Here is a 288358-nt window from a genome sequence, read left to right as displayed (position 1 = left end):
TCAGCATATGTAACCCAAATTAGGTTTAAAATGACCTTAAATCAACCAGTGTTTCGTTCATAGAGCCCTTGTATATCTACCGGACATTATATATTATTCATGTATTATCGGCTCGTCTCTCCTTTCTTATCTCTTTATCATAATTATTAAGAGAAAACTTTGATGCCAACTCTGACGTCCTGTAATTGTCCTATACAATATTTTCTTGATCAATGACAGGTTGTTCAGCCTATATCAGTGTGGTTTTCGGGTTGACTCCTGCACAACTTTATTACAATATCGTCCCTTTGTCTCCTATAGTAAAGGTGCAGGTTGTGTTATATGACCATAGAACCTGCAAGCTTGCCTGGGTGGAACATCGACGTATGTTCCTTTGAACAGAGACACCAGTTACGTTAATATCAAGGATGCGGTGTAAAAATGAGTCTAATAAATTATACTCCATTGGACAGACACTCCAATTACGTTAATATCAAGATGACCCTGTGAAAATGAATCTAATGAAATATATTCCAATGGACATAGACCCCAATTACTTAAATGCCACGAGGACCTTGTGAAAATGAATCTAATGAAATATGTCTCTTTGGACATAGACCCCAATTACGTAAATGTCATGAGGACCCTGTGAAAATGAATCTAATGAAATATGTCTTTGGACATAGACCCCAATTACGTAAATGTCACGAGGAGCCTGTGAAAATGAATTTAATGAAATATGTCCCTTTGGACATAGACCTCAATTACGTAAATATCACAGTGACTCTGTGAAAATGTATCTAACGAAATGTGTTCCTTTGGACAGAGACCCCAACAGCCCCCGAAGTGTGCCTGTGTCCTGGCCCGCGTATGACCCAAACACTAAGTCACATCTGACCTTCACCAGGAGCATGCCGCCCGCCTCCTCTGTCGCGCAGGACCTTCGAGGGGAAACCATGCCTTTCTGGTTAACGTGTTTCCCTGGAAGTATCCCCACCCAAGGGGACTCGTCGTTCACATGCCCTGCCGACTTGCCGGAACCAGTGACAACATCAACGACGACGACAACCAAGTCAGGAACAACCACAACCACAACCCCCACGCCTAAGCCAAACGAAGAGACAACAAAGTCAGGAACAACCACAACCACAACCACCACGCCTAAGCCAAACGAAGAGACAACAAAGTCAGGAACAACCACAACCACAACCACCACGCCTAAGCCAAACGAAGAGACAACGAAGTCGGGAACAACCACAACCACAACCACCACACCTAAGCCAAACGAAGAGACAACAAAGTCAGGAACAACCACGACGACCACCACCACCACCACGCCTAAACCAAACCAACCGGACACCACCAAAGCAGTAACAACGAAGCCAAGTTCTGCAGAGAAACCCAGCGAGCCGGTTACACCTGCAGTTACGCCTAAACCGACGGAAGCTAAAACAAATGCACCTACGAGAAAACCCGGACTGATCTGGGTCGTGACGGAAAATCCTAATGGCGGCAGTCACAATGGGGCAATTCGTGTACTAACGGTGCTGATAGCGCTGGGAACGACCTCCTGGATCTCCTACATTTTTTGCTGATCTAGAACTGACTGCCAAATATATGTTTTAACTGTCAGGTGGCATACGATTTTGAACATGCGTGCTTTCAAAGAAAAAATATTCACAAGAGATAAATATCTGAACACAGTCTCTGAACACTGAAGACGAATCTCAGTATGATGTCATACTCAAAGGCGAATGATTTCTGTTGAGTCATGTACAAATACATTTCCTTGTTGCTTGGATGTCAGTATATAGTGGAGTCAGAATTATACATACATGTACTTGCCACAGAAATGATCATCTGTTTTACTACCTGTGTATTACCTGGGAATGTTTACACTGTGTATATATTTTTTATACAAAAACACTACAGCGCTTGTCTTTATGACAACAAATCTTTGGGAACTCAGTGAAAATAGACGGGTTACTACGCAGTAAACATACCTTCAAGGTCATGTCCTGAAATTATGCATTGAAAAACACTTTCCGGTTTCGCGAAATTTCCCATGAGTTTAATTTTGTTAATGTTCACATAGTTTTGATAAGGTTTAATAACACTCCTCTTTCCTTCGCCCACAATACCGACCGCAAGCATATTAGAGAAAAAATCTTGTGTGTGGCACTAAGCAGCAATCAGATAAATACATACATTATAGGCGCGGCTGTTTCTTGACAGAAGGAAAGTTTTTCATGGTATGTAGTAAGAGGGATCCCTGTACGTTACATTATGGGGAAACACTACGTTTATATTTTGGACTACTGTCATCAAGCGCATCAGAACTAAAAAAATAAATATGAGTATTTTCGAAAGGGAGTAAAACTGTTTGAATATCATGCAGCTCTGCTGAAACGTCGTTGCCTTGGTAAACTTGGCAACAAAAATGCCTTTCAACCTGCTGGTTCAGGATGACGTCATACCAAATATTATAACGTCCTAAACCTAGAACTGTACATAGTTTATCATGAGAGCAACAGAGCAAATAATTGTATTTTTCTCTTTGTGTTGTGTTTAAAATTTTGGCTTGCAATCTGTTATTATGTAGATTTATATTTGTTTTGACATCTGTATATAAGAAATCCAATTTACATTGTATGTATGCCTCTCCTTTTCTTCCGTATATTTTTCTATACTGCAAAAAACAAATCAAACGAATACGCAAGTTTTGTTTAACGTGCGAGTTTTTAAATGTAGAAACTTCGAATTGCTTTTTAAATTGAACTGTTACAAATCTTCACAATGTGTATATGGTAAACATTGATATAAAAAAAAACTTCGGCTTCTCATCTTCCGACCAATATCTAATGCAAGGATATATGTGCTATGATAAAAATTTATTGCTTAATGTGATGTTTTAAGTAACTTGTGAAGTAATTCTGTGCTCTTACAGTGCTAAATACTTTATACGAATTATTCCATATTGTGTTGGAATGGCTTGCAAATAAAATTGAATCTTTTTTAAACATGTGTGTAATGTTTATCTTTTGATATGACATAAATGTATAATTTTTTTTAATATTTTACAGAAACTCAAAATGTGCTGCTTTAATGTATACGTCTAGACCAACTATGTTTGTCAAAGAACTACACATTCTGCATTGATCCCTTCGTAATATTGTTTATAGCTTAAATCACCATCCCATATATTTTAAGATAAAATGACAAAGATGTTTAACAGGACATCGTTTAGATCATGATGGAAAAGCAAGACAAAGTTGTCCACAAGTACACTTAAATACATACACTTAAACCTCAACGCCATTCTCGTCCTAAGACATCGCTTCCAATCGAGGCCATGCTGGCTCTCTGACAAGGGGATTCTATGATTCTGATTGTGAGTGGTAAATTTAAATACTTGTCATTGACTACAGTGCTGTACATCACTTTATCGCACTGAAGCAGTCTTTAGAATACACTGTCACATTGCTACGTATATACAACTATTTTTCCAGGTTTTCCAGGGGAAAATAAGGCTGATTTCTGACTGCTGACTTTCTGGACAAAATGTGATGTACATTTTTAGAGCTGATTTTTGAGAAGAAGAGATTAATGTTTTGATCACTTTATAAATGTTATCTTAGAAAAATATATCAAAATTTTAAGTTCCAGCGCCTAAAACCCACGAGTGGAAGTGACAAGCTTTGAACCTTGAGTTAAGTCAGTAATGGCTTTCTGGAATCGGCATCTGCTCGTTGTCTGGACTAACCACATAACTGCAACCGATAACGTAATACTTGTATGTCATTTATAACATAGCGCATTGGCCGAGAGCTGGAGTTGAACTTCAACCTCTTGGTCAGGAAGTATGCAAGACTTCCACCAGAGGTCATAAAATGTTGACCAAACGGCGAATATCATAGTCGGATGAAATGAAGTACTACAATATATGGTCACACGGTATATGTCCAGAAAGAGTCTTAAAAGGACAGCCATTCGATTGGAATAATACACAAGCAAACAGTTTTCTTTTTATATTGTTGCATTTGACTTCTGTCACGATATAACGACAGTCCCTGGTTTTGATTTTTTCTTTAAAGTAAACTGTTATTTTTTGGCATGTTAAATAGGATGTAGGTAAGGGGTCGTGTATATGGGAACTAAGTGGGGGTACATGAAGGGACTAGTAGCTTTTCACTACAAGGCTACAACAACTTGCTAAACTGTCTTCCATGTTGTACCTATGTAAAACATGCCGCAGGGTGACTACACCCGAGCCTATCACGGATGCTACACAGGACCGTAAGTCTATGGCTTAATGCTTTAATATCTGTATGGCTGTCGGATTTGTAGAACTTACTTCAGACCCATATATCAAAGATATCTACACTATCTAGCACTAACTAAATTGGAGTGACAAAGATTACAGTTGTTCCGGAAATTTTTACCCTGGAACATGCATGCACTTGATAACTATGGCAAAATTAGTAAATCATTCTGTAGAAAAGAAACCCAGAAAAAATGTCAAAGCCGTATATCTTTTTCTATGATTAAGCTAACCTATCAACACCTGGATAGTCTTTCTAGACCTTATTATGACCCCAACACACACCAATGACTTATGATCCCTATTCACCAATCCCTTCTGTCAATATAGATTGACGTCCTTGACCCCAACCATTACTGTAGAATCACCAATCGCTATTTAATCACTATTTAACTTTACCTATATGTCAAAAGAGGCTGTTTAGAACTTAAAGCTGCATATTACGTAGTAATCCTGTTTCTCTGCTACTAGAGGTAGTATCTCCCCAGCAATCTTCTCTGTCTCTTATTACTAGAAGTGGTATGACCTTAGTAGGTCTACCCTTCTACTGGTACGTCTCTACTACCAGATCTAGTGTGAAGCCAATGTCTCTGCCACTAGAGGTAGTATGCCGCCAGCGATCTCTACTCAATACTATCCTAATTGCAACTAAATTTCTAGTACTAGGCGAAGTTTCAAGGTTAATCCAACTAATATTGCCTTAATACTTTATTACTAATAAGTCTTTTCCTGTACCAAGCAGACGTGTAGAATTCAACCTTTGCTCTTTCAGATATAAGTCGCTTGTACCAAGAATAACATGTCAAAAACAGCCTAGAAAGCAGATTTAACTGTTATTAAGAGATAGTTTATTAAGGACTATGAATTATCATTATCACATGCAATCCCATTGAAGTCAGCTAACTTAATGGATCTTCGTAATTATACATGGGAGTATTTTTAATTAGACAATCTTTGAAACACAATATCTGATAATAATGAAAAATATATGTACTATAACACTTTTGTAAATGGTTTAAGTCATTGAAGTGATTTGATAAAGTAATTTTCTTGGACCAAGAGCTTGGTAATATATACATGGCTGTGTAGGAATGCGTAAAGCATTTATGCATATCTCTAGTGACTATGACAATTTTTAAAACGAACAGTCCACGTTAGGTGGGTCACATTTTATGGCATTCTTAAATGAGCACAGCGTAACGCATCAATGATTTTAACATGTGAGGTTTACTCATTAATGTCGCTATATCTTCATTGTCTTCCAGAAATCCCAATTCTCCTCAAGAGAACCTGCCAGTTCCGTGGCCTCAATTTGAAGAAGGGTCGGAGCGATTTCTGGTGCTCTCCTTAGGAATGTCCAAGGACAAGTCTCTTGGAGAAAATCTGTTTGAGGAGAAAGTTTTGTTCTGGACTACTTGTTTGTCTAAGGTTTCTCAAGGGGACGACGATCTGCCTCCCTCGTGTCCGGCCCCAAAGCAGGCCTCACTCACGACAACTGCCACCTCAAATTCCAGCTCTGCATCCACAGCGTTGAGCAAAATGACCACCATGCTTAAATCAACTGGTACCATGTCGACCGGGACATTGTCAACTTCAACAACAACAACAGCAGCAGTAGCAACGACCCTTGTGATGTCCGCCAATCAGACTGATGCCTCGGCTACAGATGGTTATCCGCAAACAAGCACGACCTCTGACCCTGGAAAGCAGGCCCCTATTTCTAATCCACAGGCTTCGACGAATAATCCGGATTTATCCGCACTGCCCTGCAACGGAACCTTTGGCCAGCAGACTCGATTTCTTGACAGACTGGGCATGGATGCCGACACGGCAGAAACTACCATTATAGCCTTGGCCGCTGCTACAGGAGCCTTCGGACTCATTGCCTTGATCGTTTCATGTATGCTATGCGCCAAAAAACGAAAACGGACGGATTATTATTAAACTTAGAATAAGCTAACAAAAAAAAAAGATGGAATTGTTAACTAGTTTCGTTTAGAACCTGATGTGGCTGGCCTTGTAGGCCTACTTGGTGTGAGGTGGATAGTATGGTAGCGAATCCTTTGAATTCTTTTTTTTAATACCGCAATACAGATGACGTAATTAAGTGACTAAGCAAGCTTATAACATTGCAGGATGGGGGAGCTCAGTTAGGCCCTACGCGACAGCATCCGCCTTTAAGGGAGGCGTACTCTCTGACCTGAGCTGTGAACTTTTTGCCGGTTGTATGTCTTTGTCCACTTTGTGAATCGCTTAATGTGATTGGTTTATTTGCTTTCGCAGGTGAGTGTGTTTACATACAGACCATGCATTCTCGTTATACCAGAGACTATACATGTAACACGTATCACAGCTAATTAGGCTGTAGTGCTGTGACCAATCAGAGTGACCGTCTCAAGTGTACGAGACAGACTTGAGATCACATGGCCACACAACATCGATTTAGAAACATGTACATTATATATGGCCGGTTTGAACATGTGACCGAAGATATAGGCTATATATGTACGTAAAGGTGTGATGTGTTTTACCCTAGAGCATCGTGTAGCAGAATTACTGAAAATGACAAGAGGAAAAGATGCACATGCACACATGAGTCTCTTAAACCAGCTGACTACAGATTGTATTAATGTTAACGGGCATTAATTATTGTAGCTCAGCATAAAGTAGTAATCATGTAAAAATATGGCGTACAGAGTTGCATCTTTTCGGCCTTGTGGATATAATATGGAAATATTTAAGTTTATTTCTGGCAAATAAACTTAAAAGTTGTTCTTCGTAGGATAAAGATTATCCATATAACGGATGTTTATGCAGACAATAAGCTGACATTTTGTTTTTAATACTACACTACCTACAGGTTAAACTGGAAGAACCGTGATACACAATTTGAGTTCTGACATGAATAGGAGGTTTGATACATGCACAGTTACAAAAATCTATTACAAGAAATGGTTCGTTTTGAAAGTATTGTAATGCATCATATGTCTCCCGAACCAAATTGTTCAAACGCACAGTGGTACTCTAGTCAGATGTGGTGATATATGGATCAAAGTAAACTCTCCAACAACCACCTAGCATATACACTTAAAAAAATCATCTGTTAAATTTAACAGAAAGCTATGTGTTATCTAAGCGATGCAAGAATGTATTCTGTTAATGTAGCTGATTATTCTGTTAAATATAACACACATACTCTTATTAATTCAACTTTAGACTAACAGGATATTATGTTGAATATGACAGTATTGTGTTATTATAACAGAAATACATTCTAACATCACTCCCACATTTAACAGATTAATTTTCTAGTGTTCTCTCTTACCCTCACTGTACACTCTCCATGCCATCAGGTTTTAGACTGATGGACAATTTTTCAATTTTCAATCAAACGCTCTGTAAATTCGGCATATGAGGGTTACCGAGGTTCACAGTGTCTTGTATTTGACATTCGAGGTGATTTTCTTCCGCGTCATTCCTGTACATACTTTCTCAATATTCTTCCATAATTATATAGCTGTAAATATGTGTCACAAGGATTAGTATATCGTATGTTGGTTGTGTTTGGCGATGGCTGTCTGTTTTTGTATTAAGTTATTGGCATAATTCATTCGACTTGTTTGTATTATCTTTTCTGTTTTCCTACTTCGGAACACAAGCATCTTTATAATGGTTATAAAGTTATACCGTTATGGTAGTATGATAATAAATTTTATGGTCGATTCCACGTGATTTTCTGTTGTGCTTTGTTTGGATAACCGTCACAAACTTCACAATAAAGAGTAATGGAAATGGCAATCTGTTAACATAGCGCTTGTCCAGTGTTCCCATTTAAAACCGATAATTGGGACCAGATTACTGGGGCATTAAAATATACTAGAATACGTTGTTCTGTGCGATTTTGAAAAGCCTTAATAAAACTGTAAATGGCTTTGGCTGAGAACAGACATAGATGAGATACCCCCGCGTAAGTATTCACCCTGGAGTCAGATGTGCTCTTATTTACATCATTCGTTTATTTGATTGGTCGTTTTACGCCGTATCTTTCAGCATGGTGGGATTCAATAATATAGCAAAGCGTTTATTTCACTTCGGTTGTCTCCAAAAACGAGAAGTCTTTGATAAACTAAAGTATTTTGTAAAAAGTGCAAAATATGAGCTGATGCATGGTCAGCTGTTAGTAGGACATCATCTTTAACCTATATATAATCCTAGGCGGACAACAAGAGAAAAACTCTCTTTTTCTCTGACGACATAACTAAATATCCATACACGTATTAATGGGCGTATCAGACCTCTGACCAGTGAGGTCGCGTGCTTGAATTCGGCTCTTGTTGCTTCTGCTGCAGGTAAGGACATTTTGGCTGGTATCTATATGGCGGCGGTTTGTTCTGTATATACAGCTGGGGCCTCCATGTCCGAGATAGCGTGCCAGCGCGGCGCAGTGACCCAGGCGCGGCGCAATGACCCATTCGGTCGGAGTGAGTTTAAGTCCAGCTCATGCTGGCTTCCTTTCTGGCCTAGCTCTGAGATCGGCTAGCCATGTCCCTAGCTTAGCTTTCACATTATTATTCTTGAGTAAACACCAATCAAATAGATATACATTAATATATGTACCCGCCTGACCTCCAGCATATCTAGGAAAAATTCTTTTAAACACCTATAAAATAATTACACAACTAAAAGATTGCACCGCTATCTAAAAAATTATAATGATGATAATTATAATATTGGTGAGCTTCTAAGAGCAAAGTGAAAAATGTACAGTTGTACCAGCTCAAGCCCTAACCATATATTTAATCTTCAACAATACTGATTCGTTTTAAGTTCACAGAGCTCCAGTTCAGATGCTTGACACAGTGTTAACCAGGTGTACCGCACAAGGCCCTATACGCCAATCTGAAGACGCTGGATTACATGTGTCAGTCTGTTTGAATGTAAGACATACTCGATAATCCGAACTGTTTGTTTGGGAAAATCTCGTTTTGTTTTGGAAATAGCTTGTATGTACACACGGTGGATGTTAGACAGAAATCTCCGAACTCTCCTCACATTTCTAGCCTAATCCATTGGTTAACATCCTATCCTTTGTTCCTCCAAACCTTTCCGCATTCTTTTCCAATCCGGGATTTTTACCAACGAGTATTTCCTTAAGCCCAGTGACAAACGTTTGTGTATGGCTTTTATGTTAACGATGTTGCGATGTGGAGCTCAAACAACTCGCATGAGAGGTCTAACATCAGAAAGAGGCTGGATGTTGTCTTGGAAACACGTGTGGAAAATTCTGATCATCACATAAGCGCTGCACATATACAATGTAAAAACTATCCACGATTTTTTAAAAAGGAAATGAATACGGGTATACATCTGTCTTTAATGAGTTTTCCACAACCACTGGCTACTTAAAGTTTTTATGATACATTTCAAGCATAGTTCAAATATTCCTCATACATATCACACTCATACAATGACGTACTATTCTTGAAAATGAACATCTCTTTAAAGCCATTTTCTAAGGAGAAAGCACACGAACCGAAAGAAACTTGGACCATACGTGGTAATTTAGACACGTAACACTTTATAAAATATATTTATTTATTTATTTATTAATTTATTGTTCTGATGGATGTTTAACTGCCTTCTGAAGAATTTCTCACTTACATGACTGTGGTAAGATGCATGGGTATTTTTCATAATTATATGAAATAAATTGTAGAAAAATACTTATTGGTAACAATGAGCCAATCATTTAATACGTTTATTGTGTATATATTATAGATAAATAATTATACAGATCATAATAACAGATAAGATGTAACAGTAAAATATGAAGGGGGAGATCAAGCGATAGGTATACATACACCATATCAATGGTGCACTGCCATTATACTATATATTGGCCGGTGAGTAAAGCAACGTGAACTACACTAAATACTATGTATAATCGCTTAGTTTTACACCCGATAAGCTATTACAAGCTTCTAAAACGTGTGTTTTAGAAGCTTGTAATATTCTAGACCAGTGATGTGTAATAAATTTCAACGATAACGTCACCGCTTTTTTAACATAATTCCGCTGAAGACATGGTGTTATAGAGGACGTGTACGTTGCTACTCCTTAAGCATATACATGGGCAGTTGGAATAAAACCATGGCTGAGGTAAATCGACACGAGGCCCGATTTCACCGGCAATACGTGTGACTATTTGCCAACTGTATCAGACTCAGGTTTTACTCTCTTTGTTGTAGTGGTTTATATGATACAACCCCATGGTATATAACGTCATTATATTATATATCAGCAGCAAGTAATACCCATAATGTAACAATTCTGTTACAGAGACTACCCATTTTGTAACCATTATGTAATAAAATTTATTCACTTCTTCCCCAATACTTTTGTGTAAATAGAGTTCTGTTTACAAATGAGAATTATACGCACAAGGTAGAATACTCTGACAGAGTGATGCGAAATCTCATTAAACGCAGGCCGGGCTCTCGCTGGCTCAGTGACCTAAAGTGCTGATAATCCATGTAGATTATGCGCAACCTCTTGATAGGTGTTTTCAGCAACGGTATGCCATGCAGGTGTATAGCTGGTGTTTTTCTCCGGGCTATGCGCTGATTCACCCAACCTTGTGCTTTTGCTCATGAATCGTTGGAGACATGTTACAATGAATATCCGGGGGCATATATGTTGGGTGGAAACCGAGCACAGCCCGGGGGAAACCCACGACCATCCGCATGTTGTTGCCAGACCTTCCCACGTACGGCCGGAGAAGCTTACAGGTTGAAGATTATATTTTGACTATTTCCTTAATCAGAACAGCAGAAATATGACGTGTTGAGAGGAATGAGTGTTTTTACATTAAATTCTCGTGTAAAAGCTCTAGCGAGCGAGTTGTCTCCCCTTATACTCCGAAGGACGGCGCTATGCACATTTCCGTTTCGTTAGAGCTGTCGGATGAGTGGACGTCTGGACCAGGATTTTACCAGGTAATGTTTGATCAAGTACTCATAAGCTGTGCTTATATAAGAGCTAAAATTGAAAATCTACACATTTAAATAGATATAAAGGTCATAGTGCTGTCTTCAGACAGTGGCATTCTCTAGGATGAACTTGGATTGATCTGTCTGCTTGACCTATACGTATACAATCTAATAAATGACGTCATGTAGGATAATTTGAATCCACAGGCGTTGGTATAAAGTCAGTAAGCCATTGACGTTACCATACGATAAACTACATAAATAATTAATATTCGTTATAAAAAATAAAAAAAGCTATAATTTGTTCAAGTTGGTAGAACGGTTATTGTCAAATTCATCTGAGTTGAAAACGAGGCAGGGTAACACGAGGCCAAAGCTCCGTCCAGACTATCCAACATGGTTCAACTTTTGTTGACTCAGCAGCAAGTTGAATGCTGTTGAGGTAAGTTGAGTGTCCCGTCCACACAACAAATCAGATAGGTCAACATTGTCCAACTCTGTCATCGTGTGTTGAGCTGGTTTTTTTTTTTTTTTTTACCAAACTTTCGATAAATTGGAGTGAGATTTCCATCTTTCTCTCCAATGCACAAGACAATGATTTTATGTTGTCCCTGTCTTTGTAATCTTTAGAGAGAGTGGTGTACATGCAAGGGTATTTTTCATACTCCTGTATTAACGAAACTGTCTCATCGTGAGACCAGTTTCTCTGTTTCGCCTTTGGTGCCTTCATTTTGCCCAGGTCACATGCCTTAAGACCGTCATGTTATTTATGCACACCCGCTAATTGGCTACTTTCACTCAACTTGACTCAACAAGGGTCAACTTGAACTTGAGTCAACAAAGCTGGATAGTGTTAAGTGTTGTTAAACGTTGAAGATTCCGTCCACACAACTCAACCATCTCAACTCAACCCTCTCAACTTGTTGAATCAAGTTCAAGTTGAATCTTGTTGAGTTAGCAAAAGTTGAAGGATGTTGGATAGTCTGGACGGGGCTTTACGTCCACTAGATGCTACTATGTACTGTATTTTTCTTAGGGCTAGCCCATACAAGGGAGATAACTACTGACACTTCTAACATACTTTGTACTTGTTTAATATTTTCTTCAATTTTGTTTAATTTATTTGGCAAATGTTTTTAATGATCAGTGTTAATTATGTTTCCCTCTAGGTCATTACTGGTGAGACTGATGCTAAACAATAAGACAGAATGTCCAAAGGTCTAACTTGCCTAATAGATAATAGCCATAGACCCCCATTAATTTTCCATGTACGACGTTTAGCGCTGTAGCTTAGTCCAAAACATCCCGTGGCCAATAAGCTTTGGTGTATCCCTGTGAGATACACAGCCTGTGAGAAAGAAGCCATAATAATCTTGACATAGGTTGACCGTCAAAATCTGGACCTCTGGCAGCTGGGAGGGGTGCCTAGTCACTCACAGCCTCATCACCACCTGTCTCCTTGTGTTCTCTCACCCAGAATTTCAATCTGTCATCATTAAAACTCATACCTGCCCAAAGCTTAGACAATTTCCATCATTTTGATAACAAGCATACATCTGTACACCAAAAATGGCAGACTGGCAGCAAAAAAAGATTTTACACCCTAAAATACACAGAATTACGTTCGTCCCTCCTGAAAAACGGAAATTGTAATGGGGGTCTGTGTCCCAATAGTGGCAGTGGTAATTGCATACATGACTCCCCACACTGTCAGGAGTATGCATTCAAACATGGCGGTTGGAGTTGGAATTTTCCACTTTCCACTTTAATTTCATGCTTGTGTGGGTTTCCTAGTAATGACATGGGAACACCTACCTGGAATTGATAGCTAAAACGACTGTGACTAAGGACAGACAAGTTATTTGGTGCTCTGCAGCTGAATACTGAAGCCAGCAAGTGAAGGTAAGCTTATGGAACAAGACAGGGCTGTGATAGTATATGTAATCTATTCTGTATTTTCGTAATGCATGTGCATCGATTACTTCCCTTTTCATGGATTATCCTCCCTTGGCGATAGGTATCTGTTTAACATAGATTACTCCAGTGTTCAACTATGCAATGCTGCTGCATCACTAATCCACTTGTAACATTTCTCATAAGGTTAACTGTTTTTTCTTCTGTGCATTGAGAAAGTGACTAAAGTAAACTGCAATATTTCCATAATCCCTTAAATACTGATATAAAGAACTGATATCTACTGTCAAGGGAGGTAAATGCTTGAAAAGGGAAGTAACCCATGGAATACGAAAATATGTTTTAAGTGTCCAGCGCTAGTGTTACCATGTCTTGCCTGTAATTGAAGAGCATTTCAGGTGTGGATTTCATTTCAAACAAATGACTGTAAAACACAGCTATAAATTAACAGGACCGAAAACCAGCTAGGCTTACTGCACATGAATTATTCTTGAGTATAGTTCAATACAGCAATCAAATAAAAATAAATGAATACATAGTTCTGCCGATACCTGTACTATCACAGTCCTGTCTTGTTCCTTAAACCTACCTTGAACACCTCTGTACTTCCTGTGCTGGCCTCAATACACTACTGATGTCCGCCAAATAATGTCTGTTAGTAATAACAGTTGTTTGTCAGCAATTCCAGGAAGGTGTCCATCCACACAAGCATCTGCGTGGTCCGTTGGAGACTGGATAAATTTTAGTCCATTGAGATGAACTAGATGAATTTGAACTCCAATCGCCATGTTTGAATGCATACTTCTCACAGCATATACACGGGAGATAACCAAGTTTCTGGTCTAGCTTTTCAGGACTGACATGACCACCAATAAGCATGTTTTTTGTACAGAAATCTTTTAGTGATAAATGTTCAGTTGATTATACCAGTCATTACTGGTGAGAGTGATCCTTAAAAATTAGCCCATGTATGTTAAAACGTCAAAGTTGTGAAGTAGTGAGAGTTATTGTATACATCATTTCCCTCACTGTGAGGAGTATGCATTGGCATTTGTATCTTACAAGCTCAAATGTATTCCATAAACTGTGATGACTGTCAAATATATAGCTGGATGAAACTGGGCACATTAAAGTTCCATCTAGCAGATAGTTGTTTCACTTTGTATTGTAGCGGGATTTAAGAAAGCAGGATTTAAGAAATAAATTTAACGTCAGGAAGTTTCATATATTCATGTTTTAATGAATTTTCATGGAAGTTTTGTTAAGATCGTTATCTGAGGCCATACTAGTTAATTTATGAAGTCAACATTTGCCAGTATAGCGTTTATTTATTCTCGTAGGAAGTTTTAAACTTACGTTTATCTGTTTCATGGACGAGTGATGTTGTTGTATCGGCGTTGGGAACATAGTTGGGATAATTATAAGTATTTTTCAGCAATTTAGTGATAATAGTGTAGAAATTACGAAATCCTATGTTATTGTCTTAGCTGGAAAACCTTTACCTTCTATGTTTTTTCTTGTTTCACTCAGTAAAATGACATTTATTGTCCTCAGTTTCCTAATTTGGGTCATCGCTCCGCCCACACCATGTGGAAATCTATAAATAGGCTGATTTTTTAGCATCTGTGGATGACCACGGAATCTGCCAGGAGTTGACATCAAATTGCTGGTAAACATTCTCAGTAAGTAGATATTTTATTAAAAGTGGGAAAATTCTTGTAGGGTGAATTGGGAAACAGTCCCAGTGTCTGGAATAGGTATTTGTGATCCAGTTTAATAACTCAGAGATATTTGACACTTGATGGGTTCCAGTCCAAGGAAGCCGGGATTACAGTATCAAAAATCTGGGAATTTTTCCAGTGCCAAAATTCTGGGAACCTCAAGCCGTACCAAACCTCAGAATCCAGCTCCAGTCTAAAGCAACTGGAACTTATCTGAGATATCAAAAGTGGACCACAGAGACTATATACCAGAATAGATCAACTGAACTGTGGTACCATAAATTGATTCAAGAGTCTCAGGAGACTTTTCCCAGTCCTAAAGTTCTGGGACTCTACAGTCTCAGGAAACCTGAGAATCGAGGTCCAGTGTCTTGCAAGTAGAAATTATCTGAGATATCAAAAGTGGACCACAGAGACTTTATACCAGAATATATCAGCTGAACTTTGGTACCATAATTTGAGACAAGAGTCTCATGAGACTTTCTGTGCCATATATTGTGTTTAATTGGGACTCTGTCCCATATGACACTCAACTGTTTGGTACTTGTGTCAACTGCTTGCACTTCCTCCTTCGTCAGCTTTCTCCCTCATCATAATAAATATTCATCATCTGATTCACTGACAATCTGTTATTGGAGAACTTTCATTTCGTATAAGAGTCTCGAATCTCATGTACAAGTCATACTGGATTACGAGCCAATTTCAGGAAATGTTATGAAATCGGATCCAAATAGCTGCGTCTGATTCCCGATTGGTTTATCGTTTAACAAGCTTCACTCTTCACGTTAAATATCGAACAGGATTAAAGTGAGTGGATGGTGTCGCACTCATAGGTACCTGTATACTTGATGAGAAGACATCATAAGAAATGAAAGCACATAAGACAAATATGATAATTGAACCACTACAGTATTATCCTCAAATAATACTGTTTTCTTACTTTGTTTTTCTTTTCTTCACAGCTTCCAGGGAAATCATGTCGATGACAGTATTACTGGTTTTACAGGTGTTCTGGATTTGGGGAAAATCCATGAGTAAGTATACCTTATGCAATTATGTTTTCTTTGCATAAAAAGATTAAAACCCATATATCCTTGCTAGGGAATACCGGCCACTTGCTCACAGCAAGTATAATATCTTCTGAATATTTGTCCATTATGCATGTTCTATTAGAAATTGTAGAATATTAATATAATATTTCCAGGGTCAATCCTGGGTTGTGTCACACCTAAGACCTTAAAAAAAGAGGAAGTTGTAACTTCCTTGCTAGGCGTTCAGCATTAACGGGATAGTGCAACGACTAGTTGACCTGTATCAGTATAATGGCTCCTGCTGGGTGGCTAACTTGTAAATACAATAAATTTAATATCATAATCAGCATTGCGTGTTATGATCATACCTAGCATTTTTTAATGCTAGTACTGATTGTGTTTACAGTGTTAAAATGTATGGCAAAATTGCCCCTGTTCTCACTGTTTGTGGTGCATTTGTGACAATAAACTGGTGGTGAGACTTTAGTGTTGTTCGACCGGTTTACCGTGTAAGTCGCTGTACTATCACTCCTGAGAAAGTTAATAACTTGCCAATAGTCTGTGGTTTAAATCTGCTACTGTCAGATAAAAAAATTAATAAATTTGTTAATTTCATTGTTGTTTTGTTGTTATGGTATAGAATATTATACCACCAAGATCACATCTAGTTTGTTACAAGAACATATCTAGTTTGTTACAAGAACAGTTTGCGAAAGCTTTCTTTGCGAAGAGTACAGCAACTATATTTAAAACAAGTAAAATCAAAAATCAAACGTAAAATGGTCATGAAATGGACTTTACCTTTAATTACAGTATGTATCTCTAATTCTAACAGATATATAGGCAGGAATACTTTGGATTTTTCAGCTGTTATTATTTTTTGTTTTCTTTTTTAAATCTTGCAGCATACACTTTGAAATGCTCTTTCTTGCAGGGGAAACCGATAGGAACAGGCACCTGCAGAAAGATCCCTCTTGAACTGCTTACAACAACATTCAAGGCAGTCAAGTGTATCAAAAGCACGTATTTGGAAATTATTGATTTCCCCAAAAGTGCCCAGAATTGGACCACAAAGGTGGGCCAGGGCAGCACCCCAGAGTTTGTTGGGGTTACCACAGAGGACCTCTGGTCTCAGATTTGCAGATGTGCTGATCCTTGGCTAGGGCATCAACCTCCATGTCCAGCATCTGAGGCCAGCCAGAGGCCTGATCCGGGGAGTCTCTTACCGCACCTATCACATAACCTACAGGGGGTTTGTGCTCTGGGATGAGAGAACAACTCTCCTGTATGGTTCTGGGTAGAGTGCCAAAGTTGGTTAGTATCTTGCCAATAGTTGGTGGTTTTAAATTTGGTACTGTCGAATAAAAAAATAAATCTGTTAATTTCATTGTCATTTTGTTGTTATGGTATAGAACATTATACCACCAAAGACACATTTAGTTCGTTACAAGAACACATCTAGTGTGTTACAAGAACACATCTTCATCACCATTCAACAGACTTCCCTGTGGATAGCATTGTGTTCGGAAAGAGATGTGGCTCCCACAACTGATAGTGGAATTGTTGTCAAACATGTAATTTTCATGTAAAAATGAAAGACAAAATCTTCCAGCTTTCTTTGTGAAGAGTACAGCAACTATATTTAAAACATGTAAAATCAAAAACCAAACATAAAATGATCATGAAATGCATATTAGCTTTAATTACAGTATGTATCTCTAATTCTAACACGTGTTTAGACAGGGATACTTTGGATTTTACAGCTGCTATTTTTTTTTTTTTTAAATCTGCAGCATACACTTTGAAATGCTCTTTATTGCAGGGGAAGCCAAAAGGAACAGGCACCTGCAAAAAGATCCTTCTTGGACTACTTACACCATCATTCAAGGCATTCAAGCGTATCAAAAGCACGTATTTGGAAATTATTGATTTCCCCAAAAGTGCCCAGAATTTGACCACAAAGGTGGGCCAGGGCAGCACCCCAGAGTTTGTTGGGGTTACCACAGAGGACCTCTGGCCTCAGATTTGCAGCTGTGCTGGTCCCTGGCTGGGGTATCAACCTCCACGTCCAGCTTCTGGGGCCAGCCAGAGGCCTGATCCGGGGAGTCTCATACCAGACCTATCATGTCACCTACAGGGGGTTTGTACTTCGGGCTGAGGGTACAACCCTCCTGTATGGTTCCGGATAGGTCCGGTAAATCACGAATTGTTCAGGATGAAAGATAACTCCACCATGCATATACTGCTATGCAGCTCCCATATGTCAAACTTTTACCAGTTGTAACTATACATATACATTCAATATCTTTCTGCTTCTGTATTATCAAGCGGGCTTAACTACCATCCAACTTCACCACACCACATTTTATAAGTATTTAAACTGCAAGTCTTCCATTCTGAACAAAAGATTGTAAAGCTGTCGAAATGAAAAGTCTTAAAAAAAAAAGTCAAATTTAAATGTATACTGTATTAAGTAATATGAACTTAACTATAGTAAAAGATGTCCTGGGTAATAACTGGTTACTTGCCAGGCCAGTTTCTGACAAGCTTGTATAGCTGGCTCCAGGATTCAGGTTTCAAAGCACCTGATGATCTCCAGTGTTACCCCAATTCACTATTGCTATTAATGTTAGCCATTTGTCTCTGCGCATGTCCTTCTGTCTATACTTGTGGGTGTCAAATTTATCACCAAAATATATACTGATTTTGAGACGTCATAATCCAGTGTTGTGTTTTGGATGTTCAAAATTGAGTTTACTCTGTTCGCCTAGATGTATCTGAACTGACAATTTATCTGAAATATTGTTTGAAACAGACAATTTTGAGGACCTCTTCTCCAGTTTTGGCTCTAAAGCATATTTTCCACGGGGTCGTTGACTCTGATGAATGTCGCTGTTTTGAATTCAGCTGTCACTGACTGATGGCTTTAGGTACACAGTAGGTTTTTCATGTACCTCAAGTGTATAGGGTAGTGGGCTTGTAGTTGGAGTGCCAGTGCAGAGCAATGACTCAGGAGCCTCTGTCCAATGGGATCACTTCCTTTCTGGTGGTACATGGGAAGGTCTTCCAAGCAACCTGCGGATAGTCCTGGGTTTGCACCCACCATAATAATTTAAGGGAAATATTCTTGAGAACAGCGTAAAACACCAATCAAATCAAGTAAAATCTTTTACTATTTTCGCAAATTACGTGAAGAAAGAATTATATTTTGAATTACCTAATTTTCTGTCTATCAGATAAGAATGAGTGAATGCTTGGGGTTTAACACTGTTAAAACTTTTCAATCGTATGACGACGAGGAGTCACTCAAAAGGGGTAAGTACGAAGGTGTACTGTCTCTTTGTGGGGGCGAGTCCATCCTGCCAAAAAGCTACCTCCTTTGAAGACACCGGGACCGGACGTCCCACCCTGTCACATTATACTGACACCGGGCCAACCAGTCCTGTTTCTTTGCTCTAACCTCTCAGTGCTGAGCGCCAAGCGAAGTAGCAACAAGTACCATTTTAAAGACCAGATTTAAATTTGCTCTAACCATTAAGCCATCCAAGCGGTTGATTAGATAAGACTTTTAGCACTTATTGAAAAAAATTGCCCAAAGACAAATTCACTCTGAACTCATCTGTTTGACAATCTTCGGTTGGCCTAACCAGCCCCTGGACCCTCTAATGTGCTGGGATAGACTTTAAAACTGCACCCCCACTTCCCCCTGTCCCAGTTTTCCCACCAGAAGTATTAATTTTAGCCATTTGTTTGCCCCTTTTGTCAGTGTGTCATGCCAAAGTCAGGTCTATATTTTAATTTTCAGACATCAAAATACAGTAATGAGTTCTCTCATAATTAAAACTGAGTGATTTGTTCTGTTCAAACAGATGAATGTAATGGTGGTATTTAAATAGGCTCTTCTGATGTAAATATTTTATTTTCCCCCCGTTTCTAACACACTGCCCATGACCAATGAGGTTGCAGGTTCTAATCAACCATTCGATTCTGCCTGATCTATCTGTGGGCTTAGGTCAGGTGGGGAGGTTTTCCATGTGCCTAGTGAAGGGCAGTGGTTTTCCATGTGCTCAATGAACGGCGGTGGTTTTCCGTGTGCCCAATGAAGGGTGGTGGTTTTCCAGGTGCCCAATGAAAGGTGGTGGTTTCCGTGTGCCCAATGAAGGGCGGTGGTTTTCCATGTTCCCAAAGAAGGGTGGTGGTTTTCCATGTGCCCAATGAAGGGCGGTGGTTTTTCCATGTGCTCAATGAAGGGTGGTGGTTTTCCGTGTGCACAATGAAGGGTGGTGGTTTTCCGTGTGCCCAATGAAAGGTGGTGGTTTTCCATGTGCCCAATGAAGGGCGGTGGTTTTCCATGTGCCCAAGGAAAGGTGGTGGTTTTCCATGTGCCCAAGGAAAGCTGGTGGTTTTCCATATGCCCAACGAAAGGTGGTGGTTTTCCATGTGCCCACTGAAGGGCTGTGGTTTTCCATGTGCCCAACAAAGGGCAGTGGTTTACTGCAGACACTGCGGTTTCTCACCACCCAAATACCTAACCATAGTCAAGTGAGTGAATAATTCTTCAGCACGTCATTACCACCAACCAAACTAGAAGGCATGCCGAGAGTGCAAACCTCTGCTCCAACAAACTCGACTAATCCGAGCGATCACTACTGAAATAGAGACCCTATTCTTCATTCTGGTCCTACATTGTATTGTTTAATAGTGAAGAATGGTTTGAATATTTCCTTGGACAAGAAAATTTAATGGATTTTCAGGCTGACCTGTGCACAAAATTTCATCCAAATCCGTGCATAACATTTTCCGTAATGTAGCTGACAGACAAATAAATGCCCGATACCTTTACCTGCATGGAAGAGGTAATAAGTAGAATTCAATCGTACACCTGCGTCGTTGAATACCGACTGCACACACTTAACAAAATACTCTGCATTGCGCTCAAACCCCCCCCTGGTCTAAAGGACATGTAACAAATAACAGTAGTGTTAGTTGTTAAGATCTTGGGTGTAAACAGGGTTCTTTCTCATGTCAAAGTGCCAATGTGGCAAGTTTTATCTGTTCTAGAGGTAGGAGCTAGGCAAATGAGCAGACGGACAAACAGACAGATGTCTAACGATTGAAAACCAGTAAAATCTGAGATCATATATAATATAAAAAGAAAATGGTTTTACAAGTGTAGTATAAATTTAGGTGACCAACACATAAAATTAACATAACACATATACATGTATATGAAAAATACATAAAGGCATAATATAGGCAGATTATATAATCACTTGGCCTGCGTGCCAAGATTTACTACTGACTCCTGTCACAGCTACTTAACATTCTTGGTAGATCAAATGAGCTCTTGCTACTTGCTTACACCACATATTCAAGGCCTTCCACAAAGCCGCACAATTTCAAGTTTACTCGGCCAAACGCTGATCTGTACATCTCCAAAATCTACAAGCCATGGAAAAAGTTCCTTACAGTGCACCGAACAGTGAGTTATTAGCATGTTTTAACACCATATTAAAGCTGGTCACCATTGGGTTTAACACTGAACTGGTTGCCATTGGGTTTAGTATTAAAGGAGCTGGTCGTCATTGAGTTTAACACTGAATGGGCTGGTTGTCATTGGGCTAACTACTGAATGAGCATGTCTTCATTGGGTTTAACACCAAATAAGCTGGTCATCAGTGGGTTTAACACTGATTGAGCTGGTCTCCATTGTGTTTAGCACTGAATGAATTGGTTGGCATTGGTTTAATACTGAATAACGAAGCTGACCGTAAATGGGTTGAACAATGAATGAGCTGGTTGCCATATGTCATCATACATGAACCAGGAAAATCATGTATCAGGATAACTGTACACCCTCAACAGATAAAGGCTGGGTGAATGGCAGTAGAATGCCAGAAGCCTGTTACAGATGATTTGCAAGTGGGCTTACGGCAGAAGTGTGATGTCCTTTAGTCTTGTCATGATTTACCCATGTCACCCAAAAACCAAAAGTGCCATAAACATCACAGATCTCAGACAATGCAGTATATAATACGGTGGGCACATCATTTGTTTTTGTGTACAATATGTGAAAATAAGTTCCTAGTTTTTGTCAAACCTGCTTCTCCTAAGATGGCCAATGCTTGTTTATTTATTTATTTATTTATTTGATTGGTGTTTTACACCATACTCAAGAATATTTCACTTATACGATGGCGGCCAGCATTATGGTGGGTGGAAATCGGGCAGAGCCTGGTGTAAACCCATCTCCAAAATCTACAGGTTGCTGGCAAACCTTCCCACATACGGCCGGAGAGGAAGCCAGCATGAGCTGGACTTGAACTCACAGCGACCGCATTGGTGAGAAACTCTTGGGTCATTACGCTGCGCTAGCGTACTAACCAACTGAGCCACGGAGGCCCTCCAATGCTTGATATACAGGTACAGTTCTTGTGACCATTCTCATTTTGTTGTCTTCAGCTTTACCATGTTTCGAAATCGAATTAGAAGTTTCGAAGAGCTTATTAGTTGGATTACTGAATTAACATATCACATTATTCGAATTAGTCTGATATCGCTTATGAATCATTAAAAATCAATGTAAATCAATGCCAACAAAAAAAAAAGGCTACATGAAAATATGTACATTTGTGCTCCGACCACCCAAAGTGTTGTACAATGCAATGATATTATGATTTTGAGTTGAGACGTTTCACCAAGTCCTCCAGTTTCATGGCAGCTGAGAGATCTCCTGCTACTCTAAGGCGACCGCTCATGTAGGCTTGCAGTGGGTTCAGCTGCTCACTGAACATAGCCTTCAGGTCTTCAATGTCAAGGGTCAAGGTCGCATCAGGGTCACAATGGGGTGGTCCTTCCCCCACTGAACCTCCACCTGTCAACAACAGATAGCATTAAGGGCTAACATGATACATCAGAGTGACTGAACACTCAATTCAAACCAACCATTGTGCAGTGTTGTAAGTGAATGTGTATGCAAAATAAAGCAACTCAAATGGAATTGGCACGAGTTGTACTCTGACGTAGTCTTCCAACAGTATCTGACAACTGAACTGAATGGCATCGTAACCATGTATGACTCATCAGCTGGAACGAATTGTAACCAATCACTATTAAATAATTACTCAAATTGCACTGTCAAAATGTCAGTGTCACACAACTGCAACATGAAAAAAAAAAAACTGCTGTGAGTTGCACCACAGTCATTACCTATATACAGTTCATTATTAAAAGGCCATCAGCTATTGGGTCCAATTGTGTAACCAGTTAAGTCATCTCTGTGTAGGCTGAGATTTACTTTCTTCTGGCATACTCAAAGTGATTCTTCTGCAAAAATAATGGTCAAGCTGGCAACAGAGGAAAGCATTTGCCACCAATGGATGGATCCACCACACCCAATGTCCCACCACCCCTTCACGTGACCACATTACTTTTCATTTCATTCCCGATTGCCATTGTCGTCACAGAGCACTTGAACATTTGTAAACAATGTGTGGGACATACATTTGACTTGCTGGCAACAGTACTGATTATGACTGGTCAAATGCGTGTGCTTGATTGACAACCCAGAAAGGTCTATCATGTGTGAAAGTTCAGCTTTGGCTGGGTTGGATGACCTTTTAGATTAGATGTCTGCCTTGGATTGAATGAATGATTGATGATTAACTTAAATACTGGAGGTCAGATCTATGGTTGGCAGTTACGTGTTCCTGACAAAATTCCAGATTTTAAATCTGAAGTCTGTCTTAGACTAAATGTCCTAATAATTGTGCCAGATGCACAGTGAGCATGTAAGTCAACTGAAAGTGGCAATGAGAATGAATGTATGCTTGGGGTTTAACTTTGTAGTTAACAATTTTTCAGTCATATGACTTTTTCAGCCATATAACGAAGAGTCATTAGGAGTGTGTATACATACTGTGTCTTCTTGTGGCAAATCATCACTAAAGTATCATGTCGAAGACACCAGGCTTGACACCCCATGCAGTCACACCATACTGACATCAGGCCACCCAGTCCTTCTTCCTTGTTCTAAACTCTCAGTGCTGTGCAGCAAGCGAAGCAGCAACAAGTACCATTCTTAAAGTCTTTGGTATGACCTGACCCAGGTTTGATCCTGGGTTTCCTGATTTCGAGGCAGACGATCTAAATGTTAGGCCCCTAAAGCGGTCCAGTGGTAAAGAAAGGACTTACATGTAACAGCTGATAGATTAAGTCTGGGAAACAGGTGCCTGAACAGTTTTAAAAACATGGTGGTAAGACTAAATGCCAGTGTTATATAATACTGGCACCTATTTTTAGATGTGCACTGTAATTGTTAAAAAGTACACATTCATACCATGTTTCAGATCCAGGTAGTAGATTCCTCCGTTTACCCCTGTTACTTCAAACTGAAAGACCGCATCCACTTGTTTGACCAGTGTGTCACTGAGAACTCGGGTAACAGCGGATATAAGCTCAGCTGCAGACGACAGGCTGGACTGGTCAATCTGGGCTGCCTGAAACTCAGGCAGTTTGTTAGATATGGTTGCTCCTGTGGGCAGGATATGGCCACTCTGACCCGGACCTGCAAGAGTACAAGACATACAAATAAACACCCTTACCTTCATATGCATGCACTTATCTCCACAGTTTTTTTGATGATATTTACATATTAGGGAGCCTAACACATACATGTAGGAAAAGTAGAAATTATATAGCATTATGGTAAATAACCTAAAGTTTCACATGTAAGTTACTGTTGTTTACTTTCGCACCATCGGAGTTGCCGGCAAAACAATAGAGGACAGTGATAAAGCCCCCCGCCCGTTTCATTACATTAGCAGCTCTGGTTTGCTAATCCTCACCGCATGGGGTCAAGTCACTGACAGTGAGGTGTGCATGTCTCTTGACTCACACGCCTACATATACATCTCTAAATATACCAATGAATGAAAGTGAAGAAAGTATTAAGACAGGTGATGTCTATTACAAACTTATAAATTCCAAACACTGTCTGAAGCATGACCACGCCAAACAATGTACACTGCAGACAAACCGATTATTTGGGTTAGGCCTAAGTGGACGTCACCTCACACCGTTATCTGGTGAAAGGGGTTGTCTGCTGAGAGCCCTCATTATGCAACGAATATGTGTACAAATGTATTTCAGTTAAAGATGAATTTCACTGAGACATATCTGCCATCAGTTTCCCGAGTCCATGTAATTCCAATTTATTATGTCAGTCAACACGCAGATTTTGTTTCTTTACAGTCAGAACTGTGATCCTATTGCAGAAGAGATCCTTTTCCCGCGTTTTGATATCGGGATCCTCCATTAAACACAGAAAACATACTCCACGCAATGTTTCCGAAAACTACCACGATTTACTTTTACCCCTTTTTTGGTAGCACTGTTTGTCAGTCCGGCATATCGGGAGACAGGATTTGTTTGAGTTTTCACATAAGGAGTTCGCACAACGCTGTCACTGGCTTTATAAGGAAAATGTTTTATGATCTCCTGTATACAGTTTTGGCCAGATAAGCTTTACGTGTAACCAGAAACAGATAAGATTATTGTTTTGCCTTTTGCCAGCAAAAATCACGGGATTGATGAGTAGACATGTGGAAATTTCGAGTCCTGTGATTGTAAGAGGCTTGTATCTACATGTAGATAAAAGCAATCTGTATGACTAAAATTTCATCTGAGGGGACTCGATGAAATATTAAGTAAATTAAGTATTCACGTTTACGAAATATGGGCAGAAGCTGACAGCCTTTCAAATTATGCCAGAATGAACAAAAAATGTTTTGCTGCAGTGGTGTAAATGCATGTGTGTACATATAGGTGTCACTTTCATTGCAATTTGACAACTTCATCTTCTCTGATGGTAGGCCTAGTTTCGCGGATTCGCAGTATGCTGAATTCTGCTACAGCTTTGTATATGGACAGCCCTGCAGTTTAAAAATGGATAATTGACATTACACTCCACATGCGCAAAGGCACTGGGTAGTCACGCCTAATCTCCACAGAGTTTTTTTCCCTAATTCGCATTTATCGCAAAATAACAATAATAATACAATCAACCTGTTGCGAAGTGCATGTACTAAAGTTATTATGATTAAAACTGAGGAAAACATGAACTGTTGGTGGTAAGTGCGTATAGACTAACTGCTCAGTGAACCACGAGCTTCTTGATTACACTCTTGAACAGTGAGTATAATCCCCTGACCACCAATCCCCGGATGCTCTCCCACGGCACCCAGTCAGTAACAACCACAACCACTGGAATGAATCCTGGGATACACTTTCCTAGTCCTGGGGTGAAACTTTAGGTCATTTAGTGTACGGTAATATTTATTTATTTATTTGATTGGGGTTTTATGCCATAACAGTACTCAAAAATATTTCGATTATGACAGTGGCTAGCATTGTAGTATGGAGAAACTAGGTAGAGCCTTCGGAAACCCATGACTATCCGCAGGTTGTTGACAGACCTTCCCAAGTACGACCAGAGAGGAAGCCAGCATAAGCTGGATTTTAACTCACAGCCATCCCACTGATTAGAGGCTTCTGGGTCATTGCTGCCAGACTTGTAATATAACAAAAGAAACAAAAACAAAAAAATAACAAGCAGTTTCATGTCCTCATGCACAATGGCCCATCAATTAAATGAAATGCCCAAGCTGAAAGATAGAATGTCAATGAAATGCCCATGCTGAAAGATAGAATGTCAATGAAATGCCCATGCTGAAAAATAAAATGTCAATGAAATGCCCATGCTGAAAAATAGAATGTCAATGAAATGCCCATGCCGAAAAATAAAATGTCAGTGAAATGCCCATGCTGACAAATAGAATGTCAATGAAATGCCCATGCCGAAAAAAAAGAATGTCAATGAAATGCCCATGCCGACAAATAGAATGTAAATGAAATGCCCATGCTGAAAGATAGAATGTCAATGAAATGCCAATGCTGAAAGATAAAATGTCAATGAAATGCCCATACTGAAAAATAGAATGTCAATGAAATGTCAATGAAATGCCAATGCTAAAAAATAGAATGTAAATGAAATACCCATGCTGAAAGATAGAATGGCAATGAAATGCCCATGCTAAAAGATAGAATGTCAATGAAATGCCCATACTGAAGATAGAATGTCAATGAAATGCCAATGCTGAAAAATAGAATGTCAATGAAATGCCCATGCTAAAAGATAGAATGTCAATGAAATGCCCATGCTAAAAGATAGAATGTCAATGAAATGCCCATGCTAAAAGATAGAATGTCAATGAAATGCCCATGCTGAGAGATAGAATGTCAATGAAATGCCCATGCTAAAAGATAGAATGTCAATGAAATGCCAATGCTGAAAGATAAAATGTCAATGAAATGCCCATACTGAAAAATAGAATGTCAATGAAATGCCAATGCTAAAAAATAGAATGTAAATGAAATACCCATGCTGAAAGATAGAATGTCAATGAAATGCCCATGCTAAAAGATAGAATGTCAATGAAATGCCCATACTGAAGATAGAATGTCAATGAAATGCCAATGCTGAAAAATAGAATGTCAATGAAATGCCCATGCTAAAAGATAGAATGTCAATGAAATGCCCATGCTAAAAGATAGAATGTCAATGAAATGCCCACGCTGAGAGATAGAATGTCAAAAATTTGACCCACCAACAGACAGACACAGCAACTTACAGAACTGCTTGTCGTTGCTAAAAACAAATCGCTGATTTCTGCAAAATGTGTGACATGATTTGTACTAACCTGTGGCTGCCATGAAAGCTTCTGTGAGCTTTTGAAAGGCTGGGGGTACAGCCATTCCTGGGGGGAACATCATTTGTCCCATACGTGGGGGGTTGGGCTCTTTCAACACCTTTACCTGTGGGCTACAAACATAAAAATACAACATTCATTGAGTGCAAGCCAGGTTAAACAATGAGCGAGATGTACTGTCTTTGGTTTAACTGTGGTGGGAAGCTGGAATTATTGTGAAAGACTGCCAGGAGAATCACACCATCAGCAGTACACATGTACACCATCAGTGCTGTAAAAGCCTTCTACAAGACCGCAAGTGGTGAGCTACTGACACGTCACTGAGAACCTTTGTAATTATAAATGACGAAAAGTTCATAAATGTATAACAATTCTGTATCCAATGGTCTTGCAAACGTTGATGGGAAGAAGAATTTCAATTACAGTAAATGGTTTCACCCATGACTGGGGGGCTCATTTTGCTTGATTCTGAGAGTCCTACTGATCTTATGTGACGAGGCGTGCCAACAGGGGATTTGAACCAGCAATCTCTGAATTTGGAGTCCAAACTTCTACCTCTGGATCAGAGTGAAATTTTCTTCAGCCAACAGGTAGATAGTGCTAATATATCACACTGTTACATTCTATTTGATATATAGAAGATTTAAATTATATACTACAATTTTATGTGATTTTGCGTATGTACTTACATTTCCACCCTGGTCACCTCCACACCCCATTTAGCTGCCCCCTTGTTTGTGTCAGCCTGCCAATATACACATACATGTACGTACAAAATTATTCCTCTGTTGTTTATTTTTTTAATTTCCTTTTTGAGAAGGTATAATTACCCAATTATGCCAATTTTAGAAAAGTTATAAGAACCCTACAGTTCTACTGGTGCATAAAATTTATGTAAATTTTACATAAACATGTTCATGTAAATTTACCAATTCATCATTAAGTCAACTGTCAGGATTACAATGAAATAGAGACATAAAATATATTTTTGTGAAATTGACATTCCCTTTGAACAAAAAGCCTACTACCATCCTGTGGTTATTAAGTTTCACAACATATTTGATACACTTCCACCCAGGAGTTTTGAAGATATCACACAGTAGGTTTACTGTCCACTACCATAAAAAATGATGAGAAACGGTCAAACCAGCAGATGGGCATACCAAAAAAGTCGAACAATTCTCATGTCAGCAAGATTCAAACCAAATTCGATTAAACTACACCCAGCAGTTCTGGAAATATATGTATTGTACAACTCCAAAGGGAGGTAATCATGTTTAAACACATTAGAAAGGGACACTCCAGTACCTGTAGTTCTTGGCAGATGGCAACTTTGTCCATGTCCAGTTCGGCCAATCGCTTCCTGGTCAACAGCTTGGTTAAAGCGGTTTGGAAGAGGATACGTGTGGAATAGTTGAGGTCCTGGACACTGGTCACTGACTGACTGACCTGGGCTATCCTGAAGTAGATGTTAGCTCCCATCTCCACCACAGCCCCATCCTGGGTGATAACCTACACACAGAAAATAGACGTACCCTATATCCCAGCACAGAAATAGTGCATGTTTAGTCGTATTAAAGGAATCTTTTCTGAACTGGGCAGATTATCTTACAATTTTTGTGATGTTAATATGTGGCCTTACCTGAACAGTACATTTTGGTCGTATGTCTTATCTTCACAAACTGGATCTAAACTCACACTTTACGATTTACGATCAGATTTACTGATGATTTTGGGTACATGTATGTACATACACACTGATGTTATATAGGCCAGGAGGCACAGGCTAGCCTTCCCCAAAACCAGCAACAATTACAGACCCAAATTCATACTGTTTGCCCTGTGCCCAAATTTGAGAAAATTGCTCAAACCTCCCAAAATATAACCTTAGTTCATGCTTTAGCAATGATAAATCTCTTCTCATATTGTTTCCATTGATACTTGGATTTTTCATTCTTTGAGTCTTCTTTATAATGACAACTTCTTGTTCATTTCTGTGTATTCAGATGGTGTTATGGTACTTTGGTATACTGGTGAAATTTGACAATTTCCTTGCATTTGTCCCTGTCAGAACGTGAATGGCAGATAATTAGAATTCAGCTGGCTAGTTCAGACACAGATTTATAGACCAGGGGGACTGTCAGGTAACAGTTCACATTCTGAGGTGTGATGGCTCACATCTCTCCTGAATGTCAACTTTATTCTGCTGACAAATCTGAACGAGAGCCACATGTATATTAAAGAAATATTAAGTGCGGTTTGAAACAGCAATCAGCATAAAAATGAAAGTAAATTTCCACATGCCTACACTTTATCAACCCGAGGTGTACTCTTAACTTTTTCGTGTGTAATGTTTCTTACATTATGACAGTCAGGGTGAAACAAAAGGGGAAAATCAAGTCAGTCTGACTCAGCATGTGGAAAAATGTCTTCATTCATTAAAAATCAATGAAATAATTATTTATGATTATCATCTAATGAATGAATAGGGCTATATGCCACATCATTAGTATCACCTAACAACATCATGCTGCTTTACAATATAATATCACCACACAGATAACATGAAACACATAACTATCAATTAAAAATATTAAAGATTTAGTGTGTGTTTTTTTTCTTGTTGTTGTTATTTATTTTATACTGGATTAGTGTTTAACACAGTGTTCATAAATTTTTCACTTACATGCCAGTGGTTAGGTTTAAGTGAGTGAGTGAGTGCTTGGGGTTTAACGTCTCACTAAACAATTTTTCAGTCATATGACCATGAAGGAGTCCTTCATGTGCATGCAATGTGCCTAATTGTTGTAAGACAGATTTCCACCGCTCTTTTATCTAGTGCTGCTTCACTGAGATGACTTACTGAAGGTAAGTTAGCCGCCCCACTCTAGCTCGAACTAATTCAATTCAACGAGTCGTTGTAATATCCCCTTTATCCTGAATGTGAAGCAAGGAAGTTACAACTTCCTCTTTAAAGGTCTAAGGCATGACCTGACTTAGGACTGACCCTGGATCTGCCACCCTCGAAGTGGACGCTATACCAACTGAGCTATCGGGCCAGAGGCTAGTTTTAAGGGTGCCTGAAGTGAACCCTTAGCAGGTAACTGATAAACCTCTTAAGGTCACTGCTTACAGAAACAGCGACAGCTGAATTTGAGCAACTTTCCGATAGTCGCAGTGAGCCAATGCTTTAACCATCTACTGAATAAGAGTTTAAAGCTGAACTACTGTGAAGTAGAAAGACACTGACACACATGGACACAGACCTGTTGTGGAGGGACACTGAAGGCTCTCATCCTCATATCCACTTTGTGTAGGATGTCAATACAAGGTAAGATGAAGATCAAACCTGAAAACCCAGAACACCATAAATATTCAGAAATGTCAATCATTCAAGGAAAAATGTAATTTGAAATAAAATTTAAGTTGTAATTGAACAATATGTAACTCAGGGCTTAAAATTAACACTGGATGTTTAGTTGGGCCAGCAGAAATTAACAAGCACTGGTCTGGCTGGCTTGTGAACTTTTAATTCTGTTGTCAGCCACCAGCCATACCCACATGTACATTTACAGATGAACAATCGTTAAAAAAATGTAGCAAATACTAGATGCTATACATATTATATAGATGAAAATATGTCGTATAACAGTTTAAGCAATCAACATTCTTCTTTTTGTTAAACTGAAGTGCCAGCTAAATGTAATATCCTATTGGCCAGTGATAATTTGCACTTAATTTCAAACCCTGTAACTCCTGTGAGAAATTATTCAAGCTGAATACTGTTGTTTTACCCTGTCCTTTGGTTTTCTGGATGCGGCCAAGTCTGAATACAACCACCTGCTCATACTGTGGAATAGACTGCACAAAAATACAGAAACACTAATGGTGAGTAGTGTTGTTTGGTTTATAGTGAATTACACAGTAAATCACATTCATGTCTAAGCCAAAACTTTTAGAGAACATAAGCTCTGGTAACCTTACTACAGTTGACCAACATTGCAGACTTAAAAAGAAGAATTCACTGCTCACCCTGTGGAAATTTCACAGAAATATATGTTTTTTTTATTTACTTTGCTTACCACCTTATCACAGAAATATGGGTGTTCGAAACATAGACTTTTAACTTGTAGGATTTATTTGTTTAATTTATACACAGTTTTGTGATTAGAATGTAAATTAAGTCACATGTTGCTGTCTAACCATTCAGTAAGCAGGGTTTAGTTACGTGAGCATTGACGTAGCTAGTTCTAGCTCTTTCTCGCATGCCGTCAGTCACTCCAAAGAGTGACCTAGATGTACTTGACTCTCTAAGGCGACACTGTCAAGATGTGTACATGTATTGTTGTTTAAGAAAAATTTTTGCAGTGCACCACCACCCTTCACCACATATCTGACAAATCAGCTGACTTCAAGCAATAGAGAGCTGCAAATAAAAACATGCAACTTAACTGGTCAATGACCTGATACACCTATCCCCAAGGTATTATTTGATTTTATGCTTAAATAGTTCTCACTGAATCCTTCCATCCTGCCCTCTACAAAAACACAGTACTAATCATGCATTGAAACAGGATGTGTTAACAGCTGTCTGTAATATTCGAAGACAACAACAGATGCAATAAATTTAAACAAAGAAAACTTGGTATTCTGATAACAAACCACTTCAGACTTGCACGTAAATAAAACAGGGAATAGAGAGGCAAAATACGCCATTTCCTGTGTCTCTGTATACTCACCTTCAAACAGAAGATGAGAGATACTGGGAATGTTAGCACCACTAGGAGATAGGCCAGTGCAGTGATCAAAACATGAGCACATTTTGAGAAAAAGGTCGGTTCAGCATCTGAAATGCAAGAAGCAATATTTTTTCAGACATCTGACAAGGCCTTTTTCTGATTCTCCAAAGTATAAACTACTTTATACTTGCAAATAATTTTAAAAGAGAGAATTTACAATGCTGCATGTGCCATGCAAACAATAACTGGACATGATCGGTTTTGTTAACTCTGTACTCTCTTAATAACATTATCCGATTTTAGTTTTTTAATTGGTGTGTTGTGCCATATTCAAGAATATTTCACTTGTACAATGGCAAACATCATTCTGGTGAGAGGAAACTGGGGAAAACCCATGACCAACCGCTTAATATATGAGTGACTTTAACATGCAAATTTCAAACTCACAATTTGAAGACAAGAAAAAAAAAAATTTGTGTGAAAAAAAAAAAAACAATATTTAACAAATCGGAGCTAGGATATGCTGCTGTACAATACAAGTGTACATTGGCCGTGAATGTACAGCCAATACTGTTCAAGTACAGCCAATACTGTTCAAGTACAGCCAATACTGTTCAAGTACAGCCAATACTGTTCGTGCACAGCCAATACTGTTCATGTGAAGCCGAGCCCAATTAATTCAACAGTTTGTATGATCAATTTGTTATAATTTCCACACTGATGCTTTTTTATGTCAATTCTAGCTTTCCCATCAGATCGAGGTATTGCTAGGCTTATGCTGTTTTGGTGGCTACCTTGGCAATACTTTCCTGATGTTTTTGATGGTAGAAATCTAGATGTACACTGTAGGCCTAAATAGAATTTCTATTCAAATCTGAAATTATTGAGCATGTCACATGACTTTCTTCAAAACAAATCCTGATATGGGTGAAAAGGTGGACATGTAAAATAGCAGGGTCTCTGCAAAGGCAGTGGAGTTTATAGTGTTTTAGGATCGTAGTTAACATCATACACAATGTGAAATGCAGTTCAAAGATTTTCCACCTATTCAATGCACATGTAGTTTTGCACAGTTGTGCATCTAGTAACATGCCAAAACTGTAACATGTTTCTCGACATCAGGAGTGTTTCTGAACAACCTGAGTGTTGAATAGTGGTGGATATGTACATTATACGCGCAGTGTATGATAATCACTGACTGTACACAGAATTATCCATACATATATCAACCAACTAGGCTCATATGGCAGACACTGTCTCCCATTCACACAGAATTATCCATACATATATCAACCAACCAGGCTCATATGGCAGACACTGTCTCCCATTCACACAGAATTATGCTACATATATCAACCAACCAGGCTCATATGGCAGACACTGTCTCCCATTCACACAGAATTATGCTACATATATCAACCAACCAGACTCATATGGCAGACACTGTCTCCCATTCACACAGAATTATGCTACAAATATCAACCAACCAGGCTCATATGGCAGACACTGTCTCCCATTCACACAGAATTATGCGTACATATATCAACCAACCAGGCTCATATGGCAGACACTGTCTCCCATTCACACAGAATTATGCGTACATATATCAACCAACCAGGCTCATATGGCAGACACTGTCTCCCGTTCACATGCTTAACTATTGTACTTACACTGTTCACAGAACATATCACCACTGTCTCCATGGCCGCCGTAGTTGAATATGGACTTATAGCGTCTTTCAATGGAGAACTTGTCCCCGTAGGAAAATGCTGAGCCCATATCCAGGCTGACAGACCCATCTGGATAACTTGGATCGTTCAGTGGCACAGGCATGTATTTGACAGACATCTCCTCAACAGAGACAAACACAAAATTAAAGGAAAAAGGCTGAAATCCTCTGTGCGCAGATTACGAAGTCCTCTGTGGGCAGGTTAACTCATCCTGGAACCTCTTTTTCAAATTTGTTGCAACAGTCTGCTCGACTCTTTCTTTGCTGGAATGCTTGTGTCATTTATACCACTGTGGCTGCATATCTTTGATACTGTAAGTACATGTATATGAAAATTTACATTAGGAGTAACAGGCATTTCACATGGGCCTATAATACATAGTCTGAACACATTGTTAATAAAATGTTCTCCCTCCGTATTACATTCATATATTTACCTTTAACCACCGAATGAATGTCAGAAATATAACATATAGTGGTATAGTATATGTAATGTTGTTGACTCAGATTCCATCCACCAGACTATATAAACTCACCAAGCCCACAACTTTGATGCATGCAGAAAATGCATCCATGTCCCTTTTCTTACATGTACAGCAGTTCATATTTTACATTCATAGTTTACAACTTAATTAGGTAGTGGTACCATATTTGATTGTTTTGTTTTTTAGTAGCACTGGATCACAACGCTCGTAGGGCTATGCGAGGCCCTACGAGCGTTGTCATACACGGCTCGGTTGCTAGCTGTCCTTCCCCACGTACGGCCAGTAAGGAAGCCATCATGAGCTGGACTTGAACTCACAGCGATTGCATTGGTGGGAAGCTCCTGGGGACATTGCGCCGCGCTGGCACGCTATTTACCTCGGCCATGTTGTCTCCACTTGAACCTCACTATTCGTCAACATAATTGTTTATCAAGTATAACGTCTAAATTCGAAGGAATAAGTTAGTAACGCCATGTAACGCTGAGGATCGAGCCACAACGAACAACAACAACACGATATGTTGTTTTATACAAACTACAGTATAGTGTATTTAAATGATATTCCCTGGTCAAAAAAACGATGTCTTAAACTTTGAAAAACAATGGGAAGATACAAGTACACTAAAAAGAGATATTTACGTTACACAAAACTCTCTTAGAATAGCTTTCGCCGGGCATGTGTCATTCGAGCGCAGCAATACCATGGGGAGACAACTCCGTTCAATGACGGCGGTGTTACTTTTTTGTGCTGTGTTGGATACGTGGGTAATGTAAGGGTCAGTTGCAAATTCGTGGCCCTCGCACAATAAATGCCTAGGGGGTTGTCCAGGACTGACTGGGAAAAAAAATATTTTTTATTTCATTGTCCAATCCATTTTTTTTCTTTACCTGTGTAAATTTCCCCCACGGGCCTACGCCCAACGCGATTTTACATATTTACAATTCTTATTTACATGTCAGTGGGATCCATAAGACCACACAACTTTGTACATTATAACTATCGTCTATGGTTTTTTGAAGGTTGTGGCTGTACGTATCAATACAGTCTCATGTTCATTTGCATATATTTTGCTTTTGGACAGTTCAGCCTTGATTCCCATCAGGATTTTCAATAAACCATTCTTTTATGTACGGTGGCCCATATACGACATTTTCCTTTTTCCTTAACTTTTGTAACTTTTCCTCAGGTTTCCACTTGGCTGAAAACCTTTTCACTCAGGTGGAAACTCACATGATGCAAGAAACCTCGTTCTCGTTGGATGGGCAGAATGATAAGGAACTACATCATGTAAGAACTTCAGCATGGCGGAGATAAGTGAAATTTTCTTGAGTGCGGCCCGGGAAGCTCAACGATCATGCAGATTTAGGAGTGGTGATGAAAATTGTAACAAGCTCTGAATTTAAAGCTGTGGCTCTGACCTTTTTATGACAGCCACAGATGAGCATTTTTGGCGTTCGATTGTTTTGACTATATGGCTTTATCTGATCGACAGAAAATAAACAATTTCAAAATTTGTAGTATGTAATTTTGAATAATTTCTGACTCTTGCCGGATCAAATTTTTCCTGGCGCTTAAAAAATGCAGCACTCGTACTCTGTACCAGGGACTAATATAACTGTAATATGAGTCCCGGCTTGTAAGAACATATGATTAAAACATGGTTCGTTGTAACGTAAATAGAAACGGACGCGTCCTCAACTAGAGAAATAACCATCGCCTGACTTGAATTGCGATATCTCGGTTGTGGAACATCACAAAAATAAGACGTAATGCATCATAAAGATCCTGTAGAATACTTCATTGATGCATGTATACGAGTACATTTTGGTGTTGCCTTTTCTATTAAAGTACATATACGTTCATCAAGATATCGATCAGAGGTAGGCATACACCCGGCGTCCTTGGATGGCTTTTTGCATAATGACGTGCATCTCACTCTGTTGTGAGGAATTGGGCAGAGATCTGTATCATTGATATTTTTAGGTCGGTGCTAATCTGGCCGGGTCATTCGAGTGCCCAGTTTTTGCACTGCCATTTATTGACAATGTATTGTATGTACATTAAACACAATGCGAAATCTTAATTAAGGCATGGATAAATACCTGCCTCAGTTAATTGCCGCAACTAAAGCACCATATGCTCTTGGCATATGTGGGGGGAAGGTGTATCAGGAAAATGCCATATTTGCCACAGACATAAATGTAGCTCTATGGGCCTTTGTCTTCATAAACATATAGCCCTGTAGAGCTAGTGTAATCCAGGTTCTTTACAACTTTTTCCAGTTGGCGCAAGCGGGAGTAGTTTATCAGGTCAATTTCGCCGCGCCTGGGTTATTCTTATGGGTGGGTGAGGCGGTGGGTAAATCTTGGGTTATTCTTATGGGTGGGGGCGGAGCCGGCGAAGGCAGCGTGAGTAAACCCTGGGAGAAGGGGAGGAGGCATAAATGGGGCGTTGTGACTGATGGAAGGGGGAGGGGGCGTGCGCGTCATGATGACGTCAAAGGGTGCCGTATGACTTTATGGTATTCTAGAACGTGTGTGATGTTCTGGAACCGTCTGTGAAGTAGTCCCGAGGTCGTGGGTGCAAAGTGAAGTGTTGGTGCATTCCACAATCTTGTTTGCTGTCTACAGCAGCGGTCAACGTGAAGAAAAGAGCATGAGCGGGCAACTGGAATGCATAGTGTACTAATACATGGGCTATCAGTCAGCGTAAATTTTTCTATCAGCATGGCGTCATTGTGCAAGTGTGACCGAAAGTTGTAGAATGTTCTGAAATGTTCTAGAAAGTTTTGCACACGCGTTTGAGTATATAAGGCGGTGCGCTGCCCAGACTCGTCACTGGCGCTTTGGACTTTGCACGATTCAGTCTTACTTCCCCGTTTCACCATGCCGAAGACCAAACACGCCATAATTGGCAATCCCGTTGCTCACTCGCCTTGCTGAGGATGTGTTTGTCAGCTTTTCGCTGTGGCAACATGCCCAAACCGGTGACTGGTGGTGGTATGTGAATATCAAGCTGTGGGTCCAATACTCTTCAGGGGGAAAATGTTACCGAGATGCATCCGTTCGGGCCGACTCATGGATCCCATTTCTGGAGGCTCTGCCTAAGGTAGGACAATATCATCCCCACCTGACCCACCAGAAAACCGGCACCAGTAGTGCTACTCATGGCCCCACCTGGGTCCAAAGGACTACGAGGCCCTAGAAACCTTGATGTAGGATAGCGTAGATGAAAACCTCGAAACTTTGGTGTTGAAACTGACGCGACTGCGGTGTCACGGTGTAACACTGACCATCCCAGCCAGAAGCAGCAGTCATGCTTGAACCGGCTGGATATTATCGATTTGGACGTGGTAGATGAAGGTGTTCAGCGCTTAAACGAAGAAAAAGTGCTCAGCAGTTCCAGGCCAAAATCGAAACGTTGGAAGACTTGATCGCTGAGCGGTTGGAGGGGAGGTTTTACGAGATTGATCGCCAACCCGGGAAGACCTCCCCGGAGATGTACTACCAACTGGATACCGTGGAGTCGAACTTTGAGCTCACCTTGAACTTTGAGTTCATATTGGACTTTTGATGATCCATGATGAGTGACAAGTTTTATTTTTGTTGCTGTTGTTGACATATGCGGTATAAAGGTTTACCCATGATGTGCCCATGTTATATGGGTAGTGATTTTGATTGATGGATTGACTGATGGATTGGTGTTTCACGAGTGGTTCTTATGTTAGGCTAACTTGTAGATTAGGGGGTTTTGTCGACAAAACTCACATAAGGCGTGTGGTATCAAGCGGGTGTCGTCATTACCTACCTAGTCAGGGACACGTAAAGACGTTCGTCATTATGAAGTCAACTGCTTCAGGATGGGAAGATTTAGTCAGGACTGTCACGAATCTTACAGGGTACAAACACGTAAAACACGCCATGTTTAAAGACGGTGACGAAAACGAGGGTCGGTTTACCGTCCTCCGTGTGTTTAAGAAAGATGTATGTGTGGAGGGTCCTAATCCCATCCTCGACTACTATGACTACACCCTCCTATCGTAACTGATTACCCTCCAACATCCACACGACCCGTCATCCACACCCCAGCACACCACCCTGCGTGAACCATCTCCCAACATCTCACCTTCCGTGGTGGTCTCGTCTCTAGTCGTCTGTGTCACCTGCACTATCCTCTGTTGGTGAACAGTACGGTATGGTATATAATAAGAGTGACCGCCATCACTGTACAGTCCAGTTCAACCGCCATGACCCGTCGTCAGCGATCACGCATTATCCGAGTGAGAGTTCGAACCCGCACCAGGGAAAAAAATCTCCCCAAAACGTTGTTATCAACTGTACTATTAGCCTGATAGCCCCGCTGCCTAGTGGGTTGGAGCCGTTGACACAGGCGGCCCGTGAACACGGACACAACGTGACAAGAGCTCGGGTGAAGGCCTGGTCAGCCAATAAGGAGACGTATACCCTCCATCGCCTAGCTCGTTGTCAGTATAACCGTAACCGGGTCATCGTGGGTGGGATCGACAGTCAGCGGCAAGCGGACATGGTGGATATGAGTCCCTTTGCCAAGTACAACACTGGAAATCGTTACATGTTGACGTACATAGACATTCTTTCTAAATACGCTTTGATGCCCATCTGCACCAAGACTGGGGTTTATCTCATCGACGGATTCAAGACCATCTTCAATAGCAGGCACACCCCCTTGTTCCTACAAGCGGACGAGGGAAAAGAATTTCTCAGTAAGCCCTTTCAAGCATTTTTAAAGGAGAATGGGGTGTTCTTCTATACCTTTAATGAAAAGAAAGCCTCGGTGGCCGAACGGTTCAATCGCACGTTTAAAGGGCACATGTACCAACACGTCACGGCACAAGACACGATGTAACCTAGACGTCTTACCCGCATTTACACGCGGGTATAATCGGGCCGTCGAGTATCCGTTTCACCCGCCCTGGGTGCGGTCGACTTTACCGTTGTGACATGGGATATCTCGTCGCATCATCAAAGTCATGGGGAATTTCGAGAAATCCTGCCTCCCTAACTGGAATGAAGAAGTCTTCCGCACCCTTCGGCGTAATCCCAGGAAACCAGTGGCTTATACCTTGGAAGACTTGAACGGGAGGCACTTGGAGGGGAGGTTTTACGAGACGGAACTCCAACCAGGGAAGACCTCCCCGGAGACATACTACCAATTGAATACCGTGTTAGACACAAAGAAAGTGCGAGCCAAAGCGTCACTTGGTTTATGTGTTGTGACTATCCCGCTAGTTTTAATTCTTGGGTGAATGCAGCGTATGTGAAACGTATGTAAACTTTGACCCTTCTTTTTCCGTCACAGTCTTAGCCAGGATGCCTAAGGAATTAGACCAATACATGCAAGGCCTGAACAGTATATATGACGGGGGTTCTGGGCCATTGGGTGGCCCCCAACCCACCTTCAACCTGATAGGGCAAGCCCAAAAGGCCACCTGGGGAATTGTGTATGTACGTCCGGGGTATGTATATCTACGCAAGTTTTTTGGGCTCCAGTTAAATATTGCTGACTTTTGCTGATATGCCCATACAATCAGCGTGCCTAGGGGACACAACACATGCAAGTGGCTCACCTTAAGCTCAGAAGAGCTCTGCGGCAAAAGCTGCCTTGGAGATTTCTGTAGGGTTTACCTGGCAAGACTTCGTAAGGACTCATGCACACAGCCTTGTCGAACTTGCGGGGCCGGTGTTACTAAGAAACAAAGGCGGTGCCTTGCTTGCGGATTTCACAAAGCGCGGCAGCATGATAAGAAGGCACTGCGGAAGGAATTTGCACAATCAGGTAGCCTTTCTGCAAAAGAGTGAAGTTGAAGAGGTAGTTAACAATGCCTTCTCTCACATCCTGGAAACCCTTGAGAAATGGACGCAGAGTCAGGATGGATGGTCGATCGAGTGTAATCTCTATGGCTGGACATCGCCCGATACCATCCGCTAAGAGGAGGTTCATACATCCCACTGCCAGCAGCTGTGAGGAACAAGAAGAACGTGAAGAACAGGGACGATCACGGCCTCCGATGGACACTCAGGTCTTCTCTGTTTCTTGTCAGCCATGATGAACTTGCCTATAGGCCCGCCAAGTACCCAACCGACGATGACCTCAACTTCGAAGGGATGGACGCCCCCACACCCGTCTCAAAGATCCCACAAGTCGAGTGCCAGAACAATTTGGCTATAAACGTCTTCGGCTGGGACAAAGGCGTGATCGTACACCACATCAGCAAACAGTCAGCGGACAGTCACCCGGATCAAACTGCTGTTGATTGAGAATGCCAGCAAATTCCACTACAGCTGGGTCAAGGACCTTAACCGCCTGCTCTTTGACCAGAGCAAGCACTGGGAGAGAAAGCACTTCTGCGAGCGTTGCCTGCACAGCTACACCGGGAAGGACTCGCTGGAGACTGTAATGGTTGTCGTCTTAGGGTTCAAACGCAGCTTTAGGTTGCATGTGTTATGGACCGGATCTCTGTACCTACCGGTGATATGCCAGTGGTCGCGGACAGAGTCGCTGTCTAGAGGCTTCTCACAAACGTGGCAGGTTGTGGCGCTTTTATGATCCTGCCAATCTTCTCGGGTCATTCTCATGGCTTGGGGGTTGGCCAGCTCAGCTTGAATCTCCCGCTCTTCCTGCTGGAGAGTGCCGAGGAAATATTCTATTGCGTTCGGGCCTCTGTAATCCGCGGGGTGTTGTGTACGGCCGTCATAAAGCACCACGGCGTAGCAGTAGCTACAGGCCTCGTTCACCTCTGTTTTTGGGTGTTGCTCGCTGGTTGCTGGCAGCCCCTTGGATCTTCCTGATCAGAGGTCCTTTATCCACGTATATTTAACTTTGCCTGCCTTCTCGATCAGCAGCAGGTTGATCCGTGGGATGACGCCTGGCTGCTTGCTGCCAGGACGATGGACGATGACTTCCTTGTCCCAGCCAAAGACGTTGATGGCTAAGATGTTCTGGTTCTCCACCTTTGGCATCTCGGAGATGAGTGTTGGGGCATTGATTCCTTCGAAGTTGAGGCCGTCCTGGGTTGGGTACTTCACAGGCCTGCCCAGGTGAACATTGGCTGGGAACTGTTTAGACCGGAGCACCCAACGAAGGCAGTGGTCGTCCTTGTTCTTCACATTTATGACCATCTTTTTGCCCCTCACTGCAGCTGGCAGTGGGATGGAAGACCTTCCTCTCCCCTTCTTCTTATCACAGCCAAAGGGTTTCTACCCGATTAACAACCCACCCTGATCCCCTCTGTGTTCAATTCTCAAGAATCTCTTGGATCCTGGGAAAAGTTTGGTTAAGGACGGCTGGAATTTCGCTATTCTGCAGAAAGACCTCCTGGTTATGGTGTAGGACAGGGTCTGTGAACTCTTCACTTCCATTCGGCGCTGCTTTCCGTAGCGTGACTCTGAAAGCCAGCTTGAATATAACGCCTCACTACTTAGGTAGCGTCTGCAGTGAGGAGCCCTGGAGGGTCCGGCGCGGTTTTTTCGGGTGACTTGGCGAGTCTAGTGGCTATCCCATAGCTCACGAGGCCGGTGACATACATTCCCAAGACAACGAAGGTAATCTCGGGGTTCTTCTGGTCTTCAGACTGTGCATAGAAATCGGCGAGCTGAGGCTCGGGCCCCAGTGGATCAACGCGTTTGCGGCTGCATCCCGGGAAGTCTGGACGGCGTGGCCATACCGCCCGAGTTCTTCATTGATCCAGTCTAAGCGTTCGGTTTTTTTTTCGGGCCCATGCCGCCTTGGCGGCTTGCAGCTGTTCTACTGCCTTGTCATGTTGCTTCCGCTTGATGTCCACACCGGAAGACCTTAGCGCGCAGAAGAGGTAGTTCGAACCTGAAAAGACCAAAGCGTTTACCAGCGCGCCGACCACCAACATGGTGACGGACGCCATTCTTACTTCATGATATCTGCTGGAATGATCCCCTGTTTAATTAGCGTGTCCTTAGTCGCCATTGCGTGTGCCACGTGCACGACCACCATCCCGATGTCCCGGGGGGTGATGTCTAGCTTGGGAGGGGCGCCTCCAACGACCATGTTTCCCAATCTCGAGTACCCCATGGCTAAGCCGGGACGGCTGTTCTGTGGTACAGAGCGTTTACGAGCATCTTCCAATCGGTGGCTGGAGTTGTCATGTTGTCATCTTTAACACGATCTCCACTGCCTGCGCCTCTGCTTTCCCCGGCTGTTCTGTAGAGATCATCTTCTTCTTCATCCCGCTTAGGGCAGGTGTGTTTAAATGAGCAATGCCTAGCAGTGGTTAGCGTTATGGTTAGCGGGGCTAAGTACATGCCATAACTATGATACAGCCGGCACGCAGCACTGCAGAGTGCATGTGCAACGAAGGGATCCGTCTGGTATATGAATGTCGGACATGACGCTTATATCTAGCTCTTTTACCAACTTCGGTCGACTCTTGGGTGGGACAGGTAGAAATCTGCTGGCCACCATCCCATACGCCTGTAACGTAGCTTCTCCGAGAGTCAGTAATTTGGGCGCCCTGACGAGCGTCACATAGGGAGAACTCCTCGCTCATGGAGTCTATCTCGAAGGCTGACAAGTTTTCCCCCAAATACCGCTGCGCCTGCCCACCCAACGCAAGCGCAGCCAGCTCGCCCCTGTGCTGTGCCAAGTCTGGAGACCATGTGGATGAATGCTTTGGTTCTGCGCCTGCGGGGCCTTTGGACCGTTTTGGTTATGCCCCATTTCTGGTCCGGGCGGATGGCATGTCATTTGTTTCTCTGGACTGGCCGCCTTCGTCCGCAGCTGGTCGTTTAGGTCGTCACACTCCATTTTGTTTCTTCGTGGAGCCGCTCACCGGGATCGAGGCAGCAGATCTGTCATACTGGAGCGTGGGGCATAGGATAACGATGTGGTGGAACACCCAGCGGAAGGAGCCCTCAAGCAAGTCGAGTACCAAGACCGTTTTGCCACACCCCGTCTGCCGGCAGATAATGTCGCTGTGAACGTCCTTGGGGTACATTTGAGCTGGATCAATACAGCGCGCCTTTGAACCTGCCATCTTCGATGAGGAACTGGGCGTTCATGATCACATGTAGACAAACGTTCAATGCGCCCGCCGCCCCTGCCTCTTTTGTGACCTGTATGGTTCTTTTCACGCCTTCTACTGCCATGCAGCTGGTCGTCGTCTGTGGTCCTTAAGTCCTTGATAGGTGAACTGGCGAAGAACTTCCGGGCCTCCTCCCATTGCTGGTATGCCCGCATTCCTTGGCTGTAAAGCTGATTGGGGATGCCATCTATGGTAACCTCTACCTTAGTGATCTTCGGGTTGTAGAAGGACTCGGGCCTCCTCTGCCACGGCGCTCCCGCTGCTTCATTCTCAAACAGCATCAGGACGCCCTTCAGCAACTTGGCTGGTACCTTAAGGTTTTTATTCCAGAGTGTGTCCGACTTGCTCTTCGCGAGCTTGCGGTGCCGGAGAACGCGGTCATATAGTATGACGAGCCTCCCAAACTGGTTGGGGATCTGTCTAGCCAACTCCTGTTCGGTGAACATATCAACCTGCAGACTGAGGTTTTCGACAGTGTAGCTGGCAGCGGCATCGCCTGTCTTCTTTATGACCCAGCTGTAGCCGTTGAATGTCAGTTGGTATTCTAGCCAGTCGGCAATGGCGTTCTAATAGAACAGCATATGGCTCTCCATGAGATCGAAATCCAACGGGATGTAGAACTGGTTGCCATATACGCTCGCGATGGCACTGTCTCCAGCATCGTTCTCCCTCTCATCTTCCGCTCCAACGCGGAGTTTGAGCATGTTGGCATTGCCGATGCCTTGTTAAGCCGAATTCTGCCGTTTGTTTTTGGTCAGCCACAGATCGTCATAGCACTGGAACACGTCGGAGTCGTGGATGAACATCGCCTTGTTCCCGCTGGTTTTAATCGTGGTCTTCTTGACTATGGCGCGTCCTAAATTATTGACCTCGGTGGCGTTTCTCGTCTTCCGAATTGAGCTTCATCGTTGAGCCAGACGCACGGGACGTGGAACAATGACGTCATTTGAGCCCAGGTTCGGAAAAGGGGACCAGCAATTGCTGGTTCTCTTCGATCGTGCTCTGGTTATTTGTGACCACCACGGACTGCCGTATTCCTGCCTAGAATATCAACTATCTGCCCGGCGTCATTGAAAACTGATGACCGCTTCTCTCTTGTGTGTTACTGGCTTTATTTCCTATTTGTATAATTTCTTACATATCATTGTCGTTGGGAGCTAGTGTTAAACGTTGTTTTTGAAATGGATCTTGGGATTATCGACTTGGATCGCCCTTTACGGACCACGAATGGTATACGAATGTCGGACATGACGCTTACATTTTTACAGCCAAAGGTTTGCGCAGCATTCTGAAGGGGTTGAGCTTGCGAACGTATTCACTGGCAGTCATCGTCACTATGTTAGAAATCGAGGTGCACTGTCTAATATAGAAGATGGCAGACTACGGCGACTTTGACGACCGGACATGAGGAGGTTGATCGTGATGATTTTGACGATGACAGACCTACCCTACCTGATGACGATACGACCTCACAACGGGAAACAACGCGAGCCGCCAACAGGATAAGTACTGAACGAGAACTTATTAATGCGGCCGTCGATGGCTACTAAAACGCGGTGGCGGAGAAGGGGCTCACCCCTGCCTTGGGGCGGGATTACACAAAATTTGAGGTGGATCGGCAAGGGCAACTGCGCCTCGTGGCCTATCCAAGCCTGGACATCTTCAGCAGACGGACTGGTAAGCCTTTGGTACTCTCCACACTGGCTAGCCGGTGCTATGGGCTGAACGCTATTATGTATGATTTGGGCTTTGTCGACTGGACGCGGCCCCCTACAGAAAAGTCAGCCTTGCCGAAGGTGGCGGCCACAGCCCTGCAACCGCCAATGAACTGCGTGCCACGGCCGCCAGGGTTGACACCCTTGAGCTGAAGGATTTGGGCCAGACGGCGAAAGAAGCCTCTGATGCTGTCCAGAAAATGGAAACAAGTCTCACCGATAGCGACATCGAGCGGGCCCTTGAAACGATGTACGACTCACCTATCAAACTTCGAGAGATACAGATGTATCCCGGGTGAGCTCACGAATAACCTCGCCAAGATGTCAAGGCTCCAGGAAGGCATAGCGAGGCGAAAACGGAAGATAGGGGAGGCCGAGCATGAATTCTCACGGTTCATGCGTGACCTGCAGGATGAAAGGCCGACGTGCCTCGAGGCGGCCTCTTCCACGCGCGAAGCTTTGTGGTCCCAAATCAACCGCATCAGGGAGACCATCCAGCGCATCCTACACGAAGATACCGCGCTGGCCGAGCGCATCCGCACACTCTTCCGGGAGCAAGGGATCACCATCGTCTCTATCTTTACGGTGTTTGGCATGGCGATCTCGACGCTCGGTTTGGCATTGATTGGTGGTGGGCTGTGCGCCATCTCCGCCGCCACCTCCTAAGCCAACCGAAAGAGGCGGTCTCAAACAGTGGGCTAAACATCACTTACAAGCCCTGGGGCGAGCCCTTGGCAAGCTGGCAGGGAAGGCGGCTGCAGCGTTGCGTGGGATTATTGGCAGTGTTGTGTCATGGATGCTGAACCTTTTCGGGAAAACAGCTGGATGGCTGGCCGAGAATGTTTGGGCTCTGGTCATAGCTGTAGGCGGCCTGGTGCTCGTGGCCTTACAAGGCTTGCAAATGTAGGTACCACAACAGCAGTACTCCGCTGCCGACCTCGGCGATCACGAGAGCGGTCTTCTCCGCATTATGGTCCTTTTCTTTCGGAGCCAGTGGGAACGAGCCACTCTGCGGACATTGCACTGACTCGGGCTTGGATGGCGGTTTCACAGCATTTTTTTCGAATACAGCACAGACACACGGCTGGATGGAGTCGTTGAGGTGCTCTACGCTTGGCTTTGTGAAGCCTTGGGATTTCTCCACAATGAACGATGCCCAGGCGTCTACATCTTCTTGTTCTATGTAGTTTACGTGGAAACGCCGTGTTTTCTAGGGAACGACACTCTCCTCGGATCGAAAGTTCCGTCGCCAACAGAGCTGTAACCGATCCTGGTCATGTAGTAGTATGCTTTCCCGAGACCGTGATTTACACCACTCCGCCTCGAGCCCGTATGTTGAGAGAGAGAAAGAGAGAACTCACAGCAAATCCTTTCATAAGCCCTTTGTCGTAGGGGTTGTCGAACGCCTCCCTAGCTCTGTCTTGGGGTACGGGGGCTTTGAGCTCTTCCAACATTAGCCGGACCTGGTAGTAGGTGTGGAGTGCGAATAAGGTCTTTTTTTGATTGTGGGGGGCGAGTAGGTGGTCTTTTACGGACACGCCGCAACCCGTAGTCGCGCACCAAACAACAAAATTCAGCTGGTTCTGCCAGAACTGCATTGGGGTGATATTACAAGCTTGGACTGTGGAGACGCTGGTTACTGATGGTAGGCGGTAGTTTGAGAACAATTCTGTGAATTAAACCTGGAAGGCCTTACCCTCGCTGTGAGAACGTTGGAGATGATCTGCGTGGGTTTTGACGATGTATAATGGACCGGCCTTGTAAGTGACCTCTCTATTGAAGCTGGAGGCCGTTCTATTCATGATTACATACACACTGAAGATGTTTGTAGCCTTGAGCGATGTTCAACAAGGGCATAGTTTCCGTCTCCCAATATGGAAGTGCCGAGAGGTTACTATGATTTATACACGGTTCACAAAGAAGTATTCCCGGCGCACGGTGTCTCGCTGAGAATAAACCGCGGGTCGCGTAGTGATCGATATTGGCGAACACGACTCCATCATTTTTGCAGGAACTTGCTCCAATCTTGGGATTCTCGGGGTTTAGGTCCATAAATGGGGTTTCAGAAGGAGACAAACTATTCCAACTGGCGCCTCACAAAGAGATATTCGTCCACCTAGACGAGTTGAGCGCGGCCAAAAACATCGCCGCAGTGTCTACTGGTAATGCAAGTGGCTCTACTCTTCTGAGGGCAATCCCGTGGAGGCATGAACTCCGGAAAGACGGCGGCATTTGCAAATCCACAATACAAAACACTATTGGCTGGCTTCGTGTTGCAGCTTACTATTAGGGTATTAGACATTGGCGGCCATCCTGTAGGTACATCATAATTGAGCGTGACCAAACACATTCGTCGGGGCGATGGACTCGGTGGGCCCTAATTGCACTGACATAGCTTTATTAGATCTGGCAGATGTCAATGGGTTTGAGCGCCCAGGGGTGGAGGGACGGATTTACGCCTTCCGATTCCAGCGAGGTGATTATATACGAAAGAAGGTGCTACAGGGGAGATCCGATGAAGAACCACTGAAGGTGAATGAGATCGTCGAGAGTGTCGGGGCTCCGGATCTACGCGAAAAACTCTGCCTGGTTCGGACAGAGAAAGAAAAGATGGGGTCTCGCTAAATGGGATGCGCCCAAATGAGACGTGGATCTGGCTGTGACCCCACTCCTGGTGCACACATCAGTGGGTGATGTGGTACGTCAGGTTTTTATCGCGGCACGGCTTCCTGTCGTACACGCTTCTGGGGGACAAAGTTCGTGTGAGGTGGTCGCCAGAAGAGGGCTATACTGTCGGAGGAGATCCTGACTCAAAATCCTGGCTCGATCTCAACTCACCATTTCCATCACCTCCCCAGGTACTCGCGCAGTCCGTAATCATTCTGGATATTGTATTGGGTCCTAAAGCAGTTCTAGATCCCTTCCATGTCTTTCCTGGCTTGAAGATTGGATTGCAGGAAGACCATGTCGGTAAGGACGTGACCGTCGTCGCAAAACTGCTTAAGGGAGAAGACGGTGGACAATGTCCAGTACGCTGCGGCACAACCGGTGCAGATGAGCCGAATAAATCTAGAGAATGGCATTCAGTCGAAACGGGTAAGAATAAGAACTAGCCCCATGTCAGAACTAGAATTAACACTGCACTTGCTTCCACGAGATGGCGAAGCTGTATCCAACACTACCAACCTCTGCTCCCCCGCCCCCAATCCCCCCGACTGACGATCTGCACGAGTATAGATTACATCATATAAGCGCCCTGAAAAAGGAGCTAGAAAGTGAGGGGGATGCGAGAGCCGGTTCGTACCGCCGGGCGATCAACGCGATCGATGGCATTGATAACACCTTACGCGTGGCCGGTTTGGGCCTGGGTGTGGCGGGAGGGGGCGTTGTCCACAATAATCGCCGCATCCATAGCTATAGGTATGGAAGGTGCAGTCTTGGCGAGAGTAAACTTAATACCATAACAGACCACGTTATTTTTGAACACCCCTCCCTCGTACATACGTTTGATTGCCCCATCACAGGTGCGTGCATGTCGTTTTAATCCACACTGATTGGGGAAGGCTTTACTGCAGGGCCTGCAAATAAACAAGCGAGAGTCTCCCGAGAGAGAGATCTTTTATAACACTGAACTGCTTGTCATACCAGATGAGAATCAGGGTGGTGGGGAATCGCCCTGCGGTGCGGTAAAGGATCTGTGCGCTCAACACATCGTGTTCAATCACAGCTAAATATTCACTTGAAATACTGTCTCGACAAAGTCTAGTTCACTCATGGGAACTCCTCGGAAATACTGGGCTTCTAACCCCTTGGCTTTCAAAATAGATTTGTAAATACCCCTTGGCTTTCAGATCGCAATTTCTGGGGTTGGCGTTATCCAAGTCATATGCCAAACAACGGCAAAAACACAAGCGGTCGTTGTAAGCTCCGTGGAGAGGCGGTGATAGTGATGCTGGTGCTGTTGGCGGTAACGGCCTTATTAGGGTTAGCGACTGGCACTGAAGAAAGGGTGACGTCGCTAAGGGGAGTGAGACGGTGACACGGCCTCTGGTATGTACAGTTGGATGCGCCTATATAACAGAAAACAAAACAAGCGTAATGTTGTTTCGCACTGACTACTGACGAGAACGGACGTCATGCCTGCCCCAAAAGATAAGAAGAGAGCCCGGAAGAGCAAATCCCATCCCTTAATTCCTAGGCCATGGTCATCCCGTCTAGGGGGAAAAACCACTTCCAGACTACACCCAACGCTGGTGGCGCAAGTCCTCCAAACGTCAACGACCTAAAACCACGCAGAAAGGTATTTTGTGTCAAGCTCTACTACGGGACTTCGATGACGCCGTCAGCGAGCACTCGTCTCCACCAGTGGCTGCAGTCGAGGTGATCATGAATCGGCAGCCGATTTCTTTCACCGTATCACCAGCTATTGTTAACTAGACCGACAACCACCCACCTCCACCCCACCCCTTCCCATGCAATGGTCCTTTTGAAGACGCCCATCTCTTTTGGAAGAAACCTTTCCATCCGAGCATGTGTATACTTAGATGTACCTACATATTTACATATACATATATAATTATACAGATACACACAGATGTTCATGTCGCAATCTTCATGTGCGTCATCATCACAGGGTTATGTAGGCAGCAGAGCAAGTCGTGGAGTGTACCAGCACTCCTGATGCACAACTAGAGAGGTTATACACTGTCAACAGATGATGAAAGAACACAGTCCAATTCAGAGTCAACCTTGACCAGAAATTTATTTCAACACCATCGGGTACCTAAAAAACCATCAGTGAATGTCACGTTTTGTCGGCCAGCAAATTTCACGATATTTCTGAAAGGTTCAGAAAGTTTTAGTTTCTCCCGCCGTCTGACATCAACAAATCTTACAGACATGAACACGATAGTATGTCTGACGTGATGGCTGGAAGGTCTGTTTTTACCTCCACTCTGAAGACCGCTTTCTGTATTGTGTAACCGTAATGAACTCGTGTGGTACTGTTTTTCAACTGGGCTACGCTAGCATAAATTGGGAAGAGGCTTAGCGAAATTTGGAGACAGATGCCGTAAAACCAATCATGTTCGATCACAACAAGAATGTATATGATTCCAAAAGCCAATCAGACACATTATCTAAACGCTGCCGGTTTCAAAGTTCTTGAAAATAAGCATACCCCAAAAGTTAAAGCACATATTTCCCTCTGAGGGAGATCGATGCACCAATAGTTCCATCGTGTAAGTCTGAAGTCACACAGTAGATAAAGACCCCGTTTTGTACAAACACCAAACGATGGTGTCTGTATTCTTTGTTCATAGACAAACGTTTGTATTTTTCTTATTTGAGCTGACGGTTATCGACGTTTTCCACCAGCTATCAATCTAACTAGCTGGTTTTATTGACAAAGTAGTCAAGGGGTATTTCCTGCAAATTGACCTTTGGCCTTGTCCGAAGTGATTTTTCCACCATAGATAAAGCATGCTCTTAAGTTGGTGATTATTGATGAAGAAATCAAACTGTACATCATACTGTAAAGTAGAATCAAAAGGCATTCGGCGCAATCTGAACTTAATTTGACCATGAAGTCTTGAGTAAGTTTTCCACCGCACAAGATGTACTGAAGTTGCTGATTGTTAATGAACAGATAAAATACAGTCATTTCCCTTTGGTTCCAGCGTTGTAGCCTTTACATTACATTAAAGTTTAATCGTATAAGTGAATTTGGCAGCAGCTACCTCTACGTCAAACCAAATTTAATGATCTGAGGGAGTTGTTTCATGTGTATCATGTGTATGACGGTCGGTTTGTCAGTTATGAGGTCAGAAAAACCTTTCATACATGATCTGTGACTTCGATTTCAGAGACTTTTCATCCACATGACCTTGTTTTAAGCTGGCGATTCTGGATTTTTAAACCATACCCAACATTCTTCATTCCACTGGTAATTCCCTAATTAACATTATACTTAGTGTCTGTCCTATGTTTCCTTTCCACCACAAAATTTTGTCTTAAGTTGCATATTCATTAGTGTGGCTTGTCTTGGTGTTAGGCATAATTGTGATTATTTATTTATTTAATTGGTGTTTTACGCCGTTCTCAAGAATATTTCACTTAAACGACGGCTGCCAGCATTATGGTGGAAGGAAACCGGGCAGACCCTTGGGTAAAACCACGAACATCAGTAGGTTGCTGGTAGACCATTCCATGTAAGGCCGGAAAGGAAAACAGCATGAGCAGGGCTTGAACTTATAGCGACCATGTTGGTGAGAGGATCCTATAGGTCATTGCCCCGAGCTGGCAAGCTAATCACCTCGGCCACGGAGGGCAAGGGTTTCTATAGTGTGGTATGCTGACTGTACCGAACCAAGCAGTCAAAACTGTTGTACAGTACCCCACGTCAAATAAATCTCAGCCATATGTAGCTCTTGAACGAAAGGTGCTTGTGTGGTTGTATACATATGTGTGGTCCACGTGGGATATGGTGGATTACCGCACGGTGGCCAAGTGAACGAAAGCCTATATCTGCTCATTTGAGACCAGTCGTCACTCAAAAGGACGATCAACGAATTTCGACTGGGTTTCAGTTGTTTCTAGATGCTTTTTCCTAAGCATAAGACTGGTGCAAATGTAAATCAGTTTGAATATAAGCGAGTAATTAATTAACCCTAAAACGGAAGTGACGCGTGTGGTACATGCAGACGGACACAGACCCCCATTACAACTTCCGTTTTTCGGTAGGGTTGTAGTTCGGTGTATTTTAGGGTATAAAGTCTTTTTTTGCTCAATTATGGGTGTACAAGTACGTTCATTATGAGTGTATGCTGTATACGGTTGATTAATTTTTGTTTATATAAACCTGCATTAATTCACATCTTGCTCATAACATGTAACCAGTCTATACAGCTACAGACCTGTACATTGTAATGTTTATGATAGCTGATTATTTTGCTAGCGGAAACCCTATACGTGACTAAATATACACTGATCACACAACTTGCTTAATATACACTAACCACACAACTGTTTTTTACGTCATTTAATAATGTACATGTAGGCACTTAGTATCAGTAATTTTAACAACGTTATTTCAATGAAATATGATCATCTTCTATTCCACCAAATCGCATGGTATCTGACAGTCGTATAGGAATTACCTAACTTCGTTAAAGTCGAGCACAGTGTCGGATGTTCAAGTCATACCTGCTTCACATCGATTACACCACATGTAAATTTACTTTGATCTATAGATTACATAGTGCTCAAAAACATTTCACGTATGTCGTATAGGGCTTACTAATACTAGGCATTTGCTTTATGTGATGAAAACGGGGATCAAGCTAACTCTGGGTTCACGTACATACATGTTTTGGAATCTCGTGTAGAGCAAGCATTTACTAATAATCGATAACCCTCTCTGTTCTGGCACATGTCTATATATTGCTTTTATTATATTAGGCATGCAGATGAATAAGTGAGCAAGCACTAGACCTATTATCCGATTATCTCCATAAAATAATGGTATTTTGTCGATGTTTTATTAGGGTTAGTCACTTTACTGAGATATTTTATGTTTAAAGTAGGTTATGTGTTTGCCCACCATTTGTTTTATGGATATAGGGTACCGTAGCGTACATGTAACTTATTATCAGATGAACAAATATAAAATAACTGGGCGCAGTGGAAGCGAGATTACCAAAAGGTGGGTGATAATACATATATATATATATATATATATATATATATATATATATATATATATATATATATATATATATATATATATATATATATAAACATTTATATTTCATATACACATAAAGTTGAAAATATTATATAATATTTCCTACCATACGTTTGATAACCCTAAAATCACGCTCTTTCCAGCACACCCACGATTACTACAGATCATAACATAGATCAAAAAACTTCTTCGGCGGTTCGCGGTTGGAGTTAGGCGATTCAAAGGAACCAGTCATTACTTTTTCAAACTTTAACATTAAAATATCTCTTATCCTTTGAAATATATATATACAACAACAAATTTTAAACACTATACACCTCTTTTGATCCTCTTTCACCTGACACCAAAGTTACCACCAGTAGACCATCGCCGTCGAATCGCCATCTGCTTCCCACAGACCATAGTTAACGGTCTAGATCAACCAAACTTACACAATAAACTTCTAATTCTCTTTCCACCCCTGCCCCACCCACCCCCCTCCCCGGAGTCAGATAGTGTCAACTTTGGTGTCAGGTAATAGAAGATCAAAATGTGTCAATATCGTGATTCGACGGCGATTCGATTGTAACGCCCCCTGGAGTCGGATGGTGGTAACTTTTGTGTCCTGTGAAAGAGGATCAAAAGAGGTGTATGTTGTGTATCAGCTGTCACAGAGCCGAGGAAACTAGGTCACATGACTATCACATGACTGTTATGATGTAATGTACGAATTGCGCATTAAACAGCTGCCTGTGTGTCAGTCGGCAGCGTGGTTCGGAATTGGAAGCTCTGTTGTGTTGTCTGAGATTTGATTCTGATAAGTTGCTCGAATAATGAGCTACGGGAGCAGCGCAACAGTGTATAATGTGTAAAATTGGTTATTGTGTATTTCAAAGGATAAGAGATATTTGAACGTAAAAGTTTGAAAAAGTAATGACTGGTCCCTTTGAATCGTCTAAAGCGAACCGCCGACTAACTTTTCTGATCTACACAACACAGGCCCTATGCGCAAATTTCAAACACTCTTTGAACGGGTTTGTCACTTTGGTTTATAAGATGACCAGCGTGTGCACTCGCTGTGCATGTGAACGGGAGGCCTGAAACTGAAGCCTATGCAACCCGGGCTAGGCTTCCAAAACTAATGAAATACAGCCTAACATAAAATGCCGTGCCATATGACCTACTAAAAGATTTATAGTTTGAATGTAAAAAGTCAGCAAGTCAAATGCTGTCTGGCCAAGCGTTTCGAACCTACGCGTGTCTAATAAAACTGATTAGACGAGCCGCCAGATATCCAGCCATTTGCAAACAAACATTAAAACACTACACGCTGCACAGCAAGATTATAGACCTAAATGCCGTGTGGAGTCCATCCTGGGCAAGATGTGGATTTATGCAGCTTTATATGCAAACAACACTATCCGTACCCATAATACAGCCAATGAATGGCGTGGGTATAAAAGACAAGTCTTTTATATGACCGATGCATAGGCGTATATATTTTGGCAAATAGCTACAACACAGAGCAGCATTGTATCATAATCTATGCATGCTGACAGTATAGTATTATGTTGTTGTTGTACTGCCTACATACACCACATGCGTCACTTCCGTTTTAGGGTTAATTAATTAATCGCTTATATTAAAACTGATTTAAGTGGGCGCCGGTGTTATGTTTATGAAAAAGCATACAGAAACAACTAAAACCCAGTCGATATTCGTTGGTCTTGTCCTTGAACGCTGTCGCGTTCAATGCAATTCAAGTCTTTTTTCCAACGACTGACTGGCTGACAACTGTATGGAATGTACAGCCTGGAAATCGTCACCGATTACGTAAACCTGTATGTAATGCAGCAGAGATATAAAACCTCTAAATTATTTGAAATCTTGTCTATACAGGTATAGGTGAGTAATGCCGGATCCTCCCAAAGTCGTTGAGAGTGGCAGACTTGGTTATTGAGGCCCTGTGTTCAAATCCAGCTCTTGCTGCTTCGGCTCATGTAGACCTTTAATCAGGAGGGCTGTGGTTGCATGGATTCCTGATAAGGGACGTTCGTTTACACTGGTTTCCCCTGCCCGTAACCCTGACAGTCGTACATGATATAAGTAAAGCACAGTAAAACACCAATCAAATAAATAAATGCTATAAAAGATGTGCAATGTAATTAAACAGTGTGAAACGTGATACTTTATTCTACGAAGGAAACCGTGATATTTGACCGGCACATAAATATAATACATGACACTAAACCTCATAGCTCTATGTCTATATACGTGAACAGTTGTCAGAACATGAACGGATGCAGTCATTCGTTCAAAACACCACCACCAAATTGTTACACCAAGAACTCTGATAAGGCAAAAATACAATTTAATAACAGAACTAAACACATTATTTTTTTTTAATGAAAACTTAATTTCAATAGTTCTTCATTTGGTATGATTAGATAAAAACTTCAACTTCTAACTTGTAACTTCAGGCTAGAACAAGTATCAAATTCTAGTTTGAAGTTAGAAGCTAAAAACTGAACTTGTGTAACTTCTCGCTAAATGCATGCTGGCTATTAATAACAACCAAAAGATTCTTTTAGCGAACAGGTCATGATGTCAAACTTTTACTATCCGGCCTTCGAATTACATGTTTTTTTAGTATATGACACTCATATATAGGGCCTATCTGTGCTGACGTTGTCACGAGACATCACATATGCCCCGAACAGCTCTTTGGAGAAGATAGCTGTTTGCCAGCAACAAAGCTTATAGTGCTTCTGTACCTGAGATTAACATGTCTATACACCGCTATAGTCTTGTATAATAGTATTATAGGACGAATACAGTTGGTGATGATTTCAGGACAATGATGTCCCCTTATACAGGCCGCTCGACGCGGAAAGCGATTTGATGCACAGTGGCGTCTGTATGTATGGGTACTATAATACACTGACCTAACTAGTGCTTCAACATTGGTTGAGAATTTGGGATACTAGTCTCGCGCGTGTCCTCCTTATAAGGTGGATGTCTGTGACATACTTGAAAAGACGTTCTGCCAGCCATGAAGTTTGACGATCTCTTGGTGCATCTCGGCGAGTTTGGACCGTATCAGAAATGGTTATACTTTCTCCTCTGCATTCCGGCCATCGGAACGGGTTTTCACGCTGTCATAGCCGTCTTCATTCTGGGAATCCCAAAACACAGGTGAGCCGCGATTTAGACATCCAACCTGAAGCCAGCATTGGTTGGCCAGGTATATTAAGTGGGATGTAGTGTTTTGCAGGAAAAATACCAAAAGTTGGTCCCAAATACTCACCACACAAAAATATTTTCAAATACCCTGTTCTCTTGAAAAAAATCCGAAAAATAATAAAGATCATATCTGCAAGTAAGTTTTGACGCTCTTTCATCTGACTTGGCATCATTTTTATGTTTTCTTCTCCTTTAAGCTTATAGGTAGCGCTTGCCTTTGTTACGACCACGTAAGGTATGTATGCGCACATTCCCATTGTATCAAACTTTAGGATTTCGTGTGACCCTACATAAATAAACGACTGGTCCTTATAGTGGTTAGACAAGAATTTGTGTAGCTCATCTCTCCAGCAAAAACCCTCATGTATCAGAACCCTTTGTACACATACCCTGGATCCGAGTGTACTTTTAACCGCTGGCATGTTCAAACACATACCACCGGTTTGGAATGTGTACAGTGTGCATTATTATTCATATAACAAAGCCAAATAGAAGACAAGTGCACACATTTAAACGAAGATTGTCGTGCACTCAATCTGAAAGCGATAGTGCTAACCGTGTTATATACATAAGTGCAGCACTCGGATGTTTATCAATTTAGCCTCCAGCATTACATGAAATACGATTAACAAATTACATATGAATATAAGATTTCCGTTACACTCGATTAAAACTTAAGGCAACATTAATTGTTTCTGTAAATGATGGAGCCTGTTGAATTTAAGTCACTGACGTGCCTGAAGAGAAAAGCACTGTTTAAAGAGAAATTCGATCATTTCAAAAGTCGCCCTTCCGCGAGAAATCGAAACCTTCAACCCTATTGTACAATCTTTATTCAATGTATTTAGATGAGGATCATTACACTAACACTGCATGGTCATGACTGCGTCAAAAACTAATCAACAAATACATTAATTATATTACGGGCAATGACAGATCTTCCAAGGATGGAAGCACGTAGAAAGCACCTTCTCTCGTAGCTTTGAAGTAAACAGTATATATATATACAACCGCTGTTTACATGTACAACTTCGTCCACGTGTTCCAATCCAGCCCCATCTACCTTGGCCAGTAGTTTACTTCGATCTCTGATTTCTGTCAACCATAAACGTGTCCGCCGTTGTGTACATTAAAAGGTGAAAACCCCGATGAAACAAATAATAGTTATACTCTAATCTTACATGTCTTCATATATATTTGCAAGTTCTTACTTATTGTGCAGTAGTACAAAGATTATATATATGACAAAATTACTTATATGACATTAAAACGGTTCGACGAATAAACGCCACAAATTTTTTAAAATTATTTTTGTGATGTCACCTGCAGTCAATTGAGTTAGGGTGGGCTTTCGTGTGGGTCACAGGATCCACCGGTACAAAATATACAAAAGATATGTAAAACTCTTTTATGTTTGATTTTCTTAGCTCAAATATCCTTCTGACTCATGCAAAGTATATAACATGATCCGGTAAATAGAACTATCAATTAATGTGTTTAAATTTGGCGCTCTGCGTAGTGCCCATTTTCTCTCAAAAATATACTGGAATCCAAGAAACCAATTGGGCGCATTTTGCCACATTTTGGGAATGGTTTGTGTGTCATCTTGTTATTTTTTTGTTGTTTTTTTTTCGCCCTGAACCATCTGCGTTGCCTTTCTCATACAGGTGCGCTATCCCTGGTTTACCCAACGATACCTACGAAATCCAGAATGACTTTCACCAATGGCTTGTTAACGTGACCATTCCTGTAAAAGACTCCCGGTCAGGTTCAGAATATGCTAAATGCGAAATTTATAACATCACTGCTTGGGGTCCGGGCTTCATACACTCCAACGAAACCATTGGATGTGACAGATGGGTTTTTGACCAATCGGATTTTCTGATAACTGGCACGACGCAGGTAAGATACCTCTGCTTTTCGACAGTAAAGTTTCACATATATAAAACACTTTATCAGGTATACAGTGATATATCTTGCCTGACTATAATTAAGGCTTGGTGGGCTAGGTGTTTCATGTACAATGTATGATGATGATAAATGTTTCTACAATATTGTAGCAGATTATTCACTTAAATATAATCTACACATTCTGTTAATTCAATGTAAAGATTCTATTATAGGCTAACAGAACATTCTGTTGAGTATTATGTTATAATAAAAGAATACATTCTAGCATCACTCAGAAAACAGACTTTCTGTTAAATTAAACAGATTAATTTTTTAGGTGTACAATGGCCAAAAACTAAATGTGCCAGCATTCTCCATATAGGTGTATGTTTTATTCCTTGGAATTTCATCGCTTGGATAACCTATGTATACCTATCTCATGATACTGTGTATCAGCCTTATTTCATACAACACATAAAGGACTGAAGCAGCTCAGACCTGGCAGGCATATGTTTCCGGGATTGAAATGATGAAACCTCATCGGTTGTTCGTAACAAAAATGATGGCAACCTCCAGTCAAACTTGTGTCTAACGTTGGGCTTCACTGTGGTTTCAGATGTCGTTTGTGTGTGATGACTTGTTGAAGAGATCTCACATTACCATGGCTTACATGCTGGGTAAGCTGGTCGGGTCTTTAGTCTTTGGCGTTCTTGGAGACATGTAGGTGAACCATTCCTGACAGTTTACCATACTTATTTGTTTATCGCAGTTTGTAGATTCAGACGCTTTTTGTGTTCGTGGTTCTTGGATAACAATGAAATAAGTAAACTCGAAGGCTGTCTGAGAGCACAAGCATCTAAAATGACTAAAATACAAATCCCAACACTACAGCTCGACTTCCCCCGACCTCATGTAAGTCACTACTGCGAGGTGAAAGGAAGAATTGAAGTACTACTGTTCTGTCTGGCAATGGTAAAGAATCTGGATCCGCATGATCACTAAAATGTCATTTACTGTCATCTGTGCGCGAAATGTCATCCATTCTGTTAAGTTGGTATTTTTTTCTTGTAAATATTGTTCAAGATTGATAATGAATGGATACATGGCGAATTTGCACCTCACTAAGAAGCAATATAGAGGGCGCTCTTGTTCAATTTTGACCACGTAAAATGTTGTTTCCTCGATTTGTGCTTTTTCAGAATAGGTCGGAAGAAAGTGTTGTGCTTCTCTGTGCTCCTGTTACTAATTTCTGGGGTAACGACAGCATTTGTCCCTGACTTCATCAGCTTTGCCGTGGTCCGCTTCTTTAACGGGGCCTCCACCTCGGGCATTTTCCTCAACGCTTTCACCATTGGTAAGTTTTCTCATGCACCGAATGTCTTCCGAAGTTTTGGTATATCCATGTCGTACTCCGTTATCAAAGACTTAGCATGTGCTTAGTTTCATCTCCCGCTGGTTCTCAGACGGCTTGTCAGCATGGGGCATGATGTCACTGAAATCTGCCAAGTTCCTTCCAATCATAAACTTTGCAGCTGGCTTGTTACCATGATATTCACGAGAACGACCTAAAACCATTAATTAAACAAAGGGATATACTGTGGAAAACGTTAACGTGTATATTTTGGGCTCTGGACTTGGATCACTACCAGAGGGCTTTTTTATATGGTTCTACATTTAGTTGCAGGAAACCTCCCTTAAGGTATCTTTTTACTGTGGCCGTGTTAGAAGATGTAGAGCTGGTGAAGTAATGAAAAGGTTCCAAATCTTCTAGAGCTTTTTCTGTGACTTTTCACAAATATGAAACTAGTTAAGTGGTGGGGAAAAAATTAGAACCTCTACATTATCGATTTTCTGTGACCATGTATAAGGATTTAGGGTGAAATTCATAAGAATAATGCAAAAAATTACTTGGCTCCAAGTACATATATTGATCTGGGCGAAGTTAGTAGTTATAAGCAAATATTAAATAATGAAAAGTCAGTTTTCTATGAAGTTTCATGGTCCTTCTACTGCACTATACTGTTATTAGTTGCATTTGAGTGTAATATTTCCTCAGTCAAATTCTTCGAAATGGAAATATGAATACAATTAAACAAACTCACACCATTAAAACATGTAATGAAGTGAGATAAATGGCAGGTGTCTGTGTTTAACAATCCAGGCATGGAGCTGGTTGGACCTTCAAAGCGAAAATGGACTGGAATGGGAATCGAGTTTTTCTTTGTCATCGGTGAAGCCCTTCTTGCGCTCGTAGCTTACTTTGTTAGGGACTGGCATCATCTGCAGCTGGCTATGTCTGTGCCAGTAGCTCTTCTCCTGGTGTACTGGTGGTAAGAAATATTACTAGACATTAGGTCTGGGTTGTTTTCTTTGTTTGGATTTATTCTGATTTAAATGTGATGGCAACGCAGCTTTTTGAGTAATTCTAGACCACTGACGTCTAATAAATTGCAGTTTATATCACTGCAATTTAATTCTGCTTAAGCCGTTGTGCTAGGGGGCGTACAAGTTGTTACAATCTAAACATTCACATGAACAGTTAGACTGAAAATCGCACATGAGGTATAGATTGACGAGGACGGATTTCACTTGTAACGTGTGAGCCTTGTGGCTACTATCACACTCGTCGTCGCTCTGGTTTTACCCTCCATAACTTAGTCTTATATACTGGTAACTGATTTCTACACACACATGTTGTCATTTCTATCCAAGATGGATGTTTTAGTTGTGAACGCTTTCATTATTCAGTTTATTTGGCAGCCCACTTTTGTTTCACACAGGGATCGCTTTCACAAAACTATAAACTATCTCGTGAAAGACGTTCTCTATGTTATAGCGCCATGAGGTCGACGTAACATAAGAGAAAGGTAACGAAAAGCAGAAAATTGTCCTACTTCCTTAGTAAAATTCGTCCCATACTTAACTTTACAAGCAAAACTTATACTTAACATAACACTTTGCGTCTCCAAGATATGCGAGTGCCTTGCCAAGTGGTAAATGTGCTTGGTTTCAATCGCTAGACACACCAAGTGGAGGTTCAAAACCCGGCCTTGGGCACGGCATTTGTAGATTTACCAGCCATTACTATTCTTGGGGCCCTTTTTTTGCATTAGTATGGAATACATATCTGAATATCACACATTTGAAAGTGCGTCAGCAGCTTACCAAATACGAGGGTTTATCCCGCGGAACTTTTGGTTTGTCTTTAAAGTGTTCACCATCGTATCAAAAAATGGCGTTAAAATGATTCTGAAATAAATAAATAAAATATATGTAAATGAAAACGTGTACCTATATATATATATATATATATATATATATATATATATATATATATATATATATTCTGAAGGGAATGTATGGTTTTAGGAAATGGTACTAAAGCGTAGAGTTCAGCATTTATGTTCTACAGTGATGTTGTACACCTCTTTAACTCCTGGATGTTCATGCTTTGTTAAAGCTGGGACGGAATGTTTTAACAGGATCATTCCCGAGTCACCAAGATGGCTGCTGGCCAACGGGAGAAAGGAGGAGGTGAAAAAGATACTGGATAAGGCCGCTAGGGTCAACAAGGTTAGGCTGCCGGCAAATCTCTTGGACGACCCCATGGAGGAGGCACCCAAAGCGAGACTGTGGCAGCTGTTCACCCACAGAACGCTTTGTATCAGAACACTGGTGATCTTCCTAAACTGGTACGTCCAATCTAGGTGTCCAAAAAGACATTCATGTACCAGCCATCAATCAAAATGGTCGTTCCAGGTCAATAATCGCAACTCCATTACTAAATTAGCGGAAATAAAAAGACACTAGTAATTTTTAAAACCTGAATATCATATAATATCGTCATTTGGTGAAATCCGGTCTTCGCGGATATTATCAGAGCTAAATTTTGCTAAACGATGAACAACAAGAAAAAAAATTCTACTCCAAAATGTGTTTTATGTAATTCCATGTCCCAAATAGACTAATAGAATTAACAATTGCTCTCCATGAAAGTGAGTACAATTATATGGCTGTTATATGTGGACATGACTTGTGCTAGTAGAGTTCATGTCAGAATTGGGAGGTGGTAGATCCAGGGTCAATCCTGGGTCGAGTCACACCTAAGACCTTAAAAGACGAAATTGTAACGTCCTCGCATGGGGTTCAGCCTAACGGGGATAGTGCAACAACTGGTTGACCCGTATCAGCTCGGGCGGGGCAGCTTACTTGCCTTCGGTAAGGCGTCTCAGTGAAGCAACACTAAATAAAAGAGCGGTGGGAATCCGTCCTGCAACAAAGGAGGCACTCTACATACACCCTAAGGATTCCTTCGTCGTCATATGACTGAAAAATTGTTGAGTACGATGTTAGACACGAAGCACTCACTCACTCACTTATGTCAGAATTAAACCTCTTGTCGTGAAACGCGTTAAAATCAAGAGGTGTTACTTCAAGCTACAGGCCTATAGGCCTCCTCCACTAGTTATATCGCTGGCCCACTCTGCATAATATGATTTGTCGCTGTGTTCGATCAAGTTCTTTCAGATTTGTTTTACTTGCAGGGTTGTTGTGACAATGACCTACTACGGCCTGTCTCTGAACAGTGGGTACCTGTACGGCAATATCTACCTGAACTTCTTCCTGTCTGTCGCAGTGGAGTTTCTGGGTTACCTTCTCTGTCTGCCTCTGCTAGACCGCCTGGGACGGAAGTGGCTCCACTGCGCCTCCATGCTGCTCGGTGGTATCGCCTGCTGCTGCTCCATCTTCACCGTCCTCTACCTTCCTTATGGTATTTATATGGAAATGAAGACTTCAAAAACGACCATTATTAATCATTTTGTTGCACAGTATCTTTACAGATACCTGTATGTAAAAGGGAAATTGATACCATCGGAAAAAAATCATAACCAATGTTTCAGTGCAGTGAAAATCCGTTTGTAAGAAATGTGTACTGAATAATGCTACTTCACTAAACTGACGGCCAAAAGAAACTTTACCACTCCGTGAGTTAAATTTAGCCAACCTTTTCAGCAAATTAATACCAAATTATTGTAGGAAAACATTGTACGAAGCATATTCCCATGTGCGACAAGCGTCATATACGCCCACACGAATTTGTTTTGAGACAACGAAGAAAGTTGAAAAGTCATGTGACCCATGGATTGCCGCAACTGCACATGTAATAAGTGTATAAAAACGTTACACAAAGTGTGCTGGACTTGCACGCTGACTAAAAACCCCCAAAGTAATGCCTCGATTGACTCCAGAACAACGCAAGAGGGCCCTGGGTATGGTATCCTTGGGAGCCACCCATACCCACATTGCAAGGACCTTCGGCTGCTCTCGTGTAACTGTGTCAAACTTGATGCAACGTTACAGACAGACAGGGCAGACATCGGACAGCCCAAGAACAGGCAGGCATAGGGTAACTACACCCAGAGAAGATGGGTACCTGTGCACCTTACACCTGAGGAGCCGCTACTGACAGTGATGTCATCGTCAATCAATGCCTTAGGTCACCGGGTCAGTCGGCAGGAATTAGGGCCTATCGACCATTCAGAGGGCAGTTATTGATAGCCGAACATCGTCGCCAGAGGTTGCGATGGGCTCGAATTGTATGCCGTTGACAGCGACGTGATTGGCAACGTGTTGTTTTCATGGATGAAAGCCACTTCTGTCTGTCCCGAGTCGATGACAGACAGCGAGGTTACCGTCGAAGAGGCGAACGAACAGCTGCATCATGCGTCCAGGGGGTGGTACCGTTTGGTGGAGGCAGCGTGATGCTGTGGGTGGGATTTGTGGAGAGGAACAGACAACACTGTTCATCATCATTTTACCTCCTGTTGTCCTGCCATTCCTTCAACAGTCACCTCGTGGTGTCCTGTACCAGCATGACAACGCCAGACACCATACAGCTCGAGTTGTGCAGAACTTCCTGGACGCCAATGACGTCAATGTCTTGCCGTGGCCTGCACGTTCCCCAGATATGTGCCCCATAGAAGACCTTTGGGATATCATGGGTCGTCGAGTATGACAATGACCACACCTTGTAGCCAACCCCCCCGACAAGAACAGTCGTTCGCTCTCCAGGATGAATGGCAACGAATCCCACAACATCTCATCACATGACTGACTTTTTCTATGCGTCGGAGCGTTTTTGCATGCATTGAAGCAAGGGGTGGCCACACGCGATATTGATTGGTTTTGATATTGACTGATTTTAAAAGTGATCAACTTTTTGTATACTCCACCCATTGTTAACCAAGATGGAATGGCTAATTTTTTAACCCTGCTCTGTTTGTTCACTTGTAAAACGATTTGAGGGCTGCTTTGTCCGTTCTTACTCAAGACTTTCAATATCTAAAGTCATTGGTTTTTTCAATGTATTAAACTTCAGTCATCCTGTTTTTTGCTTTGGCAAAATAAATTCATTTGAACTCTTTGTAAAGTTTCTTTTGGCCGTCAGTTTACATCCATGAAGAAAATCATGGGTTTTTAATGTAAGTTATACAGAGTGTATTTTACAACGATATTCGAGATCATATTTGGTGCATATTGAAAATTGAAAGAAATTATCCTTAATGTGGACGGTGTATATTGATATGGTATCTAGCTTTTAAACTCATTACAAGTAAGCAAAATTCGATCAGTGAATGGTACGCCTTGATATTTATTTATTATTATTATATATTTACACATTTTGTGCAATTTGTGCAATTTACGGATAAGATCCTATATGCAGGTTGTGAGTTTTTGGCATATTCAAGTGTAACAAGCAGTAGGACGCTCTTTATATCAATGACGTAATCTTGTTTTGTCTTTTATTTGCATGTATTTATTTGTTTAGAAGGCCTCCGTGGCTTTGTCCATTGTGCTAGCCCATAATGACCCTGGAGCCCCTCGCCAACGCGGTCGCTATGAGTTTAAGTCCGGCACATGCTGGCTTCCTAACTCACAGGTTGTATAGGTGGAAAGGTGTGACAAGAACCTACAGATGGTCGTGGGTGTCTTCCGACCTTGGCGTGGTATAAGTGAAATATTCTTGAACAAAACACCAATGAAACAAAAAAATAAATTTACCTGTTTATCTATTATTTATTTACTGTGTAAAAGGATATGTACTTTTCTTTTAAATTTTAATTGATATAAGTCTAATGTTATCGTAAATGTATTCATTCTTACAGAGTATCAGTGGGCGACGACTATCTTGGCGATGGTGGGTAAGATGGGCGCCTCGGCAGCTTTCGCCGTCATCTACATCTTCTCCTCTGAGCTTTTCCCCACCATTATCAGGAATGGCGGCATGGGCGCCAGCTCTATGATTGCCAGAGTCGGCGGTATGATTGCTCCCTACATTGCCGATCTGGTACGTCACTCTGCACAGAATTCACTAGAACGCTATTAATATCACTTGTTTTATGTCAACTTACATTAGGTTTTACATAATGTTATCGGCACGTAAGGTCGGTTGGGACTATTGGTGTTATGTCACGATAGTTTTTTTCAGCCTCTTCCAACTGTATAAACACCATGGGCGGGGCATACTCCTTACAGCGCAAGCGTCGCTCTCTACATTTGCTTTTCATCACTGCCACCACTAGCAAAATTTTGTTCAGAAAAACGCCGAGGTCACAGGGTCATGGTGATGAGGAAGGAAGTGATGTCACACAACACAAACTCTCTGTTTCAACCTTTGTTTCTGATAATACTTGATACACATGTATGCTCTTATCTAAACTAAGCACAACATGATTCTGCCTGAAACAATTTTATTGACAAATGTTGATTATAGTTCCGCGCGAGGATGATAGTGGTGAGGCTAAGCCAAAATAAACCTCCGCGCGCCGCACAGGCTCAAGGTCAAGCTATCTGTGGTAGTGTGGTCAAGACAGCGTAGAAAGCGGGGCATACGCTATAACGGGTATGCGGGCGGGATACAAATGAAACAGTCATTCCTCAGCCTTAGTATATACATGTATACATACACGTAAAAAAGCAACAATAGAGGAAAGGAAATTCATGCAGTATGATAACTGTGATGAGATATTCTCGCATATCTTCTTATTTTGGTAAGGTAGTTATTTATTGATGAACAATTAGAGCAATGTTGTACGACTATAAGTTTTTCTGCTTTTATTTATGGTTGCAACCAGGTTACCGTATATGTTTATTGATGGTATATATGACAAGTAAAATATATAGCAATATAAAGTGCGCATATTTGTTTATCTCTAACATGCCTTTGTGAATTAAATCTCCTCCTGTCTCTCTATGGTATTGTGATGGTTTAGTGAAAGGTCATATATGCCTTATTAAGCCGTATGTTTTCTTACCGTGAGTGTTTGGCATCAAGTACTCTGTCTGCATTGTACTCAGAAAAATCTCTCCAATGCGGTCGAGTTTGTTCTCGTCCAGCCCATGCTTCCTTCCTCTCAGGTCGTATGTGGGAAGATCTGTCAGCGACTTGCTGATGGTCGTGGGTTTCCAGGGAACTGTACGTTTCCTCAAACCATGTAATACTGACCGTCGTCATAGAAGTGCATGGAATATCCTTTAGCACGGCATAAATACCCAGCAATTAATAAGTAAATTTCCACTGTGCTGCGTCATTATAACATGTCCTTTATGGTTTTATAGGGCAAACTGATTGGTGGAGACATGGAGACAGCCTTACCGCTCATCGTGTTCGGAGCTGCTTCTGTCACCGCTGGACTGGCGGCTCTCGTCTTACCGGAAACATTGTCACGGAAACTGCCGGACACAATCGAAGATGGAATCAAGTTTGGAAAGTATGTCTTAGCTATATAAGTTAGTCTTCAGTAAAATACCTTTAGAGGTTTTGACTGTTTTATTTATTTATTTGATTGGTATCAAATTTATTTGATTGGTATCTAGCATTATGGTGGGAGGTAACCGGGCAGAGCCCGGGGAAACCCACGACCATCCGCAGGTTACTGCAAGACCTCCCCACTTACGGTCGGAGGGGAAGCTCACAGCGACCGCCTTGCGGAGAAGAACCTGGGTCATGGCGCCTTGCTGGCGTGCTAACCTCCTTGGCCACGGAGGCCCCTTGGAGGTTTTGATGTGAATTGTTTAATTCATGGTAATTCAAGCTTTTTGTTGTGTTAAATTTATTTATTTGATTGTTTTTTTACGCCGTGCTCAGGAATATTTCACTTATACGATGGCGGCTAGCATTATGGTGCGAGGAAATCGGGTAGAGCCCGGGCGAAACCCGCGACCATCCGCAGGTAACTGCAGAACTTCCCAGTTACGGCCGGAGAGGCAGCCATCATGAGCTGAATTTGACCTCACACCGGCCGCATCAGTGAGAGGCTCTTGGATCATTACGCCAGGGAGGCCTCTATATTGCTTTAGAGAGGAAACTACACAGGCTTGAAGATTTCACTGAACTATATACTTCTGCTATATACTTCGTGCTTTTGCTCCTGATAATTTCGGTGAAATCAATATGATTTCTTTTACATGTGCACATGTATGCAACTTCGAAAGATTGTGAAAAATATGTGGGAAAAATAATTTGGTTAGACGTCTTATTTTCAGAGCTTCAATGTGGTTATCATGATGTGGTACATATACATTGAATGAAAGTTCGAAGTTGACCGTGTTTTAATTGAGAAGAATACAAAATTTATCATCTGAACGTTATATTAATAAATATGTGATATATTTTTGAAGTATGTGGACTATTTTTGTGTTTGGTTTATTGTTCCATCATGCACAGGGAGGACCTGAAGACGCCAAAAGAACTGGAGTTTCAAGGAACATTCCGCTCACTGAATGGAATGTCTGAAGCGGCTGCCGACAATCCGGGCTTTTCCAAATTTTGATGTCCTAAACAACTCTCAGAAACAGTTGGCAACACATCACGGGCAAAATGTTCCACCCAGAATCTCCTCATAAACTTGGACTTCTGTTTTGAAAATTACTTGCAGAAATTCTTACAATCAATTATTGTACATAACGGATGAAAATACGGCACCTTTATAGATTTACGAGGAAATGTTTTTGTAGAGTACGTGTATACGTACCTTTAATCAGGTGGATGTATCTATATATCTTGCCTGTATTAATGAATGCATGCGACATGATAAATAGCATACATTTTCAAAGTATTGAGATATATCAGATTTATTTATTTCTACTTTTCATTTGGTGTTGTCGGTTTTAGGAAACATCTCTGAAAACATATACTCAAAAAACACTTGTGTTAAAAAAATCTAACACAACAACTTGTGTTGTTTCATTCAGTACAGGAATGTGTTACCCCAACACAAACATGTGTTAAATAAAAGTACACATTGTTGTGTTACAAAATAATACAACACAAACACTAAGGCATTGTGTCAATTCAGCAGAAGATAAAGTTGTTCAACTATGACACAAGACTTTTATTGGAAAGAGCACAAGTTTGTATTCCTACAACACAAGTGTTTTCGTGTGTAGTTGTTGGCAATTTTTTACTGTTGATTGTGACACAGTTCGGGTTAATGACAGCACACCAGCCCTAAATAAATGTGGTATATTATTTCAAGCTATTAAAGCCGGTTAAATACAAAAGCAAGGAAGATTACGACCCATAAAACACTGTTCCAACGAGTCCTTAAAGTTGAATACAATATAATGAATTACACAATCTGGTAAAGCCCTGCAGTTAAAATATTATATAAGGTGTAATATAAGGTGTAATATGTAATGTAATAATGTGAAACTTGGCATTTGTCTTCTGTTTGGGGCATACCCCAGGGAAAACCACAAGAATCCGTAAAACCGAAAAATCAAGTAAAACCGGAGAGGAAACCAGCATAATCTGGAATTCATTTCATAACGACCGATTTGTGAGAGGCTCCTGAGTCATTTTGCTCGGCCATGGAGGTCCCACTTCCATCTACAAAACCGTAGATGTCTATATACCTGTATACCGCCACGTTCTATCTTTAGATCCGAACTTAAGCTCATTGTTTATAATAAAAGAAGCCAGCACTATGCGTGCAACTCAATTCTCCTCCGGCTATATGGATGTATGTATATGAAACTGTGAACTTAATTAAAGGTGACAAGTTCACAGACTGGGTGCATCAAGAACTCTAACAAGGAAAAAATTTCCAGCCATATCATGACGCAACATATAACAGGTATATTAATATTTTTCTTAAAAACTTTCGGAGTTCAGTAGTTAATCTGTATGGCTACAAAGCTGTGGGCTGTAATTTAGCAAGTAGGTCATAATGTCGAACGTTTGTGACGGCTATTGAGTTTCACACTTTGATATGTATAAATATGTTTATGTAATACATATGCAACTTATCTATAAGATCTATATGTATTGACGTCGTTACTACTGTATTTGAGGTATGATCACCATTTGTCTGCTAGAACAGCTTAGTATTTCTGGACAAGAAAATAAGATCTCGCCATAGCTATACACACCTTTATGTAAAGTTAGTACCACTGAATGGAAGAATACACGACTGTGATTTGAGGGTAACGATATACCCCCTTATGCAGGCCACTCGACGCGCAATGTAACTCGGTGAACGCCCTATCTGTATATGAGTTCTGTATTTACGATAAGCAGTACCATTGGCTGATATTTCTTAACACGCATCATATGATGTGGCTGTCTTCTTGAGACGTAAACATGGCTTTAACCTACAGTTTTTCTAAGTTCCCAGCGATCTCAAAGCTGAAAGTTTTTTATTCTTTTTTTTTTCAAAAATCTTTCTTTATTTTCCTTAAAACAGTGCTCTTCATTTTATATTACCTTTTCATGTGTCCTTTCATGTATTACTGCAACTGTTGTGATGTTTGGATAAGCCTTTATCCCTGGATGACTATATATGCTTGTTTTACTTTTTTTAATATTTGGACCGCGCTTGCATAGTCCCAGCTGGGTGCTATGCATCGTAAAATTTTGGAAAACAGTCGATTACTAAACTCCCCAGGTTGTCCAGTTACTCATTTACAGCCGCTTAGGCTTTTTGACCTACACGCAGATAAAAGTTCTCAAAATGGCCGCTGTCTTCAGTCTGTTCTCAGATCTAGCGCTTGCATATGGTAGAAATGTGTGACAGGAACCCGGATGTTGCATGTGATTGGGCTAAACGAACGGAGAAGTTGAACTTGATGATATATGGATGGACATTTACTTTTGGGATGATCGACAGCTCGGGATTTTATCCGTGTGGCGGACTAGGGCCCTAAGCATTGTGAAGGAGTAAATGAACAGGTAGGGGAGGTGAGTAATGGACTGTTTTCCAAAACTATACGATGCTTCCTTCAGGGGTGAATACCACCCAGTCATGACTATGCGAGCGTCAGAACAAATATAAAAAGGCGAAGATAGTCATCCATGGCAAGGATAGGCCTACTCTATATATAGGGCGCTTAAGACTAGCGGAAACCTCGGTGTCGCCAGCCTAACCTAGCCAATCGTGTGGCATTATTCACTGTTACTGTTACATGAATGAACCTTATGGGCTTCGGGCGACATAATAATGCATAATATTAAGCGCCCCTAGTCCTTCGTGTTCCAGCCATTACCAGCTGCATGTCGGACATGTACGATGTTTAAGTCACCGTTCGAAGTCCGTGAAGTCGCGCTGACAACCTTGAAGTTTGACCATATCTTGGTGCATCTCGGCGAGTTTAGACCGTATCAGAAATGGTTATACTCTCTCCTCTGCACTGCGGACATCAGCACGGGTTTTCACGCTGTCATAGACGTCTTCATTCTGGGAATCCCAAAGCACAGGTGAGCCGTCATTAAGACATCCAACATGAGGTCACCGTTGAGGTTTATATATACTGGTCCAGTAATCAGTAATAATGTTTGCCAGGTATTTCAAGTCTAGTGTTTGTGATGAAATTGTGACAACATTGAGCCTTTTTCTAGTATATATGTTAGAAGTGAAAACTCGAAAAAAATTCTTTCGAACTCGGGTCGGATATCGCCTGGCTTGCTGGTTTCTAGCAGCATTAGGTGTTGGGTCAAGTATTGGATTGTCGTCATCGTAGTCCTCGGTAACGTGTATAGGGAACTGTGTATCTGGAGGTACGACTTTAAGTAACGAACTGTTCCGTCTGATTAGCCGTCTGAGCCTGTAAGAATTACCATGGAACCTTTGGCAGTTTAAACATTGTAGGGCTTCAAACCGTATCTAGTTGTAAGTTTGTCGCGTCTCTATTGTTTGATGAACTCTCGATCATCTGGTTTGATTTTCGACTGTTTAGCACTGTATCGTTGATCAGCGTAGGTTTTCATTTTAGATTTAGATGTTTGGTCTTTCTTCTGAGCTGTGAGATGGATGTCGGTTGAAGATTGTGAAACGTTGACTAGCTCTGGAAGTTTGGTTTAAATGAGGTGATTGAATAAAAGACTAGCTGGTGCAGTTTCTGTAGCAGAATGGGGGTGTTGCTCTGTAGTTAAGCAAGAGACTGTTAAGATCTTTCTTCCACTCCTTTCCTTGTGAAAAAGAGATCCGCACTGCCTTTTCAACTGTCCGTATGAAATGTTCCGCTTCTCCGTTTGCTTTAGGTCAGTTTGATGTAATCTTCCTGTGTTTGAATCCAGTGGTTTCAGTATATCGGGCAATGTCTTGAACGTTGACAAGACATTGTCGGATTTAAGTTCGTCGACAATGCCATGAGTAGCAAAGATGGTGTCTAATTTGGGAATGACGTGTCTAGCTGAGATAGATTTGATAACTTCCACAATTGGATATCTTGAATAGTTTTTATCACTAATTATCACTAATAAGTAATCGCCAAATGGAAATGGTCCGCAAAAATCCATGCTAACACAACTCCATGGTTTTGCTGGCATGTCTGTCATTCGGAGTGGTATCGGTTCCTGTGATGATGCATTGGCTTGGCAAGGGAGACAACTGTTTATGTAGGTTTCGACATCTTGATCAATGTTGGGATACCAGACTTTTTCTCGTAGTAGTCGATTGGTTTTAACTACCCCTTGATGACTTTCGTGAGCTATTGGAGTGTTTGTTGTCTTAGGGATGGTGGTACGATAAGTCGATTGCTACGAAGTACTGCTCCTGAAGGAGTCACGGTCAGTTCATGTCAAACTTTGTAGTACCGCCTAAGATGAGGGTCACGCCTGTTCCATCGACCTGAGATGATAGCTTTTGTTAGTTTTGTCATCTCTGCTGAGTGATGAAATTGACGTATTCGTTGACAATGTCTCGGTCAGGTACTGGTTAATCTTGTTGAGGGTGTCGAGAGAGGAAGTGGGTTGGGCTTTCAACTCTTCGTTCATATATGACAATAAGTTCATATGGTTGAAGTCGCAATTGCCATCTAGCAGTGTGTGCTGGGTGTTGTGATTGAGTGAAGCAAGAAACTGTTAAGATCTTTCTTCCACTCCTTTTCTTGTGAAAAAGAGATTGGTAACGCCTTTTCAATTGTCCGCATGAAACAGTGACAAAGGCCTAGTGCTCTGTTTGTGAGTATCGACGCTATGTGTCTGACAAAGGTCTGCTTGCGTACGATACGTTACGTGTCTTGCCATGTTTGTTTGATTGTGTGAGAATACCGCCTAATCCGATAGGGCTTGCGTCGACGTATAGATGCGTGTATCAAGAGTTGGGTCGAAATAAGATATGACTGGGTCAGCTGAAAGAACGTCTTTCATTTGCTGGAAAGCAGTTTGTTGACGATCAGTCCATGACCATTTGGTGTTTGTCATAGTTCGTCATACCGAGAAAACTCTTGACTGCACCTGGAGTCTCTGGTACGGGCATTTGGTGTATAGCGTGCACTTTATGGAGGTCTGGAGAAACACCGTCCTTTGAGAAAATGAATCCAAAGAACGGTAGTGACGACGTACTAAACACGCACTTGTCGAGATTGAGAGTAAGATTACGTTCCCGGAGACGCTGTCTTGTTGATTTTTTTTTTCGAAAAATGTAACGTCATCCGATAAGTTTCTGATACCAGGGATGTTGGCTTGTTGAATGACGTGTTGGAAAATCTCAGAAGCTAATGATAGTCCGAATAAGAGACGATGTTTTGTAACGCAGTGATATGACTTGTGTCTAGGTGTAGCTCGATTTAATGATAGCCTTGTTTCAAGTCCAGCTTTGAGAATATCGTAGCGCCTTCGAGATCGTATATAACGTCATTAATGGTAGGCGTTTTGTAACGTAGTGGTATGACGTGAGTCTTGATGTAGCTCGATTTAATGATAGCCTTGTTTCAAGCCCAGCTTTGAGAATATCGTAGCGCCGTTGAACTCGTGAACTTCATCAGTGGTAGGCGTAGGATGTCGTTCTCGTTGGACAGCTGTATTAGACGTACGCATGTCTACACAATGTCTCACCGACGTTTTGTCTTTCTTGGGCACTACCACAATCGGCGAAACCCATGGTGTTGGTCCTTCAACGGGTTCAATGATCTCCGTTTCTTGGAGTGTGGTTAACTCAGTTTTTACTTGCAGACGGGGCCATTGGTTTAAGTGATTTGTCGATGTAAATTTTGAATTGGTAGTTGTTGAGTAGACCAACGCCTTAAAATCTGTCAGCAAACTCATACACTATTTGGTTGATTGGTCTCTGGCTTGTGGGGCTAACTGTACTCTTGGAAACACCTTTGTGTATGGCATTCACCGAATTATCGGGAATGTGTATTAGGCCTAAGTCCGTAGCTGTTTTAAATCCTAGTAGGGATCCATCAGAAGGTTTATTAGTGACGTAGAATTCTCCACTATACAATTTTTTCCCCACCATAGCTTCAAAAGTTCAGAGCATGTGCAGTGGAGTGTCAGAACCGTGCACAAATACATTTGACTTGAGATGTTTTAAGAGTGTAGGTGTGTCTGGCTATATTATCATAGCCTGTTTTGCCAACAACATTGACAGATGCACCGCTGTCAATCAAAACTTTCATCAGGGCGGCGCCAATCGAAACACTTGTTATTGGTTGTTTTATACCAGAGTTCATTTGTCCAATGTGATTTCTTAAAGTGAAAGCAAAGCCCTCGTCAGGAGAATTGTCACTTTGGTTATCTGTCAGCTCAAGTTGATTTACAGATTTGTTTTTCTGGTATTTTTTGCGTTTGTTGTGTACTTTGAGCTTCGAGTTGTTTTGACCACTACGGCAAAGAAGTAGATAATTCATTTTACTCCATTTCGCACACGTCTCGCCTTAGCTGGACAGGGGTGCCCTGTGTGATGCCAGCCGTTACCACAGTTTCTACAAGTGTTCATTAATTTGTTGTTAGGATTCACGTTTTGTGGCTTGTTTTGTTGTACTTGAAAAGAATTATGTCGTTGGTTTGGCCTTGCGGGTTGTTTTGCAACATTGTGTTGATTGTAATGTTGACAGTTTGAAGCATTGTTGACAGAGCGGCTGCTGCTCTCAGCTGTGTTTTCTGTATGTTGGGACTGCATGTCTGATGTTTCAAATGCTCTGGGGGCCTCCGTGGCTCAGGTGCTTAGCGCGCTAGCACAGGGTAATGACCCAGGAGTGTCTCACCAATGCGGTCGCTGTGAGTTCAAGTCCAGCTCATGCTGGCTTCCTCTCCGACCGTAAGTGAGAAGGTCTGTAGCAACCTGCGGATGGCCGTGGGTTTCCCCCGGGCTCTGCCCAGTTTCCTCCCACCATAATGCTGAAATATTCTTGAGTACGGCGTAAAACACCATTCAAATAAATAAATAAATAAATAAACAAATCAAATGCTCTGGATATTTCTAGAATTTTATCCAATTTAATGTTAGATTCTCTCAGAAATCTGCGCTTGAATTGTGTAGATTGACTCCCAGACAACCGGATGTTACAGGGAGAAATCATTATCCGCACATGGGGAGAACTCATTATTTGTTAGATACTACAGATATGTTGAGAAAGGTTGCTGTCCATAGAAGTATAATTGTCCAGAAAGCTTGTGTACTCTGAGAATAAGTTCATGAAGTGACCAGATTTTCATAGAAAAATATCTTCCTTGGAATTGGCCTGTCGAAAGTTTAAGTGTCCGATGAAAGATGGCTATTCAAAGAAGTGCGGTACCCTTGAGAACGAAATTATCACAAATGTCTACATTTCCATCAGAAAAATTTCCATCATAGCCTAATGCTTAGTGACCAAGGCACGGAGACGAATTTATTAGCTATAGTGTCTTTACATATTCATTTGATTTATGGGCGAATCAATACGTGGCCTCATGAACGAAATTGTTAAGCTGTATATGGCGCCTTTATATACTGAATTGCCTAAAAGAGCAGTGTTCTCAAAGGCTCAGTTTCAACAGATGTCCCGTGAGAAGAAAATGTCAGGGTAGTGTGATTCCTTTATAGAATTAAGCGTTCTAGAAAAGTGGCCACCGACGATATCAAACTTTTCCAAAGTTTAAAAACGACTCATATATATATTTGTCTTCATCTTGAATCCATATATGCAATGAACAGTGCTATGTTACCATAACACTTAACAAGGCTACAACTTATATGCTTCCCCACTTTGTCAAACCACAGAATTTACGACCACTACATAACCAAGCGACTGATCTCTACAATGGTTAAACGAGAATTTGCGTACCTTATCTCGCCAGCATTACCCGCAAGTAAGAGCCCATGCATTTCACATGCTAGAGATTAGAGTGCATGTACTTTTAAATAATGAAGCTAGACTGAAAACGCAAACGTTAAAATAAAAACAATAGTGTTCTGCATCTTAAAGCTATATCACTGGCCGTGTTTGTGAGGTAACAGACTATGTATATTGATCGGATGAGTGGCAATCTAGCCTCCAGCACTAAATTAAATGGGTAAATAAATTGCACTTGAATATATATGTATGTATGAAACAGGTTTTACCCCATACTTCATAATTTTTCAGTCATATGATGACGAGGAGTCATTGGGTGTCTCTACATATACCTTCTCTCCTTGTGGCAGGGCGAGCCCATGCCACTGATGCATCATGCAGAAGGCACCAGACATGACAACTAACCCAGTCACATTATATGCTGACAGCGGGCCAATCAGTCCTATCATAAAACGCAATCATAAAACTAATGTACATATGTAAATACATAATTCGCATTGTAAAACAAACAAAAAACAATTACCAATCTAAATAATTTAATAAAAGTGCTGATTTGACGGACCACGATATTCAAAAGGGAAGTGACCCTAAAACAAGTATTTCAACAACATCAGTCCTTTTTCCTTGCATTAACCTTGCTGAGCGTCAAGCGAGGCAGCAACAAGTAAAAATTTTAGTATGGCCAGTCTTTGTTATGATCGGCTCTTGAAAGTAAGATTGTGTCACACTCAGTCAAAAACTAAATGCAACTTTCTTTTTTAAACAATAAATCTGTTTCTGTGAGCTTGTTTAAGTTTAATCTGGCAAAAAAGGAAACTATTGTCAAAAACACAGTGTATAGATGGGAAGAAAGTCAATAATTTCAAGAGTCACCCTTTCCCAGAAAATCGAAACTCACTTAAAAAGCAATTAAGAAATACATGTACATTAATCATTTCATTTGTAATGACAGAGAATAGGAAAGTCCCTCAAGAGTCGAACCTCCCATAATAGTTTAAAACGATGGAATAAATGAAATTAATAAACACATTTAATCTCCACCACTGTTGTCCACTCGCACTGGATTAAAAAATATAAATATAAGACAACATGAATATTGCCAAATATTTCGTTCTTACTTGGGATAATTTCTTTTTTGTCATTCCTTGTCAAGTATCCACATTCGCTACTGTCAACTACAGTCATTCGAATGGTATAGTGTTTTTCTTTTAACCTGTTGCCCATATACAGCCGTCTGTAAAACCAGCCTTACTGGCTGCCAAATTGCCTTTCATCAGAGACACCTACTACCAAAAGCTCTACACTTTTATCAACATTATTGCAAATTAAATGCAGTTAGGATACTTTTTTGATTCATTATGTAAAATTCCATAAGCTTTTCTCGAAATTTCTTTGAACAACATTTAAACATTTCCAAATATAGCAGTGTCAGAAACAGGCTTTAGAATAAAATCGATAGCAGTTTAGGTAAGTGGGGCCGCTTGCACAAAACAATCGTTGGCTAAGTTGATTGTAACTACCATGGCGGCACATGTTAAAAGCATATATTGCCATAGTAGTTATCGTCAGCTCAGGCTACGATCACTTTGAGGAAGAGGCCTCTGGTGTCGCTCTCGGCCATAACGTCAAAACATACTGGACACACCCAATATTGTGCATGCCATTGTCTTTGAATAGTCATGATGTAATCCGGGGCAATGAGTGAGTGCTTGGGGTTCAAGTCGTACTCAACAATTTTTCAGTCATATGACGACGAAGGAATCCTTACGGTGTATGTAATGTGCCTCCTTGTCGCAGGACGAATTTCCACCGCTCTTTTATCTAGTGCTGCTGGACTGAGACGACTTACCGAAGGCAAGTAAGCGGCCCCGCCCGAGCCATTATACTGATACGGGTCAACCAGTCGTTGCACTATCCCCTTCATGCTGAACGCCAAGTGAGGAAGTTACAACTTTCCTCTTTTAAAGTCTTAGGTGGGACTTGACCCAGGACTCACTCTGGATCTACCGCTCCCGAACCGGACGCTCTACCAGCTGTGCTATCCGGGCCGGTAACCGGGGCAATGAAGTCTTCGTCCAGGAAATCAGCTTATCAAGGCACGCATATTATATGTAAACACACCCAATTACTTTTCATTGTAATAAGACTAAAAGTTGTTAAGACGTAAAACCACAAGCAGATATACATGCATACATTATAAATTAGAAAAAGTAATCTAACTGCACTTTACCTAAGGGCATATGATCAAGAAGAGACAGACTGTATAGTCTTGGCTTTCGTATACGCATCCCTCACTGGACCCACTGTACAAGACTGTAGGTATACACCACAATGCCCTTGCAAAGAGGCACAAATCCGATAAATCGAATGAGCAAGTAAAATGTTTAACCGTGGTCATATTGCTTGTATTCTATCAGAAATATACTGGGATCCAGATTAAGATAGCAGTTGTCTCTTACAGGGAATGATTTGTGTACATCATCTTTTTGTTTTCTCCAAGGTGCTCTATCCCTGGTTTGGACAACGACTCCTACGAATTCCAGAATGACTTTCACCAATGGCTTGTTAACGTGACCATTCCTGTAAAAGACTCCCGTTCAGGTTCAGAATATGCTAAATACGAAATGTATAACATCACTGCTTGGGGTCCGGGCTTTATATACTCCAACGAAACCATTGGAAACCACAACGCAGGTATATATGCCGCAATGATGTTGTATTTTCTTGTTTACTGAGTTTATTGCGGAAAACCGGCCAGAGACTTGAGAAACCCCTCGCCTTTCGCCATAATATTTCACAAAGGTGAGTCTGTTTGATCAACAAATTCTTGTCAGGTATCCAAGGCTTTGTAGGTGTTTTATGTATAACGTGATGATAACAAATGTGTGGTTCCTTGATCGAAAATAAAATGATGGAAGTTTCGTCTAACGTCGGACTTCACTGTGATTTCAGATGTCCTTTGTGTGTAATGACTTTCCCACATTAGAAGAGATCCCACATTACCATGGCTTTCATGCTGGGCAAGCTGGTCAGGTCTTTGGTCTTTGGCGTTCTTGGGGACATGTAGGTGAACCCTTCCTGACAGTTTTGTGCCTTTTACTGATTTATTGCCATTTATAGATTCACTGGCATGTATCGTTTGGGGTGCCTTGACAACAATCAAATAAATAAACTCTAAAAAAAAAAAAATAAACGTCTGCCATGGCTAAATTGTACAAACTCCCACACTACAGCATGGTCGCTTTCGGCCGCAGGTGAAAACAGGAATAGAAGTATTATTGTCCTATCTGCCAATGGTAAAGAATCCGGATCCACATGACCAGTGAAAATGCGATGGACTTACGCCAAAGGCTAAGCCGTGCACCAAATGTCCTACAATGTTCACAATGTATACATAGGGGATTTGCACCTGATCACGAGTTAATATATATGTGGCTCTTCTACTTTCCTTGCTGTTTCCATGGTTTATTTTGTATTTAGTTTAGGGTGGAAGAAAATATTGTGTTTTTCTGTGCTCCTGTTACTGAATTCTGGGGTAACAACAGCCTTTGTCCCCTACTTCATCAGCTTCGCCATTCTCCGCTTCTTTCACGGGGCCTCCACCTCAGGCATTTACATTAATACTTTCACCACTGGTAAGTTTTCTCATGCTTCTCAGAGATAAGTTTGCGTGATTCCATATTGTACACAGAGCCCCTTATTGGCTCTGTCATCACGGACCTGATAAGTACTTATATCTATCTCCGGCTGGTTCTCAGACAGCTTCTGCATGGGGCATGCTGCTAATGAGCTCTGTCGGTTTCATCCAGTCATAAATCTAGCTGTTGGCTTCTTTGCAAGATATTCATAAGTATACGATCTAAAACCAACAATCAAGCAAATGAATAAATATACGTTGCAAAGAGTAAACGTATGCATTGTTGACATGTACCACAGCAGTGATGGAAATGTTTCACATTGAGCCTTTGCATTATGATCTTTGACCATGCAAAAAGATATAAAGCAATTAAGTGGTGAAAAAGGTCCATTTCGAAACCCATGTACACAGATATAAAACTAGTTAAGTGGCGCAAAATAGCTTGACAATCTCTACACTGTCGATTTTCTGCCACCATGGATGAAAGAAAGTGGTGAAATATGGTTTCATATAGACTTTACATTATGGGTTTTATGTGGCCATGTAAATGTCAAATCGACAAGAATCATACATGTACCGTTTTGGCATAGAAAAATGAATCAAAAATCTATTTTCCATCATGTTTCATGTCGCTTTATAACATACGAGTACCACTGTAGTGTTTTATGAACTACAAGTCGTATTTTGGTGTAATATTCTCATATAAAGTCAAATTCTTCTGAGTAGGACAACAGTCGAGAAAATAGACATGTAATAATGTAACATCAAGGGCGTGTATTTGTGTTCAACAATCCAGGGATAAAGACCTTCAAAACGAAAATGGACGGGAATGGGAATCTAGTTTTTCTATGTCATTGGTGAAGCCCTTCTTGTGCTCGTGGCTTACTTTGTTCCGGACTGGCATCATCTGCAGCTGGCTATGTCTGTGTCAGTAGCTCTTCTCCTGGTGCACTGGGGGTAAGAAAAATTACTGGAAATTGGGGCTGGGCTGCTTTCATTTACTTTTAATTAAATCTGATGGCAACACAGCTTTTGAGTAATCACAGACCAGTGACGTTTACTGAATTGCAATTCACATTACTGCATTTTTTTTACCTAATTCTGATTGCCATGGTGCTGTAGGGTTAGTGTAAGTTGCTACTATTTAAGCGCACATAAAAAGTTACAATGAAAACCCTAACTGAAGTAGACTAACGAGAGACCGTATTTCACAGGTTACGCGTGACCATTTGGCAACTGTCATATTGTCGATGTTGCTCCGGATTTACCTTCCATGCCGTGAACTTTTATACTAATATGTTTTTAAGTCCGCAAGACACTTTCACCACTAGATCTGCTTGGGCAGATCAGTCATTTCAACATAGAGACCACTTTTGCAAGACTTTGTAAGTCAAATTTCTCGTAACGTTCTCCATCAACGAAGTTGTCAAGGTTATTTTCGAGAACAGTGACCAAAAATGGACAAGAAAGTGTCTTGTCTATTTCGGTCGTAAATTTCGTTGAACTTATGTCCCACAGAATACGTTTAAAGGACAAGACAGTGCCTGGTTAAAACATATTTCAGTCCAAAGCAGGATACTCATGCTTTCTAAAAAGTATCATGCTTAATTATTTTCATGAGATTTCCCCGAATAACTTGAAAAACAAAATGAAAATACTGCGTAAATGGTGTCGAGGCAGCCATCTTGAGAAGTTTGTTCATTCAAACACGTTGTTATCAGATTGCGCGGCCTAATCTGTGAAGTAACCTTTACCCATTCACTCCATGAAGTGACATATGATAACACAAAAGTACTGCATAGGACATCATTTTGAGATTATTTACAACGAATTAGTTACGTGTATAGCCGAAGCATTTCACAAAGTGTTGTGGGACAGGTCTGTATCATTTATGGACCACCACAGGCGTAACATCAGTTGATTTACAAGCCGTGTAATCTTCAGCGATGATATTACAAATTATGTCAGAGAGTAGCATGCCGTCTCGGCCCAAACCACATTTATCTCCCCAAATACATGTTTTGTCTTTCTTTTTAACGTTTAGTCAGCAGTTTCTAAATAACAAATATCCGAGTGAGTACAAGATTCATTAGGGATGTTGAAGCTAGGTTCGACTCCATCTCCCCGGATAACGCTTAAAACTGATTAAAAATCTTTATGATATAACTTTTTTTCTCTAAATATATTACAAGTGAAGAATTTTAATTTTGCTCTTTCGTCTTTCTCGCATACAAGGAATGTTTTTTATGCTTTCTTTTATAAAGTACAGTAAAATTATTGCAACGCCGATTTCAAGCCAAGTTGCTTTCTCTGACGTCTAAGTGAGGACTGTTTTCATCTTAAAATCATCACCACAAAACTAAAACATAAAATCCAGCGACAGTCGAATGCCTAGATCTGCTTCAGTGGTACTTAGATTTATTTCCATTTGTTTCAGAACCGAGCATGAATCTAGTTATACAACATTCCTATTGTAATTTCGTTGGCACTTAATTGCGGTCAAAATCAACAGTACAAACCCTTCGGAGGCTACAAGCTGAACCAGGAATACCCCAGCCGAACATCTGTAGATATGCACGCAGTGGAAGAAATATTCTTCCCGTATGTCCAGTTTCCGAGAAAACCATATTTATCACTTGGCGCTTTATCGCCGATGTTCACAACTTTTATCTGTCATAGGCTACTGCTTCTACTATCATACGGAAAATACCGTCGGCGTTAGAGACCTAGAGTAAACGTTAAGCCACCTTGCACTCGATAATAGAGACGTGCTGAAGCTGTGTCAAGGCAAAATTTCACTAAACTTTCACTGGGTTGAAAAAAATCTAAAAAAATATTTAATGCCGGTTTAAGATCTTTCAATGGACATAAACATCAGTCAGGTGCTGCCTTTCACTTTAATAGCAGCAAGCATGTTTAACATCACCCCTATACGACTATACCTGGCCGAGTGCTGATAAGTAGCTTGCCTTTTAATCGCTATGACAGATGAGGTCCAGGTTCAAACCCGGTCTTGGAAAGCGTATATTTGTAGATTCCCCTAACTATCACTTTTCTTGCATCTTCATTTAATCAAGTTTGTGGTGTCCGACATCATCTACTTTGATTTACTGGGCCATAATAACGCTTCAACGCTCTGAACTTCATAAATATGCATGATCCATGGTCCAATCAGATTCCACCTTAGTTACTGACACTCACAGGAGTTCAAAACAACACGGGGTGTGGCTGTAATGAGTAATATGCGGTGTATGCAATAAATTTATTTAGACGTAGAAGTGCTAGTGCAAAAAATATCTCTCTGTGCATCGAGGGGACCGTCATTTTGAGGCAAAATAGGCTCGATGGAAATTAGTGGCGAAACAATAACAACATAGGCTACATCCATCGGCTGTTCTGTCTCTTTCGCTATCACCGTTACTGCCTGATAGCACAGTGACTTTCCGCTGCCTGTTCCAATTTTAATACCAAGCATGCACCTGTGCACCAAAAACGAACGCCTGGGAGCAAAAAAAGACTTTATACCCTAAAATTCACAGAACTACAATCGTAAACGGAAGTTGTAATGGGGGTCTGTGTCCAACAGTGACGGTAATATCTACCCGAACTTCTTCCTGTCCATCGTCGTGGAGTTTCTGGGTTACCTTCCTTGTCTGCCTCTGCTACACCGCCTGGGGCGGAAGTGGCTCCTCTGCGCCTCCGTGCTGCTTGGTGGTATCGCCTGCTGCTGCTCTGTCTTCACAGTCCTCTACCTCCCTTATGGTGTTTGCAGAGAAAGAGTCCATTTTAGAGTTGTACTGTATCAAGTTCAAGGAATTTAAAGACACATTTAAATTTCGTTTATAACGAAGATTTCTTTTTTTGAGAAATTAACATGGGATGAAGTATTCGAGCAAATATATGGTGCAAGTTGAGTGTAATTATAATTCAAAGGTAGAATATGTTTATGTTGATATAGCATCTCTAGAAAACTGCATAACCTAGTTTCATCCCATTTTTAAAAAGTAGACAAAATGCGACCAGTCACCAAGAGCGCCTAGCCCAATAGGCTATGTCAGGCTATGATATGGTTCTGTATACTCTTAACGCTTTACCAACGGAGTGAATGGGCTTTAGACATTGGACAAAGTAAATGGTGGAACTGCTCTTTTAGCTTTAGAATTGACCTCTGAAAGTAAGAAGTAAGACGTTGTGCATATAAAAGACGTCGATTTTTTACCTTTTCGTTTATTTATTTATTGGATATGTGGAAGGACACGTGTTTTCCTTTTAACATTGTGTATCCTGATTGTTATACACTGCAGTGTTTAATGTTGTAGTACATGTATTCTTACAGGTGATGGTGGGGCAGGTGGGCTCCTCGGCAGCTTTCGTCGTCATCTGCGTCTTCTCCTCTGAGCTTTTCCCCACCATGGTCAGGAATGGCGGCATGGACGCCAGCTCTATGATTACCAGAGTCGGCGGTATGATTGCTCTATTCATTGCCGATCTGGTTCGTCACTCTGCACCAGGCATCAGATTTTACTAAAACGCCATTAATATCGCTTGTTTTAAATCATCTCTTAGTACGTTTGCTGCAGGTTAGTGACATGTAGGCTCGGCTATAGTGCTATCAGTATTATCAGATAGCTGCTCTCTGTATAGAAATGCCATGGACTGGGGCCCGTCTTACGAAACGGTCGTGACTGGTGTAACGTTCATGACAACATATAATGGGGAGATACGTCACCATGGCATTAAAATGCGCTTGACGTGGCGTTGTGACAGCTTTGCCCCGGATGGATGCAACTGAAAGAATCTCCCTGTGGAGACTATATACCTACAAAGACAAAGAAAAGAGGATAGTAAATTTATGCTACATGATATACTAGCATATGATGATATATCCGCCTATATACGTGTCTATAAACGATAAAAATGGCAGTCGAACATACGATAACAGTGAATTGAAAAAAAAAAAGTTTCATTAAAAACACTAGCATCCCAGTGTATTTATTTTGGAGATTTCGTATTTATTACATCTGATATGTTCTAAAAAGTATTACTATATGCGTTTTCTTTAGAGCTATATCTCTATTACTTTGAAGGGAGGTTTGGTGCTGTGTGTTGTCTTACTGTACAGTATGGCAGTAGACGTTTTCCATGTATTTAAAGTGTACATAAAAATAAAGTGTGCCTCAAATTAAAGCCAGTGGAGAACCTCGTCGAGAAGTACATTAAATTATTCATTACATTTTTTGTAACTGTGCTCAAATTATATGGAGGAAAATCTTGTGTAGGAAGTGATGTGACGTCACATCTCTCAGAGGTTTTCGGAAAAGGCCACCATATTTAATCTCTTTTTACTAAATACTTTTCACAGTAGAACAATTCTAAAAAATAAATTAAACGAAAAGAAAACGCTAGACCAAATGTTTATGCATGGATAAAATAACCCGCAGGAAGCATAGTTTGTTGTTTATGTGCTGTAACACAACCGAGACACCGGGATTCAAAGTAAGTAAAATCGCACAACGTTAAGAAACTCTAAAGCGTCGCCATCTTATCAGTTTTAACGAATCATGCTGGCGAGTTATTCCTATAACCCAAGGACGCACCTGCTTCCTCTTACGTCACCCGTTCCTTCCTTTGCCATTTAACTATATGAATGCGGAGTAGGAGTGACGCGACACCGTGTTTCCCGTCGATCTAATCCCATGGCGCATCCGATGGCCTTCTAAGGATTTCTGATTAAAAGTTGATTGACAGAGTTATCTCTTTATTCATAGTACTGCGTAATTATGGTTTTATAGGGCAAACTGTTCGGAGCTGCTTCTATCATCGCTGGACTGGCGGCTCTTACTTTGCCGGAAACACTGTCACGGAAATTGCCGGACACAATCGAAGATGGAATCAATTTTGAAAAGCATGTCCCAGCTGTATATAATTTTTTTTTTCATGAAATATCTTCTTGACGGTTTTGATCTTTGAATTGTTAGATTCTGGAGTTATCGTCAGATCTACATGTATTTTATAGAGGTCATGGCACAAGCTTAGATTTTCACTAAACAGATGTTACTTCAATGTTTTTAATGTTAATTTGCAGACTATTCAGAAGACAATCTGTTAAACAACACGTAAAACATCTGTCATTTTCTGAGTGTGAATGTCGTTGTAATGTCATAGTACATATAAATAGTTTGAAACTTCAAGGTTTGATTCACTCTCCGTGTTTTAATTTGAAAATAAAATAATAGTTTGCTGTGGAAATGCTTCATACGATCGATCCGTGATAAATATGTCATATATGTTATATGCCTATATATCTGATGGGTGCTTCTGTGAAACTGAAGGAAACCGCATTAGAGCAGATTAAGTTCCGATGGTCGAAGCTAGATCTGGCGTGCATTTTGTGTTTGCTACTTGTTCATCATGCACAGGGAAGACGACGCCTACAGAACTGGAGGTTCAAGGATCATTCCATTCACAGAATGAGAAGTCCGAAGAGGGTGTTGACAATCCGGGGTATTCCAAAGTCTGATGTCTTTACAGCAGTCAGAAACAGGTGAATGGTGAACGAGTACGCTTTAGGAGACCATGCATCATCGGATCAATGGCGAATTGATGCCTTGTCAAAACTGTGGATTTATTTATTTATTTATTTGATTGGTGTTTTAAGCAGTACTCAAAAATATTTCAATTACATCACGGCGGCCAGCATTATGGTGGGAGGAAACCGGCCTGAGACCGGAGGAAACCCACGATAAGACAAATTGTGATAAGACAGACACAATGGTGTATATATACTGGATCCGTTCTCCATCAGGGATATGCTGTCGTGAAAAGACCTACTCAATTGTTTATAAGAATACACTGGTGTCTTTCTCGTTCTTGTTCTTTATGTATGCTGTCGTGACCTAGATATAATAGACTGGGTCCAGATGCAGATCATCAACCGAATGACATGGATGGGTGCTTTTGTCAAAACCAAGCGGTGTTATATCAAAATCATTTTTCCTAAAGTTGATGACAGACATTTGACAATGCACAGCAACTAATTTCACCGAGAAAAATTAATGCTTGAACCAAACAAGTTCAACCTACATGTGAAGCAAATTTCATCCAAACCCGTCCAAAAACTTTTCCCGCAAAGTTATTGACAGAAAAATGCACACAGAAGAACAGACAAACGAAGTTAGCAGAAAGGTAACCCCGTTAGATGTACTAAACAATCGTTATATTAAACCATGTTCACGAGTCGTATAGTCTCGTCGAATTCAGCTTGTCAAATAAACATAAGGCAAATGTTTTTTTATACTATATACAGCATTAATTTGACCAATCCCGCCTTGTACACGCTTTTTGAAAAAATGTAGCTTGTTAATTTCATTCGTCCAGTCTATAAACGAGAAATAGCACAATGTGAAAAAGATTCATAACCATGAAAAAGTGTGGCTGTATACAGCCTAGTATATTAGGCATAAAGGCTGCTAAGTTTGTCCATGTACTTGTGATTTTTATCCCGAATGAGTCACGTGCCGTGGCATAGATAGTAGTTTAGTTTTGAAGGTACATTTCTGAGTTCATGTTACGTGCTGTTATATCAGGACACACAATGAAACTCGGTCAAGTGTTCCATTCAAGTAAACAAGGGCGATACCTGAAGCTGTAATATCAAATGCATATAATTTAACAAAACGCAGTGTGCAAAATGAAGGATATCGTCTACGGACATTCTGTTTATAGAATAAATATCTGAAGAAGCGTTTAATTTCAGCCCTACCTCATCTACATGTATTTCAACATGTATATGCTCGTCGTCAATCATATATATAGGCCTACATACACTGTATCTGTTAACGAAAAAGAAAATGACTCTATGCAGACATATACGCCTATGTCTATGCAGACATACGCCTAACATATCAGTTAAAATCCATTCGTCCACCTATACGCACATGATGATAACGGCATATATATATATATATATATATATATATATATATATATATATATATATATACAACTGTAATATACTTGCAAAAACATTGACCAGAAAAACACTCAAATGTCGCATATTTGACGTTTCATTATTTCGATAAAATTTTATTTGTCATCTTCATGATACGTGTCTATGCTTTTGCACTATGCTAAGCTTATTGGTGGATCAACAAGTTTTTATGTAATATACATGGACTAGTGTTGAGAAATTTACTAAGTTCACCCGAAAACTGAATTACTAAATACATAAGTCTATAGACTTATGTATAGCATATAAAAAAAAGTGCAAGCGTAACATTTATAGGTAGCCATACACAGTAGACTATTTATCAGAAATGACACAGCCTACATTCGTATATATCACGTGATTCTATACTGCCTATACAGACACTTATATATTGATCACGGAGTCCAGGTAAGTTCGCAGTTACCCTGAGGCACTGATGGATATGGCTCGTTTTGAGCAGGAGCTACAGCAAACGCCGATGTCTGTAGGATGTGTGCGTCTCTTGCACAACACTGTATGAGGTAGGCTTATATACATGTATCAGTTATTTCACCAAGTTGGCTGGACATTTTTAAGAGGATTGACTCAAGTTCTAGCAGATGGACAGAATATCCATGGCCGCTCAGCTAGTCCACGCTATGTGACGTACGTAGGCCAATACACAAAGGCTGCAGGCGCGTCATTCTTCAAAGCGAAACCGAAACAGGTCTAACTAAACGTACTTGGAGGTATAGATGCGTATGGTTGTACACTCTCGCTGCTTGAAATTCTGACATGCCGGAGAAAAGCGAGATTGAATAATGATGGCTTCATAACAGTGTGCAAGCTTTACCTAAGGTATTGTGTTTAGCTGTCTTATAATAGATCATCTGTAGTAGTGCCCAAGATTGTTTGAAGGGATATAAGCGACCCGACCATACGAGCTGTGAAGAGCTAACTCTCCTATGCCACTAATATACTCGCCATTTTCTTTTGATTGGAAGAGGTTTTATACGAATGTTAGACTGCAGCGCAAACAGCCCCAGTAACGTTGACGACCGCGTATTGCATGTCATAAGTAGGCCTAGGCCTACCTCAAGAATAAACTACCAGTAGGCCTACAGGCTTATATGTGTTGTGGTGTGTGAGTTCATTTCATTATGGGTATAAAATGTCAGGTATAAAATAAAGTCTGAAATATTTTGTATAATGTTAGTCCCGTCATTTAAATTCATAAGGCAAAATGCACCATCGAATCCATAGTGAAACCGAAAACAGTTTGGTTTTGCGCTGACATCAGTTATATATTTAGACTAAACACAAACATTCCAGTTTCTTTTTTATTTTGTTAACTGTCTGAGAAATATACGCCTTTGTGTATACTAACTATATACTCTCAAAAAGATAAATTGCGCTACTACATGCCAGAGTGTCCATGATCACATACTATTAAGGAGATGTTGCAACGACTGGTTGACTCGTACCGGTATCAGTATAATGGCTCAAGCGGGGCGACTTCGGTAAGTCGTCTCAGTGAAGCAGCACTAAATAAAAGAGCGGTGGAAATCCGTCTTGCAACAAGGAGGCCCATTACATACACCCTAAGGATTCCTTCGTCGTCAAATGACTGAAAAGTTGTTGAGTACGACGTTAACCCCAAGGACTCGCTTACTCACATACTATTAAGTTTCTATTCACGTGACCATGAGAATGTGAACCAGCCAGGTTATCGCCCCTGAATGCAAACCAGTGCTATCCGGTAGGGCAGCCGGGAATTCCCTCACAACCTGCTTTCGTTTTCGGACGGCCGAAGTGGAAATCTAGACAGGAAAAATGAACTCACCTTTGCTTATTGTTGGTTTTTGAAGGTAAGATTATCCTCACTGACATGTGCACTAAATGCTTCCAGGGTTGAAATTATTACACAATGTCAAAATGTCATTGAACTAAATATATAAGGCCTAGACATTCAATGAAATGAGTGTGGCATTGGATGTTTGTGAAGTAAGTTACACTGGTAAACATTCTCAGTCTGCGTCCTTTTCCCTAGGTCCACGTAGAAACCGTTGTGTGGCTGATATGTTCAGTACACCCCCCAACTATATACTATATATATTGCATTGCATTGCATACAAATATGGGTACACATGTAGGCAATATCAGTCGACTCCCCAGTGTTTTCAATGCGGATTATAAGCGATAGGCCTACACATTGCGGACCATATATGTCACTCATAGCAGGGATCACCAGGCACTGCATGAGCCCTTCTATAGGGTGTACGTGTTAAATACACAGGTTGATTGCTCTTTAGCGCCGTCTTTTGCTCTTGCATGGTACATGTATATAAACGAGTATATAGTAAACACATAGAGTGTATAGAAACCAATGTTAAACCCTCTAGACAGAAGATGGAAAAATAAACAACACACCATGTAATTAAATAATAAAGAACTCATGAAGATCAAATCAAATTTCACACGAACAAATTTGACAGTATTAGGTACTTTTACGTGTGCAGTCATAGTACAGATTACCAGAACTCAAATCTTGTCTTGTTTTTGTGGCCTCGTTCGAATTTTTCCCTTTCATGTCTTGCCATGTTGGCAAAAAAGTTATTCTTCAGTGACCACCATTCAATAACGAACTGATGCTAAATAGTGTAAAAGGAGTATATACTTCAGTATGTTTAGTGCTTGTGGAAATAAGCATGGATTGTAGAAATGCTAAGGGCCGTACGTGGGATTGTACAACCTGCGGATGATCGTGGGTCAGATATGAAATAAATAAATAAATAAATAGTAATGTAAGTGTTTTGCCTAGATGTATTCTCTACATCTATTCTCTATATGCGCATGATGAGTGCTCATGTTCTAAGTCAACGGTATATGTACCTTTGAATTATCTTTAGCGGTATTATTTATTTATTTATTTATTTATTTGATTGGTGTTTTACGCTGTACTCAAGAATATTTCACTTATACAACGACTGCCAGCATTATGGTGAGAGGTAACCGGTTTAGTGGTATTGTTAAAATACCCTCAAACAACAGGAGGAACAACACTGACAACTAACAACAATCAGTTCATTGAACAGTTTAGATATGGCTGCAACTATATTATAGCCATATCTATGGTATGCTATGTAGCACTAGTAAATAAGTGACAACACCCACCGGACCCCATGAGTGGTCAGTCATGCAAGCTCACATTCCTATGTAGTACTAATAAATAAGTGTCAAAACCTACCAGACCCCATGAGTGGTCAGTTACGCGAGCCCACATGCCAATGTAATACTAGTAAATAAGTGACAAAACCTACAGGACCCCATGAGTGGTCAGTTACGCGAGCCCACATGCCAATGTAATACTCGTAAATAAGTGACAAAACCTACAGGACCCCATGAGTGGTCAGTCACGTGAGCCCACATCCCTATGTAATACTAGTAAATAAGTGACAAAACCTACAGGACCCCATGAGTGGTCAGTTATGCGAGCCCACATCCCTATGTAATACTAGTAAATAAGTGACAAAACCTACAGGACCCCATGAGTGGTCAGTCACATGAGCCCACATCCCTATGTAGTACTAGTAAATAAGTGACAAAACCTACAGAACCCCATTAGTGGTCAGTCACGTGAGCCCACATCCCTATGTAATACTAGTAAATAAGTGACAAAACCTACAGGACCCCATGAGTGGTCAGTCACATGAGCCCACATCCCTATGTAGTACTAGTAAATAAGTGACAAAAACCTATAGGACCCCATGAGTGGTCAGTCACATGAGCCCACATCCCTATGTAGTACTAGTAAATAAATGACAAAACCTACAGGACCCCATGAGTGGTCAGTTACGCGAGCCCACATCCTTATGTAATACTAGTAAATAAATGACAAAACCTACAGGACCCCATGAGTGGTCAGTCACATGAGCCCACATCCCTATGTAGTACTGGTAAATAAATGACAAAACCTACAGGACCCCATGAGTGGTCAGTCACGTGAGCCCACATCCCTATGTAATACTAGTAAATAAATGACAAAACCTACAGGACACCATGAGTGGTCAGTTACGCGAGCCCACATCCCTATGTAGTACTAGTAAATAAGTGACAAAACCTACAGGACCCCATGAGTGGTCAGTCACATGAGCCCACATCCCTATGTAGTACTAGTAAATAAGTGACAAAACCTACAGGACCCCATGAGTGGTCAGTCACGCGAGCCCACATCCCTATGTAATGCTAGTAAATAAGTGACAAAACCTACAGGACCCCATGAGTGGTCAGTTATGTGAGCCCACATGCCAATGTAGTACTAGTAAATAAGTGACAAAACCTACAGGACCCCATGAGTGGTCAGTCACATGAGCCCACATCCCTATGTAATACTAGTAAATAAATGACAAAACCTGCAGGACCCCATGAGTGGTCAGTTATGCGAGCCCACATCCCTATGTAATACTAGTAAATAAATGACAAAACCTACAGGACCCCATGAGTGGTCAGTCACATGAGCCCACATCCCTATGTAATACTAGTAAATAAGTGACAAAACCTACAGGACCCCATGAGTGGTCAGTCACATGAGCCCACATGCCAATGTAGTACTAGTGAATAAGTGACAAAACCTACAGGACCCCATGAGTGGTCAGTTACACGAGCCCACATCCCTATATAATACTAGTAAATAAATGACAAAAACTACAGGACCCCATGAGTGGTCAGTCACGTGAGCCCACATCCCTATGTAATACTAGTAAATAAGTGACAAAACCTACAGGACCCCATGAGTGGTCAGTCACATGAGCCCACATCCCTATGTAGTACTAGTAAATAAATGACAAATCCTACAGGACCCCATGAGTGGTCAGTCACGTGAGCCCACATCCCTATGTAATACTAGTAAATAAGTGACAAAACCTACAGGACCCCATGAGTGGTCAGTCACATGAGCCCACATCCCTATGTAATACTAGTAAATAAGTGACAAAACCTATAGGACCCCATGAGTGGTCAGTCACGTGAGCCCACATCCCTATGTAATACTAGTAAATAAGTGACAAAACCTACAGGACCCCATGAGTGGTCAGTCACATGAGCCCACATCCCTATGTAATACTAGTAAATAAGTGACAAAACCTACAGGACCCCATGAGTGGTCAGTCACATGAGCCAACATCTTTGTAGTACTAGTAAATTAGGTTTTGACACCTCCATTTAACAGCCACCTGTGCACTGGGCGGGAAGCCCCACATCTCCATGTAACACTAGAGAAGAACCCAAGGTCAGTAATTAAAACACCTAGCTGCGCGCTCTCTGTCCCATGTGTAAGTAAATCAGGCAACCAGTTAACTACCCCATGCAGCCAGGAGTTGTTCTAGAACAAGTGGGATAACTCAGTAATGAAACAATCAGTATAGTACATGTATAACACGATACAGTTTTTGGTATTAAACTGGTTTATCCTTAAGTGATGAACTCAAATTTAATCAATTTTAATTCTGCGGTGTCACATGTACATACAGCAAGGAAGGCCCAATATGTGTATTATAGCCTTGCCCTCTCCAAAGCATTCTCTGGAACATTGCGACTGGAGCACTACCACACACATTTTGTTTTGACTAGAGAAATACTATAACACGTAATCCCACACACACTGATCAGTTTGTGAATTAGAGAGGAGTTACCAGATAGCGCCCTCATGGCAGCACAGGGAGCTAAAGCGTCCCTAATTGTGTTTGATTTATGCATTTGATTGGGGTGTTATACTGTAGGCATGCTCAAGAATACTTTACCTACATGTGAGTGACAACAGCCAGTATTGTGGTGGGAGGAAACTGGGCATTTGTGAGAGGCTCATTTGTCATTGTGCTGCACTAGCACACTAACCACTATACTGCAGGACATTGAAACTATCATATTTGAAGGCTGTGGACATATTCTGAGCACTTTTTCAGAAAGAATATCTTACCTAAAAGGTATATTTCTAATATTTATGATAAAATGTTATTTAAGGCCTACCTTACTTGGGTTAAATTCACTTTGTTTTCACCTCCAGAACTCCTTAGTCATGTGAATATAGAGTGCTGATGATTGGCTCAAAGTAGCTATTACATTACTGCAAAAGTATGAATATAGACATGTAATCTTGCCAGGTTTGGGTTGTAATATTGCTCTTCCCATGTTAGGGTTGCCATATTGACCTTCCCAGGTTTGGGCTGCCATATTACTCTTCCCATGTTTGGGTTGCCATATTGCTGTTCCCATGTTAGGGTTACCATATTGCTCTTCCCAGGTTGGGGTTGCCATATTGCTCTTCCCAGGTTTGGGTTGCCATATTGCTCTTCCCAGGTTTGGGTTGCCATAGTGCTTGTCCTAGGTTTGGGTTGCCATAGTGCTCTTCCCAGGTTTGGGTCACCATATTGGTCTTCCCAGGTTTGGGTCGCCATATTGCTCTTCCCACATTTGGGTCTCCATGTTGCTCCTTGAAGGTTTGTGGTTTATTATTGACTGATGAATGACGTCAAACATGCCAGTATAATATAGTACACAGAAAGTACTTCATCTGACAATTACCTGTGGGGAGAGATGTGACCTAGTAATATAGATGCATGTCTTTTATTGGCTAGGAAACTGAAGGTGTTGATTTAATTGGCAACTCTGTCTGACAAGGTTTATCTAACATTTTTGAAGGGCCGATACCTCAGAATTGAGAATTTTAGCTGCCTGAAGTAACATTGGCCTAAGTGTAGTGTGGTGTGCATTCCTGTCTCTATGATGATTTGAGGGCAAACAGGGTAAAGTATGAAACAAATGTCATTACGGACAGACAGGCAAGGCAGACACAGACAAATGAATGCAGATAGAAACAACCTCCATTGGCAGAGGTGCATGTGATAATAAATAATAACAAAATTTATGCATGTATTGACTTTCAATACTGGTAAACGTATTCTATCAGAAAGTGACATAGTCTCTTTAAGAAAACATTTTAATTTATTTATATAATATTTATATATAACATATATAATATTTAGAATATAATATTCCCATTGATTATATATACCGATAACACAAACATGTAAATTTGTTAATTATGATGCCTATTCTGAAAGAGAGTGTGGTCTTTATGTCAGGTTTTCTGTAGTACACACATATCTTGGGTCGTAAAACTCACAGGGTGCAGTGTGTGTGTGAGACCACATGTGAATTTTTGCATATTTAGTGAATTCTGTGATTGTTAGCATCTGTCCAATAGCTACTGTAAATAGTGTCTGATTTAAAAAAGAAAAATGTTTTCAAAATCATTTTTGTCTGACCTCAGATTGAGTTTGAAAACTGTCAGATCTGTGCATTATTTTTGTTTAGAAATCCTTTTTTTGGTCGTCCATTTGAGTGCAAAAACTGCTTAACACTTGTGTTCAATTTTGATAAATTCACAGGGGAATCATGAAATTCACATGTTACATTGAGTATGTGAAACACCTGTGGTGGGTAGATATCTTTGGTGTATTATTCAAGAATTCTACATATTACCCATTAAGTATAGCCTTTGAATTATTTATTTAATTCAAGATATTTCACGTACATGATAGCGACCAGCATCGTGGTTGGAGGAAGCCAAGCAGGGCCTGGAGGAGAAACTCTTGACTATCCTCTGGTTGCTGGCAGACTGAATTATTGAGTATGCTTGAGTATACATGTATGATAGAATTGATACCCAGAATATTTAATTGTAACTCATCTTGTTCTAATCATTGCTGCATGGGTCAAATTCACATGACTTTGGATCTGCCAATGAACAAAACTTTCTATTCTGGTGCATCTAGTACAGTGTATATTGAAGAAACTCTGTTACCTGATATATAATAATATTGTATCTGCTTGTCGATAATTCACCTGAAACATGTCTCTGTTAAAAGTAAAAGAATTTTTTTCATCAGTTTATAATTAGGTTGAAAGTCTGTATTCTTTAACAAAAATTGAAGTATCATATCTTAAGTTTATTTGCACATGTCAACAACTAAGATACATCAAATATGTAAAGATCAGGGAATTTAAATGTACTGTCAACTCTTGAAAACTCCTGGCCATTCTTACCATGCAGAAGAATGAGCTTTTCTGAAAACTGTCAGGAAATCAATAGTTTATAAGAAATGTGAGAAAATGAGTATTAGGTAACTTTTTGAAAATTATTTCTATATTTTGGGTATGTTTTAGGTGCATAGGATGGATACCTGTTTAAACTTGGTTGATGGAAAGCCATGTGGAAAGTCTTTATCACCATCTGATAAATTTTGTCCTGAGTGTGGAAAGGTAGTGGACAGGAGACCCAAAGCCTCAAAGGACAGGCCGAAATGTCCTAATATGATTGACGGAATACCCTGTGACTGGGAAGTGGACGAAAAATGCAAGTTCTGTCCGAGTTGTGGATTCAAATTACCAAGAACGCTGTTTGAGGATACAGTCCGCCGATTTTTGTACCAGCATTGGTTCTGATGGCAAGACTTGCAACACAGAGCTGTCCCATGGGACAAAGTTCTGCCCAGAATGTGGTAACCAGTCAGGTTAGTAGATGATTTTGTATTATGTACATGTATTATCCTCAAAGCTAATAAAAACTTGCTTTCCGGCCTCGGTGATCGTCGCTGCATGTTAAGATAAAACCAACCTGTAATGGTGGTTATGGCGAGTTAAAACAATGCTGCCTTCTGTTTGTGGAGAGTTACCTTTCAAGTAGTTTATCTGTCATTTAAGCATATACTTTATTTTGAAATGTAGCAGTCTGCAGTATTTCACAGAGACAGATACATATAGATGTATGAGCTGTCTGGCAGAAACTGGCCCATCTGTGCGGTCAAAAGTCTCTAAGTTTTACGGAATTTAGATGGACCAAATACTACAATGTGTGGATGTCATGTGACGGTGTGTATACATGGGGCATGGTCACCATTAACATTTTGTGTCATGTTTAACCTGAGTCGATGATCTTTGAGATGGCAGGCTGCTGAGGAATATAGATGAAGCTGCCAAGATTGTTGCGTGCATATTTGTGCAGGTTTGTACTTTCATAGGAGACATGCAGTATAATAAAAGCCCTTCCAAGGCAGCAGACCTCTGCCACTACTGCAGGTATAAGGACATATGACTCCACTATACAGTGATTACCAAATATCGAAGCAATGGGGGAGACATTGTGATAATCACGTTTATGTGTCTGACTGTCACCAAATATCACAATACTGTGATATGAACTGAGGGGTTTTAGTCAGTAAAGCTTCATGTTTGAGTAATTTTAACTGATTTTTGTTAAAATGATCCAACAAAGGGTCATTCAGGTTCACAGCAAGGTTTCAGACTTGCTGCTTTGGTTTCCACCACCTATAAAACTGACTGTCATTGTATAAGAGAACATGATGATAAAAAACAATCAAATGGATCCTATTAGTAAATCCATGAGTTTTGTGTGGTAATAAATTTATGTCAATCATTTTCTGTGCACCTGCTTTGTACAGGTATGTGCACTTTGTGGATATAACTCTTTTGCTTGCATTTGACTCTTGGTATCTGGGAAGTGTAATACAGTAAGTCTGGAAAATGAAACTAATAACATAACTCAGTAAAATAATGAGTGTGTGAATGAGTCTGATAAGTACAACCTTAAGGATCTTCTACCATTTCATGTCCGTCACAGCTATGGTTTCCCTGTTACTAGAAAAAAAAAAGTGTCTGAGAGCTTGATTTAATGCATAAAGCTCAAGTTTCACTTGAGAAACTGTCCTTTCCTGCACTGTGGGCATTGAACAATTATTCTTTTAGGCTGCATACTATGCAATTAATGGGCAAGTGCAAGTTCACATGTCGTGCATCAAGTATGTACTTAATAATTTGAAGGAGTGAAATCCATTTAGGGCTGAAAATGCTATATGTTCATCCAAATGTAGTGTGCTGATGGTACATTTATACATCATATATTACAGTGTATGTACATATAATTTCAGATATCAGAACTGAAACCAAAGATTTGATAGTGAAGGAAAAAGACAGTGGACCAAGTGTTGCTGATGAAGATGCTGCTGGCATACAAGGAGAAACTGACTCTACAACCAATGTGCCAGTTGCCAGTCCTGTAGCTGGTGACACAAATGTTGTCAGTCCTGTATCTGGTGACACAAATGTTGTCAGCCCTGTAGCTGGTGACACAGATGTTGTCAATCCTGTAGCTGGTGACACAAATCTTGTCAGTACTGTATCTGGTGACACAAATGTTGTCAGTCCTGTAGCTGGTGACACAGATGTTGTCAATCCTGTAGCTGGTGACACAAATGTTGTCATTTCTGTAGCTGATGAGACAAATGTTTCCAATCCTGTGCCAAGTGACACAAATGTTGCCAATCCTGCACCTTGTGACACAAGTGTTGCTGGCTATTTACCAGCTGAAAGAGGTTCTCCTAAACATGTTTCTGGTAACCATGCACATAGTGATACAGATGGTGCCAGCTACACCACTGGTGAACAGTGTATGACAGAGATAAGAGAAGAGAAAACAAAGAAGGGTCATCAATCAGAAGAGACGTCCGTTTACACATCAGTGAAAAAACTGGTTCTGTTGTCAGAAAGCTCTGGCCTTCACCATGGTTGTGGCGACCACAAAGCTGAAGGAGAGAAACAACAGCTTAAGAGTGATGGTACATGTAAGTATTGGGCATCAGTCTAACAGCTTGAGAACCTGAACATGCAAAAAAAAGTCAATTTAAGGTCCAAATGTGAATTTGTGAATACAGGATACATGTACCCAAACTACAATGAAAGTGTTTGGAAGCTGTGTGTAAATATATTTTAGGACAATTTGAAGGCTTTGGTGGTAGTGTAACATACATGTATACAATTACCATATATATATATATATATATATATATATATATATATATATAGAAGTAGAAATATATTTGACATATATTGGACATATATTAGCTTCAGCGGGAAGGTCTTCTAGCAACCCCCCTGGCCCTTCCCGGTTTCCTTCCACTATAATGCGCTGTCGCCGTAATATAAATGAAATATTCTTGAGTACGATGTAAAAACACCATTCAAATAAAACAAAATCAAATATTGGCATCAAGTGAAAATGGGAAACTTCAAGATGCTGATAGTATTGCCATATAGCCCCATATGAGAATATAATTTTCACCATGTCATGGAGTTTGCGCAAACATGTAAATTACATGTAGGTTTAAGTTCATTTCATTTTTATGTGACTATCAATGTCTCCATAACAAAGTCAGCGTGCTAGGACAGCACAATGACTCAGGAGCCTCTTACCAGTGCGGTCACTGTGAGTTCAAGTCCTGGTTTCCTTTCCAGTCATAAGTGGGAAGGTCTGCCAGAAACCTGCTAATGGTCATGGTTTTCTCCTGGGCTCTATCTGGTTTCCTCCCACCTTAATGCTGCTTCTCATCATATAAGTGAAATATCCATGAGTACTGTGTAAAACATCAGTCATATAAGTTAAATAAATATATCTCTTTTATTATAGTTTCACGGAAAGAAGATGCCATAAATGTGATTATCCAAACAAATAACTTGCCGAATGAAGAAAGTAGAAGTGGCAGTGATAATGTCAACAGCAGCAGTCCCATTGCCCTCCAGTCTGTGGACAAGCTGCGTGAAATTGATGAGATTCATGATCGACTGCTTCTGTCCAAACTAGAACCCGGAACAGTTCAGGTACCAGATAATGCTAAAAATGTTGGAAAAGCAGAAAAAGTTTCAGAAGATGCCACAGTTTTGGGAGTGACCTCTCAAAAAGGCTCAGAGGATGCTGAAAGTGTTGGGCAGACTTCTGAGAAAGGTTCAGCGAAGAACAAAGATGAGAGAAAGGATTCGGAGAAAGCTTCAAAGACTGAAAGGGGGACAAAGACTTCTGGTAAAGGCTCAGAGGATGCTGAAAGCATTGGAAAGACCTCTGAGAAAGGTTCAGCGAAGAACGAAGATGAGAGAAAGGATTCAGAGAAAGCTTCAAGGGAGAGTGAAGGGGGGACAAGGACTTCTGATAAAAGCTCAGAGGATGCTGAAAGCATTGGAAAGACCTCTGAGAAAGGTTCAGCGAAGAACGAAGATGAGAGAAAGGATTCAGAGAAGGCTTCAAAGGAGACTGAAAGGGGGACAAGGACTTCTGGTAAAGGCTCAGAGGATGCTGAAAGCATTGGAAAGACCTCTGAGAAAGGTTCAGCGAAGAACGAAGATGAGAGAAAGGATTCAGAGAAGGCTTCAAAGGAGACTGAAAGGAGGACAAGGACTTCTGGTAAAGGCTCAGAGGATGCTGAAAGCATTGGAAAGACCTCTGAGAAAGGTTCAGCGAAGAACGAAGATGAGAGAAAGGATTCAGAGAAGGCTTTAAAGGAGATTGTAAGGAGGACAAGGACTTCTGGTAAAGGCTCAGAGGATGCTGAAAGCATTGGAAAGACCTCTGAGAAAGGTTCAGCGAAGAACGAAGATGAGAGAAAGGATTCAGAGAAAGCTTCAAGGAAGACTGAAAGGGGGACAAGGACTTCTGGTAAAGGCTCAGAGGATGCTGAAAGCATTGGAAAGACTTCTGAGAAAGCTTCAGAGAAGAATGAAGATGAGGGAAAGAATTCAGAGAAAGCTCCAAAGGAGAGTGAAGATGGGGGAAAGAATTCAGAGAAAGCTCCAAAGGAGACAGATGGGGGAACAAAGACTTCTCAGAAAGGCTCAGACAGTGAATCTGATAGCAGCGACAATGAGGAGGAGGAAGCAATTGTAGAACACAAGCAAGGGCATAACAAAGATGAAAAACACAGATTAAGGAAGGCAAAACGACAACAAACAAGGAAGGCAAAGGAAGAAAAGAAACGGAACCGTAAGGCAATTAAAAGTAAGGAGGCCACTGCTACCAAAACCTCTAATGACGGAAAACCTGAAGAAAAAGATGGAAATGTTAAGGTAGGTTTTAAGCATACTGGTATGTCATCATTTAGCATGGAAATTTTAACATTTCGATATTAAGGAAACTGCATAGCACATGTATTGCATTAGAGGATTTGTTTTGTCTTGAATCAAATGGTTTAAAGTGTGATATATTAAATGTCTGGTCTGATTTTAAGACACAGCCCCTTCTGGGATTGGGGGTGGGGTGTTGGGGCTCAGCTCATTCGGTGATAAACGTGGCTCTCACCACAGCTAATCAGCCTTGGACTAATTTGGCTTTCTGCTCCAGCTTCAAGCCAAAACATTTAGCAAAATGCAGTGGTTTTGTCACATTTCTGCAAGTTACTCTACCTCATCTCTCTCCATGACAGATAAACAACCCTATACATGAAGCTTTTCTGATAAAGGTAAAAAGGGACATAATCAGTGTTGGCCAGTGAACCCTCTGCACAAGATAAGAACCCTATCCAAATAATACAAATTTTCATTGGTCGAATTGGAGGTGTGTCTTCAGACTGACAAATGGGAACAACTGCTCTGTCATAAGTAGTGACTGATTATTGTTTTTGTAAGGCTACAGTAGCAGTGCCTGAAGCATATAATGATTTCAATAAGTATACCTAGCCCTGGATGACCGTTCACTTTTTTAATGCTTGGACTGATGCTTGCATAGTCATGGTGTTCTCCCATTCCTCCCTTTAGGACATTGCGTAAAATTTCAGGAAGCAGTTGATTGTCCCAGAGGTAACTTATTAATCTACAATGTACATTTCATCAAGTTCAACTTCGGAATTACGGTTTTCGTAAGGTCCCAGCAGCCAGTCCATTAATTAAGTAGCCTGCTGTCACTGATGATAACTGTTAAAACAACTTTGTTGGCGGCAGAGCCAGAATTAAGAGCGCGAAGCTAGTCCGGCATTCCATGTATGCTCATCAGTGAAGTCATTTTCAAATATTTCCCACCATTGGTGGAAAATATATGTATATGTAGTGCCTATGTTTATCTATATAGCTTTGGACCTTTTCTAGTAATGTAGGGGAGAACAACAATTCTTTTTCACATGGCCTTGGCCTTCTGGGGTCACACTGCATATTCTATCATGCGGTCAGAGCACACATGATTTTTAAAGACCTCAAAAATCTCCTTCATCAGTGTCTTTTTCTATCACGCATTCATTGCACACAGTCGTGCTTAACATTATGTCAAGATGGATAGTTTATGATGCCATTCATGGGCCTGAGGAAACATTCACAGGACAGTGCAATGAAAGATCGAGGCAGTGTGACACCGAAAGGCCAAGGCCATGCGAAAAAGAATTCCCCCCTCTCATCCCAGCATCTTGGAGAGATGTGCAGGATGATAGGGATTGTTTGAGCATAACAAGGCATTTCAGCCTTGAAGGGTCACACCCACCCATACATCATTAATCCCTACAGACGATGCTCTGAGGAAAACACTGAGGGCGGAGCGAGACGATGTTATATATAGCCTAAGACAGCCTACTTTTTAGGCCTTTAAAAATCACGTGCTCTGATGGCATGATAGAATATGCTGTGTGACCCCTCAAGGTCGAAAGGTCTTGTTATACTCAAAGAATCCTTCTCATCATCCTGCACATCTGTCTAAGATGCTGGGATGAGAGGGAGGAATTTGTATAGTGAAATGCTGTGAATTATTACATAAAAAAAAGCTCAGCGAGTTCAGTTTTTGCCAATGAAAATACACACATTAATCAATATGATTAAAAGCACAATTTTATCTACAGTTGCCTTAAAATCAAAAGAAGAGGGACATTTCTTTGTGTGTGACTTTACAATGTATTTCATGGAAATTTAGGACCGATGGAGTATGTACATGTGCCATTTATGCTAAGGTTTTGAACATGTGATCATTCATCTTGTATTCCCAGACACACAGTGCTGAACGAGGTGCAAACAATTACGGGCAACAAAGCTCTACAAAAAGGTGACTACTGAATTTATTGTCATGATTGTCCCCCTTTCAAAAAGATAGGAGAGTGTAAGAATGACAGGCATCTGTCGATCTGTCCATTCAGTAAACTCCTCCAAACTGTTGCAATCACTGCCTTTCTTTCAGTCATTCTGTGTAGACATAGTATTGTCTGTGCAACCTGAAATATTCATCTGATGTTAACCTGGGCATACAGTTCGCATCCATATATCACTTTAGATATTTAAATGCAAAGAAACACTAGCATGAAGTATATTTCAGGTGAAACACAGTTAAACACTGTCTGTAAAAATAATTTGGATTTATGCTTTTAAAATTTTTTAACACCAAAAATTTATGCATTTGAAACTATAGATTCTACTGTGGCCATTTCTGGCTACACTGAGACCAGTGATGTCACATCTAGTTTTGGCCACTTAGACAGGTAGATTTTATCACTCAAAATGTGCATACATACTGTACAGACCTATGAAAGCTTTCCCTGAGTGGATTTTGAAACAATCTGTGACGTCACACATACCCTTTGGGTCAATACAGGCTGTCACAAGATCTCCTATTTTAAAACCATTTTATGCAGTTAAAAAAATTACTTAAAAAATCGAACTTTTTCCTGGTCAGTGGTTAATGGTCATTCATCTGATAACTACTTCATTTTAGAGTTTCTTTGGCTTTCAAGATATGCAGAGGTCATTTGACCCACACAACTTATTCATCTTTCCCATGGCATAAACTTGTGCTTTCTTGATTTTCATGACACCCAGATCAATCTTTACAATGTTATCGCCTCACCTTATACTTTAATAGCAAATATGAGGTTTTTTCTCATTTATATTGAGGTACTTTACTGGGCCAAGTATTTCAGAAGTTGATTTGGAGCCGTATAGAGGCGAGATCCATGACATTTGCATTTTTTGTTTAAAAGCTCCAGCCTTTCACCAATAGGGCATGCATATCTGTATGTCACCCATGTGGGAAAGTTCATACATGTATGTAACTTGCTAAAAGACAGTTGTTTACTCTACTCACTCCACTTCCTTCCATCCAAGAAACTGACTGCCATGAATGAAGTGAAAAATTCTCAAGTGTGGCATTGAAGATAATAAACAACAATTAGATAAATACATCAAATAAAAATAATTCCTATTAAATTAGCCAATGAGATAGTATGTATGTTGACATAAAAAAGTAATGTCTTCTCTCTCTTTTTCAGTAAAGAAAGCATGAAAGAGCAGACTAAAAATACTGTACAAGTTCATTTCCATGTCCTTCTTTCACCACGGATGAATTTTGACCCTTCCTGTGAGACAGTTGCAGTCCGTTTTGGATTGGATAGGCTTGGAGGATGGCATCCACCAAAGGATAGGAATATTTTAGAACCTGAGAGGTAAAAAATTTTCCTGTGAATGTATTTATTGTTCACTACAGGAAAAAACTGATGTATCATCATGAAGGAAAAGATTGAAAGCAAGGAAGCTCAGTATAGATATACGGTGGTATCTCGTTATAACGCCAGGTTAGGTACCAACACCACCGCGGTATAACAAGTCTGCATATTATGTGTAATAAAGCAATATGCCATGCACATTCAAAGCATTCAAATTACTTTGAACCCTTCTTTATGGAATTCATCACAAAAGTGATATTAACTATGACAGCCTGGTCATAGATTACAGCCCCTTCCTACATGTGCTGAGCATTGCCTTACAGAGATGGAGGCTACAAATTGGGAATCTACAAATTGGGAATCTTAAAAATAAAGCTGTTGAAATATGCCAATGGACACTACAGTTGTAGCTAAATGTATTTTATTTTACCTTGGAGATACAATCACTTCATTCAAGCGAATCCATCATTTCAATTGAGCTTTCACCTTGCAACAGTCATCTCACTTTCAGTCTTACGTTTTATTTATCTCCAATTTTAAAGAGTTCTTTCATTAAAGAAAGGAAAACTGTGCTGCAAGTGGACATCTGTTCAATCAGTTGGAAAACAAAATGCAGCATGAGAGAACAAATAAATAAATCAGATCAATGACATCATTGATGTAAGTTCTGTATAAATCAAGTGCAGTGATTTGTAACCTATTGTATTTCCATGTGTAGGCCTAAGTGTTGCATCCCGTGACAAATGAGATAAATTTCAGACAGAAAATCAAAACTTGCACCCATATATAAAGGTTGTGCAGAGTGTTTTTGTAAGTTTTGCTGTTTTTTTCTGCTCTGGGCTGGTTGTCACAGGACACCTCAAGGGGATCAGCTCCTGAGGGGTGAAGGTCATAATGTCACAGTGGGAAAACCAGGAAATAATGCTGCCTCCTATGGGTCCAGTCTATGGATAGTTTTCTGTGACAAATTATTTTCTCTGCCTGGCCATTATCTTTGATTGTACCCCGAGTTGTGTCTTCATTTTCTTTTTTTCAAACCACAACATGTAAATATTACGCCCGAGCATTGATTCTGACTGTGGAAGAGTGAAAAACTAATTGTTGTTCACAGAATTATGTGACATGTTTATGTTATCAGTCATCATGACTAGACAATTCACCGTTCGACCTCTTACTTACTTACATGTACGGTAATCTACCATCACAGGAAACCATGTCTCTTAAAAGATAACATGTTCATATACCAGTTGGGCACGTATTAGCTTCTACATACCTGTGGAAGAGTGAAAAACAAAGATGGAGCTGGTTTTCTCATTTGCTACTCAAGATGGCATACGCAACAACAGCACCGTGTATGTACCCGCTCCTAGACTGTAGACATAAGTTATCCCCACTCCGGCGTTACAGAAACACACACAAAAAAAGAAACAGCGCCTCAGCAGAGGGTTACATGTCCACTATCTTTCATAAACGAACACATTAGTTGCAAAAGTCAAGTTTCATACACTTTGTTGTTGTTTTACTGGTGATCGCTAATGACGACTTGATTGACTTAACTTTGATTTTATACAGCTTATGCAGTCTGTTGTTCACAGTTCAAACACTTGATAGAGAATTCATGTACCCATACAACAGACTTTCTCGACTTAAAAATGTGGGTAAAGAATTCCCGTTATATGTGCCGTAATTCATACCTTATACTAGCCAGCATTTACGGTTTCACTGGCGGTCATTGCTGGTGGAACAGCAAGGGCAATACTAATGTTTTTAATACATTTTGTCCAGAAAAGTGCCTGGTGGGTAGCATTAAATGAGGGTGGCGGTAGCGTATGGAAAATAACATTAGGGATTTCTGTTCCAAGTTCTTAGGCTGGCGATAAGTGAGGGTGGCGTTACTATAAGGTTCGACTGTACATTTTAGCTGATCTTGCATTTGAGGCCAATCATTTGTGGCATTTTTCAATCTTCTTCAAGTTAACATTTTGCTGTTATAAGTAGCTCAGTCAAACATTTGATTTTCCATAGATGAAAACAGAGTATTTTGGAGTTTTGATTTAAGCATATCTCTCCCACAGACTACTTGATGGATTCTATCAAGTACATGGAAAGGTTGAGTTGGCTCAATCCCTCACAAGAGACAGTATACTGTACAAATATGTAATTCGTGACAATGAAGGAAATGAAAGATGGGAAGATGTGAAAAGGAAACACACGCTGAATAGGTCATTCAAGATGCCAGAGGACTACAAGAGTGAAGGTGAGTCTACATGCACAGTGTTTATGAATTACATTCTGCTTGACGTGCACACTGCCTATAATTGGTTCAGCTGCTTTCACATCAGGAGATTTGTCAGGCACATGACATATATAGTGCTGTGAATTTGCCATGGGCTTTTGACTAGAGATTCACCGTAGCAGATTAAATGTTATTACTCTACTTTATGCTAAGACATTTGGATAGTTCATTCTATAACAGCTTACGAGTACATTTCAAAGCTTACATGTAAGGAAGTCCGGGTATAGAGTGTTTGCCCTGGTCTGATGGGGAGATACCTTCAGAACTACATGAATAGGGCAAATGGAGTTTTGAGTTAAAGAATATGTATTGTTAAAGGAAAAAGTGGTCTACTGCATCATGTGACCTATCAGAAATGTTAGGTTTGGTAGAACTATTGATCACATTTACATGTATTTAAACTTGGGTGCTTGAAAAGTTTCACAAAAGATTTTTAGAGTAGACGAATGATGGAAAAAATGGGTGAGCTGACTGTTTGTGCTTCTGTGTGACAGGGGATGCATAAATTAATTTCAACAAAGGTAGCGTAATGTTTTCCACACATCACATGATACATAGACTGTTATTAGGATGTACGACAACAACCATAATGCATGTAGGGGCCTACTCTCCTCTCGGCTCCCCGTTGCTGCATTTTATTTCTGTGGAAGCTTTATCAAATAAACAACACTTACTTGAGTGCAGGTAATATCGCAGTATGTAATGTTAATAGGATACACTATATCTCAAATAAATATTTCAAACATTTCTGATACCTGGGCGGACTTCTTCTTTTGCCAGTTACATGAATACAAGAAAGCTCATTTATTAAAAAAAATCCATCATGACTGCGATTTAATCTGCTGTAGAAACCAGAATATTTCACACTAGAGGAAAGATTGATAGGGTGTTTATAGCCATGTTCAAGAGATTTTACTTACATGACGGCATGCTGATTATTGGTTTATTGGAGGAAACCGGAGTGCCTGGGAAACATCAACCATTTTGCACATGATCTAACACAGGAATACTGTGACCAAAGACCATACAAGGCAGCAAAATATGACAGATCAACCCTGTCAAACACTTTGGCTTCTGGTTAATTCCTCCATTTTTATGAGTGAGTTTGCCATGAACTTAAAATATGTCTTTCAAGGCCTACATCTGCAATAAGGGCTTTTGGTTTGTTTTCATCTATCTTTTTTCTCATCCGTTTTTTCCTGATTGAGACTAACTCTTTAAATCAAAATTACTAAGAATATGGTACGTACCAGTCCCATATTAAAGTTTATATACTGTGTCTCACCTAAAGTCAGGCCTGTAAAGATGCATTTTCAGAAGAACAGAAATGCTCTAAAATGACACTTTTGTTGCCAACACTTGAAATTTTTCTGACGACGTTTATGTAACTTGGTAGTGTTCAACTGATTTGGGTCAGTGCATTAGTTGGTACAGGCTTGTTGCTTGAACACCTTTCTCCTTTAAAACAATGACAAAAACTCAGTCATTATCAAAACGTTGAAGGAATGCAGCACGCCATCAAATTAGGGATGAGTGTAAGTTTCATGCCATAAAATAATTAAAACAATTATTTTATGTTCAAAATTCTTTTTCATAAACAAATGGGTAAGTTCCCCTGTAATGGCAAAGAGAATCTTACGGTTTCTCTGAATTATGTGCACAAAGTCTGCTTTAAAGTACCAGAAATACACTTGGCATAGCATTATGGCAATTACGGACTTGCACACATTTTTACACCAGCGATGGTCCTTATTACTTTACCAATACAAACTGAATTTACAGCTCTTAGCTAATTAAACCTTGTTGTACAGCTTGACACTGGAGCAGAAACAGTAATTCTATACAGAACATTGATAACTTTCAAACATTCAAAATAATTAGCTTTAGATCTCAAAGACATACTTTAACGTCATTTACAACAACATCATAACGTTAACTGAATGATTGGCAAGAATTGAAGTTTACGTCATTTCAGCATAGTTTAAAATAATAATTGTAGTCTTCATTGGTGCAAATGAGTCAAAATCTCAATGGAACATGCTTATTTGAGTTGCCACCTAACTGTAAAAGAAGGACAAAAATTCAACTGTTAAAAGCCATGAAAGGAAACAGCACGTCATGAAATTAGGGGTCAGTATAATTTGACCTGCCGACCCCATTGCGCAATGTCTACGGGATAGCGTCAACATGAGTAGTCTCCCCTGCATAGTCAAAGTTACGGTAGTACATGCTATGAGGTATATGTGTACAATGAGGTACAAAAACATATAAAATGAAAACAAAAAAAATTTACCACATTCAGGCCACATTCAACCCTTCAAGAAAAGTGTTGTCCTCGACACTGGAACAGCCCATGTAGTTCATCTGTTGAATGCCCTGTTTCAATAACTTATCACAGCCTCACAAGTTAATCTGCGAAGGGAGACATCCTTGAACACATTTTTCAAAGATAATAATGCCTTAGCATCGCTGGGCCCAATGTGATTCTACTGTTGTTTGCTGCATATTCATGGCGTAATCATCACTTGTCCACCATGAAGGTTGTCAACTCTGTCTGACACGGCAATGTTCAAGATTAGTTTCCACTATAGGCTCACTGGTATCTGAACAACTTTCGACATTTGGACAGTCTGGGGAATATCCATGGACACCAACAGTGAAGAATTCTCTTTCTGCCATGTTTATCCTCTCTCTGTTCCTCAAACACAGGTGAGTCAGGTTTGGCTGACGTAGGACTTCATACATCTTTTGCTCCCACTTGTTGGCAAGCTTGTGCCTTCCTTTCATGCCCAGTGTGCGTACCAACACTCTGTCGCCTGGCCTCACCGTTGATTTACGGACTTTGAGATCATAGCCTTTCTTAGCTTTCAGGAATGATTTCTTGGATGCTTCCATCTCTTTTCAAGGTTCTTCACAAATTCTGGAAAACCCTTGTCATCACCAGTGCACAATGTATCCATGTTGAGGATTATGTCAACAGATAAACACGGAAACACAGAGAAAACCGGTGCTCTCGTGACGAGATGAGCCATATTGGAGACAGCTTTTCTTTCCTCATCCATTGATCGTAACATACCCAATAACGTTCGATTAAACCTTTCGGTGATGCCCCTCCCATGGGATGATAAAGTGTTGTCCTTGACTTTTTCACATTTCTGATAGAACACAGCTTTTGCAGGAGGGTATTCTCGAAGTCTTTACACTCACCCAAATGTATCCTTTCCAGAAATCCATAATGAAGTAGTAAGTGTTCATAGAACTGTTGTGCTGCCATTCTAGCAGTCTGGTTTTTAGTGCGGATTGTCACTGCATACCATGTAAAATGATCCGTTATCACCAGGATGGTATTGTATCTACCTTTCGAACCCAAGGAACTCCATGGTTAAGCTTGTTTGACAAATTCTATAACGGCTTTAACATCAGGGTCCTTTGACTCAACACCAGTCAACACAGAAGCATTAGGAAAGTCGATTACAACTTGATGACTGCAGCTCCATTGTCGTCATTATGATCAGCAGCAGCCTTCTGCCGTCACACACTCCATCTAATCTCTTCAGCCACATCAACGTTATGACGACCAGGCTTGTTGATGATCTCAACGTCATATGTTGCTAGCGCTACAAGCCATCTATCTCCAGGTAGCATCTAGTTTTGCAAAAGTGTTCTCATACATCAGAGGATTGTGATCCTTTGTAACAGCTAACTTGGCACTGTAGAGGTAATCTCACGATACTTCTTGTGACTGCCTAACACAGTCCGTGGTATTCCAGTTTAGGGGTACTGTAGTTCAGTTCAGGTTTTCACAAAGCGCTGCTTCCATAAGCAATCACTTTGACACAAGTGCGCGTCAAGACCCTGCTTGCTTGCATCAATGCGAAGGAGGAATGGTTGTTTGAAGGTGGGGTACGCCAACACCGACATCGTCGTCAGGCACTCAGTAAGTCTGTGTTACAACGTCCCTGTGATTTCTTGTGACAAGCACTCATCCCTGTCAAAGAGCTGTAAGAGGGCCCTTCACAAACTTCGATAAAAACCAGTGAATCCAAGAAATTTCTGGAGTTTTAGTACATCAAGCACAAGCCAGTTTTTCAATGCCTTGGTCTGCTGTGGATCACACTCTATGCCGTCTTTTGAGATGACATGGCCCACGATCTGTAGTTTCTCTTCCAGGAAATGACATTTGTCTGGTTTCAGCTTAAGACCAGCACCATCTAATCTCGATCTCTGGAAAACTTCACAGTTTTTGAATGTACTATGATATCATTGATCTAGACTGGAACACTCCTCAGATGTAAAACACCCAACACTTGCTGCATGAGGCACTGAAATGTACTTGGCGCGTTTGAATGCCCGAATGGCATTTAGTTGCATTCGAAGAAACAAAGAGGGCCAATAGGGAAGACTGGTTTTTGTTTGTCTGCTTCATCCATTTCCACTATCCAATACCCACTTTTTAAGTTGAGCTTGGAAAACCACCAACTACCAGCTACTGCTTCAAGGGTTTTATCAATCCTTGGCATATGGTAAGACTCTTTGCTTCTTTTACAATGTGGGGATGATACTGTCTGACATGACTCGTGCCAACAGACGTTTTGAAATCACATTCCCCATTTTGTGTAGGTTTCATACCAGTGAAAAGTCTGAACTTTCGGCTTTTATACCCAGATACTTCAGTTACAGAGAGTGTTGATTTCTAGCAGAGATCTGGGTAAACAACCTCACAGTTTGTCATTGTTGCTTTATTCTGTGTACCGCTTTGGAACTAAGTTTGAGGATAGTCATTTCAGAAATAATGTCAGAGTCCAAAAACTGGTGAAGCAGCTTCTGATTTTCACTTGTTCGTTTGGAAATCTGAACCACCTCCATACCAAGTTGTGCTTTCTCTCTTGTTCAGAGCCTTAGTCTTGTCTTTTACGCTAGTGAAAATTACAAATGCTTGTCCAGTAAATTAATTATCACCATCTTTCAGTAATAGTCCTTTTTAACAACACCAATGTCCTTAAATACATCTTCTACTTCTGCAACGACTGGCGCTGAAGACATACCACTCAATACAATAGAACACTTGGACATGTTTACAACTTACAAAATGCACTAGGTAAACTACAAACGTGATAAGCACTTCACCAGATTACAGGATTAACTACCAGTAAGTATCTACACAAACAGAGTGCATTTAACACATTACTTGTCAGCAACCATTATCAGTCTCATCAACAGCAATAAAACTTTCCTTAAAAATGTGATGTTACTATGTTTCTAAATACAAGTATCAGTATTCAAAAGGAACATTATCACTATAGCAATAGAATCACCTGTGAAAAATCATACTGAATTATCAATCACTCAGTCGTTATACAGTAACTGTATAAAGCCAGCCATATTATATACCTGTTCTCAAAGGACTAACTATTCATGCATTACAGATATGTACTGTATGTGCAAGCCAATATCATGCTTAATTCAAGCTCTACATGTACATGTATATAACCTACACTTATCTGTAAGTTTATGAATGTTGTTGTTCTTCAGTTGAAACACCCAGAGGGTCAAAACAATCAAAACAACAATCAAATAATTAGAACAGATATATTGTGTTCAACATACTAAAAAATGGGTAAGTTCTCATTAATGGTAAAGAGAATCTTACAGTTTCTCCATGTAATGTTTACATGTAATGTCTGCTTTAAAGTACCAGAAATGCACTTGCCATAGCATTATGGCAATTATGGTCTTCCATACATTTACTAGCTATGGTCCAAATTACTGTAGCGATACAAACTGAATTCACAGCTCTTAGCTAATGGAAATTCAGAAGCATCAGTAATTCTATTTAGAACACTGATAATAACTTCCAAACATTAAAAATAATTAACGTCAGACCTCAAAAACATACCTTAATGGCTTTTACAGCAAAATCATAATGTTAACTGAATGATTGGCAAGAATTGAAGTTTACTTCATTTTAGCACAGTTAAAATAGTCGTCATACCCTTCATTGATGCAAACGAGTCAAAATCTCAATTTAACGGGTTTATTCAATTGACACCTACCTTTAAAACCATGACAAAAAAATGATGAAGAAAAACAGTACACCATCAAATTAGAGGTAAGTGTAATTTGACCTGCTGACCCCATTGCGCAATGTGTATAGCATCAACATGAGTAGTCTCCCCTACAGTCAAAGTTACGGTAGTGCCTCTGATAACGTATGTGTGCAGTGAGAAACAAACAAAATGGAGACAATTTTACTAGGCCACATTTACCAAACTTAATTCACAAAAAAACTCTCAAGTGGCTAAAACAAAATGCGTCACTTGAAATTCAGTAACCTAAAAACAATCAACATAATGGCTTAAACATTATGTTGACAATACATTTAAGAAATATGGCGCAGTATTACTGACATTCAAATTTGTTAGGAAATTTTATCATAAAAGTAGTAATTTAAATCTAAATTATTTAAATTTATCACTTTATTTGTAGTTGTATTTAAAAGGTTTAAATACTTCACGTATTGAGCTGAAGTTGATATTGTCTCATGCAGTTAAGCTCATTGGTATAGCTTTGCTTCAGAATCTTTCCTTTTCTCTTGATTAATAATGTGTGCATAACTCACCAGTGTATTATTACAGGTTAATATTTACAATGCTTGAGGGGTTAGTGTTCCAGCTGGCGCAGCACAATGATTCAGGAGCCTCTCACCAATGTGGTCATTGTGAGTTCAAGTCCACTCTCTATTAAACAATTGTGTGGCAAATTTGCGCAATAAAATTAATTTGTACCTTGCATACATCATCTTTATGTACCCACACATTTAATGTGTACCAAACTGTGCACGACGAATAGTCTTTAGATGTGTGTATATATAAGGTGTCTTCTTGTGGCAGGGCGAGTCCATGCTGTCATCGCTGAAGTATCATGCTGAAGACACCTGACATGACACCCTATCCAGTCACATTATATAGACACACGTCCAACCAGTCCTTTTTCCTTGCTCTTGTTGTTTTGCAGATGTGTGGCACCAGTATGATGGTGTTGCTTATGCCAAACAAGAAATAGGAATGTTCGGAAGAGTGATGTCCTACATACAGGGAAAAAGTGATATGGATAATCTGTACCAGGCAGGAGTAAAAAGGTCGTTTGATGCTTTCTCGGTGAAAATTGATGAGTTGGTGTCTGTGGATTCCAGTGTCACGGACATTCTGGACCAAATTACTAGAGTATATTTCTGCCTAAAATTGATGTGTCTGGACCAAGACCTCTACCTTACAGATGACAAAAGATTTGGACAGGTGGGTGATCAAAACGTGATTGCAAAACTAAATTCAACAACAATTCAGTTTTTCAGTTTTTCATGTACTCCTGATTTATTTATGAACTGTGCTTTTAGGGCCCCATATGTCCTTGTGTAACCCTTGATAAAGTCTGCTTCCATCAATATGGCATATATTTTGAGCTGACTCAAACTGTGTTTGAAATCCTTCATATGTGGAAAAGTTTATCGAATACTTACCACTGGCCTGTGGTTAACTTCAGGTGCACTTCACCTGTTTTAAGCTGTACTAAAGAATATTTTCACTTATTCACTGTTTTAAGCTGTACTAAAGAATATTTCACTTATACATCGGCAGTCAGCGTTGTGGTGGGAGGGGGCAGCACCCGTGGGAAACACATGACCATCCACAGGTTGCTGGCAGACCTTCGCACGTACCACCAGAGCGGAAGCCAAATTTGCCTCAGAGGCCCTCTGTGTCTTTTGTAAACCATGCATACATGTAGTTCATGTACACCATTATGCTATTATTATGTTATAATCAACTTTCCTTAATTACCAAAAGGACAATTAAGGCATATATATACAGTACAGACAGATCTTAGACTAATACCCTACAGCTATCCAAGCTGGATCATATACACCTGTACTGTACTCTGTCTGGCCATCAGATGCCGACCCTCATCTACTTGCTACTGCCATCCTGACTTGATCCTGTCCGAATTATAAGTCTTTCATTGCTTTATCATCCTGCTATTCTGATCAGAATTTGCAAGCTTTTATTCTGTGCATCTTATGAACTAATTTACAGCAATTGATCATGCCATCTTGCAATGGGGAGAAGCATATTTCCCGCTCGATAGTTTCTCCCAAAATTTGAGTCTGTAGCATCAGTGTTTTTAGCCTGCCACTTCGGAAGAAGCGAATGCAGCTTACTGTATCGGCATAAAACTTTATTTCATACAGTGTAAATCTGGGGAAGAGATGGAAATTATCAGCACTTTTAAATTTTACACTGTACTCATCAGGCATATGCCTTTAAGCTGGATATATATTATACTAACAAAATCAATACATTTTGATTTATATTTAGGTACATTCATTCTCCAGACATACATTCTTCTTAATGTTTTAGTTTAGGCACTAATCCATCAAAATCCTACCAGATCTTCATCTCCTGCAGTCTACAATGGCCATTTCATGAAACTAATCTAAGTCTTTATACTTCTGCTATATTTCCTTTCATTGTAATGTTGAATTTTGATTTCATTAAAAAGAAAATGGAAATAGAAAAAACTTAATAGATTATAGCTTAAAATTTCACCCAGAGAAACATTTTTTGAGGCAAATAAATGTTATAAAATATTATTTTTTGTGCTTGCGAAAACTTATTATTAGATAGATATTATTCTGCCTTCCAACAAAAATCTTTCTTTTTTCATTAGAACTTCCAGAATTGAGCAAAATGTGCAACATTCATGGGCAAACTCTAGGGTCATTTTAAACAAATTACTGTAATCACTTGAAAGTAACGTAAGGTAACTTTCAACTTTTCAATGACTTAAAATATTATTGTTATGTCCCGAGAATCAGCACATGTAAATTCTCTACCTGGATAGTTGGCACATGGAATTTATACATGTAGTTGCCGGCTTTGCTGCAAACGTCCGAACAGAAGTATTGGTAGATGCTGGGATGCAGGTTTTAAGTTGTGGCAGGCTGAGGCAATCTGGACATATTTTAAATGCTGAAACCATTTTTTTTTTTCTAATTTAAAATGCTGAAACCATTTTTTTTCCTAATTTAAAATGCTGAAACCATTTTTTTTCTAATTTAAAATGCTGAAACCATTTTTTTTTCTAATGTCTTTAACGACACATTGACGACAGATTGAATTCTTATTTGGTGATAAGATGTTCATCCTCCTCACTGGCTGGCCATCTATGCTTAATCTGTTTATCTTTAACATTTGACTTAGAGCTTTTAAATTTGACATGCTTATACATGTATTTGTACCAACCAGTGGCACAGAAGCCCACAGAAAATGGATATCGGTGGCAAAACATTTAAGGCTTATGCCCCTTTTTGTGTTATATTGCTTGTACATGTTGGTAGTAGTATATCTACAAAGCCTCCTTTACTAAATAGAACTTTTAAATTTGACATGCTTTATAATGTATCTATCATTCCCAGAAGCCTGTATGTATCCGATTAGAAATATGTAGAAGTTCTGAAATGTTGTTATCTTATTGACTATTCTGCCTTCAAATATTTCTTTGTAGCATGTAAAGCAATGGCTGGAAAGACTGTGGGAATCAGTGGACCCAAGGCAAAAAACTTTAGAATGGAGAGTTAACATGGCAATGATTACAATATGGATGGTTTTCAAGTACATGCAGAATACACCTTTAAGTGAAAGCTGCTCAAGAAAGGTCTGTGAGTGTCTCTTAATGCACCCTGATGTTGGAAGTCCTGAACAAAGCTGGACCAGAGAGTGGAGAATCTTTCAACATCACTTTCAAGGGGCTCGTGTACAAGGGTAAGATTTGCTCCTTTGCAAATAGGGCAGAGTTCAAACGACCTGGCGTCAGTAAGTTTCAAGAAATATGTGTTGCACTGTGTGAGATCTGGTGTGTATAGAGATGTTCTTATAGCCTTCTCCCAGTATGGAAAAGTTATATTTCGTCATGCAAGAATTAATCCATTAACTGCCATCAGAGACACCCAGCCACAAATGACAGTATACATGTATACACAAATGCTTTCCACATTGTTCAAGCAAAATTGTTTTCTTTGATGTAGTATCTGCCTGATTTGATTTTACATGAAGAGCATTTTCATGTCACACAGGCAAATTGTTTGAAATGAATAAATGAATGCTTGGGGTTTAACATCATACTTTACAATTGACAATGAGGAGTCATGAGATGAGTTTACATATACTGTGTCTTCTGTTGGCAGGGCGAGTCCATGCTGCTAATAAAGCATCATGCAGTAAAAAATTTCAAAAGTTTTTCACATTTTAAGGGAGAACAAGGGTTATCTGGATTTCGTAGCTATATTTTGCCATTTTGATCACCGTAGTTCAGTATGGGGAACTTGCCCCCATCACTTATTGACAGATTATTTAAACTTCATGAATCAGCAGCTAAAATTATTTTAGACTGTAGAAGTATGTATTCTACAATTGGTATTACACTGGATGCCACAAACACAGCAGTACACAATAAGTTTCTTAAATCATCTGTGAACAATCTTCATATTGATAAGCATAACTTTGCCTATTATAAAAACAGCTTTGCAGTAGTGGGCTGTGGAGCTTGGAACAGATTAGAATGTCTAATCAGAACAGCACCATCACTTTTTTGCTTTCCGTTACAGTCACGTTATTTGAAAAATTATTTCAACCAGTGAATTGATATAAGCTAATGTATGTAGTCATGTATTATTGCCTGCTTTCATGTTTTTAAAAAATGGAATTGTATATACTGTTTGTACTTGTTTAATGTTCATGTACTGTTGTAGAGGGCCTCTGGGAAGAGCAAATTGTTCAATTTGACAGGGCTATCCTCTTTAAATAATGGTTTCATTCATTCATGCCGAAGACACCAGATATGACACCTCACTGATCACATTTTACTGACACTGGGCCAACCAGTCCTGTTTCCTTGCCCTAAATTCTCAGTGCTGAGGGCCAAAGTGAGGCAGCAACAAAAATCATATTTAAGTCTTTGATACGACCCAACCCGTGTTTGATCCCAGGCCTCCTGATTTCGATGATGAAGGTTCTGTCCATTACATCACTGAAGCAGTCTTTGTTTGAAATGTAAGGCCTCTTACTTGGCTTGATCTCAGACCAAAAAAATCCCTTTTGGTGATAACATAGCAGATATCTCCACATTGGTAAGCTCAATAAGATCATAAGGAATGCCAAGCTTAATTTGCATATTTTTGGTCTAATTTGCATATTTTGGCCATACTTCATTTTCATACCTCAGCCAAAAAAATGTCTTTGTCGCACCTTATTGAGGAATCAGCTTCTCTATTGACAGATTCAGTGATTTCCAAACTAGACGTGCACTGTAAGCACACGAATATTTTCTATGGCTCTTTAAGGAAAATGTCAGCTAGAATGTCCCTGGTTGACTTTCAGACCTTAAGTTGCAGATAGACAAATAAAAGCTGGCAATAGAGTGACTTTCATGGCGGAGGTAAAAATTAACTACATATAAAGTGTTTACTGAACATTCATGATATTCATACATGTATCTGTACTGGAAGGAAATAGTTGAGATCATGGATTTAAAGAGACACAGGAATTTGTTTATGGGTTGTGCAATGTGTCTGTAGAGCAAACATGATCCAAAGAAAATCAACTCAACTTGCATGACACTCTGACTGACAAAATGTAAGAGTCACAGATGTCATTATTCATAAGAGATAGATTATAATTGGCATGATGTCTGCCCCTTTGTCCACTTTAATAGCAAGCTCAAAAACATTTTTTTAGGGTTGCAGCAAAAATCCCCCAATCTCAATGTCTTCATCACAAAAATTGATATTTTAAATGTGTGCAGAAGAAACTTTATGGTGTTTGATTCACACGTGCAATATTACGTTCTCTGATTGCTACTTTACTTTTTAATTTTGTGAGTACTTACATTGTTCTGTGAACGTCACTATCTTGTACCGACTCTCTGTGTATGTACAAGTTCCAAGTAATTTACAAACTTCATAGGGTTAGAAATACTTTATAGGGTATTCTGTGTGGACAAAGTAGGCAGCATTTTGCCTTTCCACATTAAAATAAAATAAGCAAGAATTTGAAAAATAAGGAGGAAGAATGATTTTGGACACTAGGGGGTCAAATTTGGACCACTGACAGTGACCTAGAAAAAATAATTTTGGTTTTGGCATTCATCCCTATCTTGCAAAACTACATGTAGCCATAAAACTGCAGGCAGCTCTAGTTTTTCTTGGAACTGAATTAGTTTTATAGCATAAAAGTATTAAAAATGGCACTTCTGCACTGAAGTTACAGTGTAATATCTGACTTGTGTCCCGATACACTTTTAAACAATTTGCTCAAGACGGTTTGGAGCATAAAAGAAAATATATTAGTTATTTAAAAAAATATAAACTTGTATCGGCCAAAAGTAGTATTCTTAAACTGGATATGGGAGAAGTGTGGTTTGCAATTTCACTTGTATGTTAATTTTTCCATTGAATACATTTTTCAGGGACATTAAGAGTGGTGTTGCGGCGTTTTGCTGTAAATGTGCTGCTGATCCTAAAAATCATGATTTAAATTGGCTGTACCTGGTACCCTGGCTCCATTTCTTGAACAAGGATGCAGAACCTGGAAGAATTTTATCCCACAGTAAACACAACGACAGAAATGGCAGTTGGTGGGGCATCAATCATTTTCTTCAGCAGAATGAGAAATGCAAGGAGAAGTTGCTAAAGAATGAAGACATTGACAGGTGACACTTGGTATTTGTCAGTAAAAAGGTTGACGAATTTGTCGTCTTTTTACGTGGTAAGAAATTAAAGGCATCCTATATATTACAAACTTCTGGACCAATCTCCAAATTTGAGTCTTAATTACATGGGCCTTATTATTTATAATTTATTAAGTGGGAAGGTCTGCCAGCGACCTACAGATGATCGTGGGTTTCCTCTGGCCTCTGCCTGGTTTCCTCCCACCATAATTCTGGCCGCTGTCTTATAAGTGAAATATTCTTGAGTATGGCGAAAAACACCAATCAAATAAATAAATAAATATAATTTATTAACTTTAGGAGTACATGGTTATCTGTTTTTGTATTTGTCGGTGTTTCGACATTGAAGCCCACTGTAGTATGCTACATGGTTAATACTGATAATAATAATAATTCTTAAATTTCTGAGGGGGATCAATTACAATTACAAAACCAATCTTCCTCTACTCCCTCATGCATACACACATTCACACAAAAGGGTATTTACACATATACGGAATATATAATATACATTTACACAATTCAACAAACAGCGATATTAGTGAGATTCATAATATTTATTCAATAGATACAGAACACGCATTGGCTTAATTCCAGCCACGTTGGCTGAAATGGTACACATGTGCTCCGACAAGCTGACATCACATATAAAGATCATTTGTTCATCATTGGTTGGAATTGGAATGAGAGTATTTCATGAACAAAGTACCCAGTCACCTGACTGAGTTTCTGTAAAATCTATATGAACCCATGAAAGGTTATCATCAAATATACACAGTGTAGTACATTATGGACAGTTTTACATTTAATGAACGGAGGCTTTATTTTGACATAATAACCAGTTTCATTTTTTTTGAAAAACTTTTTTTTTTTTGTGAAATAGCAACATTTTATGATAATTTTAATGTGTAGAGAGTCGGTTCCACTGTGTCACCTCAGAATATTTAAAAGAAGCTTTATTACATCTCCCTCCCTTAATATACAGGAATGATATGCTGTTTGATTATTGAAAGCAGGGTTGGGGTCCACTGATGCTCACAGTCTTTGAATGTGTCAAATGGTTTATTTACATGCAAGCATCTGCCATAAGAACTGTTCATCTTCTTTGTGGTTTTGTTTATATTATTGTATTTCTCATCTTTCAGCATATCACATTCTTTGCTCTGGTTCCTGTAAGTTTATGGTGGTACATGTACATGCTTTATAGATTTCTGAAACAAAGTGATCTCTCTCTCAATAACATAATACATGTAGTTCCTTCGTACGGTATATAAGTAATTAAGTGTATAATTCTTAATTTCTTTGCCGTGTGTTATTGGCATTTAGTCCACTTGCAGTTTGATTTATTTCATATGAGTTTTACAACATACTCAACGATATTTTCAATGATGCGACATCAGCCAATATTATGGTGGCAGAAAACTGAAAAGAGCTTGGGGGAAATCCATGACCATCCGTAGAACCTTCCCGTGTATGAGGCCATGGAGGCCTATGATGCTGTTGCAAGGTACACTTACGTGAATATCATCCATGCAGTCACCATTCTTTTTCTTTTCTTTTTTTTTCAGTTCTCTTTGGCACATCATAGAACAACTTGTTCCACTGTTTGAGATCGACATGTTACTACCCAGAACTATCACGGCCTTGACAAGTCCAAGACACCTGTCCAGAATTGTGAAGATGAACATATTTCCGACTGATGCGTTGATAGCTACATTGTTCTACTATGTCAAAATCACTGTTTACAATTACACATCAGGCTATTACTGGAAGTATATTGAAGTGTGGAAAGTGGTAAGTTCAGATTTATAATTTAGCATGTACATACATGCATTTATAATTTACTTTTTCAGTAATTGCAGAAAAATAGTTTCAGAGAGATTAGAGATTTTTACACATGGTTTTGATGTCGACAGTAATTCAAGACTCAAATACAATCTAGCTGTACATCATGCCTTTGTACAGTACAGACGGATTCATGTGGAATATCCTACGCTATTCTTGGCTGCACAGTCCACGTGTGGTGTGCTGACAATGGTCAGGTGGTGTTTGATTATCTGTATACCATCTGCTTAAGTTACAAGTCCCTGATTTGTTATAGCTTCAGTTTCTGCACAGATGCTATATTTACAGCCCATACACTGAGGTACCATATGGATACTAATCACAGACTCTTTAGTGATACATTCAGCACTGCATCTTGGTAGTGCAATAATGAAATTGTGCAGACAGAGTAGATAATTTTACGTCACCAAAATCATGGTGTTTTCCCCTAGGAATGAAACTTAATATGAAACTCAATATGATAACTGCCTCAGGCGGAGTTCATACATATATATATATATATATCAGAATTATATATAGAAGAATATGTAGATTATCTCCAAAAGTAATGCGCCAAATTCAGTGAAAATTGATCAAAACAGTATTAAGCTGTGGTCATGCCAAATGGCCTTTAAGCAATAAACATATTATAAGCAGATTATTTATTTATTTATTTGATGGGTGTTTTACGCTGTACTCAAGAATATTAAAAAGTAAAAAGTAACAAAAGTAATGCGCCAAATTCAGTGAAAATTGATCAAAACAGTATTAAGCTGTGGTCATGCCAAATGGCCTTTAAGCAATAAACATATGCTTTTTCAGGACTGATTTGATATTTGGCCTAATGTCTTCAAAACCTCGTGAATCATGTGCAGTATTATGGATACTATTCACAGACTCTTCAGTGATACATTCAGCACTGCATCTTGGTAGTACAATAATGAAATTGTGTAGACAGAGAAGTAGATAATTTTACTTCACCAAAATCATGGTGTTTTCTCCTAGGAATTTCTTCATTGCTGAAGCAGTAATGTATACAGTGCAGATTATTTATTTATTTATTTGATGGGTGTTTTACGCTGTACTCAAGAATATTTCACTTATACGACGGCGGCCAGCATTATGGCGGGAGAAAACCGGGCAGAGCCCGGGGAAAACCCACAACCATCCGCAGGTTGCTGCTAGACCTTCCCATGTACTGCCGAAGAGGAAGCCAGCATGAGCTGGACTCGAACTCACAGTGACCGCATTGGTGAGAGGCTCCTGTGTCATTACACTGCGCTAGCCCGCTAACCAACTGAGCCATGGACGTCAGTTAACTGCCCCCTTGTAACAAACAGGATTGATTTTTTCAAATCAGGACTGATTTGATATTTCGCTTAATGTCTTCAAAACCACATGAATCATGTACAGTATTATAAAGTTCATTATCCTGAAGCCTGGCTCTTTACCTATGTGTACTATTGATGAAACCTACTTGTACCTACATGTACATGTCTCAAAAATACCTCCATAAGTCTATTGATCTATACATTTTTGTTTTCCTGTGGATAGTGCTGAGGGGAAATATGGTTTCCTTTTTTCAGGAGTGTTTTGAGGCCCTTGTTGCACTCAAAGATGTAATTTCTGAATTAACATACAAGGATACAGACAAATTTGATACAGAGAGGTAAGTTTGTTGGTTTAAGTGCAAAATGTGATATTTAAAATCTCACTGCAGGTGAGTGTGGTTTAAATATGCATCATGGTTTTTGGAATTAAAGTAAGGTATTTGCTCCATGATAGTAATATTTTAGCTTGCTTGTACATAATACTGTGGGAGCTTATGTCATACCCAGAGTTTGGCATTCGGTATTAACAGTTAATGGAATGGTAAGGTACATGTAAATGTTAGGGGCAGTAATTCAGAAAGTATTGAATGTGTGAAATTCAATTTTGCACACGTTATGCAGCAGGCTAATATGACCTAGGGGGATGTTCCAACATGGAGACCCTTTATACTGAATACCGTAAATTACAAAATTTAGGATTTATTAGGGTCTTATGTATATTGGAATCAACATTAAAGTACATATAAGCACATTAAAGCTGTATTGATTGTGCTCAAGTTTTGACAACTTTCAAGGTGCCTCCGTGGCAGAGGTGGTTAGCATGCCAGTGCGGTGCATTGACCAGGAGCCTCTCACCAGTGCGGTAGCTATTCAAGTTCAAGTCCAGCTCATACTGGCTACCTCTCCTGTTAGAAGACCTGCCAGCAACCTGAGGATGGTCATGTGTTTCCCGCGGGCTCAAGGGAAATATTCTTGAGTATCGTGTAAAACGCCAAATAAATTGTAAATTGTAAAAATCACAATCTTTGACACAAACCATATAATCTCAAAAAATCTAGCATGTATTGAACTCATGTTTTACCTACATATGTGAAGCACACATAAAATATGCCTCAAACTGAAATTTTTTTCTCATTTTTCAGGTCATATCTTAAATTTTTTAAAATTTTACTTAAGACCAGTCTTCATTTTGTAGTACCTTTTAGGGTAGTATCTCAAAAAGCACTTTGTTCATTGAAGTGAAGTTTGCATTCATATTTCTGATTAGGGGTAGGTGTGGATTAATTTTGTGCAGGTACTGCTTAAAATGTTGCCTGTTTTTGCTGGTTCATTTCTGTGCCCTTCATATCATGTTTAAAACCCAACTTTAAGAGCCCTGTTAAACAATTCTTCTTGATTCTGATAGATTGTTGGTTTCCTTACAGTAATGTACTGCTTCAAATGTTGTGTGGTTTTGATCAAATTTTGTGAGCAGAATGATTTTGTGACATGCATAAATTTTGGCACATTTAGCATTGGATATAAATTCTATAAAATCTTCAAAATTAATTAGAGAAGAATTATAAAACTGACAGATTACCTGAGTCCCCTCATTTTGTGTAATAGTGCTTTTCCGTGTATTCAGATATTGTCCACACAGTACTTCCAATACTTTAGTTTAGTTACAAGCGGGCAGTTATTTTCATAATTCCTCGGGGCCTCAGTTGGTTAGTGCACTAGCACAGTGTAATGACTCAGGAGCCTCTCACCAGTGAGGTTGCTTAGAGTTCAAGTCCAGCTCATGCTGACTTCCTCTCCGGCTGTATGTGTGAAGGTCTGTCAGCAACCTGCGGATGGTCATGGATTTCCCCCGGGCTCTGCCCAGTTTCCTCCCACCATAATGCTGGCCGCAGTCGTATAAGTGAAATATTCTTGAGTATGGCGTAAAGCACCAAATAAATGAATAAATAAATCTCTAAATAATTAGAGCAATGATGAATTTCCATATACACAAGTTTTCTTAATCTAACTCCTGCTAAAGTATTGCACCGATTTTCCTGAAATTTTAATCTTTAATATCTACATGCTTAATAATAATAACAGTCTGATTATTATTATTATTATTTTTATTATCATTTTATTTCTTTTATTCTTGGGAATGTTGGGGGATGGAAGTGGGGGAGTTATTTTGGACATCCAGATTTTATTTTTTTCTTTAGCTCCTAATCTAAGGTATGGTGTGTACATGTAAATGTACCTACTCAGATGGAAGGTTAAGCTTTGTTTTTAGCTCCTTTGCACTCATTTATGGATTGGAGATTAAACTTTTTTTTGTAGCTCTCTAATGTAAGGTATGGTGTGTAAATGCTAAGCTTAAGCTCTTTTTTTTTTTAACTGCTGTATATTGGGCTCTTACACATGGGTTGAAGGTCAAGCTTTTTTTTTTCAGCTCTCAAGTTTAAAGTATGTGTACAGTATGTAAATGTACACACGGATGGAAACTTTTTATGTTGTGTAAATATACATACTCAAATTTACGTGAAGTTTTTTTAATAGCTCTTTGAAGGGGACACTCATTGATGAATTGAAGTTTAAGCTTATTCTGGTTTTAACATACAGGGATAGAAAGTTATGTTTTATAGGGGTTCCAGCCATTCAGGCTTGAATCCCTATTGTGTCTGTTCAGATTATTAATATTCTGGGCAATTTTGTGCTACGTTTTACAGAAAGCGACAAATGGAACATAACTGAAACTTCATTATGTTTTTGGAAAGGATCTGAAATTGTGCTTTTCTGTCGTTTGAAAACATATTGGATTTTATGTGACCTAAAACTTCATTTTTTGCTAATAATTTCTAAATTTCTACAGAGCATGTCTGGCAAATAGTCCTATCTGATGCAGTTTTGGACGCGGATGCAGTTTTGGACACGTATTGCGAAAATTTAATTTTTGTATAACAAGAAGTGACATACTCAAAATCGAAAGTGCATATATCTCAATAACCAATGAAGATAGATACAAAGTCTTAAAGCTTAGCATCATTCCAAGGCAAGGAGTAAAGGCTCAATAAAAATGCGCGAAACTTTTGAATGTCAAATTTTGGATATTGGATTTTGTGCGAAATCCTCAAAAATCTTCTTTTCCAGAATGCCTGATGTGATTGATCTGAAATTTAAACTGCTTTTGCACAAAGTCAAGGCTCATTCATGGTGATAACTTTCTCTGTTGAAAACTGTATACATGTAAGCTCGCTATTGGGTGAAAATGTAATATGACCAAAAAATTTGTTTTTTGCTAGCAATTTCTAAATTGTACGGATGATATCTGGCAAATAGTCATCTCTACTGCAGTTTTGGACGCGAATTCTGAAAATGCAATTTTTGACAAAAGCAGAAGTGACATCCTCAAAACCAGAAATAGATATGCCTTCTTAACCAATAAAGCTATAGATGCAATCTTCGGACTTCATATCATCTCTAAGAAAGGGACAAATTTTACCTAACTGGAAATGAGGTTTACATATTTCAAGTCTGAAAAATTTCTACAGCTAAAAGTGCTCAGTAGAAATGCGTGAAACTGAGGTATGTCGTAGACCTCGAGATGAACATTATCGAGAAAAAAATTGGGTGACTGGAGTCATATTTCCTGGCGGCCATTTTGGGTTGAAGTGAACGCATTTGAGAGTCATTGACTTGAAATTTAGCTCACATAACAAGCGTTCTGTGGAGAATATTTGGAAAGAAAAAGAATGTAATATGTTGGAAAATTAATTAGGTTTAAGCTGATACAGCGGAAGTGTTTTTGTGTGAATTTTTTGTATGGAGAAAAGAGAAGAGTGTCAATAACATGCACATCTGTATTGCTTTTGGGCACTTTGGCTTGGGTGTGTTTTGACCTGATCCCTGCAAGATAGAACAAGGTCTATTTTTTTTTTTTCTCAGTCTTTCCAAAATACTGAACAAATAATGTCTGAGGTGAAGCGTATGTTACAATGTGGTCTTCTTGTTACATATATAGACTGTATACCTTACGAAGCTTTGCAATCTTTATTTGAGCCCTAGTGTAAGGCATGCATTGTATGAGGGCCATCAATTGGTCAGTGGATTGAGTTTTGGTCAGCACAGACGTTTTTTTCAAACAGGTTGTAAGAAGTATTGCACTGGAGAGAATTACATGTGTAGAAATATATTTTCTAGAAAGCCATTCATTCAGTGTAAATGTACGTCATAAATTTTATGGTTGTCGTGCCAAAGTCTACAGGTGTCTACAGGTCTACTACTATGTGTGCTCCATTTTACAAGGCAAAGGGGTGTAAACTGTTATCAGCTGTCTATTTATAATGTCACGCAATCCATTTCATGCTCTGCAGGTGGTTTTGGCTGTTTGGCCAAAGAGCAAAATGCACTTAAAAATACAGTATAGTTTTTACATTCATGGAATGAATATGTGTAGTTATGCTTTGTTAGTGAATTTGTTACTGAAGTTGCACTTTAAAGTAAAAACGCCTGTAACTGTCTTCACAAAAATCTAAAAAAAGAAAATGAAAGTATATGTATGCATAGTTTTAAGTGGTCTGTTAAGTGACCCCTACTTCGATTTTTAGATGTCTTGTCCTTTGATGGTAAGATATTAGCACCGTGTAATTAGAGAATAATATCTGTGTATGATGATGTCATTCTGCTTTATTTTGGTTTAGAGGACAGTAGTTGAATGTGTTGCCTCACTTGAACATTATGCAGTTTTACGAACTGCTCAATCAGGCTAGCTACCAGTGTTCTCTGAATGCCTTGTTTTGCATCCACATCAATGGCAGAAAGTATTATGGTACCTTATAGCATTTATGTCCATCCATCTGTCCTCGTGTCTGTCAGTATCAGTGTCAGTACGATATATCTCCAATTTGTTTCCGTGTGGAGTTTTTATGTAGACAAGATATATACATACAGCGGTGATGATGATATATATATATATATATATGTTTATCACAATTGAAAGAAAATTATTGACTTCTCGTTGGTCAGCATTACATGTTTTTATGTATACCTATAAGTCACCAGCACTGCAGCTGGCCGATAGCGATATGCTCATCCACAGTGTAATAGTGAATTGCCTTGCAATAATAATTCAGCAGCTAGCAACAACATGTGGAAAACCTTCTTGTAACAGCTTTCTTCTTTTTGAGAGAGTTGAATTGCACATCCTTGCTAACTGAATGAAACCTGATTAGCAAGCAGTTCACATATGGCAAGTACTAGTATTGTCTCAGCTCACCCAAGATGATGATACAATGATACATGTAGAACAAAAATCATTATAAAAGCAGTCTTTTTCAACTTTCTGTCTTTTTTATTCTGACTGCATGTCTTAATGTGTGGTTCTTATCAAACAATTGGATTTTATACCATCAGGCACTAATATGAGCATGTTTCCGGGTTGTTTTCACAACAAATTTTCAAGTTAGACATGTAATAGCACTGAACAGCACAGAGAGAGATTTAGAAAGGAACATAATTCTAGTACTTCTTAGACAAATTGTGTAAAATTAAACGTTAATACAGTTCGTCATGTGCATTTAATATGTATTTATGTATACTTTTAAATTCTAGAAACACTACTTTAAAGGCAAAGGCAAAGAGTGCAGCAGTGATAAGCCTGGATTTGTACAAACTGGTCAGAGGTGTAACCTTTGTGGAAAGTCAAGTAATTACAACAGCATGCTGCCTCGGGGTGTTGTATCTGGACCGGTTAGCAGAGCTTCATGATGAAGATCAAGATGTGGACCTCAAAGCAAAACATGAAAGGAAGACATGGATTGATAGTAGTTTTAACATCTATCTACATGGCATCATTTCATATTTGTCACATTTGGACATCTTTTCCCACATGACTGCAGAGAAGTTAAAGGTTTGCCCTCCATTGTGATGTAGTTTTATGTACTTGCATGTTGCAAAATGTTAACATTTAGTTTGTAATACTGTAATGTGAAAATGAAGACAATTTATAGCATCTTTGAATGAGTTTTTTCACATCATTGGAAACTCGAAACAATTTGGTGTAATTTCTTTAAGACAAATTAATGCTTTTATGGTCCTTGTTACCACTAAATTTAGATGCTACATGTACATTCTGTATTATATAATACTTGAAGCTTTGTTGTTTAATTGGATGGAGGTCTAGTGGTAAAAGGGTTTGCCTTTCAGTCGATTAGGACACAGGGTGTGCATATGGTGTGCATATCTATACTACATCTTTGGCAAAGTTTGTCAGTATCTTGTTAAAGATTGGTAGTTTACCTAGCTTGGGTGCTTAGGTTTCACCCACCCATAAAAATCACTGTCATCATATAAGTGAACAATTCTTGAGTATGTTATTCTTAGCAATAACCAGATATATAAATAAATTATAAAGCTTTATGACATACTTTACTTTGAATCCTGCTATACTCAGATGGAAGAAGGAAATTCTGATTAATTAACACTCATTAAACACATTTTCAGCTGTTGCTAAACTATTGTTGTCATCCCTTATTAAGCATTTTTATATTGATGCATAGGTGAGGGATACTCTCCTGCAAGTGAAGTTCCATTGTCACAGCCTGGAAGAAACATGGCAAGAAGCCTTGATCAGTCATCTGAAGGAAAGCCTTCTACAGGTAACAGTATTGTGGGTTATGTGTTCTGAAAGTTCATTATTTTCTGAAACAGTTTTTCACAAAACACAAAGTATGAAGAAAACACGGATACACATATGTATAGAATAAATAATTTAAGTAATATGATATTTTGGTATTGCAATAAGCCTGCTTTGAATTTACCTACCTTAGTTACCTCTGACAGCAACTGTTATGTCACACGAGATTAGGTTTTGGGGCTTGAAACTAGGAGAAGTGGGACCTGGCCATTTAAAGAATGTAGAATGTGGGCTATGTCATGATAGTGACAACCATTTCTAGGCAACAGAAGAATACGTAACGTTAATTCTAGGCTTTCCAAATTGATTTACAAAACTAAAATCTGTCTTAAAGCTGGGTCTTTAACCAACTTATGCCACTGTGTCTCCAAAGTTTGCCACTAGCCATTGTGTCAGGTCTAACCTCAGGACAGTTTACTTGTAGAACAGCACTTTCTAAATGGGAGAGTGACCTCAAGGGAGGTAATTCATTGCGGCCCAGTTGTGTTGGAGATAATATAGACAGTATGGCTTCTTATAAAGAACCATGTGCACCTGACTTAAACAATGTACACGTATAAGACTCTGTTGTCAACCAGAATAAAGCTGAATGCATATCATGCATTTCCATTTCCAATTGTTCTTGGTGGCAAGAAACAGGTTGTGATGTAACGACATCCTGACTGGAATATGAAAGCTTTATTAAGGCTTTATTATCAGTACTGATGAAATGGCTTACATGTGCAGTGCACATACATGAGAGTGATCTGATTTAGACAGCAATACAGACCTTGAACGGGATTGAAACATTAAGATATTGCAAATGTGGAGCTAATTTTAAAGTAACAGTGCATTTTATATTTCAAGCACGAGCAGAAATAGTGCACTCTAGGTGCACATAGTCCATAAGGGACAGTTAGTAGTAGGTGCACGTGGTCCGTAAGTGTTTTCTGTCATGTTACCTCGAAATGTGGGAGGAAAGTGCACTTTTTCAGTCAATTTCATCGTAATTTACGGCTATACTACTAAGCACAGAAAAGAAAAAAAGTGATGGGAATATTCAAACTCCACCAGGTAGAGTACTGAATGTATTTAAATTCACAAAAAGTTGATCACGTGACAAATTCATTAATCAGTACATTTCAAGATAAATAACTAATATTTACATGCTTCATTTACCCCAAAGTGCTCTATCTGCAGTCTAAATTTCAGCTTCAAAGAGCACAAGTGGCGGCAAAAGTAGGTTAATTGAATGGTGTCTACGCATTGATATATAACGAGCTTAATGAGAAAGCGCACATTTTTCGTAACCATCAATGTATTGTATGTACTCTATGTAATATGTACAAATAAATGTGACAAATGTAGTCAATCAACGTGTGAACAGTATTTGAAGGGGTGCATATCCTGTGTTTTTTTTTTTTTTTTCATGCAGCTCAACGATTTTACGGTACATATTTATCTCTATTCACACAGCCATTTTCAGCTTTATAGCTGTAACAGTTTTTTGTCACGTGACGTGCAAAAATGGGGGAAATTGCAGTCTTTCGCGTTTTTATCGCAAATTATAAAAACATACATCGCAGGACAAAAAACAGATTCTTTGGTCTCATAACATTTCAACCAATTTAACCAATAGGGAACATTTTAACCAGTAGGGAGCTTGTACAGTTTTCAACAGAAAAAATACACAATCACACCCTGAATGAGCCAAGGCTTTGTGCAACTGCAGTTAAAATTTCAGCTCAGTCGCATCTGGGATTAAGAAAGACAGATCACATCAGCCGTTCTGAAGAAGAAGATTTTTTTAGGTTTGGCACAAATCCAATATGGTCACCAAGTCGTGTGACCCAATGCTTCCAAAACATAAAAAAGCACAATTTCAGAACCTTTCCTAAAACATACTGAAGTTTTACTTATGTACCATTTGTTGTTTTCTCATGAAATGTATCAAAAAATTGCTGAGTATGGAAACTGTTAAAGTATGGATAACTGCATGGCTGAAGTGATACAGCATTCAGGTTTTGTCAGCAAAATGTTATGGTCCACGAGATCATAAGTCAATATAAATCACACCAACTACATGTCTTGTGTAGTTCACAATCACTATGGCTTTAAATCACTCTTCTGCTAGCTTTGTTAGGGATGGCTTTAATGTATACTGCTTTATTTCTTTGATCTGTGTTTTATGCGGTAATCAAGAATATTTTAGTATATGACGGTGGCCAGTGTTATGGTGGGAGGAAACCGTCTGTTGTCAGACCTACCCACATGCGGCTTGGGAGGAAGCCATGAGCTGAATATATCATGCAACTACTTGCCTGCCATCCTATTTATTTATTTATTTGATTGGCTCCTGGGCCATTGCACCGTACTGGAACATTAACAATCTCGGCCACAGCATGGAGGTCCCACCTTTAATATACAAGTCAAAGGTCAAGTTTATGTTAAGGCTCCTGTGAATTTTAGGAAGGAATACGTGTAGCTTGCATGTGCATATAGAAGGTGTATTTTAAGCTTTTGTGTTTAATACAGGGATACACACTCCTCACAAACCGGCTAGTGTGAGAAATAAGTCTGTTCAGTGAGAGCCTATAAAATCTGAATTTTTGAAAGTATGGATGTAATTTTATAAGCAGGACCAAGGGTTTAAGAAATATTATCTCAACCAAAACCACTTTCAAGTCTATCAACGTTGATTCTCTATACTTTATGTGCCTACATGGATGTGAGGGATAACATACATGTATATGGTAATTAAAGCTTTTATGTTCATTTTCTAAGCATAATGGAGCTTACATACAGAATGCAAAGATTAAGTTTTCTGTGTCAATGTTTTAATGCATCACAGCTTATATGTTTTACTAACTGCTCAGTAAAGTGAGCTGTTGAGATTCTCTGAATGCGTTGTTGCATTCACAATTCTTTGAAGCAGGGCTTAGGAAAACAAAACAGATTCCAGCAAGAATGACAATATATACATGTAGCCTGATATAATAATATCATTTTATACACTGAAGAATATCTGGATTCAGTTTATGTATCTGCAGGTGTTAAAGAAGCCAGTAGAATACATGTTGAGGAAGAATTGTCATGTTTAAAAGGATATCATTGGTTGAATCACACTGGTCCAGTAAAATTTATATGGTTATTTTGTCTATTGATTTTGTAGCCTTATAAGCAAGACATCCTTGACTATTATTGTGACTCGGATACAGAGTTGAACTCCATCCATCATGTCCTGGCTGAGTGTTTGAATCAAGGAGCTTTCATGCAATTGGAAAATCTACTCAAGGTAAATCATCAGTTTATTTAATATTAAAAAGACTACTTTTATTAGCTTTTTATTATGGAATAAAGGCAGTGTCGGTGTGTTGGTTAAAGTTTTTGGCCAATCACAGGGTTGCAGTGACCACCCATGGTTTCATAGTACACAGATAGCCAATCATCGGTAGTGATTTGTATATCAAAGAACAAGAGAGTCTTTCACTTCATACCTCAACATTTTGCTGAGCTATTCACATGGTTGGAGTTGCCTCCCATAGTACATGGATTGTCAAATGCAGTCCATGATTTGCATATCAAAAACTTCTGTGTTAAAGTTATGCACTAACTGCCCACAGTGTCGTTTACCACCACAGTGATTTACAACTCCATAACATATGAATTAAGTCACTGCTCTGCAATCTTTACGCCTGTGATAAACTGTCATAGATGTGGCAGTATAATAATTTTGATCTTACTTGTTGATTTAATGGCAAATTCTTAGCACTGTATACTTAGAGAATAATATGTGCATGACAGTTTCAACAATTGTGCTTCATTTTTTGTTTAGATGTCTATGTTTGAATAAATCACATGGATTGAACATTATGCAGTTTTATAAACTGCTCAATCAGGCGAGCTACCAGTATTTTCTGAATGCTATGTTAAAACTATACATGTATCTCAAATCGCAGAACTGTATACTTATATCAAATGAAGTATCTAGCAACTTCTTAATAAAGAATAGTCATGATGCATCACTTAAAAGTTGAAGAGCTGTAACCATTAAGAGTGCCACCATTAAACCAACTTCATTAGGTCGTCATGCTTTATACATGTAGTTGTATCAAGTAGCTCTTCTGTGTTGTGAGGGAGAAGTAAAGGAAATAGCCATAAAAGATTCAAGCTTCAGCACTGATGGAAAGTCATTTTGGCTTACAGAGTTCTCAGTTTATCAAAAGTGAAGCTGATGTCCACAGTGCTAGTGGTCAGGTGGTGACTAGTATTAGTAGATGATTCATTTTGTGCATGAATACCCAGAGGTACACATTGGGAATTTCACATGGTAGGCCTGCAAATATTTTTTGAGACATGGCTGACAAATTTCAAACCCAACCATTCCAAGTAATTTTTTGAAGATTCTATGTGTCACTTACATTTACATGTAAAGGTTGTCAGATATCACCTAGTTTATGACAAGATGAGATTTGATGTCCATGTCACACTGGTAATTTACAGGCATGACATGGTGTCAATGTCATCGCTTCTCGTTTCTTTGGCCATCTTTTATGCAGAGACCATGACCATGCAATACCCATGTCGTCACAATCTTGAAGTAAAGGAATCAGTGGTACAGTAAATTTACATGAAATCCTATTACCATCTTGTGACTTGGTTCAATCTAGAGAAATATTTCCATGGCAAATGAGTATGTCCCTGATCTTTACGTCTACATGAAGGAAAAATATGATGAGTTAGATTTGAACAGTTACATGTGTATTTCATGGAGATTGTGTTAGTAGCTCTTCAAGTCATTCAGGCTATTGTACAAGCTCACTATTGCTGTTTTTTGCTAATAATTTCTACACTGTTGAAAATTTTACTGTGGAAATGTGTCAGTGTGATGAAGTTTTGGACGCTGATTATGAAAATGCAATTTTTGTAAAACTGGAAGTGACATCCTCATAAGGGAAGAACTCATATGTCGGAACAGCAGATCAAACAAGGTGGTGTACTGATGTAGGATCCATGCCATTCATATCTAATCTCTAGGGACGGACGGCCAGCTATGTAGGCATAATCAGCTACACCAAATGATCGGACATATGCTTGAGATGTGGCTTGATAGGTGACAAGTCAGTCTCAACAAGCAGTCACATAAAAGATAAATCTGAAGCTACAGCTGTGGTGTCAAGTCGACGATTGGAGTCCAAGACATTTCCCTGTCCGACCAAGCAATAAAAAAATATTTAGGTGAAAGGAAAGCATCTGCAGACTGAAACATACAGACTGCAAGCTTGGTTTTAAATGTTTGTGATTTGTTATACCTGAACATGATGTTGGCAGTGGTGGAAATGGAGACATATGTAGAAATACACCCATCACAAGCTTCACATCCATGTGGCAGTTCATTGAAACAATTTTAAACAATGTATTACTGTAAATTAGGCGCTATCATTTCCTGAGAGCTCACAGTTATGTGTCTGTAACTGACCCCTGACCGCCCCTTGGAATAATCTCAACTGTATGGTTTTGGTGGGAATAATGGTTGATTGACATTTCATTCTGAATATGTTAATAAACTTTCTCCCACGTTGGCCTGTACTGTAGGGGTTCATTTGTGGGACCAGTGACGGATATACCACAATGCTATCATGCATTCAGATATAATAGACATGAAAAAATGGAGTGGGGAGGAAATAGCTACAAATTTAGATTATTTTAATATTGGGATACATGTAGGGTAGAAAATGTCTTTATGGCTGATAAGACACTTGTAAACCATGCAGGCTCACGGTACATCTGTGGTGATAGAATATAACACCTTCACTTTTTCAAGAATTCAAACTGTACATCCGGCTTGTCGACCATACAATAAATTAAATCCTAAGACAGATTTGGGTTCATTCACGTGTGACAGAAACTAGGTGCACGTATACACTTGTGTATGTGTGGAAAGAATCACCTTTTTGAGCCTCATTTTCAGCTGCTGAAGGCGACAAGACTGGGCTGATGGGGACAGAATATCGGGCAAATGCCTTGAATGGGGAGGGGATTATCCTTTGATGTGACTTGTGGTCTTGTTTTCATAGCGAGACCTCCCGCCAAATCTAGTTTAGAACACGAACTTCAACGAATTGACATACACCTCAACAGTGGATTATTTACAACTTTCAACAACAGACGGAATTAGTTTATACACACACAAACCGATTATATTTATTTCCTTGTATCTTAGGCATTTCAGTAAATTAAACCACCACAAAAAGGTTAAATTGGGTGTATTTAAGGGATTTCATAACCATTGAAGGTATTGTAAAATACATCTGTGGTTAGATGTGGTCTACAGTTGTAGTGATTGACAGGTGCCTTAATTGTGATTTGCATACAGTATCTGAATACTCGGTCGCTTGTATAGATTGATGCCCCAATCTCCACACAGTGAATGCTCTTATTAGATCATTAGAGCTTACACTGGTAAGGTGTAAAAATGTCTTAGTGCACTGGTATACAAATTAAAGGTGTGAAAATGAATTTTATTCATATGTACCCAGAATAAGCAACCGGTGAGTGTTGCATGTTTGATGCTATAGCCCAGCCAGAACTTACATTGTTTTGGAGTCTTTGAATTAATTCAACTGGCTCTTGCATGTTGTATGAGATTTCAAAATGATCAGTAAACAGGATCATACACTCGCGGTTTTATTTTACAGAAAATCACCAAATGTGTATGCACTTGTAGGCCTACAGTATATGGAGCAAACAAAGAACTTCAACATGGTTTCAAATACATAATCTTTGCGGAAAACTTACGAGTTTTACATGCATAGTTTGTTTCCTCAAGAGGCCGAAATCATGCTGGCAAGAAAATTTTTGTAGTTGTGTTGACAAGCTGGTATATGTCCACCCATTAGGATGTACCATTTGCTTGAACGTTACTAAAGACTTGCTTCGGGAAGCTGTAAAATATCATCCATGCCCACAAAGTGTTCTTTTTTTTTTTTCCCCCTTTAAAAGGAGAAAAGCAAAAGTCAGACTTTGGGGTTTATGGAGTGAAGTGTTCAGTTATATGAAGAGATTAACAAAAATTGTTGTCCACACCGCTGAGTGAAGCTTCTAGCTGTTGAACAGTCAATCTTCCTACTTTAACAGAGAGGCAACATGGCCTGGAATGGATAAGGGAGCAGTCCAGCTGATCAGACGTATGACATAGCAGGCATATCCTGTAGCTCAAGGCATATCCACACACTGGACACCGTCTGTTCTAGACGAAGTGGGTATTTCTCCTTAAGAAATGAAGCTAGAGACGCAGTAATAAGGCCTAACATCATCCCAAGGCAAGGAAAGAAATTTTCCATGACAGGAAGTGACGCCCCATAGGCCAGAAATGGCAGCGTGATTCTGAGCATCGCGTCTTTTGCCGCCATATTTTTATTTTGTCTGCGGTGAAATACCAGGCTGCATTTTTTTTGTGATCCAGTTGTAGCTTGTTATCAGCTACTTTTCACAAACTTTGAAACCCACTATTATGATGATGATTTTGTATTTAGCTACTACTGGCCCCAATAGAAAAACACAAGGATGGTTACATCACGGCAGATGCATGTATTCAAGAAGATAATTTGTGGCGTCTCGTTAGACAAACCTTAAAATAATGGGATTTTGGAAAGTGTTAATGTTAATTAAGGGTTTAACACCCCCCTAGCAGTGTTTGTTATGCAACCCGATACTGCTTAACCTTGTTTCGTACCTAGTCAGATGGGCATTCAAGGGATTTGATGAGGCTGAAGCATTCGAGGGATTTGAGTTGGTGCGAAACAAGGGGTGGAATGAATAATTCTGCTCCCAGTATCTTCTGACATATGCAGAATGAGAGGAATTCGTTGAGTATACAAGACTGAGGCCTCCAGTGGGAGAGCCAGTCTATCCGAGTCTGTAAAATTGATGTATTGAAGGTTCATGTATGTTTGTAGTTGGAGATATACTGTGGACAGAAGATCTGAGTCACGTATACAGTATTAGGTTATCATGAAGTGTTTTATGCCATACTCAAGAATATTTCATTTATACAAGGGCAGATAGCATGATGGTGGGAAGAAACTGGGCAGAGTCTGAAAAAAAACCCACGACCATCCACAGCTTGCTGGCAGGCTTTCTATCGCACGGCTGGAGAGTAATGTGTTCTGTACATTATGCAGTGGTATTGTAGTGTAGTGTTGAAAATCTGTATTGAAGGCATGACAGAACATATTGCTCATACCCATCAAATCATTGTACTTATGTAATAAAATTGTCTATTAATTCATTAAAGGCCTGCCATAAACTGTTGAATATACTGAGCAAAAAACGAAACTTTACATGTGTAAATACTTTATGTTTCAAACCATTGCCATAGGAAGTGGAGGACCCTAACACAACCCTATTCCATTGTCTCCGGTTCCCATGACTAGCGTATGTTATGCCTGATTCTGAGAGTTCTATTTATGGTTTACTTGAAACGTAGGGTGATCTCCTGCTGTAAAAATGGAAGTTTTAGCACCAGAAGTAAAATTACACATATGACATTTGTTTTGCTCTAAAAAGTGCAAAATTTTAGGATATTTACTGTACCTAGTATAACATTTTCTCTGTCTTCTAGAGTTGCACTTTTGGTTCCGGATATGGTATGCAAAAGAGAGATCCACACAGATTTGGTACATTGCTGTCCAAAGTTATGGAGAAGTCCTGGCCAAAGAACAAAGAAAATACAAATGCTATCCTGCAGCATATATTATGTTGGAACTCTTTTCCATTCTTCCTGCAATTCTGTAAGTAACATGCATATTCACATGGTTGTGGTTCAAAACCATCTCTACGCAACTGCTGTTTCTTGAAAATATTTTCATGCACAGATGTTGATTAAATATCTGTCCGTTACTTCATCAAGGTATCGTTTGGTTCTGATACTAATTCAGACGTGTCCAATTTACTCAAAGAACATCAGATGCACAGGTATTTAAAAAAAAACCTGCAAAACTTAAATGCATGTATGAAAGCCTTGTCAAGGATGATATGATTTTCAGGATGCAATACAATCAAAACTGAATCCCAAAAATGTGTCTTCTTGTGGCCTTTTGAAGGACACAGGGATAACGTATGTACAAAATCTTATAGTCATTATATGTTCTGAACAGGTGAAATGGTGTCTATGAAATGATGCGCCTCATGTTGGTCTAAATAGCAGTATAGAGACCGCTCAAGCAGAGGTGTTGTAATGATGTTGCACTCCTAAAGGCTTAAATTCCATCTGCATGTTCTCTTCTATTCTAATTTTTATGCTCTTATGTGATTGAATGTAACTGCCTGGCCTTAGGATTACATTATATCCACCTGTACAATGCACAAATCTGCCATGAAGCTGAACCTGTGATCCAAAATAGAAGAAAAGCAATAACTGTCAGTCTATATTTTGTCCACTATGTTTCTGCCATCAGAAAATATGTGATGTAAGGAATACATACATGTACATGTGGCTGTGTAAGTTGAAACTTTTTGCAGGTATTTGACCCCAATATTCGGGGGCTGTGACTTCAGTAACTGGAACTACTTTTCTGCTGTTTTATGTGAACTAAACTGTCCTGTAGAATGTTTGGATATTTTGATTTGATGAGTTTCATTTGTTTGGGGCTGTTGTAGATGGCACATCAGCTGGGGAAGTGCTCTATGCTGAATGCACTGAGAAGATAGTGTGTGCTTTGTCTTTGTTGAATGACTTGTGTAAAGCCATTGTTGATGGGACTTTGGAGGTTTGGAAATTCAATCTGATCAGCTTGAATCTTGACAGATTGAAAGAAATGTTACTGATTATAGCAAAAAAAGACAACTTGATTCAAAAAGACTGCAGAGAAACCGGTTGTGTGTTGAAGCCTAGTTGTGTAGAAGAAGCTCTAACATACCGCACAGCAGAAGTTCAAGCGTACGAAGATCAGAGAAAAAAAATTCATGAGTTCCTTAGACTCTGTGAAAGAATTCCCTGTGGTAAGATATTCTTATTTATTTCATTGGGGAACACTGTAGTATACCATTGGCATTCAGACTAGTGAAAGACCTGAATATTTATTCCACATGTTGTGGCGAAATTTATTTAACATTTTCTTATTGAGGTGAACTATGTTTTTACATAAATGGGGGCTATTTCAGTGAGATTTCTGGATTCTAGGACAATGGATTGGAAATAGCAAAGTTTCAGCAAAGTGCTTGCATCAAAAGTCAGAAATGCTTCAATTATATTTCTGGTCTCAATGAAAATGGACTGGAAAAATAACTTTCATTGAAGTAATAACCTGAGATATCTAATCTCAAGTAGTTAGTAAGTGTGTAAATAAAAATTCACAAAAACACCATGCAGACCATTTTCTGTGATTCTTACAATATATAAAATGAAATGACAAAATTCAACAAATACATGTTACTGTATATAATAACTCTTGTACATGTACACATTTGGTGTTATGCTTTCACTGTTGTAGTGTCTACAGATGGACTGAAGAGGAAATGCCGAATAGAAATTGATCAGTGTAAATTTGTTGACATTTGCAATCCAAAGAGAGTCCACTCAGGAGGGTGTGAAAAGTACAAGCCTCAGATTACCCTGTTTGAGGTTGCCCCAGGTTTGGAGACTGCTCTGGAGAAGATGTCCCTACAGGAAAGTGAGGTGTTTGTTGAACTTTGGGACCACTACGGACAGGTTTCTGACAAAACTCTGAACATTGAGGACACAATTACAAGGGTTTTCCAGCCAGCAGAAGCTGAATGGTTGAAGCTGCAAAAAAAGTTGCTTGATGAAACCTTGAGCTTGAAAGAAGTAGATAAACATTTCAGTGTCGAAAAGTTTGATGAAGAAAAGCTTGAGGAGGAATTTGTTCGTTTTAATCGCAATCGTAATGATGAAAAAGTGAAGGAGTTCGTGAAGCAAGTGAAGCGTTATCGGGATCTGAAACTTCATGTGGAGTCTGCAAAGACAATTTTTGACTTGAAGAAAGCCTTGAAGTTGACAGACAAGTTCAAGGAGATGGATATCATTGTGTCCTCTGAAATGGTGGGTACTTTACAATTACAGATTAGTTTGTTAACCGTTAAATGCAGGGACTTACCAGCTCAGGTGATAGAGGCGCTCTGCATACTGTATATTACATATTGTCCCTTGACAAATTAGACTGCGCGTTCAAATTCAACTCTCACTGCGTAACTCTCACTGTGGCTCTAAGAGTAAATGTTTCCTCCACTCACATATTACCCTGATTGTTATTACGTAAGTAATTTATTATTATTTATTTCATTGGAGTTATACACCATGCTCACGAACATTTTACTTAATATATAATGATGACCAGCATTATGGTGAGCGAAAACTTGGGGGATACCCTTGACTATCTGCAAGTTTCTAACAGACCTTATCATGTACGACCAAGGAAACCAGAATGAACTGTACTTCAACTGACAGCAGCTGCAATAGTGAGGGTAACATGTCAAACACTAGACCACTTTCAAAAGTCATAAAATTATATTTTTCAGATATTGTACGTAAAGAAATGAATTCTTCCTAGCAAAGTTTTTGTAATTATGGCCGTCACAAGCCTGAAACCTGGATGATGTATACCTGCATGAACAGGGTATTTATAGTAGAGCACCCTCATATTACTTTGTGTGTCTGTCAAAGTTTATGCAAAGATGTTCTAAATATGATTGGTACATTTATTAAATATGAATTCTTATCTTGGTAGACAGCTTTGATGTACAACATCAGTGATCGGTTTACTGTCTTCATTGATATTTGTTTGTTAACAAGAATACAGTGATAGGCTGAGAATAGTGATTGGATATTATGCACTGAAGCATGGAAGCTTGGTCACACTTAAATGCATGCTGGCAAAATGTATACGTTCACTTAAAACTGTCTAAGTTTACATGTCATGCTGAAGCCAATCAGCACGTATTCTGTATATCCTTTTAAATGATTTGAAAATGCCTTCTTGGTAATCTGTAGGTAATTTACAGTACATTTATATGTGTACAAGTATTATGCTGTAACACACTGATTTCAGAGAGATAATCAAAAAAGCTGCCTCAAAAGTATGGATAAGTCCATAGAAAAAGTGACGGAAACATTGAAAGGCTTGGACAAACGTCGCCAGAAGTGTCTGTTTATGTTTACCAAATGCAAGGCTTTGGTTGAGTGGCTGGGAATGGAAATTCACAGTAAGTCCATACTGATAATTTTATTGACTTACTTGTTTGGCATCTATACATACAAAATATATATGGTGTGAAAGGCAGAGATAATGTGAATGAAGTTCTTAAATTACGCGTATGTTTGCTTAATTTGCAGATATATCATCCATTCCAAAACACGAATGAAACTCGCCATTTGTAAGAAATCAGCCAATACATTTTTATAATAGTATGTCTGTTAATATGGACATTTTAAACCAATGATGACTAACACTCTCATTCTAAAAAGGTCGATGTGTCTCCTGGTAATTGCATGTGGTGAAAATGTATTTTAGACATAAATCATGACATAGGTACATATAGTTGTTGTAAGATAACCTTTATTGGAAGCCATGTGTTCTGATTTATAAATTCACAATTTTTGAGCTATAATACGTGTAAATCTGCAGATGTGTGTTTTTGACATGTCATGGTCTGTGAATAAAAAGGTAGAGAACATTGCATTGTGAAGTTCGAATACCACAATTATTGTGAGAGTGAGAAGAAGAAATATACACTTTTTGCAAGGACAATATTTTTGGTCTTCAAACCTCATTGTTCAATGCTCTGTTTGTTATGAATATTGTGACAATATCACAGTTTTGTGTATTTGGTCAATTTTAACATTGTTTTTAGCTGTATTGGTAGGCCTTCACAAACGTGTACATAGACGTGATGTGGAAAATGGTCTTGTGTGGTGATATAGGAATGTTTAAGTTGGCTTAAATCTTGTTGTATGACTGATGTCCTCTCACTGCTCCTGTGCAGATTTACTTCACAGGCTATTTATATATATTTAAAAATAAGGACAACAGTCATCTCCTTGCAATGAAGTCTTTTTAGCATAAACTGCTCGTGTGTGAGTGAGTGAGTGAGGACTTGGGGTTTAACGTCGTACTCAACAATTTTTCAGTCATATGATGACGAAGGAATCCTTAGGGTGTATGTAATGTGCCTCCTTTTTTGCAGGACAGATTTCCACCACTCTTTTATCTAATGCTGCCTCACTGAGACGCCTTACTGAAGGCATGTAAGTCGTCCCGCCCAAGCTATTATACTGATACGGGTCAACCAGACATTGCACTATCTCCTTCATGCTGAATGCCAAGCAAGAAGTTACGACTTCCTCTTTTAAGGTCTTAGGTGTAAGTTGACCCAGGATTGACTTTGGATCTACCACTCCCTAAGCGGACGCTCTAGCAACTGTGCTATCGGGGCCGGTCTGCACGTGTGTGTAAATTGATCTTGGCTGTCATAAACTGTCTCTGCGTTCCAGAATTATATCCAGCAATCTTTTTTCCACATTTATGCTTCTCAAAGCTGTACATGCCAATATCCAATATTGCAGGTCAAAAGGAACTGAAAGTCTTTGTAGACTTGGCAAGTATTTCTGCAGGAGAGGGAGACATGGAGATCAAGAAGGTGTCTATGCTGCATGCTGCCACCACTGGTTACTCACCACTGCTTTTTGACCTTCCAAAGGACATCAGCTGCAAGGAGTTCTTGAAGAGGTGTGATGAAGTCTGGAAGGCCTTAGATGCAGACCCAGACTTGCCCCAGAAGTTGGTAAGTTTACTCATCTGTTAATTTTAAAAAGTCACAAACAGAAACAGAAAATACATTCTGTATTGTGAGGTTAGCAAGTACCTTTAATGGTATTGTAAGGGGACTACTTGTAACAAACATTCAAAAAACACTAATTTCTATACCATTTCATATTCATGCATCAACCACTGATTTCTCACATGATGATAATTTCACAAAAGTTAGCAAGAATTATTCAACTCACATGTACGTGTATGTATCCTGTCTATACACTGTCTTTCATATAACCATTTACATGATCATTTAAAGTGAAAAAGATTACATAAAGGTCATTATGATGGGAAAAGAACTGTAGCTCTATTTTGTAGTCAAAACTCATTTATTTTTATTTTATTTCTTAGATTTTTTTACACTTTAATAATCAGTTAAATGTTTGAATAGACCAGTGAGAATACATAATAACATTTCTCATCACCAGAACAATGTTTAATGTTGGAATCGCTTGTTTATGTGCTTGAGTAGGCATTACATTGGCAAACACATGAATTTATTGGTATCACACCACTAGAATCCAACAATATTAATACTATCCAAGGAGCCCAGCATAAAGTAAAAGCATTTTCTCCATGAATAAAAATTAGTAGATAAATAAATAAATACATGTAAAGGTAGTTTCCAATGTAGCCCTTAGTGGTCCTTTGACGCTTACTTATTTCTATGCCCTTGAATTCTCAGCAGTTTTGGCTTCTTAGCTCATGTCAACACAGTGCCTTCTAAACCGTGTGTCAGACAATTAGGTACCTAATTTTGTAAAAACTGAAGGTTTATTGGCTTCATGTTATTATTTATATTTGCACAAGCATCATATTAGTAAAATTGTTTTTTTTTTTCTTTGCCCCCATTGCAAGTGCAATATCTCGATTTGCACCAGTCTGTGCTTGGGTTTGTGCCTTATGGTGGGCATGTGTGGCATAATCTTGCGAACAAAATATCTCAAATAGTTAATTTTTGACAGCCAATGTGTAAAAATTTGAGATACACTTGCCTACCTGATTATATTTTGAAGAACATTGCTTTATTTTCTTCAGGCTTTTATTGTAGTGTTACAATGCAAGCAAGTCTGAACTGCCAAGTGTGTGTGGGTGTGGTTGTTTGCAATTCACATAGCTACACTAAAGGAGGGTGGGGACATGTGTTCTGTGAACACCTAGCAAAACACATCTCTTTTTTTTTTTGAACTGTACAGTAAAAGATTCATTTTTGGGGTTTTTTTGGTTTTTTTGCGTGAAATTCCATATACCGTCAAGCTTTAACTCTCTGGAATGCCTATTATACACAGCTTCTTTCTGTGTCTGTCCTACAGGAGGATTTGAACCGTCACCTGAAGTGGTTGGAAATGGTGAAGGCATCCCATGGATCAGTTGAGGTTTCCTCTTTGTCACAGGCCGAAGCCATCAACAACAAAGGGATTTACAAGATTGGGAGTATTCCCAAATACAAAGGCCAACAAAAGGTACATGTATTGACTGTTTAAATAATCCTTAATGTGCCTAAGTGAAAAGATTGTTAATAACCTGTTACATGCAGGCTGATTTTCATGTCAGATTTAGGTGGGTTGTACATTTAAGAGATATCCCTTATATAACAGAATTATCATTGCTCTTGATCAGACCTTACATACACATTCTTATGATGTTACGCATTCTTGTTTTCGTCAGTAGTCAGCATCCCCAAAGAAAAGAGAGCGTGGGAATGCCATAACAGAATTAAATGCTATACTTACCCCATAGCCTCTCCCTAAATATCCAGAGATTTGAGTGTTAAGCACCCGGTCATATGTACGATGTATATTAGTAAACCTAATTAAGCATAACACTTGAAACAAGTTTTTCTCATAAGAAATTAATCAAACTACGTAAAAAAGGCTGATGAATAAGTCAGAATCAAGCAAAATGTATCACTAAAAAATGCTTAAGCATACAGGTGAAATACATTATATATATATCTGTTCAGTGGGGTAAGTCAAGCTAATATTGGACACAGGCTCCATACATGCAGATGTACGCCACAATTTTGTAGGGGAAAGTGACCTATTTTCAGTTGTCATATATTGTCAAATACTGGTATCACCAGTGGTGGTTTGGGCCGTGTGCAAATGTACATATACAGTAGAGATGTATCTTTCAAACACCATTGAGTGTGTCACTCAACACACCAGCCAGTACGTTTACCTCCCCGAATAATATTATTTCATTCAAATAAAAGAATTTGAGTTTGTTTACATGTTAGTTTTACTTTTATAATTTATATTAAGGGGAACTATCGGAATTTCCTTCAGTGATTATTTAGTGTTATTGTTCACAGTTTATAGATATCGCTTTTGTTTTTCACATTTTTACACTCAGCGGAAAAAGAAACATTTGTTTCATAATGTTCCAATCTGCGCTATGGGGGGGTTGGGGATAGTATGACGTCACAATACTTGTACAGTCTACATTTACATTCCACCCAGCTTTGAGACACAGCGTCATATGTACAAAGCCTTTAAAGATCTAGGTCAACTGCAATGGCCTAGGCTTGTCATTGATCAGTCTAAAATGCATGACCTCTACAGAGGGAGTGAAAGAGAATCGCAGCATGAAATATTACGTTTTTGCTTCATTTTCTTCCTTTTTTTTGGGTAGAATAAACTTTGACACCTTCATCTTGGTGTTTATTGTGTAACCCAATATCGCTGACCATTGTTTCATACCTTATCAGTTCTACGCATTCTCGGGATTTGACTTGGAACGAAATAAGGGTGACGGTGTTAAACAAACACCTCATGCAAAACAGTCCTTCATTTTATTCATGCTCATTCATTGTTATATACTATCAAGATCAGTTATTTTTTGGGCCTTGAGTCTAATTTATACATGTACATTTAGCTGGTAAACTATACTGTTTATGTTTTTTTTTCTTTTAGAGTCTTGATTCTACTATTCAACTTATTATTCTTGAAAACAAGAAATCAGAAACAGAACGACAAGAGTACAGTTACTCTCAGCTTCACGACTTACAGAGCAGACTGATGCTTGTGGCAGGCCAGGCTGAGAAGGGGAAGGAGGAAGTCGTCCATTTTACAGAGGTGCAAATGCGAATATTCAAAGTTCAGCCCAAGTTATATGAACCATGAACATGTCAGCTAATTTGTACACATAGTGTCTACTAAAGCTGCAAAAGTGACATTGTCATATAGCTTATTGAAACATCTATATAATGGTTTTTAATCAGTGCACCCACTCGGACAGCATCAGAACATCGCCAGGCGCCATTTTCGAAGCACGTGAAACCGTTGGTACACTCTGCTGCTCTTTTCAAAATTAAGATCATCTACTTTTTTCACAATAGTTCATAGTTCCTTTCTTTGCATTGTTAACACACAAATAAACTTAACACTCAGAAATAATCGAGATGATGCCAAGACGAAAATGGTGGTCAGCTAAGTTTGGCTTGCTGCCGATGTAACACATATAGGTTAGTATAAACTGGAAGAGTTTATAAACTGAAACTGTATATCTGAAAGCTAAGCTGCGTGGGAAAAATGAAACAGATCTCATATCTACGATCACCCCTATAACACACTATTGTAAACATGTAATGTCATGTGGTAGAAATACTTGTTGCATGGCACGTATATTTAGCAGCTTTTAAGTTTTTTCTTCTGCGTTATGTTCTGATGTTCTGCTATAAACATCAAAGAATTACTAGTATGATGAGTACACTTCTTAACAGATTTATCATGAATTTTGCGAAATCATGGTCTTTGCTTTCAGGTTTTGGATTCTGTGACAAGGCTTGCCAATGCTTACATTAAACTTTGCCATGTTGGCAATGTGTTGTTTTACAATCTGAGTATTGTCGTGTACAACAGTACAAGGAAAGTTCTGGTGGATTTTGAACAAGACAAGCTCCGTTTGAATTGCACATGTAAAGATGTGAATGATGAAGCAATGCGTCTAGCAAGGTTCTTGGAGAATTGCTTGGAGGATTGGCTGAAGTACTATGGGGATCAACGCTCCAAGTATTTCTGTCTGAATCATTACACCATTGAGCAGTTAGTGATTCTCCAGGGAGAACTGGTGAAAGTGAACTGTCAGAATAATGTGACAAACACGATCTTCCCATTGCTGGAATGTGTTAAGCCACACTGTAATAAGAAGGATCTCTTAATTGCCATGGATAATGCCCTGAAAAGGGTAAACAGCCTTGAGGAAGAAACATGCCGACCCACTGACTACCTGGAAGACGTGAAAGCAGAGTTTGTGGCCACGATAGAGAAAGGTGGATACTCCAAGAAAGATGCACTTCGAGCTCTGGAGGCCGGGGAAAATCCAGCAGATCCTGAAGCAGGTACATTGATCTGTGTTGATCTGAGCATTAGGTTTCTACATAAACAACACAAAACTGTTACAGCAACTGACACATTTATGGAGTTTGATTCTTTGCATTCAGTGTCTAGTGCTTGTTCTAAATTCTAACATGTCACTTCTCACCAAGGTACAAAGCATTAAGGAGAAGGGTTATACATACTTTAAAGACATGTTGTGGAAATATGAATACATGCATTGTATTTTCATGAGATCAGGTAAATGTCATCCTTTGTTTCCATGCAGGGTTGATGTGGTGCTTGGCAAATTCAGGCCTTGATTCTGATAGTGATGAGGACGGTGATGGATCTTCCCCAGAAGCTAAGAGACATTTTGAGGGATGGTCCCTCAATAAGTCTTCACTAGAAACAGTTACAGAAGAGGCGCTGACTGGTGCGATGGAGTAAGCTGCATTACACATTGTGTTTATTTCAATAAGTTGCATGTACTGTTGTGTTAGGGGCATGTGATTTGAAATCAGATGTTTAGGGGCTATTTAATCTAGCCTCCAAAAGGCAGGCAAAAAACTCTAGAAGTTTCAGTACATGAGAAAACAGCAGCTATTGTTCAGAACCAGTTAGGTGTAGAGCAGACCACAGAGAAAACAAACTTGCTGACCTTGAAGGGCAACATAAGGCCCTAAAGACCTTCCCAAAATCAACATCCAGCATAGCTAAGTCTCCATATGACAGATCTTGGTCAGGCAAAACTGGATGATCTGTTTTTATTCCCCAGCGCGAAGAGCACTATAAAGGAAGGGTGGCACCCTGTTACTGGGTCATGATAAAGATTGAGAGCTATGATGCAAGAACTAATTGCTAAGTTATTTTCAGTTGATTGGCAAGCAAGCAGGATTCCAGTCAGGAGTCCAGTCTGTCTGCACATTGTCTTCCTAATGTCAGCCTCGAGTCTAAACATTACCTTTCCTTTCATGTTTTGGCATACAAGTGCAAATTTTGAAAATGCTTGCTGATGGAATTCAAACAATCTCATTCTATGACATTAACATCAGTATTGTGGCGTACACCAATTCAATCATTAATTTATTTTGGTTACATGTATCAATATTTAACCCTTTTCATTGTGATAGGAAAGACAGAAGCTTGTGTGAAAAACTGGAAGGTGTGTGGAACAATTTCAAGGCGGCTGTGTCTGGAAGCCTGTCTAACTACATGAGTGTTGAACATCTTGGGATAGTGCTGTCAGAATTGGCTCAGCTAGGTAAGGGAAAATGGCTGATGGGGGTCAAAATGTTATCCATGCACAAGTCATGCTGTATTTCCTAATTTTCTTTTTCACTTGAAAAAATTATATCTGCAGGTACAATCATAATTATCATAATACATGTAGCCGTCTTAAGTTACCCTTTTCATGGAAACCAAGACCAGCGTGCCAGTTTTTGCATGGGTTGATGGTGGTTATATACAAAGCTTATGTTCTTGATAGAATGTCATGTGTTGACAGGAAAATGTTTTGAAATGAGTTCAACCAGAGCAGTGACAAAATGTGTGCTACGTGGACATTTAGAAAAACATGTCTTCCAGGGGCCTGTTTCTGTCTTTTTAAGTGATCTTGTTTACTTCATTTGGCATCTTGTTTACTTCATTTTTTCTTTCATTTCACCCAAAAGTGTTGGTGACTGAATAACTTACTGATAATTTCTGTGTCCTGCTTTTAAAATAACACACTGATGTGTAGAATTACACCCACAAAAATGGTATGATGTGGCACATAGTTCTAGTGTACAACTAATGGATGGATATATCACATCCAATGTCCCACCACCCTTTCAAGTGACAATGTTACTTTTCATTCCATTCCCGGTGAAATCCATTGTGATATCATAACGTCACAGAACAGTTGAACATTTGTAACCAGTGTGTGGGATTATGGTTGACCTATTGCAACAGTATTGATTATGACTGGTCAATTGCATGTTCTTGACAGACATTTTGTAAAGACAGTCTATTCTTCTAATTATTTACAATGATATGGTTGTGATTTGTAGCTCCTGAGGAAATCCTGTGCAAAAGTCTTCCTGCAGGATTTAAGACAGGTGAACCTAATCTGATCGTATGTTCACAAGGTAGGTTTATTCAAGCCCATTTAACATGGTCCACATGCATGTGTTGATAAAATGTTCAGTTAAAGATAATGGACGAGAGATTTTTGGTAAAAGATTGATCATTGCGAATGTTTGCTCTTCTAGGATTGCCCTATTACCTTTTACAACATATCAGCCTTTTGTGTACACATGTTGTTATTCGAAATGGGGAGTTCATAGATTTGTAGTGTGGGTTTTGTATATCTTTCTCAAACTTATGACTTATGAATAGTACAGGTACTAGTCTGATATTTTCTGAGAAAAAAAATAATAATTTGAGCTATTCTTGGTAAATTGAGAAAATCTAATTTCATTAGGGAATGTGGATTATTGTATATATAGCCTCTTAACTAACGACAATTGGAGAAGCAATATTTTCAGCAAGTGACGATACTTGAAAGTAACTGGTGAACTTAAGGTTCTTCAAATGTTCACATCTAGGTAACCATTTTGTAGATACAGTATGATCTTCTTTTTTTAACCTTTTGTGCACATGAATCATATGTACTGGTCACTTTCAGTGGTGTGTGCATGTATATAATATATCTATGAAACAAAGTCAATTTATTTCTTTCTGACAGCTGACATCCTTGGGGTGACCTTGTCAATCTACACATCAGGAGTAGAGGAGACATCCCCCCTTCCCACAACCTCAGAGGTCCTCCTCTGTACAGGCACAACAACACTGGACCAGGTAACCTCCAAATTAGCAGTGTTTTAACACTGAAGCCACCCTCCCTTCCCAAATTTTGGGCTGTTTTTACTTGATATGTGTAAATTTCCTCCAACCATAATGCTTGCTGATTTGGTATATTCCTGAGTATGGAATAAAACACCAATCAAATTTAAAAAATCATGGCCATGCCATTTGCTGTGTAGTAATAATTTTGACATACTCGTGACGTTGTGTTTGGAAATAATTTCCAACCACAGGAACCAATTTGTTTCACCACATGAGCATTCAAGTGTTGAAAAAGAAAGCACTTGATGGTGAATGTTGTTGAAGAGCTGCCTTCAGTTTCTTAACTAACATATGTAATGTGTAAAAGCCATAAACACATTTGCATCTGTAAATGGTAGATCAGGGGATTCCAACAAGATTTAGGACTTGAGTTGACCCTGGGAGAGGGCCGTGGTTAATGCTAGCCTTTCATTCACGCATGGGACACAATTGGTGCAGATTCTAAACCAATATTGGACAGGGAATTTGCAGATTCTTCCCCCTTCACTGATGTGGGACCTTGATAACAGTAAGCTCATGTGGCTGTTTACACAGTTTATGATTCCTTGAAGACCAAGTGTCTTCTGTAACTATACAGGCAGGTTAGCTGAAGCTGCTAGCTAGTAGGTGGAAAGAACTCACAGGCTTGGATATGATCTTGCCAAGCAGGGAAAGTCTCAGTCAGCACAAGACTAGGTAACATGTATATTTTCATATACTCACAAATACTAGATTTAAAGACAAAATGATGGATACTTGTGAAAACATTTGTCTACCATTGTATCATCCATTTATACTCCTTAAGCATGTTAAATATGAAAGCCCTACTGTATTTCCAATTCTGTCTATACAGCATTTGATCCCTAAGAAGTAACACAGTCATATTTAACTGTAATCTAACATGCCTAAGAGTGACCATATTATCTACAGGAAGACAAGAACACACTCATATGCAACATCCCTTCCTAATGTCTGGTTATGAATCCTTTCTTCAAAGTCAATAAATCTTCACTTCCACAAGTTGTGTGCATTTCTGTACATCACATGTGGGTAAGTTTGTCAGTAAGTTACATGTACCAGAGGTTGGCAGCATTCTGGTTTCCTTGACCCTTAAAAATGATTACCATTGTATAAGTGAAAAATTATTGAGTATGACATTAAAAACCATGAAATAAATAAACAATCTGACCCTTAACTGAAACATTCTTTTTATTAGAAACTGAAGAAAGAGGCTTGCTTGTGAGGCACTGATTTCATGCATATTTACCTTCAGGTGGATATATTCTGGAGAAGAGCAATCTTTGACCCGTCTGGCAAGACATATTGTTTGGTTAATGCAGACAAACTGGACTATGATGTCAGTGACAAAGCAGAACGTCAGCTGGAAGTTTACATGGAGAACCCATTGAAGACTAAGGGTAAATCCTTCTGCTGTTTGTCTTCTGTTGTCTCCAGCTTGAAAGTAATTAAGCCTAATTCATGCAAGGTTTCGACAACTTCTTATGTGTAACCTCCCTAGGTAAAATGGAATGGTCAAGGATCATGTACATGGACCCACAATTACAAAGGAGACTCTCACTAGTGTGGTCTCTGTGAGTTGAAGGCCAGCTCAGGCTGGTTTCCTCTCTTGTAGTACATGAGTCTAGCACCAGCCTGCAGATGGTTGTGTGTTTCCCCAGTGTTTTGTCCAGTTTCCTCCCACCATAATACTGCTGCCATCGTATAAGTCTCCCACTACCCTAATTCCTCTAAAATTTGGGAGAGATATTAGTAAGGTTGAAAAAAGAATATTACCTTTCTTTACCAGCTTTTATAAAAGTAAAGATATGAGTATGTTGTTCATTAGATGGTCTAACCATCTGAAGAAAAAGGAACTCAGTATCCCTGCTAGAATTACATATATATTGGCTAAAATGAGGAGACGAGGTGTCCCAAATTTGAGAAGAAATAGGTTACCTTTCTTGTCCTGCTGGTTGGGACAGTTGCTGGGACAGCACTATTGATTGTATTGTTGCTTTTTGGATATATGAATTTGTACAGTTTCACTTTTATCTTGTTTTATGTATATATATATATATATATATATATATATATATATATATATTGATGTACTTTTTATAGGACTCTGAAGTTTATGTTTCCTATATTATATATTTGTTTGCTCCATGAAGGCCTTGGGGAGAACAATTTCACTGTAAATTGACCAACTACCTTGGATATTTAAAGATTGACCCTGGCTACAATATTAAACTCCAATGAAATAAACAAATAACAAAAAACAAAAAAAATAATAGATGTATGCATGCCTGCGGTTTGGCATGTACTATTACAGGAAGTACTCATCATCTGAGGTTTAAGCCAGTATTTATGGCCTACATGTAGTAAATTGGCCAGTTTTTGAAGGACTGCTGTGTTTTTAATACCATCAAGTCAACAATTTTCAGTCTTGCATAAAACCCAACATGGCCTTCAAGTCTCGTAATCAAAAGTTTCCAAAACTTAAGGTGCAAAACTCCAGATTGATCCTTACCCAAAACATAATGAAGTTTTATGAATGTCTGATGTGCTGTTTTTGCCAAAAAAAAAATTATTGTCACTTTTGTAGAATTACTCAGCATGCTGTATTGTCATCGCTTTTAATTAACAATCACATGACCAAAAAGCCCAAATTCTTCTTCAGTAAGGAGTGACCACAAATTCTAAGCTAATCTTTGCCTTTGTCTGTTGTACAATGTAGACTACAGAATGGTGGTGCTGTGCTCATCAGAAAGAGAACAGAGATCCCGGATAGTGACAGCTCTGGAAAAGTACAAAAGACCTGTGTTTGCCACACAAGAATCCCTGAGCAAGTGTATTCAGGCTAGACTTACTAATGGGGATCTCCATGCTGCTTCGTGTGTAGATATCTCACAGTAAGTATGACATCATCTCATGCTTCATGCTAATACATATATCACTAACTGTATTCACTGAATTCTGAAACTTAAAAGAGCAGTCAAGGTTAGAACATTTGTTAAAGTTTGATATGACATTAACACATGTACTTTTATTTTAAACTACCTATGTATTGATGTGTAAAGCATATTGGTCTGATTGGTAGACTGTGGAATTTCTTGTTATATTACCACTCTCGAGCAAAATACATTTTGATTAACGTAGGAAATTTCTGTGGGAACTATTTCTGAACACTCAGCATCTGACTTTGCACGTGTGATTGTAGTTGCACTGTGAGGGTTATCAGGTCTTCACGAGCTGGAGTTGGCAAGACATTGTACAAGAACCGCTTAGTGGAGAAACTTCAGCAGAACTTTCCTCATGCAAGAAAACGTAAGGTAGTCCACAGCATTCCACTCCATGGCAAATCCGTGGATGCGTCCAGGGTGGTGGACAAACTTCTGGGTGACACCCCAGCACCAGGACAAGGCATCCCAAGGATCATCCACTTTGATGTGGCCTATGAGGTAAGTGGGCCCTAAAAATGGTCATGACTATCTCTGATAATTGGCTTTTGTGTGAGATAGACAAAACCTAAAAATTCAAATTTAACATTGCTCCTGTTTTAACTCATTCTACTAATGTGATTACAACATTAAGTTGTCTACCAAGCTTTTATTTAAAAGAGTGATTTATGAAATTATGATCAAAGGTACTTCTTGGGACAAAAACACATTATGGGCTTTAATGTAAGACCAGATCAGCTCAAGTAAACACGGTTATTAGCACCAAAAATATACTGGCACCTCAGTAACATGACATCCCAATTTGGTCGATCTGTAGCATCTGATCAGCCTTCATATGTTTGTCACGATAATGTCAGCGTCATTTGCAGCTAACAAATTTCATGCATAATTCTAGGTATATATGTTCTACGTAATCAGACTGGATTACCTCAAAATTTTTCTGTGAAAGGTAATATGTTATGTACATGGATATAAAATGTATTATTTTCTACAATGGGAATCACATGTGAATGGATGTCAGCTGATTTTATAACTTCTTATCATTATACTCTAGGTGCAAGAAGGAGTGGATTTCCTCCTCTTCAACTTGCTCATTTTGGGCGCCATACAAAATTCCAAAGGTTTTATGTGGCGGAAAACTGACTTGGATCTGTATCTGGTAGAAACTATGCCTCTGATGGTCAGAGAATCTGATCAACAGGTATTAAAGTTGTTGTTTTTTTTTCAATAGCTTAACAGCAGATAATGTAATTTATTGAGAGTTTTGTCTCAAGAAAGAACTATTAAACCATAAAATTAGTGAAATTTTAGACCAGTTAGTATGTTAGAAAACAGCTAACACATTTTTAGTCGTGGTCAACTTGGACATTCTGATTTCTTTAGTCATTCCATGTCTGGCAGCTGTTACTGGTTAAGCCTGAAATATTTATTGCCATACTTTTTGTAGATATTTAAATCCTACTGATATGTGAAGTTGGATGTTGTTAAATAATGTGCTATGTTAAAAGTTTTTAAGGTCAGTTGCAGTTCTTTGGTTGTGGGTCCCTTGAAATGTCAAGCATCTACGATTGATATACATGTAATGAAATAATCCGTTCAGGTGCAAATGAACAGGTCCAGATGTGATTTGTGGATTATGTTTCAGGCTGTCAGGTGTGCACACAGCACATTGAACTTCTTACCTTCAATCGAGTGCAGATCCCCTCAGGAGAGCCTGGAAATTCTGATGGAGAATGCTACAGGTCTGTCAGCAAGAACAGTGCTTTTAATTTATAAATCTGCAGTGTTTGTATGTGGAAAATTACGGTAAATCATTCACTGCATGCTTCCCTGGCAAATGCTATAATGCGAGTTTGTTATAATACCCTTGAAACAAGGCCTTGGGATCCTCACAGCACATTCATAGAATTCCTGTAACTGTGCAACAGGCTACTGTAGACAATGCTTCTGGAAACAATTGCTCAAAAAATTGGAAGAAAAAATGTGAAGATTCGGAAAAGTTTTTGAAGTTATTGCCCTTCAACTTGTGTTCAGAATCCAGACATAAACTTGACAACATATTTGGGATGTATACATGTATGTATGTATGTATGTACATGTACATTGTGTGAGTTTTTCTTTGTATAACTCCATTTAATTATTTAAGTTGAAACAAATAAAGAATACATTGTTAGGAACATACAGTTAATGATTCAAGAAAGGTGATTCAAGATGATTCATATTACCTTATGTGTAAGGAAATGACAGGATATGCTGATCAATAATGAACAGAAGGTAGTAGTTAGAGAATAAATATTTATAGATATATCTTTGATCTGTATTTGTGTGATGCCCTGTTCAGGATATACTGGGAGTGACAGGCTTTTTGACGAGCAGGAATTTAAAAGTGCCACATTTCAAAGACCATTCCAGTACCTGAGAAGAGTGGATCATGCAGACTTCCAGAGTGTGAACCCCAACACTACAGAAGGGAACCTGATAGAGTGCCTGGAAGTCTTACTTAGGTAGTAACTGAATTTAGTAGCTGGTGTTCATGGTACTGGCTGTTATGCATCCAAAAAGATATGTGAAATTCTTCAGTATCACACTAGATGATCTGGATCTCTGATTTGAAATTCATGTACTGGCCTTCGTAGTGTTTGTAAGCTTTCATTGTGGACTTTTCCAAATTGTTCTGGCCTAATTAATCTGTCCATTTGTTACTCCTAAATTTGTTTGCTTAAAGTTTTCAGCTATTTTACAAGTGACCATTGATACTTGTATGTATGACTGATAAAAATAATTATAATTTTTGGAAGAATTTTCTGTGAAAGTGTAATAGAACATCATTTTGGAAACTAGAACATAATGTCCTTACTTTATGTGATCAGACCATGCAAATTTTTGGCCACAAGTACAAATGATATTATTTTTAGAAAATATATTCTGAAGTGTTGATGTTGTAGATTTGTGTATCTCTTTTTTAAGACAATAGTGTAGGTATAAGTACACGCGTATGTTTATAAATGATATGTAGTTATGGTTTATATATATATATATATATATATATATATATATATATATATTGTGTTTTGTGCAGACACTGTGGCATCCCTGACCCCTCATGGACAGAACTGCGCCACTTTGTGTGGTTCCTGAATGTCCAGCTGAAGGACTGTGAGTCATCTGTGTTCTGTGGGCAGCAGCTGCTGGGGATTTGCCAGGATTCCTTAAATTTGTGGTCAGATTCATGGTCAAGGATGTCACGGGTAAGATAATGTGGACAAGAGCTCAAGGAACTATCCCAGACTGCGTACATGTCATATATCTGTGTGTAAAAATGTGGTACAAAAGCTACATGTATGATCAAGCTTTGTAGTTACATGTGAAAGATGATTTACTGATAATTGTGTATTTTTAAATTAGTTTGACCTCTTATTTGATTTAAATTGGAAACATGGGATGATGCAGAATTGAAATTTGTAATAAAGAAGGACTGTCCCTAAATTAAGCTGCACACTTCCAATAAACCAAAGTTATCCATAGTTAAATTATCCCAACATTGTATGTTTGTGTACACCAAAGTTTAATTTGCAAACCAACTGTAAGTTTCCTGTATTTCTTTGCAGTTTAAATGTTAAAGAAAGTTGTTCAGCAATTGTGTTTGTTTGGTTTTTTTTGTGAATATTTTCCAAAATTGTTCTATATTATACAGTATTTTAAAAAGAAACTCAGTGTTTAGTTGGTTTGATGACAAAAATACATTGAAATTTTCTTTACAGGACTTTGCTACAAGATCACTGAATCTTTCTGAAGAGACCCCAACCTTTTGTGAAGCTCCAGATGAAGTGAGTATATATATATATGTAGATTAGCAATAACTGTTATTAACTATCGGTAGGTCATGATATATATCATGGAACCTGTTATCAGTGACAGTAGATTTATGAAATTACCTTTTAAGTTTACTAATGAAAGACTTTACTTTACGTCAAGGTATGAAAAATATATATATATACAGGTATTTTGGTCTTGGCATGCTTGGGAGCCTCTGTTTTTGTCAGGTATCTAGCATATATCATTTACAATTCATGGATCTAAATAGTATCTATAACTTTAAAAATGGTTGAAGTAAGATTCTTATAAGAAACTTACGTGTACATCTACGTTTGACAGTTTTTTCTACTCATTAAAGAAGATAATTTGATAATTCCCAACACTGAGAGCGAGGTTCCATGTGTCAAACAATGCAAGATGGCTGTAGGTTCATTTGAAGAAATATTTAGCAATGAAAAATTGGCCACATATTCTAATTCATTGTCTTCATTTTGTGTTTAACTTCATAAGCTAATTCCAATATGATGTAAGGCAATAGTATTCTTTACAGGTCTCATCTGGTGTAGTCTTATCTGGCTTAATTTGACAAACGTGTGTATTTCTGTATTATTTCCATAATCTATTTTTCTCCTTCAAATATGGAACCTACAGCCCAAAACAATTTTCAGAGTAAAAACATTAAAGATATACTTACTTTGCTCTTCAAAAAACATTGATCTGTGGCCTATGGTAAAGCTGTAAAGTCCAAAATACCTTGTCCAGCTGTAAGTAGGCCTTTTAGCAGACGGCCATGTTCAGCTTTCTTCACTTGTGACCTCTGGTGGCTGTTTATGACACTAACAAAACAGTTTACTATAGGCTAAGGGAGGTAATGCAAAGGTAACGAACTCAACTCTTTCTAATTTTTAAGATGTTTTCTCTTATCTTCTTCACTTGGCCCTTGGCAAGATGTCATATATGATAGTTCTTAAGAGGTTAGTAAAATATTCCCGTTGATTTTTTTTTTTTTTTGATTAATTGGAAACCTTGCCATAATTAAGGTTATGTAGTTGAAATATTAAGTTTAATTCAGTATTCTAGCTGAGTAAATATCAAAGACAGTAAAGGAATTATTTGCATTTAGTCAGGGTGTAAATTAGGAATGTAATCGTAGAGATGGATTTGAAATAGCGGGTACATACTCATTTCACTAGCATATATTACACATATGAATGACATTTATAATAAAAATTAGAATGCACCAATTTTTGATTGCACTTAATGTATTTTTTGTAGTTTGTATGCATGGCTTTTAAAAGTCAAAAACAGTTTATTGTACATGTAGTGAATTGAAACTAGGTACATGTACCTCTATATAACTTCAATATGAAGAGCTACAGTTTAGATGTGAGTTTCATCCATTTTCAACCCAGCTATGGCAGCTTTTGTTCTGTTGTGGACTTCCACATACGTGACTTCTAAAATCTAGAAGGGGAGATGTATTGCCAAAGCAATTCTTCTTCCAATTGCTTGTTCACCTTTTAATTTGACGGACATTATATTATTATAAATTAAATAGTCTTCAGTAGATTACATCATGAAATGTCAGTCACTTTCTGTGAATTAATGTGAGATATTTGTGTGTACTGTGCTCTAAACTGTATTTCACTTAAAGTTTGGTAAGTAAAATGCTCTTTCAGAAGCACTTAAAGGCCTGAAAATCATACTTTTGCTGCCAACAACAATGTAAAAATTTCCCTTTTAACTTCACAAAAAACCTTGAACTTCATCAAAAAAAAGTGGCTCTATAAGGTGGATGAATTGGTCAGAATCAAGCAAGGTGTCTCACTTGAAAAATTCTAAACTTTAGGTGTAATACAGTGCTGGTTGACGAGATATCACATTCATATTACCTGTACTTGGAAATCTTCTCACAGATAGTATAACTACATCTGTATAGGTACAGTGTTAGCATTGGCCTTGATTATGTGAGGCTATAGTATTCTCTACAAGTCTCATCTGCTGTAGACTTATCTGGCTTAATTTGACAAATGTGTGTATTTCTGTATTATTTTCTCAGGCTGAGGATGAAGAGGAACTACTGGAGAGGTACCAGATGCGCAGAACCTGGGAGAGCAGGTGGGTATGGAGCGGGGTTTGGGGGGGGTGGGGGGGTGGTGAAGTTGACAGGTCATGGTGGGATTGGGGTGCGGATAACTTGAAGAGAAACAAATTGTAAAAAATGAAGTAAACATCAGTAAAGTAACGATGAAATGACCTTTATCAATTTTTGAAATTTAATGTGGGTTGGATTTATGGATCACATTACAAATCTGTATGTATGTCACCAATGATGACACACGCACTCTCATGAAGATTAACTTCACACTAGTTCTAAAAGGTACAAAAAGCTTAGTTTAATGTCAGGTTTGCAGGTGTGGACATTAACTTTGTGATCTGTAAAGCCTACCTTCAATCCACATGTTTCAGTACATTTATTTCAGTGAAAAAAAGCAAAACATGTAAGTAATTTTAGATATGGTTTTGCATAATTGTTGTACTAAAACCTTCACTTCAGTCATACATGGAAAGTCAGTCAGCAACCTGTTGATGACTGTGGGTTTCCTGAAGTTTCCTCCCACCATAATGCTGGCCACAGTAATATAGTCATGAAATATTCTTGAATATATATATTATATATAATATATATAAGTAAAACACCAGTATGACTGGAGAGGATAAAGTAACTTGTGTAAGTGTTCACATCACAAAAAATTAGATTATTGATTTCACTTTTCTTTGATCATTTCAGCCCACATCCGTACATCTTTTTCAACCCAGACCACAATTCAATGACTTTCCTAGGGTTTAACATCGTAGGCCAAGCTGGGGATATGGTGGACCCACTGACTAAGGAGGTTTTGGAGGCAGCCATTATGCCAAAACAGCTACAACAAGCTCTAGTGAGAAACAGAGTACCGCTGACTGAACACTTTGACAGTCTCCCCAGGTGAGCTGACACAAACATTTCACTCCTGTAGTTAGCTTTAAGACATTTTGAGAGTCAAATCCAGCTCATGCTGGTTTCCTCTCCTGTTGTACGAGGCAAGGCCTGACAGCAACCTGCAGGTGGTTGTTTCCTCTGGGCTCTGCCTGGTTTTCCTACCATAATGCTAGCCGACACTGTATAAGGGAAATATTCTTGAGCACATGGTGGAACACCAATCGGATAAATAACTAAAAATGAATAAATCTTGACAGTTCACCAGTAACGTAAATATTTTAGCACAGTGTTACATTCTAACGTGCTTTTCAGCTGTTGAAGAGAGTTTAGTGTATTCTTACTGGCATGGCCTCTGTGAAGGATTCTTGAGGAATAAAACCCATACAAGTGGTTTCTCATGCGTTCAAACCACTAGGTTTGACGATAGGTTTGTCTGGCATTTGTCATGATGTGTTCTCTTCTGCCACTGTAAAAATGAGATGTTTTTGGTTATCCCCAATAAAATCAGTATATAAATAAATAAGATGATTCTTGTGGTAATGACCTGATTTCAGAGAGCAGAAACTGATAAAGTTGTGTCGTGTTATGGGGATTGAGGAGATGTATGATCCAGATCATACGTACGAGCTTACCACAGACAACGTCAAGAAAATGCTGGCCATATATATGAGGTTCAGGTAGGTTACCATGCAGTCATGCATGTAGAGTTGTATCAGTTTTCTCATGCTAATAATCAACATAGTGTTTTGATTTTTTTTTACAAGTCATTAAGCTGTTAAATTGAAATGTTGACAAAGATTGATTCATTACCTAATTACAGTAAGAATATGTTGATAAAGTATACTGCACTCAGCAAACACTAAAGCAAACTTGTTTGAGAAGGCATTATGGTGCAGGCTCAGGTGTTATTGGAGAAGCGCTATGTCATGATTCTGATTTGTGTAAGGTTCAAGATTTTATCAGAAAATGAAAACCATTTAAGTAAATCACAGCTCCTATGATATATTCATTAAGACTGAAATTGTCCAGATTGTTGTTTAATACGATGCTGAAGCACTTTTCATTAAGACGACTTCAGTCAGTTTTATAAATGTTGACGGCATACCTGCTCTGATCTTTAGCAGGTAACTGACAAGGTTTAACTCATTTGACCTACAGATATGCACACCATATTGGTGGAAGACAAGTCGTCTTCAGCAAACGTTAAGCTGTTCACACAGCTCTAGCTTCATTAACTGCTTATTGCCATTAACCCCCATGAACAGTGAGGGTGGAGGAGTCTAAAAATTTCTTGTCCAAGGCCGAGTTTGAACCGTTTTCTGCTGTGTCCTTGGAAGTTAAAGACAAATGCCACTGCCCACTCCAGTTTTGTTCTCAAGCAATTTCTCAGAATTGAGTGTCCGACCTTGAAAATGCTGACCTAGCTGTTTGACCTCTGTGTTCTCACTCATTGATTTAGGTGTGGCATTCCAGTCATTGTGATGGGAGAGACAGGATGTGGAAAAACCAGATTGGTCAAATTCCTCTGTTCTCTACAGAAACCACCTGAGCTTGAGACTGTCCCAAACATGGTCCTGATGAAGGTGAGTGGCAGTTGTTATAAGGTATTTCATAAATCCTCTCACAATTTACATGTACATAATATTACATAAAAACTTGGTGGAGCAATGCCCTTGCAGTGGCAGATCATCCAGCTTTTCCTTATTAGTAAATGATATAATTTAATTAAACACTAACTTCTGGACGTCTTCAAAATTGTTACCTGGAAGAGCTTTCAGCTCTGATTTTATAGGAAAGTCCCAGAAAGTTACAAAAATTGACATGGAGATGCTGAGAAGTTCTTTTTTTTTATTATTAGCATGGTGGTGAGAAACCATCCACAGGTTGCTGAGAGACCTTCCTACATGTAATATTTCTTTGATGAAGTCTATTATTAAATTAGAACCTTCGAAGGTCTGTACTTTTTCTGTGGAGCTTTGATATGGCTGCAATACTGCTGAAAGCAGAATAATTCATTAATTCATTCTTTAGGGAGTTACATCATAATTGTGGCATTTCTTAAGGAATTGTGTGACTTGACATTAAAAACCTTGACAAATACTCTATATCACAAGGTCCATGGAGGTACAACTGGGGCAGACATCATCAGAAAGGTGAACCAAGCCGAGGAGAGGGCAAAAGAGAACTGTGAAAAGTATGGCTCAAGCATGTTTACTGTGCTGTTCTTTGATGAAGCAAACACAACAGAAGCCATTGGTTTGATCAAAGAAATCATGTGTGATGGCTGCATGGATGGAGAGCCCTTACACCTGACCTCTAACCTCAAGATAGTGGCTGCCTGTAACCCCTATCGCAAGTACGTGTCTTCTCATGCACAGTGGTTACATTGTAAGGCTTTTTAAATTGTGCATGTTACCAAAGATGTATGTATGCAGGCTTCTATACTTTGTTCCATATTTTGCTGAAATTTTACCAGTGATCTGATTACTGTCATTATTAAACATTGCTAGAACATGGCAGTAACACTCCTAATGTAAAGTCATTCATTCGTTTATTTTTTATCAAAACATTGACATAAAATGGATACAGAGTGAAAATAATTGCTTTTAGCAGGTTTTAGGTAATTTGACCCAAAAAAAAAATTTATAATTTGATTGGATCTAAAAAGTTGTGTCTTTGTTGCAGACATTCAGATGAGATGATAAGAAGACTGGAGCAGGCAGGCTTAGGCTACCATGTTGAAGCAGAGAAAACTGTGGACAGACTCGGTACGTGTGATTGGTGTCATGATGTACCCTGGTTAGCCGTTCATTCAAAGTGTGACGGTAGAGATAAGAAATTATGTTGCAAGTTTTAAGTCAAACTGTCTGCTATTCAAAAAAAGTATACATAATGTGGAAAATAAACTGTCACCTTTGTGAAAAAACTGCATATGGAAATGTGCATAACGTCCAGTTTTACATGTACACGTACTGCATAGAATTTGCTGGTTCTCCTTGACAAGGGTCTGTACCAATGAGGAGACTAGTATACAGAGTCCAGGCCTTACCTCAGAGCCTGTTGCCACTTGTCTGGGACTTTGGTCAGCTCGACACCATCGTGGAAAAGATGTACATACACCAGATGGTGCAGAATTGCGTAAGTAGTGAAGATCGGCTGGCACAGCATGGTGAACGTAGTGCAGAACTTTGTAAGTAAATTTTACTACGGAACTGTGTAAATAGTTAATGTCAGATGGTGCAGCAATATTTAAGTAGTTTATGTCAGATGATGCAGCAATATTTTAGTAGTTAATGTGAGATGGTGCAGCAATATTTAAGTAGTTAATACCAGATGGTGCAGCAATATTTAAGTGCATAATATCAGATGGTGCAGCAATATTTAAGTAGTTAATATCAGATGGTGCAGCAATATTTAAGTAGTTAATACCAGATGGTGCAGCAATTTTTAAGTACATAATATCAGATGGTGCAGCAATACTTAAGTACCTAATATCAGATGGTGAAGAACTGTGTATATGTCTGGTAAAATCCAGGTACAATAAACCAGATGGTGCACATAATAATTCTTCAAATTTGTAATTTTGTTTCGTTTCAGTTCAAGAAAGAGCTGTTTGAAGATGAATACACCACCCAGTCTCGCCAGTTTCCAGAACAGGTGACCACAATCTTGGCAGAATCACAGGAATTCATGAGAGGGCTGAAGGTATGGGCATCATTTACATGTCACCTACATGTATATACAGTAATAGCTTTAGGACATACATGCAGCTTTAGGCCATCCGTATCAGAAGTGCTGTATAAGAGTTCAAGTGAACATCAAGGGTACATGTAACTTTGGCTATTTTCATTTGTACTGGCTAAATTTTCAAGTATTTGTTGACTTGTTGACCCTGTGTTTTGTTCTTAGAATGAATGCAGCTTTGTAAGTCTGCGTGATGTGGAGCGTGCCCTGAAGGTGATGTGTTGGTTCTATGAACAAAGTCGAGTCACAGATTTGTTTTACACAATCCACAACAAGGTCAGAGACGACATGTCAGATGAAGACACTTCTGAAACAGAACAAGAAGAGGACAGCATGCCAATGGTACTCTAGTCATTACCCAACCTTCCTTGTGTGTTAAGAGAACAATTTAGTGAAGTTTTTCACTTTGACAGAAATAAAAATTATTTACAAGTGTCTGTACACCTAAATATGGAAGTGCGAGCTGATACTTATTGCTACTGTCAGCTTAGGTAATTTTAATTCAACTGTCAGCCACAGAGTTGTGGTATTTCAAGGGTTTTAGTTGAGTGATCCCTAAGAATCAAAATATTCAGCTTGACGGCACTAAAGATACTCTAGCCTATCACGTCTTCGCGGCTATAAGCTTCAGTACTGCTGTTGACCCATGACAAAGGATCGCTGAGAGACAGCTAGTTTTTGCTTGGTTATTAATTGTCATTAGAGAATATTAGAGTGAATAAACAGTGTATTGTCAGAGTAATAGCTGATTTTTGCCATAATTGTGGGCAGTCAGTTTCCTATTTGGCTATAAACATCACTGATTTGTTAAATTATCTTTTATCAAATAATTTATTTCTTTACTGAAAATTATGTCAGTAATGTTACTTTAGTCCACCATTAAACGGAACGATACCTTCAGTTTATTAGTCGTAAATTTACATTCCGGAATTTAGCACATATTATCAATGGTGTTGGTTCCTTTATATTTACAGACAGAAGTTAGTGATCTGGAGGACTTGGTCAGATCCTTTGTGCTTGCAATTGGGACCTGTTACCATGCCTGTTTAAGCAATGAGTCAAGGGTTGATTACAGAAAACATATTGTTAGGTTCTTCCAAGAGCTTGCCTATTGTGGATTTGATGAGGAGACCCTACTGAAAGAGATCACCAGGTACACCCACACACACACACATGTAGGCCTACTTCAGTTTAATTTTCAACTCACAAGTAATCTGATCATTCCATGTTAGCTCGTGAATAGTATAAACAGTTTAAAACTGTGGCTGTCACTGACAGACCTAGGACAGGGAATTGTTAGATCCTCCAGTTCTTTCTCTTGGTGTGGCCCTTAATGACAATATTTATTTATTTGATTGGTGTTTTACGTTGTACTCAAGAATATTTCACTCATACAACGCCAACCAGCATTATGGTGGGAGGAAACCAGACAGAGCCCGGCGGAAGCCCACGACCATCCGCAGGTTACTGGCAGACCTTCCCATGTACAGACGGAGAGGAAGCAGGACTTCAACTCACAGCGACCACACTGGAGATAGGCTCCTGAGTCATTTCGCTGCGATAACGCGCTAACTAACTGAGCCACGGAGGCCCCTTGATGACGGTAAGCGGTCAAACCCTATTTGTGAGGATGTTGGCACAGTCCAGTAAAAGCTGCCAGGCAGGGTCAGGGATTTTTTTCAAGGGCTTTGGTTTCGTCTTGTGAAATTCACTGTTGTTCTATAAGGGCACAATTTTTTGAGTGCGTCCAAAGGCAACAATTATAAAAAAGTCCTTACTGGTTGAGGTAATAAATGGTCTCTGCCAAAAATCCAGTTGTCCAAAACCATGCCCATACAATGTCCCACACATTAGGCTGGAGGGTTGTCAGGTACATGTATGTAGTTGTGCGTTGTGGGTCTCCCTTCCCCCCCCCCACCTATAATCCTGACAACCAGTCTAACAATGAATGCGAATGATTTGGAATATACCATGCATGAATGTGATGGTTTTTAATTATCCTTTTGTAATCTTAGCTTTCATGATCAAGAAAATTGTCATGTCAGGCATTTTTTTTCCTACTATAGGTAATTGGATTATTTAAAATATTTTGTTTGCCTAATTTTGTCTTGCAATATACCGCAAAAGCAACCATGCTAAACCTTCATATGTGTAAATGTTAAAAAACATTGTACTGATGCAGCTGTCAAGATGCCTTTTTGGATGAGATGAAGATTGGAGACAACATAGCCAAGAACCAGGCACTCAAAGAAAACGTTTTCATGATGGTGGTGGCTATTGAACTTCGTCTGCCATTGTTCCTGGTTGGCAAACCTGGCAGTTCCAAATCTCTGGCCAAGGCCATAGTGGCAGATGCCATGCAAGGAAGTGCTGCTCATGGAGACCTGTTCAAGGAATTTAAACAAGTATGTGGAACTAGTTTGAATATTTAGCCCAAGGTTGTTTTGGATGAATGAAATTTCACAACTTTGTTCTTATTCTTGGTACCATTTTCTTGTTGTCTGTGAGATGTGGTTTTGTTTCGTGTATATGTACATGTGTATTGAAATGAGATGTTTGTCACGTCCAGGTACAGATGGTGTCTTTCCAATGTAGCCCACTTTCCACTGCTGATGGGATACTGGGGACTTTTCGTCAGTGCTCTCAGTTCCAGAAAGACAAGAACTTGAAACAGTTCGTCTCAGCAGTTGTCCTCGATGAGATTGGGCTGGCGGAAGACTCGCCTAAGATGCCCTTGAAGGTAACAGGATTGTAAACTTTGCATACAAGTGGCTTCAGTTTATCTAACCATGCTATCAGTCATGTGACAATGGTACATGTATACACTGCATGCATTTCTGTGTAGCTGGCCAGGCAATCAGCAATTGACCTAAACTCTTTGATGGATGCAAGCAAAAATATGCATATAATCTGATTGTGATTAGAATGGATGTGTACATCAATCAAACTGTTCATCAAAAGTAAACTTAAAAAAAAAGAACTCAGAAGTAAATTTTGTCGTCTAAGGTAGCTTGGCTATACAGCAACCAGATGTCATTCTGTTTTAAAAGCAATAGTTTCCATTAAAAATAACCAGTGCCTGTTGAGCCAGTGGCCTCATCAGTGAATTGCTTTCAGACTCTCCATCCATTATTGGAGGATGGTTGTCAGGGCGATGAGGAACCTGAACCTCACAAAAAGGTGGCATTTATCGGGATATCTAACTGGGCGCTGGACCCTGCCAAGATGAACAGAGGTGTATTTGTCCAGCGAGAGGTGCCAGATGCTGAGGAACTGATGGAGAGTGCAAAGTAAGTTTGTGATTTATTTCATTTATTAGCTGTAAGAAGACAGAAAATAATTTGGATAATTAAATTTCACCTAGGAACATTGTTGTAGTGGCTGACATCAGTCTGCGTGTCCATGTCTTTGTAAAACAGTCTATCTCTTGAACACTCATTGTCAGTTTGACCAGACTTAAACCAGATGTACGCATTAATGTATTGCGGAGAACCCTGTACAATTTTGGTCACCTTAGCTTTTTCAAAGTGAATGGGGGTCATTTTAGTCATACTTTGTGACATGCTGTATTTTAGAATCTGATTTGGGTCAACTGAATCGTCGTACTGACCATGCATGAAACTCAACTCATTCAAAATAATTGCAGATGTTAACAAAGTATCATTGAGAGTGTTTTTATTTTCTTTGATTGAATTGGAATTATTTGCAATTATTTGGAATAAGTTCTGTGACAGTGTTATTTATCTTTGATTGAAGTGGTATATGTTCAGTGAGTGTGCTGTCTTATCTCTGAATGAAGGGTTATATGATCTGTGACAGTGTTATTTTTATTTATGATTGAAGGGGTATATGCTCAACGGATGATCGCGTCAGCTCCAAGATCAAACCATTCGTCCCAGCCATGTCAGAAGCTTATCTTCACCTGTTTGAAGAAGCTACTCGACAGAGGAGAGAGTTCTTTGGTTTGAGAGACTTTTACAGGTATATCATTCCTTTGTCATTTGGTAAATATGCTGGCAGCCCTGAGTCTACGGATTGTGCCAAGATTTAAAGAACATAAAATGTATCCTTTTGATGAAGTAAATTTGAGAAATGAACCATTACCTAACAAGTGATATACAAAGGTGAGATAACTATAAAGTAAAGGGGAGATAACTGTAGTGTACAGGATCATGTGAACCCATGAATTTTGGAGTGTCCGGTTGAATTTCTACGTGGCATTGTTTTCTAGCTCGTTCATGACCAGGGTAACCAACCTCAAATATATGCCTCGGAAACTTGGTCAGCATTCCATGAAATATATTGAATGCATTTTCATTTATTTATTAACGCCATGCTGTTTTAACACCATACTAAACCATTTTTCATATGTTCAAGTGTAGTCAGTTTATGGAAAAGAGTGCTTTGTGTAAAGCACTGATCCCTTGGCAAGTTACTGACAAACTCTCCCATGTGGAACATACAAATAAGTACATCATCTTTGAGAAAAACCAACAAACATTAGTATGTGCAAACAGCAACCGAGCATCGTGGACTGCTTATAATGGTCACCAAGGCCCCATGAACTGTGACGTTGATACTGATGAGGATTATGTCACACCTGATGTGTTTTTGGATGTTAATTTCCGGTGGTAATAGGTGCTTGTGTAATAGTATCTAACTGTGCGAAGTAACAGTGGTCAAGGGGGCCAGTAATGGGCCATCTCCCACTCACTTGGTTTGTGCGGTGCACATGTGTGTAAGGGGCTCCAGCCAGCAGACGGGAAAGTCAAGAGGGCCGTGATGGGCCATCTCCCACTCACTTGGTTTGTGCTGTGTACATGTGTGTAAGGGGCTCCAACCAGCAGAGGGGCAGGTCAAGGGGGGCGATAATGGGCCGTCTCCCACTCACTTGGTTTGTGCTGTGCACATGTGTGTAGGGGTTCCAACCAGCAGACGGCTTCGACTCACTTGGTTTGTGCTGTGCACATGTGTGTAGTGGGTTCCAGCCAGCAGACAGGCAGGTCCAGGGGACTGGTAATGGGCCATCTCCCACTCACTTGGTTTGTGCTGTGTACATGTGTGTAGGGGGCTCCAACCAGGAGACGGGCAGGTCAAGAGGACCAGTGATGGGTCGTCTCCTGCTCACTTGGTTTGTGCTGTGTACATGTGTGTAGGGGGCTCCGGCCAGCAGACGGGCAGGTCAAGAGGGCCAGTAATGGACCGTCTCCAACTCACTTGGTTTGTGCTGTGTACACTTGTGTAGGGGGCTCCAGCCAGCAGACGGGCAGGTCAAGAGGGCTGGTAATGGGCCGTCTCCCACTCACTTGGTTTGTGCTGTGTACATGTGTGTAAGGGGCTCCAACCAGCAGACGGGCAGGTCAAGAGGGCTGGTAATGGGCCATCTCCCACTCACTTGGTTGTGCTGTGTACATGTGTGTAGGGGGCTCCAGCCAGCAGACGGGCAAGTCAAGATGGCCAGTGATGGGTCGTGTCCCGCTCACTTGGTTTGTGCTTTGTACATGTGTGTAGGGGGCTCCAGCCAGCAGACTGGCAGGTCAAGAGGGCTGGTAATAGGCCGTCTCCCACACACTTGGTTTGTGCTTTGTACATGTGTGTAGGGGGCTTCAACCAGCTGACTGACAGGTCGAGGGGGCCAGTAATGGGCTGTCTCCCACTACCCTATTTCTTCTGCTGGTTGGAACAGTTGCCAGGACAGCACTTTTTGTGTGCCTGAACATATTGAAGTTCACCTTTCGAACTACATGTTTATTGATGTATTTTTTGATAGGACTCTGAAAGACATGCTTCCCATATATTGTTTTCTTTTTGAAGGCATTGGGGAAGGACAGTTTCATTGTAAATTGACCTTGCTACCTAAATAAGTATTTATTAATAAATAAAGATATTATCATTATTATTATTGGACACGTACATTGTGTTTGTGTGAGGGAGAGTGTGTCATGTAAAGAAGGATAGGGTAAGTTTGTCAGATTCATAGATTATGAGATTTTATGGTAAAGCAATATCAGGTAACTGCATTCACACATCAGTGACATGTAATGGTTCTGACCCATGGTTGAAACTGTTGGCACGGTTTCTGTCAGCATTCCAGAGTGTTTGTAAACCATTCACTGTGTTGCAGATGTCATCTGAAATGATGTGCTTCCTTTTCTTTTCTTTGTAAACTAGCCTCCTGAAAATGCTTTACGGATTTGTTAGGAAGTCAAAACGAAAACCGTCATGGTTCCAACTCCAACATGCCATCAAGAGAAACTTTGGGGGATTAGCTGGCATAGATCCAGTGGTGTCCTTCAGAGAAAAGCTGGCAGAACTGATTGATGTCCATGATAAGGTATGTCTTACTTACCATGATCATTATAAAAGAGTGAACATATTGATGTATTTATTGAGTATTTACACCATTTATCTGGCATGCACCAGACTTTGTTTCCAGACAGAGTACATGTTACTTTGTACAAGCAAGGATTTTTGTTCTGAGCATTAAAACAACCGTACTGTAGTAGCTATGGTGTGAAAATTACCCCAACCCACCTCAAGAAAACAGACTAGAATACATACTGTACAATTCTTCAGCCAGGAGGACCCTAACAACTGGTAGCATCAGTACATTTATAGCTCATTGGTAATTAGTCCATATTGTTCAACCTGATCATTCATGGCTGGCTGCTCTGGCATAGATCAGACAGAACTACTTTGCTGGTTTTGAATATAATAGCAAGCATTAAGATAAAAGTTTGTATAAACATTTTCCCTCACATATACATATATCTACTACTATATATACATGTAGTTTCTGTTGGACATTTTGTACGTGTTGGTAAACAGATGGCAAAACAAAACTAAAGAAAATTAAGGCTGGTATCCAACTCTGTTGCCGGGGTCCATGCTACTACAAGTAGTCTTTTAGCACTTCCGGTAGCCTGATGTCTATAAAGTTCATGATAATAGGGAAAAAAGTGAAGAAAGATTGGCAAGAACTATCTGGTTTTGAACCACGGGCAGCTAGATACAGTGGCATTTGAGCTTGTGTGAAGACCAGTGAAAAGAAAATAAACATTGCTCTCAGACAGCAGTGCTGGACTGCATGTATAGCTGTCACAGATTATAGTTCTGGGGATCTGCTGTGTATGCTCTGCATAATTTGTATGCAGAATAGTAACAAAAAAGAGCAAAAAAGAAGAAATAACATGTAAAAGATGGAAAGGAATGTACTTGATTTACAGTGAGTAGAGTGTTGAAGACTAGCATAGAGATTTAGAGGATTTGATCTTCTGCTGCTTGCTGAGAACAAAAGACAGAAACCACATCTTGCAAAGTTGATGCCAGAAAACAAAAGACAGAAAGAAAACATTGTTGCAAATTTGATGCCCTTTCCCATGGTGAACTGCAGAGACAAGTTTCGTGCAGTTTTGCATAAAGCTTGATGTTGAATTTTGGAGAAAAATGGAATGATTTCTGAAGAGTTTTGGGGCAATTACGTAAAAACCACAACTTGAATAGGAAACATTATTTGAAATTCAAAATCCTGAGGTCAGAGTATTCTCAGAAATGTTTTTGTGTGATACTGTTGTGCAGTTTTTTTACATTTGTACTATTTTAAGAGCTGTCCTGCTAGGATTGAGTACACCCCTTTTTTAAAGCTTGAACAAATGATATCAGATGACAATTTTTCTTTCCTGCATAGCCTGGTCGAAATGACCCAGACTGCTCAGCTGCTGGCCTGATCAAAGCTTGTCTCCTGGATGTCACCTCTGACAGGTAAATCTATAGAACTACATGTACATCAGATATTGGCCGCCTCAAAAGAGAGGGAGACCTGGAATCAAACCCGGGTCGGGCCAAATACCAAAGAATGGCACTTATTGCTGCCTCGATTGGCATCATTGTTCGCACCTGTCCACAAAAGTCCTGGAAATTATTTAGTGACCTGGAAAGTCCTGGAATATGCTTAAATGTTGAGTCAAAAGCCTTTAAATTCCTAAATTATTGTTAAAATTTGGGGGTGTCATCTCTAATGGAGAGGTGAAAAAAAAGTACAGAAAGTAAAGAGAATAATTAAAGTAATGATAGTTGAAAAGAAATATACATTTATACTACATATAGATGTTGGTTTTGTGGAAATAATAACTTTATAATGTCTCTCTCTACCCTGTAAGCTTTTTCTGCAGGTAGGCAGTTTATATTTATTTATGTATTTGATTGGTGTTTTACGCCGTACTCAAGAATATTTCACTTGTATGACGCTGGCCAGCATTATGGCGGGAAGAAATTGGGCAGAGCCCGGGGGAATCCCACGGGCAGTTTATAGGAGTAAACAGAGATGTGTTGTGGTTCAGTACACATCATCATGTAAGTAGGAGCTCAAATACATAAGTGTGTCACAGTGATGTGGCATACTTTGTAAGTTCATGCTCATGGAGTAAGTACATGCATATACCTATTTATTCTTAGTGTGATTGTTGTTTTTCCAGTGAAAGCAGATACCTGCTACTTCTGACGGAGAATTATGGAGCCCTGACCATTCTGCAGCAGCAGATACTGACCCAGACTTCTGCTGGCCGGGCACCCATCACCATTTTTGGCAGCAGCTTCCCCAAAGACCAGGAGTACACACAGGTACATGAAGTGTTACATAATCTGTTCTGCAGCAGCAGAAGCATGGATGGATTACATTCTGTACAAATGTCTGTCAGTTAAATATTAAGTCTTTGGCAGTGAGGTGTCAGGTTTGGTGTCAGCCCAATGGGTGTGGAATACATATGTGTAGAATTTTACCTGGGGCCAATTCCACAAGGCCATTTCTGACTTCAGCCAAAATTTAAAACCTCTTTACAGTGCTTAGTTTTCGGTACTGGAAGTTGAAATTTTGACACATTTGTCTTAAGACAACATTTATGAGTTGGTCAAACTTTTAATTACTTGGTACTAAACGATCAGCTCTAAATTATATTTCAGATTTTGACTTAAGTCAAAAATGGCTTTGTAGAATCGGCTGCTGGTCAATTTCTCTTCTTTGTCTGATCCACGATCATGTTCACAATTAAGTATTACAAAGCCATTTTGATCACAAACATTGCGATCACAATATTTAAATCTTTGAGTAACTTTCAATCATCACAAACATACAAAGCATTATTAAATGTGGTCTATAGTAACCAGCTCTTGGGTAAAGATGGCAGTTTTGAATCCTGCAAGCGTTGTACTGAGAGTCATGCTGTACTTTACATGCCTGACCACGAACTGTATGAAACAGTCTTTAGTATTGCAAACCAAAATCCCATTAAAACAAATCTGTGTTGGAGGTACACCCAGTAAAAATATGTTATGTAAAAATAGTTATGAATTATGACTGTCTGATTTTAGCTGATTTCTCTGTTGTCGGACTGCTTTCAGATTTGTAGGAACATCAACAGAATCAAGATTTGTATGGAGACAGGCAACACAGTGATTCTGCTGAACCTGGAAAATCTGTATGAGAGTCTGTATGATGCCCTCAACCAGGTATGTTCGAGTCTGTATGATGCCCTCAACCAGATATGTGCAGGTCTGTATGCTATCCTCCACCAGGTGTGCATGGATTTGTATGTTGTCCTCAACCAGGTATGTGTGGGTCTGTATGATGTCCTCTGCCAGGTATGTGTGAGTCTGTATGTGCCCTCAACCAGGTATGTGTGGGTCTGTATGATGTCCTCTGCCAGGTATGTGTGGGTCTGTATGATGTCCTCTGCCAGGTATGTGTGAGTCTGTATGTGCCCTCAACCAGGTATGTGTGGGTCTGTATGTTGTCCTCTGCCAGGTATGTGTGGGTCTGTATGTTGTCCTCTGCCAGGTATGTGTGGGTCTGTATGATGTCCTCTGCCAGGTATGTGTGAGTCTGTATGATGTCCTCTGCCAGGTATGTGTGAGTCTGTATGTGCCCTCAGCCAGGTATGTGTGAGTCTGTATGTGCCCTCAACCAGGTATGTGTGGGTCTGTATGATGTCCTCTGCCAGGTATGTGTGGGTCTGTATGATGTCCTCTGCCAGGTATGTGTGGGTCTGTATGATGCCCTCAACCAGGTATGTGTGAGTCTGTATGTGCCCTCAACCAGGTATGTGTGAGTCTGTATGTGCCCTCAACGAGGTATGTGTGGGTCTGTATGATGTCCTCTGCCAGGTATGTGTGGGTCTGTATGATGTCCTCTGCCAGGTATGTGTGGGTCTGTATGTGCCCTCAACCAGATATGTATGGGTCTGTATGATGTCCTCTGCCAGGTATGTGTGGGTCTGTATGATGTCCTCAACCAGGTATGTGTGAGTCTGTATGTGCCCTCAACCAGGTATGTGTGAGTCTGTATGTGCCCTCAACCAGGTATGTGTGGGTCTGTATGATGTCCTCTGCCAGGTATGTGTGGGTCTGTATGTGCCCTCAACCAGATATGTGTGGGTCTGTATGATGTCCTCTGCCAGGTATGTGTGGGTCTGTATGTTGTCCTCAACCAGGTATGTGTGGGTCTGTATGATGTCCTCTGCCAGGTATGTGTGGGTCTGTATGATGTCCTCAACCAGGTATGTGTGAGTCTGTATGTGCCCTCAACCAGGTATGTGTGAGTCTGTATGTGCCCTCAACCAGGTATGTGTGGGTCTGTATGATGTCCTCTGCCAGGTATGTGTGGGTCTGTATGTTGTCCTCAACCAGGTATGTGTGGGTCTGTATGATGTCCTCAACCAGGTATGTGTGGGTCTGTATGATGTCCTCTGCCAGGTATGTGTGGGTCTGTATGTTGTCCTCAACCAGGTATGTGTGGGTCTGTATGATGTCCTCAACCAGGTATGTGTGAGTCTGCATGTGCCCTCAACCAGGTATGTGTGGGTCTGTATGATGTCCTCTGCCAGGTATGTGTGGGTCTGTATGTTGTCCTCAACCAGGTATGTGTGGGTCTGTATGATGTCCTCAACCAGGTATGTGTGAGTCTGTATGTGCCCTCAACCAGGTATGTGTGAGTCTGTATGTTGTCCTCAACCAGGTATGTGTGGGTCTGTATGATGTCCTCAACCAGGTATGTGTGGGTCTGTATGATGTCCTCTGCCAGGTATGTGTGGGTCTGTATGTTGTCCTCAACCAGGTATTTGTGGGTCTGTATGATGTCCTCTGCCAGGTATGTGTGGGCCTGTATGATGTCCTCAACCAGGTATGTGTGGGTCTGTATGATGTCCTCAACCAGGTATGTGTGAGTCTGTATGTGCCCTCAACCAGGTATGTGTGAGTCTGTATGTGCCCTCAACCAGGTATGTGTGGGTCTGTATGTTCCCTCAACCAGGTATGTGTGAGTCTGTATGATGTCCTCTGCCAGGTATGTGTGAGTCTGTATGATCCTTTAATAAGGTAAGTGAGGATCCGTATGATGTCCTCTGCCAGGTATGTGTGGGTCTGTATGTGCCCTCAACCAGATATGTGTGGGTTTGTATTTATGAGTGTATAATTTTGAGGAAACATGTTGTAGTCTGTTGATACTGCCATACATGTATCTGTAAATTTGATTCATTTGTCTGTCACATTTATGATTTCTGACCTGTTACAAAATGAAATCGTCTGAGGCCTGAAACATGAGAACAAAATTTTCAAAAATATTACGGTAGAAATGTGGCAATTAGAATACAAAACTGACTGAGGCCAGTGAAATTTTGGTTGGGTGAGTAGAATTAAACAGGCATCACTTGGCCTGAAAATACAGTATCTACTAGATGCTACATGTATATACTTACGTGTACATTTACATGAAAATATATTGTAGAAAAGTTTGATACTCTTTTGCTGGGATTAACTGGAGAACCAGCTAATATGGAGGCAGACCAGAAGTTCTCAAAGGACACTGGTTCTATTGGCTGGTAACATTTTGTAGTTAATTTCAATCCACGGTTTCATGTCTTATGTCTGGCATAGCTTTTCATTGACTTCCCCTCCTTTCTTACTAAAAACCCCCTACAAAGCTCAAGAACAAATATTTAGGATGTTCAGTATTGTTTACTTGCAGTACTATGTGTACCTGGGAGGGGAGAGGTTTGTGGACCTGGGACTGGGAACACACAGAGTCAAGTGTCGTGTGCACAAGGACTTCAGGTGAGAACTGTGACATGCTTTTTATTATTACAAAACTGTAATTCTGTGTATTTAAATCGCACATTGTTGACATGGCTGAGTGTGTAAATGTCAAACTTATGCGAGTTAGTCACACGGAGGACCCTGTGAATTCAGGTCAAGCTTATGCTGGCTTCCACACCAGTCGTAAGTGGGAAGATCAGGCACCAACCTGCAGATAGTTGTTAATTTTCTCTCACCATAACACTGGCTGCCCTTGTATTAATGAAAATATGACTGGGTACCGTGTAAAACACCAATCAAGTAAAAAGAAAAGATTGTGGCAGAGGAGTGATCATTGTGAGAGGTCACCAGCTTGGATCTGGAGATTACTACAGGAGATTTGTCAGGCACTGTAGCTGTGGTGTAGTGGTTTACCTAAGGTTTTGTTTTGTTGCCCTCGCCCCAAAACATCACTGCTTTTAAACACATACCCAGTGAAAATTACTCAGTATCACATCAAACGACAACCAAATGACATAATGAAGTGTGGATAAGCAATTTAATTTCAGATTGTATTCTTAATACCTGGCCTGGCCCCAATAGCACAGTTGGTAGAGCGTCTGCTTCGGGAGCGGTAGATCCAGGGTCAACCCTGAGTCAGGTCACACATAAGACGTTAAAAGCAGAAGTTGTAACTTCCTCGCTTGGTGTTCAGCATGAAGGGGATAGTGCAGCGACTGGTTGACCCGTATCAGTATAATGGCTCGGGCGAAGCGGCTTACTTGCCTTTGTCTCAGTGAAGCAGCATTAGATAAAAGAGCGGTGGAAATCCGTCATGCAACAAGGAGGCACGTTAGATGCACTCCAAGGATTCCTTCATCATCATAAGACTGAAAAACTGTTAAGTATGATGTTAACTCCCAAAGCAATCACTCACTAAATACATGGAAGTCATTTGAGTATCCATTGTAGGTTAAACATGCACTACCATTGTCAGGAAGTACCATTTTATACATGGAGTATAACATATGACAGAAAATGTATCATTATGTATGTACATGTACGTTCTTGTTCAGGCTTGTGGTTGTCGCTGAAAAACAAGTTGTGTACGAGAAATTCCCGATCCCTCTGATAAACCGAATGGAGAAGCATTTCCTGACTGTGGAGACGATCCTGAATGATCAGCAGTTGGCCTTAGCTAGACAACTGCAAAATTGGGCGGAGCACTTTGCCAGCTCACGTACCATCCACACACAAAGGTACAGACACCACTTTCGTTATTCATGGTGATATGCTTTCAAAGTGTCTTATACTACGTGTAAGAAAACAAGTGGATTACATGTCCCAGCTATTAGGAGAATTGTTTTTTGTTCTGTAAACGGGCTTTAAAATGCACATCATATGCACGATTAGGCATTATTAGATTTAGTTGTCCAATATAATGTTTCCAATCTCCAAATTAAGAAATGGGAAGAAATTCTCTTTAAGCAAAACCCTTTACAGTTAATTAAGTCAATCAACGGGCTGATTGACAAGAATACATATGGAGTTAATCGATGGACATATGATTGTATACATGTATATTATTTGATTTGAAAAGGTTATCTCAAACTGCAAAGTTCCCTGTTGAAGCCAGCTGAAGTGTGACGTGGGATTGACAGGCACAGTTATGAGTGACAATTGTTCGTTGTTCACTTTTTTACTCAAGAAGTGAAACACAATTTCCATTTGGGAATATAGGTTAAATTTTTATCTACGATTTCATGGAATTTTTCAAAAAATAACCCACTGCTGTATTGGTTTTTAAAAATGGTGAAAATTCAAACTTATCTCATTTCACACACCAGGGTTATTAATAGTTGCTGGAAAGCTCTTTGAAATTACACATGATTTACTGTATCCAGAAATGCTGGTGTCGCCAAGTTTGGAATAATTATGGAAAGAATGTGAAAGAAAATAGGAAGGTTGACAACTTCAGTGTTTTGACATCATTATAAACATTACATTACATTACATTTTCAGATCACCAGTGAAGAAGGCTGTGCCTGGTGATGCTTTTGTTGGTTACCATGCAGACACAGCTGCCTCCGTCATTTTGCACGAGTGGACAAAGATATGCTCTGAGACAGAAAACGATGAAGTGGTCGATCTGGAGGAGCAGGTAGACTGTTGTATGAAATGGCAGGGATTTTCTTTTAGAGACTGAAAAAGGCTACTTTAAGAAGGTGATATTTGTCTTTGCATTGCTGTAGCAGTTTGCGATCCCTCACTACTGTTTCATATAAAAAGTAATCTGAAGGTATTATGCAGATGGATTTCCATTTTTCTGAAGAACATGGGCATGTTTTTTAGGTTATGAGAGCTTTCCTGAAAACAACTACATTAGCCCTTGACCTTTTAATGAGGTCTAGTGGTGGAATTGTACTCTCTCTGGCCTGACTGTTCAGCCTTATGCCATGCAGTGTTTGCAAAATTGCCATACTGACATCCCGGCGCAACCTGAAAATTTAACATGAGCTGCCTGGCGATCAATCAGAAATTCCAGCAGCAGAAACTAAAATTTTTACATTTTACCATCCTTTCCAGGCTTTATTCAAACCTTAACGATATAGTTTCCTTCCCATTAAATGCTTCAATGCACCAATTGATTCAAATCACAGATAATCACCGCCATGTTGTTTTTCCGAAAAACATAAGACATGAAAAGTACAAGGGCACATCCACAGCCATTCGCTCATCCTTGGCCATTTCTGTAATATATAACAGAAAATGTGTGAGCGCACAAATTAGAACCAGTCAGCAAACACGTGCATTTTACCGTGAACAAGCGTGGTAGACACTGACAGTTGTCAGTGCATTTCCAAAAATACTTCACTAGTGCTAAACCTAGCAAATCATGAGTGGCAACAAAGCGTCCCACCAAGCAGAAAACCAATTATAAAGGCATACATAAATGTGGTTTCCAGGAGTCTCAGAAAAAGGAAGTCACCTGACTGTATCATGAACATTAAAGTAACACAATGTTTTGCAGCATTTGTTGTATTTTTTCAGACATGGCTGATGTCAGCAGTTCATTTTTCAGTGAAACTAATAATTATCTAAAAGACCCAATTCAGACTCACAACAACTCTGTGGGTTTTTTTTTTTTTTTTGCACAACAAACTCTTGAGAGATTTGAGACTTTTGCGAGCTCTGTCATTAAGGCTCATGTCACAAGAGAGGAGAGTTTTCTTTCTCATTAATGTGGACATTTTTCAGATGTTCACTGCATAGCCCTTGAGTTTCTGTGAGACAAAGCAGAGCAAACCTGGCCATGCACTTCAGGTTGTCGTAAATGGGATATTACCAGCTTTGTGGCCACATGAACAGACACTTAGACAATACTTGATTCAATTACTAGTGATACTACTGATTATCAAAACTTATTGTCATTATTCATGGTCATGTACCTGTTTCAGGTGTTAGAATCTGCCAAACGAACCCTGTTGTGGTGTGCCAGTCCCGATGCTGTATGCAGACTGAAGGCATCCAAACTGTCATTAGAAGCAGATGATTGCACACAGATATATTTTCATGAACAGAAACATGAAAGTTTGCAAGAGTACCTAGCCTGGAAGATTGTCTGTGAAGGGGAGATATCAAGCCTGATCCAGGTGGGTGGTGGGGAGATTGTCTGTGAGGGGAAAGTATCTAGCCTGAGCAAGGTGGGTTGTGGGGAGACTGTCTGTGAGGGGAAGGTATCCAGCCTGAGCAAGGTGGATTGTGGGGAGATTGTCTGATTGGGAGGTGTCCAGTCTGATTCAGGTGGGTTGTGGGGAGATTGTCTGTGAGGGGAAAATATCCAGCCTGAGCAAGGTGGGTTGTGGGGAGATTGTCTGTGAGGGGAAGGTATCCAGCCTGAGCAAGGCAGGTTGTGGGGAGATAGTCTGAGTGGGAAGTATCCAGTCTGATTCAGGTGGGTGATGGGGAGATTGTCTGTGATGTGGAGGTATCCAGCCTGAGCAAGGCAGGTTGTGGGGAGATAGTCTGAGTTGGAGGTATCCAGTCTGATTCAGGTGGTTGGTATGGAGATTTTCTGTGATGTGGAGGTATCCAGCCTGAGCAAGGTGGGTTGTGGGGAGATTGTCTGTGAGGGGAAAGTATCCAGTCTGATTCAGGTGGGTTGTGGGGAGATTGTCTGAGTGGGAGGTATCCAGTCTGATTCAGGCGGGTGGTGGGGAGATTGTCTGTGAGGGGAAGGTATCCAGCCTGAGCAAGGTGGGTTGTGGGGAGATTGTCTGTGAGGGGGAGATATCCAGTCTGATTCAGTTGGGTGATGGGAAGATTGTCTGTGAGGTTGAGGTATCCAGTCTGATTCAGGTGGTTGGTATGGAGATTGTCTGTGACGGGAAGGTATCCAGCCTGAGCAAGGTGGGTTGTGGGGAGATTGTCTGAGTGGGAGGTATCCAGTCTGATTCAGGTGGGTGGTGGGGAGATTGTCTGTGAGGGGAAGGTATCCAGCCTGAGCAAGGTGGGGTTTTGGGAGAATGTCTGTGAGGGGAAGGTACCCAGCCTGAGCAAGGTGGGTTGTGGGGAGATTGTCTGTGAGGGGAAGGTATCCAGCCTGAGCAAGGTGGGTTGTGGGGAGATTGTCTGTGAGGGGAAGGTATCCAGCTGAGCAAGGTGGATGGTGGGGAGATTGTTTGTGAGGGGAAGGTATCCAGCCTGAGCAAGGTGGGTTGTCGGGAGATTGTCTGTGAGGGGAAGGTATCCAGCTGAGCAAGGTGGGTCGTGGGGAGATTGACTGTGAGGTTGAGGTATCCAGTCTGATTCAGGTGGGTGGTGGGGGAATTGACTGTGAGGGGGAGGTATCCAGTCTGATTCAGGTGGGTGGTGGGGAGATTGTCTGAGTGGGAGGTATCCAGTCTGATTCAGGTGGGTGGTGGGGAAATTGACTGTGAGGGGGTGATATCCAGCATGATTATGGGGAGATGGTGTGTGAGAGGGAGGTATCCAGTCTGATCCATGTGGGTGGTTTGGAGATTGTCTGTGAGGGAAAGGCATCCAACATGATGGTGTGTGAAGGGGAGGTATCCAGTCTGCTCAAGGTATCCAGTCTGCTCAAGGTGGGTAGTGAGGAAGTTGACTGTGAGGGGGAGATATCCAGTCTGATCCAGGTAGGTGGTGGGGAAATTGTGTGTGAGGGGGTGGTATCCAGCTTGATAGTCGGGAAATTGTGTGTGAGGGGGAGGTATCCAGTCTGCTCCAGGTGGGTGGTGGGGAAATTGACTGTGAGGGGGTATCCAGCTTGATGAGGTGGTTCTCCCAGGCTCTGTCCTGTCTCCTACTGAAATTCTGGCCATCGTTGTATAAGTTAAAAATTCTCAAGTACATCGTAAAACGCCAATCAGATAAATATAAATAATTCTTTACACTAATACATAACCAATTTCATTAGGATTCCTCTGCTTTTTACCCTGTTTGCTGCGATGTTGCCTAGTTTCAATCTAGATACATGCGGTTACTGCAAAATGTTCGTGAATGGTGGAATTTTTTACCACTTGTTTTTTAACAATGAGTGAGAAGGAAATGCTGCTCCCTTCAATGTTATTTTTCATTCATAAAATTGGCATGTACATCGTATGTTATTGTTTGGGACAGGTGACAAGCCATTCAAAACTGCTATCAGTAAGGGACACATGGGACCTGAGCCGAGCACTTCAGATGCCACGAGATGAAATCACCATGCTGAGTCTGCAAAGCTTTGACACTGAACAGCAGTTCTGTAGGCAGCTAAGGTAATTATACATACACCCAAACTATTGTACACAAAGGGATGTTTATACTATGTGAATGTCAAGTTTGAAATTCCAAGTCATCTAATGTTTAAATTTGATAACCTCTTGGATTTATTTATTTGGTTGTTACCACACTCGAAAATTTGTCAAGATTTTTGTTTGCTCACAATGACATTAGCAGTGACTGTCTTTTATCTCTTTACTCAAAATTTCATTATAAATGAAGAAATACAGGGCTCCATGATCAAAATTTCTTTATACATAGATATATAAGTACATATATACAATTTTGGAAGACTGCATGTATTATCAGATATATTTGTTTGACCTTTAACTGTGTGCTGCCCTTCAAAACATAATTGGCACTTGCCTACAAGTTCATGTGAGTGTTCTGCCCCAAACGCTGTCTATCATCAACTGAAAAGTTGATCAAATATCATGAACTGAAAAGTTGATCAAAGATCATGAACTGAAAATTTGATCAACGATCGTAAATGGAAAAGTACATGGTACACAAAGAAGTACATGGCTGTGAATATTTAGCTTGATTGTTTGGGTGTGTGTATTACAGAAAGTTTCTGACGGGCAGTGAGCAGCAGAGACTGTTGATCATACAGTGTGACTCTGGGGATGAGAATGGGAGTCTGGTGGCTAGCGCTCGCTACAGCACCCTGGATGAGATTGCACAACACGCCAACGCCACCAGAGGAGAGTTCTGTATTGTCCTTATTGTGCAGCTGCCACGCATAGCTGGAGGCTGCTTCTCAGGGTTCCAGGTAAAATCAACAGAATACTCATCAGACTGTAAAGAATATTACATTAGTCTTCTTTGGCTGCTCTGCCAAGGCAACAGTGATTGCTTTTCAGGGTTTTAAGTGAAATCAGCAGAATACCTGTCAAACTTTTAAGATTGTTGTATTAGTCCCTTTTTGTCTGTTTTGAGCTATGATGACTGCTTCTCAGGGTTTCAGGTAAAATCAGTGGGATGCCTGTTAAGCTGTTCATTTGTTGTCTGTGACTTTCTCAGCCAAGGTAACATTGAATGCTTCTCAGAGCTTCAGATAAAATCAGCTGAATACTGGTTCAACTGGTGTATTAAAGAATATTCCTGATGTCTTTTTTGCTGTTCTCAGCGAAGGTAAAGACATTTCCCCTCAAATCTCAATACACCCACAGGAGAACCAGTCCAACTAATATGAGAATATTCCTGTGCTATTTCTCATCCTTGTCAGCCAAGGCAACATTTAATGCTGGTTCAAGCAAAATTGGGGCTAGAAGAAACAAATAAATCCTGGTATAAAACTCTTTTAGTATGCCGTTAACAACTTCTCTCTATTCATGCTTTACAGATAGGTAAATGGCAATCAGTGCACATAGATGAGCTTCGCCCTGTGGAAAAAAATATCCCAAACATAGTGAAACTGTTTAAACGCAGTATTGGAGAGTTGCTTCAGCAACCTGCCAATCCTGGCAATGTAACCGCACCACAGTTTGCAACTTTTCAACAAGATCACTCAGTGCACATGAATCCACAACAGTCAGAAGCAGTGGATGTGGATGTCGTAGAAGAAGAGGGAAGCCAGATGGACTGGGAGGGTGAGAATGCTGGAGCGTTGGCCTCTCCAGCTGCAGGGAACCCTGTTCTGGACACCAGCATGTTTGTTCACAAATGTCTGCAGGCAGCAGCCTCCATGATTAAGGATGATGATGACAACCACAACAGGACAACTGCACGAGTCCACCTCCTGTTTGAACTGTTGAATGGCCCCACAGCAGGTTAGCTGCCTTACCATTAGTAAAATTATTGTTCAGTAAAATTGAAAATTGATAGTAGGTAATTTTCATTGATTAGTCGGTACCTGAGGAGACTTTATAGGTTTACACCTTTTCTGTCTGTTCGTCGTGGTATTAATACTTGATACATAGCTTTAAGCAGTACAAGTTTTAGATCAGGTTCTGGTCATTTTTGCTCTGTTGGTATTATGATGGTAGGGAACATGTATCGCTTTCCCAATACTTCCAGAAAGCGTGTTTAATTTCATTTATATAGCAGCACCAATCTTGGATTATGTTTGAAGAATCCAGGAAAAGTAGGGGGAAAAAAGCTGCAGTACTTGTCATGCTTAAAGCCGCAACACAACCAGCACGGGCTGGACACGAACATGCAACTTCATTGGCCAAGAGTCCAAATGGAGTGTAAAACCCATTTATGAGACAAGTTACCTAACAGAGACTCCCAAAATCATTCCAGATGAAGATATACTGGATGTGATAACAAGTGTACTATATTAACAAATAGTTTTGTGGGGATTTTCCACCAGCTAATCACCCTGCTGTGCAAACAGTAGAAGAGATGGGTGATTAATCTTTCAAAGAGCATGTGATTTGCATCACTGTTAATCACATACAATTTTATGGAATAAAAGGATTTGTGACAAACTTGAAACAATAGATGATTGTTAAGTGATTAACTGTGTACTATAAATTTGTTTTTTTATAAGCCTGAAATCATGTTGCAGGGGAGTTGAGGTTTACAGAAGTTATAAACAAACGCCTCGTTGAACTGTTGAACATCCGTGAACAACGCTTGACATGTGTTGATATTTCACGCTCCTGGCTTTGCGATGAAGCTGCTAGACCAGATGTGATCAGCAGGGCAGGAACATTGAGGTACATTATCAACAAAAAGCTACATGTGATTTAAGAGGTTGTGTACAGCACAAAAAGTGATGTTGTCATGTCGCATATGTTTTCAAACATTTTCCGTCTTCTGCATAACTTAATTAATTTGGCTGTTTTTTGAGATTTAGTTCTTGTTTTGACATTTCTAAATCCAGGATTCTAAGACATGCATTTATTTTCAGGGATTGTTTTAGGAAATGAGGGTTCCCTCCACTTCATTTCACTTACGTTCAAAACCAAATTTAATGTAAATGTCTTTCCAAACAGGTTTATTGCTACGTCAAATGTGAAACCAGAAAAATTTATTTAATGTCAAATTGAAGATGTTTTACATGTTTTCTCTCAGACGCTCATGGATGCAGGTAATTGAGAACAAAATGACACCCCTTTTGGCTGGCATCATTGCCTTCATGGACACTAACAACAACCTGGACCTGCTGATGCCTGATGGGGTGTCAGGTGATGAAATGTCTGCCTGGAAGAGACACCTGTGGTTGATGCTTATGAATGACCCTGAAGCCACTCCGCTAGACTACCAGGAGCTTCTGTCTCCCAAGAGGAAAATTGAGCTGAGAGAGATCTACTCCAAACTGTTTGGGTTTGGGGTGACAATACCGTCTCCCCAGTTGCCCTTTTCCTGGATCCTCATAAGCAAAGTCAGGAATCTACTGAAAAGCAGTTCTGAAATAAAAGGTAAAATGGAGTTGTAGTGTATATGTACTAACAGATTCATGCATACTTCTTGTTTCCATGATTTTGCTCTCTATCAGGGGATTAATATGTATGTAGTAAAATGTACAGTACATATATGAGTTTTCTTTGTTAGATCATTTCATTGTGACTAAAAATCAAGTGCAATTAGCTCCTGTTTTGGTATTAGTGTAGCACATTTCCTAATGTAATGGAGCTTTATGACCATGAACCTATTTTTTTATCTGATTTGTCATGATTCACCTATGGCCAATTTTACATGACTAGCATCAGTAGTTATTTAGAGTTGTTTTCTTGTTTTCCTATTCCCACATTCACACGAGAAGTTGTGCTGTTTTCCTACACTCACATTTATGTGGGAAGTTATGTTGTTTTCTTACACTCAAATTCACATGGGAAGTTCTGTTATTTTCCTACACTGTCAATCACATGGGAAGTTCTGTTGTTTTCCTACATTCACATTCATATGGGAAGTTCTGTTGTTTTCCTACACTCACATTCACATGGGAAGTTTTGTTGTTTTCTGACATTCACATGGGAAGTTCTGTTGCTTTCCTACAGTCACAACCACATGGGAAGTTCTGTAGTTCTGTTGTTTCCTACTCTAATATACACATGGGAAGTTCTGTTGTTTTCCTACACTCACATTCACATGGGAAGTTCTGTTGTTTTCCTACACTCACATTTACATGGGAAGTTCTGTTGTTTTCCCACACTCGCATTCGTGTGGGAAGTTCTGCTGTTTCCATTCACTCAAATTCACATGGGAAGTTCTGTTGTTTCGTACACTCATCTCCATGAGGACAGTTTCGCTTTTTCTTGCACTCACATTTACATGGGAAGTTCTGTTGTTTGCCTACACTCACATAAATGTGAGCAGTTCTGTTGTTTTCCTACACTCACATTCATGTGAGCAGTTTTGTTGTTTTCCTACACTCACATTCATGTGAGCAGTTCTGTTGTTTTCCTACACTCACATTCATGTGAGCAGTTCTGTTGTTTTCCTACACTCACATTCATGTGAGCAGTTCTGTTGTTTTCCTACACTCACATTCATGTGAGCAGTTCTGTTGTTTGCCTACACTCACATTCACATTTGAAGTTTTGTTTTGTAGACACTGACACCATGGCACGACTCTTGGCTGACTCTGGCATTGGAAGAGTGCTGAATTCTGTAATGGAGGCTGAACACAAGGATGAACTGCTGAAATGTTACCTGCAAGACTTTATTTCCATTATCCACCCAACCTCCAGCCCCGTTGAACACAAGGTATACTGTACTTTCTGAACATATGAACTAAACAGTGCTCTGTTATGACTTTTTAGTTTAGTAAGAAACTCCAGTTTGCTGTTGTTTAAGAAGTGTATTGGAAGTCAAATATTAAAGACAACAATCTCAAAGGTGAAGTGCAAAGGTTTTTGATATGAAATGATTTGATTTATTTGATTAATTTGATTGGTGTTCAAAAATATTTCACTTATACGACAGCGGCCAGCATTATGTTGGGAGGAAACTGGGCAGAGCCCGAGGGAATACCACGACCATTCGCAGGTTGCTGAGACCTTCCCACATACGGCCAGAGAGGAAGTCAGCATGAGCTTGACTTGAACTCACAGTGACCGGATTGGTGAGAGGCTCCAGGGTCACTACGCTGCACTAGCGCGCTAACCAACTGAACCAGGGAGGCCCCTGAAATGATTTGAAGTTAAAGTTGTAGGAGTATATTTGTGGGAATGTTGGTGTTGCATTTTTCTGTTGTTTTTTTTTTGTATACATGTATGCAATCTGTAGGTGAAGACCAGCTCAAACCGACAAATAGATTTTCAGATTGCAGTGTCAATTATCAACAATGTTGTCTTCCAAACATTTGCTATTTGTTTATATTTTTACAGCTGAATAAAACTCGCATGCTATGTTCAAAGTCATGTGACTGCACAAAATAATACCACATTGGTTTAGCAGCCATTTTGTCTATAGTCATGTAACATTTCCATCAACACTGATCGGTTGATGTACAAAACAACAGTCTTGCAAGATCCAAATTTCTCACACGTGAGTTAAACCTGAAACCATATATTTCTGTGTTCTTTGTTGCCAAATATTAAAGCAAGCAGAATCTACATACCAGTTTATCCAGAGTCAGGACTACTTCTTGTGGTTACCTGAACACAAGTACATGTAGATTTCATGGACATTTTGTTGCAGTCAGAAATATACCTTGCACATATAAGCATTCTATGATAGCTCAAAATGCCATGAATTTTGGAATATCTTGCTGTAAATGTGGGCCTTTTTCATTCATCACACTGCCAGTGATGTCCTTGAAGAATGTATCAAGGTTACTAACAGTGATATCACAATGTTCTAATTTTAAAAAAAGAGAACGATTGGCATTTTTTGTCACGCATTACATTGAAAACTGTTAAGATACTTTATGAATGCTCTAGAATAATGAGAGAAGCCTGTTTGCCAACATTTTTTTTTTATAGAACTTGAAAGTGTTTCATACAATCTAACTCTACAGCATAACAAATAGAAATTCAGTCTGGACTAAACTTTGAGTAACTGATGTCAGTTGTTCACAAGTTTATTAGGATTTATGATTGGTATTAACTATATTTCTGATTTGAATATATATAAGTTGCATTTGACTTTCTAATAAGATACGGTCGCTGTGAGTTCAAGTCCAGCTCATGCTGGCTTCCTCTCCGGCCATACATGGGAAGATTAACAGCAACCTGCGGATGGTCGTGGGTTTCCCCCAGACTCTGCCCAGTTTCCACCCACCATATTGCTGGCCGTCGTCATATAAGTGAAATATTCTTGACTACAGCGTAAAACACCAATCGAATAAATAAATGAATAAATAATAAGATAATATTCAATTTAGTGATATGCATGAATAACGCCTGACTTAACTTTAAATACTGTTTTGAATGGCTGGCTCCAGGCTTAAAGATTAATACACTTTTGAGCAAGTTCAGACAACAAGTACTTTTAATAGTGACTATCAGAAGTGTTTTGGAGTGAAAAAAGACATCATCTAAGTTTTCATCTGAAATTCTCTTCTTCTCAATACAGTTGATATGTCAGAGTGTACATGCCATTGTCATCAGCCGTGACGATGGCGAAGGGCTAATCTCTTCGTTGGTTCAAGTGCACCAAGTCTATGATGAATGTCAAGGTCACCTCCAGAACTTCTCCAGTCTGAGCAAGGTTTGGCAGGATTGTGCAAAGTCGGTGGAACACTTCCTGGAGACAAACCCAGATCATTTTGTGCACAAGTCGTCAGAGATCGTAAGTAATATAGTTATAGCGGGAATTAAACTCCAACAAAGGTGCTATTTTAAGTGTTCAAATCTTCATTCTGTAAGATGGATCAGAAGCTAGAGACCATTTGATCTCCTTAGTAACAAACGGGGTGGGTGAAGAAAACGGTTCTCCCAACGTTATTGCACGGGAAAATGCCTATTTTTGAATGGCTGTCAGCAATCTTGTATCTGTTGGATTTGTATAATTTTCAGCTTTACAGAGAGTCTGAGTATTTCTGCAGAGCTTTCGTGACATTATTTTGTACAACTAGACCTTACTGGCTGCTAGCGAAGTGGCAAAAAGTGACCTTTTCCGCAATGCTTTAACATTGGGTGGCCATTTTGTTTTAGACACAAGTGGGTGGTCACATGACCTCCAACTTCCAACCCGTCTTACAGAATCAGAGATCATATCATCACTTGATGATCATATGATGATCATCTGCCGTCATAATTAAGTGAAGGCTTACAATGGGAAAGGTGCTGTAAAGGTAAAACTGAACATAACTGGATTACTTGGACAATGCTTTGTTATTGCAAGTACAGATAGAAACTACACTATATACTGTTAGCCATGCCTGCGAGGCTTTCTGCCACTGAGTTTTCACATTGTATAAAACATGCAGATATTTTTTTGTTCAAATCTCACTATCTGTTTCCTTAGCTGGATGTCATTTTGATATTCCATGCTTGAACTCGATGTACGATGAGGTGAATGGGCCTTGATCTGGTGGTTAAAGGTCACGGAGTGTAGGCTTAGTGTCAGTCTTTGCAAATAAATCTGTAGAATTCCCCGCCCTCTTGGCACTGAAGGCCTTGGTGACAGGTCAGTGAAGCTCTCAGGGCTGTTGACCTATGGCCACATGAATGCGACGTTCCATTTGTCTTCCACCAATGAGGTGTTCATATAGCGATATGTCACATGTAGGGAAGCTGAGGTGTATGAAACTTGCTAAAGGTCAGTGGTTTACCACAGACACTCCTGTTTCCTCTAATTATAAGAATGACCACCACTGTATAAAATTATTATACTATAATTATTATATTACATGTGAGTATGTTGCTGAACAACAATCAAAGAGATAAACAAACAAATAAGTGCAAGTATTATGGTACACATGTTACCTCTTGGCCTGATTTGCTCTCAGCTGATTGACATCCTTGCCACTGACCATGTGCTTCAAAGCCTGCAACCAAGCAAAGAGGAAATGGACACGGCCAAGGGGAAGAAAGTCTGGCTAGAAAAGGTGCTGTCTGTAAAGCCGGTGATAGAGAGGGTGTGTCTCTCCCAGCAGGAAGGTACAGATAGGGAGGAGATGAGGAGGACACGATGGGAGGCTCTGACAGAGACCAGGTAGGACCAGTCAGTGACTCCCCACAGGAACCATACCATACACTATAATTGATATACCAGCAAGTTGAGTGGGTATACGGCCTGATATTTCATCAAGGAAATTCATCTTTGAGACGAAATATGAGGCCATATGACCATGCCACACACTGGTACATTCCATAATGAGTTTATCACAGTGGAGAGCATTGCGAACAGACTTCCTTGAATTATTACCGGTACTTAGCCCACATCTGCCGTTTTTTGACGAACACTATGCCACTGTCACACAATGAGAAGAAAAGTACTCATCCTGGCTCGGAACATTGTTGAGCTGAGAAAATATACTTGCCAAGGCATGCAATGCAATTGCCTAAAATCAATGTTACAAGAAGTTTTTCCATATGCTGTTGTTATGTGCTGAATCATTAAAACTGTTTTGAAATAAATGACTCACTAGGTACTGTAATTCTTCAACCTTTTCACATGTTTGCAAGGTGTTTATTCAAGCATATTTTAAAGGCATTAGTATGTGTTGACTGATAAAAATATACTTTTTGTGAAGCCCTGTAACTGACCAATCCAATCAATGTAGTTTTTTCTCCAACGTCAAATTAAAAATGTGCATATTAAAGTCGCAGTAAAAGTTGCTGTTTAATATATGACAAGGTTGACAATATTCTGAAGTATTATCCAATGGTTGAGGCTATAGTCCTTGCCTGTTGAGCAAATATGAGAGCTTATCCAAGACATATGGGCCAATCAGAAGCCTAGAATTGTCTTAGAATTGTGATAAATGCATGTGTACAACAGCTTGTATGCTTGTCAAGCAAAGAATAACAATAATTATGTTAGTTACTGCATGTATTTCTGCAGTTTTAGTCAAGAACATCTGGGAAATTCTGACATTACTTGTACGTGGCAGCATAAACATCATCAATCAAATAAGTGAATACAGCTATCGATAAATTAAACTGTTTGAATATGTAATTAAAGTAGTTCATAAGTTGTCAAGAGATATTGTTATTTTTTGTAAGCCAGGACACATGGACATGTACACAGAGCATTCATAGTTAATTGTGAAAGTTGGAGGCAGCTGTCTTAAGTTAATATTAAATAATTTGTTTATTTAATTGTTTGTTTATTTTTTTATTATTTTTATTTTTTCCCAGGAATACTTGGGACAGAATTCAGGTTCTGAAACTCTTCATTGAACATGTTTGTCCTCCTGATGCCAAGGGGGCAAAGAAGTTGAAATTTGTACGCTGTATGGCATTGTGGGAGGTGAGGACATAGGACAAAAGATTGGGCCATCATTATTAAGCTTTTCACAATAAGCCTTACAGGCATCTGAAAACTATAACTAAACAACCCCACCAGATTTATTGCAATAAGCATTCAGACAATACTTATTGCAACTTTTTAACAGGTTTAAGTACTTATGGATTTTGCAAGAATTTGACTCCAGAACTTCATCTAAAAGGTGTATTGTGTATTGACATGTACAGAAGTTCTACATTTCCGTTCACAGTATACATGATGAACACGTATCTGTGGTTACTCCTAGGCAAAAACAAGACTTTCATCACATCAATGATTTATATCAAACTGACATGAACCTTTGCAGTTTTGACAGGTACATACCCCAGTCAATAGATACTCATTTTTACATGGACACTATTTGAAATGTGGAAAATTGTGCAGAATGCGCTCTTAATGATAGGGGAAGATGCCCAGCTTTAAATTAAGATGGTTTGTTGGCCTGCTGGCGAGGAAAAGTGGTCTACTCTGCGTACACTGGCTTCCTCCACCCAGTATATTAAATCTGACAATTAACAAATAGTTAAAAATGAATCATTAAGTACCATGCTAAACACCAGTTATTGTACACTGACCATTCATTTCCAAGTCAGTTGTCGGTTATCTTGGTACGTGGTACTAGTAATTGAACTGAGAATGCTGTGAGAATACAGTTTTATTTTATTTTTTATCCTGTTACAGCTGATCAAAGATGATGTGAATTTCAAACAATTGCCAAGTCTTGAGAAAGTGGAAAAATTTTTGAAACAAAGCAACAAGGGTGCTTTCAGCCATTTCTTTCGGTATGTGTTTGATTTTTACAATATATTTTGATATTGAACCTGGGCGCAAGGAGTTCAAGGCCCATTTGTACAAAAACATATTAGGAATTGGCCTTAACTAAAATGTCATTTGCTTTGTATTATGATGTGTGCCTGGCTTTAATTTTATACAATTTTGAATGAATGAGTGAACTTTTGAACAACAAGCCGGAAAACTCCCCAACATTTGCTTCATCCTTTGATTTTACAGACTTATGCCTATCTGTGTGTACAAGTGTATATGTATATATATATATATATATGTACAAGTTCTTAAAGCCATCTTAATTATAACTACATTTATTGGCCGGAGAGCATAATAATGACTCCTTATGTGGCCTTAGTCATGGAGTTTGTGAGCTACTGTTAATGTGCTGTGGCTTCCCTCTGGAATATTGTCATATAAGTGTTCTTAATCATGACATGAAACACCAATCTAAGTATGAAGAAATATAAGCTTTGTCTTACCCCATAATGACTTGCCATTCTGTGTGCAAATATTGAGCAGTCACAGAGCACAGACATATTAGCCCCTGATTGTTCCAAGATGGCTACCCTGAACAAGGTATATATGTACTCCAGGCTGTGAGAAAACAACCCATTTATGCACTGATTGGTGCCTCCTGGGACAGAATTTTTAACATGTTGGGCACATGAACGGTTCTGAAAGGCAGAAAAAAGGAGTAGAACTAAATTTGGATCAAGCAGCCAGAAAGCCTCATGTAAATATGTATATCACCTTTGTTGTGGTAAGTCAGCTGAGATTTACAGATACTGTAAACAAAGAACAGCATGCACTTACAAACTTACTTAAATTTATCTATAGTTTATACAGCCAATATTTAAGTATTTTATAGCATGTTTTGTAACAAAATAAAAGTGAAAACAGTGTACATCTACCTTGCCTATGAGTATGTACCTCAGCTATACCTCAGTTGTACCTCAGGCATCATAGTTTTTACCTAATATTTACAGGGCTGACCTCCACTGAGGTGTACTATAGGTGTACTTGAGGTACTAATTTGCATAATAGACAGTACCTCAGATACACCTCAAGTATACGTTATACACACCTCAGTTCAGATATGCTACACCCCAATGGTACACCTCGGGTGTACCTCAAGTATACCTCTGGTACACCTTGTAATTGTAAAGGTTGGAAGCGTAAGCGTTTTGACAAGCTTTACTCAGGATTATACCATAGTTAAAAGGAGAAATACAAGTATGTTCAAAATCCTGTAGTATCACTGTCCTGTTGATGGCAAAATAAAGTGCAGAAATATTGAGTCACAGTAAAGTCTTTTGTTGTACCTGGCAAATTTTGTCCATGTGTTTGCTCATCAAGATGTACAAAGTTGTATGTAGTAGTATCATCAGAACGCCACCCATGAAAACTGACAGCCGTGGACGCCACCCATAAAAACTGACAGCTGTGGACGCCACCCATAAAAACTGACAGCCTGGGAATAAAGAGCTTCTTGAGTATGGGTTTACAGTCAAATAAACAAATCTTGTCTGCCTGTAAAATATACCTGATATTAAAACATTGAAGGCAAATTTCTTGTAGGATGTCACAACGCTGTGAAAACTGCAAGGAAGAAATGAAAGCAGTACCTATGTTACTCCCGTGTGGACATGTAGTTTGCGAGATTTGCTTTCATGGATTTGCGGCGGCTGACAAGGAATGCCCAGTTTGTCATAAAATCATCCCAGAGGACTATAAACCCAAAGAAGCGACAGATAATAGGTAATACATGCTATAAGCAGAAGGTAACTTGCACACATTGTGATTGTGGAGTTGACATGTTAAGTTCGACTAGTTGAGTGAAAATATGACATGCTATTTCATGCAATTGCACCATCCAACACATTGCATTGTCTGAATTTGGCTTGGGTAATAGCTTTGTTCTGCTTTCATTCCACTTGTCAAATTTGATAAGGCTAAATGGAGCTGGATGGAACGGTTAAAATTTTATTTTTCTTTCATTTCCTAGACACTTGGCATAAAGGTACAGACAATAGCATGCATGAAATTTATGTGAGATAAAACACTGTACAAGAAAATGGTTCGATTTATTTTTTATGAATTTTTTTGACAGAGCAAAATATGTTTGAACCATTGTATTCTACAGTAGCAGGTTTTTGCTGCACACACAGCATGCTCGAAATATGATAGCATTGGCCAAACTCAAAACATTTTTCTGGGCATTGTTAAGTGATCTTTCTTCTGATACTTTCTTTATGTTAGTGTTTTCTTTGTGAATAAAGGGGACCACGTGTATGGATGGAAACACAAACATGACTTGTTGTAAAGTGTTTAAGACCTGATCCCCACCCAGAATTAAACGGAAGTCTCTGCCTCATTATTCTGTTGACGCCTGTTATATAGTGGTTTATTATTTTTACAAAAAATGGGAAATTCTGTCTGCTGTGTTTATATGGAATGTGAGGAAGGTCATTTTTTTTTTTTTTTGAATTTAGAAAATCCCTGGAAGCTTTCTCATCCTACCAACAACGCTGTAACAGTTTCTTCATGGCTTTGGTGTCCCAGCTTTGTTTTGCCAATGACTCCCCACCAGATGGCCAGGTTGTCCAAAAACTGATGGGGTTTGTCACAAAAAGACTTGAGTCAAAACATCACAGATATTGGCTTCGTACAAAGACAATGTCAGTGTTGGACAGTGGCATAGATCCTAACCCTGTTGTGAGATCCTTTCTACTGCAGCTGCTCCTGAGAGCCAGGTAGGCCCTAGCATAGTTGTTTGTTGTTTTTGTTTGTTTTTTTGTCATAGTTTTCATTTCAGAAACTATAGACGTTTACAGTTAAGAAATGTTGAATGTAGAAGTTGATGCTTTTGGGGAGGATCTTTTTCAGTTCAGAAAAAATGACATTTGTCCATTATGCTTTGTGTGGTTCAGTCATGCGTTGATGACATTTGTCTGCTTGACTGCAATACAGAAGCTGATAGTTGACCATTGTTCACTATGCTTTTTGGAGTGTTTAGAAGCTGAGATGACATTTATATGCTTGACTTTTTTAATTCTGTCTTTTCAGTCCTCATGAAGATGATAGTTGTTCACCATGGTTTTAAGTTTAAAAATTGAAGACATTTGCTTGCTTTTACATTTTCAGTTCAGAAGTTGATGTAATTAAGCATCTGAGGGACTTCTTTGATCAGGCAAAGGACGTATGTAGGGGGCTGGAGGAAAATGAGGGCAACATACACGACCTGGTGGAGATGAGTCTGCTGGTCACACAGTGCTTTGAGGTAAACAACATACTCGTTGCAGGTTAAAGGTGACACAAAGCGCTTTTTTTTTTTATTTATTTCTTAATGTGGAATATATGACGTGGCCTAACCTGTAAAAGTACCTCAAACCTTATCAGCTTTCTTCTCAGGGTGTAAAAATAACTTAAATCTACAGTTTTCCTAAGGTTCCAGTGGTAAGTCTGGAAATTAAGTAGCCTGCTGTGGTGATGACAACTGACAAAGCAACTCTGTATATCTATGACCAGTTGTCTGGATGTAACACAGCTATCACTGCTTGCACTGCTGTATTTCTGTGAGAAGTTGTCTGGATATAACACACCCATCACTGTTCACACTGCTGTATTTCTGTGACCAGTTGTCTGGATATAACACAGCTATCACTGCTCACACTGCTGTATTTCTGTGACAAGTTGTCTGGATATAACACACCCATCACTGCCCACACTGCTGTATTTCTGTGACCAGTTGTCTGGATATAACACATCCATCACTGCTCACACTGCTGTATTTCTGTGACCACTTGTCTGGATGTAACACAGCTATCACTGCTCACACTGCTGTATTTCTGTGACCAGTTGTCTGGATATAACACACCCATCACTGCCCACACTGCTGTTTTTCTGTGACCACTTGTCTGGATGTAACACATCCATCACTGATCACACTGCTGTATTTCTGTGACCACTTGTCTGGATGTAACACATCCATCACTGCTCACACTTCTGTATTTCTGTGACCAGTTGTCTGGATATAACACATCCATCACTGATCACACTGCTGTATTTCTGTGACCAGTTGTTGGGATAAAACACATCCATCACTGATCACACTGCTGTATTTTTGTGACCAGTTGTCTGGATATAACACATCCATCACTGCTCACACTGCTGTATTTCTGTGACAAGTTGTCTGGATGTAACACATCCATCACTGATCACACTGCTGTATTTCTGTGACCAGTTGTCTGGATATAACACATCCATCACTGCCCACACTGCTGTTTTTCTGTGACCACTTGTCTGGATATAACACCTCCATCTCTGTGACCAGTTGTTTGGATATAACACATCTATCATTGCTCACACTGCTGTATTTCTTTGACCAGTTGTCTGGATATAACACATCTGTCACTGCCCACACTGCTGTATTTCTGTGACCAGTTGTCTGGATATAACGCATCTGTCACTGCCCACACTGCTGTATTTTTGTGACCAGTTGTGTGGATATAACACATCCATCACTGCTCACACTGCTGTTTTTCTGTGACCAGTTGTCTGGATATAACACATCTGTCACTGCCCACACTGCTGTATTTCTGTGACCAGTTGTCTGGATATAACACACCCATCACTGCCCAAACTGCTGTATTTTGTGACCAGTTGTCTGGATATAACACATCCATCACTGCCCAAACTGCTGTATTTCTGTGACCAGTTGTCTGGATCATTTTTCATGTGACACATTTCGTTTGATCCTGATGGATTCATCCATCTGGCATCTTGTGGAGTTTGATAAATTTCTTATTCAGAAAAACTGAAACTTTTGGCACCAAAAGTAGCATTTTAAGGCCTTTATATGCTTCGAGAAGTGCACTTTTGTTGGCCAAACTTTAGGTAAAATACAGTCACTGTCTTGTTTGGTCATATTGGAATAACAGTTTAAGCCTTTCCTCAACATTATAAAATCTGTCAGATCTCTTCTGAAAGTATGGAACAGTTTTGTTGGCCCACTTTCAGAGCACAAAGTGAGCCCCAATGTTTATATGTTTACTTGTGTTTATATGACAGGCAAAGTTTGTTCAGAATCTTAGGTTATGGAAAAATTTTAGATATGTGGAACGGCAACGTGATAAAGTGACATATACATGTAACTTAAGGCAGTTTTTGCTGGTGTTTTTAAAGCTGTCTTCAGTTATGTGTGCACATGTACATAGCGGAGACCTTCTGGTAACTGTTTGCTACATGTGTTAAAAGATTAAGGTGTATTATTTATACATTTACATACATGTGGATTTTTTTGTTCTTGTAAAAATTTAAAAAAGGTTTAGATTGTTTTCATAAGTAATTCTATAACTGTGTCTTGGCTAAGGAATTCAATAAAGGGTGAGTTATCGTTGAGGTTTTTATGAAACGGTTTCTTTACCGCAGCTCTAATTCCTGAAAAATTGTCAACATGCACATATCTCTATACATCTTTATACATGTTGCTCTGTGCATTTGTGGATGCTGTGGTGTTACCTCTACAGGACTCATATCGTAACAAAAACTGTGCTCGTCAAAATGAAGACGAGGAACAAGAAGTGCTGTGTGCTGCTCAACTTCTGAAGGAAGCCTGCAGACAGGGTGTAAAAGGTGGCCTAGACGTGGATGCTCTGCAAAACATTGCCAGGGTTCGCTATGGCCTCACAGTGACAGCTAAAAGCCTTCACAGAGTCTTTGTGACTAATGACAGCACCATGATAGCACAGACAGGCTCCTTTAGGAAACTTGTGGAGGGCGCAAGGCTTCTGTGTGAGGATTGTAGAACAACTTGGCCAAGGTAGAGTGATTAAAGTAAAAGGAAGCTAAAATGTGAAGTAAGCTTCATCATTCAGTCAACTGAAAACTATGGGAAAAAATACTTTCGTTTATTTTTCAGAATTTTTTGAAGAGTGTTGAAGGGCATTCAGATATTTGAATACTGTGGTGGGCTTTAAGAGCCATTCCTGATAGTATCTAGGAACTCTGATGTCACCTTTTTTCTGGATGTTCACCAGAAGGAAGGAATATTTCAGATCATTATTTCAGTAATCTTTTACACATGGGTAAAAAGAGTTATTCCAACATTCAGTGTCGTGATTAGAGTTGAAAAAACTTCCTGTGATGCCAGAGTTCCTAAACGCTAATAGTATGGTTCATAAAGCCCACCTTAGAATTCAAGTATTTGAACACCTTTAACTCGTTACACAAAATTCTGAGTGAAAAAATGAATGAAAGTATATTTCTATATGGTTTTTAGTGGTCTACGCCTTTAACTCTTTGCACAAAATCCTACAAAAATGAATGAAAGTATGTTTATGTATAGGTTTAAGTGGTCTATTTAGTGATGCCTACCTTTATTTTTAATTCCCTAGGTAAAGATGGCTCAAGTGAAAACAAACATACCGTGAAATAATTTTCAAAATTAGTGCAGAAAATAATGGCAATAATGTTCACATTGTTAAAAAAAGGTACTACACTGTAGATGTAATTTAAATGGCAGTGCTGTCCCCAGTGAAAATACTATTCGGTACAAGACATCTGTCTGTATGTTCATCACATCTTCCTTGCTTATAAAACATGTGAACAAGGTGTGCCTCCCAGCATACAACATCAGTCTTATAAATAGATAAATAAATGGGTAAACAAGTAAAATGAACTTTCAACTTTTGTTGTTAGGGTTTTCCTGATGAGAGAAATTTGTCGGTCATATGGCTCGCACAGCTTTGATGTGATCAGGAAGAAAAAGTTGACAGACTGGTTATTGCCCAAAGAGAACACCAATCAACAAGTAAGTATTGATGATACCAAAACAGAATAGAGCAATAGCCAACATGTAAGTAATGGTGATACCAGTACAGAATTATTGTAGAACACAAACCAGCAAGTAAGTAGCAATGATACCAGAACAGAACACGAACCAGCAAGTAACAATGATACCAATACAGAAGAGAACACCAACCAACAAGTAAGTGGTGATAATACCAACACAGAAGAAAACAACAACCAACAAGTAAGTAGTGATGATACCAATACAGAATAGAACACCAACCAACATGTGTGATGTAAGTTGTGAGGATACCAACACAGAAGAAAGCAACAACCAACAAGTAAGTAGTGATGATATTACAAAGTGAAAGGATTAGGGTTGAATTCCCCACTGTCAGTATTTCAGCCTTACCACGGCGATAGCAGTAGAAGTCGTATGTACGTGATCTGCTATCATACTTAATGAGTAATACATAATGTATTCTAACGATGACAAACATAACAAACGTGAGGTAAAGTTCTATATCCACCCATTAGCCTGATAGCAGTGAAATGTTATTGAGCACAACCTAAAACACCAATGGTACGTGGGAAGGTATGGCAACAACCTGCGAATGGTCATGGGTTTTCCCCAGGCTCTACCCGGTTTCCTCCCACCATAATGCCAGCTGCCGTAGTATAAGTGAAATATTCTTGAGTACGGCGTAAAACACCAATGAAATAATTGAAGTAACCAATGCGTTGTACCTGTGTGCTATCATATTTGGCATTTCTTGCCCCGCCATATTGACCGTCACTGTTTGATCTAATTAGGGCAGCCCAGACCATTACGTTGTAATTGGGGATGAGTACCGCAGACTGCGAGAGCTCCTGACTCAAGTCAGCCTGGGAGAAGACGTAAAGCAACTGATGACCTTCTTACAGGTATGACAACACCACAGGTGGCGCTCAGTCTCTTCTTCAGAGCTGTCAAAATGATGAGAAGTCCTCTCGCAAAGTTTCCTCACAACAGTGGTAAACTGCTACATAGTGTGAATTAAGGCGAGCCTTATGAATTGTGTTTCCTAGTATGTACATGGATGTGCATGTACTGTGTATGAATGCTGTCTGAATGCTTTTACTATGTGTAAGTCAGGAAAACATTTGAGCAGACATTGAGATAAATACTAAACTCACATATGCTTTGAGATCCACCTACCACTGTTCCAAGAGAACAAGACATGAGTGAGATGAGTCAGTCAGACAGCCAAGATCATTTTTTTTGTACTAAATCCGATCATGGAAATTATATTTACAAGTGCACGTTTTCATTTATCCTCTAACAACAGTTTTTAAAGATGGAGCCATGTCTGTAAGCGGTACATACATGTGCTATGAAAGTGTTACGTGCCTTTTAAAAAAAAAAAAAAAAACATTCACTGCATACAGCTGACCTCAAAGGAGCAGGCATTTCCATTGACAAGATAGCCTGACATTGCACTTGGATCAAAGACATTTTCTATCTAGCAAATAGACATACTGCTCATGTACAATATTGTATATTTGTACGCTGTCTTTGTTGTGTTACCTGTATTCTTAATTCCATTGCTAATATCCTGTCGTGTTATAAGGCTGCTGGCATCCATGAGAACATCGTGAAGACCCGGCTGATGTTAGCGGTTCACCGAGAGATAACAATGACACGATCATTGCTAAGTGAAGACCCAGTGACCACCACATCTCCAGAGGTTTGTACAGTTTTTGTTTTGTTAGAGTTTAAATTAAACATAGCCTCTCTTGTCCTGACATTATGGTAGTTTCGAGATTTTTTAAAATTAAACCTGTGCCATATTGTGGCTTAATTATGAATAACACAATGTTATTTGCACCAATTTCTACCTGACCTACATGTACCCAGTTTCTTCCCTCTGTATTCCTGGTCGCCATCATATAAGCAAAATATTCTTGAATTTGTTGTAAAACAGCAGTCAAATTCATAACCCGTTGGATTTAACCAGTTTTGTGTGACATTTTAAGGATATTTGTTACTTTTGATATATGCTGTCATATGTCCATCTATGTGCAATTTATCATAGCATTTTGTAGCCTATAGAGTTACCATGGAAACTACATTGATTGCCATGATTATTGATGATATTATAAAGTAAGAAGGATATATATCAGCCGAGATGAGAGGGGATTCTGTTCCCAAGTCCAAGTCAGGTTATTCCATTCCTGAAGTAGAAAATACACTAGGCTAGTTTTTTCTTGTTCAAAGAGGCATCTTCTGAGGATTTCTAAAAATCAGTTCGTAGACATTTCAAAGGCGATCCTGCCTGGTTTGAAATTTGCTTGTATTGAATATGCCTGACACCAACAAAAAAGAAAAAGGCGGATTCTTCTGTATCCATGTAGTTTGACACGCCAAACAATGTGATCAAAATTCTGTGACCTGTGCCATTTTGTTTGTGTCATGTGATGTACCAAGTCATGTGATATAGCTTTCTGATCACGAATGATGGAGAAATCTGCCTAGAATAATGTCTGTGATGATGCTTCAAATATCGCAAGACGTGTGGACATCTGGATCTAACTAGTTCCTAGTGGATCAGTTTGTGCTTTTTGTCAGGCGATTTGTCAGGTATTTGGCAAGGTCCTCCAACTGTACCTATATGGGACCTAGATGCTGAAATATCCTTGAGATCTTTTGTGCACACGACATAAATTTTTTTTCCAACAGATCAAGAAAAAAATTCAAGATGTTTGTCTGGATGCCGACAGTACTAATACAGTAAGTTATTTTTAGTATGGTTCTTAATTACCCCTTCCCAAGCTCATTTACTTGAATGATTTTCCACACAAGCTCATTTTAAGCCCTATAAAAGAACATTAAACATAAAGAAATATAAGGACATTTGTCACGGCACTTTAATAATAAGATGCAACTCATGCGTACTGTTCAAAACTTCACATATATGCGGTAAATGACCTTAAGTTTCGCCCTGGGACTCGGATAGTGCATTCCAGGATTCACTGTGTAGATTGTGGTTCTTACTGACTTGGGCAAGGCGGGTTAGCATCAGGGGTGGTCAGGGGATTATACTCACTGTTCAAGAATGTAATGAAAAAGCTCACGCTTCACTGAGCAATTAGTCTATGCTCCTACCACTAACAGCTTCAAACAGCACAGATTTTGTCCTATCGGAACTTGACAGACAGAAAAACATGACTTGTATAAGGAGTGATCACATGACTATTTCATTCAATCAGTGGCCATTGTTTTGTTAACTCGTACCTTTCAGACAGATTTAAATGATGTTAAAAGGGTATATTGCTGAATGTGAACAAGTTTGACCCGTGTGTGCACTGACACTCGTCTAGGACATCATCAGTTTGGTTTATCAAATCATTTAACTGGATCAGTGTTTATGTATTTATCTTGGGGAGATTGTTTTGGGTGCATTTACACACCCCGTTAGTCGTTGTAGCCAAGCTGTAATCTAAAGACCTGGTAATTAGAAAAGAACGGTTGGATGCACTTCCCCAATTATCAGTGACTGGGCTCATGTGTTTGTTACTACTCTGTAAACCCCCTGTATAAAGTCCTAACTTTTTTGTCTTCATTTTTTGTGCCAGTAAAATCACATGGTACTAGCATAGTGGAAATTTGTAACTTTTGAGGAGCTGGTAATCAATAATTTTGTTGGACATTTTTGGCAGAATTCAGTAACATATTTCACAAAATACCACGATTAAATTTATTAGCACCAAACTTGGTATGTAGTATTGAGGCATTGAGAGGCTTTAAATTAATGGTATAAATCTTGGTCGGCATGGATCTTCAGTGTACCAGATATCAGGAATCTTTTATACTTCACTAACTGGTTAAGTGAATAAGGCAGAAAATTTCACGAGAAGTTGATATTTATCCTCAGGCATCTCTGGCATCTCTTGTCGTGTTTCAGGACCTGATCAACAGGTTATTTGACAACCAAGTTGGGGTAGACTGTCATAGACTTGTGGCAGGCCCAGGACTGTCCATGAGGGACCAGCACATTGTGTGCCTTGTGTTCCACCTGATGTGTGTGGTGAAGAACACGAACAACAGCGGTCTCCTGCAGCCACTAGTGGCCATGGCACAAACCCCAAACATCATGAGTGTAAGTATTCAAGTCTCACATCCTGAGCTCCTGGACCTGGTTCCACGCAAAGCGGTTTGCAGGCAAAGTTGATTGTTATTGCCATGACCATACGTGTTGAAGATATATATGCCCATGATACACGTCTTTGTAAGCTACTCAGGCTCTGATTGCTTTGTGGAAGAGGTGGACCCTAGGCTGTCTCAGAAGTTTTGTTAGATTTGTACAAATCCTGATGTCACACACAGAGTAAATCCTGCTGCAACACTAGAAAAAGTTTCAAGTTCAAATTCTTTTATTTGCCGAAAGTAAAATAAACCATACTGTTTTTGATTACATGTACTCTATCATGGGTATCTGAAAAAGTTTCACAAAAAGTTACTTGGAGTAGGTGGACAATGACAAAAATTTGAGGAGCTCAAGGTTTGTGAAATTGAGAAGTTCCTGAAGGAAAGAGGTGTTATTTGTGCTTCCTGAACATGGGCTGAGACAGGTGATCAGTAAATTAATATGAACAAAGGAAGCATTTTTAATAACTTGCATGATACAGTAGGACTATTTTACCTTTAGCAATCTCAAAATTCCCCCTCATTTACATCTGGTTATGGTTAGTTTTCAATGTTGACATAATGACACTTTCGCTAATTACATGTACATCAACCATGCAGGACTGTGGATACAGAGAAGGAAATCCTGCGGGGAAAACACCATCACCTTTAGACTACTATCTCCCGACCAATGGGCTGATGTGTTTGAATGTTTCAGAGATGCCGTGGTTTCTTCCAGGCTTTTCCCAGTGACTTTCACTCAAGAAAAGTTCACTGCCATTTTTGAAATATACTTGGGTACAGCCAGCAAGAAACACTGATCAGATAAGGATAAAGACGCAGTGCAGATAGTGCTAACCTGCTGTTGTATATAGAGGTTTCTGTTGATTTATGTTTATACATGTATGTGACATGAACATTTCTGTGAGATTTTTGCTCTGTGAATTTCAGGGTTGTTATTTGCCCACAATGCCTGAGGATCACTTAAGTGAGGTGCACGAGGCTCTATTAGCTGCCAGGGGCACAAGTGTCACACAGGAAAACCCAGTCATGTACAGTATGTAGTACAAATTATGTTTCACCCCCACCCTAAGTCTAATGGCAGAAGGGCGTTGTCATAGTTCATATGTACCTCTGCCTGTCTCACCTTCCTGTTGTACTATAGATATGTCCATAACGAGTATGCTTGGAAAAACCAATCCTATCACGTTACAGATACAGAGGGATAAAACTCAACACATTCCTTGTTTGAATTTGAACCACCTAGGTCAATAATTTTGGTGGACATTTTTGGCAGGATTCAGTAATATACTTCACAAAATACCACGATTAAAGTTATTAGCACCAAACTTGGTATGTAGTATTGAGGCATTGAGAGGCTTTAAAAAAATGGTATAAATCTTGGTTGGCATGGATCTTCAGTGTACCAAATATCAGGAATCTTTCATATTTCACTGACTGGTTAAGTGAATAAAGCAGAAAATTTCACAAGAAGTTGATATTTAACCTCGCTACAGGAAGAGAATCTAAAATTTTGTACAAATCCAAGCATATTGGTTATTTCTCTATCATCAGCCAGATTAACATTTAATAGAGAATTGTCGATATCAGTAAATCATTTATCGATAAATGAATTAGTGATATTGATAAATCATTAATCGATGTCACTCAGTGATTTAACAATGTTGATAAATATGATGAATTAGTGATATCAATAGATGAATGAGTGATATCAATAAATGAATGAGCCATATCAATAAATGAATGAGCCATATCAATAAGTACTGCGATTTATCAGTATCGATAATTCCGCCTTTTTAGCACTCTGATAACAGCTGCTCCTTCCTGACACCATGTAATATGTTAACCGGAAATTTAATGGGAAAGGAATAAAATAAATGAAATTTGTCAAATTTGTAATATTTTTGACAAATTCATTTTTTGAAATCGATAAATCATTTATTGGTTTGATATCATGAGCTTATTTATCGATATCACTAATTCATTTATTGATATGGATAAATCATTTATTGATATCTATAAATCATGTATCGATCAATCTATGATTGAAGTAATGATATTGATAAATATTTATCAATATGATAAATATCAATTATCAATATTATATATAAATTATCAATATTGATAAATATTTATCAATATGGGTAAATAATCATCAGTATTGACAAAAATATTTATTGATATCGCATGTAAATGGCAAACTGCACTGGCAATCCATGATATTGATTTATTTATTGACATCAGTAAGTAGTTACCGATATTGATAATTTATTTATTGATAGCGATCATTTTCGATTCTATGTTAATTTGGCCCCCTTGAGATTATTGATCAATTAAATTAATACCACTTTGAATCACCGTAAGCTGAATCATTGTCCACAGCTGAATGTATTTAGATTTGTAGCTTCATATCCACTGTCAGGGCACCTGGGATCAAACCCAGGTTGGGTCATACCAAAGACTTTTAAAATGGTACTTGTTACTGCCTCACTTGGCGCTCAGCGCTAACAGGTTAGATTAAGGTTAAGGTTCAGATTGGCTTGGTGTCAATATAACGTGACTGGGTGGTGTGTCATGTCTGGTGTCTTGGTCATGCTATTTCAGTGGCGGCAGCACTTTGACGGCATGGGCTCACCCTGCCATAAGAAGACATAGCTTATGTACAATCACTTTTATTGACTCGTCTTCGTCATATGAAAAATAGCTAAGTATGATGTAAAACCGCAAGAATACATACCCGGGCACATGCATGTACATTGATATCTACTGCATACTATTTCAAACGGAATGAACGTTATGAATAAAAGACTGCTTTCAAATAAATGATATTTTATAGAACTGAGCATGAAAGTGAGAAAGTATACGGCTTGATATTTCAGCTTGAAGACGAATAATATTGATCTTCTGAATGAAACATGCTACTGTAACTTTTAATGCTGTTGTATTTAACTGTTGATTGCATTTTTTTATTCAGTTATGTATGTTTTTCTGATTTCCAGAATGTCCACGAGGCCATCCATATGTGATTGGGGATGTAAGTGTTACTCTTGTTTATAAAGTACTTTTAAAAAAAATGTTAGAGAAGTTGAAGCTGCCATTCAACAGTGGTGTTGTCATCCTTGTGTATGCTGTATGACTACATTAAAGGTGGAAGAAGTTTTATGAGGTTGTGTGTTCAAATCCAGCTCTTTGCGACTTTGGTTGCAGCTTTGAGTCGGGAGCTTTGTCAGGTACCTGGTGAAGATCTGTGGTTTTCTCAGCACACTCCTGTTTCCTCCTTCATATAAGTGAAAAAATTGTTAAATATGGCATTCAAGAGGTAAATAAATGTATCAGATTGTATTTTTTTAAAATGTATTTTGGGATTCAGACAAATGGCTAAAGTTCAACAGGTGCTGTGGAAACATTTGCTGTGGTACTGCCTGTAATTGAGAAGCAAAACATTAGTCCTTGTCAATTTCAGGCATTTTAACCAATTTACTTGAAGAATAGTCAAATGATCAACTCACCTCAAGATTTCTGTGAAAAGCCCAAACAAAGGAAAGTCCTTTACCGTATGTTCATTGTGTTAATGAAATCTGTTAGGTACATGTACTTACATGTAAGGGCCTTTCATGGGACTACAGTTTCTGCTAAAAAGAAATTCACCCTTGTTATCATAACAGCGAATCACCTAAACATAGTGTACATCATTGCTGTTGACTTTATCATTTGATATCTCTGTTTGTTTGTTCCAGTGCGGACGACCGGCGGTGCAAGATATTTGTAGAGAACCAGGCTGTGGTTTACGGATAGGAGGAGCTGGTTACAATCTGGAACAAGGAAACACACAAGTAGGAACTTCAGAGTAAGTTTAAACATCTGATGCGAATTGGTAAAATACTGTTCCAGATAGCGGAAGATTTGGAGGTACTGCATTTCTCCTGAAGTTTCGAATTTTTCAAGTGGTACATTTTGCCTGATTCTGATTGACTTGTCTGCCCTGTAGGACTAATTAAGAAGTTTTTGTAAAGTTTGATTGAAGAGAGTAAGGAGAGGTATTGTAAGAGTGTGTTCAAATACTGGCATTGGCGGTGGCGGTGTCCAGTTTGGCTAAATTTTTTTGCCAATCGTCTGCAGTGATTTACATATGAAAGACCAAGAGGTCTTTTACCTCATAGCTCAATATTTCCTTTGCAAGATGACAGTTGCCATCCACAGTACATGGATTGCCAGTGCATTTTGTGATTTGCATATCAAAGACCTCTGTGGTAAATTAGTGCACAAACTCCCCACAGTTTCCTTTACCATTGCAATGATTTACAATTCCATAACATACGAAGTCATTGGTCTGCAATCCTTGTGCATACCATAAACTGTCATAGTTGTGACACTATTATAAGTTTGGCCTTTGTTGTTGATTTATTGGCAAGATCTTAGCACTATCTAATAGGGTTGTTTCCAGTTGGAAATCTTTTTTGTTGTCAAAAAAGAAAACACTGTCCTACTGAGTCATGTGACCGTTGATACATGTTAGGCACCCTTTGATGAAATTGACTTACTGATCACGTCTCTCATCTTTTTCCTGAGGCACAAATGGCATCTCTTTCTGTTAAAAACTTCTCAAGATCACAAATGCTGAGCTTCTCAATTTTCTGTATTATTAGTCCACTCTGAATTTTTTTATGATGCTTTTTTCAGATGCCTGTGTTATAGTGAAGGTGATCAAAAATAGTTGCCTAAGATTGATAGGTCACCTGATATAATTGGACTTTTTCTCCCTTCAACGATAAAAGAGCTCAAACTCGAAACTCCCCTATGTCAAAATAATATCTGTTTATGACCTTATTAATCATTCTACTTTTGTAATGTGCAAAATGTTGTCTTAATTACCTCACCTGCATGTATTTGAGGACTAGAGTACCCATATTGTCTCTCTCTCCCCCCCCCTCCCCCCAGGTTGAAAAGTACCTGGCCTAGATCTTCAACAAATTCGACCACAGACACACATGTAGTGTACGTTTGTGTGTGTTGGAGGAATGTTATCTGGTCTGGACAGGTTATTCGTAATTTCTGTTACACAATTTCAATTCGCCCCTCTCTGAACAATACATTTTAATCTTCAAAACTATTTGAATTATGTATATAATTGGATATAAAATTATACTTTACTGGTAGAATTGTTTTTGAACATTTAGGTTAGTGATTTTGATCATAATTGAGATGTGTTCATGTGAGGAAGAGGATGGATGAAGGTGAACATGGCTGATACAGACGTCTGAAAACTTTTACGTACAATCAGCTGGAAAACATGACATAAAAATTCAAATTATGGTGGCTCAGTACAATAAAGTTTCATTCATGACCAAGATGTACATTTTGTAGGATTCTAAGAGCATTAAAGATCTTAAAATTAAAATCTTAGGCATTTTGAGACATGCTTGGAAGGCAGAATAATGCCTTATTCAAATGGGATATGCTGTCTAAAGTAAGAAGACAAGAAAAGCATTGGACTCAAATGGGGTGGTTTTGTCTTATCAAAACTGTCAGCTGACTAGCTTTAAGATTTGATGAGGACATGAAGTGCTATTTAATTGTTGTCATTAATGATGATTGTATTAGGGTGTCATGTTGTCTGTATCTTTTTGGCATTAACATTATACATGTATCTACAGAACTGCTTTACTTTAGAAGTTTTAAGCTTAAGGCGTTTACTTGTTTATACCTCTAGCACAGATGGCTATTGAAAGTGAGGATCTGACAGCAAAGATTTTACAGGGTTGTGCCCGACCTTCTTGTGAAATTGATTCTTCATGTCTTTTTTAAGCACTATATATACAGAACTGTTTCAGTTAAAGCTTTTAAACATGAGGTACCTGTGTGCCTTCCATTTGATTAGAAGGTGCATGGATCTCAATGTACTTACATGTATGCTAAGGTTCCATAATCTATAGTTTTTGTGTTTTGGCTTACTTCTGGAGATAACGGTTTCTTTGAGATGCAGTGCCAGTAACTGGTCATATGTGGAATTTTGTATTTTACAGCCAAGATATGACAAGGCCTGGCCATGTTTTGGGAGCCCCGGAATCACGGTACAGACATCCTGTTCCAGAAAGGACACTTAACCCAGCCAGCTGTTCCATCCTCCGTCTTCTCACCCATGTGGCTTTGTACATCGGTGCTAACCACCACCCACAAGTATGTGCGAAATATTAATCACCACCCACATGTATGTGCCACATGTATGTGCCATATGTTAAACATCACCCAGATGTATGTACCCAATGTTAATCACCACCAGCATGTATGTACCATATGTTAATCACCGCCGACACGTATGTGCCATATGTTAAACATCACCCACATGTATGTGGCAAATGTTAATCACCACCAACGTGTATGTGCCAAATGTTAATCACCACCAACGTGTATGTGCCAAATACTAATCACCACCAACATGTATGTGGCAAATATTAATCACCATCAATGTGTATGTGCCAAATATTAATCACCATCAACGTGTATGTGCCAAATGTTAATCACCACCAACATGTATGTACCACATGTATGTGCCATATGTTAAACATCACCCACATGTGTGTGCCAAATGTTAATCACCACCAATGTGTAAGTGCCAAATACTAATCACCACCAACATGTATGTGCCAAATGTTAATCACCACCAACATGTATGTACCACATGTATGTGCCATATGTTAAACATCACCCACATGTATGTGGCAAATGTTAATCACCACCAACGTGTATGTGCCAAATGTTAATCACCACCAACATGTATGTGGCAAATGTTAATCACCACCAATGTGTATGTGCCAAATGTTTATCACCACCAAAAACATGTATGTGCCAAATGTTAATCACCACCATTATGTATGTGCCATTTGTTGATCACCACCAACATGTATGTACCATATGTTAAACATCACCCACATGTATGTGGCAAATGTTAATCACCACCAACGTGTATGTGCCAAATGTTAATCACCACCAACATGTATGTGCCACATGTATGTGCCATATGTTAATCACCGCCGACACGTATGTGCCATATGTTAAACATCACCCACATGTATGTGCCATATGTTAATCACCGCCGACACGTATGTGCCATATGTTAAACATCACCCACATGTATGTGCCAAATGTTAATCACCACCAACGTGTATGTGCCAAATGTTAATCACCACCAACGTGTATGTGCCAACTGTTAATCACCACCAACATGTATGTGCCAAATGTTAAACCTCACCCACATGTATGTGCCAAATAGTAATCACCACCAACGTGTAAGTGCCAAATACTAATCACCATCAACATGTATGTGCCAACTGTTAATCACCACCAACATGTATGTGCCATATGTTAAACATCACCCACATGTGTGTGCCAAATGTTAATCACCACTAACGTGTAAGTGCCAAATACTAATCACCACCAACATGTATGTGTCAAATGTTAATCACCCACACGTATGTACCAAATGTTAATCACCACCAACATGTATGTGCCAAATGTTAAACATCACCCACATGTATGTACCAAATGTTAATCACCACCAACATGTATGTGCCAAATGTTAAACATCACCCACATGTATTTGGCAAATGTTAAACATCACCCACATGTATGTGCCAGATGTTAATCACCACCAACATGTATGTGCCAAATGTTAAACATCACCCACATGTATGTGCCAGATGTTAATCACCACCAACATGTATGTGCCAGATGTTAATCACCACCAACATGTATGTGCCATATGTTAAAAATCACTCACCTGTATGTGCCAAATGTTAATCACCACCAACATGTATGTGCCACATGTATGTGCCATATGTTAATCACCGCCGACACGTATGTGGCATATTTTAAACATCACCCACATGTATGTGCCAAATGTTAATCACCACCAACATGTATGTGCCATATGTTAAACATCACCCACCTGTATGTGCCAAATGTTAATCACCACCAACATGTATGTGCCATATGTTAAACATCACCCACCTGTATGTGCCAAATGTTAATCACCACCAACATGTATGTGCCAGATACTAATCACCACCAACATGTATGTGCCACATGTATGTGCCAAATGTTAATCAACACCAACATGTATGTGGCATATGTTAAACATCACCAACATGTATGTGGCATATGTTAAACATCACCCACCTGTATGTGCCAAATGTTAATCACCACCAACATGTATGTGCCAGATACTAATCACCACCAACATGTATGTGCCACATGTATGTGCCAAATGTTAATCACCACCAACATGTCTGTGCCAACTGTTAAACATCACCAACATGTATGTGGCATATGTTAAACATCACCCACATGTATGTACCAAATGTTAATCACCACCAACATGTATGTGCCAAATGTTAATCACAAAGGCCACGGTGAAAAGTATCCAAAACGGATTAGCCCTCTAAATTATGTTATTTATTATCTTGGGAAGGTTTGCCCGAGGGTTGGAGGTTCATGGCTTTTGACTCTGCCTGAAGTTAATAAATGTTTTATTGTATCAAGTTGAAGGATGTGTCATGTGGGAAAATTACATTTTATTCCCAAGTCTGTATAGATTTATTTATTTATTTGATTGGTGTTTTATGCCATACTCAAGAATATTTCGCTTGTACAACAGCGGCCAGCATTATGGTTGAAGGAACCGAGCAGAGCCCGGGGGAAGCCCAAGACCATCAGCAGGTCGGATGGAGTCTCCATAGAAACTGAGGAAAAACTGAGCAACATTTTTATTTTGTGACAAATGCAGATTTGGAATTCACCTTTTATTTATTTGATTTTATTTATTTGATTGGTGTTTTACAACGTTCTCAAGAATATTTCACTTATACGCCGGCGGCCAGCATTATGGTGGGTTAATAACCGGCCAGAGGAAACCCACCACCATCCGCAGGTTGCTGACAGACCTTCCCACCTTCGGCCGAAGAGGAAGCCAGCATGAGCTGGACTTTGAACTCACAGCGACCGCATTGGTGAGAGACTCTTGGGTCATTGCACTGCGCTAACCAGGAATTATCATTTGAAACATTCTAATCAATATTCAAGAGATATAGTATAACATATCAGCATGTGCATTTGTTTTCAGGACGTGGGTGGTCTGATTCAGTCTGGGGTGAGGACCTGCCTTGAAGACTTCCTCTGGGGGCACATGTCTGTAGATTTTGAGGTCATCCAGGCAGCTCTAGGGAAGGGATTTGACGATGTCCTTGTACTGCTTCACCATCTACTGGACAGGATACACAATGATACATCACGTGGTAAGCTGATATTACACTGTGTGATGATACATGTACATCATGTGGTACGCTGATACATGTACATCACATGGTAAGCTGATACATGTACATCACACAGTATGCTGATACATGTACATCACACAGTATGCTGATACATGTACATCGCATGGTAAGCTGATACATGTACATCACACAGTATGCTGATACATGTACTTCACACGGTATGCTGATACATGTACGCCACACAGTATGCTGATACATGGTATGCTGATACATCACACGGTAAGCTGATACATGTACATCACACAGCATGCTGATACATGTACATGTACATCATACTTATGCAAATGAAATAAGAAAGAAAAAAAAAGGTAACCCTTAATTTCCTTTAGTGGCTTTAATATTCTGGTCGAGCATTACATGTAGACCTGGACAGTTGAGGACACGTGTTCAAATCCAGCTCTGCCAGTTTTACCCTCAGATTTTGTCAGATACCGTACATTGTGCCTGACAGGTTCCATCCATCCATCCATCCACTTGACTGTTGTTTATTACTATTTAAGTACAGTACATGTGTATATTTAAGTGTGAGGTTTTAGATTCACCTGTTTAATGGCAGATAAATCTACCTGATTTATCATGCATTTGATGCCTGAAGGTGCTGTGTTTTTCTTGAAGATGCCATAAATGTGTCTCTAAATATAGAATGATTTACCAAAATGAAAACCTTCACTTTCTTCGGAATTTATGCACTTATGCCCTATTACATGAAACTGATCCAACAGCCTACCAAGCCCTTGTAGTTGTCATTTTTTGCTGGATCATGTTAAGTTAGTTTTGTGTTTGTAGTTGGTGGCACTCACTATAACCTGAAGGAGAAGGCTGGAAGGTCAAAGTGGGAAGAACAGTTCAACATGACCTATGTGTCACCAGTTCTCTCTGTGAGTAGGTTTTGTCCATGTCCGTTAGTAATGCAGCAAGAATTACTCTGAATCATTCTCTAGAACTCTGTAACTTTCCTGCACTCTATGGTCCTGACTTACAGCTTTGACAATCTGAACTCTGACCCTTGAATGACATGAGGTTGTTTCTTTGAATCCAGCTTCTGCTGGTTTAGCTGAGGCTTTATGCCAGGAGATTTGTCAGGTACAAATTTTGTCTGTCCTCATAGGTATAATTTTGAGTGCTGTGAAACATTCACCAATAACACCATGCAATCAAATAAATACAGAAGTAAAATAAATAAATAGGTTATCATTTGGTCTTGTTTTGAAAAATTTCATAACCCATGATGTTTGGCCCTATGACCTTGGGCTCTGTGACCCTGTAACCTTTGACTGTGATTGAACCCATCACTAAATTTTTAAACTGTATTTATTAATCAGAAGTATAATTACTATTACTGTTTAGATTATAATTATCCCAGAATTGCTGTATTCATCTGTTTCATCAGATAAGGCAAAAAGGTATATTGTAAGTTTTTAAAAATCTTCCCACAATCCCCTATTCTGTTGAACATCTCAATAATAGAATATATTCAGAAACCCAAGACCTCTGATTTGATTAGATTTGATTTTGATTGGATTTGATTTTGATTGGTGTTGTACGCCATACTCAAGAATATTTCACTTATACGCCGATGATCAGTGGTGGGAGGTAACTGGGCTGGAAACCTACGACCCCTCTGCCACAGAGGTTCCCAACCTCTGATTCAGATATGGTCCCTTGGTTTTGGATGTTTTCATTCTTATGAATGACTGTTTTTGTGGCGTAATGATGACAGTACCTGTTACTGCCTCACTTGGGGTTCAGCACTGAAAGGTTAGGACAAGGAAACAGGACTAGTTGGCCCCGTTCATTCATTCTGCTAAATGTTCCTTGGTTCTAATTAGTTCACATCACGACATGGATCAAATATACTGCCAATGCGGTGTACATTCTCAGTCATTCTTTGGATCATTTTTTCTTTCCGTTTCATCAGAGGTTGGAGGATACTGTGGCTATGCTGAATCAGAAGTTGCTGGATGATGACAGGCTTGGTGAGATTTGTCTTCTATTGAAGGCTGCTATTACATTCATATACATCTCACACATTTAATGTTGCCCAGACAAGCTGACCATTGCTATTAAGACCACACCATTCACAAGTTAAATAAGCATTAGGTTTTTATTTTCATTTGGTTATAATTACCAGAATAGGCTAATATCTCTAAGAGAAAGTATTGTTTCTACCTCCCATTGCTGCTACATTTTGTTGATCGTGCAGCATTATAGCACAGACTAAATTTTGGCCGAATGTCAACATAATGTTAGTGGGTAGGAGGTTCTTGCATTTCAGTGAGACAGCACTTGGGTATGTTGGCTTAGAGATTCAGTTTGTTACCATCGGGATATGACCAAAGTAGTGATGAAACAGGTTTTAGTATCATCAGACAAACTAGTGAGGGGTGTTTTAATGTTTATATTGCATTTATAATGTTTACACAGGTTCCAATACCCTGATGCGAGTACTGTATGAGGCTGACACCCCAGAGGCGCGCACAGATCTGGACAACCTGGTGGAAGTGCCTGCCTTCTGGAGATACAGGTCCCACATCTCCCTAGAGCATCTAGAGCAGGTGTTTAACCAACAGGAGAACCAAGGCCCCAGTGCACGCACCAGTGAACAGTTTGCTCTTCTACAGCTCTTCCTACAACAGGTCAGGGGCCCCGTTTCTGGCAGAGTGTGGTCAGGCTATAATTACGCTGAGTTCACACAACCAATATTATGCAGTTGTAACTTACCTATTTAGAGTAGAACCCCAATGCTGGGCCTTCCAAACTGCATATGCATAGTTTATTGTACCCTGAATCCATTTTGATTGTTTAAGACATCAAAAAGGGAAGAAAAATAGTAGAATTTGGTGATCGAACATCAGAAAATGTACCCCACTACGATCGAGCCACTCTTGACATCACAGCGATACATTCGCTGTCAGGCATGCAGGCTTCTCTGTGTGCACAACACAGACCACAGGAAACAATCACTATACTTTGTTTTGATATTGAACTAATTTTGATATTATTCCATACCCAAGCGTGCATGTCTTGCGACTGAAGTAACACAATGCAGGATACTGTAAAGTTAAATACCTGGCATAGAAACGCCACAGATTGAAAAGATATGGACCAGATATTCCATCATAAACACGCCTTTTGATTAGAGAGGACTCAATCAATTGTAGCTGTACATGTATGAGATTTGCTAAAGGGCCAAAAATTTAGACTTATATCAAGTTGTGGGCTAGTTTCCCTCTAGTGGATTGCCTGGGGTTCAGCTGTGGCAGGATTGTGGAAGAGTAAAAGTCCACTATAGGCAACCTAGCAGTGAGCTAATTCCCTGGAGGTGGATTGCCTGAGGTGCAACTGTGGAGTGGTCATGGAAGAGTAAATGAATGCTTCAGTTTTTTAGTACAGGTCATGGCAGTACATGTATCCCTAAACTGCACGTGCAAAAATGAATTGTGGTGATTGTTTGAAGTATGCTACATTTGTGCAGATGGTGAATTAATGTCATATTTCACTAAGATTTTTTAAAATTATATTGGGGTCTCCGTGGCTCAGTCGGTTAGCACGCTGGTGTAGCGTAATGACTCAGGAGTCTCTCACCAATGCGGTCGCTGTGAGTTCAAGTCCAGCTCATGCTGGCTTCCTCTCCAGCTGTACGTGGGAAGGTTTTCCAGCAACCTACAGATGGTTGTGGGTTTCCCCTGGGCTCTGCCAGCTTTCCTCCCATCATAATGCTGGTCACCGTCGTATAAGTGAAATATTCTTGAGTATGGCGTAAAACACCAATCAAATAAATAAATAGAATTTAAAATCTGTTTTGATTTTCCCAGAAGTCTATCAGTTGATTTGATTTTTGACATCCCATCTTTTAACATAGGCCATTCAGTTATCACCATGTGGCTTCCATCTGCGGTCACTAACATATGAAGTTATACTGGCACTAGCTCCGCGGGGATGGGGGGAGGGGGTCTGGCCATTCAGAGTTCTCCCCTCCATCACTCACTTCATATACCTGCTGAGAGCAATCCAGTACCATCTGAACTCCCTAGATCACCAGAGAGATTCATGACATCATTAAAGTTACCATGTTTTGTCACATTTGTGTACCTGGATCACATGCTGAGAGCGATCCAGTACCATCTGAACTCTCTAGTCCACCAGAAACATTCACAATGACATCAGTAAAGTTACCATGTTTTGTCACGATTGTGTACCAGGATCATGTGCTGAGAGCAATCCAGTACCATCTGAACTCCCTAGATCACCAGAGAGATTCATAATGACATCATTAAAATTACCATGTTTTGTCACATTTGTGTACCTGGATCACATGCTGAGAGCAATACAGTACCATCTGAACTCCCTAGACCAACTGAAACATTCACAATGACATCAGTAAAGTTACCATGTTTTGTCATGTTTGTGTACCAGAATCATGTGCTGAGAGTAATCCAGTACCATTTGAACTCCCTAGACCACCAGAAACATTCACAATGACATCAGTAAAGTTACCATGTTTTGTCATGTTTGTGTACCAGGATCATGTGCTGAGAGCAATCAAGTACCATCTGAACTCCCTAGACCACCAGAAACATTCACAATGACATCAGTAAAGTTACCATGTTTTGTCACATTTGTGTATCAGGATCATGTGCTAAGAGCGATCCAGTACCATCTGAACTCCCTAGACCACCAGAAACATTCACAGTGACATCAGTAAAGTTACCATGTTTTGTCACGTTTGTGTACCAGGATCATGTGCTGAGAGCGATCCAGTACCTGCCAAGCATCCTGAAACTGCAGAGACTGCTGATCCAGAAGTTCCAGCGTAGGATTGATGCCTCAGAGGCCAGCAGCATGCATCATATGCAGGTCTACCAAGATCTGGATGGTAAAACACTTCAGGGATTATTTGCTATTCTTGACAGCTGTGTACAGTGAAATGTATTTATTAGCCTTTAATCACAGCTTTGGAGAGAGAATTTCTCTCCTAAGTCACAGAAAAGACTTAAGCAAAAATTTAACACAGAGATAACTGTGCTGACCAGGAGTTTGGTTTGTTTTACTTAATACTTGATGGTTTCATCTGGGAAGTAACACAATTCTCCATATTTATACATTGTACCAATAGTGTATTCATAAGATGGACCAAAAAGTTGGAGTAAGTGAACTTAAGTGGACTACATTACCTGTAATGTGATTAGAATCTTCAATCAGGAACATGTATAAAGTACTCATTGCATTCACTTCTGTTTCATATCATCTTATTCATTCGTCTCTACGTTTTATTTGTACCCTGATGACTGGTGTTCTTCATATACACAATTATCTAAAGGACTGTTCAATTTATATGTAATTTTAACTGAAGTATATTTTTCTGAACTAATTGCTACTGTACCTCCATGGGTTAGCAAGCATTAACCCAAAAAGATTGCTGTGAGTTCAAGTCCAACTCATACTGGCTTACTCTCCGGCTGCACATGGGAAGGTCTGCCAGCAACCTGCAGATGGTCATGGGTTTCCTTCAAGTTTCCTCAAACTATAAAGCTGGTCGCCGTCGTATAAGTGAAATATTCTTGAGTGTGGCGTAAAACACGAAACAAATAAATAAATAAATACTACTGTATATATGACCATATGTTATCCCTTTGTTAGGGTAGATAACGAACCATCCTGCTAGCATCACAAGACTTTGTTGACTCTTCCAACTTTTAGCATGTTTCCAAGGTGTTTACTCAAGTATATATTACATGGGCATTATTCCAAGTATACTGATAAAATTATCCTTTTTGTGAAGCTCTGCAACTGTCCAACCCAACCAATGTAGTATTGTCTCTAAACTCATATTACAAGGATGTATAAATCGTACTGAAAGTTGCTTTCATGTGCAAAATGTTGAGGAATTCGAGTAGTCTTCCTTCGGATGTGGCACCAGTCTTTTCACTGTGTACAGTCATGTATAAGTGTTGTCTGTTTTGCTCCACAGGTCACAGTCAGAGAGAGTACAAGAAACTGCTGCATGATGTGTCCCAGGCTTGGGACTGTGTCAGGGTAAACATCCCATCTCACGGTAAGCTACAGTTTTACACAACATTTCCTCAAGCTAAACAGAATTCGAGCATTGCTTATGACCACAATAAGGCAGTATTGTTAAGTTAAGGCAAGTTAAAAAAGCAACAGATTGTAATAAAATGTTTATTTATTTTAAGTTGTTAGTAAAATTGCAGGAATTGCAGTACATTGTTGTAAATACTAAGATGAGTTTGGAAGCACATATGCCAGTGTTCAGGGGTTGAAAATCTTATGTCTTGGTAAACAAAACAAATTTTCCGTATGTATTAAATAAAGGTGCAAGACTGTTGTGTGTTATTACTGTGTAATAGTAATGTTCAACAGTAAAAAAAAAAAAATAGGTAAAGAGGAGACTTTATTACATTTGTCTTTGTTGTGAGCTATGTTCATGATGAGTCTTTTTTGTGTTTGTCTTTGGCGTGAGTTTTGCTCATGTTGGAACTTTACTGCATTTGCCTTTGTTGTGAGTTGCACTCGTGATGAGACTTTATTAAAAGTGTCTTGCTGCGAGTTCTGATTGTGATGAGACTGTATTAAAAGTGTCTTGCTGTGAGTTCTGATCGTGATGAGACTTTAGTATATTTGTCTTTCGTGTGAATACTGCTCATGTTGAGACTTCATTGCATTTGTCTTTGTTGTGAGTTGTGCTTGTGATGAGACTTTATTATGTGTGTCTTTGTTATGATTTGTGCTCATGAGACTTTATTACCTGTGCTTTTGTTGTGAGTTCTGCTCATGAAGATTTTTCGTTACAACTGTCTTTGTTGTGAGTTCTGCTCGTGTTGTGACTTTATTACATTTGCGCTTGTTGTGAGTTGCGGTCGTGATGAGACTTCATTACATTTGACTTTGTTGTGGGTCTGTTGTCAGGCTATCCAAGCCCAAAAGGGCGAGTGCATGTGCCGCGGGAGTACTGTCAAGAAACAATCAGCAGTAACTCCTGCCTGGCCATGCTTCTTCCCAGCCTGAGGGGACAAGGGCTCTGTTCCTATGCCCTCGTTCACTTTCTGCTTATGAAACAAAACGAATTTCTACAACAGTACTATCGTATCACGGGGAAGGAGATGTCCAGGTAAGGAATATAATGGACAGTTCAGGATAAAAAAATGAAAATGATCTTTATATGTTTAGAAGCTTTTGTCAACTAATAAATGTTTCTAAATTTGAGGAAATGATTTCGAAATTTAGCATCATGCTATTAGTTGTCTCCCTTGTAAAACAACAAAAGAAAATTATACAAATCCTTACAACTGAATGATATGATTTATTGAATTATTTATTTGGTTGGTGTTTTATGACATACTTGAGAATATTTCATTTATATAAGGGCGGCCAGAATGATGGTGGGAGAAAGCGGGCAGAACTATCCACAACTATCCGCAGGTTTCTCTGAATGATATCAAAGAGGATGTTCGTGAACAAAAAAATGATAATAAATGCCCTGTGAGAATTATTCTGGTAAAAATAATTTCCAGATTTAGTTTGTATTGCACTACACATATGTAAATACCTGATCCTTATTGTTAACCCCTACCTCACTTCCTTGCATAATTATTTTAATTCTGAAATGAAAGGGGCTGGGAACCACCTGCATGGTGCGTGTACTTGAACTCTGACTATACTTATTTCAATAGACTGATGCTGAACTTGTGGCCTACCTCTTGTTTTCAGTGTGGACACAGTGTGCTGTTACCTTGCCAGCTCTCTGACACCAGCCCATCTGATCAGCTACGACCCAGACAGAGACATTCTGCCAATCATCCTTGCCAACTCAAACTACTCATTTGAAGTCGGCAAAGGAACACAAGTGCAGTACGACTTCATAAACTTTCAGCATCAGCTAGACAGCCGTTTTTTCCAGGGAAAACCCCTCCTCAAAGTCGAACAGGTATCCTTTAATAATATACTTTGATCACTTTATACACAAGCGGTTGATCTGTAAACTTCTGTATGTGACATATGCCCTGACGTTGTACCGCCGCGTGGTTAGTGGGAGGTAGACTGGAACACACAACCTCATTGCTCAGCATATTGAAAGACTGTTAAAGGGAGAGCCCAGTTCAAATTACGTTTATCCAGCTAGTGACTAATCGCGTGAAACCACCTTAGATAAAGATTTCATATTTGGTGTGCAGGTTCGTATAGAGGTGAACTAGGTTCCTACCTGTATTTAAACTGGGGATGTTTCAATCAAATTCTTGGTTTCCATGGCCACGGACTAGAAATAAAAAGTTTAAATGATGTGGACGCAGTCATTATGTTTATATATAAAATTGAATCATAGGCAGTTTCATACTTGATCAACAGAGGCATATTTATAGTTGGTCCGTTCCACAGTGTCACCCCAGAATATGTAAAAGAATTTTTAATGGCATTGGTTCTAGGTTTTGGGGCTATAAGGTTCATGGAGGTTGTAGGTCAAAGGTTAGTTTGATAAACAATTGCAGCGTTGGTAAACTGGCAGAAAATGTAGCTTGGAGTTGATGCTTTGAGGTGTTTAAACATTAGCACAGCTTTGTACAACATGATTCTTTTATATATTGTCATCCATTTTAAGATTTTGAACAGCTCTTGACTTGGTGTCGTATATTGTGCATGTGAAATAATCTGTGCTGCATGTTTCTGGAGACGTAACATACATTCAGGCGACTCTTTAGAGCCACTGCCCCATATTGTGCAACACTAATCCAACAATGGTTGTCAGAAGCATGATAAAACAAAATTCTGGTGTGGTGTAACTATTTTTTGATCTTTTGTAACCGTGGATGATACAGGTTTATACTGATTCTCCATTGGTTTCTTCCAGGGCAGCCTAAATCATTGCCTAAAAGCTTATTATACTTAACATTTTCAATTTCTTTTCCATTAATTTCTAAATGGCGTTTTCTCTCCAACTTAGCTATACACTGTCATGAACCAACTGTCATGCATTTTGTCTTATCAAGGTTGATTGCCATGTCATTTTTGTTACACCACTGCAGTATTTTTTGGCTTTCATTTAATTGCGCTGTCTGTACATGTTCAAGTTTTTTGGCTGATGTTGACACTTCTGCAAACAGATCAGTAGTACAATTCTTAGTTGGAGATCATTAGTGAAAATAAGGAACAGTAGAGGGCCAAGTGTAGAGCCCTGGGGGACTCCGTATGGTAATTCATGTAGTTGAGATTGAATACTTCCCCAACAGACTTGTAGCCCGTTTAACCCACAAGGTCTCCATCAGCTGTCACTGTGAGTCCATGTCCTGCTCATGCTGGCTTCTTCTCCAGCTGTAGGTAGGAAGGTCTGTCAGCAACCTGCAATTGATAGTAGTCTTCCCCCAGGCCCTGCCCTTTTTCCACCCACCCTAATGCTGGCAGCCGCTGTATAAGTGAAATATTCTGGAAGACAGCATAAAATACTAATCAAATTAATAAATAAATAAATTCACTTATAGAGTTTCTTGAAGCTGAAATATATTACTTAGTGGCTCGATGTGACACACTTTCTGTCCCCGGAACGTTCAATGACCTCAGGTGAACTGAGTTGATGTAAACAACCAGAGATCATTGGCGTCTTTAGCAACCAATCAATATGAGGCTTTCGAAGGAGCTCGTTTGTGCTGGGAACAGTTGATGTCTATCAGAAAAAGGTTAATTCCCATTTCCCTGCAGTGGAAGTACATAGCAACATGGTGGACACGCCAACAAAAATCTTCAAACGGCTGTGGCTTCATGATTTTCCATTAGTTCAGCTTCGGCTCTTTCCGTGACGACTATCTTGTTTTGTGCAGAGCATCCGTGATTGGCTGAAAGAGACACACCCCATGAATGCGTCAGGGATAGGAAGTGTGTCAGATCCTTGTTAGCGAAGCAATATACACACGATGTGATTTTTATCAGATTGTTACTGGCTTTGTATATGTAAAAATATTCTGAAATATTCTTAAGTACGGTGTAAAATACCAATTAAAGTAAATAAACAAATAAAATATATTACTCAACTCAACATTGGATTACACAAGCCAACAAATTGTATACAGTGACAGACAATTTTATATTTATTTATTTATTAGATTGGTGTTTTACGCCGTACTCAAGAATATTTCACTAATACGACGGCAGCCAGCATTATGGTTGGTGAAAACCGGGCAGAGTCTGGGGGAAACCCACAACCACCTGCTGGTTGCTGACAGACCTTCGACAATTTTATACTTTGTTAGAAGTATTAAAAGAACTGTCAGTTATAATTTTATTGATCATTATAATTGTGGAGATGTAAATTGTGTGGTTGGTCTATTTAATGCTTGTGACTGTTGGTTTCTTTGCTGTTTGACAAAGGTGGAAACAGTGATATTCCGCACAGAAGTTTCCAACGCCAGCATTTTCAAGACTCTGCGAGAGAAAATCAAACAGGTAAGGTCTGAATAGAGACAAAGTACAGGTGTAACAAACTCCACCAGTAACATAAATAGGTTTGTGTGTGTGGATGTCATATATCTAACTGTAATAGAAGGAATCTATGTATGTATGTACATTTGTATACCATTTTGTTTCTGTACTGCAGGTGTCACTGTGGCAGGGTGTGAAGGCACAGATCTGCAAGGAGCTGCGCTCTGTCCCTGATGTCTGCAGCGCTCTGGCTAACGTGGATGTCAGTATCAGCTTTCTGGTGTCTGCCCCACAGCACCCAGAGCTGAACCTGGAGGACTTCATGGTGAAAACCCTCAAGATGAATGAGCCGCTCTACAGCCCACAGGTCACACCCAGTTCCTCATTCCTTACTAAAACATTAGTCTGTTCAGTTTTTTAATAGAACAGATTTATAATTTGGACTGGTGTTTTAATGCTCTGCTGAAGAATTTTTCACTTCTTTGATGGCAAACCTGATGGTAGGTTTAAAGGTTAATTGTGGACACCAGGTACATTGTACCTGAGCTTATCTCTGCAAGTAAAGCCGCAGCTAAAGGATATAGGAAAAGATACTATAAAGCGAAGAGTATAGTTTTAAGGAAAGTGAAGAAAGATATGCCAATAAGAAAAAAGATTCATTTTTGAGATGTATTTTATTTTCAGAAATATTTGAAAATGATATCATCAATAAACATACTGGGAATGCGAGTCCAGCTTAGATCCCCCCATTCCATTTCACCCTCCAGTAAAGTTAAAAGTAATTTACACCCCAAGGAAAAGGCTGAGAAGCTAGTTTGTACATTCATATGCTGAGCCAAGTCGTGTACTCCATATTAAGAGATAAAAACCAAGTGTTTCATATCTCCTTAAAGAAGCCCTGTGAGCTGTATTTCAGCACACCATCTCATTGGTCAATGCAGCTTGGGCACAATCCATACTTCCCTTCTGCCAGGAATTCTATACAAGTTATATGTATTTATTTGATGGGGTGTTTAACACTGTCCTCAAGTATATTTCAGTAACATAGTGGAAGTCTTGAACACGCAGCTGGAGCAACACCATGGCACAATAAACTAGCAAGAGACTCTTTTGTGTGGTCTTGCATGAAGTTCACTCCTTCAACTATAATGAGATGTAAAACATTTGGGAGAGTTTACCAGTAATTCAGTGGTTTACTTTCAGACCTTCAGTTTTTTCCCAGTAAAAAAAACAGCCACTAGTAACATTTTACACAACAATCAAATAAATAAGGAAGTAAACTTGGACCTGAAACATGTAAAAGCAGTCAGCGTATGATACACAGGTGGGAAAATGGGAGTTTGACTCTCTTGAGTCCTGTTTGTACTTCTGACATCTTCATAGAGAATGTGGATTAATATGATAATCTTCTGGGACCTGAGTGACTGAGGCTGTCAGAGTGCCAGCATGGCGCAATGACCCAGGAACCTGTCCGTTTTCCTCCAACCATAATGGTGGCCATTTTATACTTTGTGAGTGAAATATTCTTGAGAGCGATGTAGAATACCAGTCAAATAAATAAATCAAATAAGATAATATTATGATCAATTCTACAGAGACTGTGATGCCAACTGAGTAACCTAAATTAAATTTTCGTTGCAGGCCAAGAAGCATTGTCTGTTCCAGCATGTCCAGGCATTGTGGCTTCTGCTCTCTCTAGAGAAGATGAGACGACTCACACATAATGGCCAGGTGAGTGGTTAACACATCATGTACAGGCGAGTGGCTGACCCATCATGGCCAGGTAAGTGGTTGACACATAATAGCCAGATGAGTGGTTGTCACATCATTGCTAGGTGAGTGGTTGACACATCCAGGTGAGTGGTTGACACCTGGTGTCCAGGTGAGTGGTTGACACATTATGGCCCGGTTAGTGGTTGACACATCATGGCCAGGTGAGTGGTTGACACATCATGGTCAGGTGAGTGGTTGACGCATCATGGCCAGGTGAGTGGTTGACACATGGTGGCCAGGTGAGTGGTTGACACATTATGGCCAGGTGAGTGGTTGACACATCATGGCCAGGCCAGGTGAATGGTGTACTTTGATAGTCAGTATTTGTCATGGAATTTTCACTGTTGGTTTTATATGCAGTCATTGTCAACACATTTATAAATACACTATGACATCATATAGTTCTCATTGTGATTGTCAGTTGAAATGAGCCAGTTTCAGTTGAAATGAGCCTTCAGTGGCATGGTCAAGTTAGATGTACAGTTCGTCACATTTTTGAGTCTGACAATGTTTCAGGGTGCATTGAAAGTCCTGACAGGACTGTAATGGAACTGTTTGTTTTCAGGGTGTGTTTGAAGGTCAGGAAGCAGCATTCCTGGCAGAACTGACTGTTGGCAGGTTTTGTTTTCAGGATGCATTTGAAGGTCTGGATGAAGTATTCCTGACAGAATTGACTCAAGAACAGGAGGAATTACTAAAGAAGTACCTGAAGAAGCTAAAGGGCAACAAACTGGACCTGTTTATTGAGCAGCTCCATGATTGTCTGGTTCTGAGGATCGCTGTGTCACAAGACAGGACTGCTGAGGACTTCATGGAGATGGAGCAGATGAGGTAAGACATTCCCTTAAACGCAAACATACACCAGAGATATATGGTGTCTAAAAACACACACATATACCAGAGATATTTGGTGTCTATAAACACACACATATACCAGAGATATTTGGTGTCTATGAACACACACATATACCACAGATATTTGGTGTCTATAAACACACACATATACCACAGATATTTGGTGTCTATAAACACACACATATACCAGAGATATTTGGTGTCTATAAACACACACATATACCACAGATATTTGGTGTCTATAAACACACACATATACCAGAGATATTTGGTGTCTAAAAACACACACATATAGCACAGATATGTGGTGTCCATAAACATACACATATACCACAGATATGTGGTGTCCATAAACACACACATATACCACAGATACATGATTTCCAGATATTTGGTGTCTATACACACACACATGCCAGACTTTTGGTGTCTATGAACACATAGTGTCTGTAAGCACACACACATATACAAGACATTAAGTGCATGTACATATAAACACACACACATATTCCAGACATTATGTGCATGTACATATAAACACAAAGTAAATATTTGGTGACAATATCATGGCAGCTGTCGGTCAACTGTATCATAAAAGAAATGGTGCTATTGACACCAGGTGGAATTAAACAGCAGTCAATAATTATAAAAAATAAACATTGACAACAAGCTAGCAGCTAGGCTGTGTTGTTGTGGGGTGGGGGAGGGGGGGGGGGGTTTTAGTGAACTTCAGGCAAGCAACTTTAGAATGTTATATTTGAAGACTTTTTTCAACATCTACATGTATAATAATGAAGTCGAGACATCACCACGTCAGTGTTTCACCTTTTTCTTAGTGTAAAACCTTTTACATGTCTGTGGTGATAATAATAAATAATGATATTTAGGCAGACTAAAGTCTAGGCAGACTTCATTATTATTATTGAACCCACCTACAACTATGAGTCGTAAGCAGTATATAATCTACATGTATATTCTTCATTATGGTGTAAACAACCAAACAGCTACAAAATAAATAAGTAAACACCTATATGTAGCAAGTAACTGCAGAATGATATATCATTTGATTGCTTGATTGAAGCTATGCTGTCATGTTATTTTTAGTCATCTTCATACTTGATATCACAGAAGCAGTAATCCATATTTTTGTTTTGGGACTCCTTGAGCTATATATAAGGCATCACAAGGCAACTTTGTTGACATCAAGCACAGATGAGATTTAAGGTGGACAAGTTTCACATACAAAGCTTGCAATTCTGACAGTGAACGAAAGAGAAAATCTTGATAGTCTGGTCGTAGACACAAACGCCATGGTGACTGTCACAGATATCATGTGTTTGTTTATGTTGTTTTTTCTGTAGATTGCGTGACATGTTAATGGGTCATGTGGAATCCTCTCTGTATGAGGGCATGGCTGCCACAGTCATGACACAGCCTGATCTCTACCTTCAAGACTTCCCAGAGGACATCCTCTGTAAGCAGTCTGCGGCTGTCCTCCATCAGGCCATACGTCAGGAGAGATCGTCCCCCTACCAGTGACATGGAGAGCCATATGTCTGGTGTCAGTGCCAAGAACTACAAGTACTTCTTAAAGAAGTATACAGTAATTGTCCTAGAAGAGACTGTCCAAACTACATGCACACATGTAGTACATCAAGAAAGCATTAAATGCTATACAACTTAGAAAAAGAGGTTTTTCTTTCTCTTATATTATGAATACACATGAATAATGTAACAAGAAGCTAGGAAAGGTGTTCTGTTCCGAATAAGGAGCCATTTAAAACAGTTTTGTCACATTGACCAAGCCTTTGAAAGCATATGTACTGGGCATGTGATGCATAATATTTGTGAACATATTCATAGAGAATGTCTTCAGTGATCCTTTTTTGCATGTCTGTTCCACTTTAATGTACATGTATTAAAACAATATATCCTTTGCATTAAGATTTGACCTTTGTTGTCGAAAAGTTAGACAGCTATATATTTTATATCAGTTGTAGTTGAGCAAAGAATATATAAACAATACAACCCTATAGGAATGTACATGTACAGTTATATCTAAATACAACCTCATAGGAATGCACATGTACAGTTATGTCTTAATACAAACCCAGAGGAATGTACATGTAGAAGGGGTTCCCTTCACCACTTTTTTGTTACTGTCTGATGATGGCCTCCAGAACCTCATGCCATGTACATGTCTGTGGTACAATGTATTCTCGTCTAAGTGTTGAGTTTCTTTTTGACTGTTAAAATGTGTGTCATATCCTCATGTAGTAAGTGTAGCAAAAAGTGTCTAAGTAATTACAAAACATGCTTTGTTTGTTGTTGTTGTGTTGTATCTTGTTCATTTTAGCCATAATATCCACAGCTTCCAGCAATGCTTCACGTTAATCATGAGAAAAGTTTTACAGTGTCCGTTTGGCAGATTTGTATCATCTGGGGTTTCGTTTTAAGGATTATGTACCAAGGATTTCAACATTGTGTTATCCTGGGTGAAATCTATAAAGTTGTAAAGCCTTATATTAATAATAACATAAATATGTAGCTATATATATATTTGTTTCTTTTACTAACACATATATGTACATCAAGTATTTATAATAAGATTAAAGTTGAAATACATTTTGTCTTTACTATTCTAAGAATAGATTTGTTCTTGTCTTTGTATGATCTTCGGAATATTTTTATTGATTTCACTGTGAAGATATAACATGTATGCTGCAGGTACACGTTTTCTGCAAATTACATGCATGGTCTCACTTAATAGTAACTGTTAGTTTGTTTGTGCTTAATTTGTTTGTTACTAGTATCTAATTTGGTTACATGTGCATTCAAAAGAGTAATAGGTGTTGTAAGCTAAAAAATGCTATCATTATTTTATCAAGATGGATGAAGCTTTGGACATGTTTTATTCTTGCCCAATAAATTGCTGATTTGCAATTGTGATATCCTTTACATTCATTGTAGGTATCAGAGAAAGGTGTTTTATTATGGATTGCAGATTTTGTATACTTTTTGAGCCTAGTATTGTTTTACATGTATCAGCGAAATAGTTATAAATGTGTGCACTTGTTTTTCAAAATATCCCCTATGCATAAGTCTTGTGACTTTTTGTGACTCTGAAGTGCCTGATTTTCTATATATACTTGCATATGGATACATATATATGGTGTGTAACACCTTCCATGCCATATGGTATCAGTAATGCTTGTACTAATTAAATGCTTTCCTTTATGTCAACATCTGACTGAATTCTTTTTAAACAGGACTTTGTGTTGTGTGTTCATTGTAAGCTATATTTGACATGACACAACGTAAACACCAGTGTGTAGTTGATGATTGTGAAAACTGAAAGAATGAAGAAGGAAGGGTTTTCTGGCCAGCTCAACCCTGACAGTGGATGCAAGGATTTTGACATTGGGAGACACAGGTTTAGTCTCAGTTTGAGTCATGCAGAAAACTGGGCTGTGCCAAACAATTGGTCATGCTAAAACTGAATTTAGCTGTTAAGCGAAACACTGGGCCCTGCTAGGACTGTCAGGTCAAACAGTTACAGAGGGTCATGCCGAAAACTGGGTTATACTTAAGGATTGGTAGCAGGCCACAATGTGGATGTTTCAGGTCTTTATGTTTGGGTATCTTCAAATTTAAATAAAGTTCAAGAACATTTTAATTGTGTAATTGAAGTATAGTCCTAAGTAAATCCCTGAGTTCGTAAGAATTTGAGCGATGTCATATTGGAGAGAGAATTGTTCTTGGGATTGTTGGCAAAACTCTATTCGCGGGACAGTCGAAAACAGAATAGGGGACATTCTAAAACTGGATCTTAGGACATCATAGTGAGAAAACTGTACTCCTTTACTTTAAATATTAATAAATACCAAGGCATGCATTGCTCAGATTTGACGAAACTTTGCTGGTTTAGAGTTTCTTAACGTTTGAAGCTCTTCCCTCATCTTCCCAATGAAATGTCAGTCACCAAAATCTCCCTATATATCTCCTGTGGATAATATCACCTTATATCCACACGGTGGAGTAATTGAATGTCTCCAAATACTGGAGACCTTTGTTTTCTACTCATAGATGGAGTGTTCTTTGAATTCTCAATAAATCATCCTTCCAGTAAAGGACAACCTCCGCTCTGCCATGATCACGATTCCTGTAACGTAACCCTGTTTATCATTAGCTCTGGGACAGGCTACTGTCATAATCTGTGTTAGGGAATTTTGAAAATATTGGGAAATTAGAGTAACCTCTGCGTGACTGGCGCAATCAGTACCCGATGTTCAGAGTTAGAAAGTAAAATAACGCTTTAAACATACGTCAGAGTGAGTAAAAAGCGGATTGATTGTTGTTTAATTGTGCGTATAGGGCCGACGCAAGACTTGGTTATTAACTTTGGCCTATATACATATAACATTGTGGTCAGTTTTACTGGTGAAGGAAAACTGGCACAAACCACTATCATTGGTTAAACTACTAAATACTTTTCTCCATGTGTGAGGTCGATTTATTGAAGTACACGCCATACTGGTTGAAACAAAATGGCCTTCAACTAAAACGTACCAGATCACGCGCCTTTCTACTTGATCCTACGGTACCGAGACAAGGCTTATGTATAGGTGGGCGCCATCAGCGCAGTGATTTCCCCCCAAATTTGGGGATAACTGTTGATAGAGAAGTATGAGATATTTAATAAGTATTTTCAGTACTTTTAGCCTAAACCTGTATCACCCAGAGTCCAGAAGACAGTAAAGAACGCGCGATAATTATTATTGCATTCCCCGTGAATTCTGTTATGCAAAATCAAGTGGTAAGTGTGTAAATATATTTAAATTGCCATGGTTCAGCTTGAGCACGGACGGAGGCGATAATAATACCCACGAAGCCTGTAAATAGCACACTGCTCAACAGTTCGGGATGTTCGCCATCGCGTGCAGTTGTTTACATAAAGCGAAAGTAGCCATCTCAGATCAGGTGACGTAATGCACGAGCCTCGCTTTTAACGTCGCCGTTGTAAAAAAATATGGCGCCCAAGTCTGTTCGAGTTGTAATCTCAACGGAGGTATTAGGTACATCTCTATTTTAATCGCAACTAAAGGCCTTCCCAAGCTGTCCATCAAGCGTTTAAAACGTTAGTCACCAATGTCTAACGAGCCACAGGTCGTATAAACCTAGTCTGGAATTCTCTGTCCTGGGCTTGGATTCAACCTGTACCGGTCAAGTTTGTCAATTACTAGAATAAACCGTAGTCCCCTTGGTTAACCATGCATGTACCGTCCTGACTAGGCACAGGGTAGACCTTATACTGTAAAGCTGCAGTCAAACCAGCTAGAGTTTACAGTCAGTTCACCTTGGGTGTGGGAGGTTGTCGATAAAACCAAAGCCAGCCGGGACACTGCTATAACGGGACATCCAATTTCGGTATAACCTGGGTTCGATTTCATGAAGCATACTTAGTGTTAAGCAGCCCTTAACTAAGTGCATTTCATATCTCTACAACATAGGTTGTCATGGTAGTTAAGGGCAAACTTGGCTAAGTAAGCTTCTCGAAACAGACCCCAGGCCCCGGGATGACTGGAGGGAACTTAGACTTAAAACCAAATTTCAAATCAACGTAAAATCTGGGTAAGTTATTGATCAACAAATTTCCGCTAAAATAATGGAAAGGAGCATACCAAATTAATTGATTAAAATTTTGACTTCAGTCCAACTCACCTCGGTGGGGATAACTTCACCAAAAATAACAGCTGGCTCGAAACCGTCCTTACAGTGTGGTATGTACTAAACCATCCGAAATGTACATATAGCAATGCCAGCACTGGACACTAATACAAAAGACTAGAGACTAGACAAAAAAATCCGTATTTCTTAAACAAAATAATGTCATTATGTGTTATGGGAAACCGAATATCAGCAAACTGCCGCCTTATAAGTCAGGTACATGAAAAACCATCTGGGCACCTAAATCCACCAATCAGCGAGAGCTGAATTCGAGAATATACTATAGAGTTGAAACTGGAGGAAAACAGAACATCAAAATGATATATACAATTAAGTGTCTTTCATACAATATTTCCTATAAATTATTAGTTTAGATACATCATCTAGGCGAAGAGAGTAAACTCAAGTTTGGACATCCAAAACACAACCTTGCATTGTGATGTGAGAAAATCAGTATATATTTTGGTGATAAATTGACACGCGCACAAATAGACAACAGGACAGACAACTCGCTAACAGTAATTCGAATAGCTTGATATGGAGTGACCCAGGGAACCATCAGGTGCGGACTATGAAGACAGAATCCGGGAACCAGTTATATAAGCTTGTCAGAAACTGGCTTGGCAAATAACCACTTATCAGGTAGGACATTTTTACTAAAGCTAAGTTTATATTAGTTTCTTAAAGCAATACACTTGTAAATTTATTCTCAATTTTTCTTTAAACTTTTCATTTAGACAGCTTATATAACCGGTAACTGTTCAGAATGAAAGACTTACAGTTTGAGTAAATTCAGAGTAATAAAATGTGGCGTGGTCAAGTCCGACGGTATTAAGATTGGCTTTATAGTACAGAAGCAGAAATATCTTGAATGTGCTGATGGGTCGTCATGTGGAGGTCATATATATTGGTTAAGACAAAACGGGTATTTAGTGATTGTATATGTATAGGTACATTTGGTAATAGTTCCAGACATATGGGAGCTCTTGTTATTTTTCATTCTGAACAATTCGTGTCTTACCGGACCTACCCGGAACCATACAGGAGGGTTGTACCCTCATCCCGGAGTACAAACCCGCTGTAAGTGACATGGTAGGTCTGGTAAGAGACCTCCCGGATCAGGCCTCTGGCTGGTCCCAGACGCTGGACCTGGAGATTGATGCCCTCGCCGGGGACCAACACAACCGCAAACCTGATGGCTTCTGTGGTAACCCCAACGAACTCTGGGGTGCCGTCCTGCCCCACTTTTGCGGTCCAGTTTTGGGCACTTTTGGGGAAGTTGATAATTTCCAGGTATGTACTTATAACACGCTTGATTGCCTCAAATGTTGTGGTTATAGGTCCAAGAAGGATCTTCCTGTATGTGTCTGTCCCTTTTGGTTTCCCCTGCAAGAAAGACTATTTCAGATTGTATGATGCTAGATTCCAAACAAAAAAACTCCAAATAATTAATAGCAGCTGAAATATCCATTTTATGTTAGAAGTAGAGAATTAGAGAAACATACTGTAATAAAAGTTAATGTGCGTTTCATGACAAATCTTAAGTTTGATATTCATTTTTACATGTTTTAAATATTGTTGCCGTACTCTTCGCAAACGAAGCTGAATAATGTTTTTTTTTTCATAAAACTTACATGTGTAACGAAAATTTCCCCATCCAGTGTGGGACCCACTCTCACAAGAGATCTGCATCTGTTTCCGAAGGCGACGTCATCCAGAGGTAAGTCTGATAAATGATTATCAACACGTGTTATTGTAACAAACCAAATGAGTTATCATTGGAACACCGTTTCGCTTAGTTCTATACCATAAGGAAACGGCAAGCAAATTAACATATGAAGATTATGATCTTATTTATTTACTTATTTATTTATTTGACAGTATTTTAACTTCATACTCTTGACTTACAAGATGGCCGTGAGTTTTATGCATGCGTGGAGGAGACAGAAGTCCCCGGGGTAAACCACTGACTTTGGCTTGCAAGTTGCTGACCAACTTTCCCAGGTGTGATGGTACACACTTGCATAACAGACTGGTCGAACACTGAGCAAACCCCCAAACAAGCCTCGTTGACAAATTATTGTCAAATAGGCACCACAAACATTGAGAGGAGGGGAAAGTTTTGCCGTATATTGTAATAATCTAAGCAAGATGATTAGGGATGATTATAATAATAACCAATGCTGATCATGCACGTTAACGCGTTCGTCTTGGTGTTTGTTGTGTAACCCAATACCGCTGAATCTTGTTTCGTACCTCGTCAAATCCCTCCGTTCAGTGATATCGGGTTACACAACAAACGCTGCTACGGCGGTGTTAAACCCTATAGCCAACCTTAACAACCACACCTAGAAAAATGTTACGGACTGTCCAGCAGATCTTAAAACATCCTATCCGAAGTTCTTTATAAGGAAAGCTACCAAGCTACGATCATCCTTCCACGTCGAGGAGACCATATTCGCTTGTCCTGTACTGGCACACTGAAGAAATTTATCTGTTAAATTTAACACAAAGTCTGTTATCTCAGTGATGCCAGGAAATATTCTGTTATAGCAGCATACTATTCTGTTAATTATAACACACATGCTGTATAATTCAACATAACCATTCTATTAGACTAACAGGAGATTATGTTGCATATGACAAAATATTGTGTTCACAGAATAAGTTCTAGCATTACTCAGACAACAAACTTTCTGTTACATTTAACAGGTTAATTTTTTGAGTGTGCATAAATTAGAGTCAAACAGGAAGTATCCTTTACACTGAAATTTCGATTGTTTTTCGGCTCCAGACGTAAAGCTATCGGAAATATTTTAATTAAAATTTCACTTGGTGTTGCTACAAATCAGTTTATGTACTAAATTTTGCTCTATAATGGCATTATGGGTTAGAGTGTAATTTGATAATTTGCAAATGCGCTAACTTCACGTAGGTCATAACCAGGGATCTTCCTCTGAAGTAATGGTCACATGGCCAGAAAACCATAACTGAACTGACCGTACAAGCGTGGTTAACAGTATGTATTGTCGACGTCATGTTATGCCCCCGCCCACTACCTACCCGCCAACAAAAACATAAAAAACAAGATAAATAAAGAAATAAACAAAATTTTTTTTGAAAATTTAAAATGCAATGCTCGCTTTACTTTTGTGAAATTTAACAGAATGGACATTTTCTTTAATACCTGTTCAAGCAGATCAACGGACTGTACTTTTTTTGTTTGATGAAATGTTTTCATGTCAGTGAAAACGAGCAGGATACTGACATTTGTAATTCGAATTGTCGAACAAGGTAACTCAGCACTGAACAGTCCAGAGGGAAATTCAGGTCTATTTCTGAAAAAAAAAGCCGTAAAACAATTTCCTTCACTTGTAATGCCGTAGACCCACGTGTCAGGCTCATTTGGGTTGAAATGCAGAGTCATTCCAAACGGACATAACAACAAATCTCCGACTGGTTCGGATGTGCATTTAAAGGTTTTATTTTCCCTGATTTCAAGCCACAATGCGATAAAGTAAATAATTAACATAAGCAACTTTCCATAAGAAGTTACATGCGCAAGTTCTGTAGAACCATTAAGAAGAAACTAAAAATGTTATCAGTTTTAATTTACTATTTATACGAATAAAAATCAAAACCTAATATAACTACTCTGAAAGGCCTCGTAAACAATCTCCCTCACTCATGTGCCGTATATATAGACCCACGTGATCGGCCTATTCGGTTTGACGGTCATTCCATATGGACCTAACAACAAAGCTTCGACCGGTTCGGACGTCCGTTCAAAGTTTTTATTTTTCTGTTTTAAAACCAAAAGGCGACACATGTTCCCTGGCCCTGACCACCATACTATATATAAGTGAAAAATTCTTGTATATGCACGGCCTTAAACAACAATCAAATAAACAGATATATCTCGATTAAATATTCTTGAGTATGGCGTAAAACAGCAAACAAATAACCAAATAAATTTCAATTAAATAAATTAATTAAATAAATAACAGAACACTGTGTACTGGGTTAGGATGGTTATAATGTGTCAAAACGAAAACGATGAGGACATTCAGTAGAAGGTTTAAAAGAAGTATATACTGCAGCCTATATAATCCGCCAGTCCGCACGCCGCTGAAGCATGCAGACGAACAGTGAAACTATATAAAACTATTAGAGTTCATCTTTTTCCAGATTTAAAGTGCTACTTTTATGTTTTACTTTCTGCCCTGGTTTATCCCTTTGCACCTCCGCCTCCTCGTCCGCAAGAATCTCTTCCTCTTCGTCGTTCTCATTTACGAGAACATAAACTTCGTTCTCATCCGGGGACTCTGGCTTCTTGCTTGTCTTTTCAACCTCCTCTGTATACAGGGAAGTAAAGGTTGACTTATAATACAACACAATGCGACTTACAATGCTCAGTTCTTATACAAAACAGTTGGCATTAGATTACAGATCAATCTGTCAGTAGCTCAATTCCAAACATTTTCTTTGTTAACATATCGTCTCAGGAATTAAGAGTGAGTCTCTCAAAGCCTCTACGCATATAACTGCATTTAATTGGGCTTGACTTCGGCAATGATATGCCCAACCAAGGAAGACATTCTTTACTAACTTCTTTTCAACCAGTGTGTCACTATATCTTATCAGCTATTACCGCTCTTTTACTTCTCGTATAATAATAGATGGATTTAATGTAATGCACCAATGCGTCGTACAGGCCAGGGATGCAGATTCGATGCCGATTAGCTGATTGGCTGATTGAAATTGCAAGCAGATGCATGATAGATAATTATTTTGAAGCGTACACCTTTTTTGTAGACATGAACTAATATCTACATTTTCGGGCATTGCAAATTATTCAGCTAAGCAAAATCTACATGCCAAGTACTACAGCCAATCATCGTGTACTAGAACTAGTTGCCATTACACGCATGCTTACTTTTCTCTCGGTGTGCTTGTAGTTTAGCTTTGGCGTCCTCTCTAGATGTGTAATGTTCTGTAGTTTCTCTCTCCTTCTTCCCTGCAGCTGGCGTTTCGCCTTGGCCTATACCTAGCTGCTGTTTGGCGTCTATAAAGGGGAACAATCGTAATCGTAAGCCATGACCTTCATACAAGACGCATCAAAAACCGGGTGAAAGATGCCTTGCAAGTGACATACATATATAGCTAATCCGATCAAAAGGTGATGTATCGATGCCTGCATGGTATTCGATTAAGTCCAACCTGAATGCATGGGCTTAATATGGCAACGCACATCAACCAAATACCAATGATACTGGATTTATCAGGAGCAAAAATTCGATTTTTAAAACATTTTGAAATACAGTCGCGCTACTTGTCCGCATTTCGTATGTTGGCTTGTCCTTTCCTTTACATTACAACAGCGGCCTCCGTGGACGAGTGGTTAGCTTTCTACTGCACTACAATGTCTTATGAGTCTCTCATCATGCGGTTGTTGTGAGTTTATGTTGGCATCCTCTCCAGAGGTACGAGCAAAGGCCTACCGGTAACCCCACCAAATAAATAGAACATACCTGATGACATGTATGAAATGGACCAAATCCCAACTTACACAAGTATATACATAAATCCCATATGTTAGAAATACTGGAGAAAAGAATGCAGCAATTTATTTATATTATATTATTTATATTTATTACTATTTGTTTTAGCCAGCAGCCTACATGTATATCCAGCAGTCAGTAAAATCTGTCATACTCGCTACCAAATTTGCCTTTAGTGAGTGACAACGTAACAACATTAGCTCTACACATGCACCATGGCTTGACCGCAAATTGTTGGACTCGGTCAATCCATACTGCGCAGGGGTCTCTCAGTGAAGGAGCACTAGGTAAAAGTGCGGTGGAAATCCGTCCTAATCCGTCCATATCACACTCACTTTAAGGATTCCTTCGTCGTCATATGACTGACGAATTGTTACGTACGACTTTAAACCCCAAACACTCACTCACTCACTCGCTCACAGATGTGCACTGTAGACTGTTCAGCACATAAAACTACAATAATGGATCTGTGTAAAGAATAAAAATTGGCGATTTCAGTCCATGCAACAGACGAGGGCTCATGCAACTGCGCGAAGATCTGACCATTCAGGTAGCCAAAGAAGCGTTTTAAGCGAATTCTGGTGACTAAATTAAATTAAGAAGCCAAGGGACACTGTACATTTGTTCTGTGTCAAAATGCTTATCTTCAATATATTCATAACTGCATGTTTTGCATGTTTTCTTTTATGGTCTTCGTACGTGTATTTTTCAAATTCCTGCGTCTTGTGGTTACATGAGATTGGCAGCCTACCTAATTTTGTATAATTATATATCAGACCATGCATGGAAACCACTACACAAAGGTACCAAAATGGCCATAGCAAACGATGTTTTCCAGACTTTAACAATTGTGCTTTGAAAAGCGGGTGTTGGATCTTCCATTTGTAACAGAATTGGGTATTTTAAAATCTGACCTTTAGGATTGAAAGCTTGAAAGCAAAAGCGAGGTACACGAAAATAACTGGACACACTCTTAAAGGAGATCTATAACGCCCATATTTCCACATTAAATATTCCCTACACATTAAACAGTAAAATGCATTTAATAAAATAAAACGTTAACCAGCTCCACTTAAACAATAACTCAATATAAAGTTGGATCGTCTGCCTACATCCTGTCTGCCGCAAAGCCCTGACCCGGTGATGTAGGCCTATACGGCATGCATAAAATCCCTGGAAAGGATTGGCCTGAAAACAAATCGACACTGACAGCAACCCATTACAAGTGTGCTTTCTCAAATTTTATACCAAATTCTTCCGCCTTTTTTTCTGTTTTCTGTGCTTTAAATGATCTGAATTGATTTGGGGGACATCAAACTATCAAACGCATCAGTGCCTCATGAAGGATCTACTTTAAAAGTACAGCACAAATGTCTACAATGTCTACATATATACGTAACACAGAGTCCCACAGATTCATAACAGAAACAGAGCTTTTATTGGACAAGGATATTTTATATAACCACGTCATTTCAAAGAGGCCGCTCTTACATGGGCTACCTGTGTACTAACAAATATCGAGATAGTAGAATTGAGATATAGAATAGCATGCAAACGACTAATTAAACACGACCAATTAACGGCATGAAACATTCATAACTTGGAATATATATTCATTTCTTCCTACTATTTTAAATGGAGTTTTCCGCGGAAAAAAAAACACCTGCAATCTTATACACTGGGAGTTTTTTTAGGGAGACTTACTCGGAAAAAAACTAATTTGAAACATGTAAACAGCAAGCCTGTTGTGTGAGTGATGCTAGGGAATGTATTCACCGCAGCTATTATTACATTAATTATATATACATATTTGTCCGTCAGATGTATATGATATGTTTGTAAATGTAGGCTAATTTATCAGTACAGTGGAACAGGCTTATCTATATGCCTATCTATATACGTCTCCCGAGACAGATGAGCGTATACACAGAAACCATGCAGGTGTCAAGTTCTCAAGTCCACCGTGTTTTAGGAAGGCCTATTAGTCTTGGAGCTTCATGAACATATTTATCACCCAGCTATGGGCCACGTAAGCAAAGGCGTGCCTGTGCCAAGATTATCGTTATTAACAGGTATCATTGTTGTTAGTTTTTTAGTGTGTAATACATCTGCAGCAGAAGAGCAGAGATCGACAACGGCAGACGACAAGACGGACAATGGACAGGCCCGTGATAAGCTCTCGTCTGGCGCCGACGAGACTTTAGAGTCGGGACATATGGATTTCTTTGGGGCAAGTGGTACAGTCAAAGATATTGAGTCTGTTTCACCCGACTTAAAACCACCTAAGTTTTTAAATGAATATATTTTGGCCCGGAAACCCGTTCTCCTCCAAGGATCCAGTCGGCATTTCCCGGCATTTGACCACTGGCAAAGGGACGACCATCTTATTTCGCGACCACAAGCTTTTACATCATGGGTTAGCGTCCTTGACGAGTCCTCCACAGAACGCGAAGTCACAGTACGAAACTTTCTGCAGAGATACGTTAAAAAGAATTGGCACATAAATACCGAAGTGCCGCTATTCATGTGGTAAGTTTGACAAATGACTTCTTTCAATGGCACTTAGAAGTTTAATTTGATAATAAAACGAATATGCGGATCACCACTTCTATTTGTTCAGTGAGTGGCGTTTCAGTTTAGGTACCAATACCGTTATCACGCAATAACCGTCTGCTTGCTAACGGTATTAGCACCTGTACTGAAACGTCGCTCGTTTTTCGTTTTGCTAAGTTTTACTTTCTTGATTGTAAGGTGTTCAATTCCGATTTGGATCATGTGGCTATGTAAAGGAATTCATGAATAAGCCATTCTTTATTTTTGATCTCCAGATTGGTCATTTAAGCGGCAGTGGTCCCACACATACATAAATCTGCACAAAAGAGATATGACAAATCTGTTAGCCAAATCAAAAGACGAACACGGCGACCACCATGACAGTTGTAAGCTCTACAGGGTGACAAAAATGCATGAAAAAATCTACCTCTTCCCCCTTTAACAATATAATGTGCATTAATGACCGAATGCTCGGATGAACACCCATTGCACAATGAGTGAACAACCCACACCATAAACCCGAGGAACGATGGACCTAAAACGTGTATGTCAGCTCAGTTTACCATATCCCACACAGAATTCCATTGCTGGATGGCGATCTATTTATACGACAGCGACTAGAGGCCATATTTAAATGAACAAACAACTAGGGTTGAAGAAAGAAACAAAGCAAGGAATTACACTGTCAGTGAACCATGTGTCAGTGCTGTCTTTTTCTGGTTTCTAAGAGTATTCATTTCGTCATGGGCTTATAAACACCATTGAGGTAGCCCGTTTTAGAGGCTATGTTCGCTATAATGTTTTTCAGTGACTATCAGACTCGTACATGTACGCATTCCTGGTGTTAAATTGATTCTAACGTATGAAAAACTTGTGAGCAACCCGCTTTATAAATTTTACGAGCTTTGTTACCGATTTTGAACGGTAACACGCATGCAACTGCACAAATGATGTACATGTAGATATTTGTTAAAAAATAGAAAATAGTATGAATTTGCGCTGATCACTGCGTTTCAAAAATTTTCCAGTATATTTAACATTTAACATCATATTTAAGCATTTGTGGTTGCAGGGACGACATGTACTTGCCAGACTGTATGATATGTAACGTTGTCATGAAGCAGATGTCTCAAAACGTGAGTATAGATTAACGTGGAAGAGACCTTTGGGACGGGGCGAGGGTATTATTGTGCTTATCTTTGTACGGCCGGTCAAAAATAAGCGTTTTAAAGTGCAAATACAGATAAACAAAATATTTACCGGAATAAGACATGTTATCTGTTATTGGATTAGATGTTCTTTTTGAATGACAAAAGTAACAATTTGCTTACTTCGAGCGATTTCGTATAAAATAGCCACAATACCTGTCATTGTAATAACCTACTTTGTACATGGGATTTGTGGATTTCCCCGCTCTCACTGTTCGTGTTGCCTTGGTGACAACAAGCGGTCCACGACACTCCTATTGCCATTTGCGCTTCCACCAATATGGTGTGCATATCCGTAGGTCACGTATTTGAATGTTTGTCAGTAACTTGCTCCTGATTGGTGGTTTTTTGCCAGGCACTCAGTATAAATTATAAATGACTTTGGGCATCTTCTCACATTTGCATCACATATAATGGTGAAAGTAGCCTGTTTGTAATATGGAGAAGTAGAAATGTGTTTAATGTGTATGCACTTTGTTTAATTGGTACGATTCCGCTTAATGTTTATCCATGTATCTATTAACACAACATTACCACAGATAATGGCCGTCATGTTATGTACGCTAAAGGTTGTATATGTTTATAACACAAAGTTTCCGTGTGTTGTAGCTTCTATGGTACTCTGGGAGAGACAGCTTTCAGCAAGTTGTGCAACGGGTCAAAGACGGTATGAAATGCGTCATGTCTGGCACTGTAGAGGTCACCCTGGTTGATCCAGCCCAATTCTCGCAAAAGGTGGGACTAGAAGAAGTATACAAAAATACGTTGCTAACATATCCAGGCTATATATATGTATAATTATACAAAATATCATGGTGAACAAGTCTTGTTAGACTTGTTTCCTTTCCCGGTTGTCGCCGTATATGCGCGGGTTCTTGTGGGGTTATCCTTGTTAGTACATAAGCAATGTATATCACATTCTTAATTTTGGAGTAGATGGAGAGACCCGCCCAGGCTGTATGTATTTATTTATTTATTTGATTGGTGTTTTACGCCGTACTCAATAATATTTCATTTATACGACGGCGGCCAGCATTATGGTGGGAGGAAACCGGGCAGAGTCCGGGGGAAACCCACGACCATCCACAGATTGCTGACAGACCTTCCCAATTACGGCCGGAGAGGAAGCCAGCATGAGCTGGACTTGAACTCACAGCGACCGCATTGGTGAGAGACACCTGGGTCATTACCCTGTGCTAGCGCGCTAACCAACTGAGCTACGGAGTCGCCGGCTATATGTATGTGTAACATCTTGTATATCGAGATGCCATTAAATGCATATAAATTATCGTCCAACAAAGAATGTAGACCTTTATGTCATTGTTCTGCAGTCCATCACATCTCACAACACGTTTTAATCAGATACGTGCATGAGATCTTAATAAACTTCATCCTGAAAGCGCCATCTGTTGGGCATAAATATTGCGACTTGTCCCCATTGACTGCAGATTTAGTCACTCGCTCAGTTTGAATCTTTGTCCGAGTTAATGCTGTAAAGTGACTGCTCATACATCATAGTTAATCCAGCAAATCTTGAAAAAAAAAAAACAGACCAAATAAAAAATCCTGTCATTTTAGATGCCAGACGATGTCAGTACCATTGACGTCAAACGCGTGAATCTGACACGGTTTCCAGGATTACGGAACGTGGGGTTTGTCCGCAGTTCAGTTAGTCCTGGAGATTGCATCTACTTACCTGCTCAGTGGTAAGTACAATTATACGCGAGTATATACAGGCTTATTTTTAGCGTTCGTAGCGTTACTATACACGTTGTAGCTAGTGTACAAGCGTTCGTAGCTTTATCGAAGCTTTGTTCGAAGTTCTCTCACGTTCGTCTCTATGTACGTTGGCACATGTATTCATAACGTTTAGAATTTTACTACGACGCCAATTTACGTCGCCATGGAAACCATGGAGGTTGTAACGTTAAAGGGCAAGTGAACACAAGCAGGTTCTCAATGTCCTCGTATCACTTGCATACACATAAATACTTCTATTTATGTGTACATATAAATACTGTACATGCACATTTAATATCCAGTATATTTTTGGCTTTGTATACATGTATTATTAACTGTTTCTGTAACCGTTATATAGGTTTCAGCAAGTCAACTCGTACGGAAGAACAATATCGGTAGACGTGACATTTCATCGCCATGATAAGTCCGTGTCGGAGAAAGACTGTCGTGGATTTTCAGCCAATCAGACGTTAGGACACTACCACTTTCAGGATCAGCTTTTGCCTTACACTACCGACCAAGACTTTATTCTGTGAGTCGCAGGAAGTCTTATACAATCTCACTGAGGTAATATCTGTTAGCCACTCATACACTTTAACTGCAGAAGGCTGATGTTTAAAAGCAAGATGCCGTCAGCAGTTTTATGTTCACGTTTGAGTATAAGGCTTAAAAAGAACAGGTGACATATGTTGTAGTATACATAGACCCTAAATCCTCCTCATAAAATATTTATCGAAGCAAACGGCGAAAGACATAAATGCATATATACTGTTCAATTAATGCAATGAAACTTGATTTTTTTCTTCATTTTGATGTAAACAGACATCATTTCATTACGTACGTGTTGAACAAAGTCAAGCTGCCATATGAGACTTTCCGGGACATCTTGAAGAAGGTAACTTTCACTCCAAAAGGAGAATAATTAATTTGTTTAATTTGTTTTTCTATTGTAATTCCTTTGTGCGAGCATCAGGAAACAACCACCTGCACTGCTATATGAAAGCAACATATCATTCATGACATTCGTCACAAAACCATCGGGGTGATTTCTGGACCAAGGACCGATTCCGCGAAGCCATTTCTGACTTAAGTGAAAATTTGAAATAAGATCTCAAAGCTTGTTTTGGGGCTTTAGAAATTAAAATTTTCTCTCCTCATCAATGTTGTCTTAAGACAGATGTATCCAAATTTCAACAAAAACTAAGCATCGTACACAGTCTTTTAAATTTTGACTTTAGTCAGAAAATGTTATGTGCAATCGGCCTCAAGTATATTGTTCATTCCTGTTGTTGCGATGACGTTTTTGTGGGTAAACTGTTAGCGTATTACCTATGCAATGGAAGAGAAGAATGGTCAACACAGCTTGAACCTGAGCCGTCATTGCGCGGGAAAATGTATCTCATTATCCTATGGTTAATGTACGAAATAACCCCCAACGATAAAGCATTATATATGTATAAACATGTCAAAATTAAATGTCTTATACGCACTAGTTGGTTTAAGCTCAAACAATTAATTATATATTCAAATATAAAATACTTGTGATAACTCAACGATATTACAAGATGTACGTCATTTTCGCTTAATGTGTATTTTTTAAAAATATTTAAATTAACAAGAAAAAAAAGATAAAGAAAAGATTTTTCTTATTGCCCATAAATGGTTGATTTTTCTGAGTAATGTATGTTTCTGGTTCAAACTATGTGACAGGATCGTTCTCTGTTGGCCAATATGACGGAATGGACGGAAGAGTTTGATGACATCACACAGGAGGTACAAACACATGACAAGTATAAACAAGCCTACCTGACAATAGATTCCAGGAAATCCGCCGAGCTCCAGAAATATCATGCTGGGCAAACTACAGCATTGTGCTTGCTTACTGGGGCCAGAGAGGCCCATGGGAGGCATGTGGCCTGTTCATTTGAGGCCCACCGACGATCGACTACATCATCGTCCGAAGATCATTATAGAATGCGGTAGTGAGAGTATAGCTACACACATTAAATCTACAAGTATTGTGCCATATTACTTTCTTAAAGCAACTGTGTAAATAGAAAACATACACAAGACTGTAACTGTAAATTGTTACACATTTGGACACATACATTATAATGTTTACCTTGCATAAACATATTTGTGTACTTTTCGGACGTTATACTTTAAATGTGTACCAAACTGGGTACCTATGATGCACGCCTTGTTTACATCGCGAGTTTCACATAGCAAAATTGTACACATTGAATTACTTCCTGGGTACGGATGAACGGAAAATTAATGAAGAAATTTTAGTTCCATGATACTTTTCATAAAATTATTATAGGAATGACAACATGCACTGTCGTAATTTTTATGGAAGTAGCAGGTTTTGTGTCTTTGCACCCTTTTAGCTGACAATGTAAAATTTTGGACTAAGTTTGACAACTCAATAAAACTCATACCCAGGATATGTGCATGTACAAAAAACAGCAACAAAAAAAGAATGGATTTGTTATAGTACAAGTGTGTGTGCACTCTGTTGTTGAAGTTGTTTCAGTCCCTGGATGTGGACACAGATGGGGAATTTTCCCTACAGGACGTGGAGAATCTTTCACAAATCGTACGTATAAAAAGCTAATATAGGAAACATTTAACGAAAGACACTTTCGGTATATATATATATATATATATATATATATATATATATACCTTTGTTAACCTTTGTTAGTTTTCCGAAGACTGGGTATCGGCATAAATCTGAGCACTTTGAAGGGTGAGAACAAGGTATACTTTGTTGTCTTCTGTCTAAAAAATAAGTCAGAGCAATTTCAGTTATTCTAGCATGCATATTTTGATCATAATACCTGGTATACATGACGACTAGACAAATTAAGAACCGATTCTACAAAGCGCGTTTGGACTTCAGTCAAGGTTCGAGGATTGATTTAAACGCTTAAAATTAGGAACACTTTACAAATATTATTAAGGCCACATACAGTATGTCGTAAAAATTCTCTCGTGGTTCCGGCCCCAAAGGCCATTGTATGGCAGTATTATTTATTTCACATTCATATGGGCAGTTCTGTCAGTCTGAGCTTCTTCGTCATGCAGACTGTGCAGAGGTTAAGAGGTTTGCTGACTGACCGACTGGCTGATTATGGGGACATCATCGCTGATCAACAGGCAGACGTACAGGCCAAGTCTCAGGTACGTTTGCAAATGAATGAGCAAGCTGGTGATCCTGTTATCTACATACTTCTTACTTATATATCAGCTAGTGCGGTACTCGTCCATGGCGTTATCATGACCTAGTCTCCAATACTCGACACGGCACTTGCATGGGTCCACAGATAGGAAGCTCATCAGACGACAGGATGCGGAGAAAATCGAAAGGTATACCCTTACTTACACATATACATGCACCCACCCGTACATGTACACGCACACACGCACCCATATATAGATTCCTTCCTTTATAGGTTTCCAGTCTCCTCCTCTCATATAAATGACCTCTATCGTTCCAGTGAAAAGGACTTCAGAATGGTCTTACAAAATCAGTCAGTCATTCCTCTATAAGCAGATTTAAATACATAAAATGGAGATTAATACTCCTATTTTCAACGCGGACTTCGCATTAAATATGAAAATTTCTCCTTGGCAAATTCAATTCTGGTTTTTGTCATCCGTTTATGTTGTTTTAACAGAAGGGACTGGATCCGCTTACCCAAGCTTTCATCACCGAGTACGTAGAACAATTAGAGGGTGTTCTTGTACAGAGTATTGATCAGTTTGTACGAACAGGCACAATGCCTGACATCAAATCCAAGATGGCGAATATAGGTGTGTGTATAGGTGATAACTTGAATATTCGGTGTGAATTTCAATGCAATGATAGTTTTTTCCCCCGGACAAAATGGAAGAAACAAAAAAGTTCGATAGTCTGTTTCTTTTAGCCAGTCGCCTATTTTCAGCTATCTGTAAAATCAGTCATACTCGCTAGCAAAATTGCCTTTAGTCAATGACATGTAATAATCCATGCAAGCCCTACATATTGGTATGTTGGACGTCCGTATTACTACACAGAGAATGCAGTTAGAATACTTTTTCTAATTCGTAATGTTAAACTACACAGTGATAAGCTTAGTTTCGACACCGAGAACTTATTGCCTCTGGTGACGTCATAATTATTAAAAAACGAGTGAGTGTAGAGAGTAATTTGTTTTACAATGGCTGCGCCAACAAGCTCTTAGAACCAGGGAGGTAGAATAGACCATACCACCTCCTTGTTAGAAAGAACTCCACGGAATAAGAACCTACTGTCTTTGTGAATAGACTACCTCGTTTTAATTACCTAACTGTCTTTGTGAATAGATCTCTGAAACCATACCGCCGTGAGATCATATACTACAAGAGATAAAGTAATATTCATTTATTAAAGTTATGTTATATTAAATAGGTGTAAACAATTTCAAACATGGCAGTGTCAGAAACAGGGGTTACAGTAAAGTCCATAGCAGTTTAGGTCACTGGTGTCGCCCGCCTTCAAAACATGTTGAACTCAGCCCAATATCCCGCATGCCCCTGGTTGTTGAATTATTCTGGCGTCTCCTGCATGAGGCAATGGGTTTTTGCCGTCGAAACATTATGAATTAGAAAAAGTGTTCTGACTTTATTTTCCTTGCAAGAATATGAACGTCAAACACATTCACGTGTAGAACGAATGTTGTTACGTTGTCACTCACTAAAGGCAAATTTGGTAGCGAGTATGGCTGATTTTACTGACTGCTGGATATACATGTAGGCTGCTGGCTAAAAGAAATAGTATAGTATTGCTGCATTCTTTTCTCCAGTATTTCTAACATATGGGATTTATGTATATACTTGTGTAAGTTGGAATTTGGTCCATTTCATACATGTCATCAGATATGTTCTATTTATTTGGTGGGGTTACCGGTAGGCCTTTGCTCGTACCTCTGGAGAGGATGCCAACATAAACTCACAACAATCCCATGATGAGAGACTCATAAGACATTGTAGTGCAGTAGAAAGCTAACCACTCGTCCACGGAGGCCGCTGTTGTAATGTAAAGGAAAGGATAAGCCAACACACGAAGTGCGGACAAGTAGCGCGACTGTATTTCAAAATGTTTTTAAAAATCGAATTTTTGCTCCTGATAAATCCAGTATCATTGGTATTTGGTTGATGTGCGTTGCCATATTAAGCCCATGCATTCAGGTTGGACTTAAACGAAGACCATGCAGGCATCGATACATCACCTTTTGATCGGATTAGCTATATATGTATGTCACTTGCAAGGCCTCTTTGACCCGGTTTTTGATGCGTCTTGTATGAAGGTCATGGCTTACGATTACGATTTTCCCCCTTTATAGACGCCAAACAGCAGCTAGGTGTAGGCCAAGGCGAAACGTCAGCTGCAGGGAAGAAGGAGAAAGAAACTACAGAACATTACACATCTAGAGAGGATGCCAAAGCTAAACTACAAGCACACCGAGAGAAAAGTAAGCATGCGTGTAAAGGCAACTAGTTCTAGTACACCATGATTGGCTGTAGCACTTGGCATACAGATTTTGCTTAGCTGAATAATTTGCAATGCCCGAAAATGTAGATATTAGTTCATGTCTACAAAAAAGGTGTACGCTTCAACCTAATTATCTATCATGCGTCTGCTTGCAATGCCAATCAGCCAATGCCAATCAGCCAATCAGCATCAAATCTGTACCCTTGGCCTGTACGACGCATTGGTGCATTACATTAAATCCATCTATTATTATACGAGAAGTAAAAGAGCGGCAGTAGCTGATAAGATATAGTGACACATTGGTTGAAAAGAAGTTAGTAAGGAATGTCTTCCTTGGTTGGGCATATCATTGCTGAAGTCAAGCCCAATTAAATGCAGTTTATGCGTAGAGGCTTTGAGAGACTCACTCTGGATGACGTATAATTTCTTAATTCCTGAGACGATATGTTATCAGTCAAAGAAAATGTTTGGAATTGAGCTACGGATAGATTGATCTGTAATCTAATGTCAACTGCTTTGTATAAGAATTGAGCATTGTAAGTCGCATGGTGTTGTATTATAAGTCAACCTTTACTTCCCTGTATACAGAGGAGGTTGAAAAGACAAGCAAGAAGCCAGAGTCCCCGGATGAGAACGAAGTTTATGTTCTCGTAAATGAGAACGACGAAGAGGAAGAGATTCTCGCGGACGAGGAGGCGGAGGTGCAAAGGGATAAACCAGGGCAGAAAGTAAAACATAAAAGTAGCACTTTAAATCTGGAAAAAGATGAACTGTAATAGTTTTATATAGTTTCACTGTTCGTCTGCATGCTTCAGCGGCGTGCGGACTGGTGGATTGTATAGGCTGCAGTAAATACTTCTTATAAACCTTCTACTGAATGTCCTCATCGCTTTCGTTTTGACACATTATAACCATCCTCACCCAGTACACAGTGTTCTGTTATTTATTTAATTAATTTATTTAATTGAAATTTATTTGGTTATTTGTTTGCTGTTTTACGCCATACTCAAGAATATTTAATCGAGATATATCTGTTTATTTGATTGTTGTTTAAGGCCATGCATATACAAGAATTTTTCACTTATATATAGTATGGTGGTCAGTGCCAGGGAACACCACCGACCTTCGACAATTAAGTTAGCGATCGAATATTATTATCTACGTATTTAACGTACATTAGACTGCGTAGACGTTCACACAAGCGTCGTCGACGGTTAATGATCACCACGAAGATCCCATGAACAGCAAGAACAGAGGAATTGCAAAATCTTTAACCGAGGCCGGCCATGTGAGTCACAGACAACATTTCCAAACAAACTGAAGAATATATTCACTTGTTAGACAGTTAAGTTTATAGGTGTACTGTGTAGCTAACATAATTCATTATACCGCATGTTATTCCAATGTTCCTTATGATTCCAGAGGAATTATGTTCATGTAGCTTCGTACAGAACAATTGCTTATAGTAATTAGTTGCTGTATCGCCTTTTGGTTTTAAAACAGAAAAATAAAAACTTTGAACGGACGTCCGAACCAGTCGAAGCTTTGTTGTTAGGTCCATATGGAATGACCCGTCAAACCGAATAGGCCGATCACGTGGGTCTATATATACGGCATATGAGTGAGGGAGATTGTTTACGAGGCCTTTCAGAGTAGTTATATTAGGTTTTGATTTTTATTCGTATAAATAGTAAATTGAAACTGATAACATTTTTAGTTTCTTCTTAATGATTTTACAGAACTTGTGCATGTAACTTCTTATGGAAAGTTGCTTATGTTAATTATTTACTTTATCGCATTGTGGCTTGAAATCAGGGAAAATAAAACCTTTAAATGCACGTCCGAACCAGTCGGAGATTTGTTGTTAGGTCCGTTTGGAATGACTCTGCATTTCAACCCAAATGAGCCTGGGTCTACGGCATTACAAGTGAAGGAAATTGTTTTACGGCGTTTTTTCAGAAATAGACCTGAATTTCTCTCTGGATTGTTCAGTGCTGAGTTACCTTGTTCGACAATTCGAATTACAAATGTCAGTATCCTGCTCGTTTTCACTGACATGAAAACATTTCATCAAACAAAAAAAGTACAGTCCGTTGATCTGCTTGAACAGGTAGAAAAGAAAATGTCCATTCTGTTAAATTTCACAAAAGTAAAGCGAGCATTGCATTTTAAATTTTCAAAAATTTTTTTGTTTATTTCTTTATTTATCTTGTTTTTTATGTTTTTTTTTGGCGGGTAGGTAGTGGGCGGGGGCATAACATGACGTCGACAATACATACTGTTAACCACGCTTGTACGGTCAGTTCAGTTATGGTTTTCTGGCCATGTGACCATTACTTCAGAGGAAGATCCCTGGTTATGACCTACGTGAAGTTAGCGCATTTGCAAATTATCAAATTACACTCTAACCCATAATGCCATTATAGAGCAAAATTTAGTACATAAACTGATTTGTAGCAACACTAAGTGAAATTTTAATTAAAATATTTCCGATAGCTTTACGTCTGGAGGCGAAAAACAATCGAAATTTCAGTGTAAAGGATACTTCCTGTTTGACTCTAATTTATGCACACTCAAAAAATTAACCTGTTAAATCTAACAGAAAGTTTGTTGTCTGAGTAATGCTAGAACTTATTCTGTGAACACAATATTTTGTCATATGCAACATAATCTCCTGTTAGTCTAATAGAATGGTTATGTTGAATTATACAGCATGTGTGTTATAATTAACAGAATAGTATTCTGTAATAACAGAATATATCCTGGCTTCACTGAGATAACAGACTTTCTGTTAAATTTAACAGATAAATTTCTTCAGTGTGCCAGTACAGGACAAGCGAATATGATCTCCTCGACGTGGAAGGATGAACGTAGCTTGGTAGCTTTCCTTATAAAGAACTTTGGATAGGATGTTTTAAGATCTGCTGGACAATCCGTAACATTATTCTAGGTGTGGTTTTTGAGGTTGGCTATAGGGTTTAACACCGCCGTAGCAGCGTTTGTTGTGTAACCCGATATCACTGAACGGAGGGATTTGACGAGGTACGAAACAAGATTCAGCGGTATTGGGTTACACAACAAACACCAAGATGAACGTGTTAACGTGTATTTTACCCAAAAATGAAGACATGTGGCGAAAACTGCATATTTCATGCTGTCCTTCTGTTTTACTCCATCCACAGTGAACATGCATTTCAGACCAATCACCGTCAAACTCAAGCCATAGCAGTTGTCCTATATACGTCAAAGGTGCGTATGTATGACGTCGTGTCTTTTTGTCGCGTGACGTAGAAATGTAAGTTTACTGTACATGTAAACTAGGGGTTGTTGTTGAGGTTGTTGATCTATATTGTTGATCCGGAGTACAATTATAATTATTATTATAATAATTATTATTATTGTATAGTTGTTGATCCGGAGTGTTGCGTGACACCCTCGATGTTGACCTCGTGCCGCTAAGCTCAGACTGGAACGTCTTGTAACAAATGTTTATTTTTCCAAGTTATGGCGTCTGGGTGTAAAATATAAAACATGCAAAACCAAAAGCGATATCTATAAACTACTATGATACTTTTATCACTGAAGGGAATTCCGTTAGTTTATATTTATATAAATTACAAAGCAAATCTCTCGAAGTAAACAAACTCAGATTCTTTTTTTTGTACACATAAACAGCATGAAATAATATTACTTGGGGAGGTAAACGCACTGGCCGGAGTGTTGCGTGACACCCTCGATGTTGTTTGAAAGATCATCTCTATTTGATAAGTATATTTGCACACGGCCCGCAACTTACAGCGGGGTAGAATGCATAATTAGAAAGGGAAAATCGAAGATAAAAGGAATCTAATCTACACCAATAACAGTATATTGTCAAATTTGTGTTTGCTCTAGGCCTACTCTGTAGGCCTATATGTTTTGAGCGCATCATAGAAGTTTATGGTATATGCGCGTTTGTCTTTAGGTTTACTGACGTAACAAACGTTACGTAAACAACACAATGCCTTCGACAAAAAGTCAACAACAAGCAGTGACGTCACAGTTTCGTTAAGTTAAGTAAAGGTCTAGAATCACGAGTACAAAACTGGGTGACGTCATAGTCGTTGACAAGGATTCGGTACATAGACAACGTTGTGTGTTGCTTTCGTTCAGTAAAGATGAAGGTGACATCACTCCTAGTAGCCACAGTACTAGTTTTGTGTTTACACAAAGTGCAGCTTGTGTCTTTTAACAGCCTAAAAGAAGAGTAAGTATACTGTTTGGGCCTCTTATATTATCCAAGCATAGGGTGTCTGCTGTAAATCAAAACCTTTGGTGAATATAGGCCTTCCCTCCATGCCAATGACAGTTCCTTGTCCAGGGGCGGGTTTGTCAGCTCTGTTCGTTTTCCTCTCCTATATACATAATCATTTGCTAACATGAACACGCGTATATTTAGTGTTATATATACGGCCAGTTTGTTTGCCGCAGATGCAGAGAGCCGACAACGCTCAAAAGGTTCGTGAGGAAGGTACGGCAATTGGTTGGACACCCTCTCCCAGAGCCGCCTTGGTGGAAACCTCTACTTTGTATCTGGATAAACCAAGAGCTACAAGGTAAATGATCAGTTACAAATTAACGCTTCTCTGTATAAAAAGTCAGCAGTTTCTCACCGATGTGAAGCACACTAGTTTACACAAGGCACTGGGTGTATGGAGAGGATTGGCCTATGTGAATGGGAGTCTTACAACCTTAGACGAATACAAAAGCTACCGTAACCTGCGGATGCTTGTGGGTTTCCTCCGGGCTCTGTCCAGTGTCTTAAATAAAATCCGCTACGGTTTTCACAAGATGGAAACATGGTTTTATTTTTTAAAGCTTGATACATCCACCAAGCAGCGATGAATGTCTCTGTTCCGATTGTAAAAGAAGAAATCGCACGTTTTTGTAGGAAATATAGGCGAAACCATTATTAACATTTTCATGATTATAAAATGAATACTGTTTTTCTGACCTCGTTTTTCTTTTCTTCACAGATTCCAGTGAAACCTTGACGATGGCTATGACCATATTATTGGTTTTACATGTGTTCTTCATTTGGGGAAAATCCACGAGTAAGCACCTTACAGTTATATTATGCTTTGGTTTATTTGTGTGAAAAGATTAAAACATGTACCCTTGCTACTGAATACAGGCCACATGCTCACAGTAAAAGTAATCCCTTTTGAATATTTGTCCATTAAACATGCCATATGTTTAAAATTCGTAAAACGTTAATATAATATTTCTTGCCATCAAAGAAACACCATGTCTTAAGGCCAAAAACGCGTTGTAAAAGAAGAACACTGCGACATAAAGGTGAGTTTCATGTTTACGGGTGAGAGAGTATTATGTAAATACGCCGTCGATCTTTAGATGCGTCACACAGTTTAATATCACATAACTGTCCATATAGCCTCGATGTAGAATTGTGCACACCCGGCTTATTTCCTGTGATATTACTCATGTAATAGACAAAGATTGTTAACTTATCATTTACAACTACCCAAATAATAACTCAAGGTAATTCTGTTTCTAAACATCCTTATGTCTACTTGTCTGTTGTAGGGAATCGCACCCGGCCGGCCCTACTTGCCACAGCGCCTCGCCCCATTGGAAGTAAGTGTTTATTCCATCTGCTTTCCTCAGCGTAACCCTTTAGTTTAGAAAAGTATAACGCATGATCAGCATTGGTTATTATGATAATCATCCCTAATCATCTTGCTTAGATTATTACAATATACGGCAAAACTTTCCCCTCCTCTCAATGTTTGTGGTGCCTTTTTGACAATAATTTGTCAACGAGGCTTGTTTGGGAGTTTGCGCAGTGTTCGACCAGTTTCTTATGCAAGTATGTACCATCACACCTGGGAAAGTTGGTCAGCAACTTGCAAGCCAAAGTCAGTGGTTTACCCCGGGGACTTCTGTCTCCTCCACGCATGCATAAAACACACGGCCATCTTGTAAGTCAAGAGTATGAAGTTAAAATACTGTCAAATAAATAAATAAGTAAATAAATAAGATCATAATCTTCATATGTTAATTTGCTTGCCGTTTCCTTATGGTATAGAACTAAGCGAAACGGTGTTCCAATGATAACTCATTTGGTTTGTTACAATAAAACGTGTTGATAATCATTTATCAGACTTACCCCTGGATGACGTCGCCTTCGGAAACAGATGCAGATCTCTTGTGAGAGTGGGTCCCACACTGGATGGGGAAATTTTCGTCACACATGTAAGTTTTATATAAAAAAAAACATTATTCAGCTTCGTTTGCGAAGAGTACGGCAACAATATTTAAAACATGTAAAAATGAATATCAAACTTAAAATTTGTCATGAAACGCACATTAACTTTTATTACAGTATGTATCTCTAATTCTCTAATTCTAACACAAAATGGATATTTCAGCTGCTATTAATTATTTGGAATTTTTTTGTTTGGAATCTAGCATCATACAATCTGAAATACTCTTTCTTGCAGGGGAAACCAAAAGGGACAGACACATACAGGAAGATCCTTCTTGGACCTTTAACCACAACATTTGAGGCAATCAAGCGTGTTATAAGTACATACCTGGAAATTATCAACTTCCCCAAAAGTGCCCAAAACTGGACCGCAAAAGTGGGGCAGGACGGCACCCCAGAGTTCGTTGGGGTTACCACAGAAGCCCTCAGGTTTGCGGTTGTGTTGGTCCCCGGCGAGGGCATCAATCTCCAGGTCCAGCGTCTGGGACCAGCCAGAGGCCTGATCCGGGAGGTCTCTTACCAGACCTACCATGTCACTTACAGCGGGTTTGTACTCCGGGATGAGGGTACAACCCTCCTGTATGGTTCCGGGTAGGTCCGGTAAGACACGAATTGTTCAGAATGAAAAATAACAAGAGCTCCCATATGTCTGGAACTATTACCAAATGTACCTATACATATACAATCACTAAATACCCGTTTTGTCTTAACCAATATATATGACCTCCACATGACGACCCATCAGCACATTCAAGATATTTCTGCTTCTGTACTATAAAGCCAATCTTAATACCGTCGGACTTGACCACGCCACATTTTATTACTCTGAATTTACTCAAACTGTAAGTCTTTCATTCTGAACAGTTACCGGTTATATAAGCTGTCTAAATGAAAAGTTTAAAGAAAAATTGAGAATAAATTTACAAGTGTATTGCTTTAAGAAACTAATATAAACTTAGCTGTAGTAAAAATGTCCTACCTGATAAGTGGTTATTTGCCAAGCCAGTTTCTGACAAGCTTATATAACTGGTTCCCGGAGTCTGTCTTCATAGTCCGCACCTGATGGTTCCCTGGGTCACTCCACATCAAGCTATTCGAATTACTGTTAGCGAGTTGTCTGTCCTGTTGTCTATTTGTGCGCGTGTCAATTTATCACCAAAATATATACTGATTTTCTCACATCACAATGCAAGGTTGTGTTTTGGATGTCCAGACTTGAGTTTACTCTCTTCGCCTAGATGATGTATCTAAACTAATAATTTATAGGAAATATTGTATGAAAGACACTTAATTGTATATATCATTTTGATGTTCTGTTTTCCTCCAGTTTCAACTCTATAGTATATTCTCGAATTCAGCTCTCGCCGATTGGTGGATTTAGGTGCCCAGATGGTTTTTCATGTACCTGACTTATAAGGCGGCAGTTTGCTGATATTCGGTTTCCCATAACACATAATGACATTATTTTGTTTAAGAAATACGGATTTTTTTGTCTAGTCTCTGTTCTTCACTTCAGTGCAGTTAATATGGAGGAGTTGAAATTTTAGAAAGGCGTGAGATGTCGATTGATTGTGTGTACAATAGGAAAAACTGTAATATATTCGTCCGTCTCGTGAGCTGTGGTATTCCGACTCAACCCATTCCTATACGACTTAAGAAAGGTCAACCTTAGTACACGGCCCGGTATCACCGGCATGACCTTCCTGTGATACAAAGGTATAAATACGTTCTCATTGATACAAGGCGAGATTGTCGGGATACATGTGTAGCCCATGTATAAGTAATGTTGAGTCTGATCCCCCTGAAACCTCAAGGAACCAAGCAAACTGTTACTATATGGGCATATAATGTATATGACATTATTAGCCGCCGCTGTTTTCCGTGGGAATTAAAAATAGGTGACTTTGAGAATAAGACCTGTTGATTTTGTTAAGGCAGTAAGACAGGTGACATTATGAATTACCCAGCACCATTTTCACGAGGCACTAAAAGAGATGACATTATGAATTACCCAGCACCATTTTCACGAGGCACTAAAAGAGATGACATTATGAATTATCCGCGGCTGTTTAAAATGGGGCACATTTTCCATCACAGTGGATATCTGAAACTAGACAGAAAAGTGTACTCTGCAGAGCAGTTGATTTAGTCTACGTAATTCGACTTCACTTGTCTAAATAGAACAGAGAGGAGGAAGTAAACAATTAACACCCTTTCAGGAAGTGAACGGATTAAGGTAAGTATACATTGCCGGGATTTGGCCGAAGTTCGAATTCAAAACTTGACGTATGTTGGTTACGCTTTTTCGATTCAGTTAAAAGTTTAAACGACTGGATTACTGTTCAAAGTTGAGTTTCCAGTGCTGGCATTGCTATATGTACATTTCGGATGGTTTAGTAGGCTTACATACCACACTGTAAGGACGGTTTCGAGCTAGCTGTTATTTTTAGTGAAATTATCCCCACCGAGGTGGGTTAGTCCTGGTGTGGACTATATCCTGGTCTTGTGATCACGAACCTACCTTAGACTGAAGTCACAATTTTAATCAATTAATTTGGTGTGCTCCTTTCCATTATTTTAGCGGAAATTTGTTGATCAATAACTTACCCAGATTTTACGTTGATTTGAAATTTGTTTTTAAGTCTAAGTTCCCTCCGTCATCCCGGGCCTGGGGTCTGTTTCGTGAAGCTTACTTAGCCGAGTTTGCCCTTAACTACCATGACAACCTATGTTGTAGAGATATGAAATGCACATAGTTAAGGGCTACTTAACACTAAGTATGCTTCATGAAATCGAACCCTGGTTACACTGAAACTGGATGTCCCGTTATAGCAGTGTCCCGGCTGGCTTTGGTTTTATCGACAACCTCCCACACCCAAGGTGAACTGACTGTAAACTCTAGCTGGTTTGACTGCAGCTTTACAGTATAAGGTCTGCCCTGTGCCTAGTCAGGACGGTACATGCATGGTTAACCAAGGGGACTACGGTTTATTCTAGTAATTGACAAACTTGACCGGTACAGGTTGAATCCAAGCCCAGGACAGAGAATTCCAGACTAGGTTTATACGACCTGTGGCTCGTTAGACATTGGTGACTAACGTTTACAACGCTTGATGGACAGCTTGGGAAGGCTTTTAGTTGCGATTAAAATAGAGATGTACCTAATACCTCCGTTGAGATTACAACTCGAACAGACTTGGGCGCCATATTTTTTTACAACGGCGACGTTAAAAGCGAGGCTCGTGCATTACGTCACCTGATCTGAGATGGCTACTTTCGCTTTATGTAAACAACTGCACGCGATGGCGAACATCCCGAACTGTTGAGCAATGCGCTATTTACAGGCTTCGTGGGTATTATTATCGCCTCCGTCCATGCTCAAGCTGAACCATGGCAATTTAAATATATTTACACACTTACCACTTGATTTTGCATAACAGAATTCACGGGGAATGCAATAATAATTATCGCGCGTTCTTTACTGTCTTCTGGACTCTGGATGATACAGGTTTAGGCTAAAAGTACTGAAAATACTTATTAAATATCTCATACTTCTCTATCAACAGTTATCCCCAAATTTGGGGGGAAATCACTGCGCTGATGGCGCCCACCTATACATAAGCCTTGTCTCGGTACCGTAGGATCGAGTAGAAAGGCGCGTGATCTGGTACGTTTTAGTTGAAGGCCATTTTGTCTCAACCAGTATGGCGTGTACTTCAATAAATCGACCTCACACATGGAGAAAAGTATTTAGTAGTTTAACCAATGATAGTGGTTTGTGCCAGTTTTCCTTTACCAATAAAACTGACCACAATGTTATATGTATATAGGCCAAAGTTAATAACCAAGTCTTGCGTCGGCCCTATACGCACAGGGTTAAACAACAATCAATCCGTTTTTTACTCACTCTGACGTATGTTTAAAGCGTTATTTTACTTTCTAACTCTGAACATCGGGTACTGATTGCGCCAGTCACGCAGAGGTTACTCTAATTTCCCAATATTTTCAAAATTCCCTAACACAGATTATGACAGTAGCCTGTCCCAGAGCTTATGATAAACAGGGTTACGTTACAGGAATCGTGATCATGGCAGAGCGGAGGTTGTCCTGTATTGGAGTCTTCTTTACTGGAAGGATGATTTATTGAGAATTCAAAGAACACTCCATCTATTTTCTCACTATGATGTCCTAAGATCCAGTTTTAGAATGTCCCCTATTCTATTTTCGGCTGTCCCGCGAACAGAGTTTTGCCAACAATCCCAAGAACAATTCTCTCTCCAATATGACATCGCTCAAATTCTTACGAACTCAGGGATTTACTTATTACTATACTTCAATTACACAATTAAAATGTTCCTGTACTTTATTTAAATTTGAAGATCTCCAAACATAAAGACCTGAAACATTCACATTGTGGTGTTAGCCTGCTACCAATCCTTAAGTATAACCCAGTCTTCGGCATGACCCTCTGTAACTGTTTGACCTGACTCAGTCCTAGCTGGGCCCAGTGTTTCGCATAACAGCTAAATTCAGTCTTTGCACGACCAATTGTTTGGCACAGCCCAGTCTTCTGCAAACCTGTGTCTCCCAATGTCAAAATCCTTGCATCCACTGTCAGGATTGAGCTGGCCAGAAAACCCTTCCTTCTTCATTCTATCAGTTTTCACAATCACCATTACACACTGGTGTTTACGTTGTGTCATGTCAAATATAGCTTACAATGAACACACAACACAAAGTCCTGTTTAAAAAGAATTCAGTCAGATGTTGACATAAAGGAAAGCATTTAATTAGTACAAGCATTACTGATACCAGATGACATGGATCGTGTTACACACCATATATCGTGTTACACACCATATGCAAGTATATATAGAAAATCAGGCACTTCAGAGTCACAAAAAGTCACAAGACTTATGCATAGGGTATATTTTGAAAAACAAGTGCACACATTTATAACTATTTTGCTGATACATGTAAAACAATACTAGGCTCAAAAAGTATACAAAATCTGCAATCCATAATAAAACACCTTTCTCTGATACCTACAATGAATGTAAAGGATATCACAATTGCACATCAGCAATTTATTGGGCAAGAATAAAACATGTCCAAAGCTTCATCCATCTTGATAAAATAATGATAGCATTTTTTAGCTTACAATACCTATTACTCTTTTGAATACACATGTAACCAAATTAGATACTAGTAGCAAACAAATTAAGCACAAACAAACTAACAGTTACTATTAAGTGAGACCATGCATGTAATTTGCAGAAAGCGTGTACCTGCAGCATACATGTTATTTCTTCACAGTGAAATCAATAAAAATATTCCGAAGATCATAGAAAGACAAGAACAAATCTATTCTTAGAATAGTAAAGACAAAATGTATGTCAACTCTTAGAAATATCAAGTTCAAAACTCTAATCTTATTATAAATACTTGATGTACATATATGTATTAGTAAAAGAAACAAATATATATGTAGATACATATTTATGTTATTATTAATATAAGGCTTTACAACTTTATAGATTTCAACCAGGATAACACAATGTTGAAATCCTTATTACATAATCCTTAAAACGAAACCCCAGATGATACAAATCTGCCAAACGGACACTCTGTAAAACTTTTCTCATGATTAACGTGAAGCATTGCTGGAAACTGTGCATATTATGGCTAAAATGAACAAGATACATCACAACAACAACAAACAAAGCATGTTTTGTAATTACTTAGACACTTTTTGCTACACTTACTACATGAGGATATGACACACATTTTAACAGTCAAAAAGAAACTTAACACTTAGATGAGAATACATTGTACCACAGACATGTACATGGCATGAGGTTCTGGAAACTATCATCAGACAGTAACAAAAATGTGGTGAAGGGAACCCCTTGTACATGTACATTCCTATGGGTTTGTATTAAGACATAACTAAACATGTGCATTCCTATGAGGTTGTATTTAGATATAACTGTACATGTACATTCCTCTGGGGTTGTATTTAGATATAATTGTACATGTACATTCCTATGGGGTTGTATTATGATATAATTGTACATGTACATTCCTATGGGGTTGTATTTAGATATAACTGTACATGTACATTCCTATGGGTTTGTATTAAGACATAACTAAACATGTGCATTCCTATGAGGTTGTATTTAGATATAACTGTACATGTGCATTCCTATGAGGTTGTATTTAGATATAACTGTACATGTACATTCCTATGGGGTTGTATTATGATATAATTGTACATGTACATTCCTATGGGGTTGTATTATGATATAACTGTACATGTACATTCCTATGGGGTTGTATTATGATATAACTGTACATGTACATTCCTATGGGGTTGTACTGTTTATATATTCTTTGCTCAACTACAACTGATATAAAATATATAGCTGTCTAACTTTTCGACAACAAAGGTCAAATCTTAAAGCAAAGGATATATTGTTTTATACATGTACATTAAAGTGGAACAGACATGCAAAAAAGGATCACTGAAGACATTCTCTATGAATATGTTCACAAATATTATGCATCACATGCCCAGTACATATGCTTTCAAAGGCTTGGTCAATGTGACAAAACTGTTTTAAATGGCTCCTTATTCGGAACAGAACACATTTCCTAGCTCCTTGTTACATTACTCATGTGTATTCATAAAGTAAGAGAAAGAAAAACCTCTTTTTCTAAGTTGTATAGCATTTAATGCTTTCTTGATGTACTACATGTGTGCATGTAGTTTGGACAGTCTCTTCTAGGACAATTACTGTATACTTCATTAAGAAGTACTTGTAGTTCTTGGCACTGACACCAGACATATGGCTCTCCATGTCACTGGTAGGGGGACGATCTCTCCTGACGTATGGCCTGATGGAGGACAGCCGCAGACTGCTTACAGAGGATGTCCTCTGGGAAGTCTTGAAGGTGGAGATCAGGCTGTGTCATGACTGTGGAAGCCATGCCCTCATACAGAGAGGATTCCACATGACCCATTAACATGTCACGCAATCTACAGAAAAAACAACATAAACGAACACATGATATCTGTGACAGTCACCATGGCGTTCGTGTCTACGACCAGACTATCAAGATTTTCTCTTTCGTTTACTGTCAGAATTGCAGGCTTTGTATGTGAAACTTGTCCACCTTAAATCTCATCTGTGCTTGATGTCAACAAAGTTGCCTTGTGATGCCTTATATATAGCTCAAGGAGTCCCAAAACAAAAATATGGATTAACTGCTTCTGTGATATCAAGTATGATGATGACTAAAAATAACATGACAGCATAGCTTCAATCAAGCAATCAAATGATATATCATTCTGCAGTTACTTGCTACATACAGGTGTTTACTTATTTATTTTGTAGCTGTTTGGTCGTTTACACCATAATGAAGAATATACATGTAGATTATATACTGCTTACGACTCATAGTTGTAGGTGGGTTCAATAATAATAATGAAGTCTAGGCATCACCACAGACATGTAAAAGGTTTTACACTAAGAAAAAGGTGAAACACTGAGATGGTGATGTCTCGACTTCATTGTTATACATGTAGATGTTGAAAAAAGTCTTCAAATATAACATTCTAAAGTTGCTTACCTGAAGTTCACTAAGACTCCCCCCCCCCCACCCCACAACAACACAGCCTAGCTGCTAGCTTGTTGTCAATGTTTATTTTTTTATAATTATTGACTGCTGTTTAATTCCACCTGATGTCAATAGCACCATTTCTTTTATGATACAGTTGACCGACAGCTGCCATGATATTGTCACCAAATATTTACTTTGTGTTTATATGTACATGCACTTAATGTCTGGTATATGTGTGTGTGTTTATATGTACATCCACTTAATGTCTGGTATATGTGTGTGTGTTTATATGTACATGCACTTAATGTCTGGTATATGTATGTGTGCTTACAGACACTAACACTTTGATATATGTATGTGTTCATAGACACCAAAAGTCTGGCATGTGTGTGTTTATAGACACCAAATATCTGGAAATCATGTATCTGTGGTATATGTGTGTGTTTATGGACACCACATATCTGTGGTATATGTGTGTGTTTTTAGACACCAAATATCTCTGGCATATGTGTGTATTTATAGACACCAAATATCTCTGGTATATGTGTGTGTTTATAGACACCAAATATCTCTGGTATATGTGTGTGTTTATAGACACCAAATATCTCTGGTATATCTGTGTGTTTTTAGACACCAAATATCTTTGGTATATGTGTGTGTTTATAAACACCAAATATCTCTGGTATATGTGTGTGTTTTTAGACACCAAATATCTCTGGTGTATGTTTGCGTTTAAGAGAATGTCTTACCTCATCTGCTCCACGTCCATGAAGTCCTCAGCAGTCCTGTCTTGTGACACAGCGATCCTCAGAACCAGACAATCATGGAGCTGCTCAATAAACAGGTCCAGTTTGTTGCCCTTTAGCTTCTTCAGGTACTTCCTTAGTAATTCCTCCTGTTCTTGAGTCAATTCTGTCAGGAATACTGCATCCAGACCTTCAAATGCATCCTGAAAACAAAACCTGCCAACAGTCAGTTCTGCCAGGAATGCTGCTTCTTGACCTTCAAACATCCTGAAAACAAACAGTTCCATTACAGTCCTGTCAGGAGTTTCAATGCACCCTGAAACATTGTCAGACTCAAAAATGTGACGAACTGTACATCTAACTTGACCATGCCACTGAAGGCTCATTTCAACTGAAACTGGCTCATTTCAACTGACAATCACAATGAGAACTATATGATGTCATAGTGTATTTATAAATGTGTTGACAATATAAAACCAACAGTGAAAATTCCATGACAAATACTGACTATCAAAGTACACCATTCACCTGGCCTGGCCATGATGTGTTAACCACTCACCTGGCCATGATGTGTCAACCACTCACCTGGCCACCATGTGTCAACCACTCACCTGGCCACCATGTGTCAACCACTCACCTAGCCATGATGTGTCAACCACTCACCTAGCCATAATGTGTCAACCACTCACCTGGACACCAGGTGTCAACCACTCACCTGGATGTGTCAACCACTCACCTAGCCATGATGTGACAACCACTCACCTGGCCATTATGTGTCAACCACTCACCTGGCCATGATGGGTCAGCCACTCGCCTGTACATGATGTGTTAACCACTCACCTGGCCATTATGTGTGAGGCGTCTCATCTTCTCTAGAGAGAGCAGAAGCCACAATGCCTGGACATGCTGGAACAGACAATGCTTCTTGGCCTGCAACGAAAATTTAATTTAGGTTACTCAGTTGGCATCACAGTCTCTGTAAAATTGATCATAGCATTATCTTATTTGATTTATTTATTTGACTGGTATTCTACATCGCTCTCAAGAATATTTCACTCACAAAGTATAAAATGGCCACCATTATGGTTGGAGGAAAACGGACAGGTTCCTGGGTCATTGCGCCATGCTGGCACTCTGACTGCCTCAGTCACTCAGGTCCCACAAGATTATCATATGCATCCACATTCTGTATGAAGATGTCAGAAGTACAGACAGGACTCAAGAGAGTCAAACTCCCATTTTCCCACCTGTGTATCATACGCCGACTGCTTTTACATGTTTCAGGTCCAAGTTTACTTCCTTATTTATTTGATTGTTGTGTAAAATGTTACTAGTGGCCTTTTTTTTTTACTGGGAAAAAACTGAAGGTCTGAAAGTAAACCACTGAATTACTGGTAAACTCTCCCAAATGTTTTACATCTCATTATAGTTGAAGGAGTGAACTTCATGCAAGACCACACAAGAGAGTCTCTTGCTAGTTTATTGTGCCATGGTGTTGCTCCAGCTGCGTGTTCAAGACTTCCACTATGTTACTGAAATATACTTGAGGACAGTGTTAAACACCCCATTAAATAAATACATACAAGTTGTATAGAATTACTGGCAGAAGGGAGGTATGGATTGTGCCCAAGCTGCATTGACCAATGAGATGGTGTGCTGAAATACAGCTCACAGGGCTTCTTTAAGGAGATATGAAACACTTGGTTTTTATCTCTTAATATGGAGTACACGACTTGGCTCAACATATGAATGTACAAACTAGCTTCTCAGCCTTTTCATTGGGGTGTAAATTACTTTTAACTTTACTGGAGGGTGAAATGGAATGGGGGGATCTAAGCTGGACTCGCATTCCCAGTATGTTTATTGATGATATCATTTTCAAATATTTCCGAAAATAAAATACACCTCAAAAATGAATCTTTTTTCTTATTGGCATATCTTTCTTCACTTTCCTTAAAACTACACTCTTCGCTTTATAGTATCTTTTCCTATATCCTTTAGCTGCGGCTTTACTTGCAGAGATAAGCTCAGGTACAATGTACCTGGTGTCCACAATTAACCTTTAAACCTACAATCAGGTCTGCCATCAAAGAAGTGAAAAATTCTTCAGCAGAGCATTAAAACACCAGTCCAAATTATAAATCCGTTCTATTAAAGAACTGAACAGACTAATGTTTTAGTAAGGAATGAGGAACTGGGTGTGACCTGTGGGCTGTAGAGCGGCTCATTCATCTTGAGGGTTTTCACCATGAAGTCCTCCAGGTTCAGCTCTGGGTGCTGTGGGGCAGACACCAGAAAGCTGATACTGACATCCACGTTAGCCAGAGCGCTGCAGACGTCGGGGACAGAGCGCAGCTCCTTGCAGATCTGTGCCTTCACACCCTGCCACAGTGACACCTGCAGTACAGAAACAAAATGGTATACAAATGTACATACATACATAGATTCCTTCCATTACAGTTAGATATATGACATCCACACACACAAACCTATTTATGTTACTGATGGAGTTTGTTACACCTGTACTTTATCTCTATTCAGACCTTACCTGTTTGATTTTCTCTCGCAGAGTCTTGAAAACGCTGGCGTTGGAAACTTCTGTGCGGAATATCACGGTCTCCACCTTTGTCAAACAGCAAAGAAACCAACTGTCACAAGCATTAAATAGACCAACCACACAATTTACATCTCCACAATTATAATGATCAATAAAATTATAACTGACAGCTATTTAAATACTTCTAAAAAAGTATAAAATTGTCGAAGGTCTGTCAACAACCAGCAGATGGTCGTGGGTTTCCCCCGGACTCTGCCCGGTTTTCACCCACCATAATGCTGGCTGCCGGCGTATTAGTGAAATATTCTTGAGTACGGCATAAAACACCAATCTAATAAATAAATAAATATAAAATTGTCTGTCATTGTATACAATTTGCTGGCTTGTGTAATCCAATGTTGAGTTGAGTAATATATTTTATTTGTTTATTTACTTTAATTGGTGTTTTAAACTGTACTTAACAATATTTCAGAATATTTTTACATATACAAAGCCAGTAACAATCTGATAAAAATCACATCGTGTGTATATTGCTTCACTAACAAGGATCTGACACACTTCCTATCCCTGGCGCCTTCATGGGGTGTGTCTCTTTCAGCCAATCACGGATGCTCTGCACAAAACAAGATAGTCCTCACGGAAAGAGCTGAAGCTGAACTAATGGAAAATCATAAAACCACAGCCATTTGAAGATTTTTGTTGGCGTGTCCACCATGTTGCTATGTACTTCCACTGCAGGGAAATGGGAATTACCCTTTTTCTGATAGACATCAACTGTTCCCAGCGCAAACGAGCTCCTTCGAAAGCCTCATATTGATTGGTTGCTAAAGACGCCAATGATCTCTGGTTGTTTACATCAACTCAGTTCACCTGAGGTCATTGAACGTCCCGGGGACAGAAAGTGTGTCAGATTGAGCCACTAAGTAATATATTTCAGCTTCAAGAAACTCTATAAGTGAATTTATTTATTTATTAATTTGATTAGTATTTTATGCTGTCTTCCAGAATATTTATACAACGGCTGCCAGCATTAGGGTGGGTGGAAAATGGGCAGGGCCTGGGGGAAAACCACTATCATCTGCAGGTTGCTGACAGACCTTCCCACCTACAGCTGGAGAAGAAGCCAACATGAGCAGGAGATGGACTCACAGTGACAGCTGATGGGAGACCTTGTGGGTTAAAAGGGCTACAAATCTGTTTAGGAAGTATTAAATCTCAACTACATGAATGAACATGCGGAGTCCCCCAGGGCTCTACACTTGGCCCTCTACTGTTCCTTATTTTCACTAATGATCTCCAACTAAGAATTGTACTACTGATCTGTTTGCAGAAGTGTCAACATCAGCCAAAAAATTGGAACATGTAGAGACAGCACGATTAAATGAAAGCCAAAAAATACTGCAGTGGTGTAACAAAAATGACATGGCAATCAACCTTGATAGGATAAAATGCATGACAGTTGGTTCATGACAGTGTATAGCTAAGTTGGAGAGAAAACGCCATTTAGAAATTAATGGAAAAGAAATTGAAAATGTTAAGTATAATAAGCTTTTAGGCAATGATAGGCTGCCCTGGAAGAAACAAATGGAGAATCAGAATAAACTTGTATCATCCAAGGTTACAAAAGATCAAAAAATATTTATACCACACCAGAATTTTGTTTTATCATGCTTCTGTACAACCATTGTTGGATTAGTTTTGCACAATATGGGACAGTAGCTCTAAAGAGTCACCAGAATGTATGTTATGTCTCCAGAAACGTGCAGCACAGATTATTTCACATGCACAGTATACGACACCAAGTCAAGAGCTGTTCAAAATCTTAAAATGGATGACAATATATAAAAGAATCATGTTGTACAAAGCTGTGCTAATGTTTAAATGCCTCAACTCATAAACTCCAAGCTACATTTTCTGCCAGTTTACCAACGCTGCAATTGACCTACAACCTCCATGAACCTTATTGCCCCAAAACCTAGAACCAATGCCCCAAAACCATTAAAAATTCTTTTACATATTCTGGGGTGACACTGTGGAACAGACCAACTATAAATATGCCTCTGTTGATCAAGTATGAAACTGCCTATGATTCACTTTTATATATAAACATAATGACTGCGTCCACATCATTTAAACTTTTTATTTCTAGTCCGTGGCCATGGAAACCAGGAATTTGATTGAAACATCCCCAGTTTAAATACAGGTAGGAACCTAGTTCACCTCTATACGAACCTGCACACCAAATATGAAGTCGTTATCTAAGGTGGTTTCACGCAATTAGTCCCTCGCTGGTTAAACGTAATTTGAACTGGGCTCTCCCTTTAACAGTCTTTCAATATGCTGAGCAATGAGGTTGTGTGTTCCATTCTACCTCCCACTAACCACGCGGCGGTACAACGTCAGGGCATATGTCACATAAAGAAGTTTACAGATCAACCGCTTGTGTATAAAGTGATCAAAGTATATTATTAAAGGATACCTGTTCGACTTTGAGGAGGGGTTTTCCCTGGAAAAAACGGCTGTCTAGCTGATGCTGAAAGTTTATGAAGTCGTACTGCACTTGTGTTCCTTTGCCGACTTCAAATGAGTAGTTTGAGTTGGCAAGGATGAGTGGCAGAATGTCTCTGTCTGGGTCGTAGCTGATCAGATGAGCTGGTGTCAGAGAACTGGCAAGGTAACAGCACACCGTGTCCACACTGAAAACAAGAGGTAGGCCACAAGTTCAGCATCAGTCTATTGAAATGAGTATAGTCAGAGTTCAAGTACACGCACCATGCAGGTGGTTGCCCAACCCCTTTCATTTCAGAGTTAAAATAATTATGCAAGGAAGTGAGGTAGGGGCTTAACAATAAGGATCAGGTATTTACATATGTGTAGTGCAATACAAACTAGATCTGGAAATTATTTTTACCAGAATAATTCTCACAGGGCATTTATTAACATTTTTTTGTTCACAAACATCCTCTTTCATATCATTCAGAGAAACCTGCGGACAGTTGTGGGTTACCCCAAGCTCGGCCCACTTTCTCCCCAAACGAAATATTCTCGAGTATGTCATAAAACACCAACCAAATAAATAAATCAATAAATCATATCATTCAGTTGTAAGGATTTGTATAATTTTCTTTTGTTGTTTTACAAGGGAGACAACTAATAGCACGATGCTAAATTTCGAAATCATTTCCTCAAATTTTAGAAACATTTATTAGTTGACAAAAGCTTCTAAGCATATAAAGATCATTTTAATTTTTTATCCTGAACTGTCCATTATATTCCTTACCTGGACATCTCCTTCCCCGTGATACGATAGTACTGTTGTAGAAATTCGTTTTGTTTCATGAGCAGAAAGTGAACGAGGGCATAGGAACAGAGCCCTTGTCCCCTCAGGCTGGGAAGAAGCATGGCCAGGCAGGAGTTACTGCTGACTGTTTCTTGACAGTACTCCCGCGGCACATGCACTCGCCCTTTTGGGCTTGGACAGCCTGACAACAGACCCACAACAAAGTCAAATGTAATGAAGACTCATCACAAGCACAACTCACAACAAGGGCAAATGTAATAAAGTCACAATACAAGCAGAACTCACACCAAAGACAGTTGTAACAAAAAATCTTCATGAGCACAACTCACAGCAAAAGCACATGTAATAAAGTCTCATGATGAGCACAAATCATAACAAAGACAAATATAATTAAGTCTAATCATGAGCAGAACCCATAACAAAGACACACAAAATAAAGTCTCATCACAAGCACAACTAACAACAAAGACAAATGCAATGAAGTCTCAACATGAGCAGTATTCACACCAAAGACAAATATACTAAAGTCTCATCACAATCAGAACTCACAGCAAGACACTTTTAATAAAGTCTCATCACGAGTGCAACTCACAACAAAGGCAAATGCAGTAAAGTTCCAACATGAGCAAAACTCACACCAAAGACAAACACAATGAAGTCTCATCATGAACATAGCTCACAACAAAGACAAATGTAATAAAGTCTCCTCTTTACCTATTTTTTTTGTTACTGCTGAACATTACTATTACACAGTAATAACACACAACAGTCTTGCAGCTTTATTTAATACATACGGAAAATTTGTTTTGTTTACCAAGACATAAGATTTTCAACCCCTGAACACTGGCATATGTGCTTCCAAACTCATCTTAGTATTTTCAACAATGTACTGCAATTCCTGCAATTTTACTAACAACTTAAAATAAATAAACATTTTATTACAATCTGTTGCTTTTTTAACTTGCCTTAACTTAACAATACTGCCTTATTGTGGTCATAAGCAATGCTCGAATTCTGTACAGCTTGAGGAAATGTTGTGTAAAACTGCAGCTTACCGTAAGATGGGATGTTTTCCCTGACAAAGTCCCAAGCCTGGGACACATCATGCAGCAGTTTCTTGTACTCTCTCTGACTGTGACCTGTGGAGAAAAACAGACAACACTTATACATGACTGTACACAGTGAAAAGACTGGTGCCACATCTGAAGGAAGACTACTCGAATTCCTCAACATTTTGCACATGAAAGCAACTTTCAGTACGATTTATACATCCTTGTAATATGAGTTTAGAGACAATAATACATTGGTTGGGTTGGACGGCTGCAGAGCTTCACAAAAAGGATAATTTTATCAGTCTACTTGGAATAATGCCCATGTAATATATACTTGAGTAAACACCTTGCAAACATGCAAAAAGTTGGAAGAGTCAACAAAGTCTTGTGATGCTAGCAGGATGGTTCGTTATCTACCCTAACAAAGGGATAACATATGGTCATATATACAGTAGTATTTATTTATTTATTTGTTTGGTGTTTTACGCCACACTCAAGAATATTTCACTTATATGATGGCGACCAGCTTTATAGTTTGAGGAAACTGGGGGAAACCCATGACCATCTCCATGTTTCTGGAAGACCTTCCCATGTGCAGCCAGAGAGTAAGCCAGTATGAGTTGGACTTTAACTCACAGCAATCTTTTTGGGTTAATGCGTGCTAACCCATGGAGGTCCGCTATACAGTAGCAATTAGTTCAGAAAAATATACTTCAGTTAAAATTAAATATAAATTGAACAGTTCTGGAGATAATTGTGTGTATGAAGACCACCAGTCATCAGGGTACAAATTAAACCTAGAGACAAATGAATAAGATGATATGAAACAGAAGTGAATGCAATGACTACTTTATACATGTTCCTGATTGAAGATTCTAATCACATTACGGGTAATGTAGTCCACTTAAGTTCACTTACTCCAACTTTTTGGTCCATCTTATGAATACACTAATGATACAATGTATAAATATGGAGAACTGTGTTACTTCCCAGATGAAAACATGCAAGTATTAAGTAAAATAAACCAAACTGCCGGTAAGCACAGTTATCTCTGTGTTAAATTTTTGTTTAAGTCTTTTCTGTGACTTAGGAGAGAAATTCTCTCTCCAAAGCTGTGATTAAAGGCTAATAAATACATTTCATTGTACACACTGTCAAGAACAGCAAATAATCCCTGAAGTGTTTTACCATCCAGATCTTGGTAGACCTGCATATGATGCATGCTGCTGGCCTCTGAGGCATCAATCCTACGCTGGAACTTCTGGATCAGCAGTCTCTGCAGTTTCAGGATGCTTGGCAGGTACTGGATCGCTCTCAGCACATGATCCTGGTACACAAACGTGACAAAACATGGTAACTTTACTGATGTCATTGTGAATGTTTCTGGTGGACTAGGGAGTTCAGATGGTACTGGATCGCTCTTAGCACATGATCCTAATACACAAATGTGACAAAACATGGTAACTTTACTGATGTCTGTGAATGTTTCTGGTGGACTAGGGAGTTCAGATGGTACTGGATCACTCTTAGCACATGATCCTGGTACACAAATGTGACAAAACATGGTAACTTTACTGATGTCATTGTGAATGTTTCTGGTGGACTAGGGAGTTCAGATGGTACTGGATCGCTCTTAGCACATGATCCTGGTACACAAATGTGACAAAACATGGTAACTTTACTGATGTCTGTGAATGTCTACAAATGGACTAGGGAGTTCAGATGGTAGTGGATCACTCTTAGCACATGATCCTGGTACACAAATGTGACAAAACATGGTAACTTTACTGATGTCTGTGAATGTCTACAAATGGACTAGGGAGTTCAGATGGTAGTGGATCACTCTCAGCACAGGATCCTGGTACACAAATGTGACAAAACATGGTAATTTTACTGATGTCATTGTGAATGTCTGCAAATGGACTAGGGAGTTCAGATGGTGCTGGATCACTTCTCCGCACATGATCCTGGTACACAAATGTGACAAAACATGGTAACTTTACTGATGTCATTGTGAATGTCTGCAAATGGACTAGGGAGTTCAGATGGAGCTGGATCACTTCTCAGCACATGATCCTGGTACACAAACATGACAACACATGGTAACTTTACTGATGTCATTATGAACGTCTCTGATGGACTAGGGAGTTTAAATTGCACTGGATTGCCCTCAGCACATGATCCTGATACACAAACATGACAAAACATGATCCATGATTTTAGTGATGCCACTGTCTGCTGCTTAGTTTGAGATGATACTTTCAGTACAGGATGCACAGCAAGTATAAACACAGCTTCATCTTTGTCAGTAAATATATGAAGTGAGTGATGGAGGGGAGAACTGTGAGTGGCCAGACCCCCCCCCCACCCCGCAGCTAGTGCCAGTATAACTTCATATGTTACTGACCGCAGATGGAAGCCACATGGTTATGACTGAATGGCCTATGTTAAAAGATAGGATGTCAAAAATCAAATCAACTTACAGACTTCTGGCAAAATCAAAATAGATTTAAAATTTAAAAAATCTGAGTGAAATATGACATTAATTCACCATCTGCACAAATGTAGCATACTTCAAACAATCCACTACAGTTCACCTTTGCACCTGCAGCATAGGGATACATGTACTGCCGTGGTCTGTACTAAAAAACTGAAGCATTCATTTACTCTACCATGACCACTCCACAGTTGCACCTCAAGCAATCCACCTCCAGGGAATTAGCTCACTGCTAGGTTGCCTATAGTGGACTTTTACTCTTCCACATTCCTGCCACAGCTGATCCCCAGGCAATCCACCAGAGGGGAACTAGCCCACAACTTGATATAAGTCTAAATTTTTGGCCTTTTAGCAAATCTCATACATGTACAGCTACAATTGATTGAGTCCTCTCTAATCAAAAGGCGTGTTTATTATGGAATATCTGGTCCATATCTTCTCAATCTGTGGCGTTTCTATGCCAGGAATGTAACTTTACAGTATCCTGCATTGTGTTACTGCAGTCCCAAGATATGCACGCTTGGGTATGGAATAATATCAAAATTAGTTCAATATCAAAACACAGTATAGTGATTGTTTCCTGTGGTCTGTGTTGTGCACACAGAGAAGCCTGCATGCCTGACAGCGAATGTATCGCTGTGATGTCAAGAGTGGCTCGATCGTAGTGGGGTACATTTTCTGATGTTCGATCACCAAATTCTACCATTTTTCTTCCCTTTTTGATGTCTTAAACAATCAAAATGGATTCAGGGTACAATAAACTATGCATATGCAGTTTGGAAGGCCCAGCATTGGGGTTCTACTCTAAATAGGTAAGTTACAACTGCATAATATTGGTTGTGTGAACTCAGCGTAATTATAGCCTGACCACACTCTGCCGGAAACGGGGCCCCTGACCTGTTGTAGGAAGAGCTGTAGAAGAGCAAACTGTTCACTGGTGCGTGCAATGGGGCCTTGGTTCTCCTGTTGGTTAAACACCTGCTCTAGATGCTCTAGGGAGATGTGGGACCTGTATCTCCAGAAGGCAGGCACTTCCACCAGGCTGTCCAGCTCTGTGCGCGCCTCCGGAGTGTCAGCCTCGTACAGTACTCGCATCAGGGTATTGGAACCTGTGTAAACATTATAAATGCAATATAAACATTAAAACACCCCTCACTAGTTTGTCTGATGATACTAAAACCTGTTTCATCGCTACTTTGGTCATATCCCAATGGTAACAAACTTAATCTCAAAGCCAACATACCCAAGTGCCGTGTCACTGAAACGCTAGAACATCCTACCCACTAACATTATGTTGACATTCGGCCAAAATTTAGTCTGTGCTATAATGCTGCACGATCAACAAAATGTAGCAGCAATGGGAGGTAGAAACAATACTTTCTCTTAGAGATATTAGCCTATTCTGGTAATTATAACCAAATGAAAATAAAAACCTAATGCTTATTTAACTTGTGAATGGTGTGGTCTTAATAGCAATGGTCAGCTTGTCTGGGCAACATTAAATGTGTGAGATGTACATGAATGTAATAGCAACCTTCAATAGAAGACAAATCTCACCAAGCCGGTCATCATCCAGCAACTTCTGATTCAGCATAGCAACAGTATCCTCCAACCTCTGATGAAACGGAAAGAAAAAATGATCCAAAGAATGACTGGTACTGTACACCGCATTGGCAGTATATTTGATCCATGTCGTGATGTGAACTAATTAGAACCAAGGAACATTTAGCAGAATGAATGAACGGGGCCAACTAGTCCTGTTTCCTTGTCCTAACCTTTCAGTGCTGAACCCCAAGTGAGGCAGTAACAAGTACCATTTTTAACATCTTTGGTGTGACCTGACCCACGTTTGATCCGGATATTCTTACTTCAAGGCAGATGCTGTCATCATTACGCCACAAAAACAGTCATTCATAAGAATGAAAACATCCAAAACCAAGGGACCATATCTGAATCAGAGGTTGGGAACCTCTGTGGCAGAGGGGTGGTGGGTTTCCAGCCCAGTTACCTCCCACCACTGGTCGTCAGCGTATAAGTGAAATATTCTTGAGTATGGCGTACAACACCAATCAAATCAAATCTAATCAAATCAGAGGTCTTGGGTTTCTGAATATATTCTATTATTGAGATGTTCAACAGCATAGAGGATTGTGGGAAGATTTTTAAAAACTTACAATATACCTTTTTGCCTTATCTGATGAAACAGATGAATACAGCAATTCTGGGATAATTATAATCTAAACAGTAATAGTAATTATACTTTTGATTAATAAATACAGTTTAAAAATTTAGTGATGGGTTCAATCATAGTCAAAGGTTACAGGGTCACAGAGCCCAAGGTCATAGGGCCAAACATCATGGGTTATGAAATTTTTCAAAACAAGACCAAATGATAACCTATTTATTTATTTATTTCTGTATTTATTTGATTGCATGGTGTTATTGGTGTATGTTTCACAGCACTCAAAATTATACCTATGAGGACAGACAAAATTTGTACCTGACAAATCTCCTGGCATAAAGCCTCAGCTAAACCAGCAGAAGCTGGATTCAAAGAAACAACCTCATGTCATTCAAGGGTCAGAGTTCAGACTGTCAAAGCTGTAAGTCAGGACCATAGAATGCAGGAAAGTTACAGAGTTCTAGGGAATGATTCAGAGTAATTCTTGCTGCATTACTAACGGACATGGACAAACCTACTCACAGAGAGAACTGGTGACACATAGGTCATGTTGAACTGTTCTTCCCACTTTGACCTTCCAGCCTTCTCCTTCAGGTTATAGTGAGTGCCACCAACTACAAACACAAAACTAACTTAACATGATCCAGCAAAAAATGACAACTACAAGGGCTTGGTAGGCTGTTGGATCAGTTTCATGTAATAGGGCATAAGTGCATAAATTCCGAAGAAAGTGAAGGTTTTCATTTTGGTAAATCATTCTATATTTAGAGACACATTTATGGCATCTTCAAGAAAAACACAGCACCTTCAGGCATCAAATGCATGATAAATCAGGTAGATTTCTCTGCCATTAAACAGGTGAATCTAAAACCTCACACTTAAATATACACATGTACTGTACTTAAATAGTAATAAACAACAGTCAAGTGGATGGATGGATGGATGGAACCTGTCAGGCACAATGTACGGTATCTGACAAAATCTGAGGGTAAAACTGGCAGAGCTGGATTTGAACACGTGTCCTCAACTGTCCAGGTCTAATGCTCGACCAGAATATTAAAGCCACTCAAGGAAATTAAGGGTTACCTGTTTTTTTTTTCTTATTTCATTTGCATAAGTATGATGTACATGTACATGTATCAGCATGCTGTGTGATGTACATGTATCAGCTTACTGTGTGATGTACATGTATCAGCATACTGTGTGATGTACATGTATCAGCTTACTGTGTGATGTACATGTATCAGCATACTGTGTGATGTATATGTATCAGCATACTGTGTGGTGTACATGTATCAGCATGCTGTGTGATGTACATGTATCAGCTTACCGTGTGATGTACATGTATCAGCATACTGCGTGATGTATCAGCATACCATGTATCAGCATACTATGTGGTGTACATGTATCAGCATACCGTGTGATGTACATGTATCAGCTTACCACGTGATGTACATGTATCAGCATACTGTATGATGTACATGTATCAGCATACCATGTGATGTACATGTATCAGCATACCATGTGGTGTACATGTATCAGCATGCTGTGTGATGTACATGTATCAGCTTACCATGTGATGTACATGTATCAGCATACTGTGTGATGTACATGTAATAGCTTACTGTGTGATGTACATGTATCAGCATATCGTGTGGTTTACATGTATCAGCATACCATGTGGTGTAGATGTATCAGCATACCGTGTGATGTACATGTATCAGCTTACTGAGTGATGTACATGTATCAGCATACTGTGTGATGCATCAGCATACCATGTATCAGCATACTGTGTGGTGTACATGTATCAGCATGCCGTGTGAAGTACATGTATCAGCTTACCGTGTGATGTACATGTATCAGCATACCATGTGATGTACATGTATCAGCATACTGTGTGATGTACATGTATCAGCATACTGAGTGATGTACATGTATCAGTATATCATGTGATGTACATGTATCAGCATACTGTGTGATGTACATGTATCAGCATACTGAGTGATGTACATGTATCAGCATACCATGTGATGTACATGTATTAGCATACTGTGTGATGTACATGTATCAGCATACCGTGTGATGTACATGTATCAGCATATTGAGTGATGTACATGTATCAGCACACCGCGTGATGTACATGTATCAGCATACCATGTGATGTACATGTATCAGCACACCGCGTGATGTACATGTATCAGCATACCGTGTGATGTACATGTATCAGCATATTGAGTGATGTACATGTATCAGCATACTGTGTGATGTACATGTATCAGCATACCATGTGATGTACATGTATCAGCACACCGCGTGATGTACATGTATCAGCATGCTGTGTGATGTACATGTAATAGCTTACTGTGTGATGTACATGTATCAGCATACTGTGTGATGTATCAGCATACCATGTATCAGCATACTGTGTGGTGTACATGTATCAGCATACTGTGTGATGTACATGTATCAGCATACTGTTTGATGTATCAGCATACCATGTATCAGCATACTGTGTGGTGTACATGTATCAGCATACTGTGTGATGTACATGTATCAGCATACTGAGTGATGTACATGTATCAGCATACTGTGTGATGTACATGTATCAGCATACTATGTGGTGTACATATATCAGCATACTGCATGATGTACATGTATCAGCACACTGCATGATGTACATGTATCAGCATACTGTGTGATGTACATGTATCAACTTACCATGTGATGTACATGTATCAGCGTACCACATGATGTACATGTATCATCACACAGTGTAATATCAGCTTACCACGTGATGTATCATTGTGTATCCTGTCCAGTAGATGGTGAAGCAGTACAAGGACATCGTCAAATCCCTTCCCTAGAGCTGCCTGGATGACCTCAAAATCTACAGACATGTGCCCCCAGAGGAAGTCTTCAAGGCAGGTCCTCACCCCAGACTGAATCAGACTACCCACGTCCTGAAAACAAATGCACATGCTGATATGTTATACTATATCTCTTGAATATTGATTAGAATGTTTCAAATGATAATTCCTGGTTAGCGCAGTGTAATGACCCAAGAGTCTCTCACCAATGCGGTCGCTGTGAGTTCAAAGTCCAGCTCATGCTGGCTTCCTCTCTGGCCGAAGGTGGGAAGGTCTGTCAGCAACCTGCGGATGGTGGTGGGTTTCCTCTGGGCTGTGCCCGGTTATTAACCCACCATAATGCTGGCTGCCGGCGTATAAGTGAAATATTCTTGAGAATGTTGTAAAACACCAATCACAAAAATAAAATCAAATAAATAAAAGGTGAATTCCAAATCTGCATTTGTCACAAAATAAAAATGTTGCTCAGTTTTTCCTCAGTTTCTATGGAGACTCCATCCGACCTGCTGATGGTCTTGGGCTTCCCCTGGGCTCTGCTCGGTTCCTTCAACCATAATGCTGGCCGCTGTTGTACAAGCGAAATATTCTTGAGTATGGCATAAAACACCAATCAAATAAATAAATAAATCTATAGGGACTTGGGAATAAAATGTAATTTTCTCACATGACACATACTTCAACTTGATACAAAAAAACATTTATTAACTTTACGCAGAGTCAAAAGCCATGAACCTCCAACCCTCGGGCAAACCTTCCCAAGATAATAAATAACATAATTTAGAGGGCTAATTTGGATACTTTTCACCGTGGCCTTTGTGATTAACATTTGGCACATATATGTTGGTGGTGATTAACATTTGGCACATACAGGTGAGTGATTTTTAACATATGGCACATACATGCTGGTGGTGATTAGTATTTGGCACATACATCTGGGTGATGTTTAACATATGGCACATACATGTTGGTGATGTTTAACATTTGGCACATACATGTTGGTGGTGATTAGTATTTGGCACTTACACGTTGATGGTGATTAATATTTGGCACATACATGTGGGTGATGTTTAACATATGGCACATACATGTGGTACATACATGTTGGTGGTGATTAACATTTGGCACATACATGTGGTACATACATGTTGGTGGTGATTAACAGTTGGCACATACATGTTGGTGGTGATTAGTATTTGGCACTTACACGTTGATGGTGATTAATATTTGGCACATACATGTGGGTGATGTTTAACATATGGCACATACATGTGGTACATACATGTTGGTGGTGATTAACATTTGGCACATACATGTGGTACATACATGTTGGTGGTGATTAACAGTTGGCACATACATGTTGGTGGTGATTAGTATTTGGCACTTACACGTTGGTGGTGATTAACATTTGGCACATACACGTTGGTGGTGATTAACATTTGCCACATACATGTTGGTGGTGATTAACATTTGGCACATACATGTTGGTGGTGATTAACATTTGGCACATACACGTTGGTGGTGATTAACATTTGCCACATACATGTTGGTGGTGATTAACATTTGGCACATACATGTTGGTGGTGATTAACATTGGGCACATACATCTGGGTGATGTTTAACATATGGCACATACACGTTGGCGGTGATTGACATTTGGCACATACATGTGGGTGATGTTTAACATATGGCACATACATGCTGGTGGTGATTAACATTTGGCACATACATCTGGGTGATGTTTAACATATGGCACATACATGTGGGTGGTGATTAATATTTCGCACATACTTGTGGGTGGTGGTTAGCACCGATGTACATAGCCACATGGGTGAGAAGACGGAGGATGGAACAGCTGGCTGGGTTAAGTGTCCTTTCTGGAACAGGATGTCTGTACCGTGATTCCGGGGCTCCCAAAACATGGCCAGGCCTTGTCATATCTTGGCTGTAAAATACAAAATTCCATATATGACCAGTTACTGGCACTGCATCTAAAAGAAACCGTTATCTCCAGAAGTAAGCCAAAGGTTTAGAGTAACACAAAAACTATAGATTATGGAACCTTAGCATACATGTAAGTACATTGAGAAGATTCAAATGGAAGATACACAGGTACCTCATGTTTAAAAGCTTTAACTGAAACAGTTCTGTATATATAGTGCTTGAAAAAGACATGAAGAATCAATATTTCACAAGAAGGCTGGGCACAACCCTGTAAAATCTTGGCTGTCAGATCCTCACTTTCAATAGCCATCTGTGCTAGAGATATAAACACGTAAACGCCTTAAGCTTAAAACCTCTAAAGTAAAGCAGTTCTGTAGATACATCTATAATGTTAATGCCAAAAAGATACAGACAACATGACACCCTAATACAATCATCATTAATGACAACAATTAAATAGCACTTCATGTCCTCATCAAATCTTAAAGCTAGTCAGCTGACAGTTTTGATAAGACAAAACCACCCCATTTGAGTCCAATGCTTTTCTTGTCTTCTTACTTTAGACAGCATATCCCATTTGAATAAGGCATTATCCTGCCTTCCAAGCATGTCTCAAAATGCCTAAGATTTTAATTTTAAGATCTTTAATGCTCTTAGAATCCTACAAAATGTACATCTTGGTCATGAATGAAACTTTATTTTACTGAGCCACCATAATTTGAATTTTTATGTCATGTTTTCCAGCTGATTGTACGTAAAAGTTTTCAGACGTCTGTATCAGGCATGTTCACCTTCATCCATCCTCTTCCTCACATGAACACATCTCAATTATGATCAAAATCACAAACCTAAATGTTCAAAAACAATTCTACCAGTAAAGTATAATTTTATATCCAATTATATACATAATTCAAATAGTTTTGAAGATTAAAATGTATTGTTCAGAGAGGGGCGAATTGAAATTGTGTAACAGAAATTACGAATAACCTGTCCAGATCAGATAACATTCCTCCAACACACACAAACGTACACTACATGTGTGTCTGTGGTCGAATTTGTTGAAGATCTAGGCCAGGTACTTTTCAACCTGGGGGGGGGGGGGGGGGGGAGAGACAATATGGGTACTCTAGTCCTCAAATACATGCAGGTGAGGTAATTATCGTATGCACAAGGATTGCAGACCAATGACTTTGTATGTTATGGAGTTGTAAATCACTGCAATGGTAAAGGAAACTGTGGGGAGTTTGTGCACTAATTTACCACAGAGGTCTTTGATATGCAAATCACAAAATGCATTGGCAATCCATGTACTGTGGATGGCAACTGTCATCTTGCAAATGACTGAGGAAATATTGAGCTATGAGGTAAAAGACTTCTTGGTCTTTCATATGTAAATCACTACAGACGATTGGCAAAAAAGTTTAGCCAAACTGGACACCACCACCCCCAATGCCAGTATTTGAACACACTCTTACAATACCTCTCCTTACTCTCCTCAATCAAACTTCACAAAAACTTCTTAATTAGTCCTACAGGGCAGACAAGTCAATCAGAATCAGGCAAAAGGTACCACTTGAAAAATTCTAAACTTCAGGAGAAATGCAGTACCTCCAAATCTTCCGCTATCTGGAATAGTATTTTACCAATTCACATCAGATGTTTAAACTTACTCTGAAGTTCCTACTTTTGTGTTTCCTTGTTCCAGATTGTGACTAGCTCCTCCTATCCGTAAACCACAGCCTGGTTCTCTACAAAAATCTTGCACCGCCGGTCGTCCGCACTGGAACAAACAAACAGAGATATCAAAGTCAACAGCAATGATGTACACTATGTCTAGATGATTCGCTGTTATGATAACAAGGGTGAAGTCCCAGGAAAGGCCCTTACATGTAAGTACATGTACCTAACAGATTTCATTAACACAATGAACATACGGTAAAGGACTTTCCTTTGTTTGGGCTTTTCACAGAAATCTTGAGGTGAACTGATCATTTGACTATTCTTCAAGTAAATTGGTTAAAATGCCTGAAATTGACAAGGACTAACATTTTGCTTCTCAATTACAGGCAGTACCACAGCAAATGTTTCCACAGCACATGTTGAACTTTAGCCATTTGTCTGAATCCCAAAATACATTAAAAAAAAATACAATCTGATACATTTATTTACCTCTTGAATGCCATATTTAACATTTTTTTCACTTATATGAAGGAGGAAACAGGAGTGTGCTGAGAAAACCACAGATCTTCACCAGGTACCTGACAAAGCTCCCAACTCAAAGCTGCAACCAAAGTCGCAAAGAGCTGGATTTGAACACACAACCTCATAAAACTTCTTCCACCTTTAATGTAATCATACGGCATACACAAGGATGACAACACCACTGTTGAATGGCAGCTACAACTTCTCTAACATTTTTTTTAAAAGCACTTTATAAACAAGAGTAACACTTACATCCCCAATCACATATGGATGGCCTCGTGGACATTCTGGAAATCAGAAAAACATACATAACTGAATAAAAAAATGCAATCAACAGTTAAATACAACAGCATTAAAAGTTACAGTAGCATGTTTCATTCAGAAGATCAATATTATTCGTCTTCAAGCTGAAATATCAAGGCGTATACTTTCTCACTTTCACGCTCAGTTCTATAAAATATCATTTATTTGAAAGCAGTCTTTTATTCATAACGTTCATTCCGTTTGAAATAGTATGCAGTAGATATCAATGTAAATGCATGTGCCCGGGTATGTATTCTTGTGGTTTTACATCATACTTAGCTATTTTTCATATGACGAGGACGAGTCAATAAAAGTGATTGTACATAAGCTATGTCTTCTTATGGCAGGGTGAGCCCATGCCATCAAAGTGCTGCCACCACTGAAATAGCATGACCAAGACATCAGACATGACACAACACCCAGTCACGTTATATTGACACAAAGGCAATCTGAACCTTAACCTTAATCTAACCTGTCAGCGTTGAGCGCCAAGTGAGGCGGTAACAAGTACCATTTTGAAAGTCTTTGGTATGACCCAACCTGGGTTTGATCCCAGGTGTCCTGACAGTGGATATGAAGCTACAAATCTAAATACATTCAGCTGTGGACAATGATTCAGCTTAAGGTGATTCAAAGTGGTATTAATTTAATTGATCGCTAAACTTAACCCAAGTTTAGCGATCAATAGTCTCAGGGGGGCCAAATTAACATATAATCGAAAATGATCGCTTTCAATAAATAAATTATCAATATCGGTAACTACTTACTGATGTCAATAAATAAATCAATATCATGGATTGCCAATGCAGTTTGCGATTTACATGCGATATCAATAAATATTTTTATCAATACTGATGATTATTTACCCATATTGATAAATATTTATCAATATCATTACTTCATTCATAGATTGATTGATACATGATTTATAGATATCAATAAATGATTTATCCATATCAATAAATGAATTAGTGATATTGATAAATAAGTTCATGATATCAAACCAATAAATGATTTATCGATTTCAAAAAATGAATTTGTCAAAAATAATACAAATTTGACAAATTTCATTTATTTTATTCCTTTCCGATTAAATTTCCGGTTAACATATTACATGGTGTCAGGAAAGAGCAGCCGTTATCAGAGGGCTAAAAAGGCGGAATTATCGATACTGATAAATCGCAGAACTTATTGATATGGCTCATTCATTTATTGATATGGCTCATTCATTTATTGATATCACTAATTCACCATATTTATCAACATTGTTAAATCACTGAGTGACATCGATTAATGATTTATCAATATCATTAATTCATTTATCGCTAAATGATTTACTGATATCGACAATTCTCTATTAAATGTTAATTTGGCTGATGATAGAGAAATAACCAATATGCTTGGATTTGTACAAAATTTTAGATTCTCTTCCTGTAGCGAGGATAAATATCAACTTCTTGTGAAATTTTCTGCTTTATTCACTTAACCAGTCAGTGAAATATGAAAGATTCCTGATATTTGGTACACTGAAGATCCATGCTGGCCAAGATTTATACCATTATTTTAAAGCCTCTCAATGCCTCAATACTACATGCCAAGTTTGGTGCTAATAACTTTAATCGTGGTATTTTGTGAAATATATTACTGAATCCTGCCAAAAATGTCCACCAAAATTATTGACCTAGGTGGTTCAAATTCAAACAAGGAATGTGTTGAGTTTTATCCCTCTGTATCTGTAACGTAATAGGATTGGTTTTTCCAAGCATACTCGTTATGGACATATCTATAGTACAACAGGAAGGTGAGACAGGCAGAGGTACATATGAACTATGACAACGCCCTTCTGCCAGTAGACTTAGGGTGGGGGTGAAACATAATTTGTGCTACATACTGTACATGACTGGGTTTTCCTGTGTGGCACTTGTGCCCCTGGCAGCTAACAGAGCCTGGTGCACCTCACTTAAGTGATCCTCAGGCATTGTGGGCAAATAACAACCCTGAAATTCACAGAGCAAAAATCTCACAGAAATGTTTATGCCACATCCATGTATAAACATAAATCAACAGAAACATCTATATACAACAGCAGGTTTGCACTATCTGCACTGCGTCTTTATCTTTATCTGATCAGTGTTTCTTGCTGGCTGTACCCAATTATATTTCAAAAATGGCAGTGAACTTTTCTTGAGTGAAAGTCACTGGGAAAAGCCTGGAAGAAACCACGGCATCTCTGAAACATTCAAACACATCAGCTCATTGGTCGGGAGATAGTAGTATAAAGGTGATGGTGTTCTCCCCGCAGGATTTCCTTCTCTGTATCCACAGTCCTGCATGGTTGATGTACATGTAATTAGCGAAAGTGTCATTATGTCAACATTGAAAACTAACCACAACCAGATGTAAATGAGGGGGAATTTTGAGATTGCTAAAGGTAAAATAGTCCTACTGTATCATGCAAGTTATTAAAAATGCTTCCTTTGTTCATATTAATTTACTGATCACCTGTCTCAGCCCATGTTCAGGAAGCACAAATAACACCTCATTCCTTCAGGAACTTCTCAATTTCACAAACCTTGAGCTCCTGAAATTTTTGTCATTGTCCACCTACTCCAAGTAATTTTTTGTGAAAGTTTTCCAGATGCCCATGATAGAGTAAATGTAATCAAAAACAGTATGGTTTATTTTACTTTTGGCAAATAATAGAATTCGAACTTGAAACTTTTTCCAGTGTTGCAGCAGGATTTACTCTGTGTGTGACATCAGGATTTGTACAAATCTAACAAAACTTCTGAGACAGCCTAGGGTCCACCTCTTCCACAAAGCAATCAGAGCCTGAGTAGCTTACAAAGACGTGTATCATGGGCATATATATCTTCAACACGTATAGTCATGGCAATAACAATCAACTTTGCCTGCAACCGCTTTGCGTGGAACCAGGTCCAGGAGCTCAGGATGTGAGACTTGAATACTTACACTCATGATGTTTGGGGTTTGTGCCATGGCCACTAGTGGCTGCAGGAGACCGCTGTTGTTCGTGTTCTTCACCACACACATCAGGTGGAACACCAGGCACACAATGTGCTGGTCCCTCATGGACAGTCCTGGGCCTGCCACAAGTCTATGACAGTCTACCCCCACTTGGTTGTCAAATAACCTGTTGATCAGGTCCTGAAAACACGACAAGAGATGCCAGAGATGCCCGAGGATAAATATCAACTTCTGGTGAAATTTTCTCCTTTATTCACTTAACCAGTTAGTGAAGTATAAAAAATTCCTGATATTTGGTACACTGAAAATCCATGCCGACCAAGATTTATACCATTATTTTAAAGCCTCTCAATGCCTCAATACTACATACCAAGTTTGGTGCTAATAAATTTAATAGTGGTATTTTGTGAAATATATTACTGAATTCTGCCAAAAATGTCCAACAAAATTATTGATTACCAGCTCCTCAAAAGTTACAAATTTCCACTATGCTAGTACCATGTGATTTTACTGGCACAAAAAATGAAGACAAAACAGTTAGCACTTTATACAGGGGGTTTACAGAGTAGTAACAAACACATGAGCCGGGTCACTGATAATTGGGGAAGTGCATCCAACCGTTCTTTTCTAATTATCAGGTCTTTAGATTACAGCTTGGCTACGACAACTAACGGGGTGTGTAAATGCACCCAAAACAATCTCCCCAAGATAAATACATAAACACTGATCCAGTTAAATGATTTGATAAACCAAACTGATGATGTCCTAGACGAGTGTCGGTGCATACATGGGTCAAACTTGGTTCACATTCAGCAATGTACCCTTTTAACATCATTTAAATCTGTCTGAAAGGTACGAGTGAACAAAATAATGGCCACTGATTGAATGAAATAGTCATGTGATCACTCCTTATACAAGTCATGTCTTTCTGTCTGTCAAGTTTCGATAGGACAAAATCTGTGTTGTTTGAAGCTGTTGGTGGTAGGAGCATAGACTAATTGCTCAGTGAAGCGTGAGCTTTTTCATTACATTCTTGAACAGTGAGTATAATCCCCTGACCACCCCTAATGCTAACCTGCCTTGCCCAAGTCAGTAAGAACCACAATCTACACAGTGAATCCTGGAATGCACTATCCGAGTCCCAGGGCGAAACTTTAGGTCATTTACCGCATATATGTGAAGTTTTGAACAGTACGCATGAGTTGCATCTTATTATTAAAGTGCCGTGACAAATGTCCTTATATTTCTTTATGTTTAATGTTCTTTTATAGGGCTTAAAATGAGCTTGTGTGGAAAATCATTCAAGTAAATGAGCTTGGGAAGGAGTAATTAAGAACCATAATAAAAATAACTTACTGTATTAGTACTGTCGGCATCCAGACAAACATCTTGAATTTTTTTCTTGATCTGTTGGAAAAAAAAATTTATGTCATGTGTACAAAAGATCTCAAGGATATTTCAGCATCTAGGTCCCATATAGGTACAGTTTTGGAGGACCTTGCCAAATACCAGACAAATCGCCTGACAAAAAGCACAAAATGATCCACTAGGAACTAGTTAGATCTAGATGTCCACACGTCTTGCGATATTTGAAGCATCATCACAGACATTATTCTAGGCAGATTTCTCCATCATTTGTGGTCACAAAGCTATGTCACATGACTTGGTACATCACATGACACAAACAAAATGGCACAGGTCACAGAATTTTGATCACATTGTTTGGCGTGTCAGTTTTGCTCGTCTTGATGTCTCTAAGTTACTAGAGCAGACAAACTACATTGATACAGAAGAAGCCTTTTTCTTTTTTGTTGGTGTCAGGCATATTCAATACAAGCAAATTTCAAACCAGGCAGGATCGCCTTTGAAATGTCTACGAACTGATTTTTAGAAATCCTCAGAAGATGTCTCTTTGAACAAGAAAAAACTAGCCTAGTGTATTTTCTACTTCAGGAATGGAATAACCTGACTTGGACTTGGGAACAGAATCCCCTGTCATCTCAGCTGACATATATCCTTCTTACTTTATAATATCATCAATAATCATGGCAATCAATGTAGTTTCCATGGTAACTCTATAGGCTACAAAATGCGATGATGAATTGCACATAGATGGACATATGACAGCATATATCAAAAGTAACAAATATCGTTGAAATGTCACACAAAACTGGTTAATTTCAAAGGGTTATGAATTTGACTGCTGTTTTACACCAAATTCAAGAATATTTTGCTTATATGATGGCGACCAGGAATACAGAGGGAAGAAACTGGGTACATGTAGGTCAGGTAGAAACTGGTGCAAATAACATTGTGTTATTCATAATTAAGCCACAATATGGCACAGGTTTAATTTTAAAAAATCTCGAAACTACCATAATGTCAGGACAAGAGAGGCAATGTTTAGTTTAAACTCTAACAATACAAAAACTGTACAAACCTCTGGAGATGTGGTGGTCACTGGGTCTTCACTTAGCAATGATCGTGTCATTGTTATCTCTCGGTGAACCGCTAACATCAGCCGGGTCTTCACGTTGTTCTCATGGATGCCAGCAGCCTTATAACACGACAGGATATTAGCAATGGAATTAAGATTACAGGTAACAGAACAAAGATAGTGTACAAATATACAATATTGCACATGAGTAGTATGTCTATTTGCTAGATAGACAATGTCTTGGATCCAAGTGCAATGTCAGACTATTGTGTCAATGGAAATGCCTGCTCCTTTGAGGTCAACTGTATGCAGTGAACAGTTTTTTTAAGACACGTAACACTTTCACAGCACATGTATGTACCAATTACAGACATGGCTCCATGCTTAAAAACTGTTGTTAGAGGATAAATAAAAACATGCATTTGTAAATAAAATTTCCATGATCAGATTAACAACATAAAAAAATGGTATTGGCTGTCAGAATGACTCATCTTACTGATGTGTTGTTCACTTGGAACAGTGGTAGGCACTGTTAAGGCACATGTGAGTACTTAACTCAATGTCTGCTCAAATGTTTTCCTGACTTACACATAGTAAAAGCATTCAGACAGCTTTTATACACAGTACATGTACATCCATGTACGTACTAGGAAACACAATTCATTAGGCTCGCCTTAATTCACACTATGTAGCAGTTTACCACTGTTGTGAGGAAACTTTGCGAGAGGACTTCTCATCATTTTGACAGCTCTGAAGAAGAGACTGAGCGCCACCTGTGGTGTTGTCGTACCTGTAAGAAGGTCATCAGTTGCTGTATGTCTTCTCCCAGGCTGACTTGAGTCAGGAGCTCTCGCAGTCTGCGGTACTCATCCCCAATGACAACGTAATGGTCTGGGCTGCCCTAGTTAGATCAAACAGAGATGGTCAATGTGGTGGGGCAAGAAATGCCAAATATGATAGCACACAGATACAACGCATTGGTTACTTCAATTATTTCATTGGTGTTTTACGCCGTACTCAAGAATATTTCACTTATACTGTGGCAGCTGGCATTATGGTGGGAGGAAACCGGGTAGAGCCTGGGGAAAACCCATGACCATTCGCAGGTTGCTGCTATACCTTCCCATGTACCATTGGTGTTTAAGGTTGTGCTCAATAACATTTCACTGCTATCAGGCTAATGGGTGGATATAGAACTTTACCTCACGTTTGTTATGTTTGTCATCGTTAGAATACATTATGTATTACTCATTAAGTATGATAGCAGATCACGTACATACGACTTCTACTGCTATCGCCGTGGTAAGACTGAAATACTGACAGTGGGAAATTCAACCCTAACCTTTCACTTTGTAATATCATCGCTACTTACTTGTTGGTTGTTGCTTTCTTCTGTGTTGGTATCCACACGACTTACATTGTACATGTTGGTTGGTGTTCTATTCTGTATTGGTATCATCACTACTTACTTGTTGGTTGGTGTTCTCTTCTGTGTTGGTATTATCACCACTTACTTGTTGGTTGGTGTTCTCTTCTGTATTGGTATCATTGTTACTTGCTGGTTCGTGTTCTGTTCTGGTATCATTGCTACTTACTTGCTGGTTTGTGTTCTACAATAATTCTGTACTGGTATCACCATTACTTACATGTTGGCTGTTGCTCTATTCTGTTTTGGTATCATCAATACTTACTTGTTGATTGGTGTTCTCTTCTGGCAATAACCAGTCTGTCAACTTTTTCTTCCTGATCACATCAAAGCTGTGCGAGCCATATGACCGACAAATTTCTCTCATCAGGAAAACCCTAACAACAAAAGTTGAAAGTTCATTTTACTTGTTTACCCATTTATTTATCTATTTATAAGACCGACATTGTATGCTGGGAGGCACACTTTTTTCACATGTTTTATAAGCAAGGAAGATGTGATGAACATACAGACAGATGTCTTGTACCGAATAGTATTTTCACTGGGGACAGCACTGCCATTTAAATTACATCTACAGTGTAGTACCTTTTTTTAACAATGTGAACATTATTGCCATTATTTTCTGCACTAATTTTGAAAATTATTTCACGGTATGTTTGTTTTCACTTGAGCCGTCTTTACCTAGGCAATCACTGGGTTGAAGATTTAGCTTTAAAGGAAAAGACCTCTAAAAATAAAGGTAGGCATCACTAAATAGACCACTTAAACCTTTACATAAACATACTTTCATTCATTTTTTTAGAATTTTGTGCAAAGAGTTAAAGGCATAGACCACTAAAAACCATATAGAAATATACTTTCGTTCATTTTTTCACTCAGAATTTTGTGTAACGAGTTAAAGGTGTCCAAACACTTGAATTCTAAGGTGGGCTTTATGAACCATACTATCAGAGTTTAGGAACTCTGGTATCACAGGAAGTTTTTTCAACTCTAATCACGACACTGAATGTTGGAATAACTCTTTTACCCATGTGTAAAAGATTACTGAAATAATGTTCTGAAAAATTCCTTCCTTCTGGTGAACATCCAGAAAAAAGGTGACATCAGAGTTCCTAGA

The 288358-nt window shown here is 39.4% G+C and overlaps 6 protein-coding genes and 1 long non-coding RNA gene across 7 annotated transcripts in view; 5 read left to right on the top strand and 2 right to left on the bottom strand.

Moving 5' to 3' along the window:
* Positions 1-3163, top strand: part of LOC135481721 (cholinesterase-like) — a 10519-nt gene extending 7356 nt beyond the window's left edge. The window contains exon 2 of the mRNA XM_064761385.1: positions 806-3163. Coding sequence (XP_064617455.1) covers positions 806-1574 — 769 coding nt within the window. The 3' untranslated portion in view covers positions 1575-3163. The remainder of the gene's footprint in view (positions 1-805) is intronic.
* Positions 3164-11255: 8092 nt separating this feature from the next.
* LOC135480557 (uncharacterized) lies at positions 11256-18664 on the top strand. Its single transcript, XR_010445943.1, has 3 exons — positions 11256-15958; positions 16890-17269; positions 17778-18664. It is a non-coding gene; the product is annotated as an uncharacterized LOC135480557 (long non-coding RNA).
* Positions 18665-22217: 3553 nt separating this feature from the next.
* Positions 22218-34552, bottom strand: LOC135481926 (stomatin-like protein 1). The gene is made up of 9 exons (XM_064761705.1): positions 34133-34552; positions 32463-32569; positions 31518-31584; positions 30990-31072; positions 29032-29235; positions 28413-28468; positions 27715-27836; positions 24294-24521; positions 22218-22829 (listed from the first exon to the last, which is right to left on the bottom strand). Exons 1-9 carry the CDS (start codon positions 34308-34310, stop codon positions 22627-22629), a joined length of 1248 nt encoding a protein of 415 aa, XP_064617775.1. The 5' UTR covers positions 34311-34552; the 3' UTR covers positions 22218-22626.
* Positions 34553-56257: 21705 nt separating this feature from the next.
* LOC135461813 (organic cation transporter protein-like) lies at positions 56258-86054 on the top strand. Its single transcript, XM_064739059.1, has 12 exons — positions 56258-56400; positions 58116-58350; positions 58955-59058; positions 59538-59692; positions 60500-60668; positions 61821-62030; positions 62883-63109; positions 65505-65686; positions 66958-67109; positions 83121-83298; positions 83871-83997; positions 85954-86054. Exons 1-12 carry the CDS (start codon positions 56258-56260, stop codon positions 86052-86054), a joined length of 1983 nt encoding a protein of 660 aa, XP_064595129.1.
* Positions 86055-95893: 9839 nt separating this feature from the next.
* Positions 95894-228143, top strand: LOC135461803 (E3 ubiquitin-protein ligase rnf213-alpha-like). The gene is given in 94 exon segments (XM_064739048.1): positions 95894-96070; positions 97505-98197; positions 99040-100466; positions 102362-102417; positions 103634-103807; positions 105883-106064; positions 113118-113398; positions 115662-115918; positions 118620-118862; positions 120449-120674; positions 122291-122373; positions 127622-127919; positions 128569-128667; positions 131857-131979; positions 137308-137476; positions 138345-138686; positions 139178-139746; positions 140753-140906; positions 142267-142484; positions 143827-143976; positions 145429-145590; positions 146279-146855; positions 147119-147277; positions 147800-148093; positions 148881-148958; positions 149558-149670; positions 150971-151115; positions 152435-152609; positions 152918-153158; positions 153712-153858; positions 154303-154399; positions 154999-155161; positions 155737-155834; positions 155837-155898; positions 156419-156484; positions 158533-158591; positions 159265-159462; positions 160011-160133; positions 160916-161039; positions 161571-161812; positions 162142-162224; positions 162461-162594; positions 163054-163161; positions 163366-163542; positions 164175-164353; positions 165383-165605; positions 165770-165940; positions 166318-166490; positions 167044-167181; positions 169372-169534; positions 170888-170961; positions 171675-171819; positions 172597-172704; positions 175217-175302; positions 176340-176522; positions 177286-177424; positions 178722-178916; positions 180904-181040; positions 181612-181816; positions 182390-182816; positions 183560-183710; positions 184069-184415; positions 185549-185703; positions 187516-187731; positions 188894-189099; positions 190248-190359; positions 191077-191177; positions 192763-192942; positions 193677-193937; positions 194329-194464; positions 196713-197005; positions 197884-197995; positions 198787-198897; positions 199584-199700; positions 200693-200743; positions 201918-202112; positions 203090-203195; positions 205159-205193; positions 205897-206006; positions 208183-208336; positions 211278-211449; positions 212278-212369; positions 213410-213467; positions 213916-214127; positions 215694-215716; positions 216066-216367; positions 217463-217546; positions 218419-218620; positions 219220-219436; positions 221866-221940; positions 222092-222283; positions 223558-223647; positions 224321-224520; positions 225906-228143. Coding segments are annotated over 93 exon segments (17040 nt in total). The 5' UTR covers positions 95894-96070; positions 97505-98025; the 3' UTR covers positions 226084-228143.
* Positions 228144-237852: 9709 nt separating this feature from the next.
* On the top strand, positions 237853-253714 carry LOC135461794 (uncharacterized). Its single transcript, XM_064739035.1, has 14 exons — positions 237853-238361; positions 239458-239521; positions 240203-240328; positions 241172-241299; positions 241692-241865; positions 242156-242228; positions 243044-243106; positions 243861-243932; positions 244424-244519; positions 245017-245152; positions 246703-246831; positions 247440-247579; positions 252438-252488; positions 253355-253714. Exons 1-14 carry the CDS (start codon positions 237853-237855, stop codon positions 253712-253714), a joined length of 2121 nt encoding a protein of 706 aa, XP_064595105.1.
* Positions 253715-259205: 5491 nt separating this feature from the next.
* LOC135461787 (E3 ubiquitin-protein ligase rnf213-alpha-like) overlaps positions 259206-288358 on the bottom strand; it is a 110145-nt gene continuing 80992 nt past the window's right edge. The window contains 22 exon segments of the mRNA XM_064739022.1: positions 259206-260158; positions 261492-261691; positions 262329-262418; positions 263694-263885; positions 264037-264111; positions 266525-266741; positions 267326-267527; positions 268402-268485; positions 269587-269725; positions 271793-272004; positions 272453-272510; positions 273600-273691; positions 275866-276037; positions 277733-277886; positions 279556-279665; positions 280340-280374; positions 282282-282387; positions 283364-283558; positions 284735-284785; positions 285819-285935; positions 286606-286716; positions 287507-287618. Coding sequence (XP_064595092.1) covers positions 259981-260158; positions 261492-261691; positions 262329-262418; positions 263694-263885; positions 264037-264111; positions 266525-266741; positions 267326-267527; positions 268402-268485; positions 269587-269725; positions 271793-272004; positions 272453-272510; positions 273600-273691; positions 275866-276037; positions 277733-277886; positions 279556-279665; positions 280340-280374; positions 282282-282387; positions 283364-283558; positions 284735-284785; positions 285819-285935; positions 286606-286716; positions 287507-287618 — 2902 coding nt within the window. The 3' untranslated portion in view covers positions 259206-259980.

This window comes from Liolophura sinensis, chromosome 1 (assembly GCF_032854445.1).
Source record: "Liolophura sinensis isolate JHLJ2023 chromosome 1, CUHK_Ljap_v2, whole genome shotgun sequence".
In the NCBI taxonomy this organism is placed as follows: domain Eukaryota; kingdom Metazoa; phylum Mollusca; class Polyplacophora; order Chitonida; family Chitonidae; genus Liolophura; species Liolophura sinensis.
Note: the sequence above shows the minus strand (reverse complement) of the source record. Positions and strands in the feature narration are given on the sequence as shown.

Bases quoted from the DNA above. Each gene is read 5' to 3' on its own strand.
- LOC135461794 (XM_064739035.1), top strand. From the start codon at position 237,853: ATGGGCCACGTAAGCAAAGGCGTGCCTGTGCCAAGATTATCGTTATTA. The intron at 241,866-242,155 runs GTGAGTCGCAGG...TGATGTAAACAG, and splicing joins ACCGACCAAGACTTTATTCT to ACATCATTTCATTACGTACG. The intron at 252,489-253,354 runs GTAAGTGTTTAT...TCTTTCTTGCAG, and splicing joins AGCGCCTCGCCCCATTGGAA to GGGAAACCAAAAGGGACAGA.
- LOC135461813 (XM_064739059.1), top strand. From the start codon at position 56,258: ATGAAGTTTGACGATCTCTTGGTGCATCTCGGCGAGTTTGGACCGTAT. The intron at 59,059-59,537 runs GTAGGTGAACCA...GTGCTTTTTCAG, and splicing joins TTTGGCGTTCTTGGAGACAT to AATAGGTCGGAAGAAAGTGT. The intron at 67,110-83,120 runs GTATGTCTTAGC...TGTGTCCAACAG, and splicing joins GATGGAATCAAGTTTGGAAA to TGACGGTAATATCTACCCGA.
- LOC135481926 (XM_064761705.1), bottom strand. From the start codon at position 34,310: ATGTCTGTCAAATACATGCCTGTGCCACTGAACGATCCAAGTTATCCA. The intron at 31,585-32,462 runs GTGAGTATACAG...ATTTTTGTGCAG, and splicing joins CTCTCATCTTCTGTTTGAAG to TCTATTCCACAGTATGAGCA. The intron at 22,830-24,293 runs GTATGAATGTGT...TGTTGTTGACAG, and splicing joins CTACCTGGATCTGAAACATG to GTGGAGGTTCAGTGGGGGAA.